This window comes from Mytilus edulis, chromosome 2 (assembly GCF_963676685.1).
Source record: "Mytilus edulis chromosome 2, xbMytEdul2.2, whole genome shotgun sequence".
NCBI classification, from domain to species: domain Eukaryota; kingdom Metazoa; phylum Mollusca; class Bivalvia; order Mytilida; family Mytilidae; genus Mytilus; species Mytilus edulis.
Window position 1 is genome coordinate 85,394,976 of NC_092345.1, and position 288,358 is coordinate 85,683,333.

General features: G+C 31.9%; 11 protein-coding genes across 17 annotated transcripts; 5 read left to right on the plus strand and 6 right to left on the minus strand.

The window, feature by feature from the left end:
• Positions 1-303: 303 nt before the first annotated feature.
• On the minus strand, positions 304-14,535 carry LOC139513214 (leucine-rich repeat-containing protein 46-like). Its single transcript, XM_071301505.1, has 7 exons — positions 14,423-14,535; positions 8,634-8,721; positions 6,264-6,375; positions 5,849-6,011; positions 5,125-5,194; positions 2,214-2,377; positions 304-928 (listed from the first exon to the last, which is right to left on the minus strand). Exons 1-7 carry the CDS (start codon positions 14,475-14,477, stop codon positions 774-776), a joined length of 807 nt encoding a protein of 268 aa, XP_071157606.1. The 5' UTR covers positions 14,478-14,535; the 3' UTR covers positions 304-773.
• LOC139513213 (hydroxyacylglutathione hydrolase, mitochondrial-like) lies at positions 14,482-39,760 on the plus strand. Its single transcript, XM_071301504.1, has 9 exons — positions 14,482-14,602; positions 18,016-18,170; positions 27,362-27,426; positions 28,056-28,185; positions 28,523-28,628; positions 30,164-30,267; positions 30,724-30,825; positions 38,801-38,880; positions 39,595-39,760. The coding sequence occupies exons 1-9, from the start codon at positions 14,548-14,550 to the stop codon at positions 39,683-39,685; spliced, it is 888 nt and encodes a 295-aa protein (XP_071157605.1). The 5' UTR covers positions 14,482-14,547; the 3' UTR covers positions 39,686-39,760.
• A 2,694-nt stretch (positions 39,761-42,454) lies between these two features.
• Positions 42,455-55,165, minus strand: LOC139513216 (cytosolic Fe-S cluster assembly factor nubp1-like). The gene is made up of 9 exons (XM_071301510.1): positions 55,080-55,165; positions 51,516-51,579; positions 50,718-50,801; positions 49,999-50,164; positions 49,557-49,648; positions 48,815-48,874; positions 48,326-48,531; positions 46,989-47,078; positions 42,455-44,480 (listed from the first exon to the last, which is right to left on the minus strand). Exons 1-9 carry the CDS (start codon positions 55,110-55,112, stop codon positions 44,364-44,366), a joined length of 912 nt encoding a protein of 303 aa, XP_071157611.1. The 5' UTR covers positions 55,113-55,165; the 3' UTR covers positions 42,455-44,363.
• Positions 55,001-66,544, plus strand: LOC139513215 (protein Lines homolog 1-like). 3 transcript variants are annotated; one of them, XR_011662404.1, is made up of 6 exons: positions 55,004-55,320; positions 59,422-59,505; positions 61,495-62,164; positions 62,763-62,955; positions 63,976-64,933; positions 65,978-66,544. XR_011662404.1 is itself a non-coding variant. In XM_071301509.1 (5 exons), exons 1-5 carry the CDS (start codon positions 55,063-55,065, stop codon positions 64,850-64,852), a joined length of 2,067 nt encoding a protein of 688 aa, XP_071157610.1. In that variant the 5' UTR covers positions 55,001-55,062; the 3' UTR covers positions 64,853-66,544. The 3 variants fall into 3 exon arrangements, 2 of the variants coding, with proteins under 2 accessions (XP_071157610.1, XP_071157609.1); XM_071301509.1 differs by having other exon boundaries at positions 55,001-55,320; positions 62,778-62,955; positions 63,976-66,544; XM_071301508.1 differs by having other exon boundaries at positions 63,976-66,544.
• An 11,478-nt stretch (positions 66,545-78,022) lies between these two features.
• LOC139513217 (uncharacterized) lies at positions 78,023-79,862 on the minus strand (the record flags this gene model as incomplete). The annotated part of the gene is made up of 2 exons (XM_071301511.1): positions 78,023-79,196; positions 79,653-79,862. Coding segments are annotated over 2 exons (777 nt in total), but the record flags the coding sequence as incomplete, so codon positions are not given.
• A 3,403-nt stretch (positions 79,863-83,265) lies between these two features.
• Positions 83,266-88,371, plus strand: LOC139513219 (esterase OVCA2-like). Its single transcript, XM_071301514.1, has 8 exons — positions 83,266-83,404; positions 85,036-85,058; positions 85,711-85,781; positions 86,046-86,114; positions 86,400-86,527; positions 86,956-87,037; positions 87,423-87,563; positions 88,219-88,371. Exons 1-8 carry the CDS (start codon positions 83,381-83,383, stop codon positions 88,356-88,358), a joined length of 678 nt encoding a protein of 225 aa, XP_071157615.1. The 5' UTR covers positions 83,266-83,380; the 3' UTR covers positions 88,359-88,371.
• A 933-nt stretch (positions 88,372-89,304) lies between these two features.
• Positions 89,305-99,066, minus strand: LOC139513218 (ankyrin-3-like). 2 transcript variants are annotated; one of them, XM_071301512.1, is made up of 10 exons: positions 98,969-99,066; positions 97,679-97,776; positions 96,517-96,660; positions 95,919-95,992; positions 95,341-95,445; positions 94,834-94,885; positions 93,825-93,941; positions 92,540-92,638; positions 90,533-90,595; positions 89,305-89,902 (listed from the first exon to the last, which is right to left on the minus strand). In XM_071301512.1, exons 2-10 carry the CDS (start codon positions 97,740-97,742, stop codon positions 89,727-89,729), a joined length of 894 nt encoding a protein of 297 aa, XP_071157613.1. In that variant the 5' UTR covers positions 97,743-97,776; positions 98,969-99,066; the 3' UTR covers positions 89,305-89,726. The 2 variants fall into 2 exon arrangements, with proteins under 2 accessions (XP_071157613.1, XP_071157614.1); XM_071301513.1 differs by having other exon boundaries at positions 97,679-97,789; positions 98,969-99,034.
• Positions 99,067-105,040: 5,974 nt separating this feature from the next.
• Positions 105,041-116,174, plus strand: LOC139513232 (glucose dehydrogenase [FAD, quinone]-like). 2 transcript variants are annotated; one of them, XM_071301532.1, is made up of 12 exons: positions 105,041-105,178; positions 105,575-105,697; positions 105,894-106,099; positions 106,892-107,081; positions 109,531-109,665; positions 110,870-110,991; positions 111,548-111,715; positions 112,662-112,812; positions 113,349-113,506; positions 114,042-114,216; positions 115,304-115,529; positions 115,966-116,174. In XM_071301532.1, the coding sequence occupies exons 2-12, from the start codon at positions 105,589-105,591 to the stop codon at positions 116,105-116,107; spliced, it is 1,782 nt and encodes a 593-aa protein (XP_071157633.1). In that variant the 5' UTR covers positions 105,041-105,178; positions 105,575-105,588; the 3' UTR covers positions 116,108-116,174. The 2 variants fall into 2 exon arrangements, with proteins under 2 accessions (XP_071157633.1, XP_071157634.1); XM_071301533.1 differs by lacking the exon at positions 105,041-105,178 and adding an exon at positions 105,191-105,201.
• Positions 116,175-117,706: 1,532 nt separating this feature from the next.
• LOC139513233 (tRNA N6-adenosine threonylcarbamoyltransferase, mitochondrial-like) lies at positions 117,707-149,087 on the minus strand. Of its 3 annotated transcripts, none has more exons than XM_071301535.1 (10): positions 148,954-149,087; positions 134,816-134,915; positions 130,210-130,304; positions 124,525-124,587; positions 123,657-123,786; positions 122,845-123,049; positions 121,474-121,622; positions 120,420-120,550; positions 118,676-118,747; positions 117,707-117,881 (listed from the first exon to the last, which is right to left on the minus strand). In XM_071301535.1, the coding sequence occupies exons 1-10, from the start codon at positions 149,085-149,087 to the stop codon at positions 117,803-117,805; spliced, it is 1,158 nt and encodes a 385-aa protein (XP_071157636.1). In that variant the 3' UTR covers positions 117,707-117,802. The 3 variants fall into 3 exon arrangements, with proteins under 3 accessions (XP_071157636.1, XP_071157635.1, XP_071157637.1); XM_071301534.1 differs by having other exon boundaries at positions 148,643-149,043; XM_071301536.1 differs by lacking the exons at positions 117,707-117,881; positions 118,676-118,747; positions 120,420-120,550 and adding an exon at positions 120,900-121,019 and having other exon boundaries at positions 148,643-149,051.
• A 94-nt stretch (positions 149,088-149,181) lies between these two features.
• LOC139513231 (glycine--tRNA ligase-like) lies at positions 149,182-172,308 on the plus strand. The gene is made up of 17 exons (XM_071301531.1): positions 149,182-149,453; positions 154,765-154,866; positions 155,292-155,391; positions 158,592-158,733; positions 159,107-159,195; positions 160,490-160,566; positions 161,155-161,300; positions 163,801-163,950; positions 165,342-165,504; positions 165,728-165,892; positions 166,422-166,529; positions 167,639-167,784; positions 168,245-168,330; positions 168,581-168,690; positions 169,243-169,336; positions 171,316-171,503; positions 172,062-172,308. Exons 1-17 carry the CDS (start codon positions 149,223-149,225, stop codon positions 172,173-172,175), a joined length of 2,211 nt encoding a protein of 736 aa, XP_071157632.1. The 5' UTR covers positions 149,182-149,222; the 3' UTR covers positions 172,176-172,308.
• Positions 172,309-181,111: 8,803 nt separating this feature from the next.
• On the minus strand, positions 181,112-231,701 carry LOC139513220 (uncharacterized). Its single transcript, XM_071301516.1, has 3 exons — positions 231,180-231,701; positions 189,803-189,874; positions 181,112-184,227 (listed from the first exon to the last, which is right to left on the minus strand). Exons 1-3 carry the CDS (start codon positions 231,378-231,380, stop codon positions 183,952-183,954), a joined length of 549 nt encoding a protein of 182 aa, XP_071157617.1. The 5' UTR covers positions 231,381-231,701; the 3' UTR covers positions 181,112-183,951.
• Between the last annotated feature and the right edge of the window lie 56,657 nt (positions 231,702-288,358).

The window sequence follows — 288,358 nt, forward strand, 5'->3', positions numbered from 1 at the left end:
ATTTGACCTTGACCTCATTTTCATGGTTCATTGGTCAATTTTTAGTTTTCTTGGTTAAGTCTATCTCTTAGAAACTATAAGCAATAGGTCAACTATATTTAGTGTATTGAATGATTGTTAGGTGTACATGTATTTTATTTGTTGGTTTATAGGACCTTGACCTCATTTTCTTGGATCATGTTAAGTTTATGTGATTGTTGAAGTAAAGCTTTATATTATGGACGATTAACATAATATCAATGATCAGTGAAGAAGGCAATACATTTCAGCGTGTGCACTTGTTATTTAAAAAAAAAAAATATCTTGAAACTATAAATTTATTTGATCATTCTTATAAATATAAAATTAGTAATTTTTTTTGCAATATAAAACTAAACATTAATAAAAGTACAAAAATATTATAAATATACAACAAATATACAACAAATCACATTCAAAACAGGTGGGTTCAGAGTTTTGGAATGAAAAATACAACAATAATCTAACAATAATTATACATGTCAAACTTTTGATAAATTTTGATCCTTTTGGACATCAACCACTGGTAAAAAATTATCTCAGTACTTTTTAAAGTTGGTCTCTATTAATTCATATCACATTACTTTTGTTTTGTTAAGTTCGCTCTTTTGAAGAGTATTTTTCACTGTCCGTGGTGATATGTATCATCAGTTGATTGCCTGGTTACAAAATGCCTCTCTCAAACAGTATAATAACCTGATATCATTGCTTGTATTGAAGGCATGTAATGCATTAATTATAACGTTCTCCATTGATCAAGACTTTTGTGGTCTGCGACTTGACAGAGGTAAATGAGTTCGTTCTCTTATCTCATCCAGTTCAGCAGTATGATTATGGTGGTCCTTTAAGCCTTGTTCCATACGTCTCTGTGACCTTATTAAAATCTCAGTTGAAAACGATTGTAGAGACTCTAAAAGTAAACAAGTAAGCTTTTGTTCTGTTACAAATATTTGATAAATATAAATTGTTAATAGTGTTGCTCTATGACATTAAGCTGTAATGATAATTATGGACAACTTTTGTTGTTCTGTTTACTTTGACTAATGAACTATGAAAATGAGGTTCATGAATAACTAAGTCTATTTATAGGTAAAATACGTATAAACAGATAAAAAATCTTAACAAAATTTCCTTTTACATACATTTTTTGTACTAGCTTTTCATCATAATTGAGCTTCTGTCCAAGTTTGGTACAAATCCAGGATAGTTTAAGAAAGTTATTAAAATTTAAAAAAAACTTTAACCACAGAGTGAATCCTGGCAGAAAAACTTAAGTCCATTGATAAGCAAAATACGGAAAAACAGGATTTTTTTTTACAAAATTTACTTCTGGATACTATTTTATGGTCATAAACAAGCTTCTGTCCAAATTTGGTAGAAACCCTGGATAGCAAAGAAAGTTATTAAAATTTCAAAAACTTTAATCACAGAGTGAATATTTGTGGATGCCGCCAACGAAACAGCCGACAGAATGTAGGATTGCTATGTCTCGCTTATTTGACAAAAGTCAAAGGCTCGACAAAAAGGCTGTAAGATAGACATGTTCACCTTAACAATCATTCCATGTGTCAAATATAGTATAAGTATACGGTTATACCTACTGAAATAATATGAAGTAGGAGCAACCTGTATAAGTAAATGAAGTTGGTATTATTTTCGTAGTTTGAATTGATCTCATGAATCCTGTCCATTTCATCTTACTTTTATTTGTTATTATATTGTGTGTTGCACTATAGGCTAAGGTGTGGGATGGGCACATGCAAACATATAACCAACACTCTGTATGTATCTTTCCAAGTGAGGAGCCTGTTTATATATTGACATTTGTTTCGTTATATCATTTGTGTTTTGTTATTATGATTTAGTACATGAATCAGGCCTTTTGTTCTCTCCTTTGAATTATTTTACAGTGCTCTTGTCTGAGATTTTTATAGCTAGGTATGCTGTAATGGTTTTGCTAATTTCTAAATACCATACAGTGACCTACAGTTGCCAACTTCTATGTCATTCTCTGTCTCTGAATACCAAATATCACATTAGATTTAGCACTTGCTGTTATTGTGGACTCAAAAAAGCTTTATACATATAGTCAACAAGCAGCCCTAAAATATCATATCAATTAAAATCGATCAACCCTATATGCATGTTATAATAATTTTTTTCAATAAACAGTTATAAATTTTGAGAATATATACCTTTTTCCTGAGGCTTTTTATTTGGTGAAACTAATTCTTCCTCTGTTTCATCTTCTTCTTCTTCATCACTACTGGCCTCCAATCCTACTTCCCTTTTCTCTTTAGCTGAAATTTCCACTTCATCAAGTTGTCTCAAATTAACCAGTTCTTGAATCATTCTACCTCTAAAATAAAGTTGTATGGTCTTTAAAGGCAATGTAACAACTCATGTTTAAACTTCAAGATGTCATTAATTACTGAGAAATTAGAAAAAAATTGCAAGTTGTACTTTTTATTGCAAACCCCACTCTAGCTTGGAAGTCGTAAATTCTATTCTTTAGAACAATATGATAACAAATAATCCAAGAATGGAAGCACGGAATTTGTCTAAGAGAAAACAATCCAAACCAAAAAGCTTCAATCCAAGAAAATCTCCAGAGGACGCTACAGCTAGCCCCTTACCAATAGGTATGGGATAATTGCAATCTGTAAATGTAACTTATTGTCATAATTGATTTCATTAGTAGTAATCCATAGTTATCTGTAAATAACAATATTGTGATGTTTCAATGTCTAATTGTAATTCTGTATAAAACTATATGCATCAAACTATTAATTTAATGGTTTATACAGCATGAGATGCATATATAAAAATTGAATTCTTCTTTTTGTAATTTTTTAGGGAAAAAAAAAATATCATGCACTCATTTTAATAATGAATCTGTGCTTCATACAAAATGTGCTTCAGTCCACCCTTTAATACCCCTACAAGAGGCTGTCAGATTGACAGTAAACTGAATATTCCTACAAGAAAATGACATTTGCAAATCTGACCCAAAACTGTATCAAGTAAACAAATAAATGAATTTTGTAGGGTTCAGAAATGTAAAGGCTATATTCAATCTAAGCATCAATTTTCACTACAACACAACAACAAAAAAATGACAGTCGTGAAAAGAGGACTTGACCTTCATTAAACTACGGGAAACAACCTATCTCCCCAGCCGACGATCGTACATCACCAATATGATAAATAATATTTTTCTTCAGAAATCTGGTTAATAAAATTATAACTAGAGGCTCTAAAGAGCCTGTGTCGCTCACCTTGGTCTATGTGAATATTAAACAAAGGACGCAGATGGATTCTTGACAAAATTGTGTTTTGGTGATGGTGATGTGTTTGTAAATCTTACTTTACTGAACATTCTTGCTGCTTACAATTATCTCTATCTATAATGAACTTGGCCCAGTAGTTTCAAAGGAGAAGATTTTTGTAAAAGATTAAGATTTACGAAAAATGGTTAAAAATTGACTATTAAGGGCAATAACTCCTAAAGGGGTCAACTGACCATTTCAGTCATGTTGACTTATTTGTAAATCTTACTTTGCTGAACATTATAGCTGTTTACAGTTTATTTCTATCTATAATAATATTCAAGATAATAACCAAAAACAGCAAAATTTCCTTAAAATTACTAATTCAGGGGCAGCAACCCAACAACGGCTTGTCCGATTCATCTGAAAATTGCAGGGCAGATAGATCTTGACCTGATAAACAATTTTACCCCATGTCAGATTTGCTCTAAATGCTTTGGTTTTTGAGTTATAAGCCAAAAACTTCATTTTACCCCTATGTTCTATTTTTAGCCATGGCGGCCATCTTGGTTGGTAGGCCGGGTCACGCCACACATTTTTTAAACTAGATACCCCAATGATGATTGTGGCTAAGTTTGGTTTAATTTGGCCCAGTAGTTTTAGAGGAGAAGATTTTTGTAAAAGTTAACGACGACGGACGACGACGGACGCCAAGTGATGAGAAAAGCTCACTTGGCCCTTCGGGCCAGGTGAGCTAAAAAAAAGCATTCAATTCTTAAATGTTTATACTTAAACATGAAATATACTGTTGATAAATAGATATGTCTCACTTTTTTTGTTAATTTGATAATATAATGCAAAAGTTAATATCAAAATGGCAATATGTAAACTATACAAACACAAAATCAGTCAATGAACCATGAGTAAATGTGCTAACACAGCAGGGACAAATAACCTCCTTGGTAATAATAATTGCCAATACTTATGAAACTGAATACCAAATACCAAAAAGGTTCTCTGCAAATCTATTAAACCAAAACACAATTTTTTTCTTGTAAACTATGCAAGAGTTTGAAATTAAATGAACAAGATTAGTAGGGAAGAGGAAGGGACATGCAAATTCTGATACAAGTGCATCCCACTTATCATTCGCTTTAACAAAGGTGGTTCATCTTAAAACGATATAATTACAAACTTTCAGAAGTGCAAAACATTCAGTCAATAAATCATAACTTAGGGGAATGAGCCACATAAATTTTCTTGAAAAAAACCCAGTGTCTGTGCTAATACACCTGCATACCAAAATGTCTTAGCTTGGACCTATCACTAATGGAGCCCCTTAAACTAAGCTAATACAATAGATTGTTGATGCTGCTGCCAAAAACAGCATATCCATGTTTCGCTTTTTCTACATTGAATGGTATAATTTATTTACTTCTCTATGATCAGTTTCAAGAGAAAAGGATTATATGACAAGCTTATTACTTTGTTTGGTTTCTTCTAAATTCCTAAAGATATCTGTCCTATTTAGCATTCCAAATTCCCTAGTGAAAATATTGCTATTGTTTTTTAAAAACATTTGACATGTTTACAAAAAAATCTTACAATTAATGTTACTTATAAGTGTTTAGAACTTATGATAAATTTCAGTTTTAATGCATCTTGTGAACAGAGCTACAAGGATTTAAAAAGCTTTGGTAGCTTGTTGCTTAATCCAATAAATTATTATTAAAATGTGTATTTGATGTATTGTGGATTCATTATTGTTCATGGGGTACCAATTTTGTGCATTTTTGCAAGCAACAAATTTAAATGTTGAACGAAGTATAAATTTTACCTGTGATCAGGATGATTGCAACATGGATTCCCTTTTAAATTCAAAATAATCAGACTCTGTGGAAATTCGTCTGTAGAAAATAAAACAAATAATATAGAATGAATTTGATACATTCAGAACATCGATATGCCACAATAAAATATCAGATAAATGACATTCTTTATTTCTATTTAGTCAATTTAGTTAATTTAGACTTTGGAAGCCTGATACTGGTGACAAAACATTCTACACAACCATTATCTTGTCAGATGATAGTGTGAAAATAGACAAATAAATCTAAAACAATCATATAAATAAATAATGACAAAAAACTTCTTTCATCAAAGTAATAAGGGCTTCATACAAAAGTTTTTGCCGAAAAACTTTGGCAAATATATGTGACTTGCACAGGGAAGCATGCTAATTCACAATGATATAAAGTTAAAATTAGATTTATCAACTGCATCCTAAATTTTTAATGTGACAATTTCTAATTTGATCATCACATTATCTCAACAAGCTTTTCAAAATCATTAAATAATCATCTTATTTATCCTGAAATTACTCAAACAAATATTAAAATAGATAGTACATGTATCAGTTATATATATTTTAAAATGTATGTCGGTGGACAAAATATTAACAGTGTTGACTGCTTGGTACAGAATGACATGAATAAAGTATTTTGAGTTTTATGGCTGCACATCAAAAATATAGAAAACCTGATACTGAAACTTATAATTACCTATGTCAAAATTCTGCTGTGAGACACAGTTATGAGACAAGTCCAAGAAATGCAGTTTAGGTAAACAGTTGAGATTTTCAACCCTTCTAATTCTGTTGTCAGCAAGTGTCAAAAATGTCAGATTCTTCAGACATTCGAGATTCTCTATCTTTTCTATCAGGTTCTGTAAAAAAAACAAGGAGATTTCTGAACTCCTTACTTTCATTTTGCATCAATATTTTTTTTAAATTTAGGATTTTTTCATTAAGAAAGGCTCAGAAAATCCCAATTTTCTCTTTCCCAGGAACATTTATATCAGCTTGACTAGGAAATAATTGATTTTATAGTTCCCTCCTAAAAAAATGTTTTTAAAAGATATGTTAAAGTTGTCCAATATAAATTAAAGCAATCTAATTCTACTGTCAGTACTATTTACCACTTGTAGATAGAGGTTGGTGACTTTTGGTCCCAAGAGTTCAAAGCTATCAATTTTACCAATATTTGCTCTGTCTAATCTAATGCGTGATATTGCATTCAGTTCTTGCAATCTAAAATATACAATAAACAGCATAATTATGTACATGGAAAGCTGAATATACATTATAATTTATACTACACTAAAAATATTTAAACACATTATAATATTTAATTATTGATCAAATGTAAGTTTCTGTTGTGTTCACTTTAACTTAAAATTTATTCCTTTAAGTTAGTGGTACTTTAATTCAAAAGTTAAAAATGCAGGACATAATTTTAAAAAAACTGAGGAAACAATCTACATTTTAAAATATTTTTTTCTTTTATCTCTGAACTATTTTGTGACAATGTTGACTAAAAAATAAATAATTGAGGGAAGTGATAGCGATACAGATGAAAATCTCCAATTAACAGCTATAATTTTTAATCTTTAATATAAACCAATCATAGCAGAAAACCATAATAAATGGTTCTTGAAATACTAACAATAAGGGAAATGATCACTTTTAATTTAATGACCTTTTAAAAAGAGGAGGAACTGCCCAATGTAAACTACAGATGTTCACTGTTTATGTTTGTCTCTATGTTAAAACTGAATTCCAGAAAAAACAAGACAAAACTGATAGTGCATGATGACCAGTTTCTGTAACTTATACAAGCTTGATTTGAAATGGTAATGTCCCACACTTATTCTTAATTAAAAAATCTGTGTTTATAGCCACCTGAGATGACTTTTGAATTTCACAAATATGTTCTGATTAGATGACTCAGTTTTTCCTGTCTTGTGCTTTCACTAGTGTTACAAGTATATATAAATGTAAACGCAACTGACTCTTATAAATCAAAAGTATTGTGTCCAATTACAAGGTAAAAAGACACTGTATAAATCAAGTCAACAGCCACAGAGTCGCCATAAATAATAAAGATGCCGATGTTGTAAATTGTATAAGTTTCCAAATTTACAAACATTCAGTTTGCTATTATTTTCTTAGAAATATGCACTTTAAAATATCTTTTTCTTTTTAAGAAATAAACCACAAGTATTGGACTGATTTAATGATAAAAGAAATATTGCCATGGGAGACAACTTTTAAATAACCATGTTAAAGTCCAGGGGAGATAATTAAGCTGGATATTACAGCAACATATCAAATACAATATACAAATTTGATGAATATCAAGAAAACATGAATCATTACTCAAATTCCCTCTTAAAAAGATTAATCTGACTAATGTACTTGCATAAAGTGATGAAACAATGTGGAAAACTTAGAAAATTTGTTTTATTAAAAAAAAAAATAAACTGCTTTATATATTATATCTAGAGTTGTTCAAGCTTGACCCCCATTTCTTTCCAAAACAATTCAGGTTGACAAGCATATTATTTGATGTTAATTATGAATCCTAGAGGTTAGCTATATTTTAAACTGAAATATTAAATGCTAATATATATTAAATTCTCTTTCTTTTTATAATTGCCTGTTTTTCTGCAATTAATGTTTTTTTACAGATTTCAACTCTACCCCTTTTGTGATGAAAATAAGAGAAAAATATATAAAATATCAATTTAAATGTCTATTAAATTTTAAAAGTTAAAGCCACCTTTAATCAAGTCATGGACTTTAATTTGTGCAAGTTTTACCATCACTCATCATGCTCATACATTGGTCCTCAATGCTCTTCAACTTCCTACTCTATTTGGTCTTTTAAACATTTTTTTATTCGAGGTCACTAATGAGTCTTTTGTAGACGAAACGTGTGTCTGGTGTAAATATAAAATTTTAATCCTGGTATCTATGATGAGTTCATTTGCAACCACTGGGTCGATGCCACTGCTAGTGGAGATTTATTTCCCTGAGGGTATCACCAGTCCATAATCAGCACTTCTGTGTTGACTTGAGTTATCATTGATATGTTCATAATTATAATTTAACTGTTATTAAACAAAACGGGAATGTCTCGCTACATTGAAGACCTGTTAGTGACCTTCTGCTGTTGTTTTTTCTATGGTCCGGTTGTTGTCTCTTTGACACATTCCCCATTTCCATTCTCAATTTTATTTGTATTTTTGAAAAACTAAGGCTTTTCTACCTCAGGAATAGATTACCTTAGCTGTATTTGGCAAAACTTTTAGGAATTTTTGGTCCTCAATGCTCTTCAACTTTGTACTCTATTTGGCCTTTTAAACATTTTTTGATTCAAGCATCACTGACGAGTCTTTTTTAGACGAAACATACGTCTGGTGTAAATATAAAATTTTAATCCTGGTATCTATGACGAGTTTAACTGTTACTCGTAAATTTCCTTATTTCTACAGCACTAAACTTACACTTGATCATGGTCATTTTCATCATACCCTAATGGTAAGTTTCTCTTAGCTATCAAATGGAATGTTAATCTGACTGGTTTTGGTTCCTCTAAAATATATCAACAAATTTAAACAATTAATTTAATTGCAATAGTTTTTGATTCGTGATAAATAAAGTAACTCTCTGTTTGAAACACATGTAAAACAATTTTCTCAGAAGGGGTGCTAGAACCTGTTAATGCAATATTAAATTATACATGTCCCTGTCTTACTAGTTTTGTTTATTATGATAACATTTTAATGGTATACATTCAAATAACTAGTTATCTAAATTATTAAATACTGTGCAGATTAACCAAATGTGTAAAATACGTACATAGATAGTATAAATAAATGTTCAGGTATATAGTGTTTTGAACTAAATAACAAATGAAAAAAAACCACTTTCTATCATAAATCATTGTTATCACATGAAGAAGGTGGCATCTGTAGATTTCATACCATAAATTGGATAGGAAAAAAAGAAGTCCCTGTCAATCTAATTAAAATTAAATCCTTTAATTGCTCCTGTTCTGATATGTCGCGCGACATATCAGAACAGGAGCAATTAAAGGATTTAATTTTAATTAGATTGAGTCCCTGTATACTGTAGGACAGAAAGTCACAGGAAAAAGTTGAAACAGACAAAAAGTTACGGACAAAAAGTCACAATTCATTTTTTCTGATTATTTTTTTCAAATAAAAAACGATTATTTCTACAAAAATATTTTTTTATTTTCTTGAACTATATAGTATATAAACCAACTTTGTAAACAAAATTTATCAAAAAAATATCAAAGATGATCAAATAATTGTTTAAAAAAAAAAAAAGTCAAAGTGGCTTGACACTTAAATGGCTTCAAGAAATCTTTCTTTTGCATGATAAAAATTAAATAAATCTTCATTTTTCAAGTATTGGACACATTTCCTAAACTTTAATATGAATATATGCATTAAAATGTAAACATTTCAAGATATTTCTCTTATATATTAAAACAGATTATTAAATGACTGTGAAAGTAATAATTGTGAAGGGGAAATAACTGCTGATGAATGTACTGATGCAATTTTTAAGATGAAACTAAATAAAGCTCCTGGGCTTGATGGATTAAATGTTGAATTTTACAGAAAATTCTGGGAAGAATTAAAAACTTTTATAGTCGCTACTTTTAATTATTGTTATGAAAAAGGAAAGCTATCAAATACTCAGAAAGTAGGTTTAATATCCTTAATTTATAAAAAAAAATGACCCTCTTTCACTAGACAATTATAGACCTATAACTCTTTTAAATTATGATGCAAAATTACTCGCTTATGCATTAGCACAAAGATTAAAACCCGTGCTACCCAAAATTATAAACACTGACCAGAAAGGAAAAAAATAGGTATATTGGTTTTAATATTCGACAAATACAAGATGTAATAGATTACTCTGAGACTTTTAAAATAGATGGGGCAATCTTATTCCTTGACTTTACAAAAGCATTTGACTCGTTAGAATGGGACTTCATGTTTGAGACTTTAAAGAAATTTGGCTTTAAAAATAATTTTATTAGGTGGGTTCAGACAATGTACTCGGATATTAAAGGATGCATTATTAATAACGGGTGGGTTTCTACTCGATTCAGTGCTTCACGTGGAATCCGACAAGGATGTCCGTTATCATCGTTACTATTTGTTCTAGCAGTAGAAGTAATGGCAATTAAGATAAGGGAAAATAAACATTTAAAAGGACTAGAAATAAAATTAGACGGAAAAAGTAATACTCTGAAAATTTGTCAACTAGCAGATGATACTACTTTATTTCTTCAATCAAAAAAAGATGTTACTCTTGCAATTAATTTAATAGAAATATTTGGTACTTTCTCAGGTTTAAAATTGAATAAAACAAAAACTGAAGGTATATGGCTAGGCCAATTGAAACACTGTCGTGATAAATGTGAAGATATAAATTGGTGTACTACACCTATTAAAAGTCTTGGAATTTATTTTGGTCATAATAAACAAGAATGTCAAAAATTAAACTTTGAAAAACAGCTTTTAAAATGTAAAAAAATAATAACTGACTGGAGTAAAAGAAATCTTACTATTATAGGAAAGATAGTCATCATCAAATCACTTGTTTTGCCAAACCTAACATATATTGCATCAAACACTATAATTCCTAAAGAAATGTTGCAAAATTTTAAAACTTTGATATATAATTTTATATGGAAAGGCAAAAAAGATAAAATAAAACGATCCACACTTTCAAAAGATTTTTTGGAAGGTGGACTTAAAATGACAGACATTGATGTTTACATAAAATCACTGCATATCAGCTGGATTTTAAAATTAAGTGAAGATAAAAATGATAATTGGACAATCATTCCAAAATTTTATTTTAACAAATTAGGGAAAAATCTTCTTGTATTCAAAATGAATTTAAAAAGTATTAAAGACATTGATTAAAATAAGTTACAAAATATGCCAGACTTTTACAAGCAACTAATTAAAGATTGGATTAGTGAAAAAAGGAGGAAACACAAAATATCCCAAAAGATTTTTTGAAATTAGAAAACAAGTTTTGTGGGGAAATGATAATATTAGGTTTAACAGAAAATGTCTAAACTTTGACGATTGGATAAAAAGTGATATAATTACAATAAATGATATCATTGATGAAGAGGGTAAAATCTCTGAAACAACCATCTTATCTAAGCTTAAATATAAACAAAATTGGATAAACCAAATATATATGTTAAAAAAGGCTATTCCAATGAATTGGAAATTAATTCTTTGTACTGAAGAATCCATCAAAACTAAAGTTAAAGTTGTTAACGACTTAAAAATTAGGTACACAACAATAACTCCTTTAACGAGGACTAGAGAACTTTATAAAATGTTCAAACTAAAAGAAAATCACGAAAAACCGAACGGTTTTCTGTTGTGGGAAAAATTATTTGACAAAAATTTAAGCTACAAGTTCAAAAATAACTTTGTTTTCATTTTTCAATATCTCACTGATAACAGATTAAAAATGTTTAGATGGAAACTTATTCACTATATTCTGTCATGCAATGAACTATTAAAAAAGTGGAAAATTACTGAAGACAACTTATGTAAGCATTGTAAAGAAAAAGATAACTATGAACACTTTTTTGTCAACTGTTTATTTAATACAGACTTCCTAAAAATAGCAATGAAATTAATGAACTCCCTAGCTATAGACAAAAACATTATAAGTCTTGAAAATCTAGTAATAGGGTACAAAATTGAAGACTCAGCATACTTTGATATTAACTACATACTAACAATAATATCCTTTTCATTATATAAAGCATATTATGTCTCAGAAAAGAAAACAAAAAAAATAAACATTATGAAAATTTTCCAAAAAGAAATTTCAGATATTATTGAATGAACAATTTTAATAACAAAAATAATAGTAAGACAATTCTAAAAACAAATAGATTCATTGAAGATTTAAAAAAAAATCAGAATTAAATCAATTTAAATGTTTGAAACATTACTTTATAAAAAGTAAAAACATAGTAATTTGTAAACACAACTGTTAATTGTTTACAAGCCATATATGGTCATATTTATTCACAAGTTCAATCATGCATGTCGGCATGTGTTACAGATATGTTTGTAAAAATGTTCAACCATGCATAAGTAACGACATGGTACATATTGTTGTTTTATTCATAAACATTATGGGGGGGGGGGGGGGGGGGGGGGGGGGGGAAAGATAAACATGCGTTATCACGATTATTTAATAATTTATTCTAGTGTGGACAAATTGTGAATTGTGCACGCTAAAATGAATGTCTTAACTTGTGTAATACATATACACGACGACATACAATTGATCAGTAGAAACTTAAACAAAAATGGCATACTTACCAAATTTTATAAAATAAGTTAAATCCTGTTTATATAAGAATATTTAGACACAATCGATAATGCGATAACGCACATGCTTGCTGAAACAACACTAACTATGCCCAATTCCTTTCAATGGAATACGGATCATTTGATAAAATCGATAACGGAAAAGATTCCGGAAAAGTGTATAAAATCAGGGATGATTCCACTAAATAGTTTAGGGCCGCTTGGCGGCTCTTAAATCGGTCAGCGGCCCCAAAAAAATATTTGTGAATATAAATTCCCAATTCATTAAAATAAAATAAAAATAGGTATTTCAGGAAAAGTTTAGGACTTTATTCGTTATAGGTTGATAAATATAGTCAAAGTATAGATTTTTATGAATCGTCCTACATTTTGACTTTAGTGGACAATCTGATTATGTCATAGATATCTATGATTATGTCAACATGTGGTAAACAATTATAGCAGCCGGATTCAATTGATTAAAATGTTATGGGATTATTTGATCTCGTAAAAGTAGATCGCCTAGCAGGTCGATAAAAAAACTTGTTTGTCAAAATTGGTGTGAAATCAGACCTAGGCTAAGAGTAAATTCACAAATTTTGATATAATATTGATGAATCCATTTTAATGGGCGCCGATGTCGTAACAGCAGATCACCCAGAAGAGCTGCATGGTTATATAATTTGATGAAAATAAATTATTTTATATTTTGCTCTATTTCATCAAAAGACAAAAGTTTGAGCGTTTTTGAAAAATAATGTTGATGATTAGACCATTCATGAAATACGATATGTCACCATTTAATATGGAACTGTTTCAAAAGTAATGAAAATGATCCTTTCTTCTGTTTTAGAATACCATTAACTTTTGGACAATTACTTTCCGGCGCATGCACAAATTGTTTTAAGTTATCTATCTTATATAGTTAATAAGATAGATATTCATAAGATATCTTAATAACTTAGTAGCCCATCCGTAATTATTCAAAATATTACAACTTCTTAAATCAGTGTAGAGGTAAAACTTAATATACATTTTCCGTTTTTACAGGAAAACGGTATGATTTCGTCTTAGATTATATGCATAAAAAATTCCCAATGGGGATAAAAATTCCCAATTTGATGTTCAAGGGACCCATTTGAAAACACATGGAATCATCCCTGAAAATAAAGGAAAGAAATTATTTAACAAAGATCTGTATGTGTATTCACAATATTTATTTTATATAATTGTGAAATCAATTGTACTATAGATACTAATATTATGAATAAGTTATATCTTACCAAATAGTGCTTCCCTAAACTATTAGGTAAACTAACATGAGGGATACTAAGTTACAAGCTGTAAACTTAGTAAATTGTTACAGCAAATATGCAATAAAGATATTATTACGTTTAAAAAAAAAAAAAAAAAAGATTATTTTTGACTTTTTGTCCTACCAAATTTGTGACTTTATGTTCAGTAACTTTCTGTCCGTTTACCTTTTCTTTTTATTCCCAGAAAACTGGGGTGTACCCTGAAAACAGGGAATATCCCACTTTTTCTGACTTGAGCCCAACCCTTTTAATTCCTCCATATTCAATTATCTGCTGTATATATATGAACCAAAATTTAATTATGTAAGTGAAAAGGCAGATTTATATTTGGTGTTTCTTACTGAAAGAATAATACACAGTAGAAAAAGAAGGAATGCGTATACACAGATAAACTTAATTTGTTGTTTACATTGTTGTCAAGTGCATTTTGAGTTTTTCTTTTCAAATTGTCAAGTGCATTTTGAGTTTTTCTTTTCAAATTGAATTCTATGTATTCTTTAAATTTTGCTGAGATTTTGGATAGGCAAGTTTACTTTCAGACTGTATACTTAAAATATGATATAGGTAAAATCTTAAAACCTAATTTAACTTCTGTGTCTTCAGTCCCAAAATCGTCGATTTCGTTATCATACATTTTTATTTTCTAATTTACGAACCGGTCCCGGACAGACACTGACTGGTCATAATTCAGGACGATAATACGAATGTTTGCTCGACGACTTACGGTGATCAAGAGAGTTTTACAGGCTGTCAATACTGGTACACAACAATTCATTTATTAACCATTATACATTGAATTTTACATTGAACATTTATGCTTAACAGATATGTAGAGCAGTAAAAAAACACAAAATACACTAGTACGGTCATGATGGTACTGCTATAAAAATGTACAAGAGTTATCTAGTAAACATGCCTGGTTCAAGTGTAAAACTGTTTAGTATATTATTGGATCATTTTATATTGTATCAAACTAAATTGTGAATATAATGTCAAATTACAACTTCCTGCAAAAGCCGGTTAGTGTTAAGGTGGAGTTTTATTTTTCAGTTGTTACTGAGACTTCTATAACACATGTGTTATAGTAGTCTCAGGTTGTTATAACAATCGACTTAGCTAACTTGTTATGACAACTATAAGATAACTTGTTATAACAACTTAGCTTAACTTACTCATCAAAACAACTTAGTGAACTTGCTTTAACAACTTAGCTAACTCATGTAAACAACTTAGGTAACTCGTTTAAACAACTTATCTAACTTGTTATAACTGTAACGGTTTATTTCTTCCTCTGTGATATTTTATCCTGGGGATAATTTGTCACAGTAATTTTTTTCCAGACATGGTATTTTACAGGTATATTTTTTCCTTAGGAGTGAAAATCTATCTGTGTTCTGCAGATAGTATGTACAGATATATATTTGCCGTACCATATTTCACAGAACCTTGTAAAAATTAGTCCTATTAACTACTATGGAAGTTACTCGCAATCAATATATACCTGGCTATAATTATAAAATGTTTCACAAAGGTAGAACAAATTTGCATAATTTATCAAAGGGAGGTAATTATACACAATTTATATTTCAGATATTTTGATATAATATATTCCTGAATCTATTTCATAGTGAAATTTTTCCTTGAATCTTATTTTTTATATATTCATTTATATAAAAAGATGACTTACAACATGATTTAATCAGACGGATAACATTTCACAGATAAATACTATCCAGCTTTTTAATTTTGCTTTTGATCCAATTATATTGTTAAATGCTATGAATTATCTGATTTCCATATAATCAACAACCACATCTTTGTCCCCATACAAAACTATCTATATACATGTAGTTAAATAATATTCAAATTTTCCCATTACTGTTAACAGTAGTAATTAATGCAACTATATTTCTACCTTTACTTTTTAATTTATATTTGTACTGAGATCTGAAAACAACTCACATTTACATGCGTTTCACTTACCGGTACCTTATTTAATAATGCTATTAATTCACAATTACGATTTTTGAAATTACTTCTGAAATTCTTTCTTTTGTTTCATGATAATTTTCTTTTTAAAAGAATGATATTTACTTGAATATTTCAGGAAATTTTTTCAATGATAATTTGTGAAATTATTTCCCGTTGTTATACATTTTTTTAACAATTTAGCTTAAATTCAAATACACAATTATTATTTCATAGTATTTGTAAAGGATAAGTTTTTTCTAATAACTATTCAATAAGTTAACTACCCAGATAGAATTTCACAACAAAAGAAAAAATATCCCAGGGAAAAATTTTCCTCTGGATAAAAAAATAACAACAACTACTGTGACATTTTTTCCTCCGGAACAAATTTGACCCGGATATAATTTTGCTTTACTTTCTAACTCCTTATAACAATTTAACTAACAGTTATAACGAATTAACTAACTTGTTTAAACAACTTAGTTAACTAGTTAAAACAACTTAGCTAACTGGTTTAAACATGTTAGCTAAGTTGTTATAATGAGTTTGTTTAGTTGTTATAACAAGTTAGCTAAGTTGTTATAACGAACAAGATTAGCTTAGTCATTATAACAAGTTAGCTAAGTCCTGGAGTATCTCATATTATTTTTATAACTGTAGGATAATTGTGTTAAATGGGTCTGAAATGTTGCTGCACAAATAAAGTCCTGAAGTACCTTAAATTATTTTTATAACTGTGTGTATAACCATAGATGTAATATTACACTTTTTTAATTTACATCTATGGTATACCTCTCTGGAACATGCTAATAACTTGTATAAATGAATGCCCTTTTACTGTCAGGTGTCAAACAGTCCTTTTTTCGACTAACATTAGTGTCAAATTGGATAAAATTTTAAGTGATTTATCAAAATGTACTTAATATCGTGAATGGTCAGAGTCTCAAATAATGATCTGTTTTTTTTTCAAATTTTGGAAAGAATTTTACTTGATTCCTCTTAGTCAGTTGATTTTTTATTGTTATAAAGAAAATGTACATTTAAGCGTCATGCACCAAAAATTACTATTTATGTCATTTGACAATATTTAACTGTTATTTGTCATGCAGGTACCCCCCATCACTACTCTTATATATATGAATATTTCAGCATAAAAAGAATAAGACTTATGAAGTTAAGTTACTAAGCAAATTCAAACAGACCTTTATATATGCAGATGTCAACATTGAATGTGAATACATCAAGATGACCACAAATGCATGATAACAAATCATAATGACCTATTCTTAAAATTGTAAAGATGTTCACATTACAAGAGCAGACTAGCATACTGGAAAAGTTTAATTAGATGTGGACAGAGTTCGCGAAAAGTGTCAGTCCTCAGGATTTTACCAACAAAATTTTGCGTAGGACTGACACAATTTTAGTATTTTTCAATAGAATTAATAGTGAGGACCAGTAGATTTTCTTCAAGGACCACCAAGGGAAAAAAGATTTCGCGAACTCTGTGTGGAAATATGTAAATGAGGGGTTATACTCTCTTACTCCTGTCTGTCTGCATATCCTTCCATTTGTCCCATGAAATTTCCATCAGATCTGTCTCAAAAACTACAAACTAAAGCTTCATGTGCATGGCGTCATACTGTGTCATTACTCATCACTATTCTGTTTACCAAATATTCTAAACTTACTATTAAATAGCTATATTTGTATGTTATAATATGTGCCATGGTTTCAGATTCATCCCTAATCAATTCCCTGTTTAATTTTTTCACATTTTTCTAGATATTACAAATCACAGCCTTCTAAAATTTGATATATGGCTTCATGTCAGCATGTTTATCATGTGAAAGCTGGTTTCAGATTCAGTTTGCTCATCATCTTCCTGTTTGCAAAGTACCTTTATATTCTAAAAAATATAACCATTTATGAAATTTTCATCACATGTTTCTAGGAAATTACAAATAAAACCCTCCTGAAATTTGTAACTAGTATTTACCCTAACATGATTTACTGTGTTATTGGATTTTCACTAAAAAAATATTTCTTCAACTTCCTTTTTAAACGAATACTTGAAGTAAATGTATCATTAGTAAGCACTATAGCTCACAGTTCTAACTGTTATATTTTTCTGTTTGGAACACATTGCTATTATTTTATAATATTATATTATATATTATATTTTACATGTAATTATTCAGAATCTGTAAGATTTTGTCACAGTAGACCACAGCTTACCCAGTTTATAGACATGAAGATTCAGTTACTTCCTGCCCTTGAGGATAACTACATGTATCTACTGATTGACGAAGAAACAAAACAATGTGCTGCTGTTGATCCTGTAGAACCAGAAAAGGTAAACTTTGCATCAATAGAATTTGACCTTAAATTGCACCTGTCCTAAGTCAGGAATCTGATGTACAGTAGTTAACAGGCTATTATTTGAAAATTTCAATAACAAGAAATCAAGCAAATTCCATAATTAAAAATAATTCCAAGTTCAAATAATAGCCTGTTAGTTGTTGTTTGTTTATGTAATTTATACATGTTTCTCGTTTCTCGTTTTTTATATAGATTAGATCGTTGGTTTTCCCGTTTGAATGGTTTTACAAATAGTAATTTTGGGCCCTTTATAGCTTGTTGTTTGGATTGAGCCAAGGCTCCATGTTGAAAGCCGTACATTGACCTATAATGCTTTACTTTTATAAATTGTTATTTGGATGGAGAGTTGTCTCATTGGCACTCACACCACATCTTCCTATATCTATTAGTAGGTACTTATATGTTATATAAGTTATGTTTATACATAATTTGATTTTAATTACTCAGTAGTCATTATTTTAGGATTTTCCCAGGATGTGTATTTTCTTTGCTGTTGAGATGAAACAGATATTATCATATGTCAATCAGTTAGATATGAAGTTTATCACATGTTCTTAGCAGGAGGTCTAATTTCATCAGTTCCAATACAAATATACATGTCTTGTTAATTAGTGACCACTTGTGGCATTTGGCTTCCTTTGTCCTTTGTTTCTTGATACATTAATCTGGGTGCAGTTTTAACTCCTCCCACTTAGGAGTATCCCATTAAGAAGTTGTGTATTAAAAACCTGTGTATGCTGCCTTGAGTATTCATTTATCTAAATGCAGATTAAGCAGTTATAGAATAATCTTGGCTAATAGTGCTAATAGTGTTTTAGCTAAAAACTTGAACTTTCAGTGTTTGGATTACTTTACAAAAGCTATATGACAGTTTTTAAACAACTAAATATAATTCAAACTATATAACCTGAAACAATAAACATTATTTTGGATTAACTGACAACAAAAGGTCTGGCAGAGGAAAAGGTGTTCGAAGGAAAACTAGGAGTTCTCCGTATGAGACCCAATGGGATTCTAATAACCCTTCTAATTGGACAATAAACAAACTAAAAGAAGAACTTAACAAAAAGGGAATAAGAACACCTTCTGGTATGTCAAAACAAGTGTTAAAACAACTTTATTTAGAGAATTGTTTTGATGGAGTAACATCTTTAGAGACACAACAGACAGACACCGTTAGTGATGAGATTAACACAGATTCCTCACCAGAGAGCACTCTTCCAATTACCTTAGCAGAATCAGTGCATCAACACAGAAGCAGTGTTTCAAATGGTGGAACAGACAGGAACATAGCTCAGTGTTTTGAAGGACTTCAAGAGACCTTTAAACAGCTAATTTACAGAGACAATTGTACTCATGACACAGGTAGAGATCGCAAATTCAACCTTCAACAGTGGTACAACCATGCAGGGATTGGGAATAGGAGTGAAATTTCTAACAGAGGAAATAATACTGTTTTACATGGAAATACACAAGAGCATGCATCTTTCATCTCAGGACCACAAGTTGGAAATGTTTCATGTGGAGTGCGTTCGGATGAATATTCTAATGTGGACATTATATCTCCTTCTATTCAAAAGCAAATCATTGACGGTAAGGATGTTAATTTGGCATCTCTGCTTATCCCAAACTATGAAACTCCCCAAATTCACTCTGTTGCAGCTAATGGGTTAGAGTTAAATATTTCTGGGAAGCCAGATCCCCGTCTTAATAGAAAACTCACAATTCAAGAATTCATTAAGGCATTTGGCAAGTTTAAGAGGGTCATGTCATCAGTTTACCCTGACCGTAGAGCAGAGCTAGATGCTTATGAAGATGAGATTATAGATATTAGTAATTTTTATGGTGACAGATTTTATGATTACCATAAATTGTTTTCTGCAAAATCAGCAGCTCTTTTAAGGGAGAGAAGGATTAAGGTTGACTGGAGCAAAAGAGATAGGGATCTTCTTTCATTAATAGTTGCTGGTGGGAATGTAAATGTTTGCAAAATTTGTAATTTGGTTGATCACACTACTGCTTTTTGTCCTATGCAAACCTCCATGACATATCAAGACTACCCAGATAAAGTATCAAGGCAGGTAGACACTACTGATAAGTTAGGTAGAAAGAAAATTTATCATTCTGGGCGGGAGGTGTGCAATAATTTTAATACCAGTAGGGGTTGTACCAGGAGTTTTTGTCATTTTTCACATATCTGTAGCAGATGTAAAGTCGCTGGTCATACCCTATTATCTTGTCAAAAAGTTTTCCCCTCTCAAGGTAGGACTGAAGTACAATCTAAGCCACATACAGTAAACTCTTCACAAAAGTTTGAGAAAATAACAACAAATAAGCAAGGTCAATGACTACATGATTTCCCATATCTGGCTACTACTCCAATTAATGTTATTATACTTGCAAAAGAATTAATTTCTCATCCTGACAAATATTGGACTTATCTTCACCACATAATGATGATAAACATCTAAGTATTAATGATCTTATTGACAAACAGGATTGCTCAATGTCTTATGTTAGAATAGATGACGCCATTGATGTTATTTTGAAATTTGGAAGAAATTCCTGGCTTTGCAAGTTCGACATATCCGACGCGTTCAAAAATTGTCCAATTGTACCAAGTCAGTGGCCTCTTTTCTGCATAAAATGGGAAAAAATGTATTATTTTTATGTCCGTTTAACTTTTGGATGTCGTTCAAGCCCCAAAATTTTTGACCATTTATCCCAAGCTTTGTGTCATATTGCAGAAAACAATTACAAAGTTAATAGCATTTTGCATTTATTGGATGATTTCCTAACCATAGATCCACCAGATGCTGATGGTGAGAGGACTATGGCTATAATGATGATGATTTTCAAAAAACTGAACATTCCTATAGCAAAACATAAGACAATAGGTCCTGTTAAATGTTTAGAATATTTGGGTATTATTCTAGATTCTGAAAAAATGGAAGCTCGACTACCTCTTAATAAAGTTGATCGCATTTGTGAATTCATCAAAAAATTATGCAGGAAAAAATCTTGTACAAAAAGGGAATTGTTGCAGCTTTTGGGTCACTTAAACTTTGCTTCACGTGTCATTTTACCTGGTAGATCCTTTGTTTCATACCTCATAGGGCTGTCCACTACTGTCAATGATTTGCATCATTATGTTAAATTAGATAAGGAATGCCATGTTGACCTACTATTTTGGTTACTTTTTCTGAGCAGCTGGAATGGTGTGAACATGTTTTACAGTAGACAATTTTACTCAAGTTATGATATTGAACTTTTTACTGATGCCTCATCAACAAAAGGATTTGGTGGATATTTCAAGGGAGAATGGTTTTATTCATCATGGCCATCAAACATTGCTTATCCTGACAAAACATTTTCAATGGCTTTTCTTGAATTATACACCATTGTAGTATCCGCAATACTGTGGGGCTCACAGTGGACAACAAAACGCATTCTTTTCTGGTGTGACAATGAAGCTACAGTGGCTATAGTAAAAAAGGGCCGTTCAAAGTGTTTACAAATAATGAAATTAATGAGGAAACTTACATGGTGTGCTTGTAAATACAACTTTCATTTTAGTGCCAAACATGTTCCAGGATATCAGAATGATATAAGTGATGCTCTATCTCGTTTACAGATAGACAGATTCCGCAAACTTAGCTCCCAGTGCAGCACAACATCCAATGAAGTGCCCAAGCAGCTCAGATGTAATGTGGTCCTAAATCAAGCAGTGAATGAACTTTGGAACAGTGCTATTGCTAATACTACAAGAACTGTTTATGATACTGGGTTCAGAAAATTTGAGACTTTTATGTTATTGAATGGTTTTCAATTTTCTAATTTACCTCCTATTTCTGAGGATATTTTAATTTATTTCATAGCCCACTGCTTTAAAATTCTGAGTTTACAATACTCTACCATTAAATTATATTTATGTGGAATTAGGTATAAATATGTACAGGGTAATCAAAATGATCCCTTACAATCTGCTCATAATACACCTTTAATCAGACTTGATTATGTTTTAAATTCTGTAAAAAGACTGCAAAAAACAAAAAATCACATAAGATTACCAATAACTTTCGAAATTTTGGAAAAAATTGTAAATTGTTTGAGAAAAGGTTTTTGTTCCAAGTTTACTGATTTAATGTTCAGAACTGCATGCATTGTCGCATTTTATGGATTTTTGAGATGTGGCGAGTTTACAGTGTCAAAGGCCTCACAGTTTGATCCACATATTAATTTATGTATTGAAGATGTTGTATTTCACTCAGACTTAGTAGTTTTGAAATTAAAACAATCAAAATCAGATCCTTTTAGAAAAGGCATAAATATACAGCTACATAAATTAGGTCAGCTTATCTGCCCTTACACAATTTTGTTAGAATATATACAAATAAGGAAAGAATTTTCTCCTACTAATCAAACTGATCCACTTTTCATAACCATTGATAAGAAACCTTTGGAGAGACAATATTTCATCACTTGTATCAAAAAAGTACTGGATATGTGGTTTCAACTCAAGTCATTATAATGGTCATAGTTTTAGAATTGGGGCAGCTACAAGTGCTGGTAAGGCAAAAATAGAAGATCACTTGATAAAAACATTAGGGCGCTGGACTTCAGATAGTTACATCAGATACATTAGGGTAACGCCAGCATCTATTAAAACAGCTCAAAGTAGGTTAGGTAGAATTTAAGGGCATGCTCATTTTCAAATATTCCATACGCATGTTTTTTACAGAGATTCTAGATGATATTGTTTTTGTTTGACAATTGATTTTGATATTGTGTATTATTATGTGATAACATTTATTATTTTTATTATTTTTTTATTTTTTTTTATTTCATGGCTTTATTGAAGGTACCCCCTCCCTAACCTCACAAATCCTTGGGGACACTCAGCTGTTACCATCTGTGTTATGGCCATTTATGAAATTTTATCACTGGTTGTTTCAAAAATTTCACTCATCCCCCAAGAATTTCTGGGGATAAACTGTCAAATTTCATACAAATTCATTCCAACACCAATTCAACATCAACACTTCTAGGCTTCCTCATAGCCTCCTTACAGGCTTCCTCATTGTCTCATTATAGGCTTCCTCATAGCCTCATAGGCATGATAGCCTCTAGGAATGATAGCCTCATAGGCTTCCTGATAGCCTCATGCATTTATTTTGAACCATCGTTCCAATTGGATTGGTGTGATGTCAAGCCAGGGGTCTATACTTTGCTACTTTTCAGTATGCACATAGCTAGGCTCTTGGTTTAGGCATGGAGCAAAAAATTAAATTTTTTAGCTGAGTAGTTTCCCCAAGGGCCAAATTATAATCGTGATGTATATATATAAAATAAAAGTTGCAATTAAATTATGATTTACGTTTAATTCAAACATGGATACCAATGGCATTGCTACACAGTATTTCCCAGGAGTTTATTTACAAGATAGGTGATAGCAGGAAAAAATTAGGTTGATAATAATGTGAGCACTAAATCCTTAATTTTACATATCATGAGTTCAAACAGTGTGTTCTGAAAGAAATCAGGGGTAATTAAATTATTTAAATTACTATGAAATTAATATGAACTCATTATGTGTGACTTTGAGGATTTTGTTCACTGACACATTTATTAGCAAAATTAAAATATAGGGCCGAAAGTTAGATCAGGATGGTTTAATTGTCAGGTCAAAGAATTTGCAAGAAGATATGAGGTTGGATGTTTGCTCAGGTGTTAACACACATTTCCCTATTACATAACAGATTACCACAGAAAAGATACAGTATAAACAAAAGACAATTAAAATAAGATTAGAACAGCATCACATCAAACAGAAATAAATTTACCCTAAAAAATATTTACAAGAATCAGAACACATTGCAAACATGGAACAAATGACAATTAAACATATTCAGGATCATTTCTGAGAATTTTGTATAAACTGTTATTTTTAGGTCATTTTTTGGTCAAAAAGCTCTTCAACTGTTACCATTCTCATATATCAATTGCTTTTAAAATATCAAAATATTCAGATTTGATGGTTACTGATGAAAGTAAATCCAACCAGGTGCTCCGCAGGGCGCAGCTTTATACGACCGCAGAGGTCGAACCCTGAACAGTTGGGGCAAGTATGGACAAAACATTCAAGCATGATACAGCTCTGAATTTGGATTGTGATCAAATTTTTGACATTACATGGTTTTTTTTTTACACAAAACAAATGCCAAGATTTTACAAATCAATTAAAGATTTCTTCTTCAAACTTTTTAAATCTAAAATTAAATAGTTGACACAGCATAGGTTTCTGACACAGAATGAATGTGGTCTAATGAACTTAAAAGTTTTTTTTTGCCTTTGAGCAAATCACTATGCTGTTGAATATTAATCCTCTCAAAAAAATGTTTGAAGAAATTTTCTTTTTATTTATGAAATCTGAAATGAGAAAAATTTAACCCCCCCCCCCCTTTTTTTTCACATCCCCGTTTCCCTTTTTCAAAACTGATATCAATTCAAATTTCTAATGGAGTTTGCAACAATAACTACTCATTTAAATACATCATAAAATATTAAGATGTAAAAAAACTGCTTGTTATCATGGTAAAGATTATTTTAATTTATCAGTTGGTAGTAAAAAGTGAATATGCATTGTATATTGTATATAACAAAGATTTAACAAAGATTTAAGTTGATTCTGGACAAAGAAAGATAACTCCAATTAAAAAAAATTCTTGCTATTGCACAAATAGGATATTTCTTGCTTACTATTCTGGACAAAGAAAGATAACTCTAATTAAAAAAAAATTTGCTATTTCACAATATTGTGCAATTAGATATTTCTTGCCATTGCACAATACTGTGCAATTGAAAAGACTTGCTATTGCACAATACTTAATATAATAATTTTAGATCCTGATTTGGACCAACTTGAAAACTGGGCCCATAATCAAAAATCTAAGTACATGTTTAGATTCAGCATATCAAAGAGACCCAAGAATTCAATTTTTGTTAAAATCAAACTTAGTTTAATTTTGGACCCTTTGAACTTTAATGTAGAATTTGAAATTTGAAAACAGGACCAAAAATGAAGAATCTACATACACAGTTAGATTTGGCATATCAAAGAACCCCAAGGATTCAATTTTTGATGAAATCAAACAAAGTTTAATTTTGGACCCTTTGGACCTTAATGTAGACCAATTTGAAAACTGGACCAAAAAAACTTCAATAATCAAGAATCTAAGTACATTTTTAGATTCAACATATCAAAGAACCCAACCGATTCATTTTTTGTCAAAATCAAACTAAGTTTAATTTTGGACCCTTTGGACCTTAATGTAGACCAATTTGAAAACGGGACCAAAAGTTGAGAATCTACATATACAGTTAGATTCGGCATATCAAAGAACCCCAATTATTCAATTTTGATGAAATCAAACAAAGTTTAATTTTGGACCCTTTGGGCCCCTTTTTCCTAAACTGTTGGGACCAAAACTCCCAAAATCAATACCAACCTTCCTTTTATGGTCATAAGCCTTGTGTTTAAATTTCATAGATTTGTATTTACTTATACTAACATTATAGTGCGAAAACCAAGAAAAATGCTTATTTGGGTCCCTTTTTGGCCCCTAATTCCTAATCTGTTGGGTCCTAAACTCCCAAAATAAATACCAACCTTCCTTTTGTGGTCATAAACATTGTGTTTAAATTTCATAGATTTCCATTTACTTAACCTAAGGTTATTGTGCAAAAACCAAGAAAAATGCTTATTTGGGCCCTTTATTGGCCCCTTATTCCTAAACTATTGAAACCAAAACTCCCAAAATGAATCCCAATCTTTCTTTTGTGGTCATAAACCTTGTGTCAAAATTTCATAGATTTCTATTAACTTAAACTAAAGTTATGGTGCGAAAACCAAGAAAATGCTTATTTGGGCCCTTTTTGGCCCCTTATTCCTAAAATGTTGGGACCAAAACTCCCAAAATCAATACCAACCTTCCTTTTATGGTCATAAACCTTGTGTTAAAATTTCATAGATTTCTATTCACTTTTACTAAAGTTAGAGTGCGAAAACTAAAAGTATTCGGACGCCGGACGACGACGACGACGACGACGACGACGACGCAGACGCCAACGTGATAGCAATATACGACGAAAATTTTTTCAAAATTTGCGGTCGTATAAAAATGCACCACAGAGGTATACAGAGGCATACAATTATTATTAATGTTACCAGTACTTTTTTTTAAACATTAATTTCGATTTATATTCAACATATGTTAAAGGATCTGTGCTTAATGATCTATGTAAAAATAACAGAATTTTAGTATTTTTACTAGTGAGACAAATATGATAGTCTCCTTCATATACTTAAGTACATGTATCAGAAAGTTTATTTGCAACATATAGAAGGTCATGGCAAACTATAGCACAGGCCTTCTGAATTGATAAAAAAAAAGATCCTCATACATCAGAATACAGGCTTCTGATGTAATACAGACATTAATTATTACAGGAAGGAAACTTGGTCAACATTTAATAATTAAAACATGTTTTCTATTCTCACCTAAGTTTCAAAAGACATCTGCATTAAGGTTGCATGCTTAAGTTATACACACTATGAATATTCTCTATACGAGTTGGCCAGTTGAAATAAATGAAATTTCTTGAATACCAAATTGATTTCATTTATAAAGAATTAAAAAAAATTAAACAACAGATACATTAATATATGATAATATTCCATTTCTTTTATAGATGTGAAACTCAAAACAGCTGTTAAACTGGCACTCACTTGATTTAATAATATACATATTTTCTAGAAGAATAAACCAAGTGATAAACAAAGTACCTACATGTATTCAAATGCTTAGCTTGTGTATAATGATACAAATGTAGTAGTATTGGGATGATTAAAATATTTTAAATGTACACAGTTTTGAATTCACATACACCATAGAAAAACAGAAGATAAGTGCTTTAAGTTATGAGTGCAATAAAGTTATAAATTTTTCAGAAAATATTTATGAGAATCAAATATTAATATTATCAATAAAAATTACGATTAAGGTAATAAAAATTATATTCCTTTACATATTGGCAGAAAGCAATATTTCATTTTAAAATAATGCACTTCTAGAATGTATATATAAATAATTTATGATATTGCAGGTACTAAAGGCAGTGGAGGATGCTGGAGTTACTCTTACCAGTGTGCTTACAACACATCATCATTGGTAGGATTTACTTTGTTTTTGTTTTTTAACTGAGAAACAAACATTATTTTGAAGGAATTTATCAACCAACTCTGCCACCTCACTCACAAACTTAATAAAGTTTGAAGGACCTTTTTTTTCATAGAATTCTCAGAAATGCTCTAAAAATTAAGTCCAGCTCAAATGTTTCATAAACACTATAGAACAATTTCATCTGCGTATTATTTCATACTTGTGATTTCATGAAATGAATAAACTTGATTGTTGTCTCGAATGAAATAAGACTTAACAATATATAACATTGGAATTTCAAAGTATTGTTCCTTGTGTTTTGAACATTTGCTGGGATTTATTTTATGGATTATTTCCCTTTATTTCTGAAAAAAAGTTATTCTGTTCAATTCAACCTAAAAACAGTAGGTTTACATAATAAATATTATAGATTTTTGACTCAATATTGTATTTATCTTTCATAAATTGGCATTGACAATGATGGCACTTAAAGTCCTAAACCATTTGGTCGGTGTGGGCAGAAGTATCTCATTTTGCAATATTGTAGTCTCTATGGAGTATATCATTCTTATCTAAATCATTTTACTTTGGTGAAATATTTTGAGATGTTTCAGATATGCTCATTCACATATTTATAGGGATCATGCAGGTGGAAATGAAAAATTAATAGATTTGACGAAGAAAAGAGGACTAAATGTGAAAGTGTTTGGTGGAGATGACAGAATAGGTGCCCTTTCTAATAAAGTTAAACATGGAGACAAATTCAAGGTATGGATAAGTATAATGTAGGTTAGAGAAGGAAAAACTATAATAAACAAATTGTTGTCCTGCCTACAAAGAATGTCTTCATTTTTTTCTATTATTCTTTTTAGACATCAACAAATTAGTTTAACCTTAAGTGAAAGTTATACACTTGGACAGATTTAAAAAAAAATATTACTTTTGTTTCACTTTTAAACTGACAGTAGAAATATAAGAAAGTAGACACCCTTTAATTTTTTTATTTTAAATGTTTAGACATTGATTGTCTGGGTACCTTTCTGATATAATTATTTATCATATTTTATACCTAGTTTAACAAAAAATATATATACTTTATTTACAGATAGGCAGTCTAGACATTGAATGTCTATTTACACCATGTCATACATCAGGTCATATTTGTTACTATGTAACCAGTTCAAAGGGAGACCAGCCAGCAGTATTTACTGGTAAGAAAATGTTGTATTGCAGAATGTTTTAAAACCATTATATGATTTGAGATCACCTAGCTGGCTTGAATGGCTAAGAAAGAATTAAGAGTAGGATTTCCCTATCTATACTATTGCATATGCCCTTAAGTTTTAATTTTTTATTGGCACTTTTTGAGGTAAATTGTGACAAAATAACATGTCTCAGTTTTCTCAGTCCAAAATGTGGTTGAAGTTCTAAAATCAGATTTTAAGCCAAACAATGTATTTGGAAAAAATCAGGACAAATATAGTTTAACAGTTCTGTCATTCAAACGTTTAAAGAAATAACAAATAACTTCCGAGTTCTGTGCTTTTGTGAATTAGGCATAATTCTGTAAAATTTATTCTTGAATATTCGAACCTTTTTTAAATTTTAATTCAGTAATTATCATAAATAAATCTGCTCCAATGTTCAGAGTTTTCAATAGTTTTTTTTTAACATTTTATTCTATAAAATAATCTTGTAAAATGCCTAGAAAAATTAGTCATTATGTAAAATAACTGAATCTTGCAGGCATTTTAGAAAATGCCTAAAGTTTTCAGGAATTTTACAAATTGCCTAAATTTAGAAAATGCCTGTAACTTATATATATTAAATTTGAATTCACATGAAATGAAGGGTAGTGGTTTTATAACTCATCTTAAACTGTTAAATTTAATCTTTTGGTTCTTTCCAAACTAAAATGGAAAATACCGAGTATAATATAAATTTGGCTTAGATGTGTTTTCATGAAGTTCCAAAGAGTGTAAGACAGTCCAATCTCTGTTTCATATTAAATCTGTTTCGTATAAAAAGGGGGAGATAATCTGATAACCTCAGATTATCTCCCATTGAAGCAGATATTAAACTGAATATTACAGGTTTTAATTCAAATTGAGGTCTGTTTCTCTTAACAAAAAAGGAGTGAAATGAAAGCTTGAATTTGAAGGACTATGTGTTATATTAAACAATCATTAAATCACTGGAATTAATTGAACTGTAGGAACAATCTATATTTTTTTTACTCTTGCTTTGTGCATTGGGCTTAACATTTTCATAAATGATCAGTGAAATATCAAAAGCTACAAAGAAGTATAAACTTGATATATGTTAGTGATCTTTAAAATGAAGGTCAATGTGACATTATTAAATTTAAGAATGATAATTTGCTAGTTTTAATAAAATGACATACAAAAATTAGTTCACTACTGCTTATAATTTTTACAGAGAGTGATTCCAGTTATATGAGTATATCCAAACAATAAACAATAATTATTTGTTATGAGTATATCCAAACAATAAACAATAATTATTTGTTATGAGTATATCCAAACAATAAACAATAATTATTTGTTATGAGTATATCCAAACAATAAACAATAATTATTTGTTATGAGTACATGTATATCCAAACAATAAACACTTTTAAACAGTAAATGAGCAAGAGTAATTTGTAGTTTATTGTGATTTTATTTTCTATGAAGAAAGATATACTCCTAACCAAGTTATGAATACTTTTTTGCAAATATTTTAGGTGACACATTATTCATGGCTGGATGTGGCAAATTCTTTGAAGGAAGTCCAGATCAAATGTACAAAGCTTTGGTAGAAATACTGGCAAAGTTACCACTGAACACAGTATGTAAAAATAGTGTACATAAATACACAGTATGAATTCATTCTTACTGTATGTTCAATTAGCTTTTCAATCATATCTATGCCACAACCCCTTGGTTCATCTTGCATCTATTTTATTTTGTTTCTTTATAAAGCTATTGTGTATTTTCTTGATGAAGATAATTTTTAACCATTACAGAGAACTTTGCCATGATAAGTTATCCTACCATGAATTGGCATGTGTTTGTTGTTTTCACCCACCTTACATATCTACTTATACCAGATTTTGCTGGTAAATTCATAAATATTCCTGTGCATTTGCTATTGTGATTGTTAAAAATATATATTTTTAAGCAAAGCTGCATACAATAATGCTATCAATATCTATCTTTATATTTGCAACACCTATCCTTTTGCAATGTTAACAATAATAAAAACAAAAATATATGAATTTACAATAATCAAAATTCATTACAGAGAGTATTTTGTGGTCATGAGTACACAGTAAATAATTTGAAGTTTGCTGCACATGTAGAGCCTTCTAGTGATGAAGTAAAAACGAAATTAGCATGGGCAACTGTAAGTTTATCTAGTTACATTTGCATTGTTCTAAATTAAGTTTTATAAATTTTAAACAGTTTATAATCTGTGCATTATTACAAACTTTATTTTTAATAGGAGCTTGATAATATTACTTCATGGCATGTTGAGTTATTTTCTATTTATTTTTTTTAATTTAAACATATTTATTTATAGTGGATTGGGAAACAAGTTTTGCAACTTATATCAATCCCTTTCCACTTTGCGGGTGCGAGTGCTGCCTTGTAGCGGCATCAGCCTACTCTTTTTCGAAATCTACAAGGGTGTCTTTAACATGCAAGAGATATGACTCTCTCTTAACACGGGTCAGCCATTTATCGTCCCCTTCCGACGGACTATCATCATTTCCTCAAGACCATACTCGCAGATGGTGTCAAGGGAGAGCCGAAAATTGAGTTCCTGAAATTTTCATCCCAAACGGGAATCGAACCAGGAACATTTATTTTCTATTTCAATATTTGTTAAAATTTTATTCCCTTTGTATTTCTGATAAGAACACTTATTTTTTTGCTATTTCTAAGAAGCACACCTATAGCCTTTTTAAGACAAATATTTTGTGTCATGATTTAACATGATTTTTGAGATATCAACCCTCCGCTTTTAAACAAAAGTACTACCAACACAATGATAAACAATACAGTATCAAAGATAACTCCCAGTTACAGAAAAAAAAAACTCAAAATACTGAATCTACTGTTAAGAAAGTATACCATCCTATAAACCAGATGCATATGTTATTATAAAAGTATAATTTCCTTTTTTTGTGTTGTTCTATTGTAAAAATATTTGACATCTGTTTTCCCTAAATTTTCAAAATAGTGAAGAAGATTTTAACATGTGTTTTATTGTCTAAAGTTCAAACAGGACAGTATTAAAAGTAAGTGACAATAAATAATGAAAACAAGTTAACATATTTGATATAGTAATGGTGTACTGACATAAGAGGTCTCTAAACACATCAGCTCCATTTGGAGCTTTTTAGTAGAAGCCATATTAAATAAGTGCATAAGCTTGGAAAAATTTGAAAGCATAAACATATAGTATATATGTAGGACTCGGAACCGCGATGGTACTCCGAACCGCGATGGTCACGCTGAAGTGCGATGGTCCACGCTGAAGTGCGTTGGTTAATACGCTGAAGTGCGATGGTGACATTGTGACGTTAACTAGTTGATAACTATACGCCGAAGTGCGATGATGGTTACGCTGAAGTACGATGGTCTTCCTGTGACATTGGAAAAAAAAGCAAAATGTATATACAAGCTGGTTAAATGAAATAATATCATAACGATTTGAGAAAATGTATAGGCCTTAGCCTCGAATTATGAAGATTTTAATTTTCTGTTTATGTCAAACAAAACTTAAGGCTTTAAATTTTGATTTTTTTAATCTAATTTTAAAATATGCTAATTCTCCGATTAGCACGCAGTAGTTGAGAGTAAAATAATATGCCGTTCAAGACGAAAAAAAAAAGATACAGCGTTTAGGTCTGTATAATAGTACCTAGAAGGGTCCATCTCATTTTATTATATATTACGACAAAACTTAGAAATTGCTCACAACAATTATTCATCCATTTATATATACCCGATTGCTCACGGAGTAAAAAAACACTTTGTGCATTTATGTATATATATGACAAATAGCGATCCTTGTTGATTATTCCACGAAAAAATTAGGTGATGACAAATTGGGAAGTACATGTAGGGATCAGTTACATTGTAGGTCAATTTTGGCCTAACATGTTGTAAAACATCAACACTGCAACCACTATAAAAAAAAAAGACTAGAATGACAGTGTTCTTACAAATCAGGATTCATCATCATAGCAACTTGATATAGCAAAAATATTCAAATTTTAAAGTAAATTTGGATTTTATTAGATAAATACTTACCATCATAAATTCTGAGTGTAACCCCAATTGCGTCATAGGTCAGATGGAAAATCCCAACTAAAAATAAACGTACTCTCACTGGTCCGGACATATACCCCTGTTTGCCCATATTCTTCCATTCAATTTCCTCAAGACAGAAACATAAGGAAAGGGGATGAAGGGGAGGTGGGTGGGACCTATAATTTATGATGGTAAGTATTTATCTAATAAAATCCAAATTTACTTTAAAATTTGAATATTTTATAGCTATAAATACGTTACCATCATAAATTCTGAGTAACAGAATCTAACGTAAAGCTGAATCCCCTGTAACAGAAGAAACAGGAGGAAAGTTCAATCTTTGTGCTGAAACTATAGGTCCAAGAGAGTATAAACTTTCGGCAAAAGTAGCCATAGATTGGAGGTAGTGAGATATAAAAGAGTTCTCATTTCTCCAGAAACCTGCAGACAGTACCTCTTCTAAAGATGCACTGTTAAACAGAGCCCAGGATGTAGAGATACCCCTAACATCATGAGCTTTAACATTAAAACTATTTAAAAGTTCTGCCTTAGAAGAACCATAAGCTAAAGATATGCATTTGCATATCCAAGTAGAAATAGTTTTAACAGAAAGATCTGAGATTCCTTTTTTAATAGGAATAAAGAGTCTTGAGTTAGAAACAGAACGTAAACTACACGTTCTTTCCAGATAAATAGATAGGATTCTTACTGGACATAAAAGTACAGAAATAGAATCGCTAGGGAGTGCAGGAATCACAACTGGTTCTGCACCCTTATCTGGAATCTGATTCTTTGCCAAAAAAGCAGGATCCGTTAAAAGAGTAACAGAAGATTTATCCCTGTTAAATCGAAGGCAAGCATCAGAAATAGAGAAGGCATGGATTTCACTCCTTCTCCGTCCAGAAGCCAAAGCTAAAAGAAAACAGCATTTATAGGAAAGAAACCTTAAATCTATTGTTTCTGCTGGTTCAAAAGGAGGAAGTTTTAAAAAGGATAAAACTAGTCCAAGGTCCCACTTAGGAACTAAAGTTTTTTGTCTTGGTCTTTCAAGACTAAAACTACGAACCAAAAGAGAAATATGCTCATTGATTCCAAAATCTGGGCCACCAGAAATATGAATAGTTCTTGAGATAGCTGATCTATATCCCTTAATAGTAGAGGGACATAATCCTTTGGATTCAAAAAGAAAAACTAGAAAGTCTGCTAATTGTTGTACAGTGACTTGGAAAGGATCAATTTCCCGCTCACTACACCAATCTGAGAAGATTGACCATTTTGCATCATAGACAATGCTAGTGGAGTCTCTGACAGACTTTGTGAGATGCTTGGTTGCTCCTTCAGAAAAACCTCTCTTTCTGAGGCTAACCCTGAGAGAAGCCAGGCGTGTAGATGAAGTTTTTCTGGATTTTGATAAAGAACCTTGCCCTTGATTTGAGACAGAAGGTCTGGTCTCAGAGGTAGAACCAGAGGACAAGCACATGATAGGCGCAGAAGGTCTGGAAACCAAGACTGTTTTGGCCATGCTGGAGCAATAACTATGATCTTGCAATTTTCCCCTGCTATTTTCTGAAGTACTGGGGAGAGAAACCTGAAAGGAGGGAAGGCGTACCCGAACATTCCTTTCCAAGATAGGCTCATTGCGTCTACCGCAAAAGATTTTGGATCTGGAACCGGAGACACAAATGTTAGAAGTTTGTGATTGAGACTGGTCGCAAACAGATCTATCTGAGGTGACCCCCAATGAAGGGTCACAGCTTTGAAAACTACTTGAAGTAGTTCCCACTCCGTGTTTACTGGAGCAAGGGATCTGGATAGAGTGTCGGCTAGAATATTGAGGTGCCCCGCAATATGTCTCACCACTAGATGAACCTGGAGTTGAAAACACAGAAGGAGAATGTCTCTGGCTATCTGATAAAGAGAAGGTGAATGAGTTCCTCCCTGATTCTTGAGATAAGCTACAACTGTTGTGTTGTCCGTGGCCAGAATGACAGACTGATTCTTTAGAGACATTTGGAAATGATTCAGTGCAAACAGAACTGCTTTCATTTCCAATACATTGATATGCTCTTCCAAAAAATCTGGACTCCAGACTCCCGAGATTGTAAGCCCCTCCAGATATGCTCCCCAACCGAGGGTGGAGGCATCTGTGAATAATGTTAGACTGGGAACTTGAGGGGACAGACATAGGCCCCTCATTACATTTTCCCGTACTAACCACCATTGAAGGTGTGGAAATAAAGGCTGAGTGATTGGAATCAATGCTTCCCATTCTTGTGAAGCTGCAATCCATAACTTGTGCAGATAAAACTGAAGCGGACGAATGTGAAGTCGTCCCAATGGAATTACATCTGCCAGAGAGTTCAATAGACCCAGAAGTTGCAAGAATTGACGTGCTGTGACTGATTGAACCGTCAGGAATAAATGTATTTTCTGACATAGTTTTGTAAATTTCTCCTCTGGTGGGAGGACTAGGCCTACACTGGTTAGGAAATGTTCTCCCAGGAAAACAAAGTCTTGAGACGGAATTATCTCTGACTTTTTCCAAGAGATAAGGAAGCCTAGGGACAGAAAACAATTGATGACCAAGTCTGTCTGAACCCTCAATTTGATTGGGCAAAATTCCTTGAGAAGGGAATCGTCCAGATAGGAATGAATCTGAATAGACAGGGAATGTAGGTGAGCTATAGCTGCCTGCATGATTTTGGTAAAAGCCAAAGGGGCTGTAGACAGGCCAAAAGGGAGAGCCTTGAACTGGAAAACTTTGTTGTTCCAAACGAAGCGAAGGTATTTCCTGTAAGTTTTGGAAATGGGAATGTGGAAATACGCGTCTGAAAGATCCAGAGAAGTAGTCCACATTCCTGGAAGGATTGAAGCCCTGATGGATCTGTTTGTTTCCATTTTGAAGTGGGGAACAATAAGAAATTTGTTCAGAATAGATAGGTCTATGACTGGCCTCATTCCTCCAGTCTTCTTTGGAACCAGAAAAAGACGGGAATAAAATCCCGGAGACAGAGTTAAGATCGACACCTCCTCTATTGCAGCTTTTTGTAACATAGTGTCCACTTCTACTGATAGAAGTTGACACTTGACTGGGTCTTGTGTATGAGACAAACTTATTGGAACTGCAGATAGAGGAGGTGGGTTCTTGAACTGAAGTGTTAATCCCCCTCGAATTATTGACAGCACATAACAGTCTGAGGTAATTTTCTTCCACTGATTTAGGAAAAAACTTAACCTCCCCCCTACTGGTATTGATTTTTGAGGAACTTGTTGTAAATTTTCCCCTGGGGAAGCTGTCAATAACGTACGAGGGGGCAAGAACCTAGGTACTAGACCCAGGTTTCTTGGAACCCTTAAAACCACCAGAAGGCTTACCTGAGCTTTTTCCTGAGTTATTGGGTTTGTTCTGCGGTTTGCCGTAGTTATTCTTCCTTTTCTTAGCAGAAGAAGGAGGACCACCTGAAGCAGAAGTACTATTAGAACTAGATGTAGCATTAACCGACCTCTTGCCATTAGTAACTTGTACACTAACTTTGACTGGAGGAGGGTTTTTGCTGAGTTCCTCTTGAACCCGCTGTAAGGGTAAACCAAACATCTTGTCAGAGAGTGGAGATTTCAGTAAAGAATCTTTCAAAGGCTCAGCGATAGAAATGTTTTCAAGAAACTCTGCTCTTTTAGATAGGGTGCAATTAGCAATAGAACCCATTAAAAGCAACTGAGATGAACCTAAAGCTTTATCCAGTTGAAGTAAGAAGGATCGTACTTCTGCTGGAACAACCGAATCTTCGCTGTTAAGCAAATGTCCGGTTGCAGCTAGAAAGTGTTCGGCTGTGCCAAGAACTTGAGAAGCACTACGAAGGAGATTCTCAGTCTTTGACCAAACAGGTTGAGTGAGACGAAGACCATCTACTGGCTTTTTTCCCAATAAAGATGACATAGATTTGTCACAACTGGGAACAAGTCTACCCAGTGAAGAATCAAAGATATCAAAATCCTTGTACTTAACCTGATCAGAAAAGGATGACATTCCAAATCCTGAGATATTGTTATTAGCAACCTTTTCACTAGCAGAATTAGCGATACCTTCATTAATAAATTGTAAAGCAAAAGTCATATGGCCAGATTCAGGAAAAGAATTGCGAGAAGTCACAGTATCCTGAGAAATACCACAGGAAGCTTCAAAAGTTGAAGAAGGTTTCTTCGGCTTGGAAGGAGAGAGAAAAGGGATATGTGCTTCATCCCTCATCAAGGTATACACCTTATCCCTAAGATCCTTCAAGGAAGGAGGATCCTCAGTCTCCTTGGTGGGAGGTTGTTGAGCTGACTTAGAAGAAGGCTCAGGGGCCGTCTTCGATACCTTGGGAGAAGAAGAACTTTCAACATCCTCATCAGTGAGGAAAGCCCTTTCATGACTCCCAGGGGAAACAGAAAGCTCGTCATCCTCCCTCTCATCACATTCTACAGACTTAGCTGGAGAAGGTTGATGAGAAGAAACTCTATTTTCCAGTAGAGTCATACGACTGGATAGAGTACTAAATTCAGCCTTGAAAGACTCACCAAAGTCTAAAAGTAACTTCTGTAAACCATCCAAAGGTGATGCATGATCAGAAACCTGAGTACCATGAGAAGAACTAGAAGCTTGAGAGTCAGGTACGGTGGTAGAAGGAGCTACTGCAGAAGTCAAAGATACTGCTACGGGTAGAGCAGGAGCTAAAGGTGGTGCAGTAGCTACCCCAGAAGGGGGACCATAGAAATTGTCCCTATAAGGCCAAAAACCAGGTTGGTTTGGCATAAACCCACCATAAGGGTAAGACTGTGGCCAAGGTGGCTGAGACCATGAGGGTAAAGGTTGTGTGCCCGTGTTGGGAAGCATATACCCACAATAGGATAATGGGGGTCTAGAACCTGGCAAGTTCAAGCCCATAGCTGTACCTGGGACAGAACTAATAGTACCCGCTGAATTAACAGACCTTGATAAAGTATGAGTCACCGAAGTTGACGTAGGTACCCCCCCAAAATGCATGGCCGAACCTTGTGAAAGGGTCGGATAGGTAGCAATACCAGACACCGTTGTCGAAACTCCGGTCAATGTACTGGTAGTTTGGGGGGGGGACTTAAAGGTAGTGACCCATCTAAGAGATAGTCCGAACCAGGAATACTTACATACGGACTATTCAAATTAAAGTCCATAATAAATTTTACTTTAGTCAAAAACACAAATAATTTGTTTAGAAATTTAAACAAAACAAGGGAATATATTTCCAATAAAATACACAATATATATGAAAAGCAATTAAGCTATTCAAAAAACTAAACACTTCTCTGTTGAATCTGTAAAACTTGATGTGCACGTGTGACCGATGTCGCAGATGGAAATTGAATGGAAGAATATGGGCAAACAGGGGTATATGTCCGGACCAGTGAGAGTACGTTTATTTTTAGTTGGGATTTTCCATCTGACCTATGACGCAATTGGGGTTACACTCAGAATTTATGATGGTAACGTATTTATAGCTATAAAAACATTACTAGTACAATAGTACATTTTTTTTCTATTAAATTGTCGACATAGAATCACGAGACTTTTACTTAAAGGTAAATCCAAATTAATATTTAGATCAATATGCTTTATTTATTTGTTTTTGGATCTTTTTGGTTTGTGGCATAATTCCTAACACTGGTTTTCCGATATGCAGACCAAGTTCATCCATCAGCTGCTTTGCTCTCAATGATTTGTTGCACGACTAGTTTGTAACCTCAACTTATAATGCTCAAAACTCTTCGGAACTTCAATAGTTCGGTACTTTCTTTTCCCCTTCGTTTCCTTTGTTAACATGAAACCTTCATCTACACAACCCTATCGTCCTGCCTGCGAATCTATGTTGTATTTTACTAAGGCGAAACGTCACAATATGCTAACGTCAGACCAAACCATCGCACCTCAGCAAAAGGACCATCGTACTTCGGCGTGGACCATCGCACTTCAGCGTGACCATCGCACTTCAGCGTGACCATCGCACCTCCGAGTCCTACATATTTATATAACATATTCATTTCAGGCACAAAGATCAAAGGGTCTTACAACAATTCCATCCACTATTGAGGATGAATTAAAGTTCAATCCATTCATGAGAGTCAAGTAAGTACATTTTGTCTATTATAGAAAAAGTTTAATTTAACATAAGTTATTAAAAGAATGAATTCTGTGATGGTGTTTTAAATACTGTAAATTCAGAAATTATTGTGTGGATTTATTATTGCGATTTTGTCATTTCAGACTTAAATGCGATTTTAAATCCTGTTTAATTCACATAAAAACATTTCAAAATGCGAGTCTGAATTATTGCGTTTATAACTTTGTCACATTTTTCGCAATAATAAATAAATCGCAATAATTTCTGAAGTTTCTTACCAACTATGGAAATACACACATATGGATCATTTATAAATTGAATATTTGATAAAATATCATTTATAAATTGCTTGAGATAATGTGTATTGATGTGATCTAAAGAATGTCCACCCCATTGAACAATGTTGTGGGTTCTCATAAAACCTCATTAGAAAAAAGGTTGCAATATAGCTAACCAGTCAGATAGGTATTCAATTGGACTTTACGATTTGTTTTTGGGGGTCATCTCGAGTCATATAAATTAACTAATTATATTTGATTTCTTCTTAATAAAATGTTCCTCTGATTTTAACAATAATCAGTTTTTCTGATAGCTCCAGTAACAATTAAAAAAGATGTGATGTCATACTGGTACCTAAAATAAATACTGGTGCAAGTCAACCATTTTTCACTATAAGTATAAGAAAAAAATATCATATACTGTAATTCCTTTGCTTACAGAGAGAGTAATGTGCAAGCTCATGTTGGTAAAAAAGATCCAGTGGAGACAATGGGAGCATTGAGGGCAGAAAAAGATAACTTCAGAGGGTGATGTCGACAATTGTGCAATAAATCAGTAGAAACATATATAATTTGTAACAAATGTACATTAAATGAATATAAACTTTTTAATAGTTATTATTTTTATGTTCTTACAAATGGGGTGGGGCCTTGATGCTGAGTGGTCTAAGTAGTTGAACTACTGTATCAATAGCCTGAATTCTCTGAAGTTTTAAGTTAGAATTCTGCACATGGCAGGTGTTTTTTTTGAGTAATGAAACTTTGTGGTTAAACATCATTTAGATCTATATACTTATGTTAGCATTTCATATCATGATTTTCTTGATAGAGGGTTGCTGCTCACAAGGAAGCTATTAAACCAAGAGTTCCAAATGGTGAAGTTGAAATCATCCCTTCGTAAATTTTACAGACACCATCACAAGTTGGTTGACTGTTTCACAAATGATATCGGATATGTTCCTTACGTCGTAACTACAATCCCCTTCCCTTTCATGAATGTCACCTTCCAGATTATACTATTTACCGGATTTGTTATCACATAAGCAACAAGACAGGTGCCACATGTGGAGCAGGATCTGCTTACCCTTCCGGAGCACCTGAGATCACCCCTAGTTTTTGGTGGGGTTCGTGTTGTTTATTGTTTAGTTTTCTATGTTGTGTGATATGTACTTTTGTTTGTCTGTTTGTCTTTTTTCATTTTTAGCCATGGCGTTGTCAGTTTATTTTAGATTTATGAGTTTGACTGTCCCTTTGGTATCTTTCGTCCCTCTTTTATACACAAGTTATTGTCCTGAAACTAGAAAATGCTTGTTTCTGGCCACCAATTCCTAAACAGTTAGGACATTAACCCACAAAATTTATCACAACCTTCCTTTTGTGGTATGGAAACTTGTTGTGCAATTTCATAGAGATCCATAAACTTATTCTCAAGCTTTTTTCTTGAAACCAAATGAATTTGGATGACAATGCTGCTTTTAACACTAAAATATGATACAAACACAAAGTTTGTCACTAATCATTAAAGGTTTCATGATGATAAGCACAAAGCTATAACAAATGCCAATGTTTTCCAGAATATGACCTACCGGTATAGAATTATACTTAACACCAGGTTTGTACTAAAATGAGTAACAACATGTGGAGCTGGATCTGCTTACCCTTCTTAGATAGTGGAGATTACCCCTGTTTTTGGTGGTGTTCATGTTGCTCAGTCTTTAATTTTCTATGATGTGTTTTGTATACTGTTGTTAGTCTTTTGGTGTTTTTTCTTATTTTACCATAGCGTTGTCAGTTTATTTTCAATATATGGGCTTGGTTGTCCTTTTGGTGTCTCTTATCTCCTACAAGGAACTAGCCTATAGGCTGAGTCCCCTATGGATTTTACTAACCCACTATGAATTTTTAAGGGGTAAGTATTGAACTGTAAAACAAATTTATAGCACACAAGACTTTTCCCCCTGCGTTTTGCAGAAAAATGAACACTGAAATACAACAACATCCATAGATGAGGTCACCATTAACAGTAGACTTGATGACATGACCCCCTGATGAAATTTATTAACCCTCTACGGATCCATAGGGGGTCACCATGTGACGGTGTTTAACCAATCACAATGTGATAATTTACCTGCGTTGTGAAAATATTCTATATCTTGTTCTGCTGATCATGTCTATACGGGTAATTCTGTATCTTGTTTTGCTGATCATTTTGTTGTCTACAATTTTGTATCTTGTTTTACTGATCCTTTTGTAGTCTACAATTTTGTATCCTGTTTTACTGATCATTTTGTAGTCTACAATTCTGTATCTTGTTTTGCTGATCATTTTGTAGTCTACAATTTTGTATCCTGTTTTACTGATCATTTTGTAGTCTACAATTTTGTATCTTGTTTTACTGATCATTTTGTAGTCTACAATTTTGTATCTTGTTTTACTGATTATTTTGTAGTCTACAATTTTGTATCTTGTTTTACTGATTATTTTGTTGTCTATACGGGTTATTCTGTATCTTGTTTAGCTGATCATTTTATTGTCTACAATTTTGTATCTTGTTTTACTGATTATTTTGTTGTCTACAATTTTGTATCTTGTTTTACTGATTATTTTGTTGTCTATACGGGTAATTCTGTATCTTGTTTTGCTGATCATTTTATTGTCTACAATTTTGTATCTTGTTTTACTGATTATTTTGTTGTCTACAATTCTGTATCTTGTTTTACTGATTATTTTGATGTCTATACGGGTAATTCTGTATCTTGTTTTGCTGATCATTTTATTGTCTACAATTTTGTATCTTGTTTTACTGATTATTTTGTTGTCTACAATTTTGTATGTAGTTTTGCTGATCATTTTGTTGTCTATACCGGTAATTCTGTATCTTGTTTAACTGATATATTGTTGTCTTTCTGTATCTTGTATTTCGGTCTATCTATTATAGTTTTCAAGTTAATAGGCAAAATACAAAAATTGGCAAACATTCATCATTCCAGGGCATTGTCTGATAATTTTGGTACAAATAAAAGAAAGTAGATTTTTACATCCTGACAATGTTTAGCCATTTTAAGTTTTCTGTATCTTTTTTGTCTTTCAAGATATAAGGAAAACCAGTGTTTTACCATATGTTCTATTTCTAACCATGTGACCAAGTTTGTGGATGGAGAGACACAAAATTCACAAACTATAATCTATATACCCAAAGAACTTTTATTTCAACTGGGTCAGTAGTTTACTGGAAGGGGTTACTGAACATTCCATGCAAGTTGATAGCAAAAACTCATACTGACTTAGAAAATAACAAGGATTACTTATTACATTTCTTTAATTTGAAAAAAACCCAACATATATCTGTATAAATATTCAATATAAGTCTAGCACCAATATAACTTTTATACAAATGATCAAAATAATTGTTTTTAACAATAAGATATATAGTTAAAAAAGTGTACATAAAGGATGATAGTTTCTCTCAATTTTCCTGATTTCAATATTACAATTTGGTATTTGAATTATGTTAATAAACATGTGAAGCAATTTTATGTTTACATCTAATACCCGTACTTTATCACAACAAGAATCACATTAATCAATAAAATCAAGTTTAAAAATTGAAATAAAAGTTCTTCCCTTGAACTTGCAATGAGATTTATAAACTTATTAAGATACAAACTGTTATTGCAAATAAAAAATATTTTAGACAACATACAATTTATCAAATTTATCAAATTTGTATTAATTATACATTTCAGCTAGGTTATTACTTAGTGAGTGAAATGTAATTAACCATTATTTCAATTCTCATCTGCAAATTTTGCATATTACTAGATAAGTGCTTATTTTCAATTTAGAAAGCACTATACATATAAACAGTGAGGGTTATACCTGAAATAGGGTAATTTAAATTTTCAAACATTTAAATGATAACATTTCACTATAAGAAGTACATTATCTGATGAAATGGAAGCCAGAACCATTATGTTTATCGTAGTTGTTACACTGAGATAATAACAAGAGTGCACACACTAAAATGTCTCATCTACTTAACTGGCCATGATTGATTTAATGTTTAAAGTCTTAAAAATAAAGGTTCTACCACAAGATTCACATAAACTTAACATTATCAATGATCAATGACAAAAAGATTAAGGTCAGATAATCCTTGGCAGGCAGACATGTACACCTCAGAATCATTCAAAACACCAAATGTAGTTAACCTTTTGCTTATTCTATCAAAGAAACAAGCTAAACTGTGAAAACATAACATTGAACAATGCACCATGAAAATTGGGTCAAAGCCAGATGATAACACAACACACATGGACACCTTACAATCATTCCATGCACCAAAAAATAGTTAAGCTAATACTAATAGTATCCAAGAAACAGACTTAACCAGGAAAACTTAACATTAACCATTGAACTATGCAAATAAGGTCAAAGTCCAATGAAACATGGCAAACATTCATGTACAACTTACAATAATTCTATGCACCAAATATAGTTGACCTTTTGCTTATAATATATAAATATCAGACTTAACCAGAAAAACTAAATTTAGACCAATGTATCATGAAAATGATGTCAGGGTAAGATGAACCCTGCCAAACAGTCATCTAAAGCTGAGAAGAGGACAAAATTACAGAAACTTGACACTAACCAATGAACAATGAAGTCATGAACAAATGAAACCTGCCACACTGACATGTACCTCTTACAATCAATCCATACAACAAATATACTGTCGATTCATTATTATTCGTTGGATACCAATTTAAGTGGATTTCAAGGCTAAAGGTAAACCACAAAATTAAATGTTCAACGAATGACAAATTTTCTATACTTTTGCAAAACCATGAAATCAAATATCCACGAACATGTAAGTTTTGCTTAATTCACGAAAATTGATACCCACGAAAATAAATGAATCCACAGTAGTTGACCTAGGCAATAGTATCTGTGAAGTTGATTTCATCACACAACTATAACTTTGATCACTGATCCATGGAATGAGGTCATTACCGTCAAGGTCAGGTAAACCCTGTCTGGTAGACATAAAGATGTTGAAATGAATCTATATGCCAACATTTGTTATCCCATTACACATTATTTAACCATTATCTATTTATAACATTAGAAATTGAATTGACTAGTTGTTCCATGCACTTTATAGTTTGTGAGTCTGGCAACAGGAGATGGTGTAAGCTAAGCAACCATTATCTATTTATAACATTAGATAAAGATTTGACAAGCTGTTCCATGCACTTTATAGCTTGTGAGTCTGGATGTTCTATCACTGGATTTCTCCCAACTTCACAACATGCAGTCACTCTCTGAAATCACAAAAAAAAAAGTCTGTAAAAGGCCAAGAAGAGTACATTGTCTTAGCAAGCATTTTAGTTATATTATAACATAAAGATAATATAAGGGTTGGTTGAAGTGACAGAAAATATGTCTGACATGTTCCTATGCATATCTATTAAATAGTACATCAAAACATGTTGGGTTGCAAGATACATATTAAGATTGTTGTTGAATGTGAATATGTTTACAAGTTAGCCTAGTATATTCAGTTTAGACTTTTAACATATTGACCTTTACAAGTCATGTGATTGAAAATTCGGAGAAATCAAATCAAATAATGAAACTACTGTGAAAGTACTTTTATTCGTGGGGTACCAATTTTCGTGGTTTTCGTGGATAACTTTATCCACGAATTTAAGTGTCCAATGTAATAAAAACAACAATTATCCAAATCAAGACATGGAAAGATCCCCTTCAGTAGGTTTGACTACTGATATGATCTAGAAAATACATTATTGATATGCTAGTATGATAAAGTGTTCATTTTATATCCTCATAGTTCTCATACATATGGGAAATAATAATTTCATGCCGAGCTTGATTTTGATGAAGAATTATTTGACAATATTCAAGATACGTTTATAATGTAGCATTTGTTTATGTTACTGTTTTCTTTAGGTGACATGTTTATGGCCTTTGATGGTCTTTAATCTGTTGATCCCTTTATAATGAGTTAATTAGTGTTATTACTACGATTTACACGGGTCAATGTTTACTTTGCAATTTCCTGCAATCCAGACTATTTGTATTGTTCTTTTCTAAAAGCTTTAATTTTTCAATTTTTTTTTTAGAAAACTAAAATCCACGAAAATTAAAAACCCACCAACATGTAAATATGGCTCAAACCACAAAAATTGGTACCCACGAATTTAAGTACTTCCACAGTATACAAATCATGTTAATAATAATGGCTGTTTTATCTATAGCTCCTTTGACTAGTATAAATCTTTAAAAATTAAAGATTAAGAAATAAGTACTTCTCTTACATTACTTATTTTTCAGTGAATATTTATCTGTGACAATAAAATGGCTGTTGTGGTAAAAAAAACTGTGCCTCCATTTGTACAAGTCTGATTGTAAATTGAAAATTTTTACTAAAAGAGATTAAATTTCAGAGCAACTATTTTATCAATTGATTGAAAGGTAAACGGACAGAAAGTCACAGGACAAAAAGTCACAGGACATAAAGTCACAAATTTGGTAGGACAAAAAGTCACAGGACAAAAAGTCACAAATAATTTGTTGACAATTGTTTGAATATATAAGAGAAATATCTTGAAATATTTACTTTTTAATACATATATTCATATTAAAGTTTAGGAAATGTGTCATTATACTTGAAAAATCAAGATTTATTTAATTTTAATCATGAAAAAGATATATTTCTTGGCACCATGAAGCCATTTAAGTGCCAAGCCATTTTGACATTTTGTTTTTTTAACAATTATTTGATCATCTTTGATATTTTTTGGATAAATTTTGTTAACAAAGTTGGTTTATATACAATTGTTCAAGAAAAATACAAAAATATTTTTCTAGAAATAAGCAGTTTTTATTCAAAAAAAATAATCAGAAAAAATGAATTGTGACTTTTTGTCCTGTGACTTTTTGTCCGTGACTTTTTGTCTGTGACTTTTTGTCCTGTGACTTTCTGTCCTACATTCGATTGAAATTCTAGTAACTATTGTCCAAGTTCTTTAACAATTGGATATACAATTATTTTTCACATGTGATTAGTAATATTTTTTTATGAAGATTTATAAAACTATAATGGACTTCACTGTGTATTAATGATACTATGGTATCATTATTATTCGTTGGATACCATATTTGTGGGTTTTGTGGATACAGGTGAATCATGAATTTAAATGGTCAACGAAAACAAATTTCTATAATAATAAAGTTGTATCCAGACTTTGGCAGAACCACGAAATCAAATATCCCTGAAAATATAGGTTTCCAAATATCCCTGAAAATATATGTTTCCAAAATCCATGAAAATTGTTACCAACGAGACAATCCACAGTAGAACAGGTATCAATTTTTGAGGTTCAACAAAAATAATCTTATTTTAGGAAACTTTATTCAGATTTTCAACATTAGCTCCTATCAAAATAAATAAAAAATAGTATTTGCTTAGCCTTAAGTATTGAAATTGGTGTTTCCTATATCTGAAAAATGGGTATACCACAAACATTAAGGAATCCACAATTTATTTGTGTTGTCTCTATAAGTATAAGTCTATTTTTTTTGTCGCAAATCAATGTTGAACCTACTCTTAATAAATGCAACAATCAATGCTTTCTTCCTTTGTGTTACATTCAAAATCTGCATAAAATAACTACACAACTAATTATGCATTAGTAAAGGAATAATGAATATTTCATTGAAATAGTCTAATAGAAGGAACATTGTTATCAACATTACCAATGACTTTATTAACATGGCTATAACAACAAAATATGTGTTTAATATACCGTGTCTATAGGTATCCTGGCTAATATAGGTATCTTTTGTTCCTCAGAAAGTTTCTCTATCTCATCCTCTGGAAATATGTTTGTCACTTCCTGCAAGAACCAAAATATGAATAATTACTTACATAAATATTACTATTTTGCTTTATTGTTATTTTATGTTCTTTAAAAAAATAAACTGTACAACACCTTGTACGTTGTGTCAAAGTATTGAGTTGGAGATGAACTTACAGTTAGATATAAATGTCACATTGATCAAATGTGGCGCGTTACGTTTGCCCGGATTGGTCCTATATTTGAGCGTAAAAAATCCACATTTGCATGGAAAAACGCTTTACCTTTGCAAGAAATTTACCTGTTGAAAAGTTACTACATTTGCGCTGTTTTGAACAAAAACATTTAAAAACAAAATCCATAACTTTTAATAAAAAAAATACTTAATATTGTTAAAATGATCTAAAATTAATTTGAACAAATTTACTAAATAAAATGCTCCTGTAAATAAAAATTGCATGTGCCATAGTCTTTTCCTAGCCATTACAACAAACAGATTTATTCAACTCATCCTGCTATCTACACTTTCCTGGAGATTATTCTACAAGTTCAGCGACAACTTACATTGAAATTTGCGATAACCAAGCCCTTGTAAAACGTACAGAAAAAGAGTTCACCGTTCAACAATTTCTTACTGAATTTCAAACTTGACATTTCCCGTCAATGCTATCTCAAATCGCTAGGATACAAATACCAGGCAAGGACTGATCTATAGATGAATTCCATATAGATATCATCCTTATGTATACTGCGTTTTATTGAAATGACTATATACTTTGAATGTTCTCTTCCATGATAGTCTCTATTTCCATTAATAAATGTAGTGCTTTTAAATGTTTATATAAACAAATAAAGACTTGTCTTATATACGTTAATCATTCAATATATGAAGTAAAAAGATGTGGTATGATTGCAAATATATGTTCAAAACAATAATCGAAAAACAAATCACAGGTAAAAAAAACTCAGGTAAACTACAGGTAAATTCGTGCAAACGTAATACCATTTCTCCGTGCAAATGTAATGCATGTCATTTTAAAATCTGCACAAATGTCACCCATCAAATGCAATGAAAAGAACATAAAAACTGACATGCATGTTATTTAAACAACAGTCATGTTTATAGAATTTCAGGAAAACAGGGAACAAATATGAAGCAAGACAACCATAGTATTATTATGACAAATAACTAAGATATTTTAAAGTTTAGAGATGGACAATAGCAACAAGTGATGGGATTTAGTTTAAACTTCTAGCCAGCTGAGATCCAGAAACAAGTAGCTTACATCACAAAAAGGACACATAAATGTGCTCATATTAACAACCAATCCTAAGATCTTCACACCCATCTTCCTACAGAAGTTAACCTCTCTCCTAACTGTTGCTATGGAGACACCTTGAGATGTTGTAACTATAATGGCTCCATCAGGTTTCACATTTTTCAAAACTTTGATAGCTGTAAGATGTTCATCACTTGTACCTGGAGGAGTATCTGAAAAAGTTAACTACAAATGTATTTTCATAAATTTTTAGACTTATTGAGAATACTATGTTAAAAAGAATTTCAATTTTATAATATTATTGAGGAAAAAAAAAAAAAAAATTGTTCAGTGTCCAAACTTTTTTTTATAAATACACGTTTAGGTTTTTCTCTTTTCAAGTGTGTCAGAGTTTGAAATAAATTTTGTTTTCATTCTTTTCAAGCTTTGAGAACAAATCCTAACAAAGTTTTGTATAGCTAAACTTTGATGAACAAAATAAAAATTAAAACTCACCACATATTAAATAATCAAGTTTTCCCCAAAATGTGTCCTTGAAAAATCTCTTTATTAAACCTGAAGATATGAAAAAAAATATATAAATACATTTTGAAAACTCATTTAAAAGAAACAGCAACATATTTTCAAATCTTTGATATTTATGGAAACCTATTCATTTTTTACTTCTCAGGCTAATACCTAGTACAGATAAGAAGATACTTATTTGAGTAATTATCACATAGATTTCAGACCACCAAAAGTGTAAGGTAGATAATGGTCTATATTTAAAATCCAATGGTTGGAAAAACCATTGGATTATATCATTTTTATTAATACATTTTCTATTTGTTTAAACACAAAATTTTCCCATGTTTTTCTGAATTCTCTTCTTCTTTTAGCTAAATATAAATACTGATAAACTGTACACTAAAATAAATTGCAATACATAGGATAAGGTCTACTCATATGTAGCCAATGATGATTTAGACCTTTTAAAGTAAACAATTCTGCTAAAAGACTTTCATAAATAATAAAAGATTGAATCACGTACATAAATATTTTAATCCCAATCTTCCAAATTAATTTCAGTTTAAACCATCCTATTCCTTTTTTAAAAGAGTATCTTCTAAAACATTCTGTCAGTATAATTTGAGCTGTTATGTATTCAACAATCCAACAAATAACATCACTACCCTGTTATATGCATAAAAGTTAACTCACCATTAACCAGGATACATTTTGAAGCATGCAAACACACCTGTTTTTCTTGGTCCTCTAAACACAACAGAATCCCTGTCAGATTTTAACATAGCACCAACTGACATCACTTTTATACCATTATGTGGTGATCTGGAATGTAAAAATTTATATTCTCTAGAACTAAATTGTCCTGACACATTTATGGCACTAGCTTCCCATTAGGGACAATAACATCCCTCCTGGAACATTTGATCCACCATTGAATAACACCAACTATGTCTTTTACTCATCTTTTTAAAGCTAATTTTTGTCATGTGTTGGTCATTGTTTACGCTTGTGTATTGCTTTAATTGGTTCATGGTATAGATTTGTTGTGTTGATTTTCTTTTTTAAAGACCACAAAGCAAAAAGTGCTGATTTAAAGTATTATTTTATAGATTAATATGCCAACTTATATAGTAAAATTATGCATGCTAAATTAGAATGCAATAAATACATACAATAGAGTTTTCCATCCATATTCTGTGTTGACTACAACCTGTTCCTCTACTGAAAGAAGTTTAGGAATACTTGGTCCACAGATATCCAAGTCTACTACACCTACTTTGCAAGACTGAGAGGCCAATACTTGAGCTAACATACATCCAACTGTTGATTTACCTACTCCTGAAAAATATCATGGGAGAACACTTCTGAATAAAAAAGTTAAACAAATGTTATTTTCAAGACATTTAAAAGGTATATCTTAAATTATCTATGCAAATGGGTCAGAGACATCTAACTTTGACAGGTGTGACAGTATCAGTCAAGATGAAATTACTATATTTAAATTTAAACAAATAGTTTCTTTAATAAGCAATTAGACAAGGTAGCAATGAAGGTTAAGCTGTCCCTTTGTCTTCTTGTGAGATCTTAAAACATTGTTATGATAGCTGAAGACTATTCATATTCATTAAAAGTTTGTTTTATGCCAATGTTTATTTAGCTTCAGAGTAATTATCTATATATTCCTGTACAATATATAACAATGTTTTTATAGTCAAATTTGGATTTTTTTCTGTTTACTAGATGATAAAATTACTAAAGTAATTAAACTGCATCAGCAGGGTGGAATAAAAATAGGTTTATTGTTTTAAACCATTAAACTGCAAGAATTGGTAATGGAATGCTGTTTCTAGCTAGTTGTGTATTTGCATACAAACAAAATCTTTTGAATTACCTCCCTTTCCTGACATTACCAGTATTTTGTGTTTAATTGGATTCATCCTTATATCAATCATTTCTTGGTCTGGGTCAACTCTTCCTGAAAAATAAAGGTGAAATATATAAGGTTACAAGTCAGTTAGTCTGTAACTTCTGTCAAAGTTTAGAGAAGTCCTGACAAGATTGTTTTATAATAAACAAAATGATAATACTAATTAAATCACTTATTATATACGGCCAATATTTTTACAAATTAATTTCAACAAGCATTCTGAGAGTATTGCATGGTAATACATAGTTCTGTACTGGTTGAAAATTCATTGTTTTGAAACAAAATGAAAGTTTGATCTATATCTTTTCATGGTGTAAACTATAAAAAAAAATATCAAATCATTATTATCAAATGTGATGAAAAAAAGTGTAAAAAAAACGGTTATCAGTAAAAATTTCTAAGTCTGAGGATCATAAGAAATAATCATCCAAACAGATTGAAATTTGAGCTTTAGCTGTAAATTGTTATGGTAAAAGTATATACCAAATATTAAAATCAATATCTTAAAGCAGAAAATGAGTTTATTTGAAATTGTTCCAAAGAAAAGCCTGAAATTGTTAGACAAAACATAAATCTATTTATAGTTCACATAAGGTCAAACAATACTTCTTTTGAATGGAGCTGCAATACACATTCTTAGGTCACTGAAAATCAAACAACAAACTACTTAAAATGTTTTCTTCTGTGTGTACATGTATTTTACACATGAATACATATATATTCCTTAATCTAGGTGTGTTTTATTAAAAGCAAAAATTAAACCTTGCGACTGGCACAAAGCTTGTCCCGGGCATCCTTCACAGACGCTTGCTCTTCCTGCCAAATCCTAGAAATATACAAATTATAGAAGTTCAATACAAAGACAAACTCTTTAAACAAAAAGAGTGAGGAAAATGAAATGTCTCAGTCCTGATCATAAATGAAAAATATCTTGGAAGTTTATTTATACATGACTTGTATATTTTTAACATAATCCATATCATATGGATAGGGACATATATTAGCTTATAATTCACGCATGTCATGGAGCTAGTTGTTATTGGCTTTGAAGTAGTTGTCACTAACTGCAAGTTCTGTCAGAACTGTACTTAAAGTGTCTTTTTGTTGAAGGGATGTCTAAATACCCAGTCTGTTTTTCTTAGATGTTTTTCTTTGTTATCATTCTGATGGGTTAAGCCCTTTTTATAGTTCGTTTTCATGTTGTACTGTAATACCACTGTCCAGGGTTAGAGGGAGGTTTTGACGCTAGCAAACTTGTTAAAACAACTTTTGTTTCCTTCACAATATTATGGTGCCGTGACCAGGATTATAATACTATGAAGGAAACAAGAGTTTCAGATGTATATAATTACATTTGCCATATTGAAGTATAGAGCCACAACTATATAATAGAATGAAATTACAAAAAGTTCCCTAACGACGTCCACATTAAGTCACGGTAAAGTTTGTGTGTTTCTCAACATTGATATCTAAACACTAAAACAGCATATATTACAATGCATAAATACATAACAAGCAAGTCACTTTAATGCATGAAAAGCACTACTAAAGGGTTACACGCCTTTATTCCGACAGCCCATTAGTCCGACAGACCATTGGTCCGACAACCCTTTAGTCCGACAACCCAATAGTCCGACAACCCATTGCTTCGACAGTCCAATACTCCGACAACCCATAAGTCCGACAGTTTTCAGGGTATCAGGGTAAAATATAATTTGTCTGTATTATTACCTGATTACGTTTAGATATGGAATAACATATTTTAAGAAATAACTCCGTATTTATAACATAAGGCTAAGGTAGTTCGAAAACTTTCTATATACTCAATTCGAAATCTGTACATAGAAATGAATATAACAGAAAAGAATATTTCATTTTCCAAATTAAAAGATCTTTTAAAGAGCATATAAACCATGAACAACCATTGATGGTACGAGCTACAGATGATACCCCCGCCCAAACATTTTGGTAGACAGGAAGTTTTTGAGTTGTGAATCTGAAAAAGCATCACACAATATAACAGACTTATATAAACCTTGAAACCAAATTTCAGAAATCATTGTCCTGTATTTCCTGAAAAAATGTGACGAAAATTTTCAACTTGACTGTCATGTAATGAGTAACTGTAATGAATTTGAAAACGTATCACACGATATAGCCCACTTCAATAAACCTTTCAGAAATCCTTGTAATGTAGTTCATGAAAAAGATGCAATGAAAATATTTATGGGACGGACGGACAGACGAACTGACTGATGGACAGTTGGATGGATGGACAGACAGAGGTAAAACAGTATACCCCCACTTTTTCGAAGCAGCGGTCTAATGATTGGGTCAGCATTAAGACATTTCAATACTAATATGATATAATTATCTTTATAGCACTATAAGCTAGCCTCAGTCACAATCGGAGCCAAGACAAAATAGAAAAAAACAACTCAAACAATGTCATCAAATAACAGTCAGTATCAAGACATGTATTACATAATTCAAAAGAACTAACAATATAATCATCATAGTAAAGTTTTCTTGTGTTAATTTATCATATTTATCTAACTTTTTAAAGATCTTGCATGTGCTAGAAATATGGTGAAAGAGTTCCTCCCTCAAATTATTATGAAGTGAGCATTCGATTGAAAAATGACGCTCATCCTCAACTTTATCAACTGTACCATGCGATTTTTTGAGTATCTAGCATTTTCAATTCTTAATGTAATGGAAGAGCACCGATTCTGAATTAACATATGAACTACCTTTCAATCAATGATATCTAAATATTTCTTCCTTTCTTGAAAACAATCTTTAAATTAAAAAGAAGTGTCAAGATTCCAACAAAACACATGTACTAAGTTTTTAAAATTAGACAATTTGACAAAGACACAAGCCGGACAAGAATGTCACACATTGTCTTAGATTTTTTACTAGTTTTTTATTGGCTTTTATACTGCACTTGTTCTATTTGAGCACTCAAAATGCGTTAACTGTATATTTCTATGACATATACACTCACTGACCTGATATCACTTTTTCTTATGAATATTTAGATATAAGTTGCTGAACTATTCATGTCTGTCATATTTGTTTTTCGTAATAAGTTTTGTTGTAAATCATCATTCCTGCATCTCCACCAACCATAAAAGAGACACATTTTTCTTGATTTTAAAATAAGCTCAGGATATAAAATCAGTATCCCTACAACATACATATTTATTGAGGTTCATCTCACAGACTATGTCTGATCGCGATCGATCGCTATTGGAAGTGCTGTGTACTGTCTCCATATTTCGTGGATTCACAGTTCCCGCACAAAGAGGGTGGGTAGTGTTATCCAACTCTGATATATTCATTTATGTAGTTAATAGTGGGGAAACCTCACTCCTCTGATACATGAAAAGGGGGAACTGATGATCTAGTGAAAGAAGGTAGAACAAGACACACATGCAAAAAATAGCAAACTATAACAGCACAGACTGATAGTGGACACACAAACAACGAAATATAGAGATAAAGTACGAAAGTCGGACGAGGATAAGGACTGAGTAGTTGCTATAAGCATGTGCAGTGGCGGATCCAAATGGGGGAGGGGTATGGGGGTTGGAACTCCCCCTCCCCTTTTTTTTTTTGGCTGATCAATGCATTTGAATGGGGACATATAGTTGGACCCCCCCCCCCTTTTTTTTTAAATGGCTGGTGTATCAACTCCAATATACTGAGTCAAACCACAAATATCATAGAGAACGGAGTTGGTCTTTTGAGAGAAAATTTACCCATACACATAAGAAAAACACATTGTCGGAATAATGATTGGGTTGTCGGAATAATGGGCTGTCCGAGTAATGGGCTGTCGGAATAATGGGCTGTCAGAGTAATGGGCTGTTGGAATAATGGTTGTCGGACTAATGGGATGTCACCCTACTTAAGTACACATCTACAGATGTTTAAACAAGGTTCACATGGCATGTGTCATTTATATAAGCCTATAAATGGAAAACACTAAATTGAACTTTATCTTCAATTTTATCAAATTTGTTGTTTTCAACTGTTCAAAACTCAACAGCAGGTGAATTTATGAATAAGAAGATTGATTTTATCAGACTGGAAGATCGCAGAATCGACAAATCGCTATGAAGATATATTTTAAAAGGTACGTTATGGTTTGTTCTAATTATCTTATGATTTTGCAGGTATTCGACACTATCATCAATCCTTTTTTTCTTTCGAGGAACGGGAACCCTAAATGTTATTTCAAACGAAACCCGAATAATTTATGTACTAGAAGAAGAAAGCTTAATGTGCTTGTTCATCTCTCATGGCTGTTGGTTTTACCGATTCCGCAGGGCATTCTGCTAACTGTTCCATAGCTCACACCTTATGGCAATCTCCGGTGCAGAGATCATATCCGTACCGTTCTATAGTCTTGCTTCTTCACACGTGCTTCCGGAATAATGTAAACAAACAAGCAAATAATCAGAATATGCAGGAAGCTTTACAACATGTTAACCGTTGTCAAAGAGCCTTTTTAATGGAAAGGAACACTAATTCAAGTTTATTCTCAGCATTAGACCTGGTAATCTTTTGTAAAGATGCATTGAATTAGTGATATATTTATTTATTTGGGGAAAAAGGGGGGGGGGGATTTTATTTATTTGGGGAAAAGGGGTGGGGGGGGGAAACGCTTTGAAATTTATTCGCATAGAATAAGGTTTCGAGTCCCTGGTAAACAGCTGTTGAACGTCATAGGATTTTGATAAGATAAATTACAAAACTGAAAGGTGTGAAAATCCATGGATGGTACCAGCGAGAATCGAACCCGCAATCTCGGGATCTGAAGGCAGCGCTCTAACCAATTGAGCCAAAGACTCAACTAGTTAGACTACCTTTATATCTCCAGGTCTACAACACTCTTCCCCCTTTTCTTTTTTGGGCTGCGTACCATCCATCTGAGCAACTCACAGGTTTTACTGTACAACCCCAAGACTTCTACTCGGAAACCCTCTGGCCAGTTCCCTAGATGCCACATAGAATTGCCATGGTATCCTATGACCGGCTGGTCAAACCTCATGACCAATTCTAACATCTAACTGCCAGGCAATATTCTATTTACATTTTTTGTACAAGTAGCAGATGCTCGCAGCACCATTGTTGCAAATATCCATGGATGGTACCAGCGGGATTCGAACCCTCAATCTCTGGATCTAAAGGCAGCGCTCTAACCAATTGAACCAAAGAAGAAAATCCATGGATGGTACCAGCGGGATTCGAACCCTGAGGGTTCGCATCCCGCTGGTACCATCCATGGATTTTCACATCAAAGGGAAACCAGTTTACATTTTTCGAGCCTGCGACTTTTGTTGCAGAAAGCTCGACATAGGGATAGTGATCTGGTGGCGGCTATGGTGTAAGCTAACTTCTTAAAAGCTTTATATATTATAGAAGGTGGAAGACCTGGATGCTTCATACTTTGTATATAGATGCCAAATGTTACGAAGTTTCCGCAGTCACATGTCCAATGTCCTTGACTTAATTTAATTGGTTCAGTGAGTCGGTGACTACTTGAAAAAAAAGTTTAGATTTTTTGTAATGTTAAATTCTCTCTTATCATAAGAGGGGGCAGGACCTTTTTCATGACATCAGGATCGGGTTCTTTAAGCTCGGGATTTTGAGATTGATTCTTTCAGGATCAGGGAATTCTTGTTTCTAATTTCATGATGTACAAAAAATGTAGGGATTTAAATTTCTTTGAATTCGGGACCTCAGGATTTCATGTTTTTAAGCCAGGAATTTCAGGATCCAGACCCCTCCGACCCCCCCCCCCCTTATGGATAACTATATTTGGTATGTGCGTACCTTGCAATGTCTTCATTCCAGTCAGGCAGTTTTCACTTGATCTCTACCTCATTTCATGGATCAGTGAACAAGGTTAAGTTTTGGTGGTCAAGTCCATATCTCAGATACTATAAGCAATAGGTCTAGTATATTCGCTATATGGAAGGACTGTAAGGTATACATATCCAACTGGCAGGTGTCATCTGACCTTGACCTCATTTTCATGATTCATTGCTCAGTTTTAAGTTTTTGTGTTTTGGTCTGTTCTTACACTATAAGCAATAGGTCAACTAAATTTGTTGTATGGAAGAATTGTTAGCTGTACATGTCTGCCTGGCATGGCTTGACCTCATTTCATGTTTCTTTGGTCAATGTTTAGTTTTCTTGGTTGATGTTAAGTTTATGTCACAGTTGTAATTTAGGTCTATCAACATAATAACAACGATTAGTAAAGAAGGCAAGACATTTCAGCGTATGCACTCTTGTTAAAACAATAAAAAAACTTATTATCTTTATTTTACAGCACAATACTAACTAAAACATGATTGAAAAATTATATTTAAGGGGACAAAAATAGATGGGGGAGAACATGAATAGGGGTAAATGTGATTTTGTGCAAACAGAGCCTGATATGTAAAGGGGGGGGGGGGGGGGATGGGGGGGCTATGGATTTTTTTGGAAAAAAAGTTTGTTTCCAGTTTTGGGAGAAAAAATAAATTGTTTTTGACCCTGAGAAAAAAAATGTGTTTGTTTCAACTGCCCTCAACTGCCACTATATGTTATGCTAAAATTGAAAGAAAAAAAATGTTGTCGACTTGTCACCAAAAAAATAGATTGTTTTTTGCTGATGGCAAAAAAAAAGTTTGTCCAGAAAAGAATCCATAGCCCCCCTCCCTGAAAATCAAATGGTTGCTGCCTAATGCCAAATACCAGTGTTAGTTGATCATACATGTGCATAATTTTTGTCGAGCCTGCAACTTTTGTTGCAGAAAGCTCGACATAGGGATAGTGATCCGGCGGCGGTGTTAGCTCACTTCTTAAAAGCTTTATATTTTAGAAGGTGGAAGACCTGGATGCTTCATACTTTGTATATAGATGCTTCATGTTACGAAGTTTCCGTCAGTCACATGTCCAATGTCCTTGACCTCATTTTCATGGTTCAGTGACCACTTGAAAAAAAAGTTCAAATTTTTTGTAATGTTGAATACTCTCTTATTATAAGTAATAGGATAATTATATTTAATATGTGCGTACCTTGCAAGGTCCTCATGTCTGTCAGACAGTTTTCACTTGACCTAGACCTCATTTCATGGATCAGTGAACAAGGTTAAGTTTTCGTGGTCAAGTCCATATCTCAGATACTATAAGCAATAGGGCTAGTATATTTGGTGTATGGAAGGACTGTAAGGTGTACATGTCCAACTGGCAGGTGTCATCTGACCTTGACCTCATTTTCATGGTTCAGTGGTTATAGTTAAATTTTTGTGTTTTGGTCTATTTTTCTCATACTATATGCAATAGGTCTACTATATTTGTTGTATGGAATGATTGTAAGGTGTACATATCTAGCGGGCAGATGTCATGTGACGTTGACCTCATTTTCATGGTTCAGTGGTCAAAGTTAAGTTTTTGAGTTTCGGTCTTTTATCTAATACTGTATGCCATAGGTCAACTATATTTGGTGTATGGAAATATTTTATGATCTTTATGTCAGTTGCGCAGGTTTTATTTGACCGTGACCTCATTTTTACGGTTCATTGCACAGTGTTAAGTTTTTGTGTTTTGGTCTATTTTTCTTAAACTATAAGTAATGGGTCAACTATATATGTTGTATAGAAGCATTGTTAGCTGTACATGTCTGCCTGGCTTGGTTCATCTGACCTTGACCTCATTTTCAAGGTTCATTGGTCTTTGTTTAGTTATCTTGGTTAATGTTAAGTTTATGTGACAGTTGTAATAAAGCTTAGCTTTATACTTAGGACTATCAACATAATATCAATGATTAGTATAGAAGGCGAGACATTTCAGTGTGTGCACTCTTGTATTAAAAACAGCAATATATTGTGAGAGAAAAAAAAATATACTGCAATATTGTATTTCAACAGATGATAATGTAAATAACATATATTTTAGAATAAACACACTTTTTTGCAAGTTATGTATTTACATGTATGCAAGTAAATATCTCACATTATTAAATTTTTTATTTTAAATATTTCAGCATGTTCATAAGGGTCACAATTTTGACAAAACACTGTCACATGTACATTTGTGTATTAATCAATCATTAATACATGTGTATTACTGTTTTTACATTTCTATTGTGTGAAAGTGAGATGCTACTAATCATGCTAATTTACTAAACTGAAACGGATTTGTATAGTAAGATTCTTACTATAAAAATTTATCCTTGATTGAAACAATATAATTGATTTTTCTCACTGGGTATGTAAAACGTTTAAAGCGTAGTACACCTGTATACAAATGATATTTTACTTTTAGCTTTGAATAGAAGTTTATTAAGAGAAAGCCATATCTCTTGCAGGTTAAAGACACCCGTGTAGATTTCGAAAAAGAGCAGGCTAATGCCGCTACAAGGCAGCACTCGCACCCACAAAGTGGAAAGGGATTAATATAAGTTGCAAAACTTGTTTCCCAATCCACTATAAATAAATATGTTTAAACTAAATAGAAGTTTATAAATAGGATTTTGTTTTCATTCATTCCTTCTTAGCTACTTTCTGAATAAAATAGGTTTAAATTAAAATTTTGTTTTCTAGTATTTTGTTTCCCTATGATACATTGTACATGTATCAGACAACATTTATTATTTTTTTTACAGCTTGAGATGAACATAGAAGACCCATTTGTAAACTATGGAATAGCAGGGGCCCTGAAAGTCTTTATGACAAACTGTAAAGAAGAGGTAGAATATCACTTATTTTTCAATGAATATATACTTTAAGAAACGGAGATGTGGTATCATGTTGAGTTTAAAAAAAAATGTTTTAACATGTTCATGTGGTCACCCAAGTCGGGAAACTTTTGTGTGGTTGTCTTATGTCAATTTCTTGCATCATTATTTTGTTGCGTCTTTGTTTTTTGTTTGTTAATTTGAGATTTGTTGTTACTTGCAGACTTTTGATAATCTATGTTAAATTTATTCAAGAAATATTCAGGCTATCTTGACATCTTGTATTATACAGACAATTTGGGCTATACAATCAAAGGAATTACAAAATAAAGCACAGTAAATGATTAGAATGATAAGAATGATTAAAGTACATTTAAACTAAAAACCATAGATACACATTCACACAAAATAACATGATTATAAACCATGTTTTTGAAAAACATAGTTATTTTGGAAGCCACTGTGTCCTGGAGAAATTACATAATTTTATAGTCCTAGGTCTATGGGAGACAACTCCTGATCGATTTTATTTTATATTTTTCTTTCTTTCTATTTTTTCAAACTACATTGACATTTTTTAAGAGTTTCTTTCCTTCTTCAAAAAGGAGTGCATTAGTTTTGTTAAGTTGGAAGTAACAAACAAATCTTCAGATGAAAGAATTCAAAAAATTTCATCAGATAAAATTTTGAATTTAGAATTTAAATTAGACAGATGTCATTGTTGAGATCTAGTATCTTTGAGAACAGTATATTTTAAAAAATGAAATAAAAAAAAAATGTAGTCCGTCTTCAACTGTTTCTTACATACCTCCCACTTTCTGTTTTCAGCTTTAATACCAATATGCCTCCCACTTTCTGTTTTCAGCTTTAATACCAATATGCCTCCCACTTTCTGTTTTCAGCTTTAATACCAATATGCCTCCCACTTTCTGTTTTCAGCTTTAATACCAATATGCCTCCCACTTTCAATTTCAAGTTCATGACAGTTAGTTCTAAATCTTGTAATTATTTGCCTGTCTCTTTCAATTTATTGTTAAATATGGTTCAAACATAAAAATATTTTGAAATTATCTGTAAGATCTACATCTCCTTTTTTCATGTCTTATAGGAAATATTTTATGTTAATGCTGTCTATCATATAAAAATTGTACAATGGATTCATTATTATTGACGGGATACCAAATGTAATGGATTTTGTGGGTACATGAATAAGAAATTTAAATGTTCAATGATGTACATATTTTCTCTATTAACTTGTTCACAGACTTTTGTAAAACCACATATTAATTGATTATCTACGAAAATTCAAATTCTTCTTAAATTCACCAAATTGGTTTCCACAAAAACATTACACAGTAATTATATATAGTATGAGAAATGTACACACTTTTGAATAACTAGTAGGATTTACATTTTCTGCTTGATATGTTACTAGATACTTCAGTAATAATATAAAAGGTAATACAAGGGAAAATGAATCCATCTTGTATAAATTTAATAACAATTGTAAAAGCTGGTTGATGAATATTATTTTCAATGACATAGTTTATGAAGTCACCAGAATTTTAGAATTATAAATCAGAAATCAGAAAATGAATGCAGAACAACGCAATATTCCTAAATTAAGTTGATTAACCTTTAACCTAGTATGTGTAAACAAACAAACAATGCTACAAATGTATATACATGTACCCTACATGAAATTTGAGGCTCTTTTAAAAAAATCTTTTCAATGATTTATATAACTGTTGCGAGTACAGCAGCATACATCTTTCCTTAAAAGAGATAATTTACCCAGTGTCATGATCTGAGCAAACTTTCCAGAACCAGCATTGTTAATTTGTTATTTTTTGCATATTTGGTTTTATAGAATATATAAAAATAAGAAGATGTGGTTTAAACTCACAAAAAGTATTTTATTAATAGCATATTATCTTTAACTTATATTTCTTTTATTTGATTTTTTAATATATATGAAAAAAAATATTATCTGCATTTCAGGCTGCAATGAAATCTTTCTCTTTGCAACTAGTGAAAAAATTAACAGCTGATCAACCATGCTGGATGAAACTAAGAACCCTCACATGCCTGAATGGGGCATTGTCAAGAAAAACATTTGTAGAAATTGTCCAAAGCAAAATTCTGTTTGATCATATAACAGAAAATTGGAATTGTATTATGTGTTGTATATATAACTTTGATTTGGAACTTAGAAATGGCAAACTTGGACAATTAGAATTGTGTTCATATGAACTTATAAGGCTTTCAAAAAAAGTTGTAAAGCTGATCTTAAAAAGCAAGAAACCAGAAAAAAAGGATATTTTGAAAGACATTGTTAACTTTTCAAGACATTGGAATCTAATGTTGAATTGTAAGGTGCCAATATTTACAAAAAGTGTTTTGAAACTAATAAATACTTTATTTCCATATGGAGATTTGTCTTCCCTGCCATTGGATATAAACATGGTTATTAAAGAGACTGCTGAGAACATAATCACTTTTTTCTATCAACATGGATTTAATGTCATTCCCCTTGGACATGGTTGTGGCTTTACAGGTACTACTTTGAAAGAAAATTCAACAGTGGATAAAACAGAACTACAATTAGTGATCTTATTGACTTTGAAAAGCATAGCCATTATTCTGTCATGGAAACACTCTACAGTAGCAGGTAAATTATTTGTGATGTAAATACAATGCATTCATATATTTAAATGTAAACATATTTTTATTAACAAATCAATGTCAGGTTAATTGAATAATTTTAGTCATACAATACACTCTTGGCTCACTTTTTAAACACCATTGCGTTATTTTTGGCTTTTTCAGTTGTTTTCATGAAAATAGCTACTAATAAAACCTGATATGTCAATAGTTAATTTGTTCTGATGATATAAACACAAAAATGGACAAATTTCTTAAACGGTTGAATTTATTCCAATACTTTTTGAAGGAAAATAGAAAATTTGTTTTAATCAAAAGAAAATAAGCATCAGATGAAGTGTGGAATAAAAATATTGGCTGATACACATACCTATTGGCATATACTATATTGTTATACAATCCCAGAATTATATTTGTATAAAAATAAGGAGATGTGGTTTGATAGACAATTCAATGAGTAAACTATCCCATCAGAGACCAAATGATGTGGGTGAAAGGTGAAAGCAAATACATGTCACTGAAGTGCTCAACATATAGGTTATTTTAAAAACATATAGTGATTGAAACAATAAAATTTTGGCATTAACTTGTCACTTATTTTTCAGGCAATTTTATTTCAGCTGATGTTTGTTTAAAGTGTCTTTCTGAGTTAGACTTGTTTGTAAAGTTAAACAAGAGTCCAAGTGAAAAGGAACAGACACATGATTGGGTTGATGAGATGTTTGACGACCAGGATGACCTTTGGGTTGAATCACTTGTGGCATTATTAGATATATATAATCAAGTTGTTCTGTTAAGGTACTGTTTTGTTCAATATACATACTTTTCATACATTATACATTTTGTACCAATACTAAATTAATTTCCGTATAAAGTGAGTAAAAGTACACAGATGTTTAAAAAAGTTACAAGGGAAATCTTTTAACTATTTCTTTACCATTTTACAAGTGAATTTAAATCTGGAAATTACGTCATTTCGTAATTCTGAAATTCCGTCTTTCTGTCATTCCGTAACAAATCATTATACAAAGTTTTTTTTAAAACACCTTCAGATATTGGGTATGTGAGTTAACCATGATGAAGTTCAGATCGAGTTTAAGTTTCGTTCCACTCTGCTAATTTTTGCCAAAATTACGTGCTTTGGACTGATAAATTGTTGAAAATCAGTTATACAGACTTTTTTCTAAATGCTTTCAGATATAAGGATGATTTTGGTATGTGAGTTAACCAAGATGAGTTACAGATCAAGTTGAAGTTTTGTTCCACTCGACTATTTTTTGCCCAAATTATGGGCTACAGACTAAAGATAAATTGTTGAAAATCACAGTTATACAGAGTTTTTTTCTTATCGCCTTCAGATATTGGGCTGATTTTTGGTTTGTGAGTTAACCATGATGAGTTACAGATCAAGTTTAAGTTTTGTTCCTTTCCATTAATTTTTGCCAAAATTAAGGGTTTACAACTTTGAAAATTGTTGAAAATCACAGTTATACAGACATTTTTTCTATAGGCCTCCACATTTTGAGCTGAGTTTTGTTAACAGTTAATTTATAATTATGAACATATCAATGTGAGACTACCGGCATCATGTTTGTGTCCACATGCGTTATTGAAATTGCAGATTTTTCAACTTTTTTGGACGGGGCCATTTGTGTCGCTTTGACACATCTAGTTACTAACTATTTCACAGTCTATGCATGATGTATCAGGAGATTTCAACCATTAAATTTAATGTAAAGCCAGCTTTAGTAATGACATCTTCATTATTATCTTCTTTTACAGGAAAGTAAAACTTATGATTTTATGATTATTTTTCAGTGAGTTTGACTTACTCCCAGCAGCACTACAGACCGTGATTAACCCACATCGACAGTTCCTGTTATTCATAAAAACTACAGATTTTGATGAATCAGTTGTAATTGATTTACTAACATCCCCTGAAACTTGTTTTCTTCTTTATTTTAATCGTTATCTGAAATTTATATGTAGTAAATGGGGTTGGTTGATATCAACAGTAAAGCAAATGACTTTGGAGGAGGAAGAAAATTGTTTGAATTCAGATAAGTTTGCAAAAGATAATGATAAATCTGGTAAACTGAGCACTAAGAACTCTAAACATGAAACTGGAAAGCGGGATGCTGTAGAACATGACATGTGTGCCACATCATGTGGTTTAACATTGGTTGGACTATATGATTCCGATAGTAGCGAGGAAATTATCTCCCCTGGTGATCAAACCGAAACAAGCAATGATTGCATTAATGAATTGTCTGGTTTCAGTTCAAATAACAACAGTTGTCAAACAGTGGACTGTCTACAAGAGAATACTGATAAACTTGTCTCTTCTGAGAGTAACCCTGCCACAACAACTTTTCCTGAATCAGGAATTTCTGTGAATAGTAATAAAGTGAACAATTTACAATTCTCTCATTCAACATGTAAAAGATGTGAATCAATTGTTGATCATCAGAATACTTCTGATTCTGGCTTAGATGAAAAATGTAATTGTAATGTCAAGAAAATAGATAAAGTTTCTGGTAGTAGTGAGATGTTAGATTTATTGATGTCTTGTATTGTAAGAGTAAGAATGAAAGTTAGTAGACTATGGGACTCTGATTTATTTCCATATAATCCAAAACCTTTGTTGGCAAATATAAAGAAAGCTGAAGAATTATATGAAACTAATTATATCTAAGATGCTTTTAAAATAAATTAAAGAAAATATATTTTCAATTAACAGGGCAAAAATTTTTACATTAAATATGCAAAGTTTGTGGTTTTTGTTGAGCCCGAAAGCTCGACATAGGGATAGTGATACAGCGTCAGCAGTGTTAGCTAACTTGTTAAAAACTTTATATTTAAGAAGGTGAAATATCTATACTTTGTATATAAATGCCTCATGTTACAAACTTTCCGTCAGTCACATGTCCAATGTCCTTGACCTCATTTTCATGGTTCAGTGACTACTTGAAAAAAAGGTTAAGATATTTTGTAATGTTTAATTCTCTCTAATTATGAGTAATAGGATAAACATATTTGGTATGTGCATACCTTGCAAGGTCCTAATGCCAGTCAGACAGTTTTCACTTGACCTCGACCTCATTTCATGGATCAGTGAACAAGGTTAAGTTTTGGTGGTCAAGTCCATATCTCAGATACTATAAGCAATAGGTCTAGTATATTCGGCGTATGGAAGGACTGCTAGGTGTACATGTCCAGCTGACAGGTGTCATCTGACCTTAACCTCGTTTTCATGGTTCAGTGGTTATAGTAAAGTTTTTGTGTTTTGGTCTGTTTTCTTGATGCTATATGCAATACATCTACTATATTTGGTGTATGGAATGATTGTGAGGTGTACATGTCTAGCTGACAGGTGTCATCTGACCATGACCTTATTTTAATGGTTCAGTTGTCAAAGTTAAGTTTTTGAGTTTTGATCTTTATATGCACTATATGCAATAGGTCAACTATTTTTGGTGAATGGAAATATTTTATGATCTATATGTCAGTCGTGCAGGTTTTATTTGACCTTGACCCCATTTTCACAGTTCATTGCTTAGTGTTAAGTATTCGTGTTTTGGTCTATTTTACTTAATTTATAAGCAATAGGTCAACTATTTTTGTTGTATGGTAAGAATAGTTAGCTGTACATGTCTGCCTGGAATGGTTCATCTGACCTTGACCTCATTTTTATGGTTTATTGATCAATGTTTAAGTTTTCTTGGTTAATGTTGAGTTTATGTGACAGTTGTAATAAAGCTTTATATTTAGGACTATCAACATAATATCAATGATAAGTAAAGAAGGCAAGACATTTCAGCGTGCACACTTTTTGTTTCTTCTTTTAAAAATATACATTATTCACCAGTTGATATGTCATGACCTATAAAGATTTTTTTTGGGATATGGGGTATTGACTTCTTTTTATTCTCTAGATATTATATAGAAAAAAACAAGATACTAACCTGTCCTTCATTTGTAAAATCTATACCTTTTCCAGTTAAAAATTTGTTTTCATTTATTTAAGGGATTCTATCAAAAATGTGTCACATAATCAATTCCCAACAAACATTGCAGCCTATGCTATAAATTAAAAATCCTGCAAAAGTGTAGGAAGTCGAACCTTGGAGTATACTGATATATTTATTCTATTGAGAATTATTTACAGTTAATGTGACTGCCAATACACATGTTGTTCACTAATGCAATATTTAGAGAAGTAATGTCTAGTGAACCACTAATATCATGCTTACTGCTGTCATCAATGTTAACAACTGGAGAACAGATATATTGTTTATCCTATTCAGAATGTTATTGCCAACCAACAAGGCCATCATTAATTCTTAAAACATGTCAAGAAAATACCACTAATAAAAATTCTGAAAAATCTTGTGTATTGCTTATTGCCAATATTTCAATCCTCCCAATCAATAAAGATGCAAGTCATTGTCATTGTACAATATCTGATGACAATGAGAAAGATTAAAGATATTTTTTGTGTCATAACACAGTAGACGGACTCTTTGGAGTCTCAACCTAAGGAAATTATGCCATATTAATATTTATGTCAAAATCTGGTTTTATCTCACATGGCCAAGAGTGCCAAATCAGCTATGACTTGGTGTCTGTCATCCATCAACGAGGGCCCTCATGGGGTTTTTGATTATGTGATTACTTGACCGTTTTTTTAATGATTATTTGATTATTAAGCCAAATATTTCATGATTATTTGATTACCTAGGACTGTATTTTTAGTTTATGATTATTTGATTACTAAAGATAAGCAAATATTTAATGATTATATGATTATATTGGCAAAAAAATGGTGATTATGTGATTACTAGGACCCCCCATGAGGGGCCTCATCAACTGATATTTCTTTGTATATTTTTCTCATTATTGTCTATTCTAGATTTTTATGCCTGTTTAACTCTATTCTTAATTTAATTTGGTTCTATATTCTGTAGTATTGACCTGATATTCTCTTTTCTAAAATTAAAGACCCTCAATATATTACAGAATTGCATGTCAACAGGGCAAGCCTATGCTGTTATGCGTGATTCACCTGTTAACCATTCAAAATTCACTTCAGTAGAAAGAACATGACATACGAGTATTACTAATAGACTCTCCTTAATAGATATATTGTTTTATAATGTAGGTAAAACTAGAGATGTCTGCATAGCAGTACTTATATTCCTGTACATGCATCAATTTGTTGCTTGGACATTCAGTATTGAGAAAATGACGTATTAAGATTTGGTTTTCAGCCATTCATTTAATATTATCCTCTGTGTTAGATTGACACATGGTTCTTTTTTACAAGATTTGTTTTTACTTGTACAGGGGTCAAAGATGAAATTAAAGGTCATCAAACTATATTACAATGTATTATACACCCCCAGACCATGATTTATTAACTTACCAAGTTTGGCCAATCTAAGTTCTATTGTACAATAACTATTGGTAGGACACATATCAGACCGGGTTTTACCATTACATATATGATAAATGGGTTTTAAGGTCAGTGGACTTGACACTGGTAAATGACACACAGACATAGGGATCAAAGTCAAGGTCAAGGTGAGAATAATCTGACTAGGACATGACACACCTCAATCCAATTTGTTGCAACTGCATACCAACAGTGGTGGATCCAGAGGGGGGGTTCCGGGGGTTGGACCCCCCTTTTTTTTTTGGCCGATCAATGCATTTGAATGGGAGCATATAGTTGGAACCCCCCCCCCTTTACTCTGGGTTGGGAACCCCCCCCCCCCCCCCCTTTTTAAATGACTGGATCCGCGCCTGTACCAAGTTTGGTTTACCTAAGTTTTGAGATACAGAGTTATAAGTTGAACACTAATTGGACAATATTTTGTATAGTAGACAAAAGTCAAGTCAAGGTCAGAGAGACCTAACTATAGTATGTGACCCATTGCCAGCCCATGATGCAATTACATGCCAAGGGTGGTAAACTTAAGTTTGACTATATAAAAGATATGAGCATGGGCTGGCACGAATTGTTCAAGGTTTAACAATCTTCGGGGTCAAAGGTCAAGGTCGAAACAATCTGACTAATATATGACATGGTGACACCCTCCCAAACCAATGTTACAACTGGATACCAAGTTAGACTATCTAAGATTTAATGTGCAAAAGTTATAAGCCAGACACGAATTGGATAAGGTTTTGATTACAGGGACTCGGTTTCCAGATTGAAATTTTGTTTAAATATTTTTTTAGTACTTCCTATCTATTTTTATTACTTTATTAACGTATTTGACGTTAACATCACTATTTTCAGTATACGAATATGGACAGTAAACTGCACATTGCTAGAAAACAAAGAAATAGTAACGTCAAATACGTTAATATAGTATTACAAATAGACAGGAAATACTGAAAAAATAATTATAAAAACATTGATTAACAAAATTTTAATCTGCTAACCGAGTCCCTGTGGTTTTTATATCAAAGTGGCAATGATAAATTCTCAGCCCAAAGCCCCATAATGGTCCATTATGTAACTGCATACCAAATGGTGGATAAAAGTTATAAATGGGCACGAATTGGTCAAGTTTTTACAATCGTATGGATCAAAGTCGGAATAATCTGACTGGTATATGACATACCATACCAAGTTTGGTTACCAAAGTTTTATGGTACAAAAGGTATCAGACGGGCGTGAATTGGACAGGGTTATTATATCGTAGCCTGAGTTGAAGTTAAGGTTAAAGTGAGCTTTAAGTTACATTAGTTCACGACATATTCCATTCCTGCCCCTGATGTATCTGTATACCTTTGGTTATTCTAAGTTTGACTGTCAGGGGTAAAAAATTAAGGTCTTGTATTGCTGATATCTGTTGGTTTGTTAATTTGTTTACATTTTATCTCGGTCTTTAATTTTTGTCCAAATACGGACAAAATGGTAACAAAAAAAATCGTCATTCAAGGTCTCAGTATCACTCCTTTAAAGATCTATAAAGAATCTACAATCGATTTCGGCAAAATTTTACTTATTGGTAGATCGTGTCTTTATGATCATTTATTTTTGGCAGTGGCTATTTGACCGGCACCGGCAAAATAGCAAATTTGCTATTTAGCCGGCACTAAATAAAACTGTTCAATTGATGTGATTAGTAGAATAAAAAACTTTATAATAATTTAAAATCATTTTATCACAATCATGACAATATCAAGCATTAAAAATACAGTACAATCAAAAATAAACTATTGAAGATTTTCATAAAATATTATAAATAATTTATAACTTTATAATACATTTGTAAATACATTTTTAAATATATTTTTTTCTAAAATATTTATAACAAAATGTTGATTTTCAAATCTGTGTAAAATGTATGGTTTAAATATTCTGCCAGTGATAAACTGAAACTGTGTTATGCAAAACATAAAACAGATATGACAGACAATATTAATAGTTGTTTGCTATGAATCTCAAATGAGCACATGATTTAACATTTGCAATTGTTACAAAACCAATTATTTGCCTTTGGAAGTTGTTTAGTCTAACAATAGATAAATGTTGCCACTCAAAATAGGAGCCACACTTTACACTGGCTTCCTTTGAATCTACATCTTGTGTGCATATGTTACATATGTAGATAGGGTTCTTTTTCTTTAATCTCTTTATACACGCTCTAAATAGCCAGGGTTGTAGCTAGGCCAAAATGATGCGTACTCAAAGCCGAGTGTAAGTCATACGGCGTGGGGGTTTGGGGCTGCTCAAGGCCCCTGGAAGCTCTGGTGTTAATAGTGAAAAATCCTGCATTCTCGCAATTTCCTGGAACCTAACATGACCTCATAAAAATCATATATTAATATGAAAAAAAAATAAAGAAAGAAAAACAAACTTCTAATGTGTATTGGGTTGAGCTAGATTGGATCATAAGGATCAGCATCTGTGCAACTTACATGATATTTTTCAAAATGAGAAAATACATAAATAAATACAATTACATTTCTCTATGTTTTAGTCTTTTTTCACCTTTTCATTCTCAAATATAATTCTAAAAATCAAGGAACATTTCGCTTTCTTTTGAATTTCTTATACTGAAAAAAATGTGTTTAAACGCCGCCAAGCCAGATAATCCCTTGATTATAATTGTATTTCTCAAGTCTTCTCATGGTACTGAAAGACCATTCTGCCATTGCACATGATCGGCAACACAATCAAAATGCTGGTTCCGTAAATGAAAAGAGTATAATAGTTTCCAGAATGTAGTATAGCTACAAAGTGACTATTATCATATTTGTATTTCACTTTTCAATTATCTTATTACTTCACTTCTATTCTTAATAGATTCACCATATGTTTATTTTAGTCAAACGTTTAAGTGTTTATATGAGCAACAGTAACAAGTTTTTAAATAGAAAATTTTGATATTTAATTATTATTCTTAAATTTTAATTCCAGTTAGATATAATTTAATCAGAGCCGGCTAAATAGCAAATTTGCTGCTATTTTGCAGGTGCCGGTCGAATCATGCCACTGCCTTTATTTTTCTATTTCACAGTGTATCTTTCTTTGTAGTTTTCAAGTTAATTGCAGTGGCGGATCTAAAAATGTTCATAAGTGGTGGCCGCTCCGGTCATGCTTCAGTGAATCTCTATATAATCAACCAAAATTTTCCGAGAAAAGACCCCCCCCCCCCCCCCCCCCCCAAATCCGCCTCTGAATTGGCAAAAACACAACTGAAAATCTTAAAAATCGTCATTAAAAAGCTAGGACTCCACAAAACGGATTTGACTTGTAATCTTGTCTTGCTTTCATAAATCACTTTTTTCTAAAGTATTTATCTTATGCAAACTGTCAAGAAAAAAAGACAAAAAAACTAAAAATTTGTAAAAATAGTTATTGAAGTGCAATAACCCCAAGAAGGAATCCTCTGACGATTTCGGCAATTATACTTATTTGTAGATCCTGTCTTGTTGTTTATTTTTTGTTGTTGAAACATCCTATCCATCTTTTACACTGTGTCTAAACCACACCGGCAAAATTTGCTCGGACTCGATGGTATCTAACATCCGGCACAATGACGGAACACCAATAGACAAAAGAAAGGTAGGTTTCTCCTTATTTTTTAATTTTTTTTATGATATCGAAGAATATTTATACATATACAACTATTTTCTATTGTGAGATGTAATATTTTCTTCAACCGTTCTATATTAACGGAGAAATAAGTCAAAACGCATGTCAAAATGACGAATTGAGTGAACCTTGCCTCGAAATTGTTTAATTTCTCGTTAAATTGTTCACATTGTACGGAAAGAAAGGTACGGGAAGATAGATATTGACACGGAGATTGCAAATTTAGTTATTATGAGCATCTCCATAATTGTATCTCTGTGTATTGAACGAAAGAAATGGGTCATGTCAAAATGGAACTGGCCGGTTTCGTCAATACAACCCGGTTTCGTCATAGATTTCAAAATGCATAACCCGGTTTGGTCAAATGAAAAAAATCATAATCGCATTACATTATAATTGATTATTTAACTTCAGCGTTCAAAAGGAGTTTTGTGGGTCGTTGGAAAACAAGTTTGTTCACCGGACAACGGCTTATTATTATTTATATGAGTCTCAGATTCAAATAAATAATAAGCAAAAACTTGAATTCCTACTCTCAAAGAACACAATTATTTTAATTTACTTTGCATTCCGAAATTTTTTAACAGCATATTGAGATTAAAGCTCTCTAAATATGCGTTTTCTATATGTGTTATGGGAAAATATGTTGAACATTTGAAATTAAAGTTTACGGTCTTAAAAATCGAAACACACAATTGATATGTGATTTTCTCGCACAAAAGGATGGACACCTTTATAAGTAATCTAATCATTCTATGTATGTAATCTTTTCTACAATCGTTAAAAATAAATCTTCTTAAGGATAAACGTTGATAATAAGACAACTCAGTCTGTATATGCATGCATAATCAACATAGAAAATGAATGTAGGATTACAACTACCATGCATTAAAATATTTTTTTGTATCCCTTATTGTAACTATACTGCTATGTACAAATTAGTATAATAGTCTCAGGTCATCGACAAAATTCAATAATAATTATTTTGTTAACATTACTAAAAAACGAGTCTGTACTGTCGCCGTTGTGTTATGATGATCGTACACTGACGTTGGTCAATATATTTTGACAATATATACGGACAGACGGATTCAGTTTATTTCAAAGTGGACGTAATTCGAACAACTTTTACATACAGCCGAGCGTAGCGAGTCGAACAATATTTTGATAATATTTTTGCTTTACAAAATCGTTAAATACAGGAATCAATATAGTTTTGGCAACCAAAGGTTGGGTCGGGGCGTGCAACCTATACGTCATCTAGATTCGCCACTTATCTTATAAAGTGTATACCGAATTAAAATATTGTAAGAAATGAGAAAACAGGGACACCCGGGAAATCGGATTATGTGAGTTGGATTATGTTTATTATAATAAATGCCGAATATCAAGTTCTTTTTATCGATTTCTATACATTTTTTTCAAATATATATAAAAGATATATAGCAAAAATGATAAGGCAGACAAATATACAAATAAATCGACTTGGCCGATATCCTAATAAAACTTATTGACCTTTAATTACGAGGTTTTTTTTCATTTCTTTGCGTTTTTACACGCCCGTCCCAATTTTGACAGGACGTATTATTGTATACACCCGTCTGTCCGTCCGTCCTTTCATCCGTCCGTTCCTCCATCTATCAGTCATTCGGTCCGTCCGTCCGTCCGTCCGTCTATCTATTCGTCTATCCAGCATAAACATGTCGCACCGTAACTTCAGGACAGCTTATCTTATTTTCTTAAAATTTAACATAGTTATTTCTTATAATGGTCAAACGACCTGCAAACCTTTTAGTGAAAATCAAAGTTAATCGTTTTGAGTTACAGAAAATGTAAGTGAAACAGGAATTTGTTTTTTTTTAACATGTCGCGCCATATCTCAAAAACGAAGTATTATAACGGCATTAAACTTTATACACTTCTTAGTTATATAAATATTTTAAACTTCTGTTACTTTTTGGTGATGTTTAAAATTTTGGTTTAGAGTGATTGAATTTTTTTGGTAAAACAAAAAAGGGAGGGTCACTTATAGCGATGTATCTCAAAACCTATTTATGATTATTGTTTAAATTTTGCTCATTTCTTATTAATATTAATCTTAAGATGTCTATACTTTTTGGGGATTATTCAAACTTTTATTTTGGAGTTATTGAGTTTTTTGTGTCAGCGACAACACTTTGACTCAGTCCATTCCCGAATCACACGCTTGTAATTCCATGGTTGTCTTTAGTTGCTTCATACCATATGCGTTTAGAACATAAAATAGGCAGGTAGTTTTCTTGTTTGAATTGTTTTACATTTATAATTTAGGGCCCTGCTTTAGCTTGCTTTCATGCAGTTTGTGTGTTTTTCTCATTGTTTAAGGCATACGCTGACCTAAACTTGATTAATTCAACATAATTTTTGTGTCTAAAAGAAAGTTGTCTAATTGTCAATGTTTATGGGATAAGTGGTTACCATCACTTGTTCTTTTTTAAAATAAGACCTAGATATAAATGACGGTCATGTTTTGCAAACCAACTTTTATTTACATTGAAAATACAAAACTGTCAGATATTGTTTTCGAAAGTTATCTTGAAGTTTCAATTGAATTTGAACTGTACAAAAAATGAATTTGAACTGTAACAAGAGGCTCTCAAGAGCCTGAATCGCTCACCTGAATTTTTTTGGTTTAATCTCTCATCAATGATTATTTTGGCTTTTCAATTTATTTAAATGTTCTTTGAATCGTCCTATTTTCTTCAAAAGCAAAAAAAAATCATTTTCTCCTATGTTCTATTTTAGCCATAGGAGCTATGTTTCTTGACATACAAGGAAATGAAATATAAAATTTATACTAGATACTCTGAAACTCTGAAACTCATTTAGCCTAAGTTTGGCTGAAATTCATACAGCAGTTTCATAAGAGAAGATTTTTTAAAGTAAGTCAACATGATGAACAAATTGTGAAAAAACTCTTTAAAGGGCAATAACTCCTAAAGAGGTCAATTGACAATTTTGGTCAAATTGACTTATTTGTAGATCTTACTTTGCTGATCATATTTGCTGTTTACAGTTTATCTTTATCTATAATAATATTCAAGATAATGACCAAAAACTGCAAAATTTCCTTAAAATTACCAATTAAGTGGCAGCAACCCAACAATTGGATGTTTGATTCATCTGAAAATTTCAGGGCTGATAGATATTGACCTAATGAACATTTTTACTCCATGTCAGATTTGCTCTTAATGCTTTCGTTTTTGAGATATAAGCCAAAAACTGCATTTGACCCCTATGTTCTATTTTAAGTAACGGCGGCCATGTTTTTTGACGGATCAAAAATCATAGCACACACTTTGTGCAGGATAATCTAAGGAACAACCATGCTAAGTTTTAACCAAATCCATTCAGTAGTTTCAGAGGAGAAGATTTTTTAAAGTTAGCAAATATGATGAACAAATTGTGAAAAATTGTCATTAAAGGACAATAACCCCTTAAGGGGTCAATTGACAATTTTGGTCATTTTAACTTATTTGTAGATCTTACTTTGCTGATCTTTTTTGCTGTTTACAGTTTATCTTTATCTATAATAATATTCAAGATAATGACCAAAAACTGCAAAATTTCCTTAAAATTACCAATTAAGTGGCAGCAACCCAACAATTGGATGTTTGATTCATCTGAAAATTTCAGGGCTGATAGATATTGACCTAATGAACATTTTTACTCCATGTCAGATTTGCTCTTAATGCTTTCGTTTTTGAGATATAAGCCAAAAACTGCATTTGACCCCTATGTTCTATTTTAAGTAACGGCGGCCATGTTTTTTGACGGATCAAAAATCAAAGCACACACTTTGTGCAGGATAATCTAAGGAACAACCATGCTAAGTTTTAACCAAATCCATTCAGTAGTTTCAGAGGAGAAGATTTTTTAAAGTTAGCAAATATGATGAACAAATTGTGAAAAATTGTCATTAAAGGACAATAACCCCTTAAGGGGTCAATTGACAATTTTGGTCATATTAACTTATTTGTAGATCTTACTTTGCTGATCTTTTTTGCTGTTTACAGTTTATCTTTATCTATAATAATATTCAAGATAATGACCAAAAACTGCAAAATTTCCTTAAAATTACCAATTAAGTGGCAGCAACCCAACAATGGTTTGTTTGATTCATCTGAAAATTTCAGGGCTGATAGATCTTGACCTAATGAACATTTTTACCCCATGTCAGATTTGCTCTAAATGCTTTCGTTTTTGAGATATAAGCCAAAAACTGCATTTGACCCCTATGTTCTATTTTAAGTAACGGCGGCCATGTTTTTTGACCGATCAAAAATCGAAGCGCACATTTTGTGCAGGATATACTAAGGAACAATCATGTTAAGTTTCATTCAAATCCATTCAGTAGTTTCAGAGGAGAAGATGTTTGAAAAATTGTTAACGACGACAGACGACGACGACGACGACGACGACGACGACGACGTCGACGACGACGACGACGACGACGACGACGACGTCGACGACGACGACGACGTCGACGACGACGACGACGACGACGGACGCCAAGTGATGAGAAAAGCTCACATGGCCTTTTAGGCCAGGTGAGCTAAAAATGATGTGAAAAACATGCCTATAAAAATAAATGTGCCTACCATAAACGGAGAGAAAGTTACAAATCTCACTGCTATGTTATGGATGCTTAAGTGTGAAAACTCGCTTTAGTGCGCAAGTAACACAGTATATATAGTACCAGAAAATCTGTCAGGACTGCATGCATGATTAATTTGTGCAGAACAGTATAGACTATAGTCGGTTTGGGACTGTTCGTCAATGATTGAATGCATAAATGTATTAATAATTGATAGTAAATATTTTAAACTATAAGTGTATAATATAGTATAGTAAATTAAAATTATGGCACAATCAAAACACATCCTTTTATTTTTCATCTTTACATACTACTATTATAAACAAAGAAAATATAATAATGTTACGAAATAATTAGATACCAGTGTTTGATATTCAGTATTTATATTCCATTTAAAATTAGTTTGAAGTTAAGGGAAATAAGGGATACGCCTTTCATTAGGAAAATGTGTATTAGCATAATTAACTATGTCCAAAAGTGCCCGTTTAAAATAGATTTTAACACGCCAAGTTTACTTTACAATAAATATATATTTAAATTCTCGAAAGACAATGTTCAGATCCGTGCCAAAGTTTCTTTTCATAAATTGTTTGTTAAAAAAACCCAAAAAAAACCGGGTGATATATATAGACGAAACCGGGTGATTGTGTAGTAACAACATTGACGAAACCGGTTTATTTTAATTTGACATGACCCTTTTCTTTCGTTCGATACACAGAAATACAATTATTGAGATGCTCATAATAACTAAATATGCAATCTCCGTGTCAATATCTATCTTCCCGTACCTTTCTTTCCGTACAATGTGAACAATTTAACGAGAAATTAAACAATTTCGAGGCAAGGTTCACTCAATTCGTCATTTTGACATGCATTTTGACTTATTTCTCCGTTAATATAGAACGGTTGTAGAAAATATTACATCTCTCAATAGAAAATAGTTGTATATGTATAAATATTCTTCGATATCATAAAAAAAATTAAAAAATAAGGAGAAACCTACCTTTCTTTTGTCTATTGGTGTTCCGTCATTGTGCCGGATGTTAGATACCATCGAGTCCGAGCAAATTTTGCCGGTGTGGTTTAGACACAGTGTTTTATAGTTTTAAAGCTTTTTGGCACAATTACATCCCCCAAAACTATGATGGTAAAAGTATTAAATATATAAGGCCAGTAACTCCAGTTAAGAATTGTCTGACGATTTTTGGTGTGTTTCGACTTATTTGTGCCTGTTTGCCTATATTTTTACAATTTGAAAGGGTTTATCTATCTATCATAGTTTATGAGATATGATTATCAGGCGAAAATAGTAAAAATTGGAGAAAATCGTCATTGAAGAGAAATAACTTCAACAAGGAGTGAGTTAATTGACTGTATGGTAGATCTTGACTTGCTAATCATCTTTTGTTATTAAAGTGTCAATGTAACTACACTAAACAATTATAAAAATCATTGACGAGCAATGTCTTTAATAAGAAGTCGTCTGACTATCTCGAATCGACCATGTCGACCTCTGTGTCAATCGTGCTTCATTCTTGCTATAAAATGATTCTCTCAATCTATTATAGTTTTCAAGATAATAGACATACAGTAGTTGTCGTTTGTTTATGTAATTACGTGTTACTCGTTTCTCTTTTTTTTTTTTTTAAATTTTATATAGATTAAACCGTTGGTTTTCCCGTTTGAATGGTTTTACACCATTCATGTCCAGTGCAGGATGTTTATTCAATATTGTCGACATCGCGATATCTACAATGTTAAAACGATATCGTGTAAACATTGTTTACATTGTTTGAACCCTTATATATTGTTAACATCGTTGACATCGTTAACATCGCGATGTTTACAATGTAAACACGATGTCGTGTTAACATCGTTTACATTGTTTGAACCCTTATATATTGTTTACATCGTTGACATCGTTTACATCGCGATGTTTACAATGTGAACACGATGTCGTGTTAACATCGTTTACATTGTTTGAACCCTTATATATTGTTTACATCGTTGACATCGTTAACATCGTGATGTTTACAATGTAAACACGATGTCGTGTTCACATCGTTTACATTGTTTGAACCCTTATATATTGTTTACATCGTTGACATCGTTAACATCGCGATGTTTACAATGTAAACACGATGTCGTGTTAACATCGTTTACATTGTTTGAACCCTTATATATTGTTTACATCGTTGACATCGTTAACATCGCGATGTATACAATGTAAACACGATGTCGTGTCAACATCGTTTACATTGCTTGAACTCTTATATTGTGTTTTCATTCTTGACATTGTTAACATCGCGATGTATACAATGTTAACACGATATCGTGTCAACATCGTTTACATTGCTTCAACTCTTATATAGTGTTGACATTGTTGACATTGTTAACATCGCGATGTATACTATGGTAACACGATGTGGAGTCAACATCGTATACATTGTTTGACCCCTTATTTATTGTTTACATAGTTGTCTAAAGGAAACATATAAATGCACACTGTATACATGTTATTTGCAAATTTATTGAACAAAATTAAAGGAACAATAAAACTTTTTGTAGACATTTAAAACTGATTGTTATAATAATTACTGATATTATTTTAGTTTAATTAAGTTGTAATGTGAAATGAAAACTTGATACTAGTAAAACTAGTTAGAAGATCTAGAGATAATACGTTACTTGTAAGTATTGTTATTTGAATAAGGTACAGGACTAACACTTTGACTTTTTTCTGTTTCTAACAAGTCGGTCCATATTAAACATTTCAGACAGTTTTAACATGAACAAATTATATTTTCCATGTGACATATGTTTAGTGGTATATTTATATTTTGCCACGAATTGAAAGGTTTGTTCACACGCTTCTGTGTTTATGTTGTTGAATTGGTCATCTGTGTACGGGTTCACATTACGTCGACACCACTTGTCAACATGGTTGGCGAAATGCATTTTATCCACCACTATTCTTAAGGTAGCCAGAAATTGCGAATACTGACTTTTATTTATTCTAACTGGATTGATAATGAACTTTTTCAAATGACAGGCATCATCATATGCTAACAAGTTTGGGAAATGTAATAATTCCTTTGTTAACCAAACTAAAAACATGTAAACTTGAGTTAACGATTCACATCCACACAATTCTGTCATTCCATTAATTATTCCACAATTATATACGGAGGCACAAATTCCGGCGGTTTTACACTTTTTTAAAGGACATTTGGCCTTTAAAGTTCTGCATTCTGTACTATCTTCTTCATTGTCAAACTCTTTGGCAACCTACAAATATTTAAATGTAATTATTACAATTTTAGTATATAAGAGTAATAAATAAAAGCACAATTGTGTTTTGGTATAAATTAAAATGAAAATGGGAAAAAGGGGGTGTGTATTTTAATAATTGTATTTATTAATCTATTTGGTAACGCAACAAACACATACATTATCACTGGGAGGAGAAAGAATAATTTTACTACAATAAATGGTATTCAGCAATTTTAAAACTTGTTATTTGGTACAATACTGGTAAAAAAATATATTTTTGTATTATTTTTTATTTGTTTGACATTGTTGAACTAAATTAATGCTAGGTTTACATTAAAGTAATAAAACAATGCTAAATATACAAAAAAGAAAAAAAAAAGAAATACAAAGATATACATGTACTTGTATGGAGAGTTGTCTGCTTAAAAAGATGAGAGTTTGAAAGGATGAATGTATGATTTAATAAATTACCGAAGCTTTATGGTTTTCCATTTGTAAACTTTTGTGGTCGTGACAATACAAAGATCCTTTACAGGGCATTTTTGTACAACTCATTTCCACTGTTCCTAGCTCTTCTGATTCTAAAGTTTTTACTCCTCTTGCAGCACAAACCGATCTTGTCCCTTTCATATGACCGTCTATAATTATAGCTTTACTGCATTCTAAAAATATAATAATGTTTTATTAATCAGTTTATTTTAGTAGAAACATGTTACGCTATGCTGTTATTTTGTATGCACAACATTTTTTGATAATTTTTTTTGATAAAAAAAAATAATACAAGAACTATCTTTAAAAAAGATATCCGACGTATTTAAATTTTATTCTAACATGACGTCCTTCAAACGCTTTGAGTACACACCCGTGGTAAAATATGATTATACTGCAATCAGCTATTTTACTATACAGATAAAGCTATACGTATAAACGTAAGCTTTATACGTCAATGACCCCAACTAACCTATAAGCCCCGCCTCCTTATTGTATTTCATCAACAACGATACGTCACGACCATGACAACGTAAAGTAACAATGGTCAAACTTTTATGAATTTCAACTTTTATGTCTTCAAATTGGTTATTTATATACCATGGTTATCAAATGTTATCAATTAAGTTCATTTTCCTTTCTAATTCCTTAATATGTCAATGTTTTACCGCCTGGACTACGCTCTTAGGGAAATACCCCAAAATGGTACCCCAAGAGTGGAAATTCCAAACACTTTTTTTAACAATTTTTGTTACATAATTTTTTCATTTTTAAATATTTTTTTTTCGGTTTCAGTATAAAAACAGTATACGTATAGTGTCTTGAAATATGAAATTTATTTGTATTCGGCACGAAACGGGAAAATGCTCGGTAGAACCTCGCATTTTCCCGTTTCTAAGCCTCATACAAATAAATTTCATATTTCAAGACACTATACATATATTGTCTAAATATATTGCCAGTGCTGTTCCGATTGTACTCCCACGTCATATGCTTTTTTATGAATGAGATACCCGACGTCATAGAACAATGACGTTAGAATGTAAGCATTTTACGGGAAAATACACGCTTGTGAATCCGAAAATCATCACAAGGAAACATACGCAAATGATGCTAAAATGTGACAAAAGCCCTTTATTGTACATCATATAAGACATATAAATAAATTATCATTCAAATTCATCCAAAACTGTCTAAATACATTATTTTAAATAGTTTAAGCATGTCACTAATGCAGTTTGCTCCGTTCTTTTACGCTAGTTTATTAGTGCGTTTATTTATGGGAACGGCAAATATTTGCCTACACCTAGAGCGCTTCGATCCAAAAGAATTGCCGTATGTGTCCTATTAGAATCGAAATAATTCATGGGCACTTGAATATATCTAGATTTTACCACGGGTTGTCCCTTTATGCCGATATTTTACCCCTCGCTATCGCTCAGGGGTAAAATATTTGTCATAAAGGGCCAAACCGTGGTAAAATCACGATATATTCAAGCCCCCATGAATTATTTCTTAATTCTAACATGACGTCCTTCAAACGCTTTGAGTACACACCCGTGGTAAAATATGAATATAGTTCTTTTACACCAGTAATTTTGGGACCCTTTATAGCTTGTTGTTCGGTGTGAGCCAAGGCTCCGTGTTGAAGGCCGTACATTGACCTATAATGGTTGCTTTTTTTAAGATTGTTGTTTGGATGGAGAGTTGTCTCATTGGCACTCACACCACATCTTCCTATTTTGGCCACAATCATTATCAGGATATCTAGTTTAGAAAAAATATTGAATATTACTTCCATTGTCCGATTGACTGCCTGTCATCAAACATGGCCGATATTTCTGAAAATAGAACAATAGGATAAAATGCAGTTTTTGGCTTATATCTCTGTAATATTAGCAAAAGTATAATGGTTGAATCATTTCATTCATCTATTGTAAAAACAAATATCAGCCAGTGAGCGACACAGGATCCAAGCCCACCCCCTTCCAATGAGTCTCTAGTTTTAACTTAATATCCTAATGTATGGTTGTGGTCAAGTTTAGTTGACATTGGTTCAGAAGTTTTGGAAAAGAGAATATTTTGTTAAAGTTATATGAAGACGGATGCCAAGTGATGAGAAAAACTTACAACGGCTTTTGTTGGAACTCAAACAGTACTTTTAGAAAACATGTCATCTTCAAAAATACCAGTCACTTCAGGTGTGCCACAGGGTACAGTGCTAGGACCTATACTCTTCCTTATTTACATAAATGACCTTCCAGAATACATCAAACATAGCAAAATCAGACTCTTCGCAGATGACAGTATAATTTACAGACAAATTAAATCTCACAACGACTGCCTCAAGCTTCAAGAAGATCTAGAAGCCGCCATACAATGGGAGCAAGACTGGCTCATGTCTTTCCACCCAGACAAATGCAACATAATAAACATAACAACAAAGAGAACTCCCATCCACTTCTACTACAACATGTATGGGCACATATTAGAATCAGTAAAACATGCTAAATATTTAGGTATCACAATTTCTTCAGATTTAAAATGGAACACCCACATTCAACAAACAGCCGCCAAAGCAAACAAATCTTATACTTTATGAGAAGAAATCTCAAAGTCCAGCCACAAAAAATAAAAGAAAGAGCATACCAAACCATCATAAGATCCAAATTAGAATACTGCTGTACTGTATGGGACCCCTTTACAAACGAACACATACGATCATTAGAAAAAGTAGAGACGAGCGGCAAGGCATGCATGTAACAGACATCACAAAACCAGCAGTGTGTCTGAGATGCTAAAAAAGATTTTACAAAATTACAAATGAAAATATTGCCATTCCTTCACAAAATTTATTACAAATGAGTCAGTCCATCACAAGATCCACCAACAAAGATGCTGACAATTCATCCAATGTAACAAGGACAGCTACAAATTTTCTTTCTTTTGTCAAACAATTAAAGACTGGAACAAATTTATATCCTCAGTCATAACAAAAAACACTACCACAGAAACCTTCAAGGGTGCACTCACGCACGATGTGCTCCTTGATACATATCCACACCTGAAGTAATCAGGCAACCATGTTTTTATCTTAAATTAAAAATAAAGATAAAAAATGTTAGTCTTGTTTTATTTTAATTTTAGTTTCTTGTGTACAATTTGGAAATTAGTATGGCGTTCATTATCACTGGACTAGTATATATTTAGTATATATTTGTTTAGGGGCCAGCTCAGTGAAGGACGCCTCCGGGTGCGGGAATTTCTCGCTACATTGAAGACCTGTTGGTGACCCTCTGCTGTTGTTTCTTATTTGGTCGGGTTGTTGTCTCTTTGACAGATTCCCCATTTCCATTCTCAATATTATTGGAAAAATCTAAATAAAAACTAAAAATCTAAAAACAAAGAAAAAATTGTAAAAATTAATAATATAACGAATATATACAAAAATATGGAATACAAAAAATAACTATATTCATAAATACATTTACCAGGCATGCGCCGGAAAGTAAACATCAATATGTTGATGGTTTTCTGAAACTAAAGAAACGAACATGTGAGCTAAAATCGATTTCGCTCTTGTGGTCTGTGTCCATGTGAGCATAGTCAGGCGGTAACAGATCAAACATAAACTCGGAAACCTGTTAGCTGTTTAAGAACGACAAACTTTATCGTTTATCATATGATTAGATCTTATCCAGCTCCCAAAGATGTCAAATGAACAGCCTTTGAAGGTAAAACAGAATATTCATAATTTAACCAGAGGCATATATTACATTTATCTATCTTAACCATAACATATCAAAACGTTAAAATGTAAAGATGTGACAAATGACCAAACTGCAAGTGGTATAATAGTATGGCCAAGAACTTGTCATCAATGATCTGCAGGGGTTCACAGACACAGTATTTCAAGTATACAAATCCTTGGTATTTGAAATTCTTTTGAATTATCAAGTTATATTTTAATAGAAGATCTTTTTGCATTTTGTAAAAGATCAAAGAGCTAATGTATTTTCTCTGAGACGGTATCAGGTCCGTTCGCGCCCAATATAGTTTCGCACCCTACACGTTCGCACCTCACATTTTCGCCCCCACGTCCGTTCGCACCCTACATGTTCGCGCCCAATTTTTAATAAAATTTAAGTTAAATTGTTAGAAATTATTCATATGAATATAACAAATAATTGTATTCTTTTTGAATAAAATTTGAGAATTTATTGAATAGATTTTTTTTTTTATCAATCTGATGATTAATTATTTTAAAAATGTTGATTATGTATGATTATTGCTAATTGGTATTTATAAACAGCCTAATTTGGTGTTATTGTTTACTGTTGTTTATAAATCATGATTGTTGTTTTAAATTGCTTTGATGTAAATACTAATAAAATAAATATTAATTATAGCAATACACTTACCATGCATACCAGTTGTTCAACATGTTGTCAGATTTGCACTTAATTGACTAGAAACAGTGAAAAACAAATTATTTCAATACACTAACCAAAACACGATTAAGAATTATTCAACACACAAATGAAATAGTTGTTGTCAGAATAACATAATCTGACTTAAAAACAAGGACTTTTTTTTTATAAACTTGTCATGACACAAAAAAATTGTCAGTATCTCGAGTTATTTAGAAACAATGGCATATATATTTATACCAATACACCTCCAAAAAATTGGTAAAATTGGGTGCGAACGTGTGGGGTGCGAACGAACTTTTCGCAAAATTTGGGTGCGAACATGTGGGGTGCGAAAGTGTATGGGGGCGAATGTGGAAGGGTGCGAACGTGATTGGGCGCGAACAGACCCGGATTCCTCTGAGACATGTTAAGTTAGTCATATAATATATATGTCTTCGCATTACAATGCATTATATATTCACTATTTAACGTTTTCATGCTGATATTTAGTTTTTTTTTGCTAATGGCACATTGAATAATAAACAAAAATAAAGAAAAATAACAAAATCAGTAAAAAGAAAATAGAAATAGAAAATAATGCCCCCAATTCATATTTTAGGACTATGAGCATTATGAGACATGTCAACTTTATTAAAACTTTTGATTTGATTTTGAATTGCAATGATTCATCCCCACTTTGACATGATATTTCTGTATGAAGGGCATACGGCAGGCTTTTTGGGTATGAATTATACCCAGTTTCCTATGAAAAAAAATCCAACTGTATTAACTCCCAACAAGATATTTGTCATTTTTTTTTAACTTGAAAAATTAATTGTTAATAGTGGTATCCTAGCTGTGTTAGGTAGACTTTTGATACCATATACAGGAATTGTAGAACATAATATTCTACTGCTGTGTAAATTATAAATAATTTGTCTTTATATTTTCAGATTTTGTGCATACATGGTTACAGGTAAGATATATATAATCTAGCAGTAAGTTATAAGCTTAGCATGTAATTTTAACTATTGCCATAGGTTAATAAAAGAGGGACGAAAGATACCAGAGGGACAGTCAAACTCATAGATAGAAAAACAGATTTTTCGTTCATTTTTTTTAACATAAATTAAGCAGTAACTTTTCTTGTTTGAATTGTTTTACATGTGATTTTGGGGGCTTTTATAGCCGACTATGAAGTATGGGCTTTGCTTATTGTCGAAAGCTGTATGGTGACCTATAGTTGTTAATTTCTGTGTCATTTGGTCTCTTGTGGGGAGTTATCTCATTGGCAATCATATCACATCTTCTTTTTTATATTGACATCACCATAGTACACAAGACATAACACTATATAATAATAAAATATGTCTTATATACATAATTATATATGCATGTTGAACACGTTTGATTAGCTAAAAAGCTTTATTTAAAGTTTGGATTTTTACTAAATCAGATGCATTTTAACACAAGGAATTAACCTTTGAAGACGAACGGTTAATCAGAATTCCAGTCTGTATACAGGATATCCAGATTTGATTAGATAATATATATGCTTTAATATTGTACAAGTCAGAATGTCTAAACCCTGTGTCATTAGCTATAGGCATAATGTGTTTTACTTTCAGGCAAAATGGAAAAGTTTTTAGGGAGAGGACTGGAGCTTTCAGGAAAATAATAAAGAAGCATGCTGATCTTGGTACATGTTACTAGAAATTGTCTATTTGGAAAGAAAAAAGCCTAACATAAATAGAGCCTAAATAAAGCCTTGTATTTCTTCACTTTTTATAAAAAGGTTTGATTTTTAATGCAAACTCATAAGCAATTTTAAATAGTAGTAACTTTCTTTAAAGAAATTGAAAGATATATATAAACATTTCATTTTATAAATATGAGATGTGTTGTATAGGTTATATAGTTCCAGTGTTTTCATGACTATAACATATGAAATATTTGATTACAGTTTTCATCACAGCTCCAAACAGAGTACCTCCATTAGAAACAGATGGTGGGGCTGCTGACAGCACCGTAGGTACTTATCATTTATACAGTTTACATCTTTTATATGCCAAGGCAGTTGACTGGCATATAAAAGCCTTGTGATTTCTTATATTTCTTCAATATGTTGACCTCAAAATATTTTTATATTCTGTCTTTCTATATGAAAATAGTTATGCAACTTTAAACAGTCAATTATTATTTTTAGTGGATCATGGGCATTAAATAGTCTAAAAGACACATGAGAAAAATTGAGAACTAAATAAAACATGATGTACCAATTGACATTAACCTTTGAAAATGATTTTTTTTAACACAGATATAGATGCAAGAGGTTGGTGGTTTTCCAGGAGTGAAGACAATTATTACAATCCTCTAGATTATACAGACAGTTCCAAAGGCTTTGAAGACTCATTACAGTGTATAATACAGACATTTGAAGAGCAGGTATTATCAACATGAAGATAAAATTACTTTGCAGAATCACTATATTTGAATCTTTTATATAAAATAACTGAGCTATAATGAAAGGGACAAAACTGTAGGAAGTAAAGTTTTTAGGAAATCAGAAATATCCACCTAAACACCATAAAGAACATTCAGCTTCATATTTAATTCTTCTTATTTCATTGGATATAAGTCGAAGATATATGACAAAGTCAAGAATCAAAATGATCAGACAAGAAAATCAAATATGTGAAATTATATGCTTTTATTTCGTTTCTAGCATATTTTTAAAAGGTGTAATATTTGACGTTGGTGCTCTGACCTGTTAACCAACTCTTCAATTATTAGCCTAAGAACTATTAGTTGATCAATAAAAACTCATCCTTTATAATTTCACATTTTGTACAATTGGTTTTAACTTTTTACAGGGACCATTTGATGGAATATTAGCTTTTAGTCAGGGAGCTGCCTTTCTGTCACTTTTATGTAGCATACAGCAAAAAGAAACAGGTAATTGAAAATCAAACATAGGTTAATAGAATGACCATGATTGTACCAGCATTTTCTACCACCTGAACTATTGCTGACATCCATGGCTCTTATTATAGGGAGAGTTACATTTTGTTAACAGTCCATATATCAAGTTAAAAAAATGTATAACGAATATTAGCTAGTAAATAACTGTTGTATACTTAAATGATCTATCAGATTTAAAAAGGAGATGCATGTATAGGGATTTTTAGTCAATGCAACTAAAATCAAACTTCAATTGATCTGATTTTAATGTTGTGTATTTATTATAATGCTATATCAGATACATGTACATGTATTTCATTTTCTTTCAGCCGAAACCTAGGTCTCTTTTTAGGTAATGAAAATCACTTTACTATTGCAGATTCTCCTATCAAATTTGATTTTGCCATATTTGTGTCTGGTTTTAAGAGTCGACAAAAAGAGCATGCCAAGTTTTATGACATCACTATAGAAATTCCTACCTTGCATGTATTTGGTGAAACAGATAAAGTGATTGCAAAAGGTAATAATATGAATGTTAGTTTTGATGATGCATATCATCATTTCACATCCAATTGCATACGAAAAAGGGTAGAAAAAATATTCACTTGAATTTGACAGTTGTAGGAAATTGATTGTACATATCATTGCAGTAAAAAAATTCTTGCCCATAAACTTGGATATTTCAAAGTACCATTATTTTTTTATTTGGGGTTTTTATAGAATATTTTGGAAACTTGAGGTTACATGGCTACTAAAGCTTGCACACAATTAAAAAGAGGTAAAATTTGATTGGTAGACTTCCAGTGATGATTATTTTCTTATATTCTATGAAATGTTATGTGAAATTTTGTGTATAGTACTGGACAGAATAAAGCTTTACTCATGCCAAGTGTTTCTCTATTTAAAACAAAGATAAATCTTGCCCAATTTTTTGAAAAGTGCAAATTGAACCAATTTGATATGAACATTACGTTAAGTGTATTCAGATATATAATGAATGTTTTGTATATCCATAAAAGTGATCCATTTGAACCTCAGTTTGATCATACTAATAATTTGTTTTGTTTTAAAATCCACTATAGTCTACATTTTCACATATTCATTGACAATTTAAAATTTAGACGTGCAAGAGCTTTATTTACATATTGAGTTCAAATCAATCCTGAATATTTCAGAGATGAGTGAAGATTTACTACAGTGCTATAAAGAACCAATGGTACTACAGCATACAGGTGGACATTTTATACCAGCTGCATCAGCTCAGAAAAAAAAATATCTGGAGTTTTTAGACTTGATGATTGCAAGGAAAAAATAAAAATTGAAATGTTGATTTTGCTTTTATCTTGACAACTATAATACATAGACAGAAACTTGTCACTTAAACTAGCTAGCAAGGTAAAAAAATCCCATTATGACCATAACCTCATTTTTACAAGATTGATTACGGTACTGTTAAGGTAATTGCTGCTTCACGGTTGAGCAGACCAGTCAGCTTGGAATGGGAATAATGTGCCTGGGGATGGTAACATGTCTTCCTGAAGACTGATACCTTGTTAACTAGCACGTTAAAATACTTTATAACTCTTCAAGTAGTCAGTCTGCACAAAAATCTTTTCAGTCCAAAGACCAATTTTCCGACATTTTCCTTGTGTGTCTAAACAAAGTTTTGCATAAGCTTACTAGTCCAAATAAATTTGTTGTTGGCATTGAGCTGGATGCTAACGATTCATAGTGGTTACCCGAACACAATTAACCAGTCCATTAAGTAGATCTTACATGCTAATCCTTGCAAGGTTTTCTCCTCATCTGAAATCTTTTGAGACGCACACCAAAGATTGACCCCTATGTTCTATTTTTTTCAAAGCCAGGTCAAACCAAAAACTTAAAAATTCTTTAAACAAGATACCAAAAGGAACATTCAATCAAATGTCTGTTCAGTGTTTTAGAGAAGTGATGCAAGTTTATCCCAATGTGCTTAAAAAGGTTTACTTGTTCAGTCATTTTTTGTCCAAAGTGCATGTCTAAATTCTGTGGATTCATGTATTTTCGTGTGTACCAATTGTTGTCAAGGAAAACTTGCATGTTTGTGGATATATAATTTTGTGGTTATGTCGAAGTCTGTATACAAGCCTATTAAAAATTTGTTATTGCTTGAACATTTAATTTTGTGGATCACCTGTACCACAGAATTAACGAAAACTGGTATCCAAAAAATAGTAATGAATCCACAGTTGCTCAATTTTTAGAGAAAGAAAAGCAGATATTTTTAATTCATTTATATTTAAAAAAAAAAAACAAGTATACAAGCATATTCCTGAACTAGGAAATACATTATTTAGTTATTTATATTGTAATAAACAAAGAAAACTAACTTAACAACACAAATATCACAGATAAGCTAATGATGACCTGGGCTTATATTTAAAAACCCACAGAATTATAAATTAAACATTTGGTACTTTAAAAAATGTTGTTGTCCTCATTTGCCTTTATATTCATACTGACACACAAAAAGAACATTATTGAAGGTTTCCTCTCTGGAGAATTGCATCAGCTTTGCATCATTAAGTAGGTTTGTCAATCCAGAACATTTTCAAACATCAGTCTGTATTCCTTTCTGGACATGTATATGATCACACTTTTGATTACAATCCACAATACCAATGAATATGTAGCCTTTTAACTAGAACGTAAATACATTTTGAAATGGTCTATGTACTCTTGAGGATTCTATAAGATGTTTTCTAATTGGACTTTGTAGGCCTAGTTTAATTCTTGGTGGTGTGTGTGGATCCACCACTTCCCAAACATGTGGATTTTCCAGTTTTATCTTTAATAATTCTGCAGCCTCTAAATGGCCTGAAATTAGATAATGACTTAGTGTCAAGATAATAAGTTAATGCATATTTGGATTTTTACATAATACCAATGTAAAATATTTTGTGTTATATTTGCTCTTTATCTAAAGGTAAGTAGGGAATACCAACTTGAGATAAAATTTCAGTTACATAATATGCCATCCGCTCAAAATTCTATACCAACTAGATCAAAGACAAATATAAAGACATTTTCCTTATGTTGTTTACAAAAAGTTTTGTAAAAATTTACTGTCCAAATATACTATTACTAGTCTGGTGCATCAGACTAAAGGCTAAAGGTGTAGGCTGTATAATGAAATGAAAACTGTATGTTGACCTCTACATCTAGATATTCCAATGATTGACCAGTTAAGTTTCAGAGTAGTTGATTTTGGTAAAAGTTTAATTGACAAAGGATGCCAAGAGAAGAGTTTGCTCACTTAACCATTTGGGTGAGTCAAATATTTTGTAAAATTGTTATGTTCATTCTCCTACTGGCCAATGATACAGATTTTTATTCAATCTTCCATGTCAAACATAATATGTTTAAAATTTTATTTACATGTTGCATTTGCTATAATGTCTATCTTACCAATAATAATTAAACTTGAAGGTTAACTTGGTGACCTACCTGCATTTATAGCACTGTCCATTGGATAGATGCCTGATCTTGTCGGTAAGTATCTGTCTGCTCCTTTACAAAATAAATAATATAATTGTCTAGATAGGACAAGAGGGATGTTAGTAAACAAGAAAAAATGGATTAACTCCATCACATTTAGTGCTAGTACCAAATCAGCCATCTAGACCATGTATTGGTTTCAAGTCTGTTTATAAGGACAGGGGTGTTGGTGTTTAAGGTGGCTCGGGCCTATTCGAAGTTTCTATCAGAAGTGCCGTATTTTTTGTTATTTATTCTTTACAGAAAGTGAATCAAATTGATCGAAAAAAATAGGGGGTCACGAACCATTTAAGCTCAATATTTTACTTTTAAACAGGTATGTAAAAGGGACTATTTTTCAATGAAATGATAGGGAAAATAGAGGTGTTGACATATTTTAATCGCAATATATAAAAAAAACGTTCTTTGACACTTGGTCCAAAACTGCAATAAAAAAAGCTGAAAAGAATGAGCAAATAAAAAACATAGGTCACTGATAAGAAAATTTTTTTGTTTTGCCTTAAACCCAAATTTTGGCAGGAAAATGGTGAAAATGTGTTAAATGTCATTATCATATACTTAGCATTAATATGATAGCTTTTGCATATGTGTAATGGGCGGAAGTGCACAAGCCATATCTTCCCACCCGGGCTGATAACCCATATCAAGTGCCTCTCGTGCAAAAAACCCATATCAGTGCCTCTCGTGCAAGTTACTTCCGATGTTTCCGGTATCGGTTGTTTACTTTTCCATTGTGACGTCAGATGTTTTTTTACGACGACGTCAAAATTTACGGGAACTTTTGTGGGGATAGTTTTTAAAATACTTGCTAACAAATGCCATTGACAATTATGAATCATTTTATAGTACAACAAACATGGAGTAGTAATGATCGTAAAACTCTTCCAAATTTTCAATGTTTCAAAATTCCTCTATAGGATATGTTACCATAAATATATAAGGAGTTAATGATGCTGTTGGACAACTATAGTATATTTGATTCATAATTTTAATTTTCTTTATAAAGTGTTTGACTGTTTTAGTTATTGCATTAGTTTATTTGCCTTACATAAAACTATTGTCGGAAGTATATGATAAAGCGATTAATACATGGCCTTTTCCATATCAGCCTTGGTATCATCCCTCGACCCATATCAGCACCTCGACTCCGTCTCGGGCTGATATGGGGGTCTCGGGATGATACACAGGCTGATATGGAAAAGGCCATGTATTAATCTCTATTTATTTAGCCTATAACAGATACACATTATTACGAAAATATTCTTTTAGTGACATAACTACAATGATTTAACATTTCTAATCAATCAAAATATTAAATTTTTTTTTACGACAAATGCTTTTCATGTGCATTGTAATTCATGCATGAAATTATGTGCAGTCGAATAGTCCTGATCCACCTTAATATGTTTTTTTTCATGTGAAAGATATTTTGGTTGATTCCTGTTATCAACCTTTATGTACTATTTGGTGATATTTATTTCACAAACATTATTCCATTGTAATCAATGTTAATAATAGGTCCCTTATATTTTCATTGTCATTCCAATGCCTCCATATTTTTAGCTTGCATGTCTAATGGTTGTTTTTGAACACAAAAACAGTTTGAAATTTTAAATATTTGGCTATTGGTAGTCCACTTGACTATCTTCATTTACTAGGATTGTCAGTTTTCCTATGGAAGGTCAGTGGTTCTCTCTGGGCACTCTGGCTTCCTCTGCCAATAAAAACAAACTGAAGCCACAAAATTGCACAATAGTGTTGAAAGTGATGTTGAATTCAAATCAATCATTTTTTGCATTGTATTGGTATGTGATCTCCAGAGTTTGTTCTGTGTGTCACATGTTTCCTTCTAAATATGACATAAAATTTTCTTCATTTGTAATATATTACAATTTAGGAATTTGTCTTTCTTTTTTCCAAATATTTCTTGAATAACTATTCTAATTTCTGACATACCTAGCTTCAGTAAGTGTCTAATGACATCTGTGTTGCCTTTTGCTGCAGCCCTATGAAGTGGAGTATAACCTTTTATGTTCTGAGTATTAACACAACATCCTGAATAAGAGAAATTACTCAACTACAGTTGACTCTAATAACGAAGAGTCATCAACTTAAAAAATTCTTTTAAGTGTGGACATGCATTGTTTATCTGTCAAAATTTGGTAGCAATCAGCTCTTTCAAAGTTATTTTTATATATAATTTTTAGATTTCTACCTTTCTAAAAAGCACCAATGGCATAATGGTGGTTATAATTATCAAAATTGGCAGAGTACATTGCAATCAACTAAAAATATCCATTACTAAAACTTAAGATTTCTATCCTGTCCATCAGTTTTGACAACTATTTTTAAGGACCTCTTTCACAGCTTCCATGTTGACCTATGCTTTAAGTGCAATGCACTATATTTTCTAATGTTGCATGACCTTAAAAAAGTATTGAAAGTTCAAGTTAGAGTGAATCAATGGCTACGTTTAATGTGTAAATTTTCATATGGGCTCTGACACTAAATTAATTCTAAAGCAAGTGGATTTCATCTTGTATCAAAGTCTGTTTAATATCTGAATTGTTTCAATAATTTGAATCCTCATGGTCAATTTACCTGAACAGCATTTATTCTATATAAATTGCTTTCAAAATATGAAAAGGAAAAAACTGGGTCATAAAAAAAGTACATTTACAGAATATGTCTTCAAAAAATATTTCTGAGTTATCTCCCCTTATTGTGCAAAGATCCTGCTTTATTTCCAAGTAAAATAAATTCTGTACTTATTAATTTTATTTGCTACAATATTTACCTGAACAGCATTCATTCTATATAAAATGCTTTCCAAAATATCAAAAGGGAAAACTGGGTCATGAAAAAAGTAAATTTACAAACATGTCTACAAATATTTCTGAGTTATCTCCCCTTATTGTGCAAAGATTCTATTTTCTTTTCATGTAAAATAAATTCTACAACTTTATACTTATTAATTTTATTTGCTTCAATATGACAAAATCATAGGAGTTTCTTCATTTAAATGAAAAGTGGGTTTCAGGGTATTTTAATATTCCAAATGACAAAAATTAGTGATATTTACATGTAAGGCTGATCTTCCACACTTTTTTTCCCTATTTTTAAAGACTTAGAACATATTATGTTAAGTAATTTTCATAAAAGATGAATACAGAGAATAAGAAAATATACATTGATGCAATGAACTTTGTACAATTTTGTACACTTTATTGATTATATTCACCTGCTTGACTTAAATCTGTGAGAACATCAGGATCAACATAGGGAGAATTCAAAATTCCAAATGTAGATAAATATATTGGAGAGTCTCCATCCCTAGTGTGAATGTTCATCACTGCACCTGCACAACAAATATATAATAAACATTTTGTAGTACACCTCAACTTCTTTTCTCATATTTGATTTAGAATCAACATACTATAATCTAATTCAGGGAAAAAAAATATTTTACATTATTACATTGATTTCCCAGTTAAATAAAAAACGATAATTTCGCATGTGAAATAAACGTGGTTATTTCACTCTCTGACGTCATACAACAATAGGCATTGTCAAGACGTCGATAACGGCGGATCAAAACAAATTGGAATGCGTAGAAAAAAGATATAGTTCCTTACATGTTTTAAATTAATTTCTTAAAAAAAGCCATTAACCAATGTAATAAAAAGAATAACTAATCAATGAATTCAAATATTGAAAAATATTCAACTCGTGACCAAACAACACTGATAATAATCTCATGCGCTACGCGCATTAGTGAATTAATGTGTTGTTCGGTCACTCGTTGAACATTTTTCTCTATTTGAATTCTTCGATTAGTTATTCTATAATTAATATTAAATTCAAAATGTAGCCACTGTTTTACAGAAGTTGTCATCTCTACTATTCTTTCAAAAGCAAGTTTTATGATCCTCTACTGAATATACTGCTGAACTGAAATGATTTTGGGGTGTCAGTTGAATTAATAAAAAAAATAAGCAAATGTCTGATAAATATGGAGAGGTTGCTGCCTCTCTTATGTTTTTAAATTGATCGCCATGTTTGCAAGATAGTACGATTATACAAGGATTTTGTCAAATAATTGATGCATTGCATTTTTTTAACCAAAAATGTTATTTCTTCTACTAGTTCAACTGTAACCAGTTTTTCTCTAGCTTAGTATTATAACTTTTAAGCCCAAAATGTTAAAATATACTTATTTTAGTAAAAAGTGATTTAAAAATTAATTTTACCTTTTGAAATCATATACTTTATCAGCTTCCTATCACCACTTAAACAAGAACACTGAAATAAAAGTTTATCGTTGATAACAGATTATTATGAGTAAACAAATTAAAAAACAGAATCAATAGCGCTCTCATCATACAGTAGTATGAAGAGGGATGCTGAAAAACATAAGACGGTTTTGATAAAATGGTGAACTCAAATACCAAAGTTCAGCCCAATTTCTGAAGGCATTTAGAAAAAAAGTCTGTATAACTGTAATTTTCAACAATTCATTTATTTTCCTCAATTCATCTCAGTCAAAGCCCATAATTTCGGCAAAAATTAGCAGACAGGAACAAAACTTAAACTTGATCTGTAACTCACATACCAAAAATCACCCAATAATATCTAAAGGAGTTTAGAAAACATTTGTGTTTATGGTTTGTTGTGGAATGGTGGACAAGGCCAAGGGTGAAACAATATGGCCCCAACATTGTTGCACGGCCATAAAAACTATCAACCTTTGAGCATACCAAAAATAATGAAAGTCCTCCTGATGGCATCACATAGTTAACATCATATTCATATTTTTCTACCAATGAAATTACTGCTTCTGTATGGCCTGGCTCATAGGCAGACTGAAATATATAACAAAATCATTATAATAGATGATAGATATTACCAACTAAAGAAAACTTGAATATTATTGAAACAAGTAATCTCTTGAAACCTTAGCCTGTATTGCTTGTGTTCCATGTTTCGGTCCTATATTGTACATTGTAGCAGCATGAGTTTATCTGAGATGACAGTTTATAATAGCCTTCACATAGTTTTGATTTTGTCATAACCGAAATAAAAATATCTTAAATCATTATTTGAAACGCCTCAAAGTTCATAATGATTGATTGGTTGATTGATGTGGGTTTGCTTATGGCACACATTCCTTGCATTAAATGTTGTATGCTAGCTCAGCTAGTCCAAAACATCTGAGTGCATGTATAATAATAGACTTGCATGTCACACATGTTCAGAAATAGTCCGATTAAATGGTTTAAATGACTTTAAGAAACAAATTTTGAAATGTTGAGCTATCAGAAAAATAATAACTTACCTTGGCCAGATCATATACATTCCAATTCATCTTTATGGGATTCAGCTCACATTCATTCTCCTTATTTTTCTTACCTTAATAAAGTACATTTAACAAAATTGTAAATTAATGTCTTATATTCTTGTATAATTTACATATATATTGAGACATGCATGTTCTCTTGGGACTTTCTCTGTCTCATATGTTTCTTATTTGTTAGATAATTTACTTTTTTCAGCAAAAGTTTTAGATATACTTGTCTCTTTGAAATAAATGAAATGTACTATAATAGTCAGTATTATAATATTATTATCTAAGAATAGGAACATCTGGGAATTGAAGCAAACTTTAGATGTCTTTTTATGGTTAATTTATATTGTGTGGTTGCTCTGTTATTAACATCAACCTAACATCACCTTTTATCCATATCTGACTTGTATGATACATTTGTACAAGGCAATGTATTCCAAATATCATTGAACTGACAGACAAGTCAAGTAAAATCATTTTTAAATCTGCCTCTTTAATGTTATATTATAAGTTAATACAACAAAATGGCTATTTTACAGTGAAAATTTATTTAAGTGGAATGCTATCTAATATTTTATAGCAACATTACCTGACTTGTTTCTTTTGTAGAAGACAATACACACTGTAAGCAAGAACACAGTCAGCAGTATATGCCTGTGATATTCTTTAATCAAATAGGCATAATCTAACTGCTGACACCATACAAATGCCAAATTCACCCAAACTTTTGACTCTGAAAAATATAATATACATTGTATTAGCTGAATAGCATATTGTCAATACAGAGTTTTTCTATATTTCAACAATTCAATGTATAATCAGAATGCCCTATTACACCACATATTAAAAAGTTGTGTAATCATTTAGTAAGTTTCAGGTTGTATGTGGTCATTTCCTATAATTCAATGGGAAAATCAGCTTTAGTTCAACAAAAGAAGTAAAAATAATGTAAACAAATGATTTTAGAATACTTCAGGAGTTGAAAAATAAGCCAAGATTACAAAAAACAACACACAAATGAAAAGTTTTAAACATTTTATCAAAGGCAGAAAATTGAAAAAAAAAACTCCATGTAAATGGCAAACAAATTAGGAGTCAAATTGGGGAAATAAGTCCATAAACGGAATTCTTTAGTAAACAACATTTTCAGATGTCAAAGTTTGGTTTGTAGTGTTATTGGGTTGCTGTATGTCTCATTATAGTTTTCCAAGCAAGTCTTTTTCTTCAGCCCATGAAGAAAGCATTTATAGTTATATTAAGGCAACATCTGTGCTTAACTGTTTAGGGTCTGTCTGACTGAAAAGAAATTTGAACTTTTCAACTACATATACTCAACCAAAAAATCCTCTAAGTTCTGTCTGACAGAATGATTTTTTGTCTGACATTTTTTTGGTCAGACAGAGCTTGGGATACACTGCTGATTTAAAATTTAATTTCAGTCAGTATTTACATTTGTCAGCTGCAAGATTGTCAATATGAAATAATGAAAATAACTGAAACTTTAAACTTTTAGTATAAAAATAAAGAAGTGGTATGATTGCCGAGTAGACAACCATCATTCAAAGCTCTGCTAGTGAAAGACACACATCAATAAAACTTAACTGAATAAAAAATTCTTTGTAAAGTTTTTATTGCTAGTTCATCTGTTTTCTTTTCAAAGTTTATAAATTGTTAGTTTACAATTTTTACATGATATCAAATGAAAAAAAAAAGATGTTTTTCAATAATGATGATCCTGATCATCCACTCACCTTGAAAACAGGTGTTAATACATGATAAACAAGAACTAAAGGCATCTCCACCAAGATATTCCATATTTGTAATTTAGCTACAATACAATATATCTCACCTAAAATAAAGTTCTGAAAATATTAATATTCTGAATTTATTCATAAATAACAGACAGTATAATTTTTTTGTTTTTTCAATCATTCGTGAAAGGGAAATACTGAAATAATAATTTGCTTTATGCAACCAGTTTATTCAATTTTGTCAAAATAATCCTAAAACATTGTTATGAAGTTATGAATGGGGGAAGGGTCTACTTCATTGATTCTGTATTCATGTGATTTTCTTTTAACTCATTTAATAGCTAGATTGTCAAAAAATCATTCTTTTACTGGTGAAAACAATGAATGTCGAATGATTGATTACTTATTTTTTTAATCTATGACATGAAATCAAGCAGACCAAGAAAAGTCCAATTGAAGAGGTTGCTTATTATTTACAGTTATGTTTATATCTGGTAATGTAACTGTCACCAGTCTTAGGAGGTCATCTTGATAGTTTTACATTACATATATGTGAAGAAACTACAAAAGAGGAAACATACACAAGTGTTTACAGTGTCATTTGGGACACTTACTAAAGACTAATTTAGTTGAAGTCTGGATCAAAATATACAAAAGCCCAAGCATTGTTAATTGTTGATTTCAGACTTATTGTAATTCGGATATCTACATTTTAGTTATTTTATGTTATAAAAATATCAAATATGATAATTAATATGATAATTAGTCAAAAAACTCAAATTGGTGAACAAGTATTTGACAGCTAATGTTGCATCTAACTACTAATCAATGCTTATGCCACTTTTAATTACTTTTTTTTCTGGTAACAGAAGGCCAAGAGCTTGGTGAGCTTCAGCATTGATATTTTCATGTGTCTTTCTATGTTGTGATTTCGGGAAAGGGTGAAGGTAGATTTTTGGTTAGATCGTTGGTTTTCCTGTTTCACTGTGTTTGAATGGTTTGTCACCAGTCATTTTTGGGGCCTTTCTAGCTTGTTGTTCGGTGTGAGCCAAGGCTTGGTGTTGAAGACCGTATTTTGACCTATAATCATTAATGTTTAATATTGCATTTGTAAACTACGACTTGAAATTTGAATGGAGAGTTGTCTCATTGTCATTGCATTGGCACTAATTAATACCTCATTAAAAAAAAAGTGTCTTGAGAAAAAGTGTCCTGGAATAAAGTAGATTCAACTTCTCATTGTTAGTTTTAAACAGAATGGACAAAATGTTCATAAAAGGGTCTATTCACCTCATAATTATCAATAGGTTCTCTCTTAGTTTTCAGTTTCTAATGCGTGTTAGCAGACGACGTAATACACTGCCTTGTATGAGCGTGTGCATATAAAATACGGATCGAAATACAAACGAAACGAAACAAATATAAACGAAAGGAAACTAAATAAAACTAAACGAAAGAAGACAAGACAAGAAATCGAAAAAACAAACCAAAACTTGAAGAACGAAACAAAATTAACAAAATAAAACACTCCAAAATCATACATTGATCAATCCATAGGATGCAAACAGTTAAACCCTTGGGATCTAAGCCGGTCCTCGATGTAGGGGGTCCCGCTTACTGTTTTATCAGAATCCCGTATCCCGCTTACACTATGTACGTAAGCAATTCTCATTTTTTTGTCATTTCTCGGGTCCCGCTAGACCTCATTTCCCGTTTTCACGACACAATAATTTGACTCTACCGTGTCACGCTTACCGAAAATCGGCAATCCCGCGTCATGCTTAGACCCCAATGAGACCCACGATGTATTCTTGCGGATGTCACTCAAATCACATCAAATGATGATCAATGATGTATTGACAGTTATATGTCAATACATCCTTTGATGTGATTTGAAATTGAGACATCCGAAAGAATACATCGAGGACCTTAATTAGGGGGGGGCGCCTGGGATTTTTTTGAAAAAAATATTTTTATGGCCTAGCTGACCGAAAAAAAATTATTTAACACTGAAGCTGAAAATTTTTTTATGCTGTCACCTTGAAAAATTTTTTTTTGCACTTCTGAATTTGAGAATGGTGAATCTAACAACAGACGAGACAGTAAAACAGCAGATTATAAACATCTGTCCAGTATACAGATTAAGCTAAGATTTCTATTTATAGATCTTTATACCTTATCACTTTTTGTATGTTCCTATAATAGTGTTTGATCCAGAAATATTTATAAGAATTCCAAATCTCCCGCATATATATATGTTACTACTGTAAGACCATACTTAAAACTGCAACTATTATAAACATGTAATGGTCATTTTATAACAGGAATAGATATGGTATCATAAGCAGTCTTTTAAGATAGCCCTGATTGTGTATGACACAGACTTGTATACTGGTAGTATTTTCCGTTTGGAATGTCAATTATCATAGTTGGAAACTGGATTTTATAAGTTGGAGCTCGAGCTACTCACTATTTGCCATTACATATGGCAATGGTGGCCACTTCAATTGCAGTATTAAAATTTAAGGATACCTGTATGACGGACTCCGAGAATATCATAATGTAGAAAGTGGGCTAAAAAAACCAACTGAGACAACAGCCAATGCCAGGATATAGACAGAGCCATGCACTTTACATTTTACATCAATTAAAAAATTAAAATGAATTTTATGTTAATTTTATGGTTTTGTGAAAAAAAAATTGTATTTCTGTTCCACATTATAGGAAAACAAATTTTGCTTTCCTTCTCATAAGAAAAAAATATATATTGTCGGAGGAAGGTTCTGAAAAAAAAATTATGAACACAAAAAAAATCCCAGGCCCCCCCCCCCCCCCCCCCCCCCCCCAGATAAGAAAATGGTTGTTGCCTTATTGGCAAAGCATTACCGCGGCAGCCGAGGAAGCAACAAAACGATCACCAAACAACAACATTATCAAGCTTCAAGATGTTATTAAACAAAGCGCACACACAAGTGTCATGCTGAAGTGGCAAACGGCAGAACTTTGGAAATAAGTGACACAGGAAGAGATCTTTTTGAAAAAAACCCATCCTACATAAAAAAAAAAAAAAAAAAAAAAATTCCAACAACATTCTTTGCAGTATCTTCACACAGCTAAGAACATGATTTACCACCCTAAATTACTATAAACACCGCACTCGGCAAAAAACACCGAATTGTGCAGCTGTGGAAACAGCACAACACTATATGATCTCACAGAATTCTCCAACTAAATATATGTACCACTCAGTTCTGAACAATAGAACTAGGGATACGCAACATCAACACAGACACACTACTTGCAAGACTAGCCCAGTTGTTTTAACATAAAAAAAAATTGGGACCCTTTTATGCAGATTTTTTTTTCCGGTTTTCGGTCATAGGACGGTTCAAGGAGGAGCTACATGTAGAAAGGACTTATAAACAATTTATGAATGAAAACTATTAATTAATCTTCTGAATAGAGTAAATCATGGTAAATTGAATACATAAACAACCCATTTTTGTGATACCGAGATTACTCAAAATTGTCCAAAATCTGCTCTTCGGGTCTAGGCAGAAACGAACTTCTCTATTACTTTGTCAATATTAACACTGAATTCCCGATGAATATGCAGTAATGCTAGCGATAATAACCTGTCGTTGTTCATTGTTGATCGTACATTTGTTTTCAACAGACGTAGTACCTTGATATATCTCCACGGTAGCACTCGCGAGGTGTTATAAATCAGCGTACGTGTTCGCCATCGAGCGACCTCCCAATTGAATTCGTCAAAATTATACATGCCAGGTCAGTTTCGTATGTCTCAGACAAAGTTGAGATTTCTTCGTTTGTTATATTTCCAACAACACAAGGAAGCAGATACGGCGCAAAGAAGCGATTTTCTAATAATACCAGACGCGACTTCACTCTCCAGTTTCATTATCATATGGTCTACGAACGCAAAATATAATGAGACTTTCCAATACTGTTTTGGTGTGTTTGCAGGGTGATTGGGTCTTGTTGTCTGTCGAACACATCGCCTCGGGATCTGATAAATCAAATGCCGATTGGTACATCTCATTCCAAACAGATAAACCGAACTCAGTAAAATGTGCTCCGAAACTACATGTTTTAGACTGAGTATAACAAATTCAAATCTTGCGAAAGATACAAGTTACTGTCCGATTTTGTCATGATCTCCAATAAAACTTTTATTTTGAAACCAAATGCCGTTATTTAATGACATTTCATTAATTAAAAAAAAGTGACAACATATGTGTTTCCTTTAAACATTTAATTTATATTTTTATTTTGCCATTTTTTTTTTGCATGCCGAATCGATGTGCACGCAACTGCGTGTTAGCGTATATGCAGCTACGCGCCTGTATACAGTGAATTGTTTACTGTCCTCCTCTCTTACTATTTTCCCAATGTAATGGTTCAAATCAGGAACATATGTATTGACAGTTGTTACCAGCACAAATCTTCCTAGTTGCCTTTTTCAAACACACCCTTTCGTTTTTTAAAGCTTGTGTGCTTTGTCGAAAAAAAATGACATCATTCGAAAATATAAATCAACATGCAGACATCTTATACGCTCAGGTATTTCATATGCATGCAATCTTTTATGTTAATATTCTTTACAAAAGCACAAAAAACTGGCAAGGATTTGCATATTTTGGAATTAACATTGATTCACTCATGGGTCTTTGCATCGGAAATAAACCAATTTATTCAAACCAGTTGTTGAATTCTTCTCATATATTTTATGATGGTATTATACTAAACCCCTAACGAGAGGGATCGAGTGTGCTTGATCTTCATATGACGAGGATATACTCTTTCAATCAGTTTAATTGGGGCTGGCATGTCAGTATCTGCTAGTAGTCCTGTGTTTATTTATGTATCATTGTCATTTTGCTTAGGTTTTTTTTGTTACCCATTCTGACATCAAAATCGGACTTCTTTTAGACTGAGTTTTATTGTGCGTATTGTTATGTGTTTCTTTATTCTACATTGGCCCGGCTAGACTCTGGTATAGAGGAGGGTTGAGATCTCTAAAAACATGTTTAACCCCGCCGCATTTTTGCGCCTGTACCAAGTCAGATGCCTCTGGCCTTATATGTTTTTATAATTTTAGTTCATTTATGTTTTTGAGTTTAGTATGACCCTTTTCACTAAATTAGTACACCATTTTATCCAGGGGCCAGATAAGGACCGACTCCGGGTGCGGGATTTTTCTCGCTGCGCGTGTGTTGAAGACCCATTGGTAGCCTTCAGTTAGGATCTGCTCTTTGGTCGGGTTGTAATCTCTTTGACATATTTACCTATTTCCATTCTCAATTTTATTCGGTTAATATTGATTTTTTTATTGAGTGGATGTGGCGATATAACTCGTTTATTGTGGTGTTTATGGCAGACATTCTTATGAAGTTTCTAATTAGTTTATTTACAGTGAACTTCTAGTATTTTGGGCACACGACGTTTGTGCTGTTTTACCAGCAACACAAAAGGACACTTGCACTTAAATAATATGAACATTTATATAAATGGTACATTCAAAATGTTTCCCTAAATATTTTAAACAGCTTTATACCACAATTGGATTAAAAATGGAAAGTATATTCCCTTTTTGTTCATTCTAAAGTATGGAAAGTCCTATGAAATATATGATTCTTCAGTTTGTGGAGACTGAAATTAAAATGTTTTAACCACCTGCTGTTCATGTTGACTGTGACCAAAAAGTCAAGGCTGTGATTAGGGACTTTTAAAATTACTTCAACCACCCGATTTAAACGTTGTCGTATAAATCAGCCAATATATGGTTTCATTTTGTCACATTAAGCTAAGAAACATTGATGGTGAATAATTCGACCTCATCAAGTCCGTATATATATTAACTACAATTTAACCCCTTAATAGCTAGCGATGGACAAAGCATGAGCTGTGCGCGTTCGGTTACTGATTTAAAGGAACACGAATGCGAATACGAATACTATATTTCTCATAAAACTACAATTACATATAGTTATAGAGAACATACATAAATGTAACTATAAGGTACAATTATTACAAGCATGTGTGAACAATACAATGAAATCAACTTGGAGGACTGACTATCACATTCATAACTTTGATAAATTTACATAGTTTTTCTAATATTACAATATTACATGAATTAAACAGTAGATCAAATTTATAGATATTATGGTTTGACCAGCAGTAAGTAGGTAAAAATTTCTTTCTTTCTAACTTAAAAGATCCACAATTCATAATAAAATGGTACTCGTCACCAATGTCGTTTGAGTCACAGAGACGGCAGATTCTGTCTTCTCTCGGTAAACCCTGCCACCTTCCAGACTCAATCGGCAAGTGGCAACTACCACATCTATATTTGCATAATGTATAAATGAATTTATAAGGTAAAACAGAAAAATATTTCTCAAATTGAAAATTATTTTTAAAAATACGATAGCATAAAGTTTTAGGTGATTCTGCAACAAATGCAAAGCATTCTTGTTGAAACTGGTCTTTGAGTTTTTGCTCAATACATTTTGAATGTCGTCATTGACAGTGAAACAATTAAAGATGGATGTGAATCATTTGATTGACTGATTCGATGCACACAAAAAATCATTCTTATACAGGTTAAAACGGCGAGAACATATATTTTTTATCTATGATATAAAATTAAACAGACGGCTTAGAAAAATCCAATAGCACGAGTTAGCTTTCTCTTTATATCTATATTTATGTTTATATCGCTTATATGACCATCGGAGGTCTTCGGGGGTCAACTCGATAGTTAATTAGATGGCGTTAAAACTAAAATACTCACGAAACGAAGCCGCATATTATAGAGCCCATGCCTTGAAAATTGTTTATTTTAGACTTTTTATAATTTGGATAAATGTTTTACATGGTTATAATTCAAATATGAGAATTTGAGTTAAATCGGTGAACATGAATCTGACAGCTAGTGCCCCTTTAACCATGTTAGTTTGAATGTTATGCTTATAAAGCTCAAATTATTTCCTGTAAAAAAAACCTAATATCCTGTATAAAAAGCGCAAATGTCCTATCAAAAAGCGCAAACGTACAAGCAGCGCCGACAATCCGTGATGGTCGATATATTTCCAACATTTCATCATATTTGTAGAATAGACTTTCCAACGAAAGTATACTAGGAGCATCAAGTTTGTTTTCTAAACACATGAAACATGAGTCTTAAATGTCACTGACAGTTCAATGTTAAAAATGATTTTTATATAAAGGTCTAACTTTTATTTGTATTAGAGTTAATGATTCATAATTGGTGCTAATATGATTTAAAAAAAAGTATCCAGTTTGCATATCATACTTATATGATAATTTTCTGGTAAACACATATGGGTTTTGGTTATTAGTTGTTCAAGGCTGAAAAGTAATAATAGGACACAGATGAAGGCCACCGGATAAAAAGACTTTACTTTCCCCATGTATAATAATAACATAAAGCCATACGTCGTGCTGACATAGGTAAGCACGTCGTGCTGACATAGGTAAGCACATCTTTCAAGGGATTTTTCTTTTTGTATATCTTAAAAGCTTTTTTTTTTTTAGCTCTAAGAAAACAAACTTGCTTTACTGATCGTAACATATATTGAAGATCAGATGACCAATGATTAAATTTCTGATAGTGTTTATTTTTTTCGTTTTAGAAAATTTCTACGAATGTTAACCTATTATTTATTTATTAGAGAATGAGTAATAATAAAAAATCATATGTTATCATTTCATTGAATTAAAATATAGTACGCTGCTTAAAGAAAGCAATCAGAGAGCATTTTTTTTTACAAAACTATTAAAGAATATATATGCAATATATGTCTACCGTCGGAAGATATATAATTTAATCACATGAATTTATTTCAGACAGAGTCACAAGAATGGAAGTTACTTGTATGGTAGCTGTATTTTTGGCGGTTTTTGTACCGATGATAATTTCTGAGAGAATTTTGAACAAACCAATTTTAGACTCGTATGATTATATTGTTGGTAAGTTTTTTTCTTCACGTCTTCACCAAATCAAGCGCAATGATGAAGATTTAAAAACAAAATCAAATGACTCTATCATGACTGACGGTAAATTCCATAAAGAGCCCTTAATTTTACAATATAATTGTAATTTCAATAGCGCGTTAGTTTGAGTTTTGAAGTAGGACCAATTACCATGTATAAAATTGTTTTTCAGTCGGCGGCGGCACTGCAGGGTCTGTTCTGGCGTCACGTCTGTCAGAAGATCCCGTATCTGTACTATTAATAGAGGCAGGTGGTTCAGAGCTAGATAACCCATTGATAGATGTTCCTCTTATGACGACATCACTTCAGTTTTCTGAACAAGACTGGCAATATTTTACTGTCCCTCAAACAAATTCATCATTATCTTTGACTCAAAAGGTACGTTAACATAAAAATTAGATGTGACATGGTTGCCAATGGCACAACTCTTCACCAGAGACCAAATGACGTACGCGTAGTACATAAAAACTTTAGGCAATTTCTAAAAAAAAAAAGCGATAACATCAACTGTTTGGGAAAGTTCTTCTTACTATTTTATTAAAAATCAACGGTCAACAAATCCCTTTTTCAGAATATATTTAACGTCAAAATTAATTCTGAGGAAACCTGCTCATCTTTATGCTGAATACTCTGGTATACAGGAAACAGTCACCAAAGAGCACATGTCAGCCCGTCTATCATATCATAAAGAGTCAATATCATTCCTACTCCGACTTTTTTCGTGTGTGTGTATCTAAATTTTAAGTTGTTATCACGACTTAGTAACTCATAATCACGATTTATTAACTTATTATCACGACTTAGCAGTTCGGTATCGACAAAGTAACTCGTTATCATGACTTATTTCTTCGTTATCATCGTTACCACGAATAAGTAACTCCTTATAACGACTTACTAACTCGTTATAACAACGTAGCTTACCTTTTTTACAACTTAGATTTCTTGTTATCACAACTAAGCTATCGTACATTTAAACGGCCAAGATTTCTCACTATGTTTTTGGTATTAAGTCGTGATAACGATTTAAACTTAAAACTTCACCCTTACACTAACCGACTCTCAAAGAATGAAAAGGACAACCTTGGTGAATAGGAATAACTATTTTTTTGTTGAAGTATTTATTTGTATGCAGACTCACATTTAAGCCGGAAACATTTACTTGGTTTGTAGCAAGGGTATTGGCCCGCGGGGAAGGTTTTAGGAGGATCGAGTTCTACTCACTATATGGTACACGTCCGTGGAAGCCCGCATGATTATGACGAATGGGCAGCCGAAGGATGTGATGGGTGGAGTTATAATGATGTTTTACCGTACTTTAAAAAGGCAGAGGATGTTCAGATACCAGAATATAAAGATGAAGGTAATACAATGAATACACATGTATGCCTTAAACTCCTTTTTAGCTAAACTAAAGGGGAAATAAAAACGAAATGAAATTTTATGAAAAGTTTGAATTACTAAATAAAGGATAAGAGTCAATCAAGACAAACAGACAAAGAACAATCCACAAAACACAAAACAGACACAAATAATGTCAAGATGGGTTACAACTACCCCAAATTAAGGGTGAAGAGGGGGGACAAGGGGTTTAGCTGTTATGCTGTTATGGGACATTTTAATTCTTTGTTATCTGTTATTCTGAAAATATGTTTGCTGTTAGCTGTTATTGTCTTATTCTTTGTTAGCTGTTATTGGGTTTTTAGTTTTTTTGTTATCTGTTATTGTGATAATGCATTTGCTGTTAACTGTTATTGAAAAATTGGGATGTTAACATTTTTGGGACAGCCAAAATTCGGTAGAAATTGAAGATCATTGGACATTGGAGTCTACCACTACTAATCTGTTGGTCCCATATTCGGAGAAGGATTCCATTAACATATACCCATCACAAAAGTGAGGTCCAGGACAATTCCATTATATATTATGATTATCCTTCGTAAAGCTTTTATATTATATGGTACATAAACTCAGCTTTTTTCAAAGCAGAACCAAATACATTGTACAATGAAAGTTCCCACCATGTACTGGGTTCCAAAGCTGCACAAAACTCATTACAATTAAAGATGTATTTCAACTTCAAGCCATAGTTCCCCTATTAAACTATGTATTCTACTTACTAGTAGACTTGGTACAATCAAAAACCTGATAAAAATGTGTTCAAATAAGGCCTTTGAAAATAGTGGAATAAATTACTTTTGGAGTGTCAAAATTGGTCCTACATTTGTACTTGATAAATTGCATGCTTATAATTGGTACTTTTGATTTTTCTACCCTATATACAACTTTGCCTCATAGTCTTATTCAGAAAAATTCACACACCTCATTAAATGGGCATTTAAAAAAGTCAGAATGCGAATATATATATTCAAACTCTTTTAGATCATTTTTTAATAGCAACAAACACAAGAACTATGTCAATTGGACCTACTTTGATACCATAACTGCCCTTGAATTTTTACTAGATATAATTTTTGTCTCTTTGACATATTCCTCATTTCCATTCTCAATTTTATTACACATTATTTAAATTACAAACATGTGTGAGTTTCGATATGTGTACAAAAATAAATGCTGAAAAAAGAATTCCATAACAAATAAACAGCTACGCCATGAGTGCATGATACGCCCGTCACCTTTTTGAAATATTTGATAACTTCTCAATGTCATATCAGACATTTATAAAAATCAATCAATATATATCATGTACTAGTATATAAACAATATATCAAAATTTCATGAGAACTGCAGAGAACATTTTTGAGTTATTGTCCGAAAACTGGAAAATACCACCTTTTTTTAATGAATAAACCCCTTAACTGAATAACATTAAATCGGAAATTAAAAAAATTCGAAAGGGCGCTTACAACAATAGATATAAACAATTCAGCAAAGTTTCATGAGAACTGCTGAAAATGTGTTTGTGTTAATGTCCGAAAACTAGAAATTTACCCTTTTAATTAGCAAAAATCCTTAACACGGAAACGTAAAATCTAAAATTTATAAAATTGAAAGGGAGCTCATGTCAATAGATATAAACAATTCACCAAAATTCCTTAAAAATTTGTGAAAGAATTTTTGAGATATTATCAGAAAACTGAAAAAAAACCACCATTTTTTTTTAATCAAACCCCATTACTCAGAAACTTAAAATCTAAAATAAAAAAAAAAACGATAGGGAGCTCACGTCAATAGATATAAACAATTTCCCAAAATTTTATGTAAATTGGTTAAAGAATGTTTGAGTTAATGTGCGACATGTACGACGGACGGACAAGAATATACCAAATACATATCTAGATACAGAATTTTGAAAACCATGTTCATAGAAAATGGAATTCATTACAAAGGATTATACCCGTAATAAGAAATACTGAATTTGTCAAGGACACGACTTATTTTAATATTTCATTTACTGTTATCTGTTTTTGTCCATTTTAATTCCTTGTTATCTGTTATAAGCCAAATCAATTTGCTGTTTTGCTGTTATTGGGACCCCCCTTGCCCCCCCTCGGTGAAGTCAGATACTCCGAAAAGGAAAACAGTAACGCACATGAAGCACTCATAGACAGTTTTGGCTCAAGATGGATCTATCACAATTAAGAAGAGCGGCAATTATGGTTAACTTGTTTCTAATTAGGACGCCAATATATTGAACTGTGCACTGTTTCTACATTTATTAATAGTTTACGGTGTTATATCGTATGGAATATCAAAAGAAATCAACAACTAATACAAATGCAATGAAATCTGGAAGTAAAATATTACATTTACATAAAAACCAACTAGTTATATATATGTAATTTTGACAGCGTATCGTTCAACTGGTGGACCGATGACCGTTACCACAACCCCTACAGCAGATAGCCAACTCATCAGTGCTTACCAGCAGTCCGCGGTAGAAAAAGGATGGCCCATAACAGACTGTAGTGGGCCGAACATTACAGGTTAATATAATTTTTATGCCCCACCTACGATAGTAGAGGGGCATTATGTTTTCTGGTCTGTGCGTCCGTTCGTCCGTTCGTTCGTTCGTCTGTCCGTCCATCCGTTCGTTCGTCCGTCCGTCTGTCCCGCTTCAGGTTAAAGTTTTTGGTGGAGGTAGTTTTTGATGAAGCTGAAGTCCAATCAACTTGAAACTTAGTACATATGTTCCTTATGATATGATCTTTCTAATTTTAAAGACAAATTAAACTTTTGACTCCTATTTCACGGTCCACTGAACATAGAAAATGAAAGTGCGAGTTTCAGGTTAAAGTTTTTGGTCAAGGTAGTTTTTGATGAAGTTGAAGTCCAATCAACTTGAAACTTAGTACAAATGTTCCCTATGATATGATCTTTTTAATTTTAATGCCTAATTATATTTTTTACCCATTTTCACGGTCCATTGAACATGGAAAATGATAGTGCGAGTGGGGCATCTGTGTACTTTGGACACATTCTTGTTAGTATTGCTTAAGGAGATGTGGTCTGGCAGCAAATGAGCCACTATCCAACAGAATTCAAATAAATCGGTGTCACAAACTATAGGGGACTGTACGGCTTTCAACAATGCAAAACCCATTTCCACTAATTAATCTTCAGTTGGATTTCACATCATTCAAATTGAATTTCATCTTCGCTAGCCAAGGGTTACGATCAAATCCTCGTGAAGAGGACAGGATTGTGTCGTAACCCTTGGTTAGCGAATATGATTGTATTCAAGTTTGAGCTGAAATACAGGCGAAGCTACAGTAGATTCAGATAACTAAAATGGATATTTTTAAAGATAATTTGCATCAGTTGAGCACTTGATTAAAAAGTCCAGCTTCAGACTGAATATAAACATTTGTTCACAGACAACTTTTGATATCCTTTAAACAAAGCTTTAGGCTTGAGGCCAATCGTTCCGATGCAAACCTGAAGACTATAAAGACCAAATTGTTTGAATATTTACAAAGGATGACTTCAACTGACTTTATTTCAGACGTTCACTTAAGAATCTCTAAAGAATTTCTGTTGGGTCTGCTCCGATATTGTATTAAAGCAGTTTATAAGGTATTATATTTAATATATTGCTATCTTTTGATTTACTTCAACTTTAGATATCAAATAAATTTGTTTCATATACCAAAGACGTCTTTTGTTTGCTGCAAATTTAGTTCGTTACAGGGTTTTGTCCCACCCAAAATGATGTTCGCGCTGGTACAAGGTGCAGCACAGCCAAAGCTTATATACGACCAGCTTTGAACAGGAATAATCTTCAAGTTAGCATAAACAGCCATGTAACAAAGGTACTATGCTTATAATTTAAGTAAAAATTCAACGTTTAGTCTTTACATCTTTTAGAATTTTTGCTGTTATTTGTGCAATTGAAAATGAATTCCTCACATGCAAACTTACTAAAAAGATATTAATTTTAGAAAGTACTCGTTCCACCTTTTGTCATAATCTGATGATAGATACATTACTATCTTTTAAGTAGTTGAAATGTATACCAAAAAGTCCATTGACACTCGTCGATTTGTTTGTAATTGAAAAAGATGTTTTCTTTGTGTCTCCACCTCCTAATTTTCCTACACTATTTTGTATACCCAACTTAGCGCTATTGGTGACTCTTTAAAAATATATTCACCAAAGATACGACGCTTATAAGTTTGTTCTCCGGATGCACGTTTCGTCTAAATAAGAATCATCTAAATGGTGATAAGCAGGGATATATATAAAGAAAGCATCTTCTAAAAATCAATACCTAAAAGCAAATGAAGCCTTATAAAAAAAAAGACGTTCTTTCAGATGTATTCTTCTTTAGTTTTAGGGCCTTTTTTGCTAGGAATGCATTTTTTACAGATTAAAATAGAAAACAACAGAGCTGTTGGAGTAGAATTCGAGAAAGACGGGAAAATAAAGAGTGTTTCTGCCACAAAGGAAATTATTCTGTCAGCCGGAGCTATTGGATCTGCACAGCTTCTAATGTTGTCTGGTGTCGGACCACGAGAACATCTACAAAAGTTAAAGGTAATTTATCCCAAGTGTTTTCGATTATTTTAATGGTAATATAAGGAATATTCCATTTATTTGAATATCTTTTGATGATGTCAGATGTCAGACCGAATCATTCGCAAGGATATGCAAAGCTACTTGCGGTGTTTTATTTACATGTAAAGTCTTAAAATATAATGTTCAAGTATCGTACTCAAAGTATAGCTTACCATATGCTCGTGTCCTGACATAAACCATTTTAGAATCCCTTTCATAATGGATTTTAAAATAAAACGATTCATCTTCTAGTTGCACGTCTATAGTTAGAAATCATAACGTTACTTTGATTATCCGATTTAAAAACGGTGACTTATCGGGGAAAGGTGCCGTTTTCGGCTGGTTTTTATCATTCAAACTGATTTAATATAAAAACGAGTTCATGGACCCCTCTTTTTAAAATGACATTTGGTTTCATTACGTAAGAGATAATGTGTACCAATTTCCATGAAAACGTAAATAGTGCCAATTTTTTTTAAAATTTGATTAATATACAGCAAAAAATTACGGGTTTTTCCTACATTCATGATTATTTGATTAATTTGAATTATTTGTAAAAATAAAATGTACAAATTTATGCGATATTTATATAACATATAAATAACAAACAATTTAACAAAAAAACAGATCGTGTTTATCTTTTAAAACAAAAAAGTTATGTATTTATATCGAAAGGAAAAATACGTCCACAAATACGTCCACAAATCCGTATTTTTAGGAAATATCTGAATTTTGAACCTCGATTTACTCAAAATTAAAAGTAGCACATGAAAGTATATTTTTTATTACATATTTGATTTAATCAGGTAAAAAATAACCTACATTCAAATTGTCATCAAAACTTTAAATACGGGATCAAAACTGTATCGTATGCTTGCCCTTAAACATAAAGATGCACCAAATTGTCCGCACTCTTCAATTTCAGATCGATGTGAAGAAAGACTTGCCAGTTGGTAACAACTTAAAGGACCATTTACTTATCTTTATGTCTTATAAGTTGAATGTATCATGGGCAGTGAATCAGGAAAAATTGAACAATATTGAGGAACAAGAAAACTACATACTCAACAACAAGGGTAATCATTATATAAAGCGGAATGCTTAAATCTCTCATCATTTTATTTTACTTTACAGTTAAAAAAAAGTTATAAAAAACAACACAAGTTGAAGAAAGAACATGATAGACAAAAGAAAGAGAACGAAATGACACACAACAAACAACGAAAAGCTTCAAAACATATGTATCCCCCCAAAAATGTTAATGTCAAGTTATTGCTCCTCAAAGCTAACTTTCAAATCACTCAAAAGTATTGGTTTCGTGACACTCGCTACTCGAATTTGTGGAACCGCCGTATAAGGTGTATAGCAGTGGCGGATCAAGAACTTTTCCTAAGGGGGGGCCCTCTCCAGTCATGCTTCAGTGATTCCCTATATAATCAACCAAATTTTTCCCACGAAAGGGGGGGCTCAGGCCCCCCTGGATCCGCCTATGTATAGTCATGAAAGGAAACGATTACTTGTTAAATAAGTTTTTGTATATTACTTATTTAGACCAAATCTCTAACTCATTGCCTGGTCTAAATAATCAGCTTTAAAAAATTGAATTCTACAGGAATATACAGTGGTACAGGATGTGATGCACTCTTGTTTGCACAGACAGGGAAAGAGTCTAGTGATAGAGGATCCCCAGATGTTGAAGTTCATTTCTTCAGTAGTGCACCAGAAGAAGAACAGTTACGAAATGGCTTGGATCAAAACATCAAGGATGAAGTATTACTATATAAACTAGAAATTGTCAGATCAATAACAAATCACAAAGAAAAACGGGAAGATTTTTTTTTGCAACAGTTTATATGTCTGTTAAAGCCAAGATTTGAATAACAAATACTTGGATACAGGTTGAATTTCTTTCGAATTTAAAGGTCTAGTATATATTAATTTTTAGCTTAACATTCATGTTTAAGAGTTTGACTGAAAGGCTTATCTTTCGAAAATGTGAAAGAAAAGGTTAAGTTTGTGAGATTTTACCTTTTTTGTATTTTTAATGTGGATTTGTTAACTTGTTTTCAATGAATCTAACAGGGTCATTCTTCCTCAATTCTAGCTGCAGAACCGTAGCTCTTAGGTCCTTATGTTATTTTTGACTATTTGCAGACCATAGAGTCAAAAAATTACATAAAGGACATGAGAGCTACGGTTCTGCAGCTACATCAATTTATGCTTCATTATTTTTTGTTATCTGTTAGTTAATCATAGCACATTGTTTCACCCGCTTGTCTTTAGACCATAACATTTCTCTTGATAGCTCTTGGATAAAATGGTGGCAGATGCTTCTTCCACTGGCATTAGGTTTCTACCTGTATATTTACACCCCAAAAGTCAGGGTACAATAAGACTAAAGAGCAAAGACCCATTTGATTATCCAGCTCTAGACCCAAATTACCTTGCACACCAAGATGATGTGGATGGGTTTGTGAGAGGTAAGAATTCCCTTGTAAAAGCAATATTATGCAACTTTCAGAGATGTTCTTTTCACTTACTGTAAATTCATGTTTTTGTATATTTAAAAATTCGTAAGGGTTCCACGGAACCCAATGTCTCGCCTACTTTTGCTGTTAATTGCAGACTCAACAAAAATGAGGAAAAACATCAATAAAAATTTCCCTCTCGATACTGTCGTTTGATTGAAAGAAGCTTCCAAGTTTGGTAAAAAATCCAGGATAGTTTATGAATCTAATAAATGTTTTATAAACCTTAACTGCAGACTGTATGCAATGTTAACTGGAAGAAAAACTAAGTCCATTTATAAGTAAAATACGGAAAAAGTGAATTTTTTTTTCACAAAATTTACTTCTGAATAATATCTTATGATCAGAAACAAGCTTATGTCTAAGTTTGGTAGAAATCCAGGATAGTTTAAGAACATTATAAAAATTTTAAAAACTTAAACCACAGAGTGAATGTTTTGTTTCTGGCCAAAAAAATAAGTCCATTTATAAGTAAAATACGGAAAAGTGGAAATCTATTTTTACAAAATTTTCTTCTTGATACTATCTTATGATCATAAACAAGCTTCTGTCCAAGTTTGGTACAAATCAAGGATAGTTTATGAAAGTTATTAAAATTTTAAAAACTTTAACCACAGAGTGAATGTAATGTTTCCTCGCAGAAAAACTAAGTCCATTTATAAGTAAAATACGGAAAAAATGGAATTTTATTTTTACAAAATTTACTTCTGGATACTTTCTTATGATCATAAACAAGCTTCTGTCCAAGTTTGGTAGAAAATCAGTATAGTTTAAGAAAGTTATTAAAATTTCAAAAACTTTAACCACAGAGTGAATATTTGTGGACGCCGACGACGACGGAATGTAGGATCGCTTAGTCTCGCTTTTTCGACTAAAGTCGAAGGCTCGACAAAAATTGAAATGACCATCCCACAACTATTTTGAGTATACATGTATTATTATACATTCGATACTACTTTCTCTTTGTTGTATGAGGCTGGGCTGACCTAAGGACTAAGTACATAATTTTCCTTGTTTAATACTGCTTCTATGTTTTAAGCTGTCAGAGTGGTTCAGGATATAGCCAGCAGTACTGCTATGCAGAAGATTGGAGCTACATTGATACCACGTGTGTATGAAGGTTTCTGTGATGATATGGAGTTTGACAGTGATGACTACTGGAGATGTTACACAAAGAATCTGGCCTCTTCAGCCTTCCATTATTCCTGTACATGTAGAATGGGTTCTGCTAATGACCCAACAGCAGTGGTTGATTCACAACTTAGGTAAAGTAGACCATTTGTTCAATTATAGTATAAGCATACTATATCTTCATTATGTTAAATGCCTATATGTAAACTATATGCATGATTCCAGAGCTGCTTGATTAAACTCCATGTTACCTTTTGAACTTTTCTTGCAAATTCTTTGTTAGAACATAATCATTACAAAGTTTTCAGTATTTGTTTTATTTATATATTTCTGTAAAAAGTTGAATTTAAGATGTGATATCGATTTTTATTAAGGAAGGTATATACACAGCTATGTCACTATAACTTTTTCTATAGATACAAAGAAATACGGTGTCCCTGAAATAATGTGTGTTTAAGTTTATTTTATGCATCAAAGATTAGCAAATACTGTATTTGTGTTGTGGTATCTAGAGTGATTTTGCCCAACAGCTTCTATACAACATTATTATATTTTCTTTATAATTATCAGGGTGAAAGGTATATCAGGCTTGAGAGTTGCAGATGCTTCTGTAATGAGAGATATAGTATCTGGTAATACACACACACCAGTGGTGATGATAGCAGAGAAAGCAGCTGACATGATAAGAGGGAGGACTACCACTGGTCAATAACACATAATTAACATTTATATTATTATACATCTAATTCATAGTTATTAAATGATAAAAATACATGAAATTGTCTTCCTCTTTCAGTACACTACAATAAATCAGAAATGCATTCAATTTGCCTATTTTTATATGCCTACATGTCAAACAAGGCTTAAAATAAAATTGAGAATGGAAATGGGGAATGTGTCAAAGAGACAAAAACCCGACCAACTAAAAAACAACAGCAGAGGGTCACCAACAGGTCTTCAATGTAGCGAGAAATTCCCGCACCCGGAGGCGTCCTTCAGCTGGCCCCTAAACAAATATATACTAGTCCAGTGATAATGAATGCCATACTAATTTCCAAATTGTACACAAGAAACTAAAATTAAAATAATACAAGACTAACGAAGGCCAGAGGCTCCTGACTTGGGACAGGCGCAAAAATGCGGCGGGGTTAAACATTTGTGAGATCTCAACCCTCCCCCTATACCTCTATCCAATGTAGAAAAGTAAACGCATAACAATACGCACATTAAAATTCAGTTCAAGAGAAGTGCGAGTCTGATGTCAGAAGATGTAACCAAAGAAAATAAACAAAATGACAATAATACATAAATAACAACAGACTACTAGCAGTTAACTGACATGCCAGCTCCAGACTTCAATTAAACTGACTGAAAGATTATGATTTCATCATATGAACATCAGGCACAATCCTGAAGACTGTTACCAAAATAATATTTGAACAGTTATTTGTTAATATCCTGCAATGAGACAATTTCTTCTTGTAAATATTTATATTTTCCCTGAAATCAAATTGCCTAAGCAAATCGATGTGATTCACGAATAGGTGGTGAAATCATACTGCCCCCTTCAATGAGGCTCTTTAAAAGGAGGTGAAATCAGACCACCTTAGAACTTAAAAAAGGTTCATGCAAAGGTGTTGAAATCAAACTGCCTCAGCACTTCAATATGGTTCATGAAAAGGTTATGAAATCATACTGCCTCCCCCTTCAATGACGCACATGAAAAGGAGTAGAAATCAGACCACCTTAGAATTTCAATGAGGTTCATGAAAAGGTTATGAAATCATACTGCCTCCCCCTTCAATGACGCACATGAAAAGGAGTAGAAATCAGACCACCTTAGAATTTCAATGAGGTTCATGAAAAGGTTATGAAATCATACTGCCTCCCCTTCAATGATGCACATGCAAAGGAGTAGAAATCAGACAACCTTAGAACTTCAATGAGGTTCATGCAATGGGTTGTGAAATCAAACTTAACCCCAGCACTCCAATGAGGTTCATGAAAAGGAGGTGAAATATGCCTTAGAACTTCAATGAGGTTCTTGAAAAGGTGAAATGTGCATGGAAATGGTCATATTATTATTAGGTGAATTTGGTGTCGATTATCTTCAATAATTTCTGTTAAATTTATTCCTGTTTTTATATTCAGGATGATTATGCACTTGACACATTTTATAAACTCCTGTCTATTGTTGAAGTCTGTAAAACACATTTTACATATAAACCATATGTTTATACAACAATTGGGATAATATAAAACTCTATATGGCTCTACAGATGACATTCTATTGTAGAAAGGAAACAATCTATAAATATTTCTTCTTTTTTAATTATCTACATACAAATTCATTCCGAGTCTCTTTGATCAAATCATGTACCGGTACATGAACAACATTAATTGTATATCAGCTCTTTAATTTCAATTTTGGTAACTTTATATTCATCAATCTGACATCATCCCTTCTGTCTATACCAAACGGAAACCTGAAATTTTAATAAGAATTTTAATGGTGGTATCAATATTAACCCTGCTTTGTACTAGACACACTGAGCTTGGATTTTAACGTTGGTAACAGTACAGGGGTAGACTGAATAACTGGACAAATTATCTGGTCTTTGATCTTACTCTTAAATGGAACATGCTAAAAGAAAAGCAGCTAATACCGATGTTCCAGTCTATCACTTGATCCAGCTTGGAACAAATCTCAGTCTTTGGATTGAAAAAGAATGGGCACACCAAAATAATTTTTTAGCTGGAATTATGTTTAAGAAAGCTTCTCTAAAATTTGATGTTAATTGGCTGCAACCAATATTTTAACATAGGAATATGGATAGACAACTTTAAAATAAAATCTGCAGCATATTTGAATTTCTTCAATATTGGCACAATCATAACTATGACTCCATTGGTTTGTAAGTCATACCTAATTCATTTATATATTTTTTTATTTTTATTAATTTTCAAATATTCGTGACATTATGAGCAAATTAGAAGTAGTTCTCAAATAGTACATTTTCTTGGCATGAAATGTTTTCCTTTATTGTTTTTCTACTGTCTGAAAGTATACTAAACAAAGTAACACCTTATTTTATAATACAACTATGCTAACTTCTAGATGGCTTTTAGATGTTGTGTTTTGCTGTCTAATTGATGTAAACTTCACATCTCCTTTAAATCATATAACTCCTAAATTACCTGTATAGCATAAAAGCATTATTTAACTAATACCCTTGCTACATTATAATGTGTTGACAGTATTTATCTTACATATTCTTACTTTGGTTCAAACCGAATAGACATTGGATCCTCTGCTATTTCTTTTCCTGCCATCAGTTTCTCCATACCATTCCTTAAAACAATCAAACATGTTTTTAATTTTCTATCAAAAAGAGAGTAGAAAGTGTGTAATCCTATGTCTGTGGAGTGTAATTTGACTATTCATCAACTGATCTACATGATACATATTTTCAGGAATAGATTACCTTAGCTGGATTTGGAAAAACTTTTAGGAATTTTGGTCCTCAATGCTCTTCAACTAAGTACTTTATTTGGCCTTTTTTACTTTTTTGGATCCCAGCGTCACTGATGAGTCTTTTGTAGACGAAACATGCATCTGGCGTATGTACAAAATTTAGTCCTGATATCTATGATGAGTTTATTTATAAATATTCAATTTCACGTCATATTAAGTTATATGACAGGTATGTAAAAACATCCATCTTTTTAATGCTATACATGAACTCAAGGCAGATTAAACTAGAGGCCCCAAAGAGCCTGTATCTCTCACCTTGGTCTATATGCATATTCAACAAATGACACTCAAACATAAGAACAGAATTCATGACTCTAAAGGCTTTGTTTTGTTGATCCAGTATTGTTTATCATTCAGTCCGTTTAAATTCTCTCTATCTTTTTTAGTTTTTGCTCAAAACACAATAGAGGGTAAGCAAAAATTAATCCAAAATTAAGGGCAATCACTCCTATAAAGACTGACAGTCTACTTACTAACTATATCTTCAAAATTTGATTTGTTAGTAGATCTTGTCTTGCTAATCAATTTTGCTTGTTTAAGTTTCTATCTATCTATTAAATTTTCTCTCATATACAAGGCACAATGCAAAAAAAATGGTAAAATCGTCATTTAAGGGCAATAACTCCAATAAGGAGTCATCCAATAATTTTCACATATTACATTAATTATAAATCTTGTTGTGGTGATCATTTTTGCCTGTTTAAATTCAATCCATCTATCATAACTTGAAAAATATAAAGCAAAACGCAAAAATTTATTTAAAGAAAAGGCCATAACTCTAAAAAGGACTTTTTCAATGATTATTTGTAGAACATGTCTAGCTAATCATTTTTGCTTTTAAAAGTTTCTCTCCATCTATATATAATAGTTTTTAAGATAAAAGTAAACAAGAATGTGTCCCTAGTACACGGATGCCCAATCTGCATTATCATTTTCTATGTTCAGTGGACCATAAAAATGGGGTAAAAACTCTTAATTTGGCATTAAAATTAGAAAGATCATATCATAAGGAACATGTATACTTAGTTTCAAGTTGGTTGGACTTCAACTTCATCAAAAACTACCTCAACCAAAAACTTTAACCTGAAGTTGGACAGACGAACAGACAATTGGACACACAGACCAGAAAACATAATGCCCATAAATGGGCCATAAAAATGAAAAACATGGTAAGATTTTTCATCCAAGGGCAACAACTCAAATAAGAAATCATCTACATTAATGATGATTGTGGCCATGTTGGTTAAATTTGGCCTAGTAGTTTCAGCAAAGAAGATTTATAAATTTTTATATTTACATAACACGATGAAGAATGATCACGGGTGACAAATAATGGATGCCAAGTCATGAGAAAAGCTCACCTGGTCCTGTAGGGCCATGTTAGCTAAAAATATTGAAATGGTATCAAAAGAATTCAGTCAGGTTTTGTTTATTCAAGTTCATGTCTCTGTATATATGTTAAAAGGTTTTCAAAACTATTCTGACATACCAAGCTATCATTATACCATTGTCTGTACAAAGATGAGGAGGAGGACAAATTAACTGACAGGAAAACATATCACAGACTTGTGTTAGACCTCTTCTTATATACTGGTTACTGGCTACACCACCTGAGGCTACCTACAATAGAAAACATATTACAGACTTGTGTTAGACCTCTCCTGATATACTGGTTACTACACCACCTGAGGCTACCTACAATAGAAATATATTACAGACTGGTGTTAGACCTCTCCTGATATACTAGTTACTGGTCACACCACCTGAGGCTACCTACAATAGAAAACATATCACAGACTTGTGTCAGACCTCTCCTAATATACTGGTTACTGGTCACACCGCCTGAGGCTACCTACAATAGTAAACATATCACAGACTGGTGTTAGGCCTCTTCTGATATACTGGTTACTGGCTACGCCACCTAAGGCTACCTACAATAGGAAACATATCACAGACTTGTGTTAGACCTCTCCTAATATACTGGTTACTGGCTACACCACCTGAGGCTACATACAATAGAAAACATATCACAGACTTGTGTTAGACCTCTTCTGATATACTGGTTACTGGCTACGCCACCTGAGGCTACCTACAATAGAAAAGGTTTCACAGACTTGTGTTAGGCCTATCTCATGATATATGGGTTACTTGCAATCAGTTATGTTTAGCTTATTCATAAATCTTATTTTGTGGCATTTTTGTTTGTCTTGTATTGATGATCATTTTTACTAATTACAGGTTATATATTTTTGAGATAAACAAAAAACATCAATTGATGGCAATAAACTCTTATAACTATCAAACAATTAGGCAATATTGTTGATCTTATTATGCTGCTCGTTTTCTATTTCCTATATATATATATGGCTCGGACAAAAGACAACAATTTAAAATATCTAGACAGTCTTTAATAGCTGCAAGCTTACTAACAAAATCTGCATTGTATGAAGAAATATCACTTTATAGGATTTTAGTTTTTTACATTTACATTACATTCATGACATTTAAACAAGAAAAATAACAATTTAATTAGAAAAAATTACCAATACTCTGTTCTGTTCAGGCAACAGTCCTTTTAACTCTGAGTATATAAAGGCCCTCTGTAACTTCCTACATAAAGTATATGTCATAGCATACTGTAAGGCTGCACACACATCTGACACATTGGATAGTAGCTGGCCTTCAGCTAGATCTGAAAATTACATTTTTTGTGGGAGGTGTGAAATTCAGCATAATAGGAACATTTGTTATACTCATCAAAATATAAGATAAGTTCCTAATATCAGTGGAACAAATATAATGCAGAAGGGAAAAGTATTCCATGACATAATTTTCACAGAAAAAATATTATTATAATATTGTTTCCCTCAGGAACAAATATTATTAGGAACAAATATAACTTGATAATAGAATACTGTAAGGCTGCACACACATCTAACACATTGGATAGTCGCTGGCCTTCAGCTAGATCTGAAAATTACAATATAAGGTACATATAATTCATTTTGTAGTATCAGGTTTTCATTAATTTATAGGGGTTGAAAATGACAACATAATTGTCAAAAAACTAACACATTGTGTACTGGTAGTATCTGCAGTCGACAAAACAGGTGAGTTAGCATCTACAAAAGTAATCTGAAATTTATTAGGAGCTAATTAACAATGTTTAAACATGTAAGGGTGATATATGCAACTACATTGTATAGGTTTTAAACTCCAAATGGTACATCATCTTTTAGAAGAAAATTAAATCTTTCCTGCATAAATATGACAAAATCCTATGAGATTCCATGTGAATGTGGGAGTGGTTTATAAAAGCTCCAACCAAACTTATCTGGAACTGCAAGTAAACTTACAAAAGGAGACCCCTGCATGGTAATACATTTTGCACAATGTATAATGCAGTAATTAATCTCAATTATCTCCCCTATATATATAGTCCACTTCACTTTTGTTTATGGTGATATAAAACTATATTTTGTTTCCATTCAACTACCAGAACAAAGCTGTTCTTTTCACCTTTTTATTTTTTCATTCTTTTTGGGAGGTGGAGGAGGGTGTGTGTGGTGCAAATCAGTTATTTAAAGATAGCTATAGTAGGAGGGGATTGTTGGGTGCAAATCATAAATTTTTAAATAGCTATTAGTTGTTACCTTTTATCAATAAACATACAGGGTTATAGAACAGATAAAACAATGTTATCCCATTTCTAATGTCCCAACAGTTCAGATTACATGACAATAAAAATTAAGACGGGAAACAGACATTTTTTTAATTGTGGTTCATTGATAGTACTCAATCAATCACATAACAAGGCTCAAATATTTTGGTGGATGAAGCTTGCTGATTACAAAATATTTTAAAAATTAACAAATCTCTACAATGTTTGTCTAAATAGTTGGTTAATATGTTACCTTGTTTTGTTACTTCATCGTGAATCAATCTTTTGAAGTATGTCTTAAGACCAGTAAATGAGAAGTCACAATCTCTATAATGGGTCATTACATGTGGTACAGGAAATGATAATGGATCTCCATTCTTAGCCATCATTTCTATAGCACCACCACCAGATAGACCTTCACATTGGGGTAAATTCTTCAGACCTAGGCTTCTAGCTGTCTAACACAAATAAAAAGTCTTTTCAAATGAATAGATGTTTAGTACATGAAAAATCTTTTTGATGAAAACTATGAATAAATAACTTCTATCTAGTTCAATCTCACATTGTGACAGATTTATTTTGTTGATTAATTCACAATTTCCCCAAGACTAACACATATTGTACAGTCACTTGTCTAGTGTTGGTCTCTAGATGTCATTTGATTTTTTGTGTTTATATTAGATTTACATTTTTGGGGTTCACTATTTTGCTATTTGTTAAATGAACATACAATGATAAAGTGCATTCCCTAAGATTTTTCACTGTGCATTGTTAAAATACTACCTAGTGATCAGAGATATACTTGCATATATAAATGTATTTCTAAATATTATCTTTAAAAAGAATCCAATATATTGTTACAATTGTACTTCCAAGAATGTCTGAAATTTTTGAAATATTCCCATATTTTAAACCAATATTAAATATTCTTATAAATTCTGCAAGATATTCAAATTCAAGTTGGTTGCCCTGTAAAACTAAGTCTATCCTAAAGTTTTAATACAACATCTTTAACAATACTACACATTTTTGTATGCACACACAAAGTAAATGTAAAAGTTTTACCTTGTCAATGCAATCTCCTGGAGCCTCATCTAAACTTGTACCTAGCATATCAAAATCATCAATATCATTAGCTACAGCAAGCAGACAATGCCCTCCGCTCATCAGGAAAACAAGATATGGAAAATCAACCCTACAAAATAATTAATATCATAATATAATATTAGAGTAGAATTACTCTGATACAAGTTTGAGTATATCATCAATTGACCATTGTCAAACTTCATTACTGATGGGAAAGTTTATTTTGAATAAACTTTGTAATCTTTTATCTCTTATTTCATTGTTTCTAGTATAGATGACGGTACAGTTTATCCCACCACATACAGTATGTACATGTTCCAAAGTGAGCACCAAGAATTCTGTTGATGCAATTATTTGAGTTCAAATATTAAAAGCTAAAATTAATTACTAAAACAAAACAAAACATTTTACTCTCACAAGCAATGTAGACTTTATTTCTCCAAAATGAAAAATGACAATATTTTGGCGAGATGACTATTCCATTTACTATTATCAAAAGTGATTGAAGTAAAAAAAAAAGTAATGACTAGCCATCCCACATTATCCAAAAATATGGTCAAAGTATACATATATATTTTAATTCATTTGTAAACCATTCAAAGAATAGGTTCTTTCACTGCACCTTGTAAATTTTAAAAACAGTTTTCAGCTGTTGTCTGCTCTATGGTCGGGTTGTTGTCGCTTTGACACATTCCCCATTTCCATTCTCAATTTTATTATGTTGATTTAAAAACTCCTATAGAGTAAACAAAAATGAAACAGTCCCTTGTATATGAAGAAATGAGCGTAAGTTACATGTTTAATTTTCAGTTTAGTGCTTTTGTAATAAATGTGTTCTCAAACTTACTTTTTTAGTAATCTGACTGTTAAAGCATGAGCCTCCATGTGATGTATTGGTATCATTGGTTTACTGGAAATGGCAAGCATATATCATTGAATAATTAACATTGTTGCATCACTTCTGGCAAAACTTGAACAAAACTTAAACAAGGTTAAATGTTAATAAAGAACTGAATTTAATTGTTTGAATTTGAGATTTTTCACACTAATATGCTTTAACACAATAGGCCCTTCAAATTTTGCAAAATTGCATTTTTTTTTATCTCACATTTTACTAAAAATAATTGATCCACATATGTGACCAGCCATGACATATCCAGGCTTATGGAGGTAGAACGTCATTGTGAGAAAATCGCCGTTAACTATATGCCATTTCCAGGCTTAGGAGGGTACATTGTCTAAAATTTGATTTTTGTATATTTATCTAGAATATTCTGAAACAAAACTCTCTGTCATGTTAGTATTATGACATATTTGAAACGAGTCAGTACTACAGAAGCGTATTAGCGTCACACATTTAAAAAAAAAAATTTCTTCCTATGTTTGCGTTTTAACGCAAATCTTTGCGTTTTAACGCAAATCTTTGCGTTTAACGCAAACCTTTGCGTTTTAACGCAAACCTTTGCGTTATAAAGCCAACCTTTGCGATATAACGCAAACCTTTGCGTTATAACGCAAATATCTTGATTTCAATTATTCATTCAGTTTTGTATATATGTCCGTCTGTCATTCATTTCGGATGTGATTTACTAGTAGATAAAACTAGAGGCTCTCAAGAGCCTGTGTCGCTCACCTTGGTCTATGTGCATATGAAACCACACAGATAAATTCATGACAAAATTGTGTTTTGGTGATTATGATGTGTTTGTAGATCTTACTTTACTGGACATTCTTCTTGCTACAATTATCTCTATCTATAATGAACTTGGCCCAGTAATAACAGTGGAAAATATATTCTAAAAATTTACAAAAATTTACAAAAAATTCATGAAAATTATTATTACTATAAAGGGCAATATAACAGTGGAAAATATATTCTAAAAATTTACAAAAATTAACAAAAAATTCATGAAAATTGTTAAAAAATTACTATAAAGGGCAATATAACAGTGGAAAATATATTCTAAAAATTTACAAAAATTTACAAAAAATTCATGAAAATTGTTAAAAAATTACTATAAAGGGCAATATAACAGTGGAAAATATATTCTAAAAATTTACAAAAATTTACAAAAAATTCATGAAAATTGTTAAAAAAATTACTATAAAGGGCAATAAAGGGGTAAACTGACAATTTTGGTCATGTTGACTTATTTTTAGATCTTACTTTGCTGAACATTATTGCTGTTTACAGTTTATCTCTATCTATTATAATATTCAAGATAATACCCAAAAACTGCAAAATTTCCATAAAATTACTAATTCTGGGGCAGCAACCCAACAACAGGTTGTCTGTTTTGTCTGAAAATTTCAGGGCAGATAGATGTTGACCTGATAAATAATTTATCCCCTGTCAGATTTGCTCTAAATGCTTTGGTTTCAGAGATATAAGCCAAAATCTACATTTCGCCCCTATGTACTATTTTTAGCCATGGCGGACATCTTGGTTGGTTGGCCGGGTCACACCACACATTTTTTGAACTATATACCCAAATGATGATTGTGGCCGAGTTTGGTTTAATTTGGCCCAGTAGTTTCAGTTTAATTCCTTAAAAATTTCCAATTCAGGTTCAGCAACCCAACAACCAGTTGTCAGATTCATCTGAAAATTTCAGGGCAGATAGATCTTGACTTTCAAAACAATTTGACCCCCATGTCTGATTTGCTCTAAATGCTTTGGTTTCAGAGTTATAAGCCAAAATCTACATTTTACCCCATTCTTCTATTTTTAGCCATGGCAGCCATCTTGGTTGGTTGGCCGGGTCACGCCACACATTTTTTGAACTAGATACCCCAATGATGATTGTTGCCAAGTTTGGTTTAATTTGGCCCAGTAGTTTCAGAGGAGAAGATTTTTGTAAAAGTTAACGACAACGGACAACGACAGACGACGACGGACGACGGACGCAAAGTGATGGGAAAAGCTCACTTGGCCCTTAGGGCCAGGTGAGCTAAAAAGAAACATAAATACAAGGCCAAATCATTATAATAAATATGCATAGGAATAATGGAATACTTGAAGTGCAATTATACATAAATTAAGAATGATTTGTGCATCAGAATAGTATATAATTTAACAAGAAAATAGATATAGTTTAGTATATAGTCATATTTAAATTGAAAGATAAACAAGAATGTGTCCAAAGTACACGGATGCCCCACTCGCACTATCATTTTTCATGTTCAATGGACCGTGAAATTGGGTAAAAAATCTAATTTGGCATTAAAATTATAAAGATCATATCATATGGAACATGTGTACTAAGTTTCAAGTTAATTGGACTTAAACTTCATCAAAAACTACCTTGACCAAAAACTTTAACCTGAAACTCCCACTTTCATTTATTATGTTCAGTGGACCGTGAAATTGGGGTCAAAAGACTAATTTGGCTTTAAAATTAAAAAGATCATATCATAAGCAACAAGTGTACTAAGTTTCAAGTTGATTGGACTTCAGCTTCATCAAAAACTACCTCGACCAAAAACTTTAACCTGAAACTCCCACTTCATTTTCTATGTTCAGTGGACCGTGAAATTGGGGTCAAAAGTGTAATTTGGCTTTAAAATTAGAAAGATCATATCATAAGCAACAAGTGTACTAAGTTTCAAGTTGATTGGACTTCAGCTTCATTAAAAACTACCGCGACCAAAAACTTTAACCTGAAACTCCCACTTTCATTTTCTATGTTCAGTGGACCGTAAAATTGGGGTCAAAAGTGTAATTTGGCTTTAAAATTAGAAAGATCATATCATAAGCAACAAGTGTATTAAGTTTCAAGTAGATTGGACTTCAACTTCATCAAAAACTACCTTGACCAAAAACTTTAACCTGAACGGACGGACGGACGCACAGACGGATGCACTGACGAACGGAGGCACAGACCAGAAAACATAATGCCCCTCTTCTATCGTAGGTGGGGCATAAAAATAATGTCATACAATTCTGAAACCTCCAAGTCAAATAGACAAAATGATCTTTCTGCTTTAAAATGAATTATTAATAAGGAAACATTTTTTTTAAATCTCAGAATATGATCAAGATTCTTTGATAGAAAGTCATTGAATTTTCTTTTCAATATAATGAAGTATTTTTAAGATGCTTGGGTAGCAATTTGAATAGAGAGAACATAATTTTATTAATAAAACGTCTTCATTCTATACATTTATTGCCAAAGGGTAGCTTGTTTGAATCTAACCTACTTTACACAGTGCTCAAACGAGAGCTTACTTTGGAAGTATATTTATATTCGGTTATAGCTATATTAGCAGGGTTGATTTTTTTCTTAGGTATATTAACCTCAATTTACTCAATTTTCTTTGTAATGTATATACTAGTAGTAACATGGATATCGTTTTTGGGGACCTTTATAGTTTGTTTTTCAGTGTAAGCCAATGCTCCGTGTTGAAGACCGTAATTCGGCCTATGATGGTTTACTTTTACGAATAGTGACTTAGATGGAGAGATTTCTTATTGGAACTCATACCACATCTTCTTACATTATTCTGCTCATTATTAGTCATTGATATGATCTAATTATTCAAGCATTTTACTTTGCAATGACTACAAAGGTGATAAATTTTAATATATACAGCCTCCTCCATTAATAACTACTGTTTCCTTTGAATCTTAAATAAGAAATAAGATAAAACAAATGTTTGCGTTATATCGCAAAGGTTTGCGTAAAAAGCAAAGGTTTGCGTTATTTCGCAAAGGTTTGCGTTTGACGCAAAAGGTTTGGGTTATTTTGCAAAGGCTTGCGTTGTAACGCAAACATAGGAAGAGAAAAATAATGTGTGGCGCTAATATGCTTCCGTACATTTCAAATACCGGTATGAAAATGAGACTGTTCTATGACGACTTTTATTTATTGAAGCCACTAATTTATAAAACACAAAATTATTGTATTTATTGGCTTTTAGTGATGTTCAATAGCGTATTTGAATAAAATTTCAAAGACTTAAATTTACTACAATCCAAACAATTCTTAGCTCTATTTTAGAACATGTAATTTAAACTTGTTGAAATGAAGTAAGTTTGAAATTTGTCAAAGTAAGCTTTAAGAATTCCTTTTTTTTAATTAAGATTTATTATGCATGTCTCTAAACATAGTATGCGACGCGTAACAGTTTATAAGTAGGTGTTCTCATATATTAATTTGATACGGTGCATTTATTTATATGGATATATTTCAGACTTCATTTATGAAAGAAAAACTTTAGAGCAGAGAATTATTTGTTTTTTTATAGCTCTATTTTAGAACATTTAATTTAAACTTGTTGAAATGAAGATAGTTTAAAATTTATCAAAGTAAGCTTTAAGAATTCCTTTTTTTTAATTTAGATTTATTATGCATGTCTCTATACATAGTAAGCGACGCGTAACAGTTTATAAGTAGGTGTTCTCTTATATGCATTTGATACGGTGCATTTATTATGGATATATTTCAGACTTCATTTATGAAAGGAAATCTATAAAGCAGAAATTTGATTTTTTTTTGTATCAATTTAAAATGTAGATTCAAATATTTTTCACTTCAAACGATAAAGTAAAACTTCTTCAAAACTTGTAAAAATGTATAGTTCGGCGTCTGCAAAAAAGAAGCCAACGAAAGTGTTTATCTCTTCTTCACAAATACGTATTTCATTGAATCTCGATATTTATCATGTTTATAATTTTTCTAACAATGACGTTCTACCTCCATAAGCCTGCAAATATCATGGCGGGTCACATATTAGAAAATATCTTGTTCCTAATCCTGCTACAAGACCTTTGTCAATATTTGATGTTTATACAAAACATGGATTTAATTAATGAATTATAATTCCTTAGATATGGACTTTGATGCAAATCTTTAATACATTTAAAACATAGTCAGAGGTGACAGTTTTTAAGATCCTTAGAATTCATAACTATCGACAAATCTCAGTACTAGCAAACATTATTCATCTAGTAGTTGATAATTTGTGGATTATATTCATAATGCAAAAGATAAAAAAACAAGAATGTGTCCAAAGTACACCGATGCCCCACTCGCACTATTATTTTCCATGTTCAATGGACCATGAAATTGGATAAAAAATATAATAAGGCATTAAAATTACAAAGATAATATCATAGAGAACATGTGTACTAAGTTTCAAGTTGATTGGACTTCAACTTCATCAAAAACTACCTTGACCAAAAACTTTAACCTGAAGCGGGACAGATGAACAGACAGACAGACAGACAGACAGACAGACAGACAGACAGACAGACAGACAGACAGACAGACAGACAGACAGACAGACAGACAGACAGACAGACAGACAGACAGACAGACAGACAGACAGACAGACAGACAGACAGACAGACAGACAGGCAGACAGACAGAGAGACAGACAGACAGACAGACAGACAGACAGACACAGACAGACGAACAGACGCACAGACCAGAAAACATAATGCCCCTCTACTATCGTAGGTGGGGCATAAAAATAAAAAAACAAATATCACTCCTAAATTGTTTTGGAAAGGAATTAAAAACCAAACTACCTTGATTCCTTTACTAAGTCTTTGGCATATTCTAAGCCTACTCCTAATGACAAAGCAAGTCCTGGTTTGGTAGTAACTGCAATTGCCTCTATATCCTGCAATAATAAATAAATTATATTTAATTCTGAATTTTTAGATATTATTCACAAAATACTTTCTTGGATAGAACAAATATTGGAACATCTGACCTCTTTTTTACTAAGTAGTAATATACCAGTGTGTTAATTGAATGTTAATTATACTTTCATAATATACATACTAATAACATCTTTGTTCTTTGCTCTGTTACTATGATAAGTTGTCTGATTGGCAAACATGTTATTGAAATACAGCTCCTTATATCTAGTCTAGTATCAAAGTAATAAAATCCTTTATTGTGTGCTTCTGATTTATCAAAGGTGTAATAATTTGTATTTGAGAGTTCAGTTGTATTTCATTTTTGTCGAGTCTTCGACTTAAGTCGAAAAAGCGAGACTAAGCGATCCTACATTCCGTCGTCGTCCACAAATATTCACTCTGTGGTTAAAGTTTTTAAAATTTTAATAACTTTCATAAACTATCCTTGATTTGTACCAAACTTGGACAGAAGCTTGTTTATGATCATAAGATAGTATCAAAAAGAAAATTTTGTAAAAATAAATTTCCACTTTTCCGTATTTTACTTATAAAATTTTTATTATGTTCTTAAACTATCCTGGATTTCTACCAAACTTAGACAAAAGCTTGTTTCTGATCATAAGATATTATTCAGAAGTAAATTTTGTAAAAAAATAAATCACTTTTTCCGTATTTTACTTATAAATGGACTTGGTTTTTCTTCCAGTTAACATTACATACAGTCTGCAGTTAAAGTTTATAAATCATTAGATTCATAAACTATCCTGGATTTTTTACCAAACTTGGAAGCTTCTTTCAATCAAAAGACAGTATCGAGAGGGAAATTTTTATTGATGTTTTTCCTCATTTTTGTTGAGTCTGCGATTAACAGCAAAAGTAGGCGAGACACTGGGTTCCGTGGAACCCTTACCATTTTTTAACATTTAAATTTGTGTTTCACCTGTACCAAAGAAATCCACTAAAATTATTGTCCCCCAAACAAGAATGAATGCACTCTGCAGTATTAAATAAGGGTTGTAAGAGTCAAGAATTGTTATGAACAGTAAAGACTGAATTATGACTGTTGTATCGAAAATCAAACATTATTATTCCATACTGTTTTATAACATCATGTGTATAAAATAGAGAATGGAAATGGTGAATGTGTAAAAGAGACAACAACCCGACCATAGAAAAGACAACAGCAGAAGGTCACCAACAGGTCTTTAATGCAGCGAGAAATTCCCACACCTGGAGGTGTCCTTCAGCTGGCCTCTAAACAAATATATACTAGCTCAGTGATAATGAATGCCATACTAAACTCCAAATTGTACACAAGAAACTAAAATTAAAAATAATACAAGACTAACAAAGGCCAGAGGCTCCTGACTTGGGACAGGCGCAAAAATGCGGCGGGGTTAAACATGTTTATGAGATCTCAACCCTCCCCCTATACCTCTAGCCAATTTAGAAAAGTAAACGCATAATAATACCCAAATTAAAATTCAGTTCAAGAGAAGTCTGAGTCTGATGTCAGAAGATGTTACCAAAGAAAATAAACAAAATGACAATAATACATAAATAACAACAGACTACTAGCAGTAAACTGATATGCCAGTTCCAGACTTTAATTTAACTGATTGAAAGATCATGTCTTTATCATATGAATATCAGGCACAATCCCTCCCGTTAGGGGTTTAGTATCATACCATCTTAACATATATGAGAAGAACATAACCCGTGTCATGCCAACAACTGGTTTTTAAATAAATGTGTTTAGTTCTGATGCAAAGACTGTATAAGTGAATCAATATTAACGCCAAAATATGCAATCTTTAATGACCTGACAACAGTATCGTAACTATATCTCTTCTTAATAAGTCTATTTATAGGTTTTGTTTGCTTCTGGGGTGAATACTGACATTTTTGTGCTTTATAAAGAATATTTCCATAAAACTAGAGGCTCTAAAGAGCCTGTGTCGCTCACCTTGGTCTATGTGAATATTAAACAAAGGAAACAGATGGATTCATGACAAAATTGTGTTTTGGTGATGGTGATGTGTTTGTACCTCTTACTTTACTGAACATTCTTGCTACTTACAATTATCTCTATCTATAATGAACTTGGCCCAGTAGTTTCAGTGGAAAATGTTAGTTAAAATTTACAAATTTTATGAAAATTGTTAAAAATTGACTATAAAGGACAATAACTCCTTAGGGGTCAATTGACCATTTCCATCATGTTGACTTATTTGTAAATCTTCTTTGCTTAACATTATTGATGTTTACAGTTTATCCCTATCTATAATAATATTCAAGATAATAACCAAAAACAGCAAAATTTCCTTAAAATTACCAATTCAGGGGCAGCAACCCAACAACAGGTTGTCAGATTCATCTGAAAATTTCAGGGCAGATAGATCTTGACCTGATAAACAATTTTACCCGATGTCAGATTTGCTCTACAGACTGCGGTTTCAGAGTTATAAGCCAAAATCTTCATTTCACCCCTATGTTCTATTTTTAGCCATGGCGGCCATCTTGGTGAGTTGGCCAGGTCACGGGACACAATTTTTAAACTACATACCCCAATGATGATTGTGGCCAAGTTTGGTTTAATTTGGCCCAGTAGTTTCAGAGGAGAAGATTTTTGTAAAAGATAACTAAGATTTACGAAAAATGGTTAAAAATTGACTATAAAGGGCAATAACTCCTAAAGAAATCAATAGACCATTTTGGTCTTGTTGACTTATTTGTAGATCTTACTTTGCTGAACATTTTTGCTGTTTACAGTTTATCTCTATCTATAATAATATTCAAGATAATAACCAAAAACAGCAAAATGTCCTTAAAATTACCAACTCAGGGGCAGCAACCTATCAACGGGTTGTCCAATTCATCTCAAAATTTCAGGGCAGATAGATCTTGACCTGATAAACAATTTTACCTGATGTCAGATTTGCTCTAAATGCTTTGGTTTTTGAGTGATAAGCCAAAAACTGCATTTTACCCCTATGTTCTATTTTTAGCCATGGCAGCCATCTTGGTTGGTCAGCCAGGTCATCGGACACAATTTTTTAACTAGATACCCTAATAATGATTGTGGCCAAGTTTGGTAAAAATTGGCCCAGTAGTTTCAGAGGAGAAGATTTTTGTAAAAGATGACTAAGATTTACGAAAAATGGTTAAAAATTGATTATAAAGGGCAATAACTCCTAAAGGGGTCAACAGACCATTTTGGTCCTGTTGACTTATTTGTAGATCTTACTTTACTAAACATTTTTGTTGTTTACAGTTTATCTCTATCTATGATAATATTCAAGATAATAACCAAAAACAGCAAAATTTCCTTAAAATTACCAATTCAGGGGCAGCAACCTATCAACGGGTTGTCCGATTCATCTCAAAATTTCAGGGCAGATAGATCTAGACCTGATTAACCATTTTACCCCATGTCAGATTTGCTCTAAATGCTTTGGTTTTTCAGTTATAAGCCAAAAACTGCATTTTACCCCTATGTTCTATTTTTAGCCATGGCGGCCATCTTGGTTGGTTGGCCGGGTCACCGGACACAATTTTTAAACTAGATACCCTAATAATGATTGTGGCCAAGTTTGGTAAAAATTGGCCCAGTAGTTTCAGAGGAGAAGATTTTTGTAAAAGCTAACGACGGACGACGACGACGACGACGACGACGGACGACGGACGACGGACGACGGACGCCGGACGCCAAGTGATGAGAAAAGCTCACTTGGCCCTTTGGGCCAGGTGAGCTAAAAATGGATGTGAAATACCTGAATGTATAAGAAGTCTGCATGTAGAGCTATATTTACGAATGATGTCCATATACCGATGATAAAATATAGTAAATGTTTTGACTAGTTTGTGATATCGAAAACCCTGGTGTAATAATTTTTCAGTAATACATAAATTTCTCTTGTTAAAATCTTAAACATTGTTACACGAGTGAATGGTACAAGTTGAGATATATAAACACCGTATGATGGTGACAAGGGAACATCGCCATCTAAAAATGGATTATTAACGATAGGAAATGAAAAATCGTCTCTTTTATCATAAATTTTAGTATTAAGCTTTCCGTTAATGATATAGATATCAAGATCGAGGAAAGGACAGTGGTCATTGTTAGTATTAGCTTTATTTAAAGTAAGTTCAACAGGATAAATTTCTTTAGTATACATACTGAAGTCGTCATTATTGAGAGCCAAAATATCATCCAAATATCTAAATATCTGCACAGTTATTACCCATTGGAATTCTGATAACCTGACAATATACAGAATCTCCAAAGCGAACAAAAATGTTATATAGTAAAAATTCAAGGGCAGATATAGTATCAAAGCATGTCCAATTGACATAGCTTTTTGTTTATTGCTACTAAAAAATGACCTATGTATGTTAACCTGTTGGCAATTCTTTCAGCTTTTATATTAACCACATGTGGGGTCAACAAACCTAACATCACTACTGTATTCTTGACTCAATTTACCTGCAATACAACATTGGCAGACTTCAAAGCCTCCTGAACAATAACATCAATATTTTCCCTGTGTAAATCCTGTGCCACTGAAGGTATTATTCCACCATGACTATCAAAAAATAAAATATTCATTAAATCATTATGTTTGTATAATATTTGTAATACAAATGTAGTATAACAGACATTTCTTCTTTTAAATGATGTTAATAATGAATTGATTTTTTACCCATTACTTGGAGTGGAGCAAAATTCATAAGTTTTGCATTATTTATTTATTGAGTATCTTTGAACATGTACATGTGTCTATTAATATTTAACAATTTCCAGTTAGTTCACCATTCAAAAAATAAATGATTTTTTGTAATTTTTTGGCATCAAAACATAATAATATTACATAACAGACATAGGGTAATGATTAAATCATTTTGTAGATGTCAATAGTTGAATTGGTGCAAAAATATGGTAATTCAATCAGTAAAATTCCAAAAATCCAAATTGATGAATATGATGAAGTTATAGTGTCTACAAATTTTATACATGATCATGATGATGTATGTAATATATAACAAATGTGTCATTCATTCTAATATGATAATAAGGACTGTTTTCTCGACAAGACCTTTTTTTGTTTTGTGAGTTCAGAAAATCAACTTTGAGTATCTTTGCTTAACTCATTCTCCCCCAGGAGGTTTCTGGAAAATCAGACAAATTTCGAAAATTTGAAATCATATGCAAATTAGCAGACTCTTGATGCTGTAACTGATACTCATCTATTAAACTATATATTGAGATTTGGGGGCAGATGGCATGGGTGGGGGTGGTAGATTTTCTCGTGGGTCTGACCCCCCCCCCCCTTTGAAAAATTGTCATTTTCCCATCTATTTTCTGATTTTAAAACGACCTTGAGAGGTAAACATTGACCTGACTGTGTTTCTTTGTCATTTAAGTATTACCCTATAATCACTGCAGTCCATTCATGCTAACTGGGAGCATATGGGACTGAAGTGTCTTGCTACGAATTGCTGGCGAATTATTATTGTTAAGTCTGCAGGTCTGCCAAAAATGTCTGTTTATACGGATTTTTGACAAAATGGTGACCTAGATTTTACAGACTAGTTTCCTATTGGCCATATTATACCTCTTTGTGTTTAAATATCACCTTTGCATGCATTCACGATAACAGTTTATACCTACAATGACTACTAGTTAAGTAGTGGCCATCAAAAGATGCCCACCCCCACTTGATTTTGGCTACTTTTCACTTTTTTTTCGATTTTGAACTCTTAAACGGCATTCAAAGTGCCATATTTTCATAAATAGACGTAATTTTTCGATTCCATTCCAAGAAGATCCTTAAATTTTCTGTCAATTTTTTATTAAACAGTTTTTTTTTCAAATAGCTGAAGTATTTATGAGTTGTGAGATTTAAAATATATTGATGAGAAGTTGAGAACATTAATTACTGAATACATAAATAAAGATCGTTTTGGAAGGACCAAATTCTATAATTGCAATTGGTAATGATCTGTTTCAAATATTCAAGGTGACCGATTCTAATTTAAAATAGCGCAATTCTTAGTTCATACACTTGTGTTTAGAAGGCTATTATTATTAATAAATTTTATCAATTAAATTAATTCAGTATTTCATCGTTACGGTAGTCATAAATCATTTAACAGTGAGCTTACGCAAAATATACGACTATCCTATTATTGTGCGACCTTAATTCTCCACTAAATTAATTTTAATTCTTTTTTTTTTACATTTTCTGAGTCTAAAACCATCACCATCTGTTTATCATCCATAGATAATATTGTTCACACCTGGTACGGTTGTAGGATTTGATAATGTTCTCCATGAAAAAATGTCCACCGGACACATTTTGACAATATTTACTTATTTAAATGTGTCCTGGACACAATTTCCAATGAAAACATGTCCTAAGGTATGAAAAAGTGTCCATGAACATGGACATTATTCACTACCATAATATTGTCCAGGTGGACATTTTTTTCACAGGACATTGTGTCCGCCAGGGTATTTTTTGATATGATTAAAATATTAAATGATATCCATTGCCTTGTTATTACTGGACGCATTTTAACTTTAATTACGAACTTGAATTAATTGTTACTTTGACATAAAAATTGTCTCATTGGCACTCATACCATCCTTATCTTCATATTTATATTTTTTAATATTATCATACACATGTTAGATGCTGTTCCATTTTATTTTACTTTCACTACGCAAATTTGTTCTGCAGATGGACCATATTTCATAACTATTACTGTAAAATGCTGTTCACTTATATATATTTAGGAGACAATTTTTCATGGAAATGGACATTATTTATTTTTTATTGCCTTCTTCTCTGACATAATAAATATAACTAGAGGCTCTAAAGAGCCTGTGTCGCTCACCTTGGTTTATATGAATATTAAACAAAGGAAGCAGATGGATTCATGACAAAATGGTGATTTGGTGATGGTGATGTGTTTGTACATCTTACTTTACTGAACATTCTTGCTGCTTACAATTATCTCTATTTATAATGAACTTGGCCCAGTAGTTTCAGTGGAAAATGTTAGTAAAAATTAACAAATTTTATGAAAATTGTTAAAAATTGACTATAAAGGACAATTCCTTAGAAAGGTCAATTGACCATTTTGGTCATGTTGACTTAATTTTAGGTCTTACTTTGCTGTACATTATTGCTGTTTACAGTTTATCTCTATCTGTAAAACTATTCAAGATAATAACAAAAAATGGCAAAATTTCCTTAAAATTACTAATTCAGGGGCAGCAACCCAACAACCGGTTGTCCAATCCATCTGAAAATTTCAGGGCAGATGGATCTTGACATGATCAATAATTTAACCCCAATGTCAGATTTGCTCAAAATGCTTTGGTTTTTGAGTTATAAGCCTAAAACGCATTTTACCCCTATTTTCTATTTTTAGCTGTGGCAGCCATCTTGGTTGAATGGCCAGGTCACCAAACACATTTTTAAACTAGATACCCCAAAGATGATTGTGGTCATGTTTGGAATAATTTTGTCCAGTAGTTTCAGAGGAGAAGATTTTTGTAAAAGATTACTAAGATTTACATAAAATGGTTGAAAATTGACTATAAAGGGCAATAACTCCTAAAGGGGTCAACTGACCATTTTTGTCATGTTGACTTATTAGTAAATCTTACTTTGCTGAACGTTATTGCAGTGTACAGTTTAACTCTATCTATAATAATATTCAAGATAATATTCAAAAACAGCAAAATTTCCTTAAAATTACCAATTCAGGGGGCAGCAACCCAACAACGGATTGTCTGATTCATCTGAAAATTTCAGGGCAGATAGATTTTGACCTGATTAACAATTTTACCCTGTCAGATTTTCTCTAAATGCTTTGGTTTTTGAGTTATAAGCCAAAAACTGCATTTTACCCCTATGTTCTATTTTTAGCCATGGCGGCCATCTTAGTTGGTTGGCCGGGTCACCGGACACATTTTTAAAACTAGATATCCCAATAATGATTGTGGCCAAGTTTGGTTAAATTTGGCCCAGTAGTCTCAGAGGAGAAGATTTTTGTAAAAGTTAACAGACGACGACGACGGACAACGGACGCAAAGTGATGAGAAAAGCTCACTTGGCCCTTCGGGCCAGGTGAGCTAATAAAGTTCTTCATATCTGATTTTACACTTCGTTCTTAATTGTTATTCTTTCATTTTCTTCATGTTCATTACCATTTGCTGGGAACTTCTTAGAACTTAAATTTCTCTATATTCACTTCCATCCATTATTTATTTAATTACATTTGTATTGATCAATTTCTCATCAATCCTTCATATTTTAATTAAAATTCAAGTATAATAAAACTTTGTAATGACCTTTGTATTACTTTCCTTGGAGGACACAATTCAATAGCAACTACTATGAAAATTTGTCCTGTGAGTGGACACTATTTCATATTGTTAGCAAAAAATCTGTCCTGTTGAGGCACACCATTCCATGGCAATGGACATTTATATTAAATACTAAATTTCATTCAATGAAAAAGTGTCCATGTGGACACTTTTTCATAGGACACTATTATGTCTTACATGGTAAACCGTGATGGCTAGAATTCACTGAATGAAGATCAAAAGATTGCAATTACAGAATGCTAATCTTTTTATTACCTTAAGTTTACCCTCATGCATTCAACATTCACTTAGTGTCACATAACAATACACAATTGTATTTCCACATTACAACTTCAAGTAATATTTGCTGGACTGAAGCAAAAAGGTCAATACAAACAAGTATTTTTAATACACTATCGATCATGTCAGTTTCATCTGAGACTACTATAACAGTAGTCTCAGGTTTCATATGTTTGTTTAAAGCATTTGTCGGGCAAAAAATCATTAAAATGTTTTATTGTATGATTTACTTTTATAACTAAAATTCGTATCCAAAAATCGTTAAAAGATAAATCCTACAATCTAATTTTAAAAGTATCATGGCTATCACCTAGTTTTAGTTGGTTTATAGCCACACCAAAAGACATCGATGCGCTTTAAATCGCATTATCAGATGGTTAACGAACAAGACTTAAATGAGATTTATTTCATATTGGCAAAAAATAGTGAAAAATCGTGAATTTTCCCTTTAATGGGTTTTGCTCATTGTTCAAGACATTGTAAAGGAAACTTTAGTTATAATATCTCTGGTTTGGAGTTGTCTTATTAATAAAAATAGTACCACATCTTCTTATTTTCATATTTCAAAACATCGAGGTTATTTTGACTAGTTGTGTCATTATGCAGTATTATTTGCCAACTAAACTAGGTGATGAACTTAAGCTCTTATGGTCCTTGTGATATTCAGAGTATATATGACATGATTGGTCAAATAGAGATTTTCTGTTTCTATTTCGAATACCATGAATATACATCTGAGGGCCATTAGAGTTATATGTACATTCCACAGTTATTGCCAAATTTATTAGAAAATACTTAAAATAAAAGCAGAGTAATTATAAGGCACTGGCTATGATTACAGTACATTGAAAATGAATACATAATAAATAAGGAGGGATGCCACAATATGCACATCAGTTTTGCCCACTGTTAGATATAAAACTATCTATCAGTGACTGTCATGTGGCATATATATGATTCAGCCTAGTCCAAATAATTATGACTTCTTGAAAGGCTATTTTAAATCTTTTTCTGTGACGCCTTCCTACAACAATGTAGGATTAAGGCATCACTTAAAAAAAAAATTAAATTAAAAAACCTTGCAAGATGTCATATTTGCCTTTTGAACTAAATGCAGCCACTAGTGAAAGGTACTGGTCCTTTTTTTAATTCTCCTAGTAATTTGATAAATTACAAGAGGGCTTTCAACAGTCATTTTTGGCTACCGTTAGCATCAAATTGATTTAAATTTCTCGTGAGTCGTCAGAGGTCTCACATTATTGTGACCGTTATTTTTGGAATAATAGTCAAATACATTCGTTTTTTTATCACCTTTAAGGAAAAAAAATAGGCACTGGCTACGGTTACATGGAAATGTAACAATAATAAAAATATTATTGTTACATTGGAGACTAATTGCCGGAATGCAAAGTTGGGTGAGGAACCGATTAATTACGAATGTAACAATAATTACTGAGGCTACGGTTACATTACATTATTGTTACATGAAAAACAGCAATGTACGCTAGATTTATTAAAGAGGGTGGTAAAGGGTTATTTTCGTGCAACGTGATCGCCGTTTTTTATTTCACGTTCAACATGTTTTTACTTTTTTATTTGACGTTCAGTCGTGCAAGACGGGTGCCTCGTTCAACGTATTCTGCTTATTTAATTTAACGTGCATCGTGATTTTCAAAGTCTTATTTTGCGTGCATTTTCAAATAAAAATCAAACACTTGGCAGGGATCGTCAAGAAATACTTTTTTAAAAGCCGTAAACAAATTAAATCATAAATGTGTATACTAAATCGGGAATATCAAGTAAAACAAAGAGTTAATATATACAAAAAGACAGTGATTCAGTCACAAAAGGTTCACATAAAAGTATTTATTTTTGTTCGTGCAACGTTCATTACAGAAATTATTTCACATTCAACGTGAAATTATGTCTTATTTCACGTTTTTTCCGTGCAAGCACCCCCCCTTTACCACCCTCATTAAACTTAAATCTTCTATAGTTGTTTTGCTTAATTCTTTCATATTTCATATATTAGGATCATATGAGCCAACAGGAGGTGCACAACCTATAAAATACATACAGATCATTTTAGTCATTCAATAAATATACATTTCAACTCGTTTTTCTTATTGAGGGATCTGGCGGCCGTTCAAGACCCCGGCCCAGAAGCTATGAAAAATATTACGCAAAATCGTGACATGACTAGACTAGTGTAAAGTCCTAAATAATTTAGAAGTAAACTAGTCCATGTCTCGTGCATCTTACTATAGATATTAAGGATCAAATCATGATTTAAATTAATAACATTAATTATATATATAAGTAAACATGGATATAACTACATCATTTTTCCAAAACATTTCATCATTTATTGGAGATTTTAGTGGATTTAATCTGGAGGAAGTTAATGAATACACAAAAGATTGTGAGTACTATGACTTTAGAGATTGTACAGACAGATCATGCTCATATGTCATTACATTTAAAGCTCCTGCAATCTTCAATATTTTCCAAAATATTCTATTTACAAGTTTTGACCAAACACTTTTTGAAGACAGGGAAAATAATGGTCTTGTATTTAACACCTTTATAAATGGACAGAAGACAGTTCTTCATATATACAAACAAACATGTACGGTACTTTTCATGTCCAAGGAAAAGGTTGCAAACAGTGGATTGACACTTATTTCAACAACATTGCAAAAATGTTGATTGAAAAAGTAAATGAAAACACTGAGATGTTTGAAGCTGCATCTCAACCAAAAGACAATAATGCTCAAGAGCTCAAATTGGAAAGTTCCCAAACAGAAATGAAACATTTAGAGTTCGACATAAGTGAACACTCAGATATGGTGTCAGCTACAAGTTCTTTTAATGAATCTGAAGTAGAGAACAACAAATTGAATCCTAGTGCTGCTTTTCAACTGACTTCAACACCCTGTGCTAAGCAGTCTTTGGAACTAATGTTAAGATGGGAAATAGATCAATTGAAAAAACTGGTTTCGACTCTTATGGAGAAAGCTAATAACACCCCAACTCTTATTGATAAGAAAATTCAGTGCTCAAATGAAATGAGAGACTCATCAACTCAAACAGAAATAGAAAGGCCTAACAAAGACACAATTATGATGAGTAGGCATGAAATATCAGTGCAAACTGAGCATACAATTGAGGAAGCACAAAATGGTAACAGAATCAAAAGTCCTCAACAGCAACATAAATCAGTACCAAGTCAATCGGTCCGAACTTCAAAAGGTACAGATGAAAATGGAATAAAGAACAAAATTATAATTGGCAGTTCTATCCTGCAAAGAATTAATTTGAGAGGATTGGATCATAGTATTAAAGTCTCAACAAACCGAGGTGCAAATTTTAGGGATATTAGAGCCAAACTGCAAAATACCAACATTGAAAACTGCAGTGAGATTATAATACAAGCAGGTGGAAATGATGCCAGTCAAAAGAGAGATCTGGTTTCCGTTCAAGAGGATTTAAAGGAAATTGTTATGAATATTCATGATAGGTCACCAGACACAAAAGTTTTCATAGCAGAAGCAACACCAAGGATAGATTGTGATGTGGCGGATATAAACAAAATAATAAAACAAACATGTGAAAACTATGATGCCGTTCAAATCAAAACAGAAAAAGAATTTGGAGTGAATAGACGAAAACTATTTTGGTATGATGGAATACACTTGACGGACTTTGGAACAGCTAAACTTCTGAAAATTTATAATAGTTATATTCCAATCCTAAAACAGAAGCAAAATAACAGCAGAAGAAACAAGTGTTTTAACTGTGGAGAAGGTGGACATAGTACTAGAAACTGTAACTTTGGACATAAAATTGAGTGTTATAAATGTGGTTATCTGGGACATAAATTAAAAAATTGCAAAAACAATTAGGGATGTGGCAAAGATAAGGAAGCCGAAATTACTGTAAAAACATATACAAGGTTTGAGGTGTTAAGTAATATCTGTCATGAATGTAACAAAGTGGCATGTGCTTGTGATTATGATAATCTTTTAATTGACATTAATGAAAAATGTTCTAAATCCTTAATTAACAATAATGTAGACTCCGTATGTGTTATTACCAATATGGAAGTTCTCCCTGAGGCTAATGCATGTGTCAATGCAAATAAGAGTGAATTAGTTGGTGAGAAAGGAAGTGGTCTGCAAAGTGAATGCCAACGCACTAATGATCCTAAATTGCTTAATTCATTTGGTCTTCAAAAAAGGGGATTAAAAATAGCTAATCTCAATGTTCAGCACATATTGCCAAAAATTGAGGAAATAAGACTCACCCTTAATGAAAAGAAAAGTTTACACATTTTGGGTCTATGTGAAACATTCTTAAATTCAGAATTAGGTGATAATTTAATTGAAGTAAATGGTTATGACACAATAAGAAAAGATAGACATGAAACCCAAGACAAAACAGGGGGTGGGGTATTAGTTTATATAAACAACTTAATGGCATATGAAAGGAGAAAAGACTTAGAGATTGGTAATGTTGAATCAATTTGGCTTCAGATCAATTTTCCATCCACAAAACCTATTCTTTTGTGTTCAGTTTACAGACCACCAGATATGAAAGTAGACTGGATAGATGCTTTTGAATTAGAAATAAGTAAAGCATCAAGCTTAGATTTAGAAATTATTATTATGGGTGATATAAATATTGACTATGCTCAAGGATGTAGTAACAACAAATGGTCCCATATGATACAGTGCCATGGTCTTACACAACTTATTGATAATCCAACAAGAGTAACAGATAAAAGTAAAAAGATCATTGACCATATCTATACAAATAAGTTCGATAATATAATTGAAACATTTGTACCTTATTTGGCATTAAGTGACCATTACCCAGTGTGCCTTACAAGAAAAACAAATGTTAAAGAAATACCTGATTCTAGCCACAAGATCATAACTTATAGGTGTTTTAAAAAGTTTAATGAAGAGAATTTTATAAAGGAACTTCAATGTAAACCTTTTAATAATGTGATAGAAGAACATGACACAGACAAAGCTTTAAATATCTGGTATTCTCTTTTCAATAATGTTTTAAATAAGCATGCTCCAATAAAAACAAAGCGAGTCAAAAATGTTCAAAGGCCAGAATGGTTAACCCCTGAAATATTAACTGCTAGACAAAACAGGGATTATTACCATAAAAAGCATGATTTAGACAGATACAGGTTCTGGAGGAACAAAAGCAAATCACTTATAGATGATGCAAAAAACAAATTTTATAAAACATCCATTGAACAGGCTAAAAATCCAAAAGAATTATGGAAATATGTCAAGGGGCTCAACCAAACAAAAAGTTCTCCTTTTCCATACCAACTTAAGACACACAATGGTGTTATCACAGAAACTCAGCATATAGTTGATGCTTTTAACAAACATTTTATAAATATTGCCCCAAAAGATAGCCTGTCAACATCTCAATCATACAAATTTGATAGTAACAAGATTTATGAGGAGGTAGCAGCAAAAGTACCTCAAGATACTTGGTTTTACATCCCCTTGATAACAGTTGCAGAAGTTAAGGACTGCCTTAGCAATTTAAATGTTGCAAAAGCTACAGGCATTGATCAGATAAGTCCTCGCATACTTAAATTATCATCAGAAGTTATTTCACCGTCAATAGCTTATATTATAAATAGGAGTATCACTGCTGGTATATTTCCTTCTGAGCTTAAAAATGCCCGTGTCATGCCAAGCCATAAAAAGGGTCCTAAAGATACTGTCGACAACTATAGACCAATATCTATTTTGCCTACTATGTCAAAGATTTTTGAAAAGCATGTCTGCAAACACCTATACCGATACCTATTAAAATATAAGCTCCTTCATGCAAGTCAGTCTGGATTTAGAAGCCACCACTCTTGTCATACTGCTTTACTAAAACTTATTGATCAGTGGTTGAAAGCAATTGATGATGGAGAAATTATAGGTATTATCTTCCTAGATTTTAAAAAAGCATTTGATCTGGTAGATCACGTTATCCTTCTTCAAAAACTGCAGTGCTACAAAATTTCAAATTTATCATGTAACTGGTTTAAATCATATCTATCTCATAGATTCCAACAAGTGGAAAATGGGACAATTAAGTCAAGGGCACTAGAAATAAAAACTGGAGTACCTCAGGGCTCCATATTAGGCCCCCTTTTATTTTTATTGTTCATTAATGATTTGCCCCTTCATATAACCTCATCTCAAGCAGACCTCTATGCAGATGATACTACCATTCACTGCACAGGTCGTAGTCTCAATACCATCCAGGACAGCATTACAAATGATTTAGAAAGAATTGAAGAATGGTGCAAGGGAAATAAGATGTATATAAATCCAACAAAAACTACATCTATGGTTATTGGTTCTAGACAGAAACTAGCAAAAACAGACCATGTTCTGAATTTGAGTGTTGGTAACTCACACATTAGAGATGTTAATAATAATTGTGAAAAGCTCCTTGGGGTTTTTATTGATGAAAATCTTGAGTGGACAGCCCAAATTGACACTTTGTGCACAAAAATCAGTACAAGGCTAAATCTTTTGTCTAGGATAAAGAAATCCCTACCCCTTGAAACAAGAAAGTTATACTTTAATGGTTATATTCTCCCTATTTTGGATTACTGTTGTACAATTTGGGGAAACACCAGTGACCAAAATACAAATAGATTAGATAAACTTCAAAAACGAGCAGCTAGAATTATTCTTGAACTTCCTTATGATACCCCATCTAATACAATGTTTAAAAAGTTATCATGGCTTCGATTTACTGATCGTGTGATTTACCACAAGGCCTTATATGTTCATAGATGTTTATATGGATCTGTTCCAGAATATTTGTCTAACAAAATCTCCTATGTTTCAAATAAAAATGGAATGCAACTTAGATCAAATACTACCCAATTACTTAATATACCAAAGGCAAGAACAAACACATTTAGAAGATCTTTTTCATATTCTGGCCCAACTTTATGGAATAAACTACCAGAAGCACTAAGACACATGTCAAACATAAATACTTTTAAAACAAACTGCTTTAAGTTTTTACTTGAAAATCCAGGAAATATTTAAATGACTATGTATCAACTTTGATTTATGTTTTCTAATGTTTTTCTTTGTTATGAAGAAATTGTGTGAATTGCATTGTGAGTGGAGTGTGAGGGCCTCAAGGGAGAATAGTGTTTGTACTAATTGAGCATACCCTCTTGAAATAAAGATTATTATTATTATTATTATTATTATTATATGTACTAAACAATACTTGTAATACTGATAAATAATACTGATAAATAATAAATATTATTATTCAACAATCAAATGGTGTTTAACTTGAATAGTTTTACGTATTAATGGTTTTGATGTTCTTAAAGATACTACTCAAGATTAGGAGTGTCAAAGGCGAAACATATAGTTCAATGGTTTCACTTTTTTAAAGTATTTAACTGCACACCTACTCTTATTACTGTCATTATACTTTGAACCAATTTTGTTAGGGTGAAAATCTTTAAAAATTGGGATGTGTTTTAAACCAGTGAAACTTAAACAAAATCAAGACATAAATTTCATACAGCTATACAACTTGACCCAAATTGATACATCAAAAGCAAAGTTTGCTAACTGTAACTTAAATACTAAGAACTTCTGTATGTACACGTAACTGTGGAGGACGCAATTTTGTTCATCAAAAATGTGTTGGACTTTAAAAACCACTTACTAGATTTGTAGAAATTGTCATTGTAAATTAAAAATTACAGTAAATAAATTGTATGTAATAAATGCATGTATTGCAAATATAAAATAAATTTCTTCATTTTTTATTATTTAGTACATATTACTAGTCCCATCGTACATTGCTGTTTTTCATGTAACAATAACCCTATGTAACCGTAGCCTCAATAATTATTGTTACATTCGTAATTAAACAGATCCTTACCAAACCATGCATTCCGGCATTTAGTCTTCAAAGTAACAATAATATTTTTATTATTGTTACATTTCCATGTAACCGTAGCCAGTGCCAAAAAAATATGCACCAAAATTTATTTTTCTTCTTCTTCTTTAGGTTTTCAGTAGTCCTTCAATGATTTGAAGATTATTTACTGTTTGCGCGCGCAGCGTGGCCTATATATATATTTACAAAGACAAAGACAAAAAGTATATGGAAATAAATTTGAGGTGCGTAATTTAACTTTTTTAAAAAGGTGATTAAAACTATGTACATAGGCTAATAATGAGTTAAATGAATTTGTGGAGAACAGCTGGTGTGAGCTGTTCTCTAAAAGTGTCGACTGTGGCGACAGCGACTGTTTGCATTGGCAATAAGTTCCACTGAGTTATGGTATATGGAAAAAATAAATATTTATATGTATCTTTTTTGGTTGAAAAGTGTCTAAAAGTATAATTATGGTTTTTGCGGGTTTTACTGTCTGATGGTATGAGAATAGCAGATGGTATAGCGACGATTTGATGTATTATTTTGTAGAACATTATTAATCTTGTGCGTGTTCTTCTTTCCTGTAGAGTTGGCCAGTTTAGGGTGTTTATCATATCTGTCAGGCTACTGATGTTATGGTATCTGTTACAGACATATCTGGCAGCTCGCCTTTGGACCATCTCGATTTTGGAGGTTTGTTCAACTGTGTGAGGTTCCCACACTGAACATGAATATTCCAGTTTTGGACGAACTAGTGCCAGATATGCCTGAGTTTTGATGTTCTGACATGAGGTTTTTAAGTTTCTTTTTAAGAAGCCCAGAGATTTGTTGCCATTAGCTATGATGTTGTCTGTATGTTTTGACCATTTTAGGTTTGCTTGAAGTGTAATGCCCAGATATTTAGCCGAAGAGACAAGTTCCAGTTTGTGATTGTGGAGGATATAGTCATGTTTAAATGGGTTTTTCTTCTGTGAGACTGTAAGAACTGTGCATTTGTCTGGATGGAAAGCCATCAACCAGTCTTGCTCCCACCTAGCAGCTGCTTCTAAATCTAACTGGAGTGCATTACAGTCACTTTGAGATTTGATGGTTTTGTAGATGATACTGTCGTCGGTATACATGTAGGTATTCTGGTAGGTCGTTGATATATATACCAAGAATAATACTGGGCCCAGGACTGTGCCTTGAGGGACACCTGAGCTGACTGGAGCCAGGTCAGATGACTCTCCATCCAGGTCAACTGTTTGTGTTCTGTCATTTAAAAAAGGCAGCGACCCAGTGGAGTGTTTCTTTTTGAATACCATAATATTTAAGTTTGTATAGAAGTCTTTTATGAGGGACTTTGTCAAATCCTTTGGCAAAGTACATTATAATTAAGTCTATTTGTGTGTTATTGTTGTTATTTGCTGCAAGCTCTTGAATGAATGAAATGAGTTGAGTTTCACATGATCGTGACTGACGGTCACCAAAATTTATTTTTAATGTCATTTTGCATGAATTTCTACTGTTATTTAAATATGTCATGGAGGTACCCCCATCACTAGTCCAAGATTACTCTGACGTCCAAAGGCTGTTCGACCCTAGCTTGTCTGGCAAAAACAGTAGTTGGACGTCAGAGTAATCTTGGACTACCCCATCACCCCCTCTTACAACATTTGTACAAGGGCTGCTTACTTCACATGCACTTTTGTTTGGGAGTTAAGCGCATCACCAAGTATGTTCCCTTTATCATCAACCACAGCTGCACCTGTGTCATCACAACTTGTTTCAATCCCTAAGACTAATCTTGGATGTGTTCCAACCTTCCTAAGCCTAAGGGAAATAACTCGAAAACTGGCATCAAGTATTTTGTTTTTCTTCGCTTGTCCTATTATATTTCGGATGTATGTAAGTCTACTGAAAGTTAACATTGTATGGAATTAATTTGATATTAATTATCTAATATTGTCTAAATCTATTTTCATCCTTCATAAATAATTTCATGCCTGGTTTCATGGGCGCAGACATCTTGGAAATCAGAACTTGAGACCCGTGAGGGGAAAAACAAAATACTAAGAAGTTCATGAAAACTGACAAAGACTAAGTTGAAAACTTTAAACACGGTTTCAATATTGTCCATGGATACAAAGTCTTGCTTTTATTTTATGATTATGATTTTTGCTTCAAAAAAGATGTTCGATGAATTTCACATTTCCTTTGAACCTCACTGTTGAACTTCCGGTTCCGTGGCAAATTGCATCATGACAAAATCTCTATGAAACAACTATTTTCTTGTGTCTTTAAGATAAGCAGGAGGTTAAGTGGCTCCATTTTAGAAGATTTAAATAAACGCACCATACATCTTAGCGTTCCGTGCATTTGTAAATCTAAAAATCAGAAGAAGCTATTTGGAAAAAAGTTGCAGCATATGGTACAGATGATGGCATTGACAGATCCAGAAATCGAGAAAATTTTGCAGCCTTTTAGACAACAAGTAAAAGAACAGGTGACAAATTATCCTTCTCTCATCACTGGTTTCTTTTGCTTTTTTCAAATTTCTTAGCATGGACTTGTTTACATTTTACAAAATATGTTGAAAATTTAGGTTCTCAATTTAATATGTTGACACAGCTATACTGATAAATTGGTATTTATACTCAGTTATTAAAATGGAATTATTGCTGCAAGTTTGAAAATCATTATCGGTCTCACTAATTAGCGACAAGAAGAATAATTCTAGAGACAAGAAGCGACAAATGCAATAAACTATTTAGGGACTAGAAAACATTTTTTTTTATTAAAGTTACTTATTCCAAATAAATATTAAAAGAATATGCAAAAGGAAACTATTTTAGCGACAAGAAAGGTAATATTGATAGAAAAAAATTGAAAGGCCCTCAAAAATGACAGAAATTTTCATAAGTGGGGGCCCACTGACTGCCTAAGAGGGGTTTGACGACTTACAGAAAAGAGCGACGATTTACAGAAAAGAACCGAAAAGGACCAAAAAGAACCGAAAAGAACCGAAAAGGAAATAGATTTTTTTTGTAATCGAAGGATTAGCATATTGCAAAGCATTGAAAACCTTATACTGTGGTAGGACTAATTTTAACTTGCATGTGAAACATTACAGGTAAATGTAGGGTCGGATGCCTATCTTATAGAATAGAAAAATCGGAAGAAAAATTTTAATTCACCAATTAAGGACTCCCTGTATATTTAACATTTAACATCCGAGAGGAAATGATGATGCTGACATGTATACTTTTTATACAACCATACCCAATGCCACCGGCAATATACTGACATCGTGCATCTTAATATAAACAAACGAAATAATTGTTTAAATGTTAGGATAAACTTTTATAGTACGAGAATATTAGCTTTTCATTTATTTTTACTACGTATTTATAATATTAAAAACATGTAATATCATCGGCTTATCAAAATGTTTAAACCCGCTGCATTTATATTTATTTGCCCCTGTCCTAAGTCAGGAACCTAATGTTCAGTGCATAATTGTCGTTTGTTGGTGTGGTTTGTGTTTCATAAGTGTTTCTTGTTTCTCGTTTTTATGCAGTTAAGCTGCATTATGCGAGCGCCCTAGATTTGTGTTCTACCCATTAAATGCTGAAAAACTTGCCATTGTTATTATCTAGCTCGCTACTATGTTATATATAACTAATTGAACACTTTTTTAATACTTTTTATTCTGGATTACAAAAAATATGACCAGAAAAACCTTAAATGATCGTCGATTTATCCAAAAGTTTTGAAGTTACACATAGGAAGTAGTGCTTATTAAGAATCCTTGTGTAGTTCATTATGACTTGTGCTTTTGGCTAAGATGTCAAAGAACAATTGTATGAAATATTTAATCGCCGAAAATCTCTTAAGACAAGTAGTTTAGATTTCCCAAATGGCAAAAGTCGTAGGGATATTGTTTGTCATCAATACGTAGTACAATTACGTCAGTAGTCTATTATATAATAAGTTCAACTGTTCATGCTGTTGGCGGCAATTTCAAATTAGAAAAAGAAATTTTCGTAGCTTTTCAATTTGGAGGCAGGTGTGCAAATTAGCGGTGGTCCGAGGTCCGCGACCTTCCACTTTTGCAAGCGGAATTTCGACTAGGATAGTGGGTTTCTAGCTACGCCCGACGTAGTCACCTTCCACTTGAAAGAAAATAAGAAATTACTTTGCAAACCTTCCATGCAAGTCACCAAAGTCTCCAATTAAACGAGCTAAAAACTTATTTTTATCATTATTATTCATGACAGCGATGTTCACTTTGTTCAACTGCTAGCTTTATACAGATATTCGCCGACAAATATTGTATAAATTCGAGTAAAATCGTATCTGATTGACAAAAACAACATTGTAAACACAACAATGGCGGCCGTGAAGACAAAATTTTACAATATCGGATCCGATTCCGGAAGCGGATAAGGATAATTCCGGGTTTAGCGATCATTTACAAAATAAATCAAAGCAGGTGAAAAAATAAATCTATGCATGGTAAATGAATATAAACACTAGAATTGTAAACCAAAAGATATATGTAAAAGAAAGAAAAAGCAGAAAAATATTTTATACAGAAACTCAAAATTACTTTTTGACAAATTTTAATTTAAAAATCCAATACAACGTGACAGCTGGGAACAGTATATCTAACAATATACATGTTCATGGTCACAGTCTATATTTTCTTTATCAGTGATAAATGATGATAATGCATGTGAGATGCTTTTAAAGTGTAAATATAGTACTGCAATTTTGAAGCGTTATTTGTTTTATTCAATTTTGAAGGGTCAATTAAAGTAGCTAAAAGTTTCTTTATTTTCACAAATAATGCAACAATATTATATATACCTAAATGTAAGTGAATCATATGATATATAGGAGGCATTCTTTGGGCCACTCTACCCCTCCTGTTTGATAACTTGGAAACGGTCGAGTTCCCCACCCCTAAACCATATGAGGGGCAGATCCAGCATTTTAGGTAAGGAGGGGCACAAACTTAAATTTTCGCCGAGCAGAGCAGGAACATATATATTAAAATTATATATTAGATATACTGTTCCCAGAGCAGAGCGAGGCTAAAAAAAATTTGAGGTAAAATTATCGGAATATTCATTATTAAGCTGAGAACAACCCATGCTTTGCAAATTTAAGGGGGATGCAAGCTCGCATCCCCCCCCCCCTCCTGAATCCGCCCCTGCATATATTCAAGTATAGGACAATATAATAAATAAAATGAAATATAGGGGAAGTCCCTGGAGTTACCCCACCCCCTCCTGTTTGAGAACTTGAAAACGGTCGAGATCCACACCCCTTAACCATATATATTCATGTTTGTGACAATATGAAAAATCAAATGAAATATAGGAAGAGTCGCTGGGGGTCACCCACCCTTCCTGTTTTAGAATTTAAAAATGATTCAGATCCCCACCCCTAAACCATATATATTCATGTATGGGACAATATAACAAATCAGATGAAATATAGGGGGAGTCCCTTGGGTCACCCCATCCCTCCTGTTTGAGAATTTGAAACCTGTTGAGATCGCCACCCTTTAACCATATATTCATGTACGGGACAACATAACAATTCAATTGAAAGATAGGGGAGTCCCTGAGGTCACTGTTCACCCTTCTGTTTGAGAACTTGGAAATGGTCAAGATCCTTACCCCTAAACCATATATACTCATGTATGGGACAATATAACAAATCAAATAAAATATAGGGGAAGTCCCTGTGGTCACCCCAACCCTCCTGTTTGAGAACTTGGAAACGGTTGAGATCCCCACACCAAAACAATATATATTCATGTATGGGCCTATATAACTAATTAAATGAAATATAGATGGAGTCCCTGGGGTCACCCTATCCCTCCTGTTTGAGAACTTGGAAACCAATGAGATCCCAACCCCTAAACCATATATATTCATGTATGGGACAGTATAACAAATAAAATGAAATGTAGGGGAAGTCGCTAGGGTCACCCTACCCCCAGTGGCGGATCCAGAAATTTTCATAAGTGGGGGCCCGCTCCAGTCACGCTTCAGTGATTCCCTATATAAGCAACCAATTTTTTTCCCAAAAAGGGGGGGGGGGAGCGGGCCCCCTGCCCTCCTTAAATCCTCTGCCTACCCCTACCTGTTTGAGAACTTGAAAACCGTTGAGATCCCCACCCCTAAATTATATATATTCATATGTATGGGACAAAATAACAAATCATTTACATTTACTATTGGCAGATCAGTCAGACCTCACCTTTGATCCCTGTTGTAGTGAACATTTGTCTGATTCGTGTCTCATAACTTTTGTACTATACAACACAAACTCAGTTTTCTTTTCAGGGAAACCAGTCCATTCATACTATAACATGTTCATACTAAGTCAACTTGAACTTCTAGCAGTCAAATAAAACCAAGGTTAACTACCAAGTAGAACAACTGCAATCATTTGGAACTTGTACCACTGCAGACTCACCATAAAAAAATATACATTGATATATGCATTGCTTTTGAAACCTTGATAACATATAAATTATTTGCCTTAAATCATTAGATAAACATGAATGTACTATATATATGAATGTTTAATGTTGAGGCAATATTGCCACAGTTTTCATAATTACGGTTGCCTTGGTTTTTGGTTAACTGCCTTCAGCGCTTACAGCGCTTTGATTTATATTGATTAGACCGTTGGTTTTCCCGTTTGAATGGTTTAACACTTGTCATTTCAGGGGCCCCTTTATAGCTTGCTGTTTGGTGTGAGCCAATGATAGTTTACTAATACTTGTACAAATTATGACTTGGATGGAGAGTTGCCACACCTTATATCTATGTAAACAATTTTTTTTAAATTATAAGATTAAAATCATTGATGAAAAATAAATGATAATTAAGCATGCATTATATATTTAAAAAATATTACTTAAAAACCAAGTTATACTGTTTCTTTTTTGTAAGTTCACATATCCATGATACAATGCATCCCTATAAATGCACAATATAAGACTACAGTTGAATAATGCATTCATTTTAAATATTACGAAGAAATGATAACAATCATGACAATATAAAAAAAAATTCGTGAATATATACATTGTTTTAACTTTATATAATAAATATAAATGTATCCTCTTTTCGGTTCTTTTCGGTCCTTTTCGGTTCTTTTCTGTAAATCGTCGCTCTTTTCTGTAAATCGTTGGACCGCCTAAGAGGACGCTCCAGTCGTGCTTCAGTGATTCCCTATATAAGCAACCAAATTAATACCACAAAATGGGGGCCTGGGCCCCCTGAAAAACCCTCTAAATGCGCCTCTGGTTAAACCATTCAAATGGGAAAACCAACGGTTTCATCAACATAAAAAAGACACACTATAAAATATCAATTGTAATGGCTGTAATCAATCAAAAGACATATCAACACAAGTAAACATACACTGAATAAATGTTTGCATGTTCTGTGTCTTCCTCTAGCAAGTCTAGTCCTATAACATATGACTTCACATTCTTATACATTTTTTTACATTCTTATACTGATATTTTCATTATCTTTTAATGCACAATGATAGTAAAAAAAAATCAGAATTAAATAGAAATAGTAAATAATGTCCCAGAGGTCATAGGTTACAGGACTATGTCTTCCTCCTTAAGTAGGAGCACCACCATGGGTTATGGTGTAAAGGAGCCATCACCATGATGTCCATAGTATATTTCAGCCATACGCCACATCGTTCATGGAATGTATCATCCTTACTTTAAGTTTTAAACATATGGAATGTTAACAGAATGTCTTGCTTTTCAGGGGGATTTAGTAAGGAAACTAAAGACAGAGAAGGCCCCAGAACTAGATGTAGCGAGAGCAGTTGCTGATCTTAAGCAGAGAAAACATGCTCTAGAAGCCAAGGTAAATCATTTTAATTTTGTAACTTTATTTATTTAACCTGATTGAGCATGAATGAAATTAAGTTATATTCTGTTCTACAAAAGGTTAATTATTGAACAGATTTTAATCATCTTATTCATTTATATTCTGTAAAACAACTAATGTTTTTAGGCGATTCATTTTTGCCACGAGTAGAAAATATTTGATAAATTGTTGTGAATATGAAAATCTTGGAGTTACCCTGATATCAATCCATGACAGTAAAAAAAAATAAAAAGCACATACATGTATTTAAATCTTCTCAAAGCTGGTTTAAAAGGGCTATGTACGAAAATAAACTGCAAAATTTGTAAATTGATCAGCACAAGTAATTGGATATAATAGTGTATTTTGTTTTATTTAATTCACAGAATTATTATTTTAATGCATTTTCTATATGATTTCAGGAGCTTGAACTAGCACCCAAGGATCTTTTTGATAGGGCTAAATTAGAAGATTTGCTGAAACAAAAGTTTTTTGTCGACCAATCCTTTGCTATATATGGTGGTATGTATCACATATGTTGAATCTGATTTTGCTCAAGACCACGCCTTGGTAAATTTTATGATGAGACCTTGACTTTGACAATTTTTGGAGTAAAGATTGCCTTAATGCAATCAAAACCCTTCGCATACTTCGATTTGTCCAACTAGGGATTAAAGTCTATCGAGTTTACTCGAATGATAACGAACCCCCCGAGTTTGACCTTTTGAACCTACCCAAATTAACTGGACATCAACCCTGGCTCATGACAGGTTTAGTCGAGTTTCAAGATGGCATCAAGTAGTTGCAACAAATAAAAGTGATACAAATAAACTAGTATTTGACAAAATACAGCCGAAGAATAAAGCTGACAAGGGGAATTTATTATTGCCTGTATTTTGGAATCAACAAATAGAGTTAATGTGTAGAAAGCTGTAGATGGTGGTTAGAAATGAAATAGAAATTATATTTGTTTCTTTGAACGATTTTTTTTCAACTTTTTATAACTCATTTACAAACTATTTTTATACGACCGCAAAATTTGAAAATTTTTTCGTCGTATATTGCTATCACGTTGGCGTCGTCGTCTGCGTCGTCGTCGTCGTCCGAATACTTTTAGTTTTCGCACTCTAACTTTAGTAAAAGTAAATGGAAATCTATGAAATTTTAACACAAGGTTTATGACCACAAAAGGAAGGTTGGTATTGATTTTGGGAGTTTTGGTCCCAACATTTTAGGAATCAGGGGCCAAAAAGGGCCCAAATAAGCATTTTCTTGGTTTTCGCACTATAACTTTAGTTTAAGTTAATAGAAATCTATGAAATTTTTACACAAGGTTTATGACCACAAAAGAACGGTTGTGATTGATTTTGGGAGTTTTGGTTTCAACAGTTTAGGAATTAGGGGCCAAAAAAGGGCCCAAATAAGCATTATTCTTGGTTTTCGCACAATAACTTTAGTTTAAGTAAATAGAAATCAATGAAATTTAAACACAATGTTAATGACTACAAAAGGAAGGTTGGTATTGATTTTGGGAGTTTAGGTCCCAACAGTTTAGGAATTAGGGGCCAAAAAGGGACCCAAATAAGCATTTTTCTTGGTTTTCGCACCATAACGTTAGTATAAGTAAATAGAAATCTATGAAATTTAAACACAAGGTTTATGACCATAAAAGGAAGGTTGGTATTGATTTTGGGAGTTTTGGTCCGTACATAATAAGGGGCCCAAAGGGTCCAAAATTAAACTTTGTTTGATTTCATCAAAATTGAATAATTGGGGTTCTTTGATATGCCGAATCTAACTGTCATGACTGTGTATGTAGATTCTTAACTTTTGGTCCCGTTTTCAAATTGGTCTACATTAAGGTCCAAAGGGTCCAAAATTAAACTTAGTTTGATTTTGACAAAAAATGAATCAGTTAGGTTCTTTGATATGCTGAATCTAAAAATGTACTTAGATTCTTGATTATTGGCCCAGTTTTCAAGTTGGTCCAAATCGGGGTCCAAAATTAAACTTTGTTTGATTTCATCAAAAATTGAATAAATGGGGTTCTTTGATATACCAAATCTAACTGTGTATGTAGATTCTTCATTTTTGGTCCTGTTTTCAAATTGGTCTACACTAAAGTCCAAAGGGTCCAAAATTAAACTTAGTCTGATTTTAACAAAAATTAAAATCTTGGGGTTCTTTGATATGCTGAATCCAAAAATGTACTTAGATTTTTTATTATGGGCCCAGTTTTCAAGTTGGTCCAAATCAGGATCTAAAATTATTATATTAAGTATTGTGCAAAAGCAAGTCTTTTCAATTGCACAGTATTGCGCAATGGCAAGAAATATCTAATTGCACAATATTGTGAAATAGCAAATTTTTTTTTAATTAGAGTTATCTTTCTTTGTCCAGAATAGTAAGCAAGAAATATCTAATTGCAAAATATTGTGCAATAGCAAGATTTTTTTTTAATTGAAGTTATCTTTCTTTGTCCAGAATCAACTTAAATCTTTGTTATATACAATATACAATGTATATTCACTTTTTACTACCAACTGATAAATTAAAATAATCTTTACCATTCAGTGATAACAAGCAGTTTTTTTACATCTTAATATTTTATGATGTATTTAAATGAGTAGTTATTGTTGCAAACTCCATTAGAAATTTTAATTGAGATTAGTTTGGGAATAAGGGAAAGGGGGATGTGATTAAAAAAATTGGGTTCAATTTTTCTCATTTGAAATTTCATAAATAAAAAAGAAAATTTCTTCAAACATTTTTTTGAGAGGATTAATATTCAACAGCATAGTGAATTGCTCTAAGAGAAAACAAAAATTTTAAGTTCATTAGAACACATTCATTCTGTGTCAGAAACCTATGCTGTGTCAACTATTTAATCACAATCCAAATTTAGAGCTGAATCCAGCTTGAATGTTGTGTCCATACTTGCCCCAACCGTTCAGGGTTCAACCTCTGCGGTCGTATAAAGCTATGCCTTGCGGAGCATCTGGTTTAAAAAGCATACAGGATCAGGACTTTTCTTTGTGAAACATAATTTTTTTTTTTATTTCAATGTTCAGCACAAACATTTTTTCACTTCCCTTATAATAGTCAACTCGATGGAAGAGTTTTGGCTTCGATTCGGCACGGTTGCAATCATGCGCATTAGCACTGACCTTTAAACTAGAGTCAACCCGAGTTGGATGAATCGAAGTAGGCCCTTATGTTGCATGCTTCATACATGAGTAGTTATAAATTTTCTAGACTATTTTTGAGATAAACAAAACAAGCATAGAGCATTGCACACAACAATCTATACATCCTATATCCATGAACATTTCTTTTCAAGAAATTTGTCAATGAAATATAATCATATATTAAAGTTAGAAATTATGTGAAAAACAATACTCGCTCAAGAAAATAAGACTGACTGAGCATGATGCATGAATTTTGTATTTATTTTAAAAATCAATGACGTTCTTTGTAAAGTTGTATTTTTAATTGGAGTTAAGTTCCTTTATCCATAATAGTAAAATTGTTGTTTAACCAACTGCAATTTATAGTATTACCTTCACATGCTTAATAAAATGCAATTTTAATTTTTCATTTGATAAACAGTCCTTCTAATAACAAATGTAATAATTTGTAAATCAGAATTGAGGGGAGAATTTTATTTTTGCAAGATGTATATATATATTGAATATCAATGGCTCATTTTGATTTGATTACAGGTATAAATGGATTGTATGATTTTGGACCAATGGGCTGTGCTGTTAAGTCCAATTTATTACAGCTATGGAGAAACTTCTTTGTTTTAGAAGAGCAGATGTTAGAAGTAGATTGTTCTATGTTAACACCTGAACCTGTACTTAAGTATGTATATTTATAGGGGAATCATTTGTGTAAAATGTGCAGCTCACTATTTTTCAATTGACTAATATAACATTGTACCTTTGGAGGTTTAATAAAACGTGATTTTTGACAATATTCAGATGTAGTACAAGGCGTTTGAAATGCATACCTACATGTAATATGCCTAATTTTATAAAAAAGAATTGTTAATTAAGATACTTTGCATTAAAGCATGTCATGCATGTCTGAGTTGTTGATTTAATTTTTAGTTTTCAACTTTTCACATTTACTTTAAAAATATTCTATTAGTTATGGTCTATCTAGTTGCATATTTCATTTAATTTTGGTACCATACAGTTATACATCTGTTGAAATGTTGAATTTATGTTTTTAGGGCCTCTGGTCATTTGGAAAGATTCCAGGATTATATGGTGAAAGACTTAAAAACTGGTGAATGCTTCAGAGCAGATCATTTGATTGAAGGTAAAGAATTCTTTATAGATATTTCTAATAAGAAATAATTTTACATTTCATATATCTCATTGGAATACAGGTCCAGTGTCCATGCTAAGCTTACAGATTCCTGGCTTGGGACAGACACAATCAGAAGGATGCTGTATTATGATGACTATGTACGCTTGACCCCTTACCTGGGACAGTGATGCAACAACACAACATAAAACAAATTGTTTAAGTCAGGAGGAAAGGCCTAAACTCATCAGATCTGTTCTAAACACTAAAAACAACAAAAAACACAAAGTACTTATCTAATTGTACCCAAAGATACATAAAGCCTGTTCATAGCCCAGTTTTGATAGTTTTCCAACACTAAAAACACTTTTCATGGAAATATACACTGTAGCAACCTTTTCTATGTTGTTAAAGGGGGCACAGGATGTTTGCACTTTTTTACCTGTAAAACGATAGGACATTTGCGCTTCAAATACTATCGACATTTGCGCTTTAAATTTTGATTCACCTTTATTAAATTGACCGGACATTTGCGCTTTTTACCTATCGTCGTCCATCTGTAATTTTAAGGAGAAGTAATATTACGTAGATGAATTTAACTTATATTTTTCATTATTATGACAAATGGTACAGAATCCTTCCATGCCCACTTTAATGAACAGTTCTACTCACTCATTCTGCAAATATTTCTTTTCTTTTTGAAGAGTATCATTTAACAACAGTCGGTTTATTACATTACGACTTGTTATATTGATGAACAGGCACCCCAGAATTGAGAAACATGATAATTTATTTGAAATATGGGAGAAATACCAGTCAGAACAGATAACAAGAGCTATTTTTTTCGGTCCTTTGGCTTCAGATATCAGGCGAAAACTGACCTGTGATGACCGTACATAACATGTCTTAAGAATGCTTTCTTTTACTAGTTTTCATAGCTGTATATAAACTTTTTAACATATATCAATGTGCTATTAAAGAAATGTGCTATGCAATGATTTTTAAACTTTTAACTCTGCGAGGTTAAACCTGCCGGTCCCAAGCCCAGATAAAAGAGGGGGATAGTCATAAAAACCAAATATTGCAAAAGCGCAAATGTCTTATGTAAAAAGCACAAATGTCTATTTTTAAAAAGCGCAAATGTCCTATGATGTGAAGCGCAAGTGTCCAAAAATAAAAGCGCAAATGTCCTATGAAAAAGCGCAAACGTCCCGCACCGGTTAAAGGAGATTGTTACTTATTGCATTGTCCATGGGCAATGTTATTTTCTTTAATGTAATTTATTTCATTACAATTTAACACACAGCTCAACTGGAGAAATTAGCTACAGACAAGAAAATAAGCCAAGAAAAGAAAGAAGAAATAAAGAGATTACTGGCTACGGTAATAATTTATTCAAATATGGTGATACAGACACATAAAATTTACCACACATGCTACGAGTAATTTTAGATATATTATATTTACCTTTCAATAATCCCATTTAATGCTTTAAGTGGGAATAGGTTTTTATGATAGTTATTATCATATTATTATGATGCCTCAGATTAGAAAGAAAAAAAAAGAAAAAAACATAAAGACTTCAGGAACATGATGTTCAGTGGTTGTTGTTGGTTGATGTGGTTCATAAATGTTTCTCTCTTGTTTTTTATATAGATTAGACTGTTAGTTTTCCCATTTAAATTGTTTTACACTAGCCATTTTTTTAGCCTTTTATATCTTGCTGTCCAATGCGAGCCAAAGCTCTGTGTTGAAGACATAACTTTCAATTAGATATTTGATAAAAAAAAGTAGTAAGACACCACAGCCTACAGGATCAAACTGTTACTGAATAGTATATACTGGCAAGACTGATGCTCTGTTATCTATATGTAGAAGAAATCATAAATATTGCACTCAAAATTTCAATCCTTTTGTAATTGGTTTAAAAAATAAAGCTTTGTTATCACTGTAATTTTTTTTTTTTTGTAGATTGATAATCTCAGTAAAGATGATATGGGACAAGCAATTAAACAGTACAACATGAAGTCTCCTATAACAGGAAATGAACTCTCAGAACCAATGGAGTTTAACCTGATGTTTGCTACATCAATTGGACCAACTGGTCATATTAAAGGGTTAGTATATTAATTCATTACTATTGTGAGTTGTTGATATTTGTGCATTAAGGGGGCTCGTGGGTATAAATCATATTTTAAAAAAAAAAGGATTTCGCTATATTTTTTTATAAATGAACTTTATCATATACAAAATAGAAAAATGAAATAAAAAAATGGGACCAATGTTCATTTAAGCTCACAATCTGCCTCCGAAAGAAGCTAACATTTTTGATAATGTCCTTTTTTTCTCAGTTGAACTAATAGGAGAAATAGAGGTAATATTGAAATAGAAAATTAAACTAATTACAGAAATCGCTTAAATTTTACAATTATTTAGTTTATGTACAGCTTATTTTAAAACAATGATAAAAAATATATGTCATTGATGTGTTAAAAAAGATATTTCAATTTTAATGCAAAAAAATGGCAAAGGGAGATAATTTAGAGCTTTTTCAATGATATAAACATTTTCAAAGTCACCTGGGCCAAACTGAATTGATTTTTTTGGTTGATTTTTGTACCATATCATAAAGTAATAACTAACAGTGTAATAAATAAAATTTGTAATGAAAAAACAAATGTTTAATTTTTTGCTGAAAATTTTGTACCTGCAAGCCTCCGAAACTTTACTATTGTATTTTGAGGATTTGAGTTTACCCTAAGTTATAAATAATGCAGGATTGGAAATTAGTATCTGGTAGGTGGATTGGTTTGGACCAAGGTTCCAGAAACGGTCATATATGCCAGACATGACCGATTTGGAAACTCAAAAGTCCTAAATCATTTATTGGGATTTAGGTCAAATTTTATTTTTCAACAGAAATAATTTCAGTCATTTCGTTGAGATTGAGTTTCAAATCGCCATTTTAAACATATTTTTGTTTTGTTATCGATTTTATGTAATTAAACTGCCACTCCAGTAAAGTGTTATAATCCTGAGGGCCCTCCTAATAGCTATATTAATGCCTCGGGGAGCTATTGGCTAATGATCGCTAATCTCTTTACCTGTGTTTTTAATTCACACCTGGCTATTAATCACAAGCTCAGAACTAATATTATAAAGATATTAAAATTCAATACCAACTGTCTTCATTATTTAATTACTTTTGAGCTAAGACAATTGTCAATTATGATTTAAAATTAAATTAAAACTTGATTCAATTTACGTAGAAAAAAAGATTTTTTTCACTACTAACACACGTGCTTTGTTTACTATGATACGCATGCCTAAAATTCTCTTCCGCATATTTGACACTAAATTGTAAATTTAAAATGATTTCTTGCTAAATAAAGCAAGTGCAACTATTTTCATTAATATTCTTACACTATTAAAGGTAAAATATTAAAAAAACAATGTTTTCCTGTGAATTTGATAAACAAAACTAATCCCGGGAATAAGTCCGGAATTGTTCGTTTTAGGTTTTAGTATTGTCGCATTACATCTGGTTTGAATTTCGACTTCAGAATCGAAAGAAACGTAAGCGATGACTGAGAAAATTACGATTTTGAGTCATTAAAATCATTTTATTCTTAAACTGTTGCCTTCCCTTAATTGTTCTTGATCGATTTTAGGAAAATGGTAGGATAAATCATGAAGTAAACGCGATGCAACAGTTAAACAAGTTTGGTGATGCTACGAGTAGGAGCATATTCATGCAGTAATGAGATTTTGACAATCTGTTTTTGAAAAGGGGCACCAACTTTTTTAGTTATATGAAAATGACCGAAATTAGGTGAAAAAATTTCCGGATCCTTGGTTTGGACTTAGTTGTAGCTCAAAAATGATAGGTTTAAAAATAATGTGTATGAATAGTAATAACATGAACAAGATCAATACAGATTTCATTTGACCAGTGGGTTGACCTCAATTTGAGAGTTTCTACCCTTCAGAAATACTTCCATATTGCAGAGGGCAAGATATTTTATTGTGTCACCACAGTACATTCTATAAATTTGTAGTTGTGTCCTTTTGTGTAGCCTATGTATCACTGATTTTAACAAACAAAAAAAGACTGATTTTTACAAAAAGTAAAATCACAAAAATACTGAACTCCGATGAAAATTCAAAATGAAAAATGGCAAGATAAAATGATAAAACACATCAAACGAATGGACAACTATCATATTCCTAACTTGGTACAGGCATTTTCAAATATAGAAGTTGGTGGATGAAACCTGTTTTTATAGTGCTAAACCTCTCACTTGCATCGATTGTGATGTGCCAAAAGGACATAGTGGTTTAATTATTGATAAAGGACTTTGAATGATGTCTTGACAAAACACATTAATTTACAGTTAAGAAATACTTTTATCAAAGTTCTTATTTAAATCAATAAAAAAAAATACATATGCTACCATGTGGTAAAGGTTAAGTTCATAGTTGTTGGTCTTATATTGTCATCTGTATAATTCATATCTTTGTCTTTTTGGTGAATGGATAGTTGTCTCATTGGCAATCATACACCATCTCTTTGTATGTATATTGATTTCAAAATTTATGTCTTTTTTTTGTTTATAGATTTTTGAGACCAGAAACAGCTCAGGGCATATTTGTAAATTTTAAAAGACTTCTTGAATTTAACCAAGGTAAACTCCCATTTGCAGCAGCCCAGATTGGTAATGCATTTAGAAATGAAATCTCTCCAAGAGCTGGCCTAATTAGAGTCAGGTAAGACAATTCTTTAGGCATTTTAAGAATACACGCTATACTTTAACCTTCAGATATTCATACTCTGTTCAAATAATTGTAAGTGTGTTATGCTTTCATTCAAAATGAATCAGCAAAATGCTTAGAATATTAACATGTTTTATCCTGCAATTGGGTGTTCTTCTATACAGATACAGCCCTACAGATATCGCTATGCTGTATCTTTATACTATACAGATATCGCTTTAAAGCTCCGCCCACTGCCGGACTGAGTATGTATGAACCTGTCTGACCTCAGAACGTGTATTGCAATCGCATTCCAATGACGTATTATTGCGAATTAATAATTTCTTTTATACGTTCTGTTTGTTTTCAAACATTTTTTTAGAGCAATAAGAATCACACCAATTTTCTGATAACATACACACATGAACAGCAGTCTTTTCTACGATGACAACTATCGATTTCAAAACTTAAATGTGTATGATCGTGTAACAAAAACAACCATGTCAATTTCAGCATGCATGTATAATGAATGTAGAGTCTGAAGCGTAGGACAACTCATACACTCCTGTTTCAAATTGGACAATGTTTTGTTATTTGTTTTTACTGTTGAAATAACTGTTATGTTAAAATGGAGTTATTTACCTTGAGCGATGTATTATTGTTGACCATTGAAGATTCTTTTTGTTTGCGAACCTGTGTTCAGCTGAATGTGTGATTACTGTATTGTATTACTACATGGGCCTCAAGGGATTTCAAATCTAAAATAAATGCAAAACATGTGTTTTTGTGTCTTTCACAACACAAATAATATACAGAATTAATTGCAGGATAAAGACAATAACTGTTTAGTGTCTTTAAATATCAGCTTTATTTGTACTCAGCTCAAAACAGGTGCAGTAGCTCGCTAAAAGCTCGCATACACCTTGTTTCCTAGCCTCGTACAAATACAACTGATGTTTAAAGACACTAAACGGTTATTGTATATGTATTTAATAAACAATATGAGAATACAATAAACATGTCTAATTTAACAATCAATATGATAATATAAAAATGCACCTTTTACAAACAATATGAAAATATAAAGTATCCCATTTCAAACACTTTCTTTTATTAGCACCTTGCCCTTTCCAAATCCTGACTTGAGCTCTGAACACATTTGAAATATTTACTTAGGAATGTGTTGTGTAGAATAAAAACTTGTTTTTAATATAATTGTTTTATTATGTGAAACTAAAAGTGAATATCTGATATATATTTTTCTCTCCTGTAGACTACAGAGGGGTATATAGACATGCTCAATTTTTATTTATCTTTGAATTTAACAAGAACAAAAGGCATATTTTGAAAAAATTGCAAGGTCTTAAGTAAAATAGCAGACATTTTAACTGTACTGAATATTTTAGAGAATTTACAATGGCAGAAATAGAACATTTTTGTGATCCCACCAATAAAGATCATCCAAAGTTTGAAAATGTAGCCGATCTTAACCTTACCCTTTACACGGGCTGTAATCAGATGGATGGAAAGCCTCCTGAAGTCAAGAGACTGGGTGATGCTGTTAAAGAGGTATGACACATAAAACCTGTTTGTTGATTCTGCTGTTTATATTTGTTTTAATTGTCTATTGATATGAGCTATAGTTGATATTGCAAACATCAAATTTAAGAACTTTACTTAATTCTAAATATTCCATTTTGGAAAAAAATCAATGGAAATACTGAGAAAAAAAATGGTTTCTTAAATATACACTGTATATATATATAAATGTTTTTTTTTATTTGTATTGCAGGGTCTGATTTGTAATGAGACACTGGGCTATTTCTTAGGCAGAATATACTTATTTATGATGAGAGTTGGTATTGATCCTAAGAAGTTAAGATTTCGTCAACACATGTCCAATGAAATGGCTCATTATGCTAAAGATTGCTGGGATTGTGAATGTAAAACTTCATATGTAAGTAAACTACAGACTCATAAAATAGACTACTGAGTAGATTTTTACAGTGTTTTCTTATTTGTATTGTTAACCACTTTCGCCAGAGTTATGGGTAGGGTTGTGCACTCAAAACATGGTTAACTCTGGCACATTTTGTTATGGTCCTTCCTTGTTTGTGGTTTAAGATTTGTTTTGAAATCCAACACAGTGACTACTGCCACTGAAACTTATTTTCAACAGAATGAACTGATGCTTTTTGGAATATTTTTTAAATCTGAATGCATGAATCAATGCAAATCTGTCAACTAAACAGAGCTTTGATTTAAATAATACGTTGTTTTTAAATTTAATTTTTTCATAAAATGAAAGTTTTTTTTGTAAACAGTACTAAATGAAAGTTTCTTCTGAACTTTTATTTATAAACCCAAGAACTAAATAAAAATATCTAAAATTTGAATAAGCTTCACTTTCTCTGAGGTTAAAAGTATTCCACCATTACCAATTATTAAACAAATTGACTGTATACAGTTAGTATGTTTTATTTCAGGGTTGGATAGAGTGTATTGGTTGTGCAGATAGGTCATGCTTTGATTTGTTGGCTCACACTAAGGCCACTGGTATCAAATTGGTAGCTGAGAGAAAGCTTGCTGAACCTATATCCTTTTAGTGTAATTTGAAAAAATAATACTTTATATTTAACAATCTAGTAACATAGGTTAAGCATGTTTAGGTCATTCCCCAACAGAAAATCAATAAAATATTAAAGTACAATGTACTCTAATCACAAACACGTAAGGTCACTGTGAAATAGACATCTAGGGCAGGAGCAAACAGTCAGTTATACCAAACCAGTTTTAGTTTAAAACCAGTTTGACCAAATGTCAAGTTTAGTATATATATTTTGACAATGTAAATGACATGAAGACCTGGATGGTTTTTTTTTAATATCTGCATTCTTTAAATTTTTAAGGCATTTCTCTTTAGCCTTAAAAATAACTCTCATTCTGTAAAATCTCATGACATGATTTTACTTATAGATTATCGTTGATCATCTCAATGAGATTGATTTTCTCGCTTGAGCTGGTACAGCGAAAGTGAGAAAAGCAATCGAGTTGAGATGACCAATGATAATCTGTTTATTGCTATTTTACCGATAACGACGTTATCAATTTCAATGTCAATTTCGTTAGCAACGCCACGTGGCCTCCTTAGTTTCTAGCGATAATTTTTCCATCTCAAGCGAGAAGCATGATATGAAAATTATCACAAAAAAAGATCAAAAGAAAAATGCAAAAAATAGCGATAATATTTATTCTTTCTGTTTCAAGATTATTTATTAATTCTGTACATTGATTTATTTTACCAGTACATAAATTACCTTTTATTTTGCACAGTTTTTCTTTATACTTTTGCAACCCATTATTCTCTATTCTTTATTTTGTTGTTCATTTTCTCTATTCAATATTTATTATTGCTATTATATGTATTCTCTATTCTGTAAACTTCATTCAGATCTTCATAGGTAAACTTCTATTGTATGAATGGGATAAACTGACCTTTCAATTCTCAAGGCTAAATCAGTATTTTATAGGCTAAATACAAACTAAGAAGTCAAGGTAGAATTGTAATCTGAGTGATACAAGTTTTACTCTAGTCACTATAAAAAGTGATATTTAATTTGTTTTTATTGTAGGAAAAATATAAAATTTTCATGAGTTTGTAGCAGTCTGTCCTATTTATAATTTGATCCTTGACTATTAACACAGAATAGTGGATGTTGTTGAATGTCAGCCACAGATGAAGGTTCTTGGGAAATCTTTTAAAAAGGAGGCTAAAATAGTCTCAGAATATCTTAGCAAACTTGAAGCCGCTGAAATAGAGCAAATAGAACAAAAAATTAAAGATAATGGGTATGATATGTATATATTGAAAACCTTATATAGCTTTCAATAGTTAGATAGTAATTTATTCAAATTATTAATGATATACTTCAATTAAACTTATAGTTTTTTAAGACTTTTAATATAAAACAGTCATGATCAGTTTAAAGGGACGACATCAAAAGATCAATGTAGGATAACAAACTTAAATCAAATAGTTTGGGGGTGGAGGATGGGGGTAAAAATTGCTGCAAGTTTTGTTTATCCAACATTGATTTGACATATTTCCATATTTTACCAAATTAAGTTCAGGGGGAGTTCAGTGAAAAAATGTGAATTAAGATTTGTATCTTACATTGAATTTTTTATGTCATCCCTTAGCAGACAATACATTTCAGCATGTGTGCTCTTGCTATATTATTGTAACATTATAGGGGTATTTACCATGTTATTATTTTATAGAGGTAAATACTTTGTTATTATTTTTCAGTGAGGTAGAGGTAACAGTGAACAGCCAGACTTTTAAAGTAACAGCTGACATGGTTATTATAAAGAAATACCAGAAAAAATTACATGGTTTGTTTCAACATTATATTAATATTATATCATAAATTAGAATGTTACATTTTGTAGTTGTAGGTCAATTTTGTAATTGCTTTCATCAAATACATGACAGAAGAATAATTATTTTCCCAACATTGAAGCATAAATATAATCATAACAATCATGATAAAAATCTGAAATATAAATTTCAGGAAAGATAAAAAAAAAAAAAAAGAGTATTTAAATGACATGGAAATTTTAATTTTGTGATTTTTATTTACAGTTGAAGAAATAGTTCCGTCCGTTATAGAACCTTCCTTTGGTATTGGTAGGGTTATGTATTCTGTATTTGAACACAATTTCAAGATGAGAGAAGGTGATGAACAAAGAACAGTAAGTTTATAGAGAAAAATAGGGCATAATTGAGATCTCCCAACTTGTTTTGTTACTATTCCTTACAAAACAAAACTGCTAACAGTTTATATATTAAAATTGATCAAACTTAATAGAATCACTTTTTACAATCTGTAACTTATTCAAGGTATATTGTAACAGATATTTTTGGTGGTTGCTATTTTCATAGTTTTGCTTGGGGGTTTAATTTGCTCATCAACTATAAGTTAGGTCAACACATGTACGTTGTTGGTTTTTGCAATTTTGGCACAGTGTATATTTTCACATGATTATTGTGAAGCAAAATTTCCATGTTTAAAATATTTTGATGTCAGTTACTTATCAACTATTCTCTAATTAGAAAAATAGGAGATGTATGCTGTTCACCATGTTTTATGTCAATAACTAATTATCAATAAAGTCTTACTAGCAAAAGTTTGAGAAAAATATTGTTCAGCATGGTTTCACTCAATTTAACACAACATAAACAAAAAATGTTTTGAAAATATTTTGTTAAGAATTTATTTCAAGTTGCTTTAACATTTTTTTCAGTATCTATCACTGCCAGCTGAGATTGCACCATATAAGTGTTCAGTGTTACCTTTAAGTGGCAACAAAGAATTTCACATTCTTGTCAAGGAGCTTTGTAAGTATGATTGTTTAAGAGCATTGTAAGTATACATAATTTTTTAAATCCGTTTTACAAAAGGATTTGATTAAGATGTACAATGACATCTGATAATTTTTGATTCCACATATACAGTGATTTTATATCCATTGACACACTTAAAATTTCATTTTCAACTTCACTGTCCATAGGAGCCAAATTGGCCCACAATCATCCTTAGGTTGTCTAGTTTAAAATTTATATTTAATGTATATGTTGACAAGCCAAAATGATCAACATCGCTGGTTACCAAACATGGAAGTAAAATAAAAAATAAATAAAATCCATAACAATTTTTTCTGTATTAGATTTCTTGTTTATTTAATTTAAAAAAATGTTTGGTATACATAGTAATCATAATAAGAAGTAACAGATAAAGTATGAATTTGGCTTCAACAAGCATTTTATGCAAAAGACATAAAAATCTTTTTCTCTCATTCCTGAATTATTTCATAAAAAACTAGTTAAGGTGGCTCGGGCCTATTCGAAGTTTCTATCAGAAGTGCCGTATTTTTGGTTATTTTATTCTTTAAAGAAAATGAATCAAATTGGTCGAAAAAAATAGGGGGTCACGGACCATTTAAGCTCAAAATTTTACTTTTAAACAGGTATGTAAAAGGGACCATTTTTCAATGAAATGATAGGGGAAATAGAGGTGTTGACATATTTTTTTTCGGAATATCAAAAAAACGTTCTATGACAATTGTTCCAAATCTGTAATATGAAAAGCTGGAATACAGCTTCAAAGAATGAGCCAATAAAAAACATAGGTCACCGTTTGCCTTACAACCCAAATTTTGGCGGGAAAATGGTAAAAATGGGTGAAATGTCATTTTGACCCTTTAAAAAATACCGATAATAACGAAAATATTCTTTTAGTCACATAACTACAATGATTTAATATTTCTAATCAATCAAAATATTAAAAAAAATTACGACAAATACTTTTGTAATTCATGCGTGAAATTATGCGCAGTCGAATAGTCCCGAGCCACCTTAATAGCTTGTTTATGATCATAAGATAGTATCCAGAAGTATATTTTGTAAAAATGAAATTCCAATTTTTCTGTATTTTACTTATAATTGGACTTAATTTTTCTGCCGGTAAACATTACATTCACTCTATGGTTAAACTTTTTAAAATTTAATAACTTTCTTAAACTATCCTGGATTTGTACCAAAGCTGGAAAGAAGCTTGTTTATGATCATAAGATAGTATCCAAAAGTAAATTTGGTAAAAATAGAATTTCGATTTTTCTGTATTTTACTTATAAATGGACTTAGTTTTTCTACCAGGAAACATTACATTCACTTTGTGGTTAAAGTTTTAAAAAAAAATGAGTACTGAGTACTTTCTTAAACTATCCTTGATTTGTACCAAACTTGGACAGCAGCATGTTTCTTATCATAAGATAGTATCCAGAAGTAAATTTTGTAAAAAAAAAATCCATTTTTCCTGTATTTTTCTTTTTAAATGGACTTTCTTCCAGTTAACATAACTTATAGTGTGCAGTTGAAGTTTTTAAAACATTTTTAAGATTCATAAACTATCCTGGATTTTTACCAAAGCTTCTGACAATCAAAAGGTAGTATTGAGAGGAATATTTTTATTGATTCTTTTCATCCTTTTTGTTGAGTGTGTAATTAACAGGAAAAGTAGGCGAGACACTGGGTTCCGCAGAACCCTTACAAATTTTTAGATGAAACAATTACATATCATAGTCATATCATTTTAAAGAAGTTAAAGATTCAGTATGAGTCTTGATCTGGTTTTGCAGAAGTTTTTGCCCTGGGTAAATGAAATTGTTGTCTCCTGTACATGAACCAAGATGCCAACCAATTAGAAAACATGAAGTCACTTTGTAAAGGGTTTTGATTCTCTAAGGAAATTTCATTGCTGTTTACATGTTTTAATTATTTTAAAAATATAGTACTATTTTTTTATGCACATATTTCAGCCAAGGCCCTGACAATGCATGACATATCTCACAAGGTTGATGACAGTAGTGGATCAATAGGTCGACGTTATGCCAGAACAGATCAGATATCTATACCCTTTGGTATAACCATTGACTTTGATAGCTTAAAAGCACCATTTACAGCCACACTCAGAGAAAGGGATTCAACTAAACAAGTCAGGGCACCTGTAAGTCTACAGTATTTCCTTACTTTATATGTTTTATTTACTCCCTGAGCTAATTGTTAGGATGTATGATTTATTGATTGTTTTGTGTAGTAGTATAGAAATTTTTGTAGCATATTGAACAGCAAAACTATTAATAGTTTAAAAACGGTAAAAAATATAATCTTGATTTTTATATTTTTCAGAATAACTATGTTTTTCCCAAACATTCAGATTTTAACATCTAAGCAGCATGTTTTGTAACCGGAACCAAAAAATCATTCAAGTTGTATACAATGTTAATATTTTACTCATGTTACCTTGAGTGAGTAGACCGTATTCAAAGTGGACAATGAAACATAATTTTGATGAAAAACTAAGATGCATATGATGTTGTAAGTCAGACAGATATGTATGTTTTATTTCTCGCTATCTTTGATAAACAAGAAGTAAGTCTTTCTAAGCATCTCACACCCTACTATTGCATGTTGAAAAATTTGATTAATTTTCAATAATATGAATGTATTGTGTATTAAAAGCAAATTCAATAAACCATTGAAAATCAAATGTTTTCTATTGCAGGTTGAAGAGTTGCCTAAAATGGTACAAGATCTTTCTATTGGCCGCAGGACATGGGATGATATACTCAACAATTATCCTTTGTTTGAACAACAGGAGGCTACAAAAGACAAATGAAATAATTAGTCTTAATATAGAACATTGAGTCGCAGTCAACCACTGGCAGGTCACAAGAGATTGGTGTCTTTCATTGTATGCAATATTTATTGTACTAAGTATCATTTGAATTAAATTCGCTTACTTGATCAAATATTTCACTTATTTCCTGAATAAAACTGTTTTGTTGAGCCCAGTTCTATATCCATAATGTATTAAATAAAGACTGATGAAGATCTTATATCGACATGACAGCAACTGAAGTTAACGAAAGATAGACATGTAGGTTAATTACAGCATTCTGTGAGGAATAAGCCCTTAATCTACATGACAATGCCTGAATCTCCAAATCTATACAATTTGAATTTACATAGAAAACAAAAAATCTTACATCAATACAAAATTTCTAAATGATCCAAAAAACTAGGAAACAAAACTATATCAATACTGTGTTGGACAGCTACACTCATTACTCAATGCTTCTCTTATATCTTGATTAGTTTAAAATCAAAAAATCCAATTACAGTTAAAAGCTATCAAGAAATAATAATTACAAATGACGCTTGTAAAACAATTCTCATAATAATATATTCAAGGAATAATTCCTGTATTAAAAGAAGACCATAGTATTTTTATGCCCCACCTACGATAGTAGAGGGGCATTATGTTTTCTGGTCTGTGCCTCTGTTCGTCCGTCCGTCCGTCTGTGCCTCCGTTCGTCCGTCCGGTTAAAGTTTTTGGTCGAGGTAGTTTTTGATGAAGCTAAAGTCCAATCAACTTGAAACTTAATACACATGTTCCCCATGATATGATTTTTCTAATTTTAATGCCAAATTATAGTTTTGACCCCAATTTCATGGTCCACTGAACATAGAAAATGATAGTGCAAAGTTCAGGTTAAAGTTTTTGGTCAAGGTAGTTTTTGATGAAGTTAAAGTTACATCAACTTGAAACTTAGTACACATGTTCCCTATGATATGATCTTTCTAATTTTAATTCCAAATTAAAGTTTTGACCCCAATTTCACGGTCCACTGAACATAGAAAATGATAGTGGGAGTGGGGCACCCGTGTACTATGGACACATTCTTGTTTATTATAAATCAAATCCTTTGATTTTACAAGTCTAAAGGTGTATATTGGCCAATGTATTATTAAGAAAGATTACAGAAACATCATTTACAGGGGAGAAAGTCTATTGCAAGTATCTGTTGGTTGAAATTTCAAAGAACATATAACAGACCTATGATTGTTCAGGATAACATCCTTAGATAGTATCATGAGAATATATGTTGTCTTTCATCTTTAACTTTACAAAATTATGTTTGAAACTACTAGACCAAATTTAACCAAACAGGGCCACAATTCTCATTAGAGTATCTCCTTTTAAAATGTGTCTAATATCTGCCTACTAACATTGCTCAACCACATGAAAGGAGTGGAAAACAACTGTCATTTTCCTAACTATGTGCAGGCATTTCCAAATGTAGAAAATTATGGATTAAACCTGGTTCTATAGCTTCCTAAACTTGGTAGTCGCATAAATTCCATTATATTGACAATAATGTGTGAGCACACACACAGACATGATAGGTAAACTGTCAAAATCTTGGGTACAGCAGTTAACATTGTGTTGTAATCTTAACCACTATATAAATAAACAACTATGTCAACAATGAAAAACAAAATGACACTTATATATACAAAGCACATAAGCAAAACAGACAACAATACAAGGAATGACTATAGTACAATAACGCAATGGTGGGATGTATAAATACCAAGCCACACCAAATGATAAAATGCAGGTTTTGTCTATTATCTTGAAAATCATATAAAGAGAAAAAATCTGAGGGATCAGAAATGTTTAGAATGCTGATATATAACTAAATGTATTATAAATATGAAGATGTGTTATGAGTGCCAATGAAACAACTCTTTCCAAGCAACAATGTACATGTATAAAAATTAGCATTTATGGTTCGAAGGAAGTCTTTATCATGTTTAAGACGGAGCCTAGGCTAACACCAAACAGAAAACTACAAAAGGCCATTGTCCATTGATATCAAAACTTATAAAAGTTATTGCTCATACATCTACCAAGTAGTAAGCATTGTAGAAATCGTCAGACAACTTCTGATTTGAGTAATTGCCCGTTAATGAAAATGTTATATATTGTTTTCCGTTTTTGCCTAATGTTAGAAAAACTATAATAGATAGCTACATAGACACTTGAAAAAACAAAAAGATGAGCCAGACCAGGCCTTGTGGTCATAAAACTTTCGAGCAAGGTTTTGTACTCAGACACGAGAATCAACCAATTGAAATACTGGATTTTGTGTTTCGAGCACTAATTTTGTACTCCGAGCACTGCGTAAAGTTTTATGACCGTGAGCCCAGATCTACAAGATTGATTGTTGAAATCATCTCGCGACCCCTTGTAATTATTGCCCTTTAACGACAATTTTACTATTTTTTGGTGTTTTGCCAGATATCGTTAAAACTAGGATTGATCAATTGAATATTGATAAAAAACAAACATGATAAACAGAAAGAGATCTACAAATTAATTGCTTGGTCGAAATTTTTAATACTCATATTAGAGTTCTTCTTTTAAATGACAGCGTTTACTGATATTTTTAATTTTTGCCTATTATCTTGGAAACTATGAAGGATAGATATACATTTTAAATAGCAAACATTAACAGGAAGAAATTGAAATGAATTAAATTCGACCAAAATCATAAGAAGATTTTTTTATTGAAGTGATTGCCTTAAAAAGCAATCCGACCGGACTATATATAAATTGGGAACTAAAGTAGATGCAAATTGGAGGCTTAGACGTGAGGTTACCAATATTTAACCCCTACAACACATGTTAAACACATAAGTTGAAAAGATATCGAAATATGCAGAAAAGCACTGATGGACTCATTTTTGTCGAGCCTGCAACTTTTGTTGCAGAAAGCTCGACATAGGGATAGTGATCCGGCGGCTACGGCGGCGGCGTTAGCTCACTTCTTAAAAGCTTTATATTTTAGAAGGTGGAAGACCTGGATGCTTCATACTTTGTATATAGATGCTTCATGTTACGAAGTTTCCGTCAGTCACATGTCCAATGTCCTTGACCTCATTTTCATGGTTCAGTGACCACTTGAAAAAAAAGTTCAAATTTTTTGTAATGTTGAATTCTCTCTTATTATAAGTAATATGATAACTATATTTGATATGTGCGTACCTTGCAAGGTCCTCGTGTCTGTCAGACAGTTTTCACTTGACCTCGACCTCATTTCATGGATCAGTGAACAAGGTTAAGTTTTGGTGGTCAAGTCCATATCTCAGATACTATAAGCAATAGGGCTAGTATATTCGGTGTATGGAAGGACTGTAAGGTGTACATGTCCAACTGGCAGGTGTCATCTGACCTTGACCTCATTTTCATGGTTCAGTGGTTATAGTTAAATTTTTGTGTTTTGGTCTGTTTTTCTCATACCATATGCAATAGGTTTACTATATTTGTTGTATGGAATGATTGTTAAGTGTACATGTCTAGCGGGCAGATGTCATGTGACCTTGACCTCATTTTCATGGTTCAGTGGTCAAAGTTAAGTTTTTGAGTTTTGGTCTTTTTATCTAATGCTATATGCCATAGGTCAACTATATTTGGTTTATGGAAATATTTTATGATCTTTATGTCAGTCGAGCATGTTTTATTTAACCGTGACCTCATTTTCACGGTTCATTGCACAGTGTTAAGTTTTTGTGTTTTGGTCTATTTTTCTTAAACTATAAGTAAGTAATGTGTCAACTATATATGTTGTATAGAAGCATTGTTAGCTGTACCTGTCTGCCTGGCATGGTTCATCTGACCTGGACCTCTTTTTCAAGGTTCATTGGTCTTTGTTTAGTTATCTTGTTTAATGTTAAGTTTATGTGACAGTTGTAATAAAGCTTAGCTTTATACTTAGGACTATCAACATAATATCAATGATTAGTATAGAAGGCGAGACATTTCAGCGTGTGCACTCTTGTTAAAGTAGGCAGATATTTTCCATTGAACTGATTTATTTTCTACATAAGAAAATGTATGTACCAATTAAGGAATATGACACTTGTTATCTATTCGTTTGAAATGTTTGGTCTTTTGATTTTGCCATTTGATTAGGGACTTTCCGTTTTCAATTTTCCTCGGAATTAGGTATTTTTGTGATTTAATTTTTTGTATGATAGCTGACGCTTGCCCGGTCGTTTAGTTTGGAGTTTTCATTTTTTTACCTAGATTTGTATCGTGTATCGTCTAACAATGAGATATGACCTTCAGAAAACTACTCTTGACTCTAAATCAAGATGAAGGATACTGTATTAATTGATGGTGTCAGGCAAGTTTTAAAAATTATTATTTCTCCGTTATTTTTTGTCGGATTCCAAGCCGGCAGAAAAGTCTGACGTGCCATATTCAAGATAATAGCTATATTTGTTTTGATTTGAATGGGAATCGCATAAGTGGTTTCCAAATACAAGTTGTGCTAAGAATAAATTTAGCCTCCTTCTGATGTGGTTTGTACCCAAATGGATCTTGTATATGATAAAGGTCTGAATTGTTGACGGTGTTTAATGACGGTGATCGTGATTGTGTCTACGTTGGAAAGTAGAGCTGAACATATTTATTACATTTACCGAACCGCAGGACGGACTAGATAGACTTCTGACATTGTTCAAGAAAAATTAGATTCGAGAAAATCACAAAGCCGTTCTAACCTCCTTTGGTATTAACCTAAGAAAAAACGATTGCAATTTCCCATCTTTTAACTGGATAGCTAAACTTCCCAAATATACAAAACCATATATAGACTGGTCGTCAATATAGACAACTTCAAATCTGTTTAAATTTTTTTCCTCATTTTTTTCTAGAGTAAATTGTGTCCTTTAGAAATATTGTGATGATGTGTATTCAACAAACTCAACAACTGTGCCAATCAGTTGCGAATTCTTTATCATTCTAAATATCTACTTCAAAATCTTCAATCACAATCTTCACAATTTTGCAGTTATTTCAAAAAACAAGATTTTTCTACGCTATACATTACTTTTTAACATATGCTCAATTGAAAAATGGGTTACATGGCTCTCACTAAACAAAAAAGTCACATGCAGATACAAATTCCATGTTTTAGGTTATAACAAATATAACTAAGTGAAGATTGTAAAGAACATCACTGATTCCTATCATTAAAAGAGGGACGAAAGATACCAAAGGGAAGTCAATGTACAGACGCTCATACAATTGATATGCAGGAGTTTTCAGGAATGTCATGGTGGTTCAATTTTCGACATTCAACATTCAACATTCAAATGTTTGTATATTTTAGCATTCATTTTTAACATTCAACACTCAATTTTAACATTCAACATTCAAAATACTTTTTGTAAAGCTTTTTTTCAATTTTTTTTTCAGCATTCGTCTTCCACATTCGATTTTCCACATTCAACATTCGTTTTCACACATTCAGCATTCACTTTCCACATTCAACATTCGTTTTCAACATTCGTTTTTTAACATTTAACAATCGTTTTCAACATTCAACATTCGTTTTTAATATTAAAGGTTGAAAATCGAAAGTTTTAAAGGAATGTTAAAAACGGATGTTAACAAAAGATATGGAAGTAAAGGAATTTTGAATCCTCAATGCTCTGCAACTTTCTATTTGTTTGGCTTTATAAATATTTTGATATGAGCGTACTGATGAGTCTTATGTAAACGAAACTAAATTATAATCCTGGTACCTTTGATAACTTTGACTGTTGAATGTTGAAAATGAATGCTAAAAACACAATTTTAATGTTGAATGTTGAATGTTGACATCCGTAGAATTTTTGTTTATTTATAGATGAGTTGTACAAGATGTTTTATCACACATTTCGTTGGGTGCTTGCATCTCATATAGCTCAGTGACCTTTAAATAAACATAATACCAAAACTAAAAGGTCTGGTATATATGTTGATCTTTTTCCGATATTGACGCAGATGAACGAAAAAAAATAAGCTATATTAGACACATAACAATTTCAGTTTTACTATTGTCACCTTCCAATTTCTCAGCAGTAACATATTCTCTGTCCAAGTGTGAGGCGTATACATATTTTAATTTCTCAGCAGTAACATATTCTCTTTCCCATTGTGAGGCGTATACATATTTTATAATTGATAAGTTATACACGTTCATCCCCAAATTTGACAGACCATTCAATTACTCAGGTTTCTCTTTACACAAAAGCGGCTCTTGTATGTTTTGGAGGAAGAGAGACAGAAATGGACACATGTTTGACGGTCACCATCGTGAATCGTCTGAATTTGTTGCCTTTTGAACAGCAGTTAATACTGTTGTCTTTATTTATATATAGATTAATTTGTCTTAACTTTTGATTCAAATAATGATGCCTATCGTAGATGAATGAAGCAAAGGAGATGTAGAATTTAACAACGAGAGAACAACTCTATCACAAAAAGGTCGTCGAGATTTCATCTAATGGAACTGACAAATAACTAATTGGACAGAGTCGAGACGAGCTGAAAATGAAAATTAAGATCATCAAACCAATGACATGAAAATTCATAGATGGTAAAAACATTCAGATATCAACACATAAAAGTCAGGATCATTGCAGTGTTCATAGTTAAAATCCTACATTTCTTTCCAGAGTAAAAGATTAAGACATTAGTATTGAACACCAATAGTATAATAGTTTTGGATGGTCTTTAATTCATGGTGAATAAAATGAATACTATAATAGGGAATATACTATTTGAAAGAATAGACTTTAGTATTTTGTCTGATCCTTTAAATCCTACAATGTTGCCCCCATCCACACACACACAACCTTTACCATGTTAATCGTTTATATAATAAGTACTTAGATCATCCATGATGTATTTTTTGCCAATTTGTGGCGTCTCATCACATTTTAAAACGGGTTAGTAAACGTTTGGCTTTTGATTATCTAAATTGATTGGCCATGATTAATACATTTTGCTTTACCTGAATGACAAATTGTTTATTACATCCTATTTCTCAATTACCTAACAAAGAACTATAAAACGTAAATTATCATGGAATTAATATTGGTCTTATCTTCTGCCAAATGGGGGATTAAAATTCAAATGAATTCTGATTCATTACGCAATCAATGCAACCTCAATTAATAAAAAAATTGTTGTTTACTAACAGGTTTTGAATGAGAAAACACCGAAACAAACTTATATATATTTCATTTAGAAATTTAAAAGTTCATTCCAAATATGTTTAGGAAAATGTCATCAGATTGACGTTATTGGAAGATTCTTTAAAAAAAAACTTCTATCATATACATCAGAATTGTAATTATTGGTTGATCGTTGATACCTAAGACCAGTTGTTTTGCTTTGGAAGAATTTTGTAAAACATGATCTACTTACTTTTCTGGGGCTCCTCAAGCAGCCCCGGTTTTTCGTGGGTTCATGTTGCTAAGTCTTTGGTTCTTTATTCTTAATACTTCTGTTAGTCCTTTGGTTGTTTTTTGGTTTTTGTTTTGCCACGGTATTGTCAATAGATATAAGAACATGTGGTATGAGTGCCAATGAGACGAGTCAGTATATTTTTGACTTGTGAGCTTGATTATCTCTTCGACATGTTTCACCTCTAATTTATTGTACAATTATGTGCTTGATTGGTTGGGTTGTGTGAAACTGGTGTGATTCTGTCGCAGAACTGTGGTTGTTTATGTTAAAAGTTACAGATAATGCGATGCAAGTCTTCGACATGTCATCTCGTTAACACGAAGCACGTAAAATCTAATTTTAAATTATGTTTCAAGTTTCAGCTGAAATCAAAATTCCGGGGAAAGAATTCTGGAAACTTAGATCATTCGCATCGAATACAGTAACAACAAACCTTTTGTGTTAAAAGCTCATATAACAAATGAATTGAAATAAACATTAAGGCAATGCTTTGATTCTTTTGTTTCTAGTCAACCATTGTTTAATTTCTGTTTCTTATTCTTGAAATCTTGCATTATAAATTATTCTAATGACATATACAGTGCAGTAAAAGTAAAGTCCATGCATTCATTTCAAAACTGTCTTAAAAGAAGGAAAAAAACACGCTTTTACAGCTGACTATGCAATATGGGCATTGCTCATTTTTGAAGGCCACACAGTGACCTATAGTTGTTAATTTCTGTGTCTCTTGGTCTCTTGTGGAGAGTTGGAGAGTTGTCTCATTGGTTACCAAACCACATTTCTTTATCAGAATACTGATTTATACTTCCATCAGATATTATTAAATACATAGTGTCATAGTGACCTCAACTGATATATATTGGGTGAGTGAATTCCATATGGGGTCAGAGCGAAGCTCGAATCCCTATATGGAATTGACTAACCCCATATTTATCATATTTTGTCTCCAGAACCCTGTGTAATGAACTAATCTTACTGACTATCTTAACAGCTATACTAGTGCCAGTGACCCATCAACGTGATAAAATTTTCAATATTAAGAACCTATGCTTCTAATGGAATACACAAAAACAAAAAACAACATTGATAACTTGGTGGCTTTTAATGTGTTTTATGAATTAATTGCAACCGTTAATCATCTATTTTTTCGTCTGTTAAAACCCTTCAGATTTTCGTACACACCGTGTTGTTTTTATAACGGGACAGAACACTACTACAAACCGTGTATTTAAATAAACTGCACCCACTAACCCAATCAGAAATATACACGGTCTCTACGCGGTTGATTTTAACCAATAATATTCCTAGAAATGTATAGGAGGTGAGATAAATTTTGCTTCACACATAAATGTTATTTTCAAGGCTCTAGCTTACCTGATGAAGGTTATTCCAGTACCACGTGTCAATCTAGAATTCTTTAATACAACCTCATCCGAATGTCTATATAGAAACAACAATATATGTTCATAAAATGATTTATTAGGTTTTCATTATTCAACTTTGCATACAATGAATAATTTTGGCGTGACAATGCTACTGAATATAACATTCAGAAGTAAAAAGCACATCGGAACGCTCATATTTCATTTCACTGTTACAACATATCATTGCAATCAGAATGTTTATGTTGACAAAGTAGTTACATTTATTATATTTGCATTTATATGCATATTTTGCACGATATAATGTGTTTTCACCCTTAATGAAATACACACACATTTATATATATATAATCCAAATAGAAAAAAAGATAACATTATAGGTATTGAATTATAAAAAAATAATTTATGATGTAAATAATGCTACAGTTCTTGGAATGAAGATTTATAGTGTATAAAATATGCAATTCAGGGATGCTGAGGATATCGAATATCCCATAATGTGTATTGTGTTGTGTCTTAAAACAGATTGTGTATGGTACTCAATGAATTCATGGAGGTTTGAATACTAATCGCAAGTCTTTTAACTGGATATCCAGTGCAGTGTTTTTGATTTCTTTAGCATCTTTAAAGGTAACGTAATAATTAAAATGAATTTAAATTAAGTTTCAAATCAACCAAAGTTCAGTGCTTTAAGCATGAAAAATTAGGTAAATTGAACGCCATACGTGCAAAGTGGTGTTTTTACGAAAGAGGCAGTGGAATGCTATGAATTTGGAACTCTTAATAAAAAAAAAGGAAATGGTGTTTCCTTTGAGAAACTCGGTTAAGTGTAGACGTTCTGGAATTTAACATATAGGTTACAAAATCCTATAGAAATATGATATCACATATATACAAAGCATTCAATGTGTACCCCTCTGAGTCTTTCCTAAATTTATTGATAAGAAAATAAGGAGAAATGGCTTTGACTGCAAATCTGGGTAACTAATTTACAACAAATGTAGCATACGATTTTAGATATAAATCCGAACTTTATCATAAAAAATAGCATAAAAAGTTGCATAAATGAAGTAAAATATACAAAAACATGCATTATACTATACTACGTCGCTTTCATTTCCTTCCTGTACTTTGCGCTAATAATAATTTGTGCAAATACAAAACTCATATCTTGAAATAAATAAATGTGACACGCACACACTGTCACTGTAGCACACAATCTTTGCATCAGGTTAAGGTAATATAATAACAAATAAGTATAAAAGACGCCAGAAATATTAATAAACTATTTTATAGAAAAGATATAAAAGATGTAGAATGAAAGACTTTCGCATTATCACACAATACAAATTCATTTTCTTGTCAATAAAACATTAAACCTCAAAAGACAAGCGAAAGCGAAAATTGAGGCCGTTATTCATTGGCACTAATTCAAGTATATTGACAGCTAATATTTCGGCAAGCTTTTGATACCTTTCAACGTCTAACATTAGATTTAGTTTCCTCAAATGAAATTATACAACTGATTTTCTTTATTAGATTGGTATATTGTATAGGTTCATAGACTGGTAGAGGTATGATAACAGACAATAATAGACCACTTCGTAATAAATGAATTTATGGGACAAAAAAATTGCCATATCAAACCATCTAGTTGAGAATATATAAATTCTTACATATTATTGTAACAGTAAATATTTAGCGATGGTCGTCTAAATGAAAATCAGCATAAATAGTAGTGTCAAATATAATCGTATGAAAATAATAAACAGTTTTGATTGTTACATTAGTGATAAAATAATAGCTTTTATCATTCCTCTAACATTGTTTTTACACAAATAATATCTTATAAATAATACATTTGCATAGACATCTAACATAGATATAAGCACTTGTGTCGTTTATGTAATTATATATGAAGGTGCTGTTGTGAGAAACAATACTCAATACAAAGTGTACATAAAACATTAGCACTATAAAACCAGGCTCAATCCAATATTTTCAACATTTGAAAATGCCTGTTCAAAGTCAGGAATATGACAGTTGTTGTCCATTCGTTTGATGTGTTTTGTCATTTGATTTTGCCATTTTCCGTTTTGAATTTTCCTCGGAGTTCAGTATTTTTGTGATTTTTCTTTTTTCTCATGTTATCATGCAACTAAATATCAGTGACTGACATAACAAATAAACAAAGGCCCTTTTCTTACTTGACCCATTCACTCTCGTTCTTTATATAGATCTGTATCTTTGAATCTTATTTTCTTTTTTAGTTATTTACCTCTGACAGGTGGGTTTGGAAGGAGTCGAGTAATGTTTGTATATAAGAATTTTAAGCTTACTTAAAAATAGGCTTTTCCGATGACATACCATTGCAATAGCAGGGGGTTTGTTTGATATGTTATATATATGAATGATGTGCAACGCTATTCAAAACTCTCATATCATATATTATATAAATGTACATGGGTCAATAGTTTTTGTGACGCATTGTAAATGGACAGCTTGATCTTTGGTGTACAAACAGTCGTACAGCAATTGAACTGTTCCAGTCAACAATGATATCCTTAACTATAGGATCGTCTCCCCATATGTTTCCGATTAAAGGTGATAATAATGGTTACATAACACGAAGGATCGGAACATCAAGTGCATAGTAGTATCAATACACTATTTGGTCAGATGTTTTGACGCCAGCCTCATAAACCAAATTACATTTATGTTCAAATTAGAGTTTTGTGTAATGTCAATATACCTTTGAGTATGAACTGAAAGACGTTCAGTTTGGTATATATGTGGGTAAATTGAATAACATGTATATCATATAAATGGTATGTTTATAACCACGGAATCGTCAGGTTCATAAAAATAACTGATATGACTGTTGTTTTTGATTACAAAATCTACAGTGCGCTTACTCTACTTTATTTTCTACATTTATGTTGATTTCTTGTTGACTTGATGGCACGTGGAAAGAGTTTTTGACGAATGGATTTACAACCAGTCTTTTGGCTTGAACTTTGAACTTTTGAACTTTGACGTAGTTTTAGAATCCTTTCTCTGCAAACTACACATCTCAAGGGTAGACATCTTTGAGAGACAGCACTTTGTATTGTTTTTATAAAACACATCCGACAGACAACTTTATGGCCACATGGGAAGGTACGCATCGTTGCCTTCGCAGACAAACAGATGACACACTAGAAAATAAAAATATAGAAAAGGTTAATCTTTTTCAAGTAAACATTATCTATCAATTAACGCTTTTGAAAATATTGAATAAATAACAGTTATTGACAAATTTTTGTTGCAAAATGTAAATGTTAAAGAATCCACTATTATAGACATAACAAAATCTTTACACCGAAATTTTAGTTTTACCTGTGTTGAAAGGCATACTGAAATACATTCACTTGTCGCATAACAAACAAAAGACACATGTAGCAGTTATCAATGATTATCAAAGAGTACTGGTTGATTGCTTTTTTGTTTTCATCGTTGAAATACCCCCTATTGACAGGATGAAGAATAGCAGAAAAGGCAATGTTGGCATATTGGTCGGTTCAAGGTTTCATCATAACACTATAGAATTACTGTATGAATAACAAGACAAAATATTACGCGTGTAATATGCATATTAATTTTTTCATACCAATAATACCGACATTGCAAGGGGTATTTACAATAATGATTCTAGAAGACAGCATCAGCACAATACATTTAACCTTCTCTGACAAAGAACATAAACAATAATTAATCTAAAGATTGCACAATTCAAACTTATTCATTACACATAAACTTGGAGTGGAATCAATATTAATAAGTTAGTCATTTCCAACAACCGGTAAATTGTTAAGTTATATAACAATTCAAAATTTAGAACAAGTTCTCCACTTAAATTACTTCAAACATAACATGAAAGAAGCATGAACATGACATGAGCATGTTATTTTCTAAATGCTTTGGTGATAGCAATATATATACAAAAATAAAGATGAATTTAGTACAGTCAAGAAGTGGTGTACAAAGTAAAATAACAAAAATACTGAACTCCAGAGAAAGTTCCAAAAAGTCCCTTATGAAATGGCAAAATCTAAAGCTCGAACTCATCAAACGAATAGAAACCAAAAGTCATATTTCTGAATTGATACAGGCATTTCCTTATGTAAAAAATGGTAGATTAAACCTGGTTTTATAGCTAGCTAAACTTCTAACTTGTATGACAGTCGCCTAAAACTCTCTTACATTGACCACACTAACAAATATAATAGGTAAAAATGTCACTAAGAAGATACAAATGAAGATAAAATGCGAAATCTAAGTGAAAAGCATGAAATCCAAAGGAGCGGGGCAATTGTATAGAGGTGATAGTATACCTAGTAACTGTCAGGGTATGTGGTATCCAGCTTTACATGCGTCGACCGACAATCAATCAATTCTCAATATTTCACAATTGATTTTACAAAGGAGACACTATGTAATTTTCAGGTCAATTACTTCGAAACATGTCGTTTGTCAGTAGAGATACAGATATAAATAAAGGCAACAGTAGTATAACGCTGTTCGAAATTCATAAATCGATAGAGTAAAAAAAAAATCCGGATTAAAAACTTAAACTGATAGGGGAAACGTATCAAATATAAGAGAACTACGACACAACAGATACACAACATTAAAATGTAACACACAGAGAAACGAACTATAATATAACAATGGCCATATAATATAAGACGTTGTTGATAAATTTCCCGTATCAACATCGCAACTGTTTTTGGTCACATCTTATTATCAATATAATAAAATTGTATTCGACTGTCGTACAAGTGAAAAGTTTAGCTAGCTATAAACCAGGTTTTAGCCACCATTTTCTACATAAAAAAATGCCTGTAACAGTCAGGAATATGACAGTCGTTATCATTTCGATTGATGTGTTTGAGCTTTTGATTTTGCCATTTGATGACAGACTTTCCGTTTGGAGTTTTTCTGGGAGTTCGGTATTTTAGTGAGTTTACTTTATATTTTACATATCGGTTAACCAATTCATGATGGTGTCCGTCAAACGTATGTAGTGTCTATTTTAGTAGATTCTTGTCGCTCTTCATCATACCTTTTATGAAGCAATTTGTGTGAACATGCAGGAATGTTACGTGTTACTGGATATCATCAGTTGACGCCATTTGATGGGGGACAGAAGGTTTTTTACTGCTCAGAAAAGAGAAATTGACAATCCGAATGTTGAAATCATCTTGTTTATAATAGAATCTGGTTTGATATTTGACAACATAGAGGAAAAAATTAAGATATTAAGCACCTGTTTTACTTTCGGTTGTATCTTTTATCTACAAAAAATTGTGATATGCGATTTCAAATCATATCGACCAGGGCTCATAATAGTTATCCATAAGAACACCAACTTTCTGTTGAAACATTAATATTCTAAACTCAACAAATCTGTTGTTGATTTTCCGATATAATTTTTAGTGTGTTTTATATTCGTAATAAATGTGGTTCTTCACAACGTAAATATTATAATAACTAGAACACACCCGTTATATCGCGGGTCCGTGACTGCATTAAAGTATATAACTATGCGTATTATCTGATAAAGTCATGCCGATTATAAGATGCACAGTTTTCTCAGCTTTCTGTTTGAACGCGTCGACCTGGAACTTATTAATTATTGGTAATATTAATTATTTGGAAAACAAAAGTGCCTGGAATGGAGTATTTTTTAATCAACAGCATTGTCCTATATTAGTTATAAATAAAGTTGAATTCTTTGATTCGCTGTTTTACGTCATGCCGGCTAACAAATTGAAAACTGTACCTATACGCCTTAATTTAAGTCCAGATTTTTAGTATTCGTATTGTCATCTTAGAAAGTAATACTGATTAAAATACTACAATAGGGACAATGTGAGAATGGTTTAATTTAGTAGTGTCCACCCTGTGGTTATGACCCGTGTATATAGCAAAATCCTAAATACACCGTATGGTGGTGCGCCTGTTAGATGCGGAACGTACAGATAAGGTAATAGGTGACAGGTGAATATACTATTGGTATCGGTATCGGATTCGACCCGGAACTTGTTAATTATTGGCAATATTAATTATGTGGACAACAAAAGCGTCTGGAGTATTGTAATTTTTAATCAACACCATTGTCCTATATTAGCTATATATAAAGTTTAATTCTTTGATTTGCCGTTTTTACCTGATGACGGCTGACAAATTGGACCTCGTCATTTTAGTATTATAGATATAAAACAATAAATTTGTATTTCCGATTTGTATAGATAAAGCTCTGTTTATTTGAGCATAAGGGAATTGTAGTGAACAGCGCAAACAAACGAACATTCATTTATTACTGCGAAATTTTTAAGTTTGCCGGTTAAAAAAAATGATTTTGTAGATACTGCTGTTTGAATATACTTTATCACAATAATATCGAAGGCCATCATTTTCTGAGGACATTAAGAAAGATGTTAAGGTGGTATGGGTGTCTTCCTCCATCTTGTATTGTAAAAAAAAGAGAACCAAAGGTCCAGATTTTCTAACAAGTTAGCAAAATTTGATGCAGGAATGCAGGTATTTAATGTGAATATTCATTTAAAAGAACCAATTTATAAGAATATAACTTATAAATATTAATATTTTTGCAAATTTTGATTATGTTTGGTTGTTTTTATATTTTTTAATAATGGCATTTTAAGGGGATGTAACTCTAAAGCAGTGCATTTTCTGAAGGATTCTACATGGAATTTTCCTATTTTGTATTTTAGCCGGAAAAAACGTACGGTGACCCTATCTTTTCTTTTGATATTCTCAAAGCATTTTCTGAAAGCTATCTTTTCCTTAAGTATTTTACAATTCTATCATTTTGTTTAATTTCTAATCACAAAATGGTGTTTTTTCCTGTATAATCCATACAAAATGTGTCATTTTGTCACGTCCTGTAGCTTGAGAAAATGCGCGGTGACCTATCATTTTTATTATATTTTTCATCATATATCAATAGATACTATGTTTTGGCAAAGTATGAAATTTTTTTATCATTTTTATTTTAGACTCCCATACCACCTTAAGTCGAACATCACGACGACCAGGCTATATTTAGGTCTTTATTAGGATTATTGCGAAGATTATTCCTCCAGTTAAAAGACGGCATATTTTCTCGAAAGGAGGACGAATATAAAATTTTAAAAATGTTTCTGTTTCGTGAATGATGTAGGGTCTTTGTGGGATTCCAAGGTGTTTTGTTTTAAATTCCATGTACTCTATTTAGCCTTTTAAAACATGATTTGTCTATAAACACAATATTTTTTAATGCTTTGACTGCATGTTCAACAATTCATGTGTCGTGAACATAGGACTACGCATCCACTACTTCAGGCGTTTTGAAAGAGTTACAAACCCGTGTTTTATATTTGGTATATTGCACACTGAATGCGATTCGAATATCTTGACTTCGTGTACTGTTTTTTGTTGTTGTTCTTTTTCATTTTGCTATAGCAAATTCAAAGCCTGGTAACTGATGAGTTTTTACAATCACTGGTTCGATACCACTGCTGCAAGTTTCGTCCCTGAGGTAAACATCAGCTCAGAGGTTAAATATCATTGTAACAGCTATGTTCATTTTCTGTAAATTTACAATCACCAGGTATAGATTGCCTAAGCCATAATTGTCAATACTTTTCAAACTTTTCAGGTTGAAATGATCTTCGACTTCGTATTTGATTTAGCTTTCCAACTGCTTTGAACTGAGCACCACTGATTAGTCTAATGTAGACAAAACACGCGTCAATCATAACAAATTACAAGCCTGGAATCTTTGATGAGTTTTTTTTTTGCTGTTGAAAAGAGACGATGTAGAAAAGAGCATTTGAAAAAGAAGTTTAAAGCAAATAAAAATCAAAAGTTAATATTAATGTAAAGCATTTGTAGAAATTGGGGTTGATAAACACGGAATCTAGTTCAATCCATTGATTTACGAAATAAGGAGCTAATAAAATATAAATCTGATATGCAAAAGTTCCCTAATAGTGCAATGGCATTATTCATTCAGATCACATAATTATTTTTAATTCATTTACTGGACATGTCTATGTTGCATGACTATGATTTAAAGGTCACTAGCCTGATCTGTCGATCTAGCTTTATCCCTTTCATTGATGTTAAAATGCGTCTTAAATAGTATTCGCGATGTGCCTCAAATTATCATTTCCTGTCACATACATTTATCGGACATTAAACGACGTAAGTTATTTCCTTGAATTCAACTGGGCAGAAAATAAGTCAATTAGAAATCCTGGTACCGATTTTTCATACGTTGACAAGAGTCTAAAGTCACTTATTCATTCTGAAAACACGTGCTATATTTCCAATTTTGTTAATTGGAAATTTTAAAACATTTTGATCAGTTCCAATTTACAAAATAGGAAATATAACACATGCTGATTTAAATATCTTCTGTAATTAATAGGTTATTATGTACAACTATTTTCAATATAGAACGCGTTTTTAAATAACAATAGTCCTTTTTTTTTAAACAATAATTTATTGCGCAAAAACAAAAATTAAAGTGCTAACAAAATGGTATCTGTATTTTAAGTATAGTATAAGACAGTTGTTTTCAGTCTCGTTTAAAAGCTGATGTTTATAAAACAAAACTATTTTTACGATGCATTACCGTAGTGTATATTTGTTTTGAATGTAATACTGTCTGACTAAAACATCGAAAGATGACTTGAGAATAACTTTAAGAAGAATACATACTTCGTCGTCTGGTGTGTCTTGTAAATAGTCAAACTCAGTTTCGGATTCATCTATTTTTGCTAAAAGTCTACCCTGAAATAAAAAAAAAGTAGTTATATATTATTTAATTACGCTTCACAACTAATCTCTTCCATATTTGGTGATTATATTTCGTCTAAAAAGTATTCCGTTTCTTTTTAATTTAGCTTTTAGTCACGCAAACTCAAAACAAAAAATATAGAGGAAATGACCTGTCAAAAATGATTATTTACAAAGAATTATACTTGTCTATAACCAGACTGTTTATGCTTTTATTACGAAAAACAATTCTTCGAGATCAGTGTGTCTAATGAAATTATTAAACAACGACATTTGCATCTATGCGCTGCATGCCAGGTTTCTTTGAGTCTATGTACAAGAATTTTAATTAAATATACATCCAGCAATATTCAAAGCGTTTGTATGGAGGAAAAGTTTTATTATGTTATGCCTTGATACTTCCTAAATCAAAGGCTTGTGAGTACTAGTTTTGCTATGCTAAAGACAGTTTGTCCTAATGTGAGAATGAGGAGATTTACCGGTAGTCTGCTTTATATCTTTACGTACATCTTAAAAATGACAATGAAGGGTGGTTTTGAACTTTACAATACAAAATGATGATTTGGCAACAAACCATGAACACCTGCATAATTATGTACTATGTATCTACCAGTCAATATGCTATTCTTTGGTTTGAGGTCATAAAACTTTCGAGTATGAATATCATATCCACTTTTTGTTGTTTCGAGCACACATTTTGTACTAACAGTACTGGGAAAAGTTTTATGACCAAGGTTCCAGGGCTTGGTTTTAATTACTAATTTTGTTATCATCATTTCCTTGATAGAGGTTTATTGCTTAAAGAAAAGCTATTGTGCTGAGAGTAAAGTTTATTTTATCCATTCTAAAGTTATAAATGCGCACACGATATGGTTAAACGTTATAAAATGGATGTTTCACAGGTGACGACTTATATGATACACTTGCTATTACCACAATCAAACCTCTTTTTCTTCAATTGTGATTTTATCGAAAGCGACTTATCCCCATGTCTTTACTTGTACTGAGAAATACGACGGAAGCCACCAGTGTAACAGAAACTGATTACTACTCAGTGGAACCGGAGTTCACCCTTGTTTTGGATGGGATTTGTATTTCTCAGTCTCCAGTTTTCTGTGAACTGTTTTGTATTGTTCTTTGGGTTTTCGTCGTTTTTCTTTAATGTAATGGTATTTGTTTTTTTAATTGCCTTTTCTTTATTCCATCTAAATTTGTGGTAAATAGAAATTATGTAAATGAATTGTTTGGAATTAATCATTGAACAAAATATTGAAAATCATTAAAAATTCTGACATTATTTATTAAAAAAAGAAGGCTTTCACATCGATTTTTTTCTGAACGAAATTCTATTCAAAAATTTGAAAAGGATAAGGTCGGCACATTATCAAGAAAATTATCAGTAGAATGACATTTTTCAATTCCCTAGTGAATCTCATATTTCTCTTCTTCAGTTGATAGTGATAGAAAAGAATGGCTTATAATACTTTTTATTCAACATGAAACTGTTCAGAACCAAAAAAAAAAAAGGATCCTGAAGATAACGAATCATTCGATGTGAAGGTAACACAATGCAAACATAAAATATTCCCAGATTTTCAAATTGCCATGGTCAATTCAAATCGGCAATTTCTTTTTAGAAAACATATGACTTATCATGTAAACAATTTCTGGACAAGAGAAACAAGTAAAAGGCAAATAAATGAAACTCCGATGCAGTATTTTAATTATATATACAAAGTGAAAAATTACTGATGGAAAACTTTATTCTTTTAAACTACTTTAATCTTTCAAAGGGAATTGGATAGATCGAACAAGATACTACTAACCCCTACTGTATGACAACCATGCTTAAATTTGCTTTACTTCGTTGGTAAAAGCAGTTACAAATTTAAGGTTTTGAGACTTAAAATGTCCCTGTATTATACTTTAAAAAGGTCATCTTCAATTATAATATAAAAATAATCAATAGTTTCAATATTTCATGCATCTTCACTACTTGAATCTTACACTAACAAATGCCTTGCTATATTTGTAAATGACTCCTTTTCAACATAGCATCAATCAAATAACACATTATTTTTTTTAATGATAACGTTGGATAAGACTTGGACTCTCAGGCTTTTTGCAACTTTCTAGTCTGAAAACATTCACAAGTATTCATGCAGTTCATTAACAGTTGTTCACTTACTTAATATTAGAAAATGATACAAGTAGAATAAACACTAAGGCTCCATTAGGAAGTAAAGATAACCGTACCCGTCCCATTGTTGTAGAAATAGTAAACAAAATAAACAGTCAAAATCGGCTTCAATTTAGAAAATAAGAAATAGCCCCAGAAATGGGATTAAAAGATCTCACTATCAGTATATAAATTGTAAATTTCCTAGCCGAAAATGTGCATTACCACTACAACCGATTTAATCATTTTGACTATTTGGTCCAATTCTTAAAACAAAGATATACTCATTAATATTCCATATTGTCAATTTTAACAAACTGACGTGAAGTAGCACAGCAAATAAAAGAATTTTCAGAAATTTAAGCACAACAAAAATGAGTTCCCTCACGAAAAATTGATTCAAATGTAGTGAAAATAGCACCTTTACTCGTAGTAGAACTTTTGTTTGCTGCAGACATGAATAAGACATTACATATGTTGCCTTTTCAGGAAGCAATAAAACAGTAAGAACATTGTGGTGCAGCGGTATATATTTGATGCGTTTCCCTCAGTATTAGTTTGTAACCCGGATTTGTTTTTTTCTCAATCGATTTATGAGTTTCAAACTGTTTATTACTATTGCCTTTATTTAGTAGTGTTATACAGATCAACTGTATATAATTCTCTGAACTGTATTGTACATAGAAATAATAAGTTTGGCAAACCACGACAGCATGTTTTGCTGTTCCAACAATGGATACGAACACATATCACTCAGGCATCATTCAAGATATCAAGGTCCTTATCAAAATATGTTTTTCAACATTTTTTCCCCAAAGTGTTGAGTATTGAGATCTGATGTAAAAATGCAATAACATGACCACATCAATCATGACTGAAGAGTGTACAGTAGAATTTTCATAACTAGATGTTAGACGTCGGATAAGTTTATATGAACATTGCTTTTAAAGGTGAGAATAAGGTCAAATTGAGGATTCTGTTTAGTCGAGATACATGCACAGTAGAACGATTAAATATCAGTTAATAATTTCGTGTACATGATATAACTTCAAGCCAAGTTACAACTGTAATAAATCCTGCGAAGAAATGTTACTTTATATTTGTATGAACAAATCGACAAATATTGCAGATGAGTTTAGTTAATAGAACTAACTTGATGAGGTTCCATTGACAATGCATAATAAATCATGATCATTTAAAAACACAAAATGAAATAATGATATATATAATAATATATATAATTCTTCTCATATTTAGCCCAACAATGTAAGATCTTAAAGTGTACGCTAGCAAATATTTATTCCTCCCCTTATCTGAGATTTTTTAGACTATTCTATTTCGAATAACGTTTCAACTTATTTATACATCTTTGACTATCAAATGTTTTGGTTGATCGAACCTGATAAAGATAAATCAAGAAAAGTGCTTCAGATGCACGAAATACATGATAAAGTGTTATTCTTAATAAAAGACATACATTTTTTTTTATTAATAGACAGAATATTTTGTATTTAATAAGCATAATTTGATCTTTCTAATAAACATAACATTTTTTATTAATAGACATAATAATTTGTATTTAAAAAAAAAATAGATATAATATTTGTTAACAAATAGACATAATATATTATAATTTACGAAAAAACATGTGACTGGTGTAGTAATATGATGTTCGGTAAGCATGGAATGGACGCATGAAACGGATTTACGGATCTTAATGATAAACTTAAAAAAATATAGAATAAAATTAAAATATATCGGAGTAGGCTCTTAGCAGACATCAATTGCATTGTGAAAATTATAAATCTAAAATTAAATCGTTTTAATTTATATAATCTGGTCATTTTAAAGAGGAATCCAATAATCAGACCACTTAAGACAAGATTTCCTCATTTTTTTTGGACATTTATCTTGTCCTTTTATAATTTGTTTTATTTCAATGCCTAATTTTTTTTCTTTCTGTTATTGATATGATTACTTAAGCAGCCTGCTCCTGTATAGAACATACATCATCATATTTTCTGAGTAATATGCGTTTCCCAGGAAACGAATGACAATACATATAAAACTTTATGAAGCTTTAACCAAGCATGAATAAAACAAGAACATAACATTTATAGATCCTTATAAATGCCTCACTATTCTCTTGCTTCAATGGATAATTCTTTTTGATATGAAAAAGAAATGACATTGGTTTTATCACTGTCAAAGTGTTATCAGGAAGTTGACTTAATTATTCAAGTAGAAATGATAAATGGCATGTATAAATGAACTAAATTTTGATTATAGTGACTAGAACTATCAGTCTCTTACATATTCAATCATGCACACAATTTGGAAGAACCATTTAGTCATTTCTTGATTTATAAATAACTATGAAAATTAGGAAAATGAAAATAAAATAAAATTTTTCAATGGAATGGGAAGGAATTGTTAAAAATATGAACTTTTATTACTTATGCACGGTACTTCAATTTCTTCGAATCCCTCATGTTTTCGTCTTTTCCTCAATAAACTGTCCGTTCTCTATACTTTACTCTCGGCTATGGTACTTTCATTGAAACGTCAATAGCTGCCAAATCCATTGACTTAAACTCTCAATTTTAAATATAAGATATCAACACGCATAATTGAAACGCAATACTTCCAAAGTAAAAAAAAACGTGATATAGTGTAGTCACTTTAATCAAGAAAATCATATTGACAATGCTACTGTTACTACAATAGTTTATTAGAACCAAGCATCCATTAACATGTAAATTGCACTTTCTAAAAAGTTCATGTATCTTATATTTTGGTAAAAACTGTAACATGAGCAACAGTATCTTAGCAAAAACGATATTTCATTCAAATCGACGTTTTTATCGGCGATCATCAGTTTTTCCCTTCCAAAAGTCGGAAGGCTTACAGCTAGACTAATAATTAAATAAGAATATAGATACTGTTGTGTTGTGGATATATGATAAGCGTTAATGTATAGATATACAAGGTTTTTTTTTAAATTTTTGAATTATGCCAAAAATTGTAACTAAGATATGCGTCATCAAAATTCAATTATGACAAACAACATCGTTTAATTGCAGTAAAACATGGCAAGAGATAATTACAACTGTTAAAATTCTAATAATTACCAAAACACTAAAATAGTACAATAACATTGCTTTTATCATAAAAGTACATTACAACAACCTCATTAGTTTAGCATAGTGCAATCTTTGAAGTTCTATAAATAAAATCTGCATGAGAACAAAATTAGACATTACAAATTAAATATTGGCCCACAGTTAATAATATTATGTATTTGAAATACAAAATGTATTCAGTATTTGAATATTTATAAAGTACAAAAGAAAAATTATATTGTAAGAGATGCCTTTTCAATTACATCTAGACAATATTTATTGCTGATGACAGAAAAAAACAAGCCATAACTTAGGTCATCTTTCACGAACTGTATTATAGTTACAGGAGACAACTCTAAATTAAAGATTTCCATCTATGAATAATTGACAACATGTTTGTATGCAATAAATTATTTTCTGTATACAGGGGAATAGTGTAGGGTCTGGTAATACGTGGAAATATGTACATTACCATTAAGGAAAATAGAAGGTGTAACGATTTGCATATATGTTTTTGCTTTGAACTTGCATAAGAAAGAGCAAGTACTCTGTTTGTGACTTTTGTCTTTTAGTTTTTTGTATTTAAACAAAGACCGATCTGACGAGTGAATCCCATGTGAACTGATTGTAACAGAACGTATGTTTATTTTACTGTTAAACTACTGAACTAGATCAGCAGAAGGGATGAGCGTAGATACAAATTATTTATCGTGCCTGCCCTAAGCCAGAAATCTATAATCTAGTGGTTAGTCGTCGTTAGCTGTTGTCTGTTATATTAGTGTTTTTTCTTCTTTGTGAAGTATAATTCAGACATTTGCTTCTCGCTTTTGAAATGTTTTACATTTCGTCATATCGGGGTCTTTTATAGCTTATCGGACTTCATTGCTGTAGTCATATCGGGGTCTTTTATAGCTTTCCGGACTTCATTGCTGTAGGATATGATATTAATATTATTATATGATATTACCTAGCTTTTGGCCTGTATGAATAGTTGTCTTATTTGAAATCTTACAAACAGTTTATGTGGTCATTTAATAAATTTCCTGTTTACTAAACTTTGAATTTTTCGAAAAAACTAAGGATTTTCTTATCCCAGGCATAGATTACCTTAGCCGTATTTGGCACAACATTTTGGAATTTTGGATCCTCAATGCTCTTCAACTTTGTACTTGTTTGGCTTTATAAATATTTTGATATGAGCGTCACTGATGAGTCTAATGTAGACGAAACGCGCGTCTGGCTTACTAAATTATAATCCTGGTACCTTTGATAACTATTATGTTAGTGATAACACACATGTAGAAAGGCTCTGTTTCCCCCTTAGAAATCAATCATGAAGTTGCCTTGTATTTTTATCAAGATGATACAATAGTGAGTTATTTATTTTTGTGGCATAAATGTAAATGTATTACTTGTTATGGGCTAATTTCGACTTAATGACTTCCAAAGTTTAGTTCTTCTTAAAAATGGGTAATAGCTTCGAGAAATATATAAAAATAGAATAGAATAAGATTTCGTTTGTTTCAATCATTAATAAAAGTGATATAGATGTGTACGTACTCAATGTTATTTCCCCAGTGTAAACGACGATGATATACACAGAATCACTATAATGCATAATTATTACACTATTGGACCAGTCAACACCGATATTGAGGCCGTCAAAAATAAGCTCTCGTCACGATAAAGCCATTTGCCAGACAGCGTAATACAAGCATCAATCAATCCGTTTGCACAAGCTTAATAGGGATACTGTAATTTATTGTGATTTTCATTACTATTTTGTTTAGATATATATGTAAGTTCGTCTTCTGTCGTGTCCGATTGCCTTTTATAACAGTGATGAGAAAATCTCTATTTATGTAATTTGTTTACACACTAGCTAATACATGTAGACACTTTTAAAAACATACATAAGTTCAAAACCATTACATAGATGATTTCATGAAACTTATTTTCCTCGAAGTAGTTAGTGGAAATGAACGTACTACTGAAATCTTCAGTCAAAACAACCTTAAAATATGAACTATTTATATCTTTCAAATGACGGTTTGCTTTTTCCATTCTTACTTGGATGAAAGAAATTAATGTTTTTAGCAAATTTTGACGCTATTATAGAAAAAAAGAAACGGAAAAGATCAGTATGTTTCGATAGTAGCCTTAAAATATGTGCGTTTTAAACACTTTCATTTGTGTAACGACATGTTCAAGTTGTTACATATAGGCCAATTATAAATACCCGAGTACGTTGAATTCCTTAATATTCTTGCATTCACAGGGTATCTTGATTGAAATATGTATCCGATGACCCTGTCATGTAATTGAGAATAGACTCTTGAATTTTGAAAAGTCGAAACAGTATGAACGGATCGTATTAACCCGAAGGCAAATGATACAAGCCCAAAAGATGGTTTATCGCAAACATGAGGTGCAAACATTTGTACATCAAATCCAGATTTCGACAATTAATGCCTCTTCAGTGATGTAAGGACTCGAAACGGTATTGGGAAGGCCATATGGTTTACCTCAATTAAGGATAGACTCTTGAATTTTGAAAAAGTCGAAATAGGATAAACGAATCATATAAACCCAAAGGCAAATACAATACAAGCCAAAACGAAAAAAATATAAACAAATCTAAATAGAAAACAACATTTAAACATATGATTGCTTTAGATAAAAAAAAACGCAATTTTTATACGTGTGCAGGCAAAACAAATGTCGTGGTAGAGGGATCTAAATACAGCATAAACAACATTTTCCAAAAGACTAAAAAAGTGGAAAAGTATATTTTTTACAAAACGCATTTGACAAGCAGAACGAACAACTGATCTCCTTAAACACTGCTGAATACTATTGACGATTTCAAAATAAACTGATCACCAAATGTGTCAAAATGAATCTTATTATTAATTTTATTACAAAATAGAAAACAGTGATCTTGCGGAAAATATGGCAAACCGCTAACATGAGGTGCAAAATTTTGTACACCATATCCGGATTTCGACAATCAATGTCTCTTCAGTGATATTAGAAATCGAAACGGTATTTGGAAGGCCATATAGTTTACCTCAATTAAGGATAGACTCTTGAATTCCGAAAGAGTCGAAATATATATATACTGTAAACCAACTTATTTTCGCGGATACTTAATTTCGCGTTTTACCCTTTCTAGATCACTTCGCGGGTATTTAATTTCGCGATTTTCTGATTTACTTGATGAAGTTTAATAAGGAATAATTGAAGTTTTACATATTCGCGACGATTTAAATTCGAGTTTTTTTTCTACTCGCGAAAGTCGCGAAAATAAATCGCTCGCGAAAATAAGTTGGTTTATAGTATAATATGTGAAGTTGCAACACGGATCTTAACAGCTCTTTTTCAGTCTCAAATGTAATTCAGTTGCTTGTTTATTTTACCATCTTTTGAAATGGGGAGAACAAAACTAAATCTCAACATTCTTTAAAGATTTTATTTTATTGAAAAACGAAACGTATTTTAGTGACAAACCCTTTATTTTTGGTTATCTGATGTGGTTAAGCAATAGTGATGAACCAATGATGTATACATGTGCTGTTTTAAAAATCACACAATAGGTCCTTCTGTGTTCTAAACTCTCAAGAAAATACCTGGGACTAATATATAATACGAACACTTATATATTGGTCCCAGGATGTGCATACAAATACAATCCAATGGCAAGACTATGCCTTATAAAACAAAACAGTTTTTCCTCGGTGTTCGGTATTGTTGTCATTTTAATTTTTGACACTGACATCAAATTTTTAGAAAGAATTATACCTGAGTTCGGAATTTTTGTAGTTTTACTTTTTGACTCTGACATCAAATATAGAATTTAAAATATAGTTGAAACGCCTGCAATCTCTGTCTATTTTTGAAATTAATTCTAACATAACTTTTGATTTTTCAGCCCAGTATGCCAATATTCCCAATGTGAAATTATAAATTTGTTTTGAATAAACGTTGAAACGACAAAATTTATTCCTATGTGACGTGTATATTTTCTGACATCAGACACGCGAAGCAATGAATGTTTTTTTTTTTTCATTTGATAGATACTTTTGTGCTCTTTTGTAAATGATCGTTTGTTTTAAGATTGTAACACAGTGATGGATGACTGCTGTACCAATATTTTGACTATTTCATTTACTAAGTCTGTTTTGTTCACGCATCGTTGTAAATATAATGGAATTTTATGAGACTGTCGTACAAGTGAAAGGTTTAGCGCTATAAAACCAGGTTCAATCCACCATTTTCTACATTTGAAAATGCCTGTATTATTTCAGGAATATGACAGATGTTGTCCATTCGTTTGATGTGTTTTGTCACTTGATTTTGCCATGTGATTAGGGACTTTCTGATTGAATTTTCCTCGAAGTTCAGTATGTTTTGTGATTTTCTTTTATATATTTTAAAACAATTTTTGGGTTAGATTTCTTAAAAATTAAACTGTATGTTGTCTGTATATGTATGTCATAGAAGCATGCATTCATATATTGTATAAATTAATCATCTAGAATGTACCAAGAACAAATCTATTTAATTATCAGTAAAATTTCTCACATCTGAAACGAGATGTTTTAAATATTTAACACACTGTAATCAATATATGCTCAATATGATACATCAAAGTGTGTCCTTGTTTTGAAAGAAAGACAATTTGTAGTGTATCGTTACACGTCGTATTGAGAGTGTTAACGCTGCGAATTGACCATTTAAACGAAGTGTTCATTCCCTTAGGAAGAATAAACACAATCAAATAATCTTGTGACCTAAATATGACTTAGTAATTACATTACTATGTACTACTCGTGCATTGAGTAATTAAATGTACTTGCTATTCTAGTATGTACATGGTTTATTACAAATACCATATTACTACTACAATAGAAAAGATTATTAAATTATAAACACCTATAATATTGCATTGGTACGCGATGCTGATTTCTCTTACATTTCTCATTGTTTTGTAAATCTCAAACAAACAAAAATTGTTTGAAACTCTACATACACGAAACTAAACAAAATACAGACTTTGATACAAATGATACAAACTCATCCCTTCGTAAATTTTACGGACGCTATCACGAGTTGGTTGACTGTTATGGAATAACCGATTCACAAATGATATCGGATATGATCCTTACGTCGTAACTACAATCCCCTTCCTTTTCATGAATGTGACCTACCGAATTATTTACCGGATTTGTTATCACATAAGCAATACGACGGGTGCCACATGTGGAGCAGGATCTGCTTACCCTTCCGGAGCACCTGAGATAACCCCTAGTTTTTTGGTGGGGTTCGTGTTGTTTATTCTTTAGTTTTCTATGTTGTGTCATGTGTGCTGTTGTTTGTTTGTCTTTTTCATTTTTAGCAATGGCGTGGTCAGTTTGTTTTAGATTTATGAGTTTGGAGTACCTCTGTTTGAAGGTCAGTTATTTTGTTAGAAGGCTTTAAAGGTATGGTGGAAATTGGCATGTAGAAAGTTGATACATGTACAATCAAGGATATACCTGGTTTCTATGAAGTTAAACTTAAGGTAAAATATTTAGAAAGCTGTGAAAATTGCAAAATTTGGTTGAACAGATAGGGATTTTTAATTGGTGGTCTGACACCTTCTATAACACGAAATAAATGTGAGAGATAAAACAAACAATCGATAGATGTTCATCAAAATAACTCCAAATCAATCGCATTTTCGGATGGTTTCTATTCGAAACGTAAATTAACGATAATAAGAACACAAAAAACACAGCATTTATTTACAGCTTATTTTCGTTGATGTGTATACAAGATGTATGTCTCCTTTCCTGTCCCTTTGGTATCTTTCGTCCCTCTTTTGTCACTGTTACAAAGAATACAACTCTATGCATCCACTGTAACAAAAGATTCAACACAAAACAGTATTGTTACACATTATTCAGGACCATGTGGCCATCGTTTCAAAAGTTATAATAGATATAATGAGATATGGTATGAGTGCCAATGCGACAACTCTCTCATCAATGTCACAATTTATAAAAGTAAACCATTATAGGTCAAAGTACGGTCTTTAACACGAAGCCTTGGCTCACACCGAACAGAAAGCTACAAAGGGCCCCAAAAATGACGTTTTATTTGATGTACACATTAAAATAATATTCGTGTCCAATATGGTTCAACGAAATATAAAACTCACAAACACAATATGTTGGCAGTATGGTGTTTTTTTTTTTTAAATTATCCTTGGAATGGCGGAAAGTTGTGATTCGTCAAACAGTTGAAGCATTATAGTACATGATACAAATGGAAAGATTGAAAAATCAAATGGTTTTATTGCTAGAAAAATTCTAGTGACAGGTTACTTCTCTATCGATATAGTATGAATTTGAAACCTCCCCTTCAAGGCATCGATGAGAAGTTTGAAACACAGTGATATCTTTTTCCATTTTTACGGCAGTAAAACAAATAACATCCCTAACTGTTCTAGACAGAATTTACTACTTACTTAACTTTATAATGAAATTACGCAGCCTTGGGTGTTAAAGACAAGATAACTTCACACACGAAATAGTAATAAAGCATTTGTAATCAGTAATGTGGAAGTGTGACAAAATACTAGATTCTAGATTAGTTTCCAATTATCACTCTTACAGATATTGTTTCTACAATTGTTGTCGATTTTGATGATCCAAGAAATGGATTGATGATATATTACACATAAAATCGTGTCAATCTTAGGAATGAAAGTTTAATTATTTATATCATAATTATTTGACCATCGCTCTTCATAATGAAGATGCAACAATCGATAAAGGAAATTGTTAATCAAATTAACACTAAGGCTGTAGGTAAAATTTATTGCATTTACTAATTTTGTATCAATTACATGCATACGAAAATCAATAATAACAGTAAAGTATGATATATACAAGACAAGATAACAGCAAATAAGTTTTGACTACAGATAAAATAACTCAGTTAAGCGCGATGCTTATATAAAAGCAAAATTAAGTTGATTAGTATGACAATATGTAACATAATGTATCGATGTGAGTTACTTGAACGGAAACACAATAAAGTTGCAGTACTACAGTTTATAAAATGCTCACGCAATATTTGTATAATCAGACTGACCAAACTGGAGGTCATGAGTACTATTGCCATTAAGAAAACCAAATACCAGCAAAAGCATATCAAAACCTTTGGATTAAGTAAACCTTGAACTTTCCCACAGGATCAATTCGGGCTTCCAATGAGAAGCTACTCTGTGTTAATAACAGAAGTCGACCATGCTGGAATGCAGGAGATGCTTTGAATCTAAATACGGAAATGAGGTCTACAATTCTGAGTTCAAGCAATTTATTTTCTTTCCTGATCATAATACGGTTCATCTTCAATCTAATTACGACAACGTTTAACATCGCACGAAGAAATCAGCTTTAAATAAAGTTTCCAAATCTATAAAGTATGTCACAGGCCAAGTCAAATTTGAATCATCTTTAAAATTGCATAATTGAAACTAGGAAATTGCAACTTAAGTAATTATTCTTTAAAAAAAAACCCAACACAGAATGGTAAATTTATGTCACCATCGAGAAACTATTAAGTATGTTATCTTTTGCTTAATAGTGCTTTAACGGACATTCAGGAATTCCCCATCAATCTTTGTGACAATGGTAACGTAAACAACAATATCATATGCTTGTATCTCTTGAGTGTTGTAAATCCCTAGGAATTCTTGTTTGCTTTTGTGGAAGTGTGTCTTCATGTAATACTTTAAATGACACGTCAGCATCATCTTATCGAACAGATTTTCTTCAATGAAATCTAGGTATGAATAAATCTAACACAGTAACTACAATTATTTTTTAAGAAATAACACTGAATATGCCATTGTACATGTTTACAAATCCTTTTATGCTCAAATTGATTATATGGTGGTTAATGCAATGTGTTTCACTTTTCAGTTTTGGTGATACCTGTTATCCTGTTAATGTATTTTCCCACTCAAAACGAATGTAACTTTATACAAATATAAGTACTGCAGTATTTCCTACATGGAAGTAATTTTATCATCCGCTGTATTGAGGAAACAGACTTGCAAGAATGAAAACCTTCTAAAGTCAGAGGATACCAAGTTTTCAGGAGTAATAGAAAAGAAAGAAAGAAAGGAGGTGGTACGACCCTAGTTAGGACTTAGAAAGCGAAATTTACCAATTTTATTTGATATCATGAATTTTAATGACAATAAATAAAACATGCTATATTTAACATGTATTTTAGATTTCAATGTACGCAATATCTTCAATTATCGGATAGCAATATATATTCATTACTTGGCCTCAAGCATCACTGAAGAGACATTGATTGTTGAAATGGGTGCAGTAAAATCTGTACCGTTAATATTGGTAAAGATAGCATAAACACAAATTTATTAAGTATAACGACATCAGACGATTGATTGATTGATTAAATGATTAACTGATTGAAGTATACATATGAGTATTGTTACACTTGGGCTAATATTGTTATCTATTATACCAATTTTGTCTATTTATTATCTGACTTTTCTTGAGGGTTTTCTTTTATGTTTGATACTTCACTGATTGAAATGTATGAGAATGGTTATGTATCTACAAAACTCTTTCATATGCCAATGTATCGACGCCCGAGTCAAGAATCGAGTCAGTGGTCGTTATTGCTTATACTAGTACTTCTTTTTTCCCCAATAAGGAATTTGACGTCTAATAATTTCCTTTGATTCATTGATTCAAACTCGGGATAACTTAGCGCATATATCATAAGGCATGGACACTTGTCTATCCCCAAAGAACGCACATTGAGGTTGTAATAGCGTATAATGGATTTATAAACAGATATATCATGTTAAGGAGGGGTATTTGCGAAAAATACCAGTCGAGAGAATGTTAAATTTCACGAGCCGTAAGGCGAGGGAAATTCATTGTCAAGACTGGTATTTTTCGCAAATACCCATCAAGAACATGATATATCTGTTTAATTACACCGAATGTTAATGTTCTAAAACGCATTGATGATCGTGACGTTACAAGCGTCCAGTCGGATAGAGTATTTTTTGGCAAATACCACGGCAGAGAGGGTAAAAAAGACAAATCCTTTTTGGCAAATACCCCGGCGGAGTTAAAAAAATGAACGATATTCGTTTGATAACAGTGAATTGGTGAAAAATACACTGGCTATCAACCAATCAAAACCCAGGATTCTTACATAAGGTGTAATTATAATGTTTTGAGTTGCTATCTCACTGACTTTATGGATCATTGAAGGCAGCATGGTGACCTGTATTTTTTCACGTTTTTCTTCTTAGGTCAGTTGGTCTATGGGTGGCTGTCTCATTTGCCTATGCAGTTCATAATTTTATTTTTAGTGTTTCTGCATTTCTCATGCAATAGCAGTACCTTTTTGATACTATTTATGTGCTGCGTCTAAATATGAATTGAAACACTTTATAATGACTGAAAAGGATAAACAAATCCAGAAACAGAAAATGCAGAAATCACCTCGGAACAGGTCATTTTACATTGCAATTTATAAAAGAAAACTTAGATTGGTACGGTGAGTTCAAGTACAAGGAAATATATGTAAAAATATTATGAAAATAAATAAAACAACAACATAAAAACAAAACAAAAACACAATATATAGTTATCAAAGGTACCAGGCTTATAATTTGATACGCCAGACGCGCGTTATGTCTACATAAGACCCATTAGATCAAAATAGTTCGAAAGCCGTACAAGTATAAAGTTGAAAAGCATTGAGGACCCAATGTTCTACAAGTTGTGCCAAATACGGCTAAGGTAATTTAAGCCTGGTATAAGAAAAACCTCAGTATTTCGAATAATTCATATTTTTGCAAACAGTTAATTTAATAAAATGACCACATAATTGATATTCATGCCACCTCCGAAGTGTGACTACGTGGCTGGTGATACCCTCGGGGACGAAACGTCCACCATTCCAGTAGTGTTAATAGTTACCATTTGTACCAGGCTTATAATTTGATACGCCAGATACGCGTTTTGCTACATAAGACTCATCAGTGACGCTCAGATCAAAATTAGAAAAGTTAGAAACCAAAACAAGTACAATGTTGAAGTGCATTGAGGACCAAATATTCCAAAAAGTTGTGCCAAATACGGTTAAGGTGTTCTATACCTGGGATAAGAAAATTCTTAGTATTTCGAATAATTCATATTTTTGCAAATAGTTAATTTATACAAAAGACCACATAATTGATAATCATGTCAACACCGAAGTGCTGAATACTGGGCTGGTGATACCCTTTGGGACGAATCGTCCACCAGCAGTGGCATCGGCCCAGCGGTCTAAATAGTTATCAAAGGTACAAGGCGTATAATTTGATACGCCTGGCGCACGTTTCGTCTACATAATACTCATCAGTGATCAAAATGGTTAGAAATCCAAACAAGTATAAAGTTGAAGAGCATTGAGGACCCAATATTCCAAAAGGTTTTGTCGAACATATATATGGGTAAGGTAATCTATACATGGGATAAGAAAATAATTTATACTGAATTCAATTGATAAAGATTTCATTACGTGATTTTTTTCTGTATTGGCTTCGACATTGGCTTTCTACCAGCTAAGTTGGACTCAGTACGGCTTTGCCTCAGGGCAATACAGAAAAAAAATATCATATATACTTTCTTTGTTTATTTAAAAAAAAAACTTTCCAAGAAAAAAAAATTGTTTACTGATTTTGATTGAAGTCTGCCTCTTGTGACATGCATATTACTAAACCATGTTTGTCAAGATGAGAACTGTTATAAGTTCTATCACTTGCGTCATAATCCTATTGATTAACTGTAATGGTTGTTGTCAATATGAATAACATGAAGTATGGGGTCGATAGGACAGCAACTAAACGATAAAAACCCAACAAAACAAACAAACATATGGAGTTCAAAAAACAATTTTCAACAATATTGTTATACAATATGATAACCTCTTTATCGCAACGCGTGTAGAAAATTACTCGCACATTAAGCCCAGGTACACACAAACGTGACAAACAAACATGTTAACAAAAGCATGAACAATGCAATAAGATCAACACAACTGATGTCACTGATTGAGTAGGAACTGCTTACTCTTCCCGGGTTCACCTCCGGTTTCTTTTGACAGTTGTTGTCTATTCGTTTCTGATGTGTTTTGTCATTTGATTTTGCTATGTGATTAGGGAATTTCCGATTTGATTTTCCCCTGAGTTCAGTATTTTTGTGATATTAATTTTTTATTTTGAGGGTTCGTGTTGCCCAATCTTTATAGAATTTCTTAGTAGTTAGACGAAGAGCATTGGCAACTAAAATGATATAGTTATTTTGGGTTTCATGTACTTGTAAAGGATAAATCTAGGCTTGAATTCAACGTTTTTCGTGATTTATATAATCAAATAACAAACGAATGCACGAACTCATTGATCATATATATACAGTTAATTCTAAAAAAGAATTGGACAATGCAAATCCTTAATTCTATCTCAACTCTTCTGCAGACAAAATGCAAATTCTTTACATACTATAAAATGGTATATTCAGTAAACGTTGTCTGATGTTTGCATGATAAATCACTGGTATTACATAAGGTGATAGAGAGATTGTAATTAATCAAAGTTGGCTGCCTAGAATCCGGAAGACCTTTTTTCTCATCAAGATTGATGAGGGCAATACATTTGTAGATAACATGAGAATTCTTGATTGGTCAATATTTATGAACAAAGCTTAAGGAAAAGTCCCGAAGTAAATTACTTAGATTGTAAAATTAATTGTCCTTGTCCTATGTGCCAAAAGGCATAACAAGGACTAAGTAAGTAAGTAAAATTCATTGGTTAATTGAGGTCGAAAGTGTAATGCCTGTTAAGCACCACTTAAGCATTCATCATTATCAAAAGTGATAATCTTTACTGATTGTATTCATGGCATTAAGTTTTGTTTGAACCAAATGTGAACTAAACTTAAGAAATATTAGTAATTTGAACGTATTTTCTCGTCAAACCACACCACATAATATCTTTGGGATTATAGCTTAAGATGTCGTACAGCTAAAGATTAAGCTTGTTGTTCTTTACTTCCATGTCAGGCTTATGTCAATATAAAAAATGTAAGATACTGCAGTTGATTATCCTTATGTTTTTGTTATCTGAAAGAGTTTGAAATCCGAACGTAAATATCTCGTCATTGAATGTGTAGACAACATAAATGAACCGTATAAAAGCAGTAATGATACATCAATAGAATAGAAATTGACCAACAAAACAAAAGAAAAGTGACAAATAGAGGACGAAAAATTGGCTTCAGATCGATACTATGTCAAGCTCCTCATAAAACTTGACCGTAGAAGAGGTGTAATTATTGTACCAATGCTATCAAATATCTGCATTTTTTCTTATGAAGCAAGAATCTTGCAATCCGATTGGTTTATTATCCTGATAAAAATAACACCCAATCCCAGCTAAATTATTACACTCCCGGTAAAATATTTTTCTAAAGTAAAAAAATAAAAATACATATTACCATTAAAAAAATGCGCCTCACGTTGTGTATAGTATTAATACAATGTCTTCAATAATCTTGAACAAGGTTATAAACAAAGACATCTGACAAGGTTTCTGATTTTCACAAGCTAGTTTTGTAAGTATTCTGATTTATAACCTTGATTAGTTAAATACAAAAAAGCACAGAGGATTGTATAATAACACTAATTCAGACTCCTTATCTTACACAATGCAATAGATATTATGAACGACTAATAAGCAGCTATAAGATAAATAATAGTGTATCGTACCGTATCTAAAAATCTCGCATATAATGAAAGCTAGTTTCTCGAAGAATCTAATCTGTTGACAAGATAATCGTACCTTCTTAATTCTTCTCTTCCATATATTATATGAAAAGCTTTATTTGTTTTAGTCAAATGATTGCTCCTGAAGTGCATTTGTCTGACAGTAAACACTCTACAAACAAACAGCTATATTTAAAAAAAAATTATATTCAAGTGATTTCATTTGCTCAGGTACTTAAAAGCAAATATATAAAACTGAGATTCAGTTTCAATACAGAACATGGATCAATTATATTAATCCCTGTCAGGCTATCGTTTGTATTCGGACCACATATAGCAACAGTCCCAATGTCTGTTTGTAACGAGAGTACACACATCGCAATACTATTACAGCAATATATCAAAAATGTTACAAGTAAAATCGGAGGTCACAAATGTCTGGACCCAGCTTACAAAATCAGACTCATAGATATTAAAGGTTTTAGCTTTTAGAAAAGTTCCGCTAATTTATAAAATTGTTTCCAAGTAACTGTTTAAAACAATTTAATTCACCTGCTGTGAAGTACTATTTATACTACCGACGAACATTAAAAGCTAAGAAAATGTTATTAAGTTTTAGCTTCCGCTATAGTATAAATGACTTGAAATTAAAATAATTTTAGATATAATAACCAAATTGTTTCTCAGTAAGAACCAAAATCTCATATAGTGCACTATTTTTTAAACTGCAATTAAAAAGACTCTTTGTTCTTAGTACGTTTATGCTCATCTCTTCTTGTGGAATTTTAACAACACTGTGTTTTCTCCATGGTAATACTAGATTGATGTGAAATTATAATTACATTCAATTATTTTAAGTCATCGCAGTACCGACGTGTAATACTTCCACTGTACACGAATCTTAAAGGGCTTACTATTTTAATACTTATTTTTTCTTCTTAATAGCCGTTTCATTGACATTATACCACGTGACCTTTACTTATTTATACATACTGCTCACGTTTCGTCCCATTCTATTTTGAATTGAAACATATTCTATAGTACATTGTGCTATTATTGTCGCATTCGTGTCACTAATTAAGCGATTCATATTTAAATCATGGTACTCCTAGTGACGTTAAATGCACGAGATAACTCCAGTTACCTTTAAGACACGCTATAACTCCAGTGACCTTTAAGGCACGAGACAACTCCAGTGACTTTTATGACATTAGATATTGAAATTAACACATGCCATGTTATTCAGAATCTCCATTTGGAGACAATAATTTTCTTGATTCTAAAATCAAAACATCCGGATGCAGTTGCGTATAAACATTTTTTTAACATTCTTTGTATTGTTTTTTGAAAAATTGATTAATGTTTATATAGAAATTGAACTTCTGGAGATTCATGCATTAAGATATCAATTAAAATTTTAAATGATATTAAGGTGATCTCCATTTTATATTAGTTTGTCTCTCATTAGCTTTGACATGACGTCATACAGATTAGGGTTTGATAAAGCCTTTGCAACAGTGACTGCAATCGATGACGTAACGTCATACAGATTAAATAGAGATAAATACATGGCCTTTTCCATATCAGCCTGGGTATCATCCCGAGACCCCCATATCAGCCCGAGACGGAGTCGAGGTGCTAATATGGGTCGAGGGATGATACCCAGGCTGATATGGAAAAGGCCATGTATTAATCGCTTTATCATATACTTCCGACAATAGTTTTATGTAAGGCAAATAAACTAATGCAATAACTAAAACAGTCAAACATTTTATAAAGAAAATCAAAATTATGAATCAAATATACTATAGTTGTCCAACAACAGCATCATTAACTCCTTATATATTTATGGTAACATTTCCTATAGAGGCATTTTGAAACATTGAAAATTTGGAAGAGTTTTACGATCATTACTACTCCATGTTTGTTGTACTATAAAATGATTCATAATTGTCAATGGCATTTGTTAGCAAGTATTAAACTATCCCCACAAAAGTTCCCGTAAATTTTGACGTCGTCATAAAAAAACATCTGACGTCACAATGGAAAAGTAAACAACCGATACCGGAAACACCGGAAGTAACTTGCACGAGAGGCACTATTATGGGTTTTGTGCACGAGATGCACCTGATATGGGTTATCAGCCCGGGTGGGAAATTATGGCTTGTGTACTTCCGCTTATTACACATATGCAATCATATCAATGCTAAGTATATGATAAAGGTGTGATAAAGCTTTTGCAACCGTGTTGATATCGATATCATCACGGGTGGCTGATACAGCACGCTTGCCATTGATTGTATTACACATACAATTTATCTGTATTTACTACTAAGTATATAATAATATTCATTTATTCAGATATTCTTTATATGAAAGGGTGTTCATCCGGATTTAGTTCCATATCAACCTTTTTTCCAACAGTGAATTATTGGCACATAGTTAGAATAAGCACGTGTAAAAAGTTGATAAGAGAAAATATTAGTGTTTACTATTGAAAAATGTTCCAAGTAATATTAATTACACATAGATATTCATTTCAATGAACCAGACCTTCAACATAGAGCAGGAAATTCTAGGCCAGGTAACCGATTGTATTCACAATGATCTATTAAAATGTATGATAAACAAACATACAATTCTGAACGTAAAAAAGATACACAAGTGAATTAAGTGAGATGTCTATGCTGGTGAAGAAAGGTGTACAACAAGTGATCACTGGAATCCCGTCTACCCGTGTATAGACACAATGAATTATAATAGGCAGTGGTTCATCCGTTTGTATATGTAATGAAAAATGTAAAAGTTATAAAATATTAAAGCCATTTACCTGAAATTTCCAAGCCCCAAAGAGAGGATGAAAACAATGCTAGATGCCATTATGATTGTATTGCGTAGAATTGTGTAGAAACAGGACGATTGTACCATTTACTACCAAAACAAAATACGCCATTAATTATTCTTTCAAGTGTATTAACATGGCGCCATTTTAGGAGTTTCAGAATAATGTATATTAAATAAGTTTAGAATAAAACGAGGTTAGTCACAGGAATACGCAAACATGTTTCTATCCGATGATTTAGGTATGATAAAAGTGACTGAGAATAATTTTATTGAGACTTTCACTGACATTGTTTAGTGTAGTGCTGTTCTTCTATAATATAAACTGTGGGGTGTATATAAGCTATGGGATTTTTTGTGCTTCATACACTGACCTTTTTTTCACTTTTTGAACTTAGTAAAAGGTCTCTGAGTACCACCGAACACCTATCTGTTAGCCCTGTTTACTAATCAGTATCAATATGATTCAGTCGGTTATGTAATATATTATATGAAACACGCGAGACCGTGTATAACAATTTATCTTAACTCCTATACATTTCTAGGAATATGATTGGTTAAAAGCGTCTGCGTGGAGACCGTGTATATTTCATATAAGGTTAGTAGGGAGGCGGGACTTATTTCATACACGGTTAGTAGTGGTGTAACGTCCCTTTATATTCCATATTAGGTTAAAAGGGAGGCGGGGCTTATTTCATATACGGTTAGTAGTGGTGTTACGTCCCTTTATAAAAACAAAACGGTACTGAGAAAAAATCTTAAAAGTTTCAACAGACGAGGAAATTGATGATTAAGATTGAAAAAAATCCATAAAACACATTTAAACCTAAAAGTTGTTATTGTTGGCATCTGTTTTTGTAGGTCCAATGGAAGTAGTTTCTTAATGCTAAAAGTATTGACGACTTGCTCATTTTGATAGGTCACTAGTCTTTTCACACGTTAAGATAGTCGGTAAGATAAATTCGTTAAGCCTCGGTCACAACTTACCGGATAGCTCGAACGGACGTCTAACGGATAACTTTTGATCAATCCGTTCATGTCCGTTAGACGTCCGTTCTTATCCGTTAGACGTCCGTCCATATCCGTTGCATGTCCGTTAAGCGTGCGTTTTATCCGTCAACGTCTGTTCTGTCCAGTGGAAAATTTTAAGCATGTTCAAAACTTTGAACAGACGTCCAACGGATAAAATGTCCGTTGAACGTCCGTTAGGCGTCCGTTTCGTTTCCGTTTTGTATCCGTTACGTGTCCGTTATGCATCCGTTGGAGGTCTGGAAGATTAATTCACCAACGGACTTCTACCGGACGTTTAACGGATAAAACGGATGTTGAACGGATGAGAAACGGACTTCTACCGTACGTATAACGGATAAAACGGATGATGAACGGATCTGAAACAGATAAATGCCAACTGAAAATTTCGCGTCAGAAATGCCAATTATTGGTATGTCAGATTTCTTAAGGTTCATGAATTCATAATTGATCTTAGAGTATAGGGACGTCTTCACAATCAAGCAGTTCTTATTCAGGCCAGACACTGCCCTTTGGCGGAATTTTTAAGAACAAACCAAAACCAGTTGAAGAGAAACATTTTGAATATTTATGCGAGTTAATTTATGAGGTTTAAATCATTTTCATCCGTTTTATCCGGTAGGTGTCCGTTTTATGCGGTACTCGTCCGTCCGTTGGATGTACGTTCGACATCCGTCCGTTCTGTCCGGTACGTTTCCGTTTCTCGTATGTTGCATATCCTGTGTGTGTCCGTTATGCATCCGTTACACGTCCGTTTTATTCGTTCAGCACATTAACGGACTCCCAACGGATAACAATTTTGTCAACGAACAACTTTTATTTTCATCCGTTAGGCGTCCGTTCGTGCTATCCGGTAAGGTGTGACCGAGGCTTTACATAGTGTGCTAGTGACCTAATACGGTATATATGGGGTCAGTGAATTTCATATGGGGTGAGAGCGAATTCAGTTACCTCAGCAAAAGAGATAGGTTCCAAAGGGTTCATGACTAGTTCAACTCAGCTATATGTCCATGTCAGTTATTGTCTTTAAGTTATGGGTTATCGCCAGTCTCTGTTTAATTCATTTCAATAAATTTTAAAACTTGAGGTCATTTTACCGTTAGATTTAAGCATATGCACTGTTGAAAGCGGTATGTCGACTTCTAATTTTAGTTGTGTTTTGGAATTTTTAACCGTTGGGTTTCTACTTTATTCACTTCCACAAACACATTAAAAAATAATATTAAAAATAAATGAACACAGATAAAGTTGCTGAAGATTCAATTGTCATTATCCATGGAACATTTAACACAGATCTAAAACGGGCGCAATTGCTCTATCTAATTCTTTTAATATATGTTTGTCGATAGTTATAAATTTTGATATTTTGTGTTATATAATTTTCGTATTGAATTATCGAGAAAAATTCCGTAATCGCTCTATCAGAAAAAAAAATCAACATAGATACCAGGATTAAATTTTGTAGTTACGCCAGATGCGCGTTTCGTCTACAAAAGTATCATCAGTAACGCTCAAATCCACAAATGTTAAAAAGGCCAAATAAAGTACGAAGTTGAAGAGCATTGAGGACCAAAATTACTAAAAGTTTTGCCAAATACAGCTAAGGTAATCTATTTCTGAGGTAGAAAAACCTTAGTATTTCAAAAATTCAACAGTTTTGTAAACAGATAATTTTTAAGTATGACCGTATCAATGATTATTCATGTTAGCACAGAAGTGCCAACTGCTTGCATATACATGTAGCTTATATACATATACATGAAGCTCATTTTCGAATATTACAGAGTGAATAGCATTATATATCCGAACTTAAAAGGCTTGATACACAAACAGTTATACGCGGAATTAAAAAAAATAAAACAGATTATATTGTTGAACTATTCCGAGAATACCAGAACGTAGAAGTGAACATAATTTCTATTACTTTTTAGATCCGTTTTTACATCTTATGTTTTTGTTAATTACGTATAGTGCTTATGCGTAACATTTATATAAGGACTTACAGCTTCTTAGTGGTGTGAAGGGAACTAATATTAACGGAATGGGTTACTTGTAAATTGTAACAGTACATATAGAAAAATAAATAAGTGAAATATATGTGTGTTTATTACATTGGTTGCAATGAATTACATTGATTTCCCAGTTAAATAAAAACCGATAATTTCACATGTGAAATAAACGTGGTTATTTCACTCTCTGACGTCATACAACTATAGGCGTTGTCAAGACGTCGATAACGGCGGATCAAAACAAATTGTGAATGCGTAGAAAAAAGATATAGTTCCTTACATGTTTTATATTAATTTCGTTAAAAAAGCCATTTGCCAATGTAATAAAAAGAATAACTAATCAAAGAATTCAAATATCGAAAAATATTCAACTCGTGACCGAACAACACTGATAATTAACTCATGCGCTACGCGCATTCGTGAATTAATGTGTTGTTCGGTCACTCGTTGAATATTTTTCTCTATTTGAATTCTTCCATTAGTTATTCTATAATTATCCAAAATCTACGCAAATGTAATTAAAAGCTGGTTGTGTGCAATGTTTTTAAGCGCAAATGCAAAGCATAGCCTAGAACACACCTGTTACATCGTGAATCTTTGACTGAATTAAACAAGTAGGCCTATACAGGGTAATTTATGAGCCTGTAATAGTAGCACTCGTATTGTCATCTGGTAGTCAGCCAGTGAATAAGGTTGAAAAATGTTCTCCGTTATTTTTTCTTCTTTTCTGTTGCTTATAGTCTTTAGCTTTCTATGGAGTGTTTTGTAGACTGTTGTTTTTGTCTTTTCGTTTTTAGTCATGGCATTGTCAGATTAGCTTCGACTTTAGGAGTTGAAATAATCCTCAGCTATCTTAAACTAATTGTAATTTAGTATGAATTGTTTGGCAAAATGAAATGTCTTTTTAGTTTCGTTTTTCCGTCAGTTGCATTGCAAGAAATATGTTCATCTGATGAATATGCCGCGCATACAACTTATTCTGTAAAAGAAAAGCAAATGGAGGTTTAGATCGTGTCATGATCAAATGAATTATTAGTAAAAGTACGTTGGCCGATTTTCTTGTCATTCTGTTTGCTTCATAAAACTTATTACCAACCTATTGATCTGTGAATTTTAATGCATAGAGTTTAACTACAACGATTTTCAAATTGAATAATTTTGAAATATATTTCATTTCAATGTTACACGATCAATGATTTATCAAAAGACTTTTGTAGGAGCGCTTTAAATCTAATTTCTTGTTAAAATAAAGGAACGTTTTAAATTAGACACATCAAAAAACGGCACTTAAATCACAGATAATTACTAAATGTAAAATAACTCGGCAAATAAATTGGAATCAATGTTAAGAACAAATAGAAAAATTAAATAAAATCTAAACATTAATTCTGTCTTTCAACTAAGTTACAGCAACATTTTGTAATTGATATTTGTATTCAATCAAATCTCCTGACACCATTCAATCACCACTACCATTTTGTTCTTTTACAGGAAAAAACAGCATAGCAATATATTTAGTTATGAAAATCAATTACGTTCAGAAAGCAGTCAATTAAAATGCGTCATTTAAGAATTATTTACATTCCCAAAGAACGGTTTATAATTCAGTGAAGATCCATAACAGAGTTATATAATGTTTTATGCATAAGTTCATATTTATTTATGTGCCGAGATTATGATAATAAAGGGTGCAGTTCGCTGTCTTGACGTTTTGTTTATAACATTGTATTTATTTCTAGAGTACACTAATAGAATATTTGTGTCCTAAATTGGACAATACAAGGACAAGTTACAGTATGACATGCATATGAAAACTAACTGTACAGGCTGTGAATGAACAGACAAGTATTAAAAAGATTTCGGTAATCGACGGCTTTAGTTGGCGACATCACAGACCGGCGCAACAAAAGAAAAATATATACATCAAATATAGGGAATAATGAAATCTCACTAAGAATAAAGTAGGATAATTATCAAAAGGGGAACAAACAATCGTTTAAAATTGCATATCAAGGCTTTGTGTCGTCAAATACGTTGACACGGCCTTAATAACTTTGACCCGGACATATCAGCGACGTCATAATGTTTTGACCCGACGTTGACCCAAACTTATCAGGTCATCTTCCACATGCTGGTGAAACTAAGAAAACACTTCTAAAATAGCAAAGACAGCCCGATAAATCGATTATCAGGTTATCTGCATTTTGATATTGTAAAATATCAGCTGCTCGACACAATATGAAGGTGTCTTGATCTTGTTCGCTGCGCTCACTCAACAAAAAAGATTCATATTGTGACTCGCAGCTGATATTTTACAATATCAACATGCAAACAACCTGATAATCGTTTCCCGTGTAAAATTGAAATATTCAAGTATAGAAAAATGTTTTATTTTTATATCTGTTCATTCATATCAAATGTATTTGAAGTTAATTCTCATGGGTAAATCCCCCTATTTCTTGATTATATAAATTTTAAATATTCTCAAGGTAGAAGTAAGTGTTATCAGATGTTTTTATCAATGAGCTTTAATGAGTCACTAAAAGGATTCTGTGCCATTGACATTGAAAGGACAATGGGATATACAAAATGTAGTATCAAAAACAAAAAACTTCAGGTATTATCGTGTTACAGAACCCTTATTGCAATTCTTTGAGGCTTCTCGTAGTTTAAATAAGCTTAGAATAAAAAGCTCTGTCACATATAACTGCGTATATAACAGGGGCATATTTTACTAAAGACAAAACACCACTTCCTTGCATGATATTAGTGGAAAATATACTACAATGTCACAAATCAAGACGTTAGATATTACATTTTAAACTTAAATTAAAATTCATCTTTTTCACCCATTGAATACTTGTAACAACCGAAACAGTGATAAAAAAATAACAACTTTATTTTCTTTACGTGATGGAATTATTCGGATGTAAAGTTTAAATAATATCCCCCTCTCCCAGAAATCCCGTAAGATCAACTTCCATACATTTTTATTATATTAAATAAATGTCAATGCATCATGTCAATATTATGCTCGTCTACAAACAGACAGAAACTCGGTTACAGAAGACTTAAGATTAACCACATTGTATTATGTAAGTAGGGATTACATTTTTTCAGACTACTATATCTGAGACTAGATGTCGTGTCTTGAAATCATGGGAATTCCGTTAAATGTCAAATTCCATGTTATCTGTTGAATTCATTATTTCTTTGACTATATTTATGGTGTGATTGCCTCATTAGAATGACTTGCTTCCTCTTGTGGGAAACCAACAAAGACAATGGACGTGTTACGTAATTATCTGCTACACAATAATGACAGTTCGGGAAAAACTTCGCCCGAAAGAGATGAAAGAGGGACTGTCTATTCAAAACAGTGGAGACTAGTAAATTAAAAAAAAAAATCGTAAATAAAACAGAAACGTACAGCTATAGTGTTAAAGATTGATGCATATAGAATGACATAACATAACTAATCGATCATATGAAAGTGATAAATGTTCAATTATCGTCTGCCAATAAACCCGCCATACTAGCTACCCGAAAACGCTCGTTTATTGATATAAGTGCTAATGCTTTCATTATATTGTAACATTAATAGAATAAATAACAAATAATTCACTAATTCACGCATTGTTAAATAACTTTTATAATTATTTCAAGATATTGACAGGAAAAATAAATTAATCAAGGTTGATGGAAATAGATCGTCTGAAGTTACGAACTGATTTTTAAATGAAATGATATGGTTGAATTCTTTCGAAAAATATTGGTATGAAACTAAATTGTTTGGATAATAGCTAAAATCTTACTTCAGTCGATTCGCTAGATATTCAACATTCTACAGAACCTGTATATACCTATATCTTTATTATCATATAAACTATGACAACATGTACATCTACATATACATAATTACATCTAACAAACCACAAAGTAGACGTGGATGAGTACTGATACATCCCAAAAACAAAAGGACACTATAATTACAGATGTGAAAGTACTCGCAGTTACTGAGAGCTAGTTCAATGTCAAAATACAACTAATGCAAAAAATCACGAATCTTAGACTAGCAGGGTTCATGACATATCACATTCAAGACTTGAATATGCCTTTATTTTGCCACTGGACGTTAAAATGTCATACATCCCCATCATCATCATCATCTAAGAATGTTATCTAATAATACAAAGGTAAAAGAATATTCTGAATTATCGCCATTTTGTGCATTTTTCCTCTGAATATTTTGATGATAATTTTTCATATCATTCTACTCGCCTGAGATGGAAAATCATTGCTAGAAACGACGGAGGCACGTGGCGTTGCTAATGAAATTGACACGACAACGTCGTTATAGGTAAAATAGCGATAAACTGATTATCATTGGTCATCTCCACTCGATTGCTTTTCTCGCTTTCGCCCTACCGGATCAAGCGAGAAAATCGATCTCGTTGAGATGATCTACGATAATCTATAAATACAGACATGCTTTTTGGTGACTAAGAAAGTATCTCTTCTCTTAGCACATGTAAATGATATAGAATGTGAAGTAGTATTAGTATCAATCATCAAAATGAAAGGGAATACAAAAACCTATCTTGTACTATTTTGTTTATCGTAGACAGATATTCCTTCGAGATAATTCCCAGTGTAAAAGTATAATTGGTTTTCTCTCTTAAACAAAATTTACATTATCAACAAGTCACAATGCAGAATTACTTCTAGATTTTCTTACTCATTCGATATATGGAATAGTCGAATTTACTCCCAAATGGTATATTTTTCCGGTTAGAAAGGTTTATACTATAAATCATTTTTCTCTGTCCGAAAAGCCAAGCAGCTTCTTTAAGCATTTATATCATATGTATCAGTAGCTTGTGTATGTATACAGAAATATGAAAATGGAAAAAGTGAAATAAAGTGAAAACTGTTTAATATACATAAATTTTTTTTTTTTAATTAACGTCTCTCAATTAGAATTCAAGGTTAAAAAAAATGGATAATTGTTTTATTTTCCCCCCAACAACTTTTAATCAGTGTAGTTATATCAGATTAAGCCTATAGATATTTATATAAGATGCCAAAGCAAAAACTTCTATTGTAACACATATCCTGTAGTGGCACATGAGTTGACCTTATTGACTATAGAGAACAACTTTACCCATGACATATTTGAATTGACTGGTAAATGTTTTTCTTTGAATCATCAAAACAATACTTTTGTATCCACTATTGACAGTGTATACGCAGTGTACGAATACATGGTAATCAAATTCTCTAAGAAAGAAATCGAACAACACAAAAAAATACGAATAATATCTAGATGAAAACATACTGTATTCAAAAATAAAACTAGTTTACAGAGTACATCAAGTTTTAATGGATCATCCCGAGTCTAGAAAAGTAACAGAAATCATAACGGATATGTCAATCACAAAAATTACCCCAAAAATAAAAATTAAACATTAAGATTTTAACCAAGACAACAGCAGACGAGATTCATGTCCTGGGAAAGGCACAATCACTAGTGTTAATTATGTCAATTGTAATAAATAGTCCTTAGTGAGATGTCGCTAAAGTAACCTGATTGAAGTTAAGTTGGAAAGAGAAATACCACCAAATTATAGTACGTCACATCCGGTTGCATACGAAAATAGGTCGAAAAAATAAATCCCTTGAATTTGACAGTTGTAGTTAATTAATTCTACATTTCATTGCAGTAAAACCTTTCTGGGTCATAAACATATATCTTGGTTATTTCAAAGCACCATTATTTTTTTATTTGGGGTTTCTATAGAATATTTTGGAAACTTGAGGTTTCATGGTCACTAAAGCTTGTACACAGTGAAAAAAGAGGTGAACATTTAATTGGTTAACTTCCAGTGATGGTTTTTCTTATATTCAATGAAATGTTATGTGAAATTTTGTCAATATTACAGGACAGGATAAAACTTTACTCATGCCAAGTATTTTTTTTTTAATTTGAATCAAAGATAAATTATGCACAATTTTTTGAAAAGTGCAAATTTAACAAAGAATAATAAGGGGAAATCAATCAGATAGAAAAACAAAAGTATGGTTACACCTTCATTACATTTAACAAGTCTCATAACACTAGTAACACATATATTATACCAAAGTCACTAGTTTACGTTTGTAAAATAAATATCATACAATTCCGATTTCTTTTTGTAAACAATATGAGATATAAGAAAAAGCTTGCAAAATCGAAAATGTTTCAACACACAGGTAGTTAAAATGAGGAAATGGTAAAACTTGAAAAAGCTTTATTTGAAGTTCAAGCAATGAATTTTAAATGTTAATAGCAATTTGTGTTTCAGATGTCCAAGTTCTACAGAAGTTTCAAATTTCATGACTATCTATTATAAAAGCCAAGATAATGTTCAAATTAAAGTAAACATACATTAAATATACTGCAGAAATTTACATGTCTTTTATCATTAAATTCTTAAGTATATTGCTTCCGCATGCATTTCTCTTTCAACTGATAATGGATCTTAATGGAAGTATTGATTCTGTTTACACATTCTGATACAGCGAAATCTGTTTACACATTCTGATACAGCAAAATCTGTTTACACATTCTGATACAGTAAAACCTGTTTACACATTCTGATACAAAAAAATATGTACACATTCTGATACAGCAAAATCTGTTGACACATTCAAATACAACAAAATCTGTTTGCACATTCTGATATAGCAAATATGTTTACACATTCTGATACAACAAAATCTGTTTACACATTCTGATACAGCAAAATCTGTTTTCACATTCTGATATAGCAAAATCTGTTTGCACATTCTGATACAACAAAATCTGTTTGCACATTCTGATACAGCAAATATGTTTACACATTCTGATACAACAAAATCTGTTTTCACATTCTGATATAGCAAAATCTGTTTGCACATTCTGATACAACAAAATCTGTTTACACATTCTGATACAGCAAAATCTGTTTTCACATTCTGATACAGCAAAATCTGTTTACACATTAAGATACACAAACATCTGTTTACACATTCTGATACAGCAAACTCTGTTTACACATAGCGATACAGCAACATCTGTTTTTATATTCTGATACAGCAAAATATGTTTACACATTAAGATACAACAAAATCTGTTCACTTGTAGAATAAAATTTTTACAAAAGCGATTATGCAAATTTATACTGTCACGGTTATTATTTCAAATGTTCATAACAAAACGAATGACTTTACTTTGAAATCATTTTACTTACTTAATATGATTTTTAACGAAAAATGAAAACGAAATGATCAAATAGAACACTAAACCCATTTAGTCTCCGTTTATATAGTAGAAAAAAAAAAAGAATACAAGAAATCATTTCAATTTCATATTTTATATTTGTTAGGTTTTGGTCAATTTTATACAAGCATATTTAATGCTAAACCATATCTAACTACCTCGATTTTGTCAATATCTACTCGTGCCAAATCTAGTCTTAACTACATCGTTTTTGTCAATAACTAATTTGACTCCGCTTCCCCTTCCGTAACGTCTCATTAAACTTAGTTAGGCATCAATAAACAAAGAATATAGTCAATTCTGAAATATCACAATCTTATTTGTCCTGTCAAAGATAGTGCTAAACGCCTAGTTTCGAAAGAAATATGACTACAGTTAGCTAACATCGATCGTTAACCCGAATTTAGACTTTATGTCCAATGACACCTATTATACATTGTTTGCATGTAAGCTTTTTGGATTGTTGTGTACCTAAGATGCAATCATCGCAATGAATATACAGCAAATAGTTGCTCCTTGGGTTAAAGCTAGCACCTATCAATTAATCAATCTAAAACTTACAATTGACATTTAGATTTCTAGAATTGTCTTAATACATGAACGCTACTTTTTGTTTTTAAATCAAACATAATGATTTGTGTTCATTCTAATTTGTATATAATGTGATAGAAATTATTATAAATTAAGGAATGTATCTCCCTCATGCAAAGCTCTGATTCCTTTCACGGATTTGGCTATACTTTTTGGACCTTTTGGATTATAGCTCTTCATCTTTTATATAAGCTTTGGATTTCAAATATTTTGGCCACGAGCATCACTGAAGAGACATGTATTGTCGAAATGCGCATCTGGTGCAAGAAAATTGGTACCGTTAATTTTATTACAAATGATACGAACCAGACCAACATTAAGTAAAACATATTTTGTCATGAAGTATATAAAATGTTACAGAAAACAAGTGGAATAGTGTATAAATTCAGGAGCAATATGCAATATGTGATTAACATAATCATTTCATAAATATACTATTTTTGAAATATATATATAATATGTCATTAATATTTCACACGAAATGCTTCGTTGTTTTTGAATTTATAAATAAATTTCAAAAGTTTAATTTGATTTACATAATGGTCTATAATGGTTCGGTGTCTGCTGCAGGATCGATACGACTGTACTTCTCTTCGTCATCATTAAAACTGACGAATGACGTCATTATATGTATCAATTATGACAATGTTGCTTCTGGAACATCATATAACTAGGAAAACATCTAACAAATTAAGCAGCACACACAAACAAATTCCTTAACATCGATATTTTATGAGATGCTATTTGCAATGTTCTGTGAAACATTTATATCTATTCCAAAGATAATTTGTCCCATTACATGGAAAACAGAATAATAATGTAACAAGAAATGAATGATACAAATCAATTACTCCACAACCATTTCTTTATTAACTTTTATTTTCCAGAGATAGCAACGCAATTCCAAACACTACGGACTGAAATCTATTGAAACGCTTAACCGAACATGATTTTTTTGTGTTTGTAAGAGATATTTCTATTTGTAACTATTTGGTAAGTTAAACCCTTTTTTGTAAAAGAAACGTGCGTCTGGCGTATATACTAAATTTAGTCCTGGTATCTATGATGAGTTTATTTACAACCACTGGGTCGATGCCACTGCTGGTGGAGATTTATTTTCCCGAGGGTATCACAAGCCCAGTAGTCAGCACTTTTTGTGCTGACATGAATTGTCATTGATATGGTTATATTTATAAATTTTCTGTTTACAAATTTTTGAATTTTTTGAAATACTAAGGCTTTTCTACCTCAGGCATAGATTACCTTAGCTGTATTTGGCAAAACTTTTAGGGATTTTGGTCCTCAATGCTCTTCAACTTCGTACTTTATTTGGCCTTTTCAACTTTTTTGGATTCGAATGTCACTGATGAGTCTTTTGTAGACGAAACGTGCATCTGGCGTATATACTAAATAGTCCTGGTATCTATAATGAGTTTATTTCCACTGATTGTAATTGTTTGTTTTTATGTTATATCAACTGTTACACCACTGTCATAAACTAGGGGAGGTTTTGTGCCATTAAACTACTTTAACACCGCCACATTTAATATATGCCTGTGATGAGTCCGGAGCTTCAGTGGTTGTCATATATTGTTTTGTAACAATATTTTTTTTGTTTGTTCATAAGTTAATCCATTATTTTTTTCGTTTTTGCCAGTTCGTGGCCTTTTTTAGATGACTTTGCGGTATGGGCTTTGCTCTAATTGTTGTATGCCGTACAGTGACTTATAGTTGGTAATTTCTATAACATTTGGTCTCTTGTGGTGAGTTGGCAATCATACCACAACTTCATATCTTTATATTGAAAACTTCACTACATATACTAATATTCTACAATGAAACCCCAGAATAAAATTGAGAATGGAAATGGGGAATGTGTCAAAGAGACAACAACCCGACCATAGAACAAACAGCAGCAGAAGGTCACCAAAAGGTCTTCAATGCAGCGAGAAATTCCCGCCAGAAAAATTAACAGCTTTTGTAAAAACTCAAGCTTTCGTGTTATTTCTGATTTTGTATAATCCATACAGTTGTAATTTTTCAAGTTAAAAAAATCACTGAAAATGCAAGGGATTAAAAAAGCACCAATAGATATGTTTAATCTATGTACTTGTATCAGAAATGGTTTTTTTCTCTAATATATCAAAATATGCATCAACATATATACTTTAACGTTAAAACTATATATACAGTGATTGAGGATAAAATACACTGTAAACAATTCAAACATTTATTTACACAAAACGGTTGTTTTTTGCATGATGTAAGCTGAATGACATTTTCTATTACAATATTGTCTTGCCTTACGTTTAGCCCACATATATTTTGCTGGAAGTCATTTTCCATAACATTTGCATTTGAAGAATAGAGTAAAACACCGGCGTTATATAAAGAAATAGAACTTTAACCTTGCACAATAACTGCTACTAAACCCCAAAAGCATTGTTACGATAGAGCGTGGCGCCATTTTCACCAGACGTCACTGCGAATTTTTACATTGCACGATTGTTGAAGTTCAGGCAAGTCATTATATTTCTATTTATACTGCACTCGTTCTATTTTAGCAGTCAACATGCGTTGACTGTATATTTCTATGTCATATACAGTCACTGACCCGATATCACTTTTCCTCATGAATATTTAAATCGAAATTGCCGAAATAATATTGAATTATTCATACGACCTCTTCCACCTGTTCTTGTTTCAAATGCATACAACGATGTGTGGAACGACTCAACATTGTTTCTTTTGCAATTATTGGAAAAACATATTTAATTTGTTAATATTTTTTGTTTGCAACCTATAAATCATTATCTTTTATGCTTATGGTTGATATTTAAGTCCATACTCAAACGATTTCGTTCACCATCGAGTGTTGGTTTCAACAGGTAAATGTAAATTTCATTGTGTTGTATATTTCTCCGCGAACATGATGTGAGGCCTTTTTAAAGGGTATTTCCCCCAATATTTAAATCAAATAATTAACCTTAACGCATTAAACAACAATTGAAAATGTTTTTTAGATTGCAGTATAAAGACAATAATAGTGCATTGACTTGACATATCAACGATATAAGGATTCGGCCCGAAGCGGGGAAATAGCTCGGCACAGCCTCGCATTTCCCCGTTTCTAAGCCTCATCCTTATATCGTTGATATGTCAAGTCAATACACTATTATTGTTTATATAACAGTAAGTTATTGGGACAAAAAAGGTGGTAATAATAAAAAAAAAATCGATCTGTCCTTAGGATTAACATGTTTCCTTTCTTTACGTTTACATATTGCATATCTTCATATAAATTAAAATCAGGAGATGTTGGATTATTGCCAATGAGACAACTATCTAGCACACTAGAGTAAAGCGGATTTAAGCAACAGTATGTCACCATACGGCCTTCAACCATAAGTAAAAAAGCTTTGCCGCTTAGTTAGTTATAAAGCCCCTGAAATGACATGTGAAATATTCAAACAAACAAATAAACAGCCTGATTTATCATAATTACAAAATGAGTAAACGAAAAACAATTGTCCAGTAAAAACCAACGTTCATGCATTTCTCAAAATTTTCTTTAATTTTAATTTAGGATTGATAAAATATAGAAATTATGACAGCAACTGTTGATTTTGTTTGCTTACATTGAAGTTATTCAAAATATTACAGTATCCGTGATATTGTTGTGCATACATACAAAATGACCAAACTTATCAAGTTTTGCCAGAAAAATAGATTGTTAAAATAATGTTTTCCAATAATTAAAATGTTTAAATAAGAATTGTTATAGATTTTTTTTAACAATGTGAAGATCTCTAAATTCATTGTATGACCATTTTCATTAAACTAAAAGTCTGAAACTGTCAATCAGATTAATTACATGTTTTATTGCTTTAATCACCACTCAGCAAAGGAAGCTGAAGATTTATTTCACATAGGGTTATAATACAATATGACGTAAACAAAAAGATCGTTACTATGCCACCTTCTGTCATTAGCAACGAAATTAAGGAAAACTTTGAAAAACATGGTGCTTGAGAAACTATTGTTTCATTAATAGGAAACAAACGCAGTTCGGATAAAAAATATTTGAGTGTCATACTTAGCAAAAAACATAGTGATCTGTGTTTAATGCAATACGTGACAATACTTGAATATCATAACCAGAAATTTAGAAAGCTGGAAAAAAAACCAAACAACCATTTGCAATGCTGATTAAAAAAAGACATTAATTTCAAAGATAATTTTAACATTTTTTCATAAATTAGCAAATTTCGGAGATGAAAAACACTAAAAACCAATTAATTTCATAGAACAAAACATATATACATCTATTTCAGAACATTTGAATCTGTCTAAATATTCAGCAGTTTTTACTTTTACATTCATTCAGCTTATCTACCATAAGAAATAAGTAATGTTCCTGTACTATTTATCATACTGGATATTGGTAATAGAAAATGTAAGGGAATAAAACAGCTCTTACTTCGGTTCATAGTACATTTAACAAAGTAGAACAAATAAAATTATTATATATTTTAATTTTTGGCGTGATAACAAATCATAAATTCATTGTTCATCCGTACCAGACATTGACTTATTGACAGCCTTATTCCACAGGGAGTGAATAAAAGACTGATTCCGAACATGAAGTTGATCATAGATCAATGACAGTGAAAAAGTACAATATAAACATAGGTTATAGTTCATAGAAATTGCTAATAAGGTTTCTATACATGATAAAGCAGAGAAAAAAATCAGACTCGATGGGCACATTATATTTGGTAATAATCTGTTAGTTTCGGTAGAATCACTTTACCTTATCCATACAAAGTAAGTAATTATGTCCGAGGGAATAAGTAATACTATAATTCCGGAAATCAAAGGGTAACAAATACTAAAATGGTCGACGTAATGGCTCCGAACAATATACCGTATAACTTTATTTTCACCAAGAATATTTGTACTGTGCAATCAATTCAAGACGTTATATGTCAATATAAAATAATAATACCGGTACATATACGTTGCTAAATCTTTATAATGTCAAAGAACAATGCATTAAATGTCAATCTAAATCGCTGTAATTCTCCAATGAAGTGGGCACTGTACATGATTATCTTTCTCTTAAGCCTTACTTCTCCGTAATGTCAAACGGTTCCATTTCATATCAATTGATTTCATAATCTTTTTTTGTTTTTGTTTTAATTCTAAAATCAAGTTTATTGCACTATATGCTGTTATAAAAATACCATGTCTAACGTCACAGTTCTCCAATTGCACCGAGTACAATAAATTGCACCTATTCAACAAATTTAAAATAGCTGTGGAAATCTTTTCTTTGAGACTACACACTTGTTATTTTTATCATTTGACATTATACACGTTTTTCAACACAGCTGAATGATATTTTAATATACACAAAACATTCACAGTAACTATCAAGCGTTCACTGGAAAAAGTAAAATCTACAGAAACGTCGAGATGCGACTTTCTCAAAAGTTAGCAAACTAAATATGTTAAAAGCATCCATTTCTTATAAAATGGATAGTAAGCATGGATTTATGTCAAATTGTTCTAAATACATGAAGGGAACAAAACATCTGTTGTTCAATTGTTGAGGATGTGAATTTAAGCAAGGATGCAATTTGGGTACTCCTTATTATGAAATGCTTGATCGTTTGGATCAAACCCTTTTTTCTATGATTCAATATGTATTCAAAATTAACTATATAGTAAACAAGGATACATCTAAAAAAAAAATGGCATGGAAACTCTTGTCTGGATCATATGGAAAACGTAGGTGAAAAAACTGTCAAAAAAGGTGCAATTTTGGTACCGTCACGTTACATCATTTGACATAACGTTAGCCTTTTTAATTCATTGACTATTCAACTATCGTCTTTAAAAAAAAAAGAAAAAGGGTTAATCTGTTAGCAATTGCTTTCAAGAATGACTACAACACTTTTGTTGAATATCAAAAATTTAGAGACACAAAAGGAACAGGATTATTTAAATTTTAAATACCATGAATGCTGGATCAATTTTTAATATCCTGCTGAAAGCTTCATAAAGACGTCTTAATTTGAGATAATTTGTCGACCCTTGCTGGTTTTTATCCCAAGTTCTTTGCTTGGCAGACCCCTTCTTTTATATGCTCACCTTCGACGACAGAGAATGACGAGGACAGTTTGTTGCATTGTTACATAACTGAACATAAAGGTAAATTAAATGTTATGATATATAATTGTGCATAACGGTAATGTTAAGATATATAATTGTGCATAACGGTAATGTTAAGATATACAATTGTGCACAACGGTAATGTTAAGATATCTAATTGTGAATAACGGTAATGTTAAGATATATAATTGCGAATAATGACAATGTTAAGATATATATTTGTGCATAACGGTAATGTTAAGATATATAATTGTGCATAACGGTATTGTTAAGATATATAATTGTGAATAACGGTAATGTTAAGATATATAATTGTGCAAGTGTATATCCAGTAAGATTCCACTGTATCTAGGACAATCAGGCAAACTTTGAATTTAACCATCTTGCTCTGATGCATTTATCTGCTATCTTATTTTTTCTAACTTAGTCTGGTAAACATAATGTATATTAACGCACCATATGCTGTGTTTAATTGTTGAAAGATATTTTTTGATAAACCAGATTGAAATTGACATAGTATAACGCTTGACTTTGTATTTCGTGGGAAATTCTCTATGGTTATTATCGTATAAAACCTGCAGCATTTTGTATTTTATGTCTGCTTCGGAAAATCTTGTCTAATCTTAATCCTAAACTAATAAATCAATATTCAGGAAAATTTACAACGCAATACAATTTGATTTAATATTTATTGAATCTAGTCATATTTCTATTTACGCTAAGAATTAATAATACATTATAGTTAATATTGATATATATATATCATTATTCACAACTGACATTTGTAAATAACATGTAAATGTGGACAGTTTTGTATAAAATTTCATTTTTATAAATAGTTGACTATCATTTTCCCATTCCCAACTGTATCAGAAGATGAAAACTTTAAATGATTTTAACATTTGTAAATATTATTCGCCTAGATTTTGTTTACAAATATAATGCTGGAGGGCTAACGTTAAGATTGATATAAAATACAATAGCAACAAAATATATAAATACAGAAACGACACATGTTCGATTACCAGCTTATAGGCGAAAAAAAAACGCAAAAAAAAATCCTCCCATCAAATTATGGGTTTACGTTGAAAAATAAGACATACAGTAAATAAACGGAGCTACATTCAAACAATAAAAAAAAAAAAAATGAACGGACAAGACAATATGGTGTATCAATTAACCTTTAACCTCACATTTTGCTTAACTTGAAGTGTTTAGTTGGATACGTGTGGCTCACCCTTGTCCAACAATTTAAAAAAAAACCAACATTACTTTTAGTTGTCATTTATCTCAACATCAGAGTTAAGCAAGATCTCAATGCAAGTTCAAATTGGTACCTAGCACTAGGTATCAGCGGGGTTATTTAACAGATGTCAATTAAACTACATCTCTGCATAGAAGATTTATAATTCCACTAAAAAAATGTATATTTACATCTGACAAAGAAATCTGACAAATGATGTCATAAATTGCCCGACAAAATATCGATTCAATACAAACATTTTGACAATAACAAGGTACAACAAGAAACATCATATGTTTGACAACTTGGTAGTAAAAAATATAGTAGCAAATAATATGTGAATAGTTTTCTTACTGGTGAAATAATTTTATGCGTCAAATTCGATTACCTATACACGATAGGGACTGAAGCAAAGAAAAACAGCGTATAGCCGTTTTTGATATAATTTGATACACATATATACTATAAATTTAAAGTATTTGATAATCTAAATCAGTCATGAGGTCTTTAGAATTTACCAAATAATGATATTCAACTTTACAACTAAATACTTTTAGTTTGATCGCTTTCTTCTTAGCAGTAGTAATCACCATCAATCAAATAAATCCTGAATGGATCAGAATGGATCACAGGATTATGAGTGACCGATCTGCTAGAAAACATGTGATATATTTTCATACATTTGCCTGCTTTGGGAGAAACAAGCTTTAATTGTTAAAATCATTATGTTTTTGTAAACCTTTCCGGCAACTTGTTGATAAAGTTCGTTATATGTCATGAAGTTAAGTCTACAAGATATGTCAATAAGAACTGTAATTAAATAACATATCAGATTTCTTATTTTCTAACCCTTAATGTCTACATATGGATAAGACAACTATAATATTCTTCATTGTGTTTATTTTTGTGGGTTTCAATTACAGAGAGTTGTGCTTCTTCCAGTGGAATCTAACATTGAATATCAATATTGACATCAAGAAAACTTTCACAAAAAAAGTGCTAGCCTAACAATTTACAAATCGGAGCACAGACAGAAACTAGGAAATCTGGTTATAAAGAAATCCGGAATTCTGAAAAGTCAGAAAAAAAATTAACCATGTAGTTCTTAACTATATATTTTATGAGGTTTTTGCAGATGCAAATTTTGTTGACCATTTTATAATATATATGTCATTTAATTTTTTTTCTGCCTCGATATAACAATCTATGCAATACTCCAAATAAATGGAAACTTAAACTTGATTATTGATTTGTTCCCCCCCCCAAAAAAAAGTAAAAAATAAATAAATAAAATCAATAAAAAATAAATAAATAAAGTCTCATTGTGAATCTACTGTTATGAATAAAAACCAAAATTCGGCAGAATGTTCGATGACAGGCACAGAAGTTTATGCAAAAATTAGACTTAGGCATGCTGGGAAAACAATAAAATAAACAAAAATAGACCACTGCAACCTTATTATCGTACAAAGTCAAGTATCAATATCGCTAGGCTATGTGGATGGTTACAGATAGCGTTTTTTTTTCATTTCCTCCTGTGACTTTGAATTAAAATAGCTCTGGATAAATATTGTTTTACATAAGTTAAAAAAAAAAAAAAAATACAAAATACAAAATACAAAATACAAACAAAATACACACAAACAGGGCATACCAGTAGATAGAGATTCTTGGTTTCAAAGACATATAAGTATATATACATAATGCTTGGGCGGCGTTGTCAAATAAGTTTGAGAAATGTATAGGTTCCAGTCCCGTTCGGGAAGGAATTCAATAATCAGATCTACCCCAACATGGCAACAACTTTCAAAGTTTTTCAAAGTAGTTTATATAGAAAAATAAATCAATACAGTACATTCGATAGCCCTTTAAAAGTTTGCAAAAGTACAACAGAGAGCAAATGGGAACACATTTAAAAAGGTAGTTTTTATTATTGAAAATATAATGAAGATCACTTACTATTTTTTGATTTAAGTGGTCCAATTCACGTTCTGTAACTTTTCTTTTCATGTCCTCTATACGTTGTCGTTTGAACTCATTATACTTGTAGTATAAATACATCCCTGGGACTGCTATCGCAGATAAATGTTTCATCACAGAGGACGGGACAACATCCTCAGACATCTTGTCCCTCTCTCGTCTTCTAAAAATTGTCGGCATTTTTTCTTTTTCAAGTCCAGATCGAGTAAGATTACGTGAAAGTTAAATCAATTAAAATGACGTTGCTCCAACCAGAATCTTGCAGCCATACTTTCGTAGTTCAAATACAAAAACCATTGAATATATGATCTCATAATGTCGAGAATCGATCAGAAAAAGGCAATTATTAGAAACAACCAAATTCCAACACAGCTATTGGCATTTTACTTCTGGTGAAAATCTTCGGCTGATCAGAGGTGTTACGGAAGAACATGTCGTCTGCAACTTTCCCGCCACAGACACAATAATGAACATCTTTGACTCGAATTAAACAGCTAATGCGAGATGATGCTTACTTTAGCATTGGGATCAATTCGTTGATTTAAAAATCGATAGATTTGTATGCATTGCTAAGAAATTTAAATAGCTACTTTGCTTTTAGTAACCAGTCAACTTTTATTGTGAGCGAGAGATTAAATAAGTCAATCATTCAAGTGATGGGTAGACTTTAATACCTTTAATTATTCAAATATAATGCTACAAGAAAGAAAATGTTTTAAATATTAGTTAGATTAAATTCATCACCTAAGTACCATGACTGATATATTATCTAGGACTACTTTTATCAAATCCTTCTTTTTCTCCCGAAGGAAAGTACAAATGTCTTTATGATCGAGATAAAATCGTTAAGACAAAGGAAACATACTGGGTAGAAATACACTGTAGGTGTCAGAATCGACAAGAACATTGATTATGTTTTAACTGTTTAATTGATTACTGAATATAACACGAAAGAATCAATAGCAATAGAAAAGGTTAAACAGACAAAGCTCAAGGTCGTTAATGATAGTATTTTGTTTTCTTTCAAATGAATTATGTGGTAAGGCATACCAAAGGGGTTCAACTCAAACATGATTAATAAAGTTATTATCGAAATGACATACACAAAGGAGTAGGTTCACGAAGGATCAATGTTGGCTATTGAATAACGTGAAAGTTATGTTCAGCAATCAAAGTAAACAATGCATTTAGAATAATTGGTGTGGAATTCAAACTGTACGGGCTAAAATCATCTTTAAGTTTAAACATATTTATTAATAGGGGATTGAGAAACAAGTTTTTTAACTTAAATTAATCTCTTTCCACTTTGTGGAAAATCATGTTATATTGGTATGTTTTATTGGATAGAGTTTCTGTTAAACATGCTAGTTTTAAGTTATAAGCAAATAAGAAAGAAGAAAAAAGGGATAGCAATTAGTGGAATTTCTGTTGCTGATTATTTTTGCTGTTCAAAGTTTACTCTATTTTTTTATATATATTTTGATTTAAGATCTAAGGTAAAAACACTAAAATTGATCAGTCGTCCTTTAGGTCTCATGTAAGAATCAACTTACAATATATTTATGTTCACTAGTGAAAGATCTTGTTTTGCTGATTATTTTTGCTGATTTTAGTTTCTCTTTATCTACTACATTTACTGCAGAAAATACTATTTTCATTGGAAAGCTGATGATTAGGCCATGCTAACTTATCTTTTAATCTTTTTTTGTGCTTTATTTTTTATATGTTTAATTTGGATTCAAATAGCTTCTCACTATCTGCTTATTTCTCGAAAAACGTAAAAATGGACATAAATCGTCATATTCGCTGGTTGATGCAAGAAAAAACAACAGTGGGTTAAATCAGTATTCAAGGCAACTATAAATTTAAACTTCTGTTCTCGTACTATGAAAATATTCCCGTACTCAATTGTATAAAGGCAACAGTAGTATACCGCTGTTCGAAATTCATAAATCGATTGAGAAAAAAAAACAACAAATCCTGGTTACAAACTGAGGGAAACACATCAAATATAAGATGAGATCTACGACACAACAGAATCACAACATTAAAATGTAACACACACAGAAACGAACTATAATATATAACAATGGCCATTTTCCTGACTTGGTACAGGACATTTAAAAAAAAATATGATGGGTTGAACCTGATTCTTTGGCATGCCAACCCCCCTATTATGGCAATGTTAAATTTAACATTAAAATGACAACATAACATAATAAACTCCAAAAAATATTTTTATTCACCTGTGTATGTATATTCTTTGGCGGTATTTTGTCCAATGTTATTGTTGTTTTTCTGATATTTTGTTTACATCTACCTCCTTGCTTTAATAAGCTTGTATTTACATTGTGTCATATATATTCGTTCTGTGCATGTTCATTTGTTTTTGTTAATTTGTCTTTTGATTGAATTAAGTTATTTCAATTGATATTTTATAGTGTGTCTTTCTATTTTGTGATGGAAACTATTGTTTCATGTTTCGGGGACGGTTGGCGCCTATTAAGACGTTTAAACCCGCTGCATTTGTTTGGTCCTGTCCTAAGTCAGGAACCTGATGTTCAGTGGTTGTCGTTTGTTGATGTGGTTCATAAGTGTTTCTCGTTTTTATATAGATTAGACCGTTGTGAATTGGATGGAAATTCGTTTCATTGGCACTCATTCTACATCTTTATACACCTAATTACTCCAAAAAGGAGTCGACTGATGTTTTCAGCTATCTTGACTACTTGTAAAGACATGCTGATCAAGTTTGCTATTTTTCGATTTTCCATATCGCCTATAATTTCCGTAAATCCCCCTAACGTCACTACAGGACCATAACTTCTATAAACAATCAACTCACGATTTCGTTCATTTTAATTACTTGTAGGTCTGTCCTGCTGATCATTTTAGTTATTTGCAGTTGCTCTGTTTCTATTTTAGTTTCCGCAAAAAGAGAAAATAGGTAAAAACCTTTTTCTTATGCAATAATTCCTTAGTCAACTGACGATTTGGGTAATTTTGATTTTTTTTTTTAAAGATTTTGTCTTTTTGACAGCTTTTGCTTATTGCAGTTTCTATCTATCATCTATTTAGATGATGATAATCGCTGCAAAAAATACCAACCCAAATGAGTATTCATGGAAAATTACTCCTATAAATAATAATATAACGATTTTAGTCATGCATAGATTCAATTAACATTTTATCCTTTGGTCATTTTTACTTCCCTCAGCTTCCTGCTGTCTTAATAATCTATTTTAAAAAAGAAAAATGGCTAAATCGCATACAACTTGACATGGTAATAAATGTAATTTGAGGGCACTGACAACTCTTATATCAAGTCGACGGACGATTTCAGCTGTGTGACTGATTTTAAGTTTCAAACATTTTCCACAGATTTGCTCTATACAGTTTTCAAGATAAAAGATAGTTGTAGAACTTGCATTTTACCCCTATATAAGATATAAGAAGATGTGATACGAGTGCCAATGAGACAACTCTCCATGCAAGTCACAATTTGAAAAAAAGTAAACCATTATAGGCCAAAGTACGGTCGTCAACACGGAGCCTTGGCTCATACCGAACAGCAAGCTACAAAGGGCCCAAAAATTACTTTTGTACATCCATTCAAACGGGTAATCCAACGGTCTAATATATATATAAAGAAACGAGAAACGAGAAACACTTATGAACCACATCAACAAACGACAACTCCTGAACATCAGATTCATGACTAAGGATAGGTGCAAACAAATGCAGCGGGTTTAAACTTTTTAATAGGTACCAACATTCCCCCTTATCTAAAAAAATAGTGTAACATCACGAAATAGAAAGAAATGGCTTAACTCAATCAAAAGACATATTAACACTAGTGAACAAACATTCAACGAATAAATGTTATCTATGATACAATATAAATACAAAATCAATGAAATAAGTGGCGAATAAATTAAGGCGACAGTAAAATGCCCTGCAACTTGCCGCAAAAAACCCCCCAAAAAACACAACAAAAACATTGAACACAAACCCGCCAATTACAAAATTATACACAGGTTAATGAAAATAATTTTGTGTTCTGTTTATATCCTTAGTAGCCATGTTGATCGACATGCAGACAAACTAAACGGACAGCTTTTAAAACTAAATACCACAAGGAGGATTCGGGCAAAGATTGTTTCCCAGTAGTTTCAGAGGAGAATATGTTTGTTAAAGTAAAATGACAATGACAACGGACAACGGATGAAACATTATTGCCCCTTCTGGCCAGGTTATCTTTTAAAAAGTACTTTACAATTAATCAGAACTTTTTATACCGGTTATTTTTAAAATTATAGTCTTCTGATTGTAAATAAAGGCAACAGTAGTATACCGCTGTTCGAAAGTCATAAATCGATTGAGAGAAAACAAATCCAGTTTACAAACCAAAATCGTGGTAAACACATTAAATATAGGAGGAAAACAACAAAACAACAGAAATACTAAAGTGCAACAAAAATCAAACAATACACACAGAAACGAACTATAAGATAACACGATATATCTATTGTTACATGTTAAGTCTGTATAATACGACAAAAGGAGGTCATCGAACATAACATAAGACTTATAGCCCAAAATACGACAGGCAATGAATAATGAATAAGGGAGGCAGATTAGATTGGCTTACTGGATTATTACAGTTATGGTCATAGTTTTCGTTTATTACTGTCTACAATGTATATAATCAACGTCTGGTACACTTCCAAACAAATGAAAACAGTTCTGAACTTTTGATCTGTAACTTGTTAAGACCGAGTCTGTAAATTAGATTTTGCCTTATATAGCAGATTTATGAAAGGTTTCACAATGATTACATGTTCAAGTATTTATTAGTTCCTTGATTATATTTACAAAATCATTGACATATGATAAGTCCAATTAACATGATAATTTGTAAAACTAGCAGTAAAATATATTTATTTAAGCAAAATGTCAATATTTTTTATACCTAGAAATATCATTATTTATTTATTTATTTTTGTAATTTTTTCATTCATTGACATTCATTTACAAATTAATCAGGAACATATATTAGATATACTGTTCCAAGATGTAATTAATTTGCTTAGCATTGCTATTATCTTAAGTATACATTTTGGTTTTAAAAAAAAGTAAAATCACAAAAATACTGAACTTAGGGGAAAATCAATTCGGAAAGTCCATAATTACATGGCAAAATCAAATAACAAAACGGTCAAAAACGAATGGAAAAGAACTGTCATATTCCTGACTTGGTACAGGCATTTTCAAATGTAGAAAATGGTGGATTAAATCTGGTTCTATAGCGCTAACCCTCTCACTTTAATGACAGTCTCATCAAATTCCGTTATATTTACATTGATGCGTTAAATAAACAGACACAATAATTAAAATAGTCAAAATATGGGTACATCAGTCATCATCGTATAACAATTTTAAAAGGAACAATTTAACAGAACACAAAAACATCTACTATCTACGAACACATTGATTAATTTGAGGGTCTGACGTAAGAATTTTTTTATACGTCACATACATTTGTCGTTCAATGTGCATACAAACAATTTTAAAATTTACATAGGCAATCTTAGCATACAGGGTTAAAAAATCAAAAGTATGTAAGAATAAATTTCAGAAATAGACCGAGATTTAAACTAGTCCAAAGGTTATATAAAGAATTTATAAGAATCCAAAAATAGTTGGTTCCACTACGCGATTGAATGACTTTGACGTTTGTGGTTCAACGTATATAGTAATTCATAATAGACATATATCATAATGACATATAATAGAACAATATCGTACTGACGGGATCTTTTAAAGTACAGAGTCACGTTATAAGAACAAAAGAGGGGGAGGATTGAGATTGCAATCCTTGAATTCATTTACAAGTTATATAGACTCGGGAATGGTTAGAACAGAACACATGCATGTCTATTGTTAAAGACTGTATGTTGCTGATAATGTCTGTTGGTTATGTCTATCATTCTGTTTGCTGTTCCAAAGACGGAAACCGCATCTGTATATCTGAGTAAAGATGGAAATCTTTTTACAGGTAATATCTTTGGTTAGCTTGCTTGCTAACTGGACCGTGAAGTCATTGTTAGACAAGGTATACTGTCCTTCTGTCGAAGCATAGTCTTGCTGACAGATTGATTGGTTATCTGTCGGACTAGTCTACACTGAAAGGAGGGTAGTTTATCTAACCTAGCAATGACTTCACAGTTCAACTAGCAAGCAAGCTAACCAAATATATTACCTTTGCCTACATGCTCATTGAAATTGGCTGTAAATAAATATTATGAAATGACATTACATCTTATTTTATTTAGTTCATATCATTTGTCTTTGTCTTTTAGTAGAAATAAAATATAAGTTTTGTAAAATTTTCATTTTGAACCATCTTATCTATAATAAGGTATACGACATGTTAAAAAATTGGTGGAAAACACACACACACACACACACACACACATGAAACTGAGCCACTGGATATCTGAGTAAGTTTGAAAGACTTGAACAATGGATGTAAAGTGAAATAAATAAGAGGAATAGCGCTTCTTCTTTGACATGGTTACTGCTTTGTATCGTGCAGAGAGCATATGAAATATCAACTATGTCTGGGAAAACTGATTTTTTTAATTCTTCTTTTGATAGACAGCCTTTATTGATTTGGACAATTAAATACTTTTTATTGGGAACAAACAACATGACATGATAATGTTCCTCGTCGGCAAAGGAAGGTACCAACACGTGATATTTACACAATGTGTAATGTTTCTGAAGTTCTTTTATCATGAATCTTGAAAGCCTTCCGTGCACATGTTCTAAGACTCTTAATACAAGGATTACGTCATTAAATATCTAATATGATTTATCATAACTGGACAATAAACTACTATTAAAAGAATATAGAATAAAAGAAAACTTATAATAGATGTCACTTATTACGTCATTAAATATCTAATATGATTTATCATAACTGGACAATAAACTACTATTAAAAGAATATAGAATAAAAGAAAACTTATAATAGATGTCACTTACTCATCAGTAAATCAATAAATTAAGAATCTTTGTTACAACAATAAGTATATTCTTAGATTTTCTTAGTTCTTATTTCATTTAGTTTTTTTAAGGAATTATCCATTCCCCCGTTTTCTTCAAAGACATCAAAGAGTTCCACTTTGTCTGAAATACCATAGATCTTATAATAAACTTCCGGAATTTCCATTGAGTATGTTAATCAATTATTGTATGGCTGCGATATGACATATAACTTCAAAATGTTTTTGGAAAATTTTAGTTGTACATATATCTTAAAATACATTGTTTGTGTAACGAATAAAGAAAAAGAAAAAAACACAAATATCAAAATATAAACTTTAAGGCTTATACTCTGCAAAAAATATCAAAATATATATTTATAGGTACTTTTATTTTGGGGACAAGTGACTGTAAATAATAAGTCAATATGAGCATGCAATCTGTTCTTTTTCATTTTTCAGTTGATAATTTTAATGTAAAAAAATAGAATTTAGAAAGCTTCATTGACATGGCAGTTTTTAATATTCAATAACTTGATAAAAAGTTTTTTTTTATTTTAAAAACACAAGATGAGATAATATTTTCCTTTCTCTTCGCTTTGAAAACAGCGAGAGTAAGGCACACAGACAACGTTAGGGCATGAACCTGTAAAAAAAATCAAATTATAAACCATATATGCAGCTTCATAGATGATGTCCTCTCATTTAATAATTCAAAGTTTGGTGAATATATTGAATGCGTCTATTATGTTACTCTTGAAATAAGGATACAGCAGTTCCATTAATGTATGCATCATATCGTGACTTGTATCTAGAAATTGACAATGAGGGTAGGTTAAAAGTTTACGACAGAAGGGATGATTCAGCTTCAAACTTTTGAACTTTACATTTCTGAGTATCAACATTACAGCAGCGTCTGCATATGCAGTACATATCTCTCAGTTGAAACGATTTCCACACAGCTTGCATTTCATATCATGATTTCTATGATAAAGTGGTGCTGCTAACAAAGAAGCTATTAAACCAAGTGTTTTAAGTAGTAATGTTGAAGTAATCCATTCTGAAAATTTCCAAACATCGCAACGAGTTGATTAATCAGCATGGAATATCTGTTTCACAGATGACGACGGATATTTTGCAATTGTCGTTACCACAATACTGACTCTTTTCATCGAATCTGAGCTTCTGATTTAGACTGGTTTTGGATTTCAATGCACAGAAAGATGGGTGCCACATAGGATGAAGGAACTGCTTACGCTACCAGAGCAACTGAGATCAGCTCCTGTTTTTGAAAGGTTGGTGTTGCTCATACTTTATTTGTATAATTATATATGTTGTGTTTTGTATACGGTTGTTTTTTTATTGTCAATTTCATTTCTTTTTTTTTGCGATTTCGCATTATCAGTTCGTTTTGGACTTATGAGTTTGACTATCCCTTTGGTATCTTCTGGCTCTCTTTAAAAAGTTATTTTGATGCAGACTGATGTTGATAAGCTTGTTGTATAATATCCCAGTCAACTATTAACTCCTCCTTTCTTCCCTTCATTTTGACATAAACTCATTAGTGCCTTACAAGAATGTTTATTTTCTACAAAACATTGCATGATCAGTAATTTTTCTAAGGTGCAGGATTATTATATCTTGAACACCTTGAAACATCAAAAAGTCAAATTACAAAAATACTGACCTCAAGGAAAATTCAAAACGGAAAATTTCTAATCAAATGGCAAAATCAAAAGCTAAAACACATCATTGAATGGACAAAAACTGTCATATTCCACACTTGGTACAGGCATTTACTCAGGTAGAAAATGGTGGATTAAACCTGGTTTTACAGCTACCTTTACCTCTCAAGTGTATGACAGTCGTATAAAATTCCATATGAACACCGATGTGTGAACAAAACAAACGGACATAATAGGTAAAAATATCAAACATTGAGGTACAACAGTCAACGTTGTGTTATCATTTTAATCACTTTAAAACAAACAGATTTATAAACAAACATTTACAATGTTCTCATAGATCCACTTCTATACTGATCTTTCTACTTCTATAATGATTTACATTTCAAACCGTTTCTTTAGAAAAATATATAAATTAGCTGTTTCATACATTGTTACTATAAGTATGATTATTACAAAAATGCTATAAGGCGTTAGCGTCCGTATAAGTAAAATGACTCGAATTGATGTATTTCTATAATTGCCTATCGGATTGCTGAATTTGACATGTCCATCTAAACCGGACTCCTTTGTGTGTCATTAATTTATAGTATGCTTACTTGTTTATGTTGTAATGTAAATAAATAACATTGGAATAAATTGATTACTAACGCTTTTCTAGAAACGTGATCGAAAGCAAACATACTTGATTTGACGTTTGATGATGAACTCCTGTATGCATACTCAAGAAATAACATTCTGCAACAATAAATATTTGAATAAGTCAATATTATTCCATTTCGATATGTTGTTTTCTTAATATACTAATAGATAGATAGCGTGTCCTTGTGATGCTGGATTTGTTACTTTTTCTTACGCTGTTGACAATTTCCCTTGGCTTTAAGATATTGAGTATACTGCGTATAATGCCTATTGGATGTCTTGCATTCAACCATTCATTGCCATTGTTTTGTTCGACTCGTGCGACTAAAAAAATCATGTGATGTATAATTCGCCTGTCTCTCGTTGAAGACCGTATGCTGACCTTTAGATTCTGTTTGTTATTTGAAATCTTTCTACTTCTGTAACTGTTAATGTATACCAAAACTTAATTCCAGACGTTTCTTTGCCTTCAAAGGTTTTTCCAATTTTCATTTTTGCCTATATTTGATAAGACAAGATCTACAAATAAATCAAACATGATGGCCGGAAACATTGTTCGACCTTACAGAAGTTTTTCCGAACTTTGTCATCTTATCTCACAAGGTTTATCATCCATATCAACTTGTTAATAATTGCCAAGCAGCAGAATTCATTAAGTTGGTACATTTAAGTAGTGTCTAGTTTTTAATGTGATATACACATTTTTCATATGTAAAAGAAGTTAAAGAATATACTTTACAACCATAACCAATTTTTCATTCAATAAATTTTTGAAAGATAAATATTTTTTCTTAGTATATGACTGGTTGTGCCTCATCTGGTTCTGTAAGTTATTTCGTACAATTAATAACTTCCATGCATAAACTTTAAATATGTTTATGCAAGGTGAAGTTCCTAGTAGCAATCCCCCCCAAAAAATGATTTTAAATTTCTTAATTGTATTTTCATTTTTCATTCATGTAAATTTTATTGCTACAGTATTTACTCAGGGAAATTTTAAAACTACATTTTTAGCACGATTTATGTATATTATCTAGTTTTGTCCTGAAAAAAAAATTAATGCATTACAAATTTCTTTTCAGCACCGTCATTTGCAAATTGTAAAATTTCACAATCTTGTAAACAAATTAATAAATCATCGACCATAATATCACATACAATGAACTAATACAACTCATTTAAGGATATATATAGCATCGTCATCTGTTAATTGTGAAATTTTATAGTCTTGTAAACAAATTAATAAATCATTGACCATAATATTGAATAGAGAGAACTTATTCAACAGTTTCTCCTTTGAAGGGTACACATCCCAAGTTTGTTCAGCTCTTCACAATACACTCGATAATGACCGATAGAGTAGTGTACCAACTCGACTTGAATCTAATACTTGATATAGCAACCGTTTATTCAACTTGTTGAACGTAGATTGCCAACAACGCCAACTCCAATTCGCATCAAAAACGTAGTATATATACCGACTTTGAGAGAGCAACCCATATGTAAAAGAAGTTAAAGAACATAATTTACAACCATAACCAATTTTACATCCAATCAATTTTGGAAAGATAAATATTTGTTCTTAGTATACAATACAAAGCTTTTTATTGTCAATTGTGACGCCCAATAATTTGAGCAGTACAATTAAGTTCAATTTCATACAAGTGATTACACATTGATTACATTGATTATTTAACAATTAAACGCGCGTCTGGCGTACTAAATTATAATCCTGGTACTTTTGATAACTAATTAAACAAAGTAAAGTCTTTTTCAACAAAATAATTTCTGCAGAAATGATATATATAGTTTTACAATATAATATAGATGGACAAACTACCGGTGACTAAACCGTATCCAGAATTGATTTTCTCTCTTTGAATAAAGTACACATTAATAAACTTACTTTTTAAATTATAACATTGTCCTCAGATGACATTAACCATATTAATTTTGATATATTTTGGAGGCTTTTAAAGTTTATGTTAACCTTATTTAAGTAATTTATACATTCAGATCTTTTATTTTCAAAAACAGGACACTGAAGAAGAAAATGAATTTCATCCTCAACTTCAGTGTTACATACTTTACATATGCTATCCTCCACTCGAAGCCCCATATATCTGCCTCTTCCAATTTTTTATTTAGGTGCACTGACTCTGAACTTAGTTCGCCTTTCATCCTCCTTTAAAATTAACAAGTATTTTCCCATATAAATATTTTCTTTAAATAATCTGTAGGTTCTTAGTTTATTTCCATGCTGTTTATTTTGTCTATCATTGTAAAGTTCAGATTTCCAAATACAAGAATATTTCTGTTTTAATTTCCGGCAAATTATTGATTTTAAATCCAACTTTGAATTTTTAACAAGTTAAGATCTATATCAAGATATTTCATAAGAATAGCAATACAACTATACCAACTATTTTTGTTCAAACTATTTAGTGACCTAGAGACATTCAGGGCTTCAGAGAGAAGGATATCATCAGACTTTAATATATATTTATAATATCTAAACATATTTAAAATTACTTCAAGAAATAAGGGATATCTTCCCATTTCACCCAATACAGCTATATTTGTATATTTTAAACCTTAACCCATAGACAATGTACAGAATTTGACATGCATACTTTCTTGTTTCATGTCCTTGATATGACTGGTTGTGCCTATCTTGTTCATGAAAGTTTAAATTCGTACAATTTATACAATTTATAATTTCCATGCATAATCTTTGAATAAGTGTATAATTTCAAATTGTTAGAATAAGTATAATTTCAATGCATAATCTTTGAATAAGTTCCTATTTTTTCGTTTTATTATTTTCAATAAAAGATTTCGAAGTTTCAATTTTCATTTTTCATTCAAGTGAATATCATAGCTACGGTGTTTACTCGGGTAAATTCTGATACCTCATTTTTATCACCATTTATGTATATTATCTGGTATTGTCATTTTTTTCTCTGAATAAACTAAATGTATGGACTTGATTTCTTTATACCACCTTCATTTTCAAATTGTAAAATATACAATCTTGTAAACAAATTAATAAAACATTGACCATAATATCATATACAATGAAGTAATACAATTCATTTGAAGAGTATAAATACCATCGTCGTCTGTTAATTGTGAAATTTTAAAATCTTGTAAACAAATTAATGAATCATTGACCATAAAATATTAAGAGGGAACGAACATAATAATTACTCCATTGAAGGGTACACATTCCAAGTTTGTTCAACTCTACACAATACACTCGATAAAGATCGATGATGTAGTGTACATACTCGTCTTCTCTTGAATCTAATACTTGATAAAACTTAGCAGACACACAACCGTTTGTTCAACTTGCTTAACGCAGCGGATTGCGTACAACACCAACTCAAACTAGCACTTGGCCACATAATTTGAGAGAGATACCTACAATACTGCCAAACGAACTAGCTGTCAGATAACTGCGAGTACTCTCAGATCTGTTCATTGTGTCTTTTTGTGTCGGGATGTATAAGTACCCGGTCGCGTCCACTTGTATTTTTGTCCATTTGATAAGTTAAGCCTTTTTCAACTGATTTTTATAGTTCGTTCTTATGTTGTACTGTTATACCACTGTCCCAAGTTAGGGGGAGGGTTGAGATCCCGCTAACATGTTTAACCCCGCCACATTATTTATGTATGTGCCTGTCCCAAGTCAGGTGCCTGTAATTCAGTGATTGTGGTTTGTTTATGTGTTACATATTTGTTTGTCGTTCATTTTTAAATAAGGCCGTTAGTTTTCGCGTTTGAAAATTGTTTTACATAGTCTTATCGGGGCCTTTTATAGCTGACTATGCGGTATGGGCTTTGCTCATTGTTAAAGGCCGTACGGTGACCTATAGTTTTTAATGTCTGTGTCATTTTAGTCTTTTGTGGATATTTGTCTCATTGGCAATTATACCGCATCTTCTTTTTTATATATTCGGCAACATGAGACGTGAGAAGCTGCTATTTCCACTACACTCGATAAATGTATTAAAGCAATATTCTTACTATACGATATATATATTTATCATATATTTAGTACAATATGACAATACAGTGCAGCTTTTTTGTATATCTAATAAAGGTTCTTTTTTCCAGTCTGTATCACCTACCCTGTATCGCATACCCCGTATCGCATGGCTAAACCCGTATCGCATACCCCGTATCGCATACCTAGCGTTACGTCATAATTCGAATGACGTCATCGTTTGACCTATGACGTCCAGTTGCTCTATTTGCAATCCTTGCATAGGAAAAAAATGAGTTCCCACTAAAACAAATGTCCTATCATTTTAACTTAAATCGATATTTTTCCAAAAATTATTTCCCAGTAACTTTATGAGGGACTTTTTATATATATATTTGGTGTCACGATATCACAGTAGCATGGGTTCGAATCCCGGCGAGGGAAGAACCAAAAATTTGCGAAAGCAAATTTACAGATCTAACATTGTTGGGTTGATGTTTAGACGAGTTGTATATATATATATATATATATATATAAAAGACACAATAAGATGTAGAAATATCTGAAGTTTTATTTTGTGTTTGGTCATAATTTTCGTGAATTTTAATTACCTGATGGAGTAAACACAAATGCAAATTTCATTTTTATTTGGTAAGAATAGATAGCAAACTTTTCAAGGAATATTTTTCTTGCTGTTCGTTCACCTCGTCAAAAAATGAAATTAACATTAAAATGATTATGAATAATATCATTGTCAAATAAACAATAAAACTTTAAACATTTTTACATCTTTGAAAAATATTAATTTTAGTTGAAATAATAGGACAGTATTGTTAGAGGATGCATTTTAATACATATGTATGGTTTTAAACGTATATTGAAAATGTAATAGGTTAAAGAGGACATTACGATGTGGATATTAAGCAAATAAGGAAGTCAATAAAAATAAAGTTAGCTTATAATTTCAGACTATATCTTATGAATCTGATTCTATTAGAATATATGATAAACAGAATAATACATGGCAAAATCCGTATCGCATGCTGTATCGCCACTCGACCAATATCAGCCCTCGGGACCTTCGGCCCTCGGGACTGATATTGGTTTCTCATGGTGATACAGCATGCGATACGGATTTTGTCATGTATTATTCTATATATATATACAAAGGATATGAGGAATCAATCCATGACACAAAATCAGTAGATATATATAAAATAGAACACACACAAAACGTAAAAGAACAGTGCTTGTATTGCTGTCCTTTATTACAAAGTCACAATGAGGTATTCTTCACGGAAGAAAAAGACTCTTATCTCACTGTAAGTTTAAGACAGCTCCTAAAACGGCCTGAGCGGAATTTTTTGCAAAATAATTGACAAATAAACTATATGTCCGTTAGTGCTAAAATGTGGATAATTGTATACGATTGTTAAATAGTTTCGTTGTCGCGACCACTGTTTTGAATATAAGTGCTCTCTTATGAAATAAATATAACACTTTTTATTTTTGATATTTTGTCAACTATGAATTCTTCGGATCATTCAAAAGTCAATTTGATCTGGATTCACTGTAACACATTTTAAAATAAGTATCATACATCACTTTTACCAAAAACACGTTTTCCTCAATAAGAAATTATATACCAGTTTATAGCAGACCAATATAGCATATGTTGGGGAAACTTGAACACATATATTCGAAAAATCGATATAGTAAAAAATGTAAGCATTCAAGGGAGATATTATGGGGTTCGCGGATATAAATCAATTTTTTTTAAATATAGGATTTCGCTACATTTTTCTATAAATGAATTTTATCATATACTTTATAGAAAAATGAAATAAAAAAATGGGGTCACCTTCATTTAAGCTTACAATCTGCCTCCGAAAGAAGCATACATTTTTGATAATGTCCTTTTTTTCTGTTGAACTAATAAGAGAAATAGAGGTAATATCGAAATAAAATAAAAACTAAATTACAGAAATCGCTTAAATTTTACAATTATTTAGTTTACGTACAGCTTATGCAAATGTCAATTATTTTTGGTTGTTTTTTTTTTTTTTTTTTTTTTTTTTAAATTGGCATTTTAAGGGGAGGTAACTCTAAAAAAGTGCATTTTCTGAAGGATTCTGTATGGATTTTCCTATTTTGTATTTTAGCCGGAAAAAACGTACGGTGACCCTATCTTTTCTTTTGATATTCTCAAAGCAGTGTCTGAAAGCTATCTTTTCCTGAAGTATTTAATAATTCTATTATTTTGTTTAGTTTCTAATCTCAAAATGGTGTTTGTTTTACTTCATTTAATGCATATACAGGCCTAAAACATATTAAGATTGAATGCAATAAGTAGGTTCTGTAATGTGAATCAACAGAGATTATAAAGGACAGGTAATCTGGACTACTACTATATGGGAGTATTTTAAATGAGGACATGATTTTAAATTACAACAGACCATCTACGGACCTTCCAATGAGTTGTTGCTAGTGTTCATTAACGTTTATCCTGTTTTGTAGATCAGCACGCTCAGTAGGGTTCTACGTATGCTTGTTAGGAAAGCGTCATACCACCTCGGGACACAATGTTCTGACCCATTTAGCTGACATGGCTGTGGTTGTGCTTAACAACGTGCTATAGTTTCATAAAGTGTTGCTGGTTTACCGAGAAGCATCAAACAAGTTACCTTTAAGTTTTAATAAGCCTGTGATTTGATCTTCCAAAATTACATCATAAACATTGAAAGTTGGAAATTCCTAGAGAAATATATGTGGTAATGAGAAATTATTACGTAAGCCTTTGTGAAAAGAATGTTCGCCTGACATCTCATGTTCTGGAGTCCGCTTTTATGATTCAGTTTTAAGTGGAAATGAATGACAATTTATATTGGCAATATTGAAATATGTCACTGTAGGTGATCTGATGTTAATTTCTATCAGATTGTCATCTTTTGAAACATATTACGTGTCATTATGTTACAAAACAGCATTTAAGGTCTTAATTAAATTCAAATATCTTGTTGATCACTAAAATACCTCATAATGAAGTGATGGAAAATAAACTCAGTATTTCCGTTATACTAATGATAGAATGTAAATGAATATTTTAAATCCACATGCAGAACTGATTAGAAAAAAATAACACCAAATAGATTACAAGTTTCCATTCTGTGCCAAAACATGACAAAGGACATATATATACTAGTATCTCAATTGTTTGTAAAACAATTGAAAGGTCTTTCCTGTAAAAGTGATGTTTTCGTAATGTACTTTGTACGACCTTTCGTTTGATATACAACAAGCGTACCTTCTGAAACTTTTCGCTTTTTACACTTAATAACCTCATCCGCCTGCATTTTTAAGATCGGAAGTATAATATATGTAACACAGGGTAGATGAGCTTTCATTTGATATGCGACAACGCGATGTTCTAAAAAGTTTAATTTTTGCACTTAATAACCCCATCTAACTTATTTTTGGAGGTCGGGAATTTGATATTTCAAATGTACACATCATGACCTTTCATTTGATATACAACAACCCTATCGTAAAAGAAAATGTATTTTTTGCACTCATTCAACCCATTTTTGGGGGACGTCAATTTGAAATTTGAAATGTACGCTTTATGTTCTTTCATTTGATATGATAATATCCCACACAGCCTCATCTGGTATAACTTCATGATGAGGTCTACCGATGGTCCATATTTGGTCTTGATAGAAACGAGGGGAGGCCATGTCAAACAAATGCTGGATGAAAAAAACAACAAAAAAACATGAGAAAAACAATAAGGTCTTTCCTCGCGGAGAGGAAAGACCTTAATAAATAAGATTTAAACTTGATAAATGAGTAGGTCAACAATGCACTATCAGTGACCAAAATAAAAGGAATGTGTTATAATATTGTTTCAGGAAAAAGGGAGAAGGTTTTGTACTACTAAAACGTTTAATCCTGCTGCAAATGTTTGCACCTGTACTTAGTCAGGAATCTGATGTACAGTAGTTGTCGTTTGTTTATGTAATTTATTCGTATTTCTCAATTCTCGTTTTTTTTTAATATAGATTAGACCGTTGGTTTTCCCGTTTGAATGGTTTTACACTAGTAATTTTGGGGCCCTTTATAGCTTGTTGTTCGGTGTGAACCAAGGCTCCTTGTTGAAGGCCGTACCTTGACCTATAATGGTTTACTTTTATAAATTGTTATTTGGATGGAGAGTTGTCTCATTGGCACTCATACCACATCTTCCTATATCTATGTGTCATCATCATTTCATATCGTATTCTCATACTAAGACATGTGCCATGATTATTTCATATCGTATTGACATATTAAGGCATATGCCATGATCATTTCATATCGAACTGGTATGTAAGGACATGTGTCATGATTATTTCATACCATATTGGATAATTTTGACATGTGTCACATTCCCTGCAATGGAAATATATTATCTTCCATTACCTTCACATTTTATATTGCCGAACTTTCTACGCCTTGTTTTTTAGTTGATGAACAATGGAGTTTTAGACAGTAGTTTAATGTAAGGTTTCTGTTTCAGTACGTATTACAATTCCTGCCAATCTAGATGAAAATGTACAAAGGACGAAATTTGTTCCAGTGGATCGATATTATCTATGAAGAATTGTTAATTAAAGCTTTTAAGTAAAACTCAACAACGAAAGAGGATATCAATTCGGTAAGAAGCATTTTGTCCTTTTAAATTAATATCACTGTTCAATTTGTTAGGATTGGTCGATTAGTAACTTTTGGTAAACACCTCAAAAGGCTCAATGACAAAAGCATCTTTCATTAAATATTTCAAGGATAGATTTTGACAAGAGAAAAAAATAACAAAACATCAAAAGCACATTAAAATTGAAAATAATCCAATACGACAGAGTTAAATGACAGTTTAATGTCACAAGAGTCGATGTAATAAACATAAAACTTTAATTCTTAGATACTGCTAGTACATGTATTCAAAATAATAAATATCCTTATGAAAAAATATCAGCTTATAAGTTCGTTTTTAAAACTTATAGAAATGAATGAAATATTTGTAGTACTCATCCATTCCTTATATGGTTCAACAAAACTCAAGATTTCAACTTGTTTAAGACTTTTTACACCTGACTTGGTGTTAACACAATATGAACTTAATTGCAAAACCATTTTCTTCAGGTTTTTCATATAATTCATTTTATCAACATCCAAACGGCTATAGTATTTGAATGATACTTATCTGCATTGTATATTTAACTATAAATCAATATATAAATATATCTGTGAAAACATTAATAACTGATAACTTTAGTAAATTTAAGACATAATGAAAATGATGTATGAATAGTAATTTCGAAAAAGTTTTAATATACAGCATAACAAAGTAAGAGATGTGGCAAATTCTGTTCATTGATGGCATAAGCGCGAAAAACTTTATCAGAGAAAACCTGTTGTGTAAAGGTTATACGAATTGGTTCACCGTTAAGCCTCTGCCACACCTTAAAGGATAGCTCCAGCGGATGCCTAACGGATAATTTTTTTTCCAATCAGTTCATGTCCGTTAGACGTCCGTTCTTATCCGTTAGACGTCCTTCCATATCCATGTGAGCATGTTCACAACTTTTAACGGACGTCCAACGGAAGAAATATCCGTTGGACGTTCGGTAGGCGTCCATTTTGTACGGTAGTCGTCCGTTTCGTTTCCATTTTGTATCCGTTACTTGTCCGTTGTACATCCGTTTGAGTTCTAGTAAACAAATTCACCAACGGACTTTTACCGGACGTTTAACGGATAAAACGGATGATGAACGGATCTGAAACGGATAAATGCCTATTGCAAAATTTCGCGTAGGGAATGCCAATTATTTGTATGTCAGATTTCTTGAGGTACAAGAATTCTTATTATTCATATCGGTAATCAATCTTAGAGTAAGGTCATGTCTTGACTATCAAGCAGCTCTTATTCTGGCCAGACACTGCCCTTTGGTGTCATTTTGAAAAACAAACCAAAACCAGTTACACAGAAACATTTTGAATATTGATGCGCTTTACATGTATTATTATTGTCGCCTTTAATTTTTCCGTATATCTTGTTGATCCGTTTTATCCGGTACGCTTCCGTTAGGTGTTTTATGGGGTACTTGTCCGTTGGATGTACGTAAGACATCCGTTCTGTCCGGTACGTTTCCGTTTCTCGTACGTTGCATATCCGGTGTGTATCCGTTATAATGCATTCGTTACGCGTCCGTTTTATTTGGTCAGTACATCAACGGACTCCCAACGGATAACAATTTTGTCAACGGACAACTTTTATTTTCATCCGTTAGGCGTCCGTTCGTGATATTCGTTAAGGTGTGACCACAGCTTTATGAAATAACCGTTTCACAGATGATATCGGTATGTTCCTAACGTCGTTACTACAATCCCCTTCCCTTTCATGAATGTGACCTACCGAATTAAACTATTTACCGGCTTTGTTATAACATGAGCAACACGACGGGTGCCACATGTGGAGCAGGATTTGCTTACCCTTCCGGAGCACCTGAGTTTTTGGTGGGGTTCTTGTTGCTTTCCTTTAGTTTAGTTTTATATGTTGTGTCATGTGTCATATGTACTATTGTTTGTCTGTTTGTCTTTTTCATTTTTAGCCATGACGGTGTCAGTTTATTTCGATCTATGAGTTTGACTGTCCTCCTGGTATCTTTTGTGCCTCTTTTATACCTTCTACTATGTATTGGGTTTGGTCTTGATGTTCATCTACATCTATACACAAGATTATAATTTAAGCTTTTTGATGTTGCGCTTTCAAGCGTCTAGTGTAATTGATGTCAGTACTTAAGGAATGACTGTAAAAAATCATGACTGTAATATTTTTTCTGTCTTTGAAGAAATAACATAAAAAAATGTGGTGCACACTGAATAAAGTGCGTAGCGGTGACTTGATTGGTTACTTCCAGGGATAAATATCACAAGCATATATAGGACAACAAGAGAACACTTACACAAACTATCGTGTTCTGTAACTGGAACTTGATTTGGTGAATGATGTATAATATTTGTTTAAACCTAGAACAGGAAGACGCGTTGGTCTCAGAATGGAAGAATGATATTGACAAAATAATCATTTCATGGTTTTAGAAACTATAGGTCAACAACTGGTTTCATCGAAAGGTTGTTGATCGGGTTCTGCACGTGCCCATAGCGTCATATTCTGCTGAAATATAAACATTTCGGTTTTCAATAAAAGAAATTGTTCCTCCCTAGTTTTTGTCTTAATGTGTCCTATCTATATAAGACAACGGCTATGTTAAAATAAAGTACAGAAATCAACAACAAAACAGGTGATACGTGACAAAAATATCACTGATAGCAATGAAAATAAAAGAAATAAAAATATAGCAATGTTACACCGAATTTCCAATGTATAGATTTTCTGTATTTGCCAACTCGACAAATTCCTTAACATTTTCACGCATGTTTAAAAAATTTAAAACAGCTTTCCTAAACTTAATCTGACTTTTTACACAGCTGTGATTCAACGTGTTACTAATATTATTAGTCAACTTCTTGTATGAAATTCATAGATATTTTCTAAAATTTCATTTGCGAGCCAAGCTTATGATAAGAGAACAGCTATTTCAAGATGAAAATGGTGATGGTTGCTGTGTTTATGACAATGTTAATGTTGACCGTCCAAGGTAATTGTATATACATTATTTACCATATTTTGATTCACATATACAGCAGTCACTTTCGAGTGCTGATTACATACATCTATTGAAAGAATGTGAAAAATCTAGCGTATCCATTACCTTACCACTCGTACGACACTACAATGCACCTACCTTAAACAATATGTTAAAGTGAAATGTAAAATCAGATTTTTTTTTACAAAATATAACTATTACAAGTTCACTTTTTAAAAAAATCACAAAAACATCAAATATTTTTGTGATCTTTTATTTCCCCCGACCATGACTACTTAAAATATTAATATTGTATATGATATATACTTTCTTAAAAAAGAAATACTTTTGTAGCCAAGTATGAATTTTTAAATGAAATGTACCAAATAACCTTTTAAAAATTGGTTTCATTTTTTTTCGTCATTCTGTTTATCTATCAATTGGCTATATGAAAAGCAGACCAGTACTGGCGGTCATGCTTTGAAAGTTTGTTTTTGATGGAGCAATTGGTTTTGATATTTTAAATTAAATTTTTTAAATGCAAAGACAAATAATCGTTATCATTGAGAACGAGAATGATGTAGAAGACAATTAGTTGGTTAAAAAAAATTAAGACACCATTCGGGTAGTTCATTTTGGTACAAAAGGCAAAATGTAGCCATTGCTTTAATACATTATAAAAAGAATTTGAGACGTTGTATATGTCATAATCGTAAAGGATAGTCTAGAATACAGTCTTCAGTTTTTATTCTTTAAACCCCTTAACCTATGACACCTTGGAATAGTTTAATTCTGTAATCATTTCTTTGCAAATAGTAAATTTCTCGAAAATGAACGACTTTATCTCATGTTTTTATTAATGTGTTTTTAGAATAATCACTTCTATAAACGGCAACATGTCTAATTGAATGGCGAATTTGATGCCAATAAGGAATATTGTCTCCGCCACGTATATAACAATTACAAAGCGTTAATGTCCATTTAAAAAAAAGCTGACATTTATAGTATGTATATATCCCAGGCATAGATTACTTTAGATGTATTTGGAACAATTTTTTGAAATTTTGGATCTTCAATGGTCTTCAATTTCGTACTTGTTTGGCTTTATAAATATTTTGATATGAGCGTCACTGATGAGTCTTATATAGACGAAACGCGCGTCTGGCGTACTAAATTATAATCCCGGTACCTTTGATAACTATTAACACCACTGGGTCGATGCCACTGCTGGAGGACGTTTCGTCCCCGAAGGTATCACCAGCCTAGTAGTCAACACTTCGGTGTTGACATGAATATCAATAATGTGATCATTTTCTATAAATATCCTTCTAGCAAAACTTTGAATTTTTCGAAAAACAAAGGACTTTCTTATCCCAGGCATAGATTACCTTAGATGTATTTGGCATTACCTTTTGAAATTTTCGATCCTCAATGCTCTTCAACTTCGTACTTTTATAAATACTTTGATGTGAGCGTCAGTGATGAGTCTTATGTAGACGAAACGCGCGTCTGGCTTACTAAATTAGAATCCTGGTACCTTTGATTAATATTTACGTATTTTCAAAATTAAGTGACAAACTATGACAGATCTTCAGAGCATACTAAAAAGTACTAAATTATATTATCTTAGGAATATGGTATTATTTAATACATCTTTTCTATATTGAGTTGATTATTATACGCAATACGATATAGGTAGGCGATTATAGTAGCATTTTCTTCATTTCCTCTGTCCTGATTCTGATATATTGACACCCTTTTCAAATGTGTCCTTCGTCCCAATATTATTCGACCATATACAAAGAAAAAGTTTGTAACATCACTTTTTTTTAGTTTCTGTTCAAAAACATGAACAAAATACTGTATAAACGACGTGTGTCCGAAGCGCTTTTCTTGATTTACTTTAACAAAGAAAGCTGAAACCTAAACATGTGATAAAATGAATTTAGGTCAATTTGTTTGAGGGAGTTGAAACCTTAGTTTCTTAACAATTTCCGATAATTCATAAACTGTCTGAATTTATCAATTTCAACGTAAGTTTACTTAAAAAGTTGAAAGGTTAGAATAATTTCATAACAGTTTTATAAATCGCCTATTTCTGTATATGCTATGGATTTGAAGTCAAACATTTTTGAAACATAGATTTTTTGTACGATTTAATCCTCTATTAAGGTTTAGAACCTCTTATTCAGGCCAGGTCGGAGAAATATGCAAGAAAGTAGTACAGGATTTAAACAAAATAGCTCCTACACATATCTCTAACTTTGTCAATGGGTGAATTATTTTGGTAGTTTTTGGTATCAAATGAAAGCTTGGGGACTTGGGATCACTTTAAACCATGTCCAAAGTTTCTTTTGAATAATAAAAAAGTATATAAAATCATGATAGAAGGGCACATTGGCCCTGTTGTTCAGATCAGACTATCAAACTTTCGAAAACCAGTACGCAATTAAAAGAATGTTGAATTATTCAGCACAATTCAGGATAAGGCATAGTTTTGACAAGAATTGACTTGTACTTTATTTGAACTTTAAACAAAACAGCCATTAATGTTTTAAATTGCAGCATTTAACATAGAAAGCAATGGGGATATGCATTAGTGGTTTTATTGTAGTCCTGTAATATTGGTTTTAGTGTAGTCCTGTAATATTATGTTTTATTGTAGTCCTGTAATATTATGTTGTCATTTTAATGTTATATTTAACATTGCCATTAAAGTGCGATGTTTGGCATGCCACAAAACAAGGTTCAACCCACCATTTTTTTCTTTAAAAATGTCCTGTATCATAGTTCGTTTCTGTGTGTGTAACATTTTTACGTTGTGTTTCCGTTGTGTCGTTTGTTTTCTCTTATATTTTAGTGTGAATTCACATTACTATAAGACGTGTCACGGTACTTTTCTACCTAAAATTCATGTATTTAGTTTTGATGTTATATTTGTTATTCTCATCGGATTTTGTCTAATGCTTAGTCCGTTTCTGTGTGTGTTACATTTTAATGTTGTGTCGTTGTTCTCCTCTTATATTTATTGCGTTTCCCTCAGTTTTGGTTTGTTACCCCGATTTTAATTTTGTCCATAGATTTACGAGTTTTGAACAGCGGTATACTACTGTTGCCTTTATTTATACCTTTTAAATACAGTCGAAAGGATGGCGGCAGAGCAAACAGTCAGAGAACTGTTGTAAGCTTTCGGATTGAACAACAAAATACTTGTTCACCTCAAACCCAGTCAATAACTGTATACTGTTTCCCTTGAGCAGTTGACTTCGTACAACTTACAATTTAAATTTGGGTCAAACAAAACAGATGTTGACATCAAACCCAGTGCATTTTTAATAAAGTTAAACAGGTTAAAATAAATCTGTACCAACAGTTTATTGATAAATAGGGAACATGTACAGATGTTTCATTAGCATGTAATGTTTTTGTTTAACTACTCGACTTTATTACTGAAAGTTTATGTTAAAACAACATATCTCAAACATGATATATGATAGACAATAATGGCCAATTGAATCGTTTATTAAAAATATTTCTGTTGCGCTTCTGTAACACTGATTTGACATTGTAATAATAACAACAAAATATATATGTAAGGATTCCGACACCCGCTTTTTTTTTGTTGCTCAAATGTATAGTCGTATTTCGTTTCATTATATCTTTAAACATGTATATGACATTCAGTCTTGCATTTAATGCGACATTAAATGTCAAATTCATGTCTACCAAATTGAATCAATCTCTCCTTTAATATGAATTGAAACATACTCAATCGTTTGTTAAAGAAACAACAGACACGGCTCCCTATGCCTCATTTTAAGACTTTGACATAAGCGGTCATCTTAGTATCAGAATTTACCACAGATTAGATGATTTTAATTATAAAATCATGAATTTTCCCTACCTTAGAAGCAATATATCAGCTTCACATGCTTATGGGATATTCAATATCCAACTCTTTTGATAGTAAATAGCTTGCAGCTGATACTCAGACTTAATACAACGTCACCAGTGTCTGAGCAGAAAGTTTATAAACCAGAGTTATATCAAAGAACGTCTCGTCCTTTTTTTTTTTAAAGTTCGTCTGAAGATACCAAGACCGTGTTGATAAATATTCCATATAAACTTGACAAATAATACATGATGGTCTTGGGGTATAATATATTATAGGTACTAAACTTTTTTTTTATCATCTTAATAACGTATTGTGCCAGTTCTTTTTATTTGTCTCTGTATATCTTTTTAACCTTTCCTGTTAATTTAATTTTCGGTAATAGCCTAGTGTGCTTCTTACTTATACATCGCTACATCGTTTAACGGTGCTATGTTCATTTTTGTGTTCTTGTATCTCATTTTGCTTGCATACTTTGTTTATATATTGTCTACATGCCATTTTGTTTTCCTTTGTTGACAAAGTTGTTTATTTTATAATGATTATATTACAATGTTGACTATTGTACCTCAATGTTTTGTCATGTTTTTCCTATAATGTCTGTTTAACTTCTTTTCACATAGTTGTCAATATATGATGTAGTTCTATGCGATTACCATACAAGTGAGAGGTTTAGCTTTTTTAAAACAAGGTTTAATCCACCATTTCGACATAAGAAAATGCCTGTTCCAAGTCAGGAATATAACAGTTGTTTTCCTTTCTTTGGAAGTGACTGAGATTTTGATTTCACAATTTGCTAAGGGACTTTTTAATTTAGAATTTTTCTTGGTATTTTTGTTATCTTATTTTTTATGAGAATTTCAAAAGACACCGTTAATAGTTATCAATGGTACCAGGCGTATAACTAGATACGCCAGACGCGCGTTTCGACTAAGACTTATCAGTGACGCTCAAATCAAAATAGTTAGAAAGCCAAATAATTCATACTTTTGAAAACAGTAAATTTATTAGAATGACCATATAATTGATATTCAAGTATAAAGTTGAAGAGCATTGAGGACCACATCATTCCAAAACATTGTGTCAAATACGGATAAGGTAATCTATGCATAGGCTTAGAAAATCCTTAGTATTTCGATTAATACAATACTTTTAAATCCCTGCTGTGACGTTAGCATATTCATTTCACGTTATCCATCACCGAAATGAAGTCATAAAACTATATTCAGTAATATACATGTAGGACTCGGACTTGGTACTCCTAAATGCGATGGTTAACACGCTGATGTGCGTTGGTGGCATTGTGACGTTAGCATTGTTGATAGCTACGCTGAAGTGCGATGGTGGTTACGCTGACGTGCGATGGTCTGTCTGTGACACTGATTATACAAACAAAATAGACACGAGATGTTTAAATAAAACAGCATCATTAAAGGAATAACCATTTAACTTCTAAAGTGTGTGTATGTGTGAGGGGGAGGGGAGAATGGTATTTGTCTGAGTAGGAATGTTTATTTTAGTATTTCGACGCTTTCATTTAAAATAAGTATATTAAGAAATAACAATATAAGGTACTAGGAAAATATATTTTTGTTAGTCGTTCCCTTAGTTTTGACAACCGTAATTTGCTAGACTCGTATTTGGTAAATCCTCTAACTTCTGTTTAGGTCAAATCAAAAACTTTATGTTTTTTGATATAATTCCAAATATGCCAATTTTCCGATTTGCACGCATTTGTATGGGCTCAGAAAATATGGTGTTCAACTTATGCTGAGTTCTCACGTAGTTTGAATTCGATTTGCATTAACTAATTCGAATTAGTTTAATTCGCATTCGAAACGTTTAACGTCCATACGTCAATTCTAATTCGAATCGCAATGCGCGTCAAAATCACTTTACTGTCCAAACGACGTTTACTTTTAATTCGTATTAACAAAAGCGAATTCGATTCGAATTTAATTCGAATCAAATGTACGTGTGAATGAGGCATAGGTTGGGACCAGTCATGTTAATTTCGAACTTACATGCTTTAGACAAATATCACAGTAGCCAATTAGCCACAACTAAATAAGACTAGAGCGACGGTGTTATTACAAATTAGGAATTATCTCAACTTGGTATAACAAAACATTGCTAATACTAGCATTTTTTTTATTAAGTTGTCCACATGAAATCATGTGACGTTTACTCTTTATAAAGATAATTCAAAATTAATATAAAGATAAATATACTTTAATTATAGTGCAAAAAGTTTGCGGCATAATTCCATACACTGGTTCGCCCATTTGCTGATCAAGTTTACGCTCCCCATATATTTCCTCCACATGTAATGCAAAAAACGTTCTGGGACTTTAAATGTTCGTTACTTTCTAATTCCCTCTTTCTTTCCCCAGTTAACATAAAACCTTCATATCAACATTATCTTCATGGCTTCCAATCTATATTGTATTTGAAAAAGTTACAATGTTCTGAAAACGTCATGTTTAACCATCGCACCTCAGCTTACGGACCATCGTACTCCGGCTTGGACCATCACACTTCAGCGTCCCCATCGCACCTCCGAGTCCTACATATATAATATATATTCTGCAACCTGATGATATTGTCGATTTTACACATATCAATAAGGAGATATTTCAGCTAAAATCATCTATGTGACCATCAAAAGATTTAAAATATTATTTTATTGCCAAACAAATCATTTGTTGTTTGAATATAAATCTATTATTTGGAACTGAATGATTTTTCTTTTGGATGTAAAAATGTTGACTAAAGCGCATTTTGTATTTCGCACTTCATTCTAAAAATGTGTACACGATCAACACTTTTTCGCCGCGGTAACATTACAAAAAGAAGCAGTATTTCTTATGATTACATATTTATGCTATAAAATGATTTTTTTTTTATTTACCTTTGCACTTTTTTTGGTGGAAGCACGTGTCATCATTTTATTTATTTAGTTTATGAATAACGCGCGATTTTTGTTAGCCAATCAAAGTAATGGATTCTCGTTAAACATACATCTAATAATATGACAAATTTCAACTGTTTGACTATAAAGAAAGATAACCCCATAGTTCAAATAACAAAGCCAGGTTAAAGGAAGCGCATAAATTGTCTTCAATATTTTTTTACTAGTTTCATCGTATGTATCTTCAACTCTAAAAAATTAACATCTCCTTTATATTCATAGGCAATTAAACGGTAACACCTATGTTTTCAATGAAAACATTATAAAACTTCATAAAAACTATTGAAAATCATTTAAGAGATTAAAATTGACAAAGCTCAATCATTTTTTTTAATGCGATTAATATGAGATACTCTTGGCAAAATAATCATAATTGTTGATAAAGCTTTTGACATAACATTCCACAAACTCTTAACCATATCATGTCGAACAATGGTACATATAAGTTTTTGTTTTGATTACTTCCTATGCATGACCAAAATACTAAAACAGGAACAAGAAATCCATATACATGTAGAAGAAGGAAAGAAATATAGTAAACATCAAGAAACGATCAGAAGCCTAACAAAGGAGTAGGTCCGGTAAGGGCCCATTTTGGCCTTAGATTATGTACACTTTTTAAACACCAAAGTGGCTACTTTAGTTGATTCAATTAGTTTGAGTGAAAGGTTTAAACTATGTAAGTCATTTCCGAACCTCATATTAAAGCTTAAATATGAAAAATCTATCAAAAATGCCAAAATATGTCACTTTTCAGATAGTTTTTGTCAAAAATGAAAGTGACCGCATCCGTTTTCACCCTCAACCTTTAAATATGTTACGAATTATCATCAAATACAACTTAAATTTATATATTAAGAATGAATACGAATGCAGCCACTTCCATTTAAGACGAAAACCATTGGAATTTAATTAACTCAAATGCTAAAATTGTGAAGTTTTTAGTAATTTAACATGACCTAATGATGCTAGTATCCAAAATATGTGCATTTTATTGCAAAACACAGCCCGTATTTATATTGCAGAAGTATTATACTTTCCAATAAATAGCTTAAAGTTTACACTATAACAACTTTGAAAAAATGATATATTTTGGGGCCAACAAGGGGTCTTACTGAACCTACTCCTTTGATGAAAAATAATAGGTTTTTTATACATCAACTTTTCCGTTCTGTAACGAGGAAAAAACAAGTAGTTGCTTCTATATCTGTTTCATTTTGGAGCAGGTATATTGCTTCCAGAACACCCGAGTTAACTTGCCGTTTTATTCAAAATTATATTCATGTGCTAAAAACAAGTAAAGAAACCATTCAAACACAAAATTCACTACTAAGCTTACATTTTTTAATATAGGTTTTTATGGATAAATATATATCATTTTAAAACATATTATGTTTTAGGAATAGGATTGCCACCAAGTGCTTCAGGACGAGCGAATGAGAATGCACAGAGCAGTACAAACAAGGACTTAATCGGTAACGTAAACACAAATCCTACAAATTCTTGGTTTTTATTAATGTTATTTCCGAAACATGGTATTGATACACATGAATATCCCACGATTTCGTTAGAAATAAGGATAACAAACTTAGAATGTGATTACCAAATAAAAAAATACTCCCTCATCAGTGATGATCTGATTATATACAAACGAGAAAGTATGATAAAACTACTTTTTGACTCTTGAATTAGAAACTGAAAAGCATTTTAAACGTATAAAATAAAATCAGATAATTAAAAGACACAAGACTTAGAGACGTTAGTATTTACTTTTTGAAATGTGTCTTACGGTTTTTTGTTGTAGCTCAAATTAAGCCAATAGTACTTTACCAATGTTCAAATCTTCTAAATCGACTAGAACGAAACAAATCAAGGTAATACAAAAACCAAGTGAATCACATAAACACACAGAGGATCGAGATCATGTTACCATGGACTGTTGTCCTTTATATAACTTTCTATTTATAATTTAGTTACATGACATTTTGAGGAATTAGATAGTATAACAACTTTAAAAAGTGTGCAGTCACATGAAAATAATAGAATTATTAAACTCTTTTTTTTTCTTTTTTTCTGGGACCCTTTATAGCTTGTTGTTCGGTGTGAGCCAAGGCTTCGTGTTGAAGGCCGTACATTGACCTATAATGGTTTACTTTTATAAATTGTTATAAATTGTTATTTGGATGGAGAGTTGTCTCATTGGCACTCACACCACATCTTCTTAATCTATTTGCTACTTCACAAAAAGTATTTTCGGATATATTCATAAAAGATAGTATTTAGAAGAATTATTTAACTCAATGTTGATACGCGTTATCATGTTTTAGGATTTCCACCAGGTTTTCGAGGTCGAGTGAATGAAAAAGCACAGAACAATGCAAACAAGGACTTTAATGGTAACTTAAAAACAACACTATAAATTCTGAATATTTAAAAAATCCAAATAGAAAAGATAAAGTCATTTGAAGATCATAACGTTGATACATCAACATTTCTCACGAGATGTCATTAAAGTTTACAAAAGATAACTAGCTTTATTTGAGATTACATCATCAAATGAAATTCGCAATCTCGGTTAATGATATAATTTCAACTAGAAAGTATGAAACGACTACTTTTTGGGCTCTTCAATTTTAAAGTTAAAAAGAATAAGTAATGTTTCAAATAACATCCTTTAGATGATTACAATACATAAATTTGTCAGATTATGTGAATCGTGTCATACTGGTTTGTTTAAGGGCTTGAATTTAGTCGACAATTGTTTACCGATGCTAGAATCTCGTAAATCGATTAGGAAATAAACAAATCAAGGTGAAAAAAACAAAAACTTATTTAATTTTATAAAGTTAAAAAGGAGCGACACCTTGTGATAAGGAACAGGACACATTTGGTATAATACAGACTTTAATGGTATTCAACTTCTAACAATGCTAGCAAAATTAAAATATCTTTCCGACTTATATTTTGAGATCTTTTCATTAATATTTAGTCATTAGTATACAAAATGTCTGGGGAACAACTGTTTATGTGAGTTAAATATATTTTGGGTACAACCTTGAATCAAAACTAATATACCAAAAACTATACAAATAATGGTCATACAGATAAAACACGTCATTTTAGCATGCTTAAACGTCAAAGTGACAAATATAATTACCTGTCTTATTTGAAGACACTTTATTCTGTAAAGTTTATCATCACAATAAAAGTTTGAAATTGGAAATCATCGCCACGTAGTCTTAAGAACAATGATAAGATTGTTATCATTGACCGTTTTCTCTAATATATTTTTAATTATTGTTTAATCAACGGTCATTTTGAAGATTTATTAAGTTTCACAACTATAATATGCATGCAGTGACATGAAAATATTATAACTATTATTTTAAATGAACATTGATATGCAATTGTTGGTATATCAAGGAATGTAAACTTTAGATGAACACCTTCTCAAAGCAATGTTCTTTAGCATGATTTTAACATACTTTGTGTTTTAGGAATAAATTTGCCACCAAGTAGTCCAGGACGAAATTAAAATGTTCAGGGAAATGCAAAGAAGGACATATCTACGCATTCTGGATTTTTGGAAAACTAAATAGAAGAAAAAAGAAATATTAGTCATGACGATAATCCATATTTTATCTTAATTTTAATTTCGTTTTTGGTTAAGTTAATTACCCATTTTACCGTTATACCTTGTTTGAGGTGAACGACGTCATTTTCAAAATGTTTCAGAGTTCATAGCAATTTCAGAGTTGACTTTTTTGAATCGCAGAAATTAGCATTCAATTTATTTATTAGTAGTATTAACACAATTTAGAAATAACCGAAACATACTTAAATTTGACCAATTAAAATATTTAAACTAAAAATTCCAGCCTACCCCTACGATACAAACATATCATTCAATGTGTTTGTGATAAAGAAAAAACGCGTATGAGTATTTACAAATAAACAGAAATATGAATTTACATGGATAACAAGATTGTTGTTTTATTCTTTTATACTTGGATGTCACGGCATAGAAGTTACTTCCTAACATAAATTCCAAAAGGAAGAAATACTCTTGAAAATTATTTCCACAGGAATAAATATTACAGTATATGTTCCTAACGTAATAAAGGGTATATAATATTTGTTCCAACAGGAATAGGTTTTATGACATTGTTTATAACAAAGTTTCCAGTAGAACTTCTGTTAGGCGGAACAAATCTAAGTTGACCATATGCCATTTTGTCTTCCTTTGTTGACATATTTGTTTGTTTTTAAAGTAATTAAGATAAAAAAAAACAATGTTGACTGCCTTATCTTAGGTACCTTTGGATAGATTACCTTAGGTGTATTTGGCACAAATGTTTTGAATATTGGGTTCAAAATGCTCTTACCTTTACACTTGTTTGGGTTTCTAACTGTTTTGATAAGATGAGTCTTATGTTGACGAAACAAGCGTCTTGCGTATTAAATTATAAGCCTGGTACCTTTGATATCTATTTACCCCTATTCTTGACATTTTTACCTTTGCCTGTTTTGTTATGTCACACACTTTTGTCAATATGATAGCATTTTTTGCAACTATCATACAAGTGAGAGCTATAAAACAAGGTTTAATAAACCATTTTCTACATACGAAAATGCCTGTACCAAGTCATGATTATGACAGATACTTTCAATTCGTTTAAATGTGTTTGTACTTGATTTTGCCATGGATAAGAGACTTTCCGTTTTGAATTTTCTTTGAAGATTGGTATTTTTGTTTTTATATATATACAAAAATGCCTTTACCAAGTCAGGAATATAACAGTTGTTGTCCATTCGTTTGATGTGTTTTATCATTTGATTTTGCCATTTGATTAGGGACTCTCCGTTTTGAATTTTCATCGGAGTTTTTACTTTTTAATAACACTGACAAAAACTGTTGATTGCTATGTTTGCCAGTATGTACTAAAAACGCTTTGCTAGTAATTAAAATTTGTTTTTCTCCTGAATGAGGGCGTTTGGGTATATTAATATACATTGAACAACGAGTAAAATGTCTACTAAAAGAACATGGAAGACTTTTAAAAAGAAAGATTTCACAGATTTCTAAATACATTCAAATTGTGTTACGCTTATTCCGAGTAATGAAAACAATGAATGATTGTTAGCAATTGATTTTTACCATAAATGTGCGGAAAGTCTTTCATCACGGACACACCGCTTACACAATTTGCACCAAACTTTTATTCGAGCGCCACTAATAAATCTTTTGCAGACAAACTGTCCTGGAACACATCTACGAAATGAAAATAATTGAGAAAAATGTTCGGAACGTGATGGCAAAGTTATGATTTTTTTGCTTTATACCAATCCGATGATATTTATATGAGACGCGCAACAGTCTTCTGAACACTGACCTGCAAAACTAAAGGTTGGGCATCAAATATAAACCCCCCTTAAACTGGCATTGAACTCTACTGGTATGTTGCCTCCTTTGACATAAGTTATAAGTGTTGACTGATGTTGGATGATCAATCAAATGATTTTCAGCGCACATGTCCATCAAGCATGCTATAATGATAAACATTTAGGAACGGTTGTTATACTATAAGATATACTTTTCGTATTATGTTTAAGCTCTTGTACATAAATTGAATATTTTCGACATTGTTCGTTTATTTCATATCGATACAAAGTACTATTCCCAACAATTGATAGCCTTTCCAATATATAGTACTGACTTGAAATTGATTAAACATCTATTTACGAAAATAAGGCTTACGTAAGAAGTGTTTACAGCATATAAGATACTGATGTACCGTAAAACCTATTACCTCAAAATCTATTATTCGATTTAAGGTGATGCAATTTATGCGTAAGTTCTGCAATTCCAATTGTCTGCATTCTAAATCAATTGAACAAATTGAATAGCACACTTCAATGTGTGATATTAATCAAGTTCATAATTGATCGATCTCCTATGCATCATTTTAATGAATACTTATCAATACTAACTCCGAATGTATGTCTGGAGTTACAAGTCAACCTGTAATTTACATGTCAAGTGCAACTGCGGGTGTTGGATGACAACTATATTGTCTATTAATAATACTGTCGAAAGATGCATTTTTAACCGGATTTTCAACGAGAATGTCGGTTATTGATTGAGGGATGTACGGCTGTTGGTCGGGCAGGCGGCAGCCAAATGTTGTTCGTGCATTTACTCATTAACCGTTTGACAAAAACTTTTAAAATAATAATATGTTGTTGCTGATGACAAAATGAAGGTCAAGTTGAATAATGATGATTTTGACTTTTACCGTTCAGGAGTTATGATTCTTGAAAGATTGAAAAATGGTGTTTCCAGTCATGTCGTTGCATTTACTCATGAATCATTTAACCAAAGCTTTTCAAATTTCTCTTAAACAGTAACTAACTTACAGGGATACCCGACTGAATGCTGTCGAGTCGAGTAAGTTGTAAACAGCAGAGAAATGTGCAATAAAAGATAAATTTTATTAAAAGAAAAAAAAAGCTTTTCAAATTTCAATATGTTGTTGATGATTACAAAATGGAGGTCAAATTTGATATTGACGATTTTAAATTACACCGTTTAGGAGTAACGGTTCTTAAAATTTTCAAAAATGGTGTTTACAGACATGTCCTTGCTGTTACTCATGAACCGTTTAACCAAAGCTTCTCAAATTTTGATATAATGTTACTGATGACAAAATGGAGGTCAAGTTTGATATTGACAATTTTCACTTTCACCATCATGCAGAAGTTGTGGTTCTTGAAAGATTAGAAAATGGTATTGCCAGTCATGTCCGTCCTTTAACTCACGAACCGTTGAACTAAAGATGTTCAATTGTTAATATGTTGTTACTGTAACTGATAACAAAATGGAGGTCAATTTTGATTTGGACGATTTTCACTTTCACCGTTCAGGAGATATGGTTCTAGTGATATTGAAAAATGCCATGACTGGCAGTCTCTTGTTACAAAATATATGGCGAAAAGAACGTTTGAAATGAATAATTGTTAAATTACATGCCGGAGACATTTTAATGTGGAAGAATACACTAGTTATTTTTTTAAACTAATTAATGTTACCTAATTGAAAAGTGATAGTGATCTTAACATACTAGTACAATAATACGTGTAAAATAGCACTGTAAATAAACACTTTTTGTCCTGAGATCTTAATAAAGAAAACCATATAAAAAAACATTTTTCCCAATTTCCTCAATTAATTCATATAAGAAATTATGAAGGACTGATTGATTATTTATGTTAAACGCCACTTTCAGTACTATTTCAAGGCGGCCAGGTTGTCCTGTGGAACCTCGACCTTCGGCTGAAAAACTAGCAAACCTAGATGATTATTAACATAAGTTTCGAAACCACCTTCCTACAGCGGGGTTCGAACTTTCAACTGTAGTTTTGAAAGGTTTATGATTACTGTATATGAAATACATAGACCACTCAGCATCCGAGGTCAGAACAGTCAATGCTTTGGTATTGAAATGATTGTTTTAATCTTAAATGCTCTAAATCAAGCTAAGATTAATTAATGAAACTAATGTGCAATCTGTCTCAGTTAAATTAGTCGATTTGGTTATTATTTGACGACTTCTTTGTGTAACGTGACATCGATCACATGGTATGGTATTAATAACTCCTCGTCTTTCAAAGTTTGTGGTTTGAGTTTTTGAAGAAGGAACAAAAAGAAAAGGACCACGGACACGCCAAAGTTTAAAGTGTTGTTTTTGTTTTGTGGCATTTTGTTGACATGATTAGACAGCAGATATTATTTTGTTCTCATCGGCAATCATTTCGAAAGTAAACATTTATGAAACATAAAACGAAGGTTAAATAAGCCAGCCGTGCTATATCCTTCCATACAACTTACTTTTTACAGTTTAAAGTCATACGAAACTTTAAAAATATGCATATGTCTTTTTATAACTAAATGGCTAGTTTTTATTATAAAACTTATGTGCATATACTTTTTTCTCAAGAAAATTCTATAATTTGTCCAAATTTAGAAGAAGTTTACTTTTCTTTCATTGCTTGCTTCCAGCAAACAATTCGCCGACATTTTTTCCGTATGTACAGCGACACCCTTCTCGCAAAATTCTGGTGGTCGCAATACGAAAGTGCGATTGAAAACCAAACGTCAACATCGCTCCGTCATCATGATAGACTATATAGTATTGTACCTGTTATACTCGTGCTTACCTGAATATCCATGCTTCTTTGCTGATTGTTTACAAATGGGTGACAATCGTTACACCTCGGCTTCAAAACACGACCATTAAATAGCTGACATTTTTTTTAAAACAACACTGACCGAATTAAATATTTTTTGACGATTTTACGAAATTTATGCAAAAAAAATGATAAAACCGTGCACAGAAGATTAAGTTTATGATATGTATGCATAGGTTGAAGAATTGGATAAACATTATTTTTCACCGGTCGCTCGTTTGTATGACTTTAATGATGGTTTAAGGTTCTCAGTTATATCACTTTTGTCCTTTCACTCAGTCTCACCAATTTTATACAGGACTTCTAGATCTATAAATATATAAAAAAAGTGGAGTAACACTTTTTTTTTCATTTGGAAATAATATTAAAAAGATTTTTATAGAGTACTTTGTATAATTTTGTACATTCCTGTAAACAACCGATTCCTGTTTACAGTATGACTTTTCAAAATCAGTGAATGCAAAGTACCATAAGAAGGACAACTCAAACCGTGAAAATATATATGTAACTTTAACGTTCTAGTTCTGCTTAGTTTGTGTCTCCTTTAACTATAAAGAAGTATATTCAAGATTATTTCATTAGGTTATTCTGTTATTGATCAGCATACGTTTGTAAGAAATTGAATGAATCGATCAAAGCTAGGCAAATGCATTAAAAAGCAATAGATGATATCTTTATGCAATACCATAAAGCAAAAAAGTGTGATACAAATGAGTTTAAAGATGAATCAAAAATTCAAATTAAATTAATCATGTGTATGATTTTTTTTATCATGAAATTATACATAAAATAGATGTAAAAGACACCAAAGGGACATTCCGATTAGATTTTCCTCTAAGTTCAGTATTTTCGTGATTTTACTTTTTTCAATTATAAGTCGAAAATAGATTGACAATCATAAAAACCAATTCACAGTCTACAAACGAGGACACAAATCAAATGTATTGATGGATTATCGAATGTCTAGACAAGTGATAGGCAAATAACACCCTAAAGCTAGTTTCAATTACATTTTGTATTTTCCTTGTTTTGGTCTCTAGTTTAATATCTTCATTATAAGCTTTATCCAGTGGTAGATGCTAGATTTACACTTGCTAATTGGGTTTTCTTCAATATCGGATATCATTTATTTATCGTAAGAATAGTTATAAAAACTTCATAATAGAATATTGCTAAAACATACATGTACATACAATTTCGAAGAAAAGTATAGATTAAACAAATGTTACGCAACTAATCAAAAGAGGGGCAAACGATACCTGAGGGACAGCCAAACTCATAGATCGAAAAAACACTGACAACGTCATGGCTAAAAAGAAATAAACAAACAGACAAATATTAGAATACAAAACTCAACATAGAAAACTAATGACTAAAAAATATAAACCCCACCAGAAACTGGGGATAATCTTAGGTACTACGGAAGGGTAAGAAGATCCAGCTCTATATGTGGCAGCCGTCGTGTTGCTCATGCTATTACAAACCCGGTAAATAGTCTAATTCGGTAGGTCATATTCGTGAAAAGGAAAGTGGATTGTAGTTATGACATAAAGAACATTTCCGATATCATCTGTGAATCGGTTATGCCCATATATATTTTTTTTAAATGTAAGCACTTCTATTTCTAGCAAACAAAAATGAAAAAAAACTAATGAAATTGATAACTGAAACTATCAGGAATTTTAAACAAACTTCTGACAATGAAATGCATAATTTGTCCTCTTTCCATTTTAACCCTGTCAAAAACGAACCCTTATTACACCTTAAAATTGCAGATCTGTCTTTAGAAAGTTATAGATAGAAACCCAGACCAGAACATGTTATTTCACAGTTTAACTCTCTGCGGTGTTTCGCCTGATGATGAATGGATAATGATTAACATAATTGATTTGATGTCTCCATAATACTACAAACAACAAGTTTAACCTTTCTCAAATGGTACAGAGGGCTTCGAATCATTATCAATAACGTCTAATCAGCTTGTGTTTTTGTGTCCGTGTTAATTTATGGGAAAAGAGGGAAGTTTTTATTAGTTCTATATTTTTCATTTTTTTATACTCTTATTTGATTTTCAATTACATTGATGATATAATGACACAAAGTGAGACCTAAAGGAAACTCGCATGAAGTGCCATCCGTTCACAGGGTCAAGGATTAGGCTAGTATAAAATAAAAAAACAAGCCAACACAATTTTATTTGTTTAGCTTATTCCGACAAAACGAAACAAATGACTTATGTAACTAACAACCCTGATAGGCTACTTATTAGCATAGATTCTTATACTACTCTTCGAATGATATTCGACGGCTTTCCAATCATTGGTGAAATCTGCGAGACGCAAAAAAAACAAAACAATTCTTAGTACTGAGAATCCGCAAATCAACCCAAACAAAATTGGAAGTGTTAATGGCCTATATTCTAACTTTAACTGTCAAATAAACGGAAACTATCACATCCAATGCCCACGAATTTGACATGTCGAGCATCTGAAGAAAACCTAACAAAAATGAAACAATTCCTCATAGACTTTTTCAAATCTTTCACGTTCATTGTAGGTGATCACAAACCATTGCCACTGATAGATGGACCACCAATACGAATAACACCAGTAAAAGTTCGAATCTACACAAGTTAAAGAGGAAGACAAAGTTGTTCTTAAAGAAGATTTTCGACTTGGCGTATTGTACCGGAACTTGTTCAAAGTTTAAGAAACTGTCACATAGTGCCATTGAATGGTCGTTTGTTCATAAAAAAAATTAAATACCAGTTACACGTGTTATACACTATTCGCCTTGACGTATTCACAAGACTATATCAGTACCTAATAGAACTTAAAAGATAGTGTAACGGATCACATCAAAGACATCAAATAAGCGATAAGTCGAGTATGCGGTCCATATAAGTATCTTTATTCTTCAAAACTACATATAATTTTGGCTTCATATACTATATTATAACAACCGATTCTCTACAATAAAATACAAATACACATAAACATGTATCGTAAGTAAAAATATAACTTGATTATGATCTCGCTATAAAATAATGATGTGTCTCCGAATATCAAATAACTTGCAATAAATAAAAAACTAGACAACGTAACGTACGTCAAAAGCGAAACGTCATAAAACTTAAAAAACGGGAAATATTACAATGTTCATGAGCGCAACGTTACATATGCGCAAATACTCAAAAACAGTATCTACAAGTGTTATAAATAAAATAAATAAATTCAGTAATAATAAATGAAGTAACCCAACAATTTGGAATTACATTTAAAATCTAACAGATAGTAAACCCGTTGTTTGACGCCACAAACCGCTAATATTGTGTACCAAACCACTGGAGAACCACAATCTAACTATCTTTATTGCACCTTAAGACAGATTTCGTAACAAGATGGCCCATAAGGCTGCATATATTCAGGTGACGCCTATTTGTGACAACAATATAATGAAACTGTTGCTGATGTTCAAAACTAAACTAATTGTGTAGATTATGTTATCCTATGTGCTAATTTAATTAAGGATATCTTTTCGTAATCTGGGAAACATGACATCACTCTTAATCTTGAGAAGTTCGTAAGCGGTCAAGAGGTATTAGAATTCAAAGGATTTGAAATCAACTTCAACATTTTCCTCCCTAACATGACATAGTGGTATCCTAGATTTGTCACTTTGAAAAAGGAAGCACTCCGATATCGTTTCCGAATGATTCATATACCAAGCGTCAAGAATCTAAGGTATCATCTCTTCAGCAAAGTTTACCTGATACGGCCATCTTTTATGGTTTTTTTTATCATATAGTTCTTCAAATATTTCAGTTTTTATACATCCAAAAAGGAGCTTCATGGCATTACCATGGGATCCAACTGTGTCCCTCTTTTTGTCGGCTGGTTCCTTTATTCATATAAGTCTGACTTCATGCAGGAACTTTCGTAGGAAAAAGAAAAGACGTATCCTTCAACTTTACTTTCCGCTGTATAGCCGATCGTCTCTCACTAAAACATTCAGAATTACTATGTTGAACGCATCTATCTCATCGAACTTGAGATAAAAGACACATCAGAAACATTTAAGTCTGTCTCTTATCTATATTGAAATATAAAAACTTACAATGAGGGTCGGTTGAGAATGAACTTCATGACAACAAACATGATTTCTGCTTCCCAATTGTGAACTTTCCATAATTCTCTAGCAACATTTCTGCAGCACCTGCATACGGAGTATATATCTCCCAGTTGATATGATGCTCCAAGGATTGTATTTCCTGTCAGTATTTAAAAGAGGGTTGCGACTTACACATAAGCTATTAGACCAAGTGTTTAAAGAGGTTAAGTTTCCATCATTCCTTCGTAAATGTTAGGCTATCGCGAGTTGGTTGACCGTTATGGAATATCCGGATGGAATATTCGGATATGTTCCAAATATCGTTACTACAATCCCGTCACCTTTTGTGGGTCCTCCATGTAGAAAAAATCCGAGTACTCTCCCGGAGTTCCTAACATAGCCCCCAGTTATGGCGGAATTTGTGTTGCTCATTCCTTAGTTTTCTATGTTGTGTTGTTATTTGTATGTGGTTTTATTTCGTTTTTAGTCATGATGTTTATTTTCGACATTCGAGTTTGAATGACCCTTTGGTATTTTTCGCCTTACTTCAGACACATGAAATGTTAAAAGCGTTGTTTTGTTTTCTTTTGGTCGTTATAGTGATATAACTTATGACGTAGATAAATCGTGGTTAATTAATTTTTTGTGCACTTTCATTTTTATCTTTAAACTACAAACGGAGAGGAACTGTAAACAGCAGAAATCATCATCAATGCAAGACTTACAGAGAAAATATGGAGAGCAATGTGATAAAAAAAGGTATAAACTACTAGCCAAATCAATGTGAGGTAATCTTTGCTTGCCTGTATGCTTTGCTTAAGAGTGGAATGGAAGGGTAGTTGTTACATTTCTTTGATTGACTGAAAACCCCTTCATGAATGAATAAAAAATCAATTAAAACTCTTTGGTTTAATTTATGCAAAAAATATTTCAAGCGGAAAATGAATGATTTTTTCTTGTAAAACCGGAATCTGTTTGATTCAATCATATTATTTTTTATTCTTATAAACCTCATTTAACAGTGGTACGTAAATCTGATGTACAGTAGTTGTCGTTTGTTTATGTAATTTATACGTGTTTCTCGTTTCTCGTTTCTCGTTTTTATATAGATTAGACTGTTGGTTTTCCCGTTTGAATTGTTTTACACTAGTAATTTTGGGACCCTTTATAGCTTTTTGTTCGGTTTGAGCCAAGGCTCCGTGTTGAAGGCCGTAAATTGACCTATAATGGTTTACTTTTATAAATTGTTATTTGAATGGAGAGTTGTCTCATTGGCACTCACACTACATCTTCCTTTATCTATAGAAAGGTTTAAAAACTAACTTATTATAAGACCAGACAAACAAACAAAAAAATGAGTATACAAAAAATGATAAGTAAACAAATACTCACATTGATGTACATTGTAAACAAGAATGGGAATGTATGTAATTGCCTAGGGAACCAATAATTTATTGATATTCTGTATACAATTTCATATTTTTTTCTATTTTAAACTTTTATGTCCAACCCATAATTTGTTTGAAATTTCAAATATTGGGTGTCTGACACACATTTTCTTTCATTACAGATTCCCTGTCAAGCATATTCTGTTTTTAATTTTTCCGCCATCCTCAATCCTGTTTTAACTTTGTTAATGATTTGGGATTCAAACAGTCATACAAATCAAACAATATCTCTGTCTTCAAAGATATTGAAATAAGTTTAAAATCAAGCGGGTTTTAACGTTTTAACGGATAACCTGAAACGACAGTCTAACACAACAAATCAAAACAAAACTTAATCAAAAGACATATAAACAATACAAGTAAGCATACATTTAATCTATGACACAATGTAAATATAATATTAATACAAAGGCTGGGAGATGTAATACAATTTCAGAGAGACAACAGAACAGTTAACTGATATGAAATTCCTATTTTAACAAAAAAACGTCAGAGCTCGCAATAAAATTATTCTTATCCGCAAATAATTGTAATACACATTATAAAGTTGCATTAATAAACAAGTTTGTGTTATGTATTTAACGGTTTAAATACGACAGAAATTAGACAGGAGGAATATATAACATCATGTTATAAGTATCTGTTTAATAGCACGTACACATTTTACTAGTACTGTTCACACAGTCATTTTATAAATAACTTGCAAATAATATGTGACTAATGTCTTCCGTGAACCGGTCCGCAAGTCATAAACTCAAGGGCAGTCTATAAATAAAACGATACTTTTAGATAGATTATTATTTTTTTTTAAATTTTATTCATTAAGCATAATAAGGAAACATGTTCTATCTTAATATTGAATATATGTTATTTGAATAGCCAAATGAAATAAAGGCATATTATAAATCATACGGTCTATCTTCTTCAAATATAATAAATACAAGTTTTGTTTATTACAGCACAGAATTTCGACTGCATTTTTTCCAGCATACTTCTAATTATTAAACATCTTGGATTTGACCATACATTGATTTTTTTTACACAAAACGTTTCCATACCCACGGTTGTCGAGGGTTGTACGCTCGTTGTACGCATAGTATTCAAATCCCTTTATAATATCAACTCAAAAATAAAATAAATAGGAAATTATACCAGTCTTTAAAGAAGCAAGGAAAGCGATTCGTATCTGTTTCTTTTTCTGTAATTTTTGTTTCCATAATTATAATATTCGAAATAGCGAAGATAACTTGCGTTCGAATTAAACATTTCATGATCCATTGTGAAAAATATAAGTTAATGATCATTTAGAGGCAAAGATTATGTCTGGGGTTGTATTTTTTGTGTGTCTATAAAACCTCATTTTTTCTATATGTTCATTGTTTTTGTTTTTTTGGCAATATTTTATGTTGATACAAGTGTTATTTTCCTCCTTAAATATATACATATACCTTCTTGTACCTACGTCTATCTTTACAGTAAGTTCTGTACTTTCACTGTGGACTATTTAATAACATATTTATTACATATCATTTCTCCAAAATTTATAATGAAAACAATATAGAATCATGACAAAAACAACATTTGTAAACAAGAACAATATCAATAAAGTCTCTGATTAAATATAAAAAAAAGAGCAAAATTATAGAATAGTATTTCCGAACAAAATGTCAATCCTTCCGTTTATTATGAAAATAACAGCAACACTATATATTCAAAATGATTTTTTTAAATTGATATTCTTATTTCAAACAATAAAAAAAATTAACATTTATAATCAAATAATTCAAAATTACAATAGTGGTAAATGACGATACATACCTTTTAAGTTTGGTTTCGCCAACTCAGATTTGTAATATGTCAAATATGTTCTATGGCATTACTAATATATGTTGTTAAAATGTTAATAATAAAGAAGCGCGATGGTGAGTATGTTTAATCAAGTTGTATATGAAAAGCTATATACATAAAGCAAGCATGAAAATATACAAAACACCAACAAAGCAACAACCCCCTCCCAAAAAATACCCAAAATTACATTATAACTAAAAACAAGACAGCATTATTAACGGATTTTAAAAATATCAGTAAATGAAAAATGATCTCACTACGTCTTAAATATATTTCTTTCTGATCAAATAGTAAATTTGAACAAGTTGAATGCTCAGCGTATCTGTGATAACAATTTTAACATGTTTGTATCTACATATATGATATTGATGAAGTATCTGCCTGATTATTTTATAAACTTACTGTATAAGCAACGCTTGTCAGAGAAGTAAAATGATACCATGACGAGGATGTAAAAAGTGTTGAATCTGATCTTTAGCAGTTGTTATTTATTAATGTGGTTCATAAGTGTATTCATTTTTTTTTTTAAAGGTTAGACTTTTGGTTTTCACGTTGGTTTTCCCGTTTGAATGGTTTTAAACTAATAATATTTGGGGCCTTTATAGCATGCTGTTCGGTGTGAGCCAAGGCTCCGTGTTGAAGACCGTACTTTTACCTATATTTTGTTTTAATTTTTTTGTCTCAATATTAGGGATCTGATACCACATCTTTTTATAGCTAATGAACGCCCTTGTGCATATTTTTGTTTACTGAATCGTAGAAAATCGTCTTATCTTTGTCGTCAAAAAGACCATAAGAGAGAGGTCACAATTAAAGATTAAAGCAAAATTAGTTATATGTTTACTGAACCGAAATGAAAGATAATAACAACAATATTACAGTGGACCTGCACATGTGATGGAATGATTGATATTTTGCTGTCCAATAAGAGACAACAGAGTTTACTTCCGCAATCTTACCAGACGGTATGCGTATTCATACTCTCGCTCAGCATGGGTAACGCTGCCGTCTGAACATATTTCTAAACAGCATTCAATCATTTGGGTGAAATAAATATAAACTTACTTATCCTAAGTCTATACTTTGAATTTATTCTTCCAGGAGAACATGTATTATTCCACTCAGCTATGCATTGAAAAACGACAGCCGAATAGTCATCTGTGATGTTATATGATAAAGTAGACTGACGACTATACTGGCAATCCATTTTAGTTGCAGGCTGCTGTATTATATTACCAGGATAAGGTATGAGCGAAGTGTCGACACCGATACGTTGATAACACCAGTAAAAATCTGCCGGTGGTGAGCCAACCGTCCCATTACAAAACAAATCTACAACCGTTCCAGGTGAGAACAGGAAATCATTTTCAAATGGGTATTTAGTTGATATTTTGACTGTTGTTGACTCAACTGAAAATGAAGATGTTTTGAAACAAAATCAAACAGCACATGCATTTGTTTAAAAAAAGGTGAAAATACATATAAATAAAGGTTGATAGTCTCATGATTTCAATTGTCTATTGGAAGTGTATTATAAACGCCTGTCTATTGTCTGAATTTTAAATCGTTATCTAGTTTTCTGTTATCAATATAATAAAGGTTACTTTAAAGATTGGAAAGCATTAGTTGTAAAGGAGAGAGGATTCGGACTTTCTAAGAATATTTAATACTAGAAGGGAGACAGAAGATTCTAACAGATGTTCAAACTAATAATCCTAAAACAAATTGACAATGTCCTCTCGAACAACATAAAACGACAAAAAGACAAACAGATTATAAAACAAAGAAAATTAAGAATCCAGTAAAAATGAATATATATTAGGTGCCCCAATATTATATTGTCACTAGATCCTGCTCTTGATGTGGCACTAGTTGTGTTGCACATGTAAATACGAACCCTGTGATAAGTCTAATTCGGAAGGTCATATTTAAGGAAAATAGAAAGGGATTGCAATTACAAAACCAGAGCTAATCCGTCGTTAAACATGAAGCAGATATTCCATAATGGTCAACGAACTCGTGATGGAGTCCGTAAAGTTTTCGTGTGGATAATTTCAACTTCACCTCTTGGAACTCTTTGTTTAATAGCGTATTTGTAAGCAGCAATACTCTACCAAGGAAATCCTGATACAAATGAAAACTCTGGAATATCGTATCAACTGGGAGATATATACTCCATATACAGACGCTGTTTGAATGGTGCTACATAGAAATGGAAAGTTCAAAATTGGGAAGCCAGAATCATCTCAATCTCTATCACAAAATTTTTACCTTCCGGACTAAACACGCATATTATTGTAAAATGGATCAAAGGAAATAAGAATTTTCGTTAACTTTTTTCGAACAAATTTCATATTTTGCAGTAACATATAATTAACTTAAAATATTAATTTATTCGTTGATAGAAATGCAATTTACGCATTTTAGGGTAAAACAGAATTACCAAAACATCATTTTGAAGTTTGTCAATAATATCACTTGGGTGAGCACAATTTATCAAAAGGATATTTACTCAATTTAACGTACTGGTTTAACAAAACAGTATTTCGAAGACTATATTTTTGGCACTATACTAATTGTTTTAGATGCAAGTTTCAGTTGTATACATGTTTTAACGTATTCTTCTGCTGAAACGAGTTTTTATTGAAACGGTCGGATACCGGTTAAATTCGTTTAATTTTTTTCACATTCTTATACCTTTAAAAAATTGCTTATACATTTTATAATGACTTTTTGTTGAATAACGCTTCCGAATCGTGGATGACCAAAAATTGATATAGAAAGTCATCAACATATTTTATTCAGCTTGATTATTATCTAAAACTAAAAACGATATATTAAAACTTTCTTTTGTCCAAGATTGAGCTGATTTACCTGATAAATTCACAGTTCCGTCAGATGTTTCAGAAAACGAATTAGAAGTGTAATAACTAATTAAACATTGATAGCTTCCTCCATCCCCACATATCATATTGTCGGCTGGAATAATTAATTTCAACTTTGCTTCTGATGCAGGGTAAATTACAGATTCATTCACGCTTGCTCTTGATTTGAAGTTATTGTCACTCCATGTGACAAGGAGAAAATTGTTGTTAATACCAGCATCTGATGAGTATGCTATCGCGACAACATCTTTATAAATGCCAGAAATGTTTTTCAACAGTCTAATATAATATACCGAATCATCAACAGAAGCGTTGAATGCAAGTTGGCAGTTCATCTCGAGGTTTTCTTTTTGGTAGATAATGATTGACGGAACTTCGAATTTGATGTTCATACTATTGGTGCAAATAACTGCAAAAAGAAAAAGAAATAAGAATAAAATAAATTATACCATCATTAAGAAATCATTTAGCAATATTTTCATGAATTTCATAATTTCAACATCTCATCTAAAAATATAATTAATCTTGTAATTTCGTGTTTGATAGATAAGTTAAACATATCAATATGGAATATTTTCCTCGCCAAAAAAAACAACAAACCTGGATAAGAAATCATTTTAAACAGAACTGTAAATACACTCCATATTTTAATGGTTTAAAAAATCTATTAAGGATCCCACTTTAAGATAAATAAGGCCGACATAAAAACCGGAGGATGTATAGTATGAATACATAGGTAGCACCTCATGACAAAGACAGAAAGACATGATGAAAACTGTATTGCGAAAAAGAACAAACCAATTAGACATATAATGTTATTTTGCGATAAGGTGTAGCTTAGAAATAAAATATACGTCTAAAAAGTGTACAGCAACATAAAAAGTAGGTAAGAACATACATATTGAGCGTACATACAAACTTTCATTCCATATAAACTACCCGATACAAACCTATCCTTTAATACATCGTACAAACTGGACTACGTTTGGTTAAAAAAATAGGATATGCATTGCAAATCGTCCTCAAACTGTTCTACCTTTTTATAATTCTACAGAGTTATTATCAATCAATGGAGAAGGAAAACATTATCCGCTAAATAACAAAACCAATATAAGACTATAAAGATATTAAAAACTATGTCATTTTGTGTCGCATAATAGTTTTTTTACGCCTCATACGTAAATGGTAGAATAAATCTTTTTATCTTTCTATATCAAATATATTGTCTATTGGATGATTACTTTATAAGTATTAGAGGATGCTTGGTAGAGAGGCTGTCGGTCTTTGATTTGAACAGGACGATGATCGAATCTAATACCTTTTGAATTCGAGCCGATCACGCTACCACAAGACCATAGAGGCGGGAATGAATATTGAAAAAAGTAAAATCACAAAAATACTGAACTTAGAGGAAAATCAATTGGGAAAGTCCATAATCACATGGCAAAATCAAATAACAAAGCGCATCAAAAACGAATGGACAAGAACTAGATAAACATACACATCCATGTACGAATATATGTATATTCAAAACATTATGAACAAGACCATGTAGGCGTAATACACCATACTCTCCCATTACCATATATCTATGTTTAGTTAGTATTACCCTTATTTTATGTATAATTTTAAAGTTTTAAATTTGAAACGTGACTGATGAATTGACGGATGCACATTGTCGAAACTATTATATTCCCTTGCTATTATAAATAAGTTGACAATCAAAATAAATGCTGCAGCCTTAAAGGTTCCACAATGACGTCAAATAACACATAAAAACTCGCCTTATAACCCTTTCGTTTTAATAATTATTACAAGAAGTAAAAACATTAAATAAATAAATGATTTAAAAAAAAGTGTTATAACTTTTTCTTCAGATAAATAATAATAAATCTAATTTCATAAAATTCTACGGGAAGTTGACAAAGTCATACATGATAGATACATCAAGAAACTGAATGTCTGTCTCTGACAATAGTATTTGTAAATAAGTTATAGACCTATGCTAAAAATGGAAATTTCGCACACCATTTACATGTTTGAACTCCTGTATGAACTTAATAACTTATATTTCAAAAATAATAACACCATCTTGCTGCAGATTTATAACATTTAGATTTGAGTAGTTTAAAGAATTCATCTCTTAAGAACTATGTATATGTATTGATCAAGTGAAATTACCTAGTAATTATCGGTAACTGAATAAGTTGCTCCCTCGAACGTTTGTTAATAAATCATCCAGCAAATACGTATAATAGATTTAACATAGCAGAATGGGTTACGTTTTGAATAACATTATATTCAAACAAAATATGTGCTCGCCTCCGTCATGCGTCAATGTAATAGGTCGAGACAAGTTCAGATAGACTGGTTATGTTCGCTAATGTCATTTTATTGAAAATCTCTAGTGAAAATTTGTCGAAAGAAAATAACTGGGAAAGTGGACTATTGCACCTATTTATCAAAAATCACCTGTCGTATGTTTGGGCACTTACGGCAGTTGACAGCTATCAAGAGGCATAATATACCAGGGGGTGACCGGTCATTCATTGAATGATTCAAATGCATAAGTCAAAAATAAGCTGGCAACGCCATGGCTATAAAAGTAAACGACCACAGAAGAAAAAAAATCGCATAATCGTACACAAAATTTAACGAAGAACACTATAGACTGAACAACACGAACCCACCAAAAACCTAGGGGTGATCTTAAGTGCTTTGACAGGTTAACAAACTCTGCTCCATATTGGGTACGCGTCGGGCTGCTTACAAACCCGGTAGTTAGTTCACATTTCTTTAAGTTGCAATGTTGTTTGAATACAAGATCTACATAAATGTGCAGTGACTTTATTGTTTTGATAGGTGTTTATATGTACTCACTGAACACTTCTGTATTTAATGTTAAACATATCCACACAACTAACTGCTCAAACAGATGAACCATTTTTGACCTGTACCACATTTACTTCCACTGTTATAATTGAATGATCGGCACACTGTCGTATACAAAGATTTATTTGCATTTTCTGATAAACTATAACACTTTTTGAAAATTCCGTCAATGATAAGGAAGCAATTAAGTTTAAAAAGTAAAAAACTTCCTAAATGAATGAGGAAATAATTTGAAACAAAGATTTAATCTTGAGCAGTGTCAAGTTATAAGGTTTCTTTGTTATAAATCAAAGAAGTGTAGATATTTCCTCTTTCATTGCTCTCATACAGTCAGGATTAGATATATAATATTAAAGTAATAGTTTTCCAATTAAAGTACGAATTATGATTTGTGGGGTGAATAGACAATCATTTCACTAAAAATGAGGAAACACTATAAAAGTACTGATACCACATGTGCCAAATAGGAAGTTAAATGCTAATTTGAATGCAGTAACCTGCACGTGAATTTTTTCTTCTTTTTTGTAGACAGTATCCTTATAATATAATCAATACAAATACCAGATGCAAAAATTGTTTACACATAGCAAAAACACACGAGAAGTATGAAGTAGCTTTGTAATGGAGCTTATCATTATTTTTAACACATTGCCTTTAGGAAATTTAGAAGATAGCATTAAAAAAATGTATGACATAGATCAACACCCTCAATAAAAATGAATTAATGTGTATCTGAAAGTTTATACAGTAAACGCTTTCTTTGGATATAATTTATTTTGCTCTTGTAATGTTTGATGTTTCTAAATGACGCTTTTACGTCAACGTCTTTATTGCTTATGTCGTACACCACCAAAATACAGTGTGATGCGTGTAAGTAATATAAAAAGGTAAGTTTTTAGGTTTTATTGTTAGAAAAAAGGAGATATGATAAAGAAAGTTTTCGAAATGAAATACATTTCCGTCATTAATATATTTTTTAGTATTTATATGTTTGAATTTTGACTTACATGTTTAAATAAGAACTTGAAGTATGTTCCAAACTGCCAAAATAATCTCAATTTAAAATCTTATCACTATGAGATAAGTATAAGCCAAGACTTATATAAAACAAAATAAGTTGCTTCTAATAAAATTGTTACTAGATCACGGCCGACACTCGGCTAACCGAGAGATTGGTCGGTTAATCTATATTGAGTATGCGGCTATATCGGCAGTGGGTCTGTTAATCGGGTTGGCTAAAGTATGTTAATTAGGTGTTATCGAGAAAATCATTGAAAACTCAGAATGTTTCATTGTATAACCTTTTAAATATATGTTTTACTCGTGTATGTAACAATGTTTTCGATTTTAACGAGAGAAATTTATGTATTACTGAAAAATTATTACACCAGGGTTTTCGATATCACAAACTAGTCAAAACATTTACTAAATTTTATCATCGGTATAAAGACATCATTCGTAAATATAGCTCAACATGCAGACTTCTAATACGTTCAGGTATTTCACATCCAATTTTTTATGGTAATATTCTTTATAAAGCACAAAGGTGTCAGTATTCACCTCAGAAACTTACAAAACCTTTGAATAGACTTATTAAGAAGGGATATAATTACGATACTGTTGTCAAGTCATTAAAGATTGCATATTTTGGCGTTAATATTGAGTCACTGATAAGGTCTTTGCATCGGAACTAAACTCATTTATTCTAAAAACAGTTGTTGGCATGACACGGGTTATGTTCTTCTCATATATGTTATGATGGTATGATACTAAACCCCTAACGGGAAGGATTGTGCCTGATGTTCATATGATGAAATCATAATCTTTCAGTCAGTTTAATTGAAGTCTGGAGCTGGCATGTCAGTTAACTGCTAGTAGTCTGTTGTTATTTATGTATTATTGTCATTTTGTTTATTTTCTTTGGTTACATCTTCTAACATCAGACTCGGATTTCTCTTGAACTGAATTTTAATGTGCGTATTGTTATGCGTTTACTTTTCTACATTGGTTAGAGGTATAGGGGGAGGGTTGAGATCTCACAAACATGTTTAACCCCGCCGCATTTTTGCGCCTGTCCCAAGTCAGGAGCCTCTGGCATTTGTTAGTCTTGTATTATTTTAATTTTAGTTTCTTGTGTACAATTTGGAAATTAGTATGGCGTTCATTATCACTGGACTAGTATATATTTGTTTAGGGGCCAGCTGAAGGACGCCTCCGGGTGCGGGAATTTCTCGCTACATTGAAGACCTGTTGGTGACCCTCTGCTGTTGTTTTTTATTTGGTCGGGTTGTTGTCTCTTTGACACATTCCCCATTATATTCTAAATTTTATTATCATAAAAAATATTTATGTCTGACAAAACTATTCAATGTACTGAATCCAGTGGTGTAATTATTATTTTTCTAGCTTCTATGTACGATCTATAAAATGAAAAGGCAAATTACTCATCAGTAAATTTATACACATTTTACACACACAAAATGTACAAAAAATGACACTTGAATTGAATTTACTTGCATGCACTATTTTGAACATCGAAAAAAGACAGGCATTATGAGTGTTAACCAAATTGATATCATTTTGTGAAAAATCTACACGAAAATCTGTATTTTGGTGACATAAATCAATCTTTATTAAAAACCTGGTCTGTTAATGGGTCGGATGTATAAAACCCGGTCTGTTAATTAGTCTGTTAAGAGTTATGAATGACAATAAAAGTATAATTTTATTACTTTATGGTGTGTTCATTTGGTAGGCTCAAGACGAGCGGCTAAAATATACGGAAACAACACTTGAGCAATGGAACATAAAATATATACGGAAACAAAACATGAGCAATGGAATATAAAATATACGGAACAAAACACATGAACAATAACAATGTAGGCAATGGATATTAAAAATGGTTTCAAAAAGTGTTAAATTAAAGTAAAATTGATTTTATCCGAGAATGGTCGCATATATCATGTGGATTCTGTTTAATTGTCATGAATGACACCAATTTGTCATCTACATTGGTAACCAGTATATAAATCAGAGATTAACGTCGTAATGTAACTAAACATCAGTATATTGGGATGCCTAAATATAAAGAATAATGGGTAAGATAAATAAAATGTAGAGAAAAGTAACATAACCATTTAAAGAATACAGAAATAAACAACACCCCCCCCCCCCCCCCACCCCAATCCGTACCCTCATGGTATACACGAGAATCTGGATGGAGATACAGAATACAAAATAAAAGATAAGGACAGTAGAGAGTGATGCATTGCTAAAAAAGAGAAGAAAACAAATTGTTTAAGAATAAAGACATGAAACCCCCCTGGGTGTTGAAACAGTAACGGATTGAGATGTACTCATATTGGTGACAAATGCTTGACGTTTACATGTGGACACCTGCAGTTCTCCTCTGCACATATGTAGAAAAGGAACTAAACGGAATAAAATGAATTAAATTTTAATACAACCAAATGTAGCTGCATTCGCTCCTTTCCATTTACTTCTTTAGAATGATTTGTAAACAACAGATGATTAAGTAATACAAGAAAAAAAAAACAATTGGATGATGCTGAGGAATTAGGATTAAGGTGGTACAGAACACTTTCACTAAAATCAATGTGGTTCGTTTAATTTGGATAAAATTTTGACAAAGTATTTAATTTGAACCTTTAACAAAAATATAAAAATTTCTAAAAATTTTAAACAACCGTTTTGTCAGAAAAATTAACTGGTTATATAGCAGTTTGACAAACACCAATTTTGATCTTCGAGAAGCTTATTATTCCCTTTACAACACAACGTAATTCAAACGTATCACTGACTTTACAGAGTTATCTCCCTGTAGTGTTGGATACCACCTAAACGTCCAGTGACAAATGTCATGTGCATATGAAAACGACAACACGTTATATATGTACCCTGTGTTGTATTAGAAAGACACGTTCAATCGGATTTGAGAACATGCTACTTTGAGCAGACACAAAAATTAAGGCTGATTGAAATCGTTAATAATAAATTCATGCATATTCCAGCGACCAACCCAGATCACGCTATATTGAAGTGACACACTCTTGAGTAAAATGCAAAGAAAGTCAAAATAAAAATGCTTTTACTGGAAGGATAGTGTTGCATCGTATTATTATTTTTTGTCGAGCCTTCGACTTTAGTCGAAAAAGCGAGACTAAGCGATCCTACATTCCGTCGTCGTCGGCGGCGTCCACAAAAATATTCACTCTGTGGTTAAAGTTTTTGAAATTTTAATAACTTTCTTGAACTATACTGGATTTCTAACAACCTTGGACAGAAGCTTGTTTATGATCATATTAAGATAGTATCCAGAAGTAAATTTTGTAAAAATAAAATTCCATTTTTTCCGTATTTTACTTATAAATCATGGACTTAGTTTGTTCTGCAGGGAAACATTACATTCAGTCTGTGGTTAAAGTTTTTAAAAATTTAATAACTTTCTTAAACTATCCTGGGTTTGTACCAAACTTGGACAGAAGCTTATTTATGATCATAAGATAGTATCCAGAAGTAAATATTGTAAAAAGATAACTCCATTTATTCTGTATTTTACTTTTAAATGGACTTAGATTTTCTTCCAGTTAACATTACATACAGTCTGCAGTTAAAGTTTTCAAAACATTTATTAGATTCATTCACTATCCTAAATTTTTACTAAACTTGGACAGAAGCTTCTTACAATCATAAGATAGTATCAAGAGGAATATTTTTATTGATTTTTTTCCTCAGTTTTGTTGAGCCTGCGATTTACAGCAAAAGTAGGCGAGACACTGGGTTCCGCGGAACCCTTACAATATTTTTTTTTACTCAAGAACATCTCATTTTTAACATTTTCAATGGGAAAATATAAAGGTAGCACAACTATTTTCGTGGCTAAATAACTCTTAACTGACACAATTTCAATTGTCCAACCCATTAACAGACTTTATTCACATATTTTTTCACTAAAACGTGGTATTACTCACGTTATATTACAATTATGAAATATTTACTAATGTCAATTTATATTTAAGAACCAAAGTAGTATTTTGTGTCTTTTAAATGATATCTAAAATTGTTTGTTTCGCCTTTTATTAAAAAATTGCTATGCGTGTAATCATAAATACTACATACTTGCGCGACGCCTTTTACTTTTACTGAAAACTGCGCAGACTATGAAATGTTTTTAAAGGTGGAAAATGTTCTTTGATAGATATCATTTTGTCAGACACTTTTCTTTTTTTGATTTTAATTCTTATAATATGCCAAAAATCTGTATATTTGATCGAGTTTAACATTAAATTGTGCGTTTTACTCTTAACATGCAGACGTATAGCCAACCCGATTAACAGACCCACTGCCGATATAGCCGCATACTCAATATAGATTAACCGACCAATCTCTCGGTTAGCCGAGTGTCGGCCGTGTAGATGTATTTTACAAAGATACTTATATGTGTTTAAATGTTTTCGGGTAAGGTGCCTGCTCGCATATCAGTTCTTTTTTTTTAACCAAAAAACAACACGTTAAATGGCCATTTTAAGTCAAATATTATATCGTAAGGATGTTCGACTAGACATTCATATATATATATTTATAACTTTATAAATAATGTATGTATGTGTTCTATAACAGATGGCACTCTTAAGAAATTGTGGGATATATTCACCCTGTGGTGTCAGTTAGAAGTGGCTTCTTATCCACTAACTTTTAAAACTGTTGACTGTAAATGCCCGTAACTGTAATCCGTATATTCAATTGAAATCTCGTTTACATGGTGGCCGGTATTTTTTGTTAATATTTTTTTTTAAATTTTTAATAAAAAAAAAAATCCTCTTAAACATACATTTCAATATGCTTGATTTCATGATTGATAACATATTTGATTGTCTTTTCTTCGTTTATGCTGATGCTTTGTCTGTTTGTTTTAAAGTTTCAATATCCTTTTCGTATCTTTCTTCTTCGTGTCTATGAAAGAACATTGCAGCAGCGCCTATATTTAGAGTACATCTCCCGGTTGATACCATACTCCAAAGCTCTTCTCTGTCTTCTCTGTACGCTTCTGTATATTTCTTTTTCTTTTCATTGGTCTGAGTGTTTACTTTCTCTTGAATAGTATTTCTATTTTTTAAGATTCATACATGATAGTTTTGTAAACTGTAATTAACCCTTATTATAATTATCATTCTTGGTAAAAAAAATAATAAAAATAAAGTTTTGTCATAAAAAAAAACCCTTATCTAACTTAATTTTCAATTTTCATTTGTTGTACATTATGAAATATTTAACACAAAAAATGTTTTCCTTTATAAAAATACACTATAGTGCTTCTTCCAAAGAAAAGGTCGTCTATACGCTATTGTTTATTTAAAACGTTTCTCTATTATCAAAACATAACAATATCAACCAGTGCGTCGGAAAAAATAGTTATCAAAGGTATCAGGCATATAATAATATACGCCAGATGCGCGTGTTGCCTACATAAGACTCATCAGTGACACTCTGATCAAAATATTTATTAACCCAAACAAGTATGGGGTTATCCAAAGACCAGAAAAAGAGACAAACCTTTTTGAACCGTACATCAAATCACACCAACTACCAGTATGGAAAATTGCATGCATTAATTTGTATTTTAATCTATAGAATTGTCTTTGAAAGTTACAATTTTAACTTAAAAAAAAAACGCTTATGGGGGTGCTTTTTAATTTTAATCAGAGTTGTGTCAGCTTTTTTTTTCAAAGGAAAATAAAAGTTCTACAATCTTACTGCAAAATTAGTTGACAAAGGATTCAGCGAACAAGTCGAGAATTGTGTTCATTTGAAGAAAAAGAAGTACAGATTTTGCCATAACAGCCAGGCACCGTATAATCAGGTTTCAATGGGATAATGACCATCGACACTGGATCATGAGAAGCTGGCAAAAACTTCATTGATTAGATGAGTGACAGTTTCTGTTTCGTCCAATAGACGGCACAACACGTTTTTGGCGGGGAAATAAAACTGCCTATGACCAAAACAACATTTGGCAACGACTGCATTCTGTGCTGCTTGTGTTACAATATGGGGTTACTTCTTATACCGTTCTAAGCTGAGTGTACATATTTTGCAAGGTAACATGAACGGACAGACATACAAGGATTTGGTGCTTAGAAACATTTTAGTCTCTCATTTTGACAATCACCCACTTGCGTCAAGACCCTTGTACATGGACGACAACGTTAGACCACACAGAGCAAGGATTGTAACCAATTACAAAGAGCAAGAAGCCATTGACACTATCTGTTGACCTTCCATGTCTCCGGACATAAACATTATCGAACATGTCTGGGATGCAATTGGCTGAAATCTCAATCGCAGAGACTACTGCAAAATCTTGGCGATTTTTAAAAGAGTGGCAATTCTTGATGAATGGAATATATTTCCTCAACTAAGGTTCAGAAGGCTTGTACATAGAATGAGACGCCGTGCTAGGGAACTGTACAGGAAGAGAGGTGGTAACACGACCTATTGACCTAAATATTGAAATTAGATTTGCTGAACTACCAAAGATTATTAGTAGAGAATTGTAATGATATTTGGTGATTAATTGTTGTAAAAAAATAAAATCAGAGTGAAACTTAAATTCCGTTTCTGATTTATGTAATTTGCACTATTTCTATGAATGCAAAATTTAAATGCAAAGAACCTGCATAAGTGACCACACTTAAGTTTGTGGTTTGTTAATGGTATATGTTAGCAAAATTGCTCCATGAATGTTTTATCTTTTTCGAGAAATAACTGATTATCTTAAATGATTTTTTTCCGA

Bases quoted from the DNA above. Each gene is read 5' to 3' on its own strand.
- LOC139513214 (XM_071301505.1), bottom strand. From the start codon at position 14,477: ATGTATGATAACGAAATCGACGATTTTGGGACTGAAGACACAGAAGTT. The intron at 6,376-8,633 runs GTAAGTTTAGTG...TGTATATTTTAG, and splicing joins GAAAATGACCATGATCAAGT to ATTGCAAGAACTGAATGCAA. The intron at 929-2,213 runs GTATATATTCTC...GTTTACTTTTAG, and splicing joins TAAAAAGCCTCAGGAAAAAG to AGTCTCTACAATCGTTTTCA.
- LOC139513213 (XM_071301504.1), top strand. From the start codon at position 14,548: ATGTTTGCTCGACGACTTACGGTGATCAAGAGAGTTTTACAGGCTGTC. The intron at 27,427-28,055 runs GTAGGATTTACT...ACATATTTATAG, and splicing joins CTTACAACACATCATCATTG to GGATCATGCAGGTGGAAATG. The intron at 28,186-28,522 runs GTATGGATAAGT...CTTTATTTACAG, and splicing joins AACATGGAGACAAATTCAAG to ATAGGCAGTCTAGACATTGA.
- LOC139513215 (XM_071301508.1), top strand. From the start codon at position 55,063: ATGGCTGTTGGTTTTACCGATTCCGCAGGGCATTCTGCTAACTGTTCC. The intron at 55,321-59,421 runs GTAATCTTTTGT...TTTTTTTTACAG, and splicing joins TATTCTCAGCATTAGACCTG to CTTGAGATGAACATAGAAGA. The intron at 62,165-62,762 runs GTAAATTATTTG...CTTATTTTTCAG, and splicing joins GAAACACTCTACAGTAGCAG to GCAATTTTATTTCAGCTGAT.
- LOC139513216 (XM_071301510.1), bottom strand. From the start codon at position 55,112: ATGGAACAGTTAGCAGAATGCCCTGCGGAATCG. The intron at 48,875-49,556 runs GTGTGTTTGCAT...TCATATCTTCAG, and splicing joins TAGAGGACCAAGAAAAACAG to GTTTAATAAAGAGATTTTTC. The intron at 44,481-46,988 runs GTATATTAAACA...TTGTGATTTCAG, and splicing joins CCAGGATACCTATAGACACG to AGAGTGACTGCATGTTGTGA.
- LOC139513219 (XM_071301514.1), top strand. From the start codon at position 83,381: ATGTCAAATGAACAGCCTTTGAAG. The intron at 83,405-85,035 runs GTAAAACAGAAT...TTATATTTTCAG, and splicing joins CAAATGAACAGCCTTTGAAG to ATTTTGTGCATACATGGTTA. The intron at 85,782-86,045 runs GTACATGTTACT...ATTTGATTACAG, and splicing joins AAAGAAGCATGCTGATCTTG to TTTTCATCACAGCTCCAAAC.
- LOC139513218 (XM_071301512.1), bottom strand. From the start codon at position 97,742: ATGGAATATCTTGGTGGAGATGCCTTTAGTTCTTGTTTATCATGTATT. The intron at 95,993-96,516 runs GTAATGTTGCTA...TACTTTATTAAG, and splicing joins CTACAAAAGAAACAAGTCAG to GTAAGAAAAATAAGGAGAAT. The intron at 90,596-92,539 runs GTATGTCAGAAA...TATTTTGTAAAG, and splicing joins TAGACACTTACTGAAGCTAG to GAGCAGACAGATACTTACCG.
- LOC139513232 (XM_071301532.1), top strand. From the start codon at position 105,589: ATGGAAGTTACTTGTATGGTAGCTGTATTTTTGGCGGTTTTTGTACCG. The intron at 111,716-112,661 runs GTAATTTATCCC...CTTCAATTTCAG, and splicing joins AACATCTACAAAAGTTAAAG to ATCGATGTGAAGAAAGACTT. The intron at 115,530-115,965 runs GTAAAGTAGACC...TATAATTATCAG, and splicing joins GTGGTTGATTCACAACTTAG to GGTGAAAGGTATATCAGGCT.
- LOC139513233 (XM_071301534.1), bottom strand. From the start codon at position 148,878: ATGTTAACTTTCAGTAGACTTACATACATCCGAAATATAATAGGACAA. The intron at 123,787-124,524 runs GTAAGTTTGAGA...ATTATTTTGTAG, and splicing joins ACAGTCAGATTACTAAAAAA to GGTTGATTTTCCATATCTTG. The intron at 120,551-121,473 runs GTAATTTTTTCT...TTTCTATTGTAG, and splicing joins CTGAACAGAACAGAGTATTG to GTAGCCTCAGGTGGTGTAGC.
- LOC139513231 (XM_071301531.1), top strand. From the start codon at position 149,223: ATGAAACAACTATTTTCTTGTGTCTTTAAGATAAGCAGGAGGTTAAGT. The intron at 149,454-154,764 runs GTGACAAATTAT...CTTGCTTTTCAG, and splicing joins GACAACAAGTAAAAGAACAG to GGGGATTTAGTAAGGAAACT. The intron at 155,392-158,591 runs GTATGTATCACA...ATTTGATTACAG, and splicing joins ATCCTTTGCTATATATGGTG to GTATAAATGGATTGTATGAT.
- LOC139513220 (XM_071301516.1), bottom strand. From the start codon at position 231,380: ATGCCGACAATTTTTAGAAGACGAGAGAGGGACAAGATGTCTGAGGAT. The intron at 189,875-231,179 runs GTAAGTGATCTT...TTTTTATTTCAG, and splicing joins ACCACTTAAATCAAAAAATA to GGTAGACTTTTAGCAAAAAT. The intron at 184,228-189,802 runs GTATGTATTCTT...TTTATTTTCTAG, and splicing joins AAGACACACCAGACGACGAA to TGTGTCATCTGTTTGTCTGC.